At 46.6% G+C, this 224,079-nt stretch overlaps 6 protein-coding genes across 17 annotated transcripts in view; 4 read left to right on the top strand and 2 right to left on the bottom strand.

Moving 5' to 3' along the window:
- The window catches only part of LOC108939358 (protein kinase C and casein kinase substrate in neurons protein 1), a 63,235-nt gene extending 44,639 nt beyond the window's left edge, over positions 1-18,596 (top strand). For 4 of the 7 annotated variants that reach the window (XM_018760631.2, XM_018760635.2, XM_018760633.2 and 1 more), the window contains exons 2-11: positions 5,391-5,517; positions 7,435-7,591; positions 7,910-8,145; positions 8,625-8,780; positions 9,624-9,799; positions 10,830-10,950; positions 12,504-12,515; positions 12,946-13,070; positions 14,251-14,444; positions 14,715-18,596. In XM_018760631.2, coding sequence (XP_018616147.1) covers positions 5,458-5,517; positions 7,435-7,591; positions 7,910-8,145; positions 8,625-8,780; positions 9,624-9,799; positions 10,830-10,950; positions 12,504-12,515; positions 12,946-13,070; positions 14,251-14,444; positions 14,715-14,824 — 1,347 coding nt within the window. In that variant the 5' untranslated portion in view covers positions 5,391-5,457 and the 3' untranslated portion in view covers positions 14,825-18,596. Of the gene's footprint in view, positions 1-4,757; positions 4,821-5,390; positions 5,518-7,434; positions 7,592-7,909; positions 8,146-8,624; positions 8,781-9,623; positions 9,800-10,829; positions 10,951-12,503; positions 12,516-12,945; positions 13,071-14,250; positions 14,445-14,714 lie in introns of those variants that run through there. The other 3 variants (XM_018760634.2, XM_018760636.2, XM_018760638.2) reach the window with 3 other exon arrangements.
- A 6,717-nt stretch (positions 18,597-25,313) lies between these two features.
- spdef (SAM pointed domain containing ets transcription factor) lies at positions 25,314-38,698 on the bottom strand. The gene is made up of 6 exons (XM_018760321.2): positions 38,241-38,698; positions 30,131-30,609; positions 28,611-28,808; positions 27,460-27,507; positions 27,123-27,257; positions 25,314-25,808 (listed from the first exon to the last, which is right to left on the bottom strand). Exons 2-6 carry the CDS (start codon positions 30,594-30,596, stop codon positions 25,630-25,632), a joined length of 1,026 nt encoding a protein of 341 aa, XP_018615837.1. The 5' UTR covers positions 30,597-30,609; positions 38,241-38,698; the 3' UTR covers positions 25,314-25,629.
- Positions 38,699-70,220: 31,522 nt separating this feature from the next.
- ilrun (inflammation and lipid regulator with UBA-like and NBR1-like domains) lies at positions 70,221-79,739 on the bottom strand. The gene is made up of 5 exons (XM_018760169.2): positions 79,074-79,739; positions 76,017-76,171; positions 75,321-75,518; positions 74,063-74,367; positions 70,221-72,426 (listed from the first exon to the last, which is right to left on the bottom strand). Exons 1-5 carry the CDS (start codon positions 79,229-79,231, stop codon positions 72,391-72,393), a joined length of 852 nt encoding a protein of 283 aa, XP_018615685.1. The 5' UTR covers positions 79,232-79,739; the 3' UTR covers positions 70,221-72,390.
- Positions 79,740-79,927: 188 nt separating this feature from the next.
- snrpc (small nuclear ribonucleoprotein polypeptide C) lies at positions 79,928-86,042 on the top strand. Of its 2 annotated transcripts, XM_018760297.1 has the most exons (7): positions 79,929-80,023; positions 80,319-80,361; positions 81,283-81,391; positions 82,045-82,134; positions 82,511-82,615; positions 85,319-85,423; positions 85,565-86,042. In XM_018760297.1, the coding sequence occupies exons 1-7, from the start codon at positions 80,016-80,018 to the stop codon at positions 85,573-85,575; spliced, it is 471 nt and encodes a 156-aa protein (XP_018615813.1). In that variant the 5' UTR covers positions 79,929-80,015; the 3' UTR covers positions 85,576-86,042. The 2 variants fall into 2 exon arrangements, with proteins under 2 accessions (XP_018615812.1, XP_018615813.1); XM_018760296.1 differs by lacking the exon at positions 85,565-86,042 and having other exon boundaries at positions 79,928-80,023; positions 85,319-85,461.
- Positions 86,043-89,059: 3,017 nt separating this feature from the next.
- Positions 89,060-123,343, top strand: bltp3a (bridge-like lipid transfer protein family member 3A). Its single transcript, XM_029246399.1, has 21 exons — positions 89,060-89,316; positions 96,526-96,688; positions 96,814-96,852; positions 97,137-97,228; positions 97,812-98,001; positions 98,564-98,704; positions 99,642-99,812; positions 102,514-102,694; positions 105,837-105,923; positions 107,136-107,285; positions 107,792-107,949; positions 109,492-109,633; positions 111,309-111,502; positions 111,978-113,215; positions 114,087-114,271; positions 115,026-115,180; positions 115,795-115,930; positions 116,137-116,408; positions 116,536-116,644; positions 117,065-117,189; positions 118,219-123,343. The coding sequence occupies exons 1-21, from the start codon at positions 89,273-89,275 to the stop codon at positions 118,339-118,341; spliced, it is 4,095 nt and encodes a 1,364-aa protein (XP_029102232.1). The 5' UTR covers positions 89,060-89,272; the 3' UTR covers positions 118,342-123,343.
- Positions 123,344-126,459: 3,116 nt separating this feature from the next.
- anks1aa (ankyrin repeat and sterile alpha motif domain containing 1Aa) lies at positions 126,460-217,329 on the top strand. 5 transcript variants are annotated; one of them, XM_029246400.1, is made up of 29 exons: positions 126,460-126,902; positions 143,427-143,507; positions 144,416-144,572; positions 146,958-147,020; positions 152,758-153,054; positions 153,811-153,886; positions 154,938-155,039; positions 156,688-156,780; positions 157,143-157,315; positions 158,662-158,724; positions 159,947-160,070; positions 162,716-162,759; positions 164,147-164,261; positions 168,037-168,512; positions 179,616-179,669; positions 182,300-182,369; positions 189,029-189,147; positions 200,747-200,845; positions 200,957-201,103; positions 201,362-201,469; positions 202,044-202,211; positions 202,326-202,463; positions 202,596-202,667; positions 203,736-203,822; positions 204,214-204,351; positions 208,305-208,487; positions 209,995-210,093; positions 212,422-212,516; positions 215,336-217,329. In XM_029246400.1, the coding sequence occupies exons 1-29, from the start codon at positions 126,709-126,711 to the stop codon at positions 215,337-215,339; spliced, it is 3,639 nt and encodes a 1,212-aa protein (XP_029102233.1). In that variant the 5' UTR covers positions 126,460-126,708; the 3' UTR covers positions 215,340-217,329. The 5 variants fall into 5 exon arrangements, with proteins under 5 accessions (XP_029102233.1, XP_029102236.1, XP_029102235.1 ...); XM_029246403.1 differs by lacking the exon at positions 209,995-210,093; XM_029246402.1 differs by lacking the exons at positions 209,995-210,093; positions 215,336-217,329 and having other exon boundaries at positions 189,032-189,147; positions 212,422-212,954.
- Positions 217,330-224,079: the final 6,750 nt, after the last annotated feature.

Here is a 224,079-nt window from a genome sequence, read left to right as displayed (position 1 = left end):
GTGGGGGGGGTACAAGTAAAGAGGGGTAATTTACTTACAGTAAAAATAAAATGTAAGAGTTTACTCCTGGCTTCAGAGACCCCATTCTGTTACTCCAAGACATAAGAAGAGCCATGAGAGATATGTTTCTGCTTGGGTGAGGACAGGGGAATTTGGGGACTTGATATCACCACATTTTCTGGTTTTACACTGATATGGTTCCCTTAGGGTGACTTTTACCTGAAGTGGAGATCTTTAGGTGATTTTTTTTTCCTCATTTGCAGAAACCTCAAGGAAAACTGCAGTGGGAAGTAAACATAATTTACCACGGTGCATAGTCAGTCATGATGTACAGTATATTTAATATTGTATTTCATGGGATTCCTCTGCCAGAATATTGGGTTTGAAAATGTAGAATTTAGAAAATTTCTTGAAAGTCTGAGAAATCATACTCTTATGTCAACATGGTAATACTATCAAAAAATCTAATGAGTAAGGTAAAATACTGTGATTAAGGTCAAAATTAGACATCTAATGACTTAAAAATGCAATATGAAGCTCATGAGTAACCTGTAAATGTTAAATGTAAGTCACGGATTAAATGTTTTGAGTCATTATTAGTGGGGGATGGGGGTTTTGGGGTGGGGGATGGTGCAGTGGGCTTGGCCAGGTCCCACTCTCTGGTGGGTCTGGGGTTCGAGTCCTGCTTGGCGTGCCCTGCGACGGACTGGCATCCCGTCCAGGGTGTATCCCCTCCCCCTCCAGCCCTGCACCCTGTGCTGCCGGGTTAGGCTCCCGCTCACCATGACCCCGCTCGGGACAAGCAGTTTCTGACAGTGTGTGTGTGTGAGTCATTAACAGGGTTGAAAAATGTGAGCTTTCAAAATAATGAACTTCTTCGACTTCAGGCCACCCTTGAAAAACTGCCTTTTACCCTACAGCTGCATTCTTGCTATAACCTGAGCAGGGACAGTCTACACTGATAGATGAGAGAATTTCTGCTCAAAATTGTGACCTCTCATCATAGAGAAGGACATATCCCGAGAAATCGAATGCCGTAATGAAAAAGATTTAACTCTGCCAGTCGCTCTGTGTGCTGCTCCAGTGGGTGTTTTTCCTACACTGTGGGACCAACACTGTGCAGTTCAGTAGAGATTACAGTAAACCTCTGCTTAGAAAGTGGGTTTGGGGCTTAGTTAGAGTTTCAAGGACAGACCAGCTGTGTCCTTTGAGAAATCCAAAGATCTTGGGGAAATGGATGTTTTACAAAGCTGCCCAGAAGAACAATAAGCAGAACTATTTTGTCTGATGATCGGCTAAATGCGTTTAGTCACAATGAACAATTGTCCCACTGTTTGAACCCCAGCTTACTCACCATGTGTACCCTAAGCCAGAGTGTTACCTCCCTTCTGCCCTAAAGTACTATAACGTGACACATTGTCGTATGGCTCTCCACATAGAGCTCCTGTCTCCATGTGCCTTAACATGACACCTACATACATACATACATGAAGTGAACACATGTTGTGAGTTCAACAGTCTAACACGTTTGACACCTTCTTCAGTTTACACCATCGTTCCACTCTTGAAACCTCTTTTGTCCCTCGGAAACACATGATCTTGATCTTTGGAAAGCTCCATTGAACACTTTTGTTTCAAATACTTGGAAATCCTGAATTCTTAGCAGCTTTGTTCAATGACACACTGAAAGACGCAATCATTTCAAAAGGTGGTCATCAAAAACTGCACTCATACCATGGTATACACAGCTAGTACACAGATATTCACTTATAAGGAATTTCAGGAATTTGAGTTATTTTTCTAACTGTAGGGACTCCTTCCCTGGGTATTCAGACTTCCCCTTGACTCTGCAAGTACAGCAAGGCCTGGGTGAAACATCTCTGGCCATCCAGAGCTATTAAGAACCTGCTAAGATCTTTAACTAGCCCCAGCGGACAAACACGCACAGCTGTGCACAGAGTCTGGGGATTCTGGGAACGGATGGCTTCTCAGTGTGTGTTTGCATGAAACACTGCTTTATTATCCTGGGAACAAAGATTATGTTAACAGCTATTGGTGCTGAATTTGTGTTTTTATTTTGTACAAAAATCTCATAAAGTATTGGAAAATACCGTAGAACCAAAAGAGAGACACCTATTCTTAATTTAAGTGTAAATGTGGAATAGTTGAAGCATATTTAGTATTGTGGCGCGCAGCACCGTGGGTTTGGATGCGGCGAAGGACATGGAGGCGGCGTTCATTACGAACGATTTAGTTGAACATCGGCACCAAGGAAATAATGCTCTTGGTCCGAGGACCCCCTTTCCTTCAGTACCTGCACCTACAGCTAGTCTTCCCAGCCTGCTTAGCACCCCCCAGGCTCTCTCACCACACAGTGGTAGACACAGTCACCCCATCATTCCCCCCCCCCCCCCCCCCAAGTGCCCCCAGTGGTTGCACACCCACATTTAACATTATTCCCCACAATGCAACTATTTACATTACAAAGGTTTCCCTCCTAAAACAGTAATGCGGGTCATTACAGTATAATAAGAGAAGCAAAGTTGTGTCATAACTATAGGCTATTGCACAAAGTGCTGTTAAACCTTTTTTCCTACTTTTTCCCACTATTTTACCTCAAACCACATATCTTTACTCTAGCCATGGCTTGATTTGTTGCCTTTTCATATGTGACACACCCAGGTGCGACTCTCATCTCCTGTTGTAGGACCCTTCATTTAGGTACTTACCCTGAATAGCTTCTCATTCCACCTCCTGCTGTTTTACCCTTGAGCAAAGAACTTGCTCTGCATTAATGCAGTAAAAATTTCCCAGATGCATTAATGGGTAAACATTAACTCATTCGCCAAAGCAGCTCATATGTTAATGAACTTAACATTATGAGCAGCTTTGAAGAAAAGCAGCAGTTAAATGAACACGTGTACTCTAGACGTTAATGTTACTTGACGTAGGCCATCCTGCCCTGTAAAGGGGTTCTTGTTGTACTGGGAAAATTCCAAGTTCCTATCATGTGACTTTTAAACCTGCTGTTTTTCCCTATTTTTCCTGCACAGCAGCTGTTGCTGCTGATGAACGTTTCAACTTGACAAGAACAACCTGAGTGATGAGAAACAGATGAATCACTTTTCAGTTAGGGCTCATTTAAAGGGCAGAATCATTGATTTATTTCTTGGGATTGTCAATTTAAATAATCGACTCAAGGCCAGAAATTGGAAACACCTTTGAAAACGTCTTGTAGGAGTAATTGATATACAGTATATATATATATAATTTTTTTTTTTAAATAATGGCTTGCTTCAAAGGTTCTGAGGTAAGTAATGGTTGTTGTAACATCTCAGGAAGCATCGTGGTTATAGCCAAGCCCTGAGCCTTGACCCAGTGTTCACATCGAGGGATGCATTAGCTTAGCATTTTTTGTTGAGTCTTATATACTCTGATGACACATGGGAACCATTTATTATTCATGTCTCATAGTCTCCGTTGTGTTCTCCTTGCTCCTAAACACTGTTGCTGGTGTAAGTTTCTGGAAAGACCAGACAAATCTGTCTTCTACGATCACTCATTGGAATGTCCCACAAGCAATTTTTCCCTTTTGTAAATTTGTCCCTTTTATGTTCACACTTTTTTCCCACAACATAGGTGCTTATTGCTGTTTATGTGAAATCCATGGAACTGTTGGGAGTTTCTTTGACTGCACTGGATAAGAGATAAGAACCCGAAAGGTGAAGCTCCTGTGTGGTTTTTTTAGTGTCTTCATCCGTGAATAATGACAGATGTATTGAGAAGAACATTTCTTCTACAAGTGTGTGGCTTTGGCAAGGTTACCTAGAGGATGTGGGAGCTGGTGCAAGGTGTTCCCCCTCTCTTTTTATGAAGTAGCAGCACCTCCCAGGTGTGTGACACATGCAGTGAAGTCAGGCTCATGAATTCTTCTCATGGAGCAGAATGTGTCATCAGAACAAAGCTGGGTGAAGTGAGACCTGCTACTGCAAGCTTCAGCCAGGTTAATGTTCAGTTATGTACTGTAAGTGTTATGAATGCACTGTTTGTTAAACCACACCTGCTTTTTATTCAGTGCAGTTACCTGCTTTTGAGTTCTTCTGTATACTAGCACAGCATGATGCATACACAGTGTTTACAGCATCTTTGAGTTTGGAGGTTTCAGGTGTGAATCCCACCTCCTACTGTACTACTCTTGAGTGGCACACTTTTCCTGAATTGGAACTGTAAAAATAACCCAACTCTTTAGATGGGCAGATAATCATGTGTGGCTTAACATCATAAGTAGCTTTGGAGAAAATTGTAAGATCAATGTAGTCTGACTAGTGTGACTCTAAACAGGTATAAAAACTGGCTTAAATTTTACCTTGCAAACAGCTTTGAACATTGCTTTGTCATGGCATTTTCCTCTTTCTTATGCTGCCCTTAAATTCATGTTGTGCAGATTTTCATACAGTAGAGGAAAGCCAGTTTTGTGTCTTGATCTAAGTTGAGCTCCTCCGGAGTTATTTCCAAGAGGTGTAGCTTTGAGGATTTTGACAACTTTTGGGCAGACTTCTTAGGATCAAATGCACTTTTGTTTACTGTGAGTCCAAAAACCACTTTGGGGGAAAGGCTTCTGCTACACGAATAAATGCAAATGTAGGTATGTCTGCAAGGCTTGAACAGACCGACTAGGCTGTGGCCACCAGCAGGGATGTGAGCAAAGCAAAAAGCAATTGAACCTGTCATTATATAATTTTAGAAAGAGACAAGAAAGAAGCACTCATCGACTCAAATGTCACACTATCACCTTGAAGGCAATACAGAAGCAGATTAAGGTAATCTCCATTTGAGCAATTTGTCAGACTGATGTGACAACCAGAGTGTGTCTTTTTTAAATGTGCTACATCTACACGTGTTCATTTAGCGGATGCCTTTCTCCAAAGTGACGTACTACTAGGAGTATACCTCGTAGTGCAATAAATCAGCGTATGTGGGTGAGATGAAGCTGTCATGCTGCGAATATGTCTGAGTCAGTGTAGATGTTGTAGATCTTTATGAAGACTGTGTGATAGTTCATAGGTCTCCTGACTTTCTCACTGCTGGACAAGGAAGCTCAGGTAACCAGATGAAACATGACTGATGGACTTGGTTGCCTTCCCGCTGTCCTCACATGAGTTTTATGTTGCTCTGATGTCCAGTGAACAACCATCAGAGACGTGAACCACACAAGATCCAGCAAGGCTGTGCAGCGCTTTATGTAGTTTGTTGTGTCGTCAGTAGCAAAGGGATTTTAGTATTCCTGATAGGACATGTGGACTTGAAATGGATTTGTCCCTCTGTCTGCCTCTATCGCTCTGTCACTGTATCTCTTATTCTAAACTTCTCACCCTTTCCGTCTTCCTCAGTGCATGAATATCCCAGCTCTGCTGCAAACGCCTCCAGCTTCCAGCCCGCTTCCGCACGTCCAGGAAAATGTCCGGCTCCTACGACGAAACTGCTGGCCTTGACGCGGCCACAGACAGCTTCTGGGAGGTAAAAAAAGCGGTGAAACGCAGAAACCTCTCCCTATACACTCAACAAAACCAAATTCCTTTCCCAGAACTAGTCAGCTGAAACATCACTAATGGTAATGGAATGACAGCTATAACTCTGTAAAATGTAATGCATAAGTTGTACTTTTGCTGAGTTGTACGTCGCTTTGGACAAAAGCGTCTGCTAAATGAATAAATGTATAATGTGTTACATATGTATGTTATGTATGATTATTATACTGTATTATTAAAGTGTAGATTTAAAAATGTTTAATGTCCAAACCCTGTGAGATAGGAGATGAAATTTCAGAAATGAGCAAAAAAAAAAAAAAAAAAGAAGGAACGCGTACCAGCTCTCTGCCACGACAAAGGGACAGTGAGCGCACTGATGGACGCTGTCCGTAGAGATGTTTGCAGTCTGGCCAGACCTGATGTCAGGATGGAGCTCCCAGTGGGCTCTTGTGTTAGCTGTGTGTGATTCAGGATGCCCAGGTGTGTGTTAGACCTGTTAGCCCTACAGCCCAAGGTTAGACCATAGAGACAAGTGCTTTTACAGCTGTAGAATCCACCGCGCTCTTGAACTAGCAACTTGGCATCCTTCTCCCATCGTTTGTTCGAAGCAGAGAGCAGGACTGCAGCAGAGACATGATCCACAGCTCCATCCACCACCACCACCACCTCTGAGCCATTACTGTTACATAACGTCACATGCACAGACACGAGCCCATCCCTCCCATCCCCTTCACTGCATTAACTCCACACCCCCCTCCAAGGCACGGGGGAGGAGCTATGGGCTTCGGATTGCCCCTGTTAAGGTTGGGGAATGACTGACTGGAGGAAAAAGACGTCATTCAGAACATGCGGCTTCACCACAGCATCTCCTGTTCACATACAAAACATCGTGTACGAGATAATGCGAATATAGCGCCAAGACGACACACAAAAAAACTGAGTAGAGGACTACAGGACATGTACCAGAATTATAGACGCAGTAAATTCTGGTAAAAAACACAAATTTTAGCTATTTGTTACTATTCACTTGATTGCTCTTAATGTCCAGGTTTGTTTTTCAAATGCCTGCCTTAAATGCAGTAGAGAAACACAATTTTAGTTTTGCATAATGTGATGACTGATGAATTTTTTAAGGTGTACACCAGACAGCAGAACGCATTTATTCAGCACTTCAGTTTTGTGTTGTGATTTGGGAGCCAGCTGCCGACATTATGCTTGTAGATATTTTCGAGCTGTCCGTTTTCTCAGACTGCTTGTCCAGACAGGACGACACTGGTCAGTAGTGCAGGATGCAGAGAGGGGTACACCCTGGATGATACTCCCTTCCATCACACGGTGCTCTGTCCCCTTTCTGTCCCACACACATACCATGGGCAAAGTATAATGTGAGGATACATCGTATGTCTTTGCATTATGAAGGGAAACTGGAGCATCCAGAGGAAACACACACAAGGAGAACATGTAAACTCTGCAAAGACAGAGCCAGGGCTACAGGTGAACCTCAGGTGCCAGCGCTGTCTGTTATGCCACCCCTTTGTACAGTATTGGTTTTTTTTTAGAGAATTCAGCTGCAGATTATTGGAAAGTGCTGTATCGTCGTTTAGTAACATGTCTTGATGTTGCAAAAAATTCTGCATTAATTCTCTTATATTAAGAATGTGCTTTAGGCCAGCTTGTATGTGAACAGTGTCACCTTGGTTGTAAATGGCGTTGGCTCTGCTGGTTAACACCAACAGTCAGTTCGTGAGAAAACACTGTTGAGGTTGAACAGAGAGGATTATAGGATGGCAGTGGTGACAGTCCAGTTGACAAGCCTAAACCCATAAAGCAAACAAATTTGTGTGTGTGTGTGTGTGTGTGTGTGTGTGTGTCTGCGTCTGTGGAAAATGGATGTTATCCCTTCCAGGTAGGCAACTACAAGCGCGCCGTTAAAAGGATTGATGACGGCCACCGGCTGTGCAATGACCTCATGAACTGCCTGCAAGAGCGAGCCAAGATCGAGAAAAGCTACAGCCAGCAGCTGACCGATTGGTCCAAGAGATGGAGACAGCTGATTGAGAAAGGTGAGAGGTGAAACCGTTTAGTGGTTCACTGGGTATGCGTGCATGCGTTACATAATTCACGTCATGTAAGAAATCTGTGCAGGCTGCCTGTATGTATTGTATGTGTCAAGCATCCGGTGAATAAGTTCTCCCATGTCTCACATTTTAATTTATACACATTCCATATTCACTGGGTGCCATTTTCCTTCAGTTTGACAGCTGAACAGGCTGCTTCACCACACTGGGCACTTCCATGGGATCTGTAGAACACTCTTAGTCTATAAATCATCTGAGCATTACAGCCATATTCACTGTTGCTCTATTCCATCACCATCTCAGGACCTCAGTATGGCACAGTGGAGCGTGCCTGGCTTGCAGTGATGACCGAGGCAGATAAGGTCAGTGAACTGCACCAGGAGGTGAAGAACGGCCTGCTCAACGAGGACATAGAGAAGGTCAGGAACTGGCAGAAGGACAGCTACCACAAGCAAATGATGGGTGGTTTCAAGGAGACCAAAGAAGCAGAGGAGGGCTTCAAGAAGGCCCAGAAGCCTTGGGCGAAGAAGCTCAAAGAGGTGGGTAGAGGAAAGAAAGAGCAGAAAATAACTAATTTCCAGAGATTCAAGTCCTTGCTCATTTATAGTCACTTGGTGGGCTGCTGGTGTAAATATGGCTAGTAGGTGTTCCAGAGTATGACTTCTTGTTCAGTGAAACCACACTCAGGGTCAAACATAGAAAAACTATCATAGGAGCTCTGGTGCTCAAGAGACAGAGGAGGGGTGGCAATGTTTGGGTTTGAGGAAATGATTGACTGTGTTTGCAGATTGCTACCAACCAGCTTCTTAAAAAGTGTATAGTTTGGTACTCAGGTGGCTACTGAAGACATGTTGATGGGCCTTAAGGGCAATGAATGTGCAGGATAAACTCTGCTGGCCCATGAGAAGGGCCTGTAGGTCATCTAAGGTCAAGGGCTTCACACAGGTATGGATAGCCACCTTCATCAACAGAGTAAAGTCAGTTGAACTAAGGTTCAGTGACATGCTTCACTTCACAGGTGGAGGCAGCCAAGAAGACATACCACATGGCGTGCAAGGAGGAGAAGCTGGCTGCCGCAAGGGAGGCAAACAGCAAGACTGAGGCCTCTGTCACCCCTGACCAGCAGAAGAAGCTCCACGAGAAAGTGGACAAGTGCAAGCAGGATGTACAGAAGGTGCGAGAAGGTAGAAAGGAAAAGAGAACACTGGCAGAAAGGGACAACAGAAATACAGGAAGATCCTTTTTATTAATAACTTATAGCATTAACACACACATTGGCTGAAGCCGCTTGTCCCAAGCGGGGTCGCGGCAAGCCAGAGCCTAACCCGGCAACACAGGGCGTAAGGCCAGAGGGGGAGGGGACACACCCAGGACGGGACGCCAGTCCTTCAGAGGGCACCCCAAGCGGGACTCGGGACTCACACTCCAGACCCACCAGAGAGCAGGACCCGGCCAAACCTGCTGGCCGCTGCACCACTGCAACCCCCCTTATAGCATTAATATTCGTACAATTTATTTTTATGTATGCTTTATTCGGGCAAAACTAAGAAACTGCTCACTGGTCAGTGGCCAGTCTTATTTTGTTTTGCTGTTATTAATTACGAAGGTCACTCACTACGAAGAGAACTTGACATTTGCTTTATGGCTTTCCTGGCTTTTATGGCTTTCCTGTTGAAATGCCGCTGTCAGTAGAACAAATCTGAGAACAGGGGAGCTGCAAAGAGAGCGATAGAGAAAGAGATGGACAGAGAGAGACGGGAAGAAAAATAGCAAAGATGATGCGGTATCTGATTATTTTTACAACTGGCCCAGACAAGTCAGTCAGCGGCCTTCTTTGTATATACTGTATATGTATAGTATGTTATATTACAGCTGAATTGTTTCTCATGTTTTTCTCAAGGTATTATCCTGAAGTGGGTGTCTGCACCATGTGGACTGGGGCACAGTGTAGGGGGGAGGTGGTTGGAGAACTCGGCACTGTAACAGCACCCATGTTGGCCTACTTGCCGTCCCTCAGGCCCGAGAGAAATACGACAAGTGTCTGGAGGAGCTGGGCAAGTGCACACCCCAGTACATGGAGAACATGGAGCAGGTGTTCGACCAGTGCCAGCAGATGGAGGTCAAGAGGCTCACTTTCCTCAAGGAGGTGTTGCTGGACATCAAACGGCACCTGAACCTCACCGAGAACCAAAGGTCAGTCAGTGAGTCACCCACTCCTTCCCTTATGGGCGCCTGCACCTGAGTAACAGTGGTGGCAGATTGAAAGCTATCCATTGATTGGTTCCTAAGCAGACTTTTACAGTTCTTGTGGTGCGGTTGTAGGATTTTAATTTCAGATCAGCCTTGCCAAACTGAAAATTTCATTGGAACAGAATGTCCTGTAGCTGTTAGACATCTGTGACCAAGACCCATGGCAGACTGGTGGCTACAACAGTGGCATGTTGGCTGAAGCAGTCAGGCCCTTATGTGCATGTTTGCAGGCCTCTGTAGCAAAAATCATGTTCATCAGATGGTCTTTGCTCGCTGTTTATGTCGTGCTATTAAAAAATAAATTGGGGATGATGGTAAAGATATTAGTACAGACCCAGACGCACACTCAAATGTCCTTTGCGGTATTAAAAAATGCTGTGTGTTTGACTCGTCTGTTATCGATCTGGCCCAGAGACACTGAACGGATCAGAGCAGCAGTCTAATCCCTTCGACATTTGCGGCAGTTTACGAGCGTCCGAGCCCGTGCGTCACCGCTCATTTCCATCCTCCTCGGTACGAGGCCCTGGGCATCACGCGAACGCATGCAATCTCGGTCTCTTGAGAACAACCTAGAGTATGGTTACAACGTTTAAAAATACATCCAGCTGTTAGCGCTGCCACTTTTTCAGGGAACGAATATGAGTCCTGGAACACAGACATGCATATAGACACAAATGCTGCAGCAAAACCTGTGGTATGATGTATGTTTTTTTCATCTTACAGGGAAGGCCTCTTTTTTTGAGAGGATGTCATAGCTAAATTGCTATCATTGGGTTTCTGCATCTTGGTTCAAGCTCAGGTGACTGTTTGAAGGTAAAAGAGTGAGACAAGCCATCTGCCCCTTGCAGGAGGCCACCCAACCCAGTTGAGAACAGAGCAGCCTCGGTGGCAGCAGGTGCACCGCCAGCCCCCCCCCCTCCCGTCCTCTGGCCCTTCTGTCTCTCAAACGTTTAACCCCTTTCCTGTCTCACAGCTACGCCACTGTGTACTGGGAGCTGGAGCGAAGCATCCTCGCTGCGAACACGCAGGAGGACCTCAAGTGGTTCAGTAACAACCATGGCCCTGGAATGCCCATGAACTGGCCCCAGTTTGAGGTATGGAGACATCACCCCAGCACTGTGGAGTTCATTGGACTCGCCATTGTCCTCATCCTTCATCCACTGTAATAATCCAGGCTGATTAGATGGTTAAGGAGCAATATGGCAGACAGCTGAAGCCACCAGTGTCTGAACTGTTAGCCCTTACAAGACAGTATCTACAAGACTGAAATGTAAAGATGCTGTGGTTTTGAAGAACAGGGAGAAGAGTGAAGAATAGGGTTGGCCGCAGTGTGTGAGAAGAGTTTATGGGCCACGGCCCTGCAGACTCAAGGACTGCTGCACCTTAGGTGTCACCTTGGATCTGCTCATAAACAGGAAAGCAGCACCTATTTTAGTCCTACTGCACAACTTAGGCTCCCGTGTGACAAGAAGACACAAAGGCTGTTCTACCAATCATCTAGACTACCAATGTTAAAAGGACGTGTTTTCTACTTATAAAGACCCAGCTGACTGCACAATATACAGGGGAGACCAATGTTTTTGTGAGCATTATCTGCACTCTTGTGTTGACACATGCAGTGGACAGCTTTAGCATGGCAGGAATCACAGTGGGCTTCAGCAATCAGGGGCCATGAAGAAGGAAAATCCATAGCCTACAGTGGCTGTCAAGCCCAAATACAATGAGGAAAGGGGGGGGGGGGGGGGGGGATTCCAGTCTGACGTGGCCTGAACTGAGTCACCAAAGCATGTCTTTTGTGCTTTTTCCTGGACCCTTTGTGGTTCTAAGAGCAAACTTAGTATACATGGTGCTGGCTGTGGTTTTATATTGGAGTGAGAATCAAAATTTTGCCCCACTTTATACCCAATATACTAAGGCGTGGGCACCAACAAATGCATTTTATTTTAAAATGTTTCAGCGGTTTCGTCATTTTTGATACAGTGGTGAATATGTGGGAAATCTTATTGAATAACGGGCACTGTGTGCTTCGGACAGTTATTAGGGTCCAAAAAGAATACTTCCACTGGGCTCCGGGCATCGTCACAGAGTGAGGACCTATGGGAGCCAGATGTTTTGTGATGTTTGGTTCATTGCCTTTTTGTGGTATGACCCAACCCCACACTGAGAGTCTGACCTGGCACTGAGTTAGTTTTCACTTAAGTGCTATTATACTATCACCCAAGTCTTAAGATGACAATCTGCTTGTGTCTGTATTGCAACCTAATTTTAAGTAGGAGCTTGGTAATTTAGGGAGGGTCGCTTGAGCAAAGTATCCCTAAGCAGTGGAAATGAATAAGAAATATGTGAAAGGCCATAACGGTTATAATGAAACCATGTGTAATGACATTCAAGGCAGACATCTATCATATTGCATATGTTTAAACAGAGAATTAACTTTGAAATGGCATTGTGCATTAAGAAATGTCTCCTTTACAAACGAAAGAACACTGGCAGAACGACTGTGCCTTTCGTGGTGTAGCTTAGAACTGAAGACATATGGTATTATGGTATTACTGCTGGTATTTACAATTTTTCATTTAGCTGACACTTTTCTATAAAGCAACTTACAATTCTTTACCTATTCACATTGCTGCATATTTTTTTACTGGAGCAATTTGGGGTAAGTACCTTGCTCGGGGTACTACACCTGGGATTGGAACATGCGGCCTTTAGTGTCCCAAGGGAGCAGCTCTAACCGCTATGTTACCAGCTGCCCCCCCCCCCATAGCATGTAGATGAGTTCAAAGATTGCATGTGACATATAGAATCCCTACCTCTTGTCATTAGTGTTTAACAGGTTCGGTGTTTTTTTACCATATTTCACACTTTCCTTTACTCCTGTAGTGCGAAATGCATTGCTGCTTCTTGTTAATATGCATTTTCAGTTTTGTTGTGCAGTTTTCTGCAAGTTTCCCAAGGAGATTGTTTGTTTGTAAAAGTGCTATGAAACACACATCCGGCCATTCTGAAGCATGTTAAATGAACAACGGCAATAACAGGCTGAGGCCAATATTGAGCAGAAGCTGTTCTTACTGGTTGCTCCTTCTCAGGAGTACAATCCAGACCTCACCCACACAATCACCAAGAAGGAGAAGGTCAAGAAACCCAATGAGGGGGTCACCCTGACCAACGTCTCCACTGGGAGCGATCACTTGCAGGCTGGCGACCGAGGCAGGTAGGAGGAACCCCTCCGGACAAACATGCGCGCGCACACACTCACGCATAACAAAAGTACAGCTTCGTGTTAGCAGTCTGGTGAAAAAGTCGTGGGATCAAAAAATAAACAGCTGAGGGCACTTAGCACTGTGAATCAAGGAATACAGGCAAAGAAATTTCTCAACAGCGTGTTGTAAAACACATTCCTGATGGTGTCAGTTAGTCCATTTCTTCAGACTTATCCTGGAAAGGGCTGAGATTGCTTGCGTTATCCAGCAAGCGCACACACACAAACACACACACAAACAAGGTTCTATACATGCTATGCTGTATATAGAATTCTAAACCTCATTTGTCTTCACTAATAGAGATCAGGCTGCTCAGTCCCTTACACAAATACCCCAGCATTAATTTTTTGCTTCAATACTATGGACCCTGGGGGGGCGCGGTGGCGCAGTGGCGCAGTGGGTTGGACCGGGTCCTGCTCTCCCGTGGGTCTGGGGTTCGAGTCCCGCTTGGGGTGCCTTGCTATGGACTGGCGTCCCGTCCTGGGTGTGTCCCCTCCCCTTCTGGCCATATGCCCTGTGTTACCGGGTAGGCTCCGGTTCCCCGCGACCCCATATGGGACAAGCGGTTCTGAAAATGTGTGTGTGTACTATGGACCCGTAGGGGGGCGCGGTGGCACAGTGGGTTGGACCGGGTCCTGATCTCTGGTGGGTCTGGGGTTCGAGTCCCACTTTGGGTGCCTTGCGGCGGACTGGCATCCCGTCCTGTGTGTGTCCCCTCCCCTTAAGCCCTGTGTTGCTGAGTTCGGCTCCGGTTCCCCGCGACCCTGTATGGGACAAGTGGTTCAGAAAGTGTGGTACAGAACTGATATACTCTCTGTGAAAGTTGGTATGAATTAGGGATTTTAAACTCACTCCACCCTGACATTTTGTTCAGCGTTTGGGTTATATGTTCATCAACCAGCTTAGCTGCTTTAATTCATCCAGATTTGTGCATTAATTAACATTTCTTTATGGCCGCTTTGGTATTTCCAGCAAAAATATCCCCCAAAACGTATTGTCGTGTAGCACAGCTGTGAAATACAGCTGCAGACACCTAGCTGCTGTGGACCCGGTCCACAAACCCTTGTATGAGTCTGGTCCAAATGTCTGAAAGTGAGTCTTCTAGCACCAACTGAACCATACCTCCCGCAGCGTGAGCAGCTACGACAAGAACCAGGCCTACTCCGCGGAGTGGTCCGACGACGAACAGCCAGCCTACTCCGGTAATGAAACCAACGGCGGTGGAAACTCGTTTGAGGACGACTCGGGCGCCGGGAAGGGCGTGCGCGTGCGGGCGCTGTACGACTACGACGGCCAAGAGCAGGATGAGCTGAGCTTTAAAGCCGGTGAGCCCGCGTGCAATCGCCAAGTCCGCAGCCTACCCGGATGCATTGCATCTGAACGCGTGGTGGTCTCCTGCCTATGAGCATTCACGTGTTGTGTTCTCCTACTCGTGCATGGCATTGTATTGTAGCTCTGATAAGTGGCGCATTACAGCTTGATAAAGTATCTTGTTGTCCATTATGTTGTACTAGACAACACTGAGCTGCAGGAAGGAGAGATGTTGTCAATGTCCGGTGTCTGAGCAGGACTGTCTCTCCATGTCCTGTACACAGGGGACGAGCTGACAAAGCTGGAAGACGAGGACGACCAGGGCTGGTGTAAGGGTCGCCTGGATAACGGGCAGACGGGCTTGTACCCCGCCAATTACGTGGAGGTCATCTAACGTACCCTTGAGAAGGTGGAGACCCCAATGGAGGCAGCTGAGACTGTTTCATTCAGTGGTACTGAACATAGCCAGAGACTCGAAAGCAACACTTCCCTTGTCCGGCAGACGCGCCAAGCAGTCCAAACCAACCAATCACAGTCTTAGTAACTAAAAAAAAGACAATATATCCACTGTATGTTTATCCAGTGTTGGCAGTGGGTCAACAGGGGTGGGGGGGTGTAAATCAAATCCACAGCGGTGCAGTATTTATTGTGGAACACATATGAATATCAACGCAAATGCAGGGAAACGTTTTGCATTTTTTGTGTAGCCGTGTTCAATATGAATTTTGTGCAGAAGATATGACATTTGTGTAGCCGTACATTCTCCTATAGCGATGAGTATTACATAGCCAATGATAACCGTGTGGCTCGGACGAGCCGCACATCGTGCATCGTAGTATATCTGACGACATTTTTGTGTAGCAGTCTTGATGCTATGCGTGTACTCTCGCATCGGTAATTCAGTGAAGCGTGCAAGAAAAAAACTAACGCTACACATCGTATTTTCGTGTGACTCGGTTGTTCCTGTCAACGGGTGCATTCTATACGTGTCGTTTTTTTTTTTTCCCTCCGTATGCGATACCACTTGTGTAGCAGCATGTGCTATGCAATGTACATTCTGTGCTTTTTCGACGATGTCACACCGGATGCTGTGTACTGTGGGGCGCGTAGCTCAGCCATGTGAGCTGGACACAGAGCTGGGGGACGCGTTCCGTTTTCATGGAGGCGTTATGAATTTTGACTCTCTTTCCAAGTTCCAGGAAATTTGTCTAAAGAAGGAGAAAATAACAGTTCCTAGCCACTGCTAACCTCGAGCCCTTGGTCCTGCAAAGCTTTTGGAAGGTTTTGAAGTGCCGTGAGCCTTTACTCATAGAAAGATGTCCCTTTTTGCTTCCTATTTCCCACATCTTACCGCTTCCAAGGGGTTACTGATGATGAGTGGGGGGCCGGAGAGCTGGCAAACCCATGCGAGGGTAATCAGTCCTTAACTGCCTGTCTGTGTTGGAAAATCCAACGTATAACCTCACGTCTACTTGATATTTGATATAACAATACCGTGCTCTAGCAAGATGGTACATTTTATCATTATTTCGTTGTTTTGCCTGCATTCTCATCCAAAGTGACGTGAAATGGCATTTTTCAGGTGAGCACCAGTAATCCAAAGGGTAGGAGCGCTGTTCCTTAAACTGGCCGCCCAAAGCAAATGTGTCCATTTGGTGCTTTATTCGGTTCCATTCTGGCATGTTTTCAAAGCGGCTTGTGACTCGAAAAAACAACTAGGATTAACTATGCTAGCGTTTCTCACGTTTGCTGTTGGACACACACACACCCTCCTCTCCCACCCGTTTGCTCTGAGCAGCAAGCACTCGGTTTCAGGGGATGCCGGGGGACTAAGTGTCTCGTCGAGAGCCGCTAACCAACGGCCCTCGCTGAGAACGTCACGTGGGCCGAACTCAAAAGCCAAGCAGAATTCTGTCTTTACGAATTACGTGCTTTGCATTTTCTCCTCCTTGCGACTGGACGTTCCTGCGAATGAATCAGCAGTTCATGAGTTCCATTCCACCAAACGGCCCATAGGGGCATAAACTGTAGACCATATACAATATAAGCGGTGGCTGTTGAAGAACACTTAAATCATACCTAGGTGTTTTAACCCTCCCTCCCTCCACTTACCTGAGATGTACATTTAGACATCTAATTAGATATATTAAAAACAGAAATGAGAAGAACAACGCTATATACTCAGTTTTATTCATGGATTAGCTTAAGATTCAGTGTTTTCCAGCAAATGTGTCGGGAGCTGGGAAGTGCAGATTTTGGCTGAGAGTCGCTGTGGTAAGTTCAGACCGCTCCGACGGAACCGTCCACTGACACCGTCCTCAAACCCCTCGAACCAAGGCGAGGGACCAGGGCAGGTGGTGTTACGCTCGGGCGTTGAGATTGGATGCTATAGTGTTAAAAGAAAGTGAGTCTCATCCTACTGGCAGCAGTGCTGCAGTTCCACCATTAGGATACACATCAATAGAATAAATATCATAAATAACTTATTTATGTGTGCTAAAGAACATGATTCTCAATATTTCACTTAGGCGACTGAAATAAAGGTTCTACTCAATAACATCTCCATTAAAACAGATTTTTCTTCATAAAAGTGGCGTTTCCCAAGAAATGCACCTGTGCCGCCACCTTCTTAGGTCAGCGTAGCCCGGTTTGTTTTCAGAGCCGGGAGCAGTGGGACGAGTTCTTCCCACGGAGCCGTGACGTGCGGAAAGCAGCCGGGGTTTGAGCGCGTAGGCCCTGCGTGAGCCGCGAAACACTCCGAGCGGAATAGTGATTCACGCCAACACCCTCGTTTCCCTTGGCGCCCAAGTACACAAACACGCACAGCTTGGGTTCTGAGCTTTGGGAAGAATGGTACTTCGTCACATTCGGTGTGTGTTAATTCCGTGTGCTCAGAAAAAACTGATTACTTAAAAAACAACGCGAGCAGTCGAACAAAGAGGCAAAGTGTGCCGTCTTGGGTGTATGTGATTAAAAAAGAAGACCAGGGGAAATTTTAAAAAATTATGACCTGATTTCATTCTATATGTATGTTTTTTTTCATTAAAATGGAATTGTTGACTTGTCAGAGTGCAGCAGACTCGCACTTTATGATTTGTATATGACAATGTAATTTAAAAAATATATTATATTGTAACTGTAAAACTGTGTGAATCTATCAATGAAACATGAATATAAGTAAAGCAGTAAAGAGAGGTATATATGTAAAAGATATATTTATTTTTATGTTTTTTTTTTTCAGTTTAATACATGTGGGATGCAGCTACTACAGTGTCCTGTGAAAACTCTATATTAGCAATATAAAAGAAACATGTATGTTTAAAGTCATAGCTCTTAATCCTTGAAGTGGTGCAGCACCGGCCCATTTTAAGATGAAGGAAAAAGAAATGATTAAAAGGAACGGTTAAGCTATTTATTAAAGAAAATAAAAAATGACAAGTCTCCGGAAGGTGGATCAGCGGAGTTAGGAACAGTGACAGATCAATTTTGGTGAATGACCACTAAAAGCTTTGCTGTGGAAATCTAACCTAGTGGGTCATTGCTTATTGATTGCCTGACAAATGTGAGATTTTATAATAATTTTACATAAACTACATTTAGTGCATTCTGTAACTCACTTTAGTCTCACTTAAGTGGTACAAATTATAACCTTCTTTGGTCGCAGTTTCCCAAACCGCTGCACCACCCGATGGGCAAAATATCTCCGTTCTCGTTGGTCACAGAAGCGCAGATACTCTGCACCTGTTGTGAAGTCAGTGGTGTGACAACTCGTTCGGTATTGTGGACCAGTAAAAAGTACCAGTAGTACTCACTTGGGTTAAAAACAAATATTAATGGGTCACTTTAGGCTCACTTGAGCACTGGGGGCACATACCCCCCCTCCCTTGTCCCCCAACCCTTTGTAACACCTATGTGTGAAATACTCAAAAATACGAACATCGTAACAAAGAAGGCACACAGATTGTGCTCAAAGGTGTGCCAGGTGTACCTACTACAGACATGGCAAAATTTGAAGAAGTTGAATTAAACTCTGTATTGCTTGCTTATTGTTTCCTGCCCCCGACTGGGTGCTACTGGAAAAAAAGTGACGGGAACAGGAGTCTGACCTTTCAGTCTCTGTTGGAGGCGGTCAAAATAAAGTGAGGCTGAAGTGATGCCGAAAAGGTCAGAAGTTTTATTTGCTGTGTGAATTATTTATTGGAGCTTTACGAGAACCAGAGAAATGGTTAAAAAGTCATACACTACTGTGAATTAATATACCTCACAGGTTTTAAATCCTAACCCCCAATGTAAGCTTAAGTAAAGTAGTATATATTGTAGCTACCCTTACGCTTACATACAGCCTTTATTCAGCCTACACCTTCACAAATGTTAAGTCCTGTAAACTGAGGATGAGAGTGTCACGTCATCCTCGGCGCAACGAGGATCACCTACGGCGGATCAGGGAACGACCGCATAAAAAGGCGCTCCGGAGCACACTCAAGCGCGGAACCGTGTTCAGCGTTTGATCATCGCTCTTGTGCGCTCCTTGACTCCTTACCCTTCCTGTTCCATCCGTCCTCAACCCTGTTCTCCCGCTTCCTTTCCCTTCTCTCTCTGGATCTCTCGGTTTCCTCGACCTCCTGCTCGTCTCACGGATTACGGCTTTCGGATTGTCCCTCTGGTAACGTTTGTGCATCGGCTACCCTCGGATTGTCTTGTGACCACGGCTTTTGGATTCCCCTTCTGAACCCCATCGACCTCGCACTTGGGTCCGACGGCTTCCTTCCGTTGTGACACCATGACAGAGAGTTCAGTCAATACCTTTTACTGAAACACCTTTCTGATCCCTCTGAAATCAAATCAAAATCAAAGTCGGGGATAATAACAAAAGAATGCATTTGTATCAGTGTCTTTTGAATTCCATGTGAACTGTGTTTCTCTAATTGCAAATATTATAATATGACATACTAATAATATAAAATTATATTATAATTAAGGCAAGTGAATCTTGGACAGCTGGTAGTGCAGCAGTTAGTGCTCCTGCCTTTGGCCCCAAAAGTCACAGGTTGGACTCTCACCTCTAGCTGTTGTACCCTTGAGCAAGGTACTTACCCTGAATTCCTCCAGTAATATTACTCTGTTGTACAAATAACTATAGGAAGGTTAACATTGTAAGTTGCTTTAGAGAAAAGTGTCAGCTAAGTGTAGTAATTAAGAATATAATTATTCTTAATTTCCCTCATTAACTTTTGTATTAATCAATGTATCTGCTAGCCTAGTGGGTAAAGCTGCTGTTTTTGGATCTGAAGGTCACAGGTTTGAATCCCATGTACTTCTGTACTGCTCTTGCACAAGGTATTTACCTTAAACTTACTTCTGTAAGATTGACTACCCGTGTAAATAACTGTAGGTATCATAACAGTGTAAGATGCTTTGGAAAAACCATCATCGTGAAATCTGAGCAAAAGTACATGGGTTCTAAAGTATCAAGAGGTGTTAAAAAATTCTAAAACAAACTCAAATAAATTCTACGATTCTTGGAGCTTTTTGCTTGGGCTCGAAACTGAAACCAAAGAAGAGTCAAAGTCTTTCCTTAGTCAGGGCTACTGTGCAGGAAGTCCACTTTGGGATTGGAGGAGATCGAATTCCAGTGGTCAGAGAGACACCAGTGAAGAGCTTGGGCCACTGGTATGGTATCCCTTTGAGTGACCGCTATCGAAGAACAGAGGTTGAGGCGCTGACACGGGAAGGGCTAAAGCTCGTTGACCAGATTCCCTCCCTGGGAAACTGAAAGCCTGGTGCTTTCAATTTGGTCTTCTGCTTCAAGTGCTGTGGCCTCCATAGACATATGAAGTCTCTCTGTCAAGAGTTGAAATCATTCAAAGGCACGTTTGCAAGTGCCTTATGAAGTGGCTTGGGATTCCACCCTGCTTTTCTACAGCAGGACTTTACATGAAATCTGGACGGCTGAATCTACCTGTCTCGTTACCAGTGGAGGAGTTCAAAGTTGGCAAAGCCCGCCTGCACCTCATGATGAGGGATTCCCCTGATCAAGCTATGCGGGATGTTCGGCCTGACATTTGCACAGCTAGAAAGTGGTCTGCTGCATCTGCAATGAAAGTTGCTGAAGTCAGCCTATGAACAAAAGAGGTGATTGGCGCAGTGTAAACAGGAAGAGCTGGTCTCGGCAGCACACACCACAAGTGGTTTTCAAAGGAAGGTCCAGCAGGTCGTTGTGATCTGCTAGTCACAGAACTACGTTTACGTGATGAGGAATCCCGTCTCAGTCTCAGCTGGTCATGTCAAGCAGGGTGCATGGACGAAATAGGGGGAAGTGGAGTCACGAAGGGTCACATGGACAGATCTTTGGACAATGGATCAGCCTTCTATCTCATTCCTGCTGCGCTCATTGTATGATCTCTTGCCATCCCCAGTAAACCTCAAGTTGTGGGGCTATGTGGAATGTGACCGGCGTACCTGCTGTGGCTCTGAGCACAGGTCATTCTGCCATGTGTTATCTGCTTGCAAGCAACTTCTAAGAATGTACACTTGGCACCACAGCCAAGTGTCTACCATTGTGTGGGAACAGTGCGATGCCATCACCAAGAAACCTGCTCAGAAGACTCCCCAGAAAGTGGTTTTCTGTAGGTAGAGTGAACATCTGCCTCAGAGGGAGCAATCTGGTCGGTCGGGACTTCTTTCTGGTGCTTCAGACTGGCAAAGTTGCTGTTGATCTGGGTGAAGCCCTGACATTTCCTGTTTACATTGCCACTACAGGTGAATGACCAGATTTGGTTGTCTGGGCAGACACCATCAGACATGTGCTTCTGGTTAAACTCACAGTACTCTGAGGGGCGAACATGGAAGTGGCATTTGATCTCAAGAAGGCAAGGTATGAGCAACTCCACATGACATTTGAGGGTGTCGGCTGGTCTGCTTCCGTGTGGCCAGTGGAGGTTGGATATCGCAGCTTCATTAGCTGATCCATGACTTCTTTCCTCCCCTGATTGGGTCTCGGTGGTCACACCATGGGAGCTGCCTCTAAGCGTCTTCAAACTCCTGCTGAGAAAGCATTGAGCTGGATATGGTCAAAGTCAAGAAAGCCGCTGAAGGAAATGACCTGATGCCCGCGATGTGGCCATCAAAATCAGACACCCTACGGTGGTGTTATGCTGCTGCTGGCACCAGGGATGACAGTACTGCCAATAACCACCGAAACTGTGTTATCATCCCTGTTTGGCGGCTGATGAGGGGGGTGTTGAGCAGCAACTGGCTGTATGTATCTTTCTTGTCTTGTGCAGAGACACAGTGGCCTGGAGTCTATCCTAGAAGAATAGACCGTGAGGCAGGGTACACAGTGGACAGGATGCCAGTCAATCGCGGAGCACTAACACGCACACACACACACACACACACACACACACACACACACACCATTTAGGCTCACAAAATTCACCCAAAATGTCTATCTTTGGACTCTAGGAGGAAACCAGAGCATGTAGAAGAAACCCATTTGAACATGCAAACTCCACAGAGACTGGACCGGATGCAAACCCAAATTTCAGAACTTCAAGGGAAGCCTGTACTGTACATTCACCATGTGTTCCGAGCCTGGAATTGCAGGTTGTCACCACTAGACGTCAGCACTTGAACACAACCTGTGATCAAAAGCTACTTCCTGTTTGGGCTAAATAGCTAATGCCTAATACTGTATCTGTATATTTATTTAGGTATTAATAATAGTCTTTACTCCTTATGGGGGGGGTTAAAAAGCACAAATTTTCCAAGAGGGGCTGAAAAAACTAAACAAATTAACCCCTTATTCCATCAGAATTAAGCATTCTGGTGTGGTAAACACTGCATGCTGTCCATTTATAAATGTCTGTTGTTTCCCATTTCAGAAGGAAATTGTGCTAATGCATTTTATCTACACAACAACTGGTGCTCAATTTTTTTTGTAAAATTGGTCAGAGCAGCTTTGTTATCAAGAAATTTAGCTAGACTGGGTTTGGTGTTTTAAATGAAGTCACTAAATAAGTTCATACGTAGGAGCGCAAAACAGTAGGGATTGTGACTCATGCAAACACAACGATATTAGAAGAGATCCTAGGAAATTATTAACCACGACTAATGCATTGCCTTGACGTATGCAGTACAGGCCGCGCCAAGACTTGAAGACTCGAGTGTTTGAGACCTCTCGGTATTCCTGTGTTCGTTCTAAATTTCTTCATGAAAGCTAGTGAGGAATTAAAAGAGAGTTAAATGAAGCACCACAATGCATATATTTTTTATGTAGCAGCGTACAATGTTAAGGTCCTTTCAATTATTCACCCACTTACATAGCTGGGTAACTATACCAGAGCAATTTAGGGTAAGGAAGTTACTCAAAGATATTATAGCTGGAGATGAGACTTGAAACTGCAACCATTGGGTGTAAAGACAATAACTCTAATTGCTATGCTTCCAGTTGTTCCTTTCCGGAACCTTAGCCTGATCTCCTAGAGGTGTGAGGGATCCTGGTAAACCTGCCTGACTCTGCTCTCCAACACCATGAGCTGAAAAGCCCCGAAAAAAGGCCAAAAGCAAAATTAGATACACAAGAAAAGATTTTTTCAAATCTAAAACTCAAAAAAGGTATCTGCCAAATAATATAAAATAAGACATTTTGATTTCCGAAACATTATTCACTTATATGGTTAATTGTGTGAAGAATACATACTGTATGTGTTCTGTCCAGCTGGAGCTCTTGAGGTCAGGAGTTATAGAGTGCTTGTGCTTATTAATTATGTTCCATTGTGTTTGTGCGATGGGGGCGCGGTGGCACAGAGGGCTTGGCCGGGTCCTGCTCTGTGGTGGGTCTGAGGTTTGAGTCCCGCTTGGGGTGCCCTGTGATGGACTGGCGTCCCGTCCTGGGTGTGCCCCCTCCCACTCCGGGCCTTTGCCCTGTTGCTGGGTTAGGCTCCGGCTCACCGCAACCCCGCGTGGAACAGGCAGCTTCAGCCAGTTTGCGCACCAACTTTTGGCCACAAAAACATTTAGTGCTGGCGTTTATTTTCAGACTACATATGTAGGCACTAATAAATAAAATGCTTGTGTGTGTGAAGTTGAAAAAGGTTACCCTATTTAACATATTTCAAAAAATTAATTGCCCCAAAACAGTGAAATAAAGCAAGCTGTGTGTGAAGGGCGGTGTTTAGGTGCAGCCTTTGCAATAGAAGTGCACTTTTCCACGCGCTGGACATGTAACGCGGCAGGTCCTTTAAATTCTAAAGCCTAAAGACAAATGCAGAAACGATTTGTGAATAAAAAGAGCAACATGTTTACAAAAGAGTCTTTATTCTTTACACTGAAACAATTTAAAAGAAACAGCAGTCGGAGACAATAAGGTTAAACAAGTTTAAACCAAATAAAAAGGAGTGGACAAACTGATTAAAAATTGCTTTCACTGTATCACTGTGTGTTGTGTGTTTGTTTGAGCACATATTTTTAAACCCTGAAGAGACATTTTTTAATATTCCCTCAAGAGTAGCAAACCCTGGAAAACATACCTTATTGGGATATTACATACAATAAAAAAAGAGAAAACCTTTTTTACAAAATAAAACCGGAAGTGCAAAAACTTCAATTCAATATATATTTGAAATTTATATTGAACTTGGGCGAAGAATCATTTATTACACTAAAGTTAGAGCTGATGTAAAATCCCCACAATGATATGTCGACAGATGTAGTGCAGCGAGTGTCTTTGCACCATTTACGCGTACATTAAACTGTGAGCATGCATACCTTCCTCTCTGAATTAAATACTCATTCATTCTCAGAATAAACCTCACACCTCAGCTGTTGCTTGTGATGCACGACTGTTTCTCTGCAAGTTCTCATTAACGGCTAAACTTCATTATAAACACGAATCTCTATTGCACACATTTAACAGTCGTGTTATTTTTAAAAAAAAAAAAAAACAAAAAAATGCTGACATGAGAAAATAAATCGTAAGTCCTTCAAACCTGGTTCTGATGTTGGGCTCGACCTTCCAAATTCGTAGCACTTTGAATTGAGCGTCTTTCAGGTTGACAGTGTTGTGGTCAAACCAAAGGGAACGAACCGCACGGTTCCTTCTCCGATCACATGCGACAATGCCAAACAAACAAGGCACAAAGCAGGTGAGGGAGGTGTGGAAATAGCAGGCCACCGGGGCACCCATGAGCAGAGTGAACAGCAGGCGTATTTAAGAGGAACCCGGGGCAACCTGGCGTATGTTCTTGGGTGTTCTTTTTGATGAATGGAGCACTTGGACGAAACGCCTGTTTGGTCGTCTGGAGGGCAGCCAAAACCAAGCCCACGGTATTATGGAGAGATAACAGTCGCATTCCGACAAAACCAGCGAAAGGGAGGAGTGATGGGGGATGGGGAGCGGAGGGGATCGGTGGGGGGGGTTGATGGCCGCGTGCCGACGCATGGCATGAATGAAGAGTCTAGAAGTCGTTGGAAAAGGAAATGGTGACATGGAACAGCTCGAATGCCCTCATTAAAGACATCCGTTTTGAAATATTGTCCCGGGAGTGCTCTTTCAAACTTTGTGGGATTACCAAGTGGACGTTTTCACAGTGCTTTGTACTTGGGCGGAAGGGACTGGCTGTCTTACCAGTGGACAGAAGGGCAGGTAGCCAGAAAGGTTTCGTTGCGAAACTTCCAAGTCACCGGTGCTCATTAGCGAAACAAAGGCAGACGCAAAGCTCGGACAAGTCGGTCAAATTAAGTCTCGTGAAGCGCGGTCCCAGTAAAAGTCACTTCTGAGAAACAAAAAGACAGCTTTGAAAGACGTAAATAACCAAAGCCCTATATGCTGTACGCCTAATTACCTAACATGAAAAAATGTAAACACAAGGAATTAGAACAGGCAGATAATGCGGACATGTGGAAAAGGCAGTTTAGAGTCCTTCCTGAAGGATTCGCTTTGTGGGGCTCCCCCCCCAAAGTCTTTATTTTCAACGATCCCTCCGTGCATGAACGTCCTGCTCTTGTGGAGACGGGGTTTATTCAAAGGGGGACGCGTTGTCCTTTCAGATCCCCTGGCTATGACAGACCATCATAGGGCAGTGAGTCTGAGCTCCTCCCCAGCAGAGGGATTCAACAAGACAGAAGAGAGGGCAGGGATGCTGGCGAGATGCTGGCGAGATGCAGCCCAGCTGATGTCTGCAGCGCCAACCGCAGCCTTTATATAGGGTGGACAAACTGGTAGACGAGTCTCTGTGACACGTCGGGCTTACGGATGATGCCCTTCTTATAGTACTGGCGGATGGAGCGGCTCAGCTTGTCGTAGTTCATGGCTGGGCGGTTCTTCCTGATGCCCCACAGACGCGCCACATGAGCAGAGTCTTCGATTTTGAAGATGCCTGTAAATGGAGAGGATCCAATATGGTCAGCATAACGATGTTCATAATACAAGTATTTTTGGCAGTCTGAGAAGGTCCCATTGCAGAAAGAAAAAGCCAGGTCTCCTGGGGTGAAACTCTGTCAGTCTCTTCTCATTACTTATGGACCTTTTGCTTTTAATGTTTCAGCTTTACTTTGCTGACTCATTCATTTATTAATAATACATTTTATTTTATATAGCACGAAGCAGCACGATGGCGATGGGCAGCAGGTAACTGCCACCTCACGGCACCTGGCATAGGGTCGACTCAAGCTCAGTCTGTATGGAGTCTGCATGTTCTCCCTGCGTTCCTGTGGGCTTCCTCTGGGTGCTCTGGTTTCTCCCCACTTCAGTTTTATGTAGGACTCTGAATTGCCTGTTTTATGTGGATGTATGGGCTGCCCTACAATGGACTTGTATCCCGTCCAAGGTGTACCCCTGCTTTGCCTTAGACCCAGTAATTCTGGGATAGGTTCTGAACCACTGTCATCCTGACTGGGACAAGAGAGTGAGCGTAAAAGCAGCTTCTCTGAACACACTGCAGAAGAAAGAAAGATATACAGTATAACGTGCTTTTATAGAGTAGCAGAACTAAATTTATAATAAAGTGTAATAGAAAATATAACAGTAAGACAAGCAAAAGAGACATAAAATGTAAAAAAAAATTGTATCACAGAGAAGAGAAAGGAAAAAAGGAGCACAAAGATGTGTTTAAGGGGAATTTGAAACATGTAGGTCTTGAATCTGGATTAAAAGGTGCTCAGAGAAGGAGGATCTCTGACATTTTTGGGAAGAGAAACACAGTGTGAGGTCATAGCAGGAGAAAGTGCCCTCTCCCCAAGATTGAAAACTCAGGACAAGTAAGAGTCCAGAGTCAGCTAAATGTAAATTGTGAGGTGTGGAATAGACTGATAGGAAGAAAGGTGCCAAGTCATGCAGAGCTTCATACGTAAGCATGAGGATTTTGAAGTAAACTCGAACCCTTACGGGAAACCAGTGCTGGGATTGTGAAACAGGTGTGACGTGGTTACTTGGTTAGGATTCTAGCTGCTGAACGCTGAACATACTGGAAATTTTGTAAGGAAGATTTTGAGGCCCCAGCGAAGAGCCAGTGGTAAAATTGTATAAAAAGTCACTCTGGATAACAGTTTCTATATTCAAGCTTAGTTCTTACAGACACTGCAAACGTAGCTGTTTCAGAGCTCCTCTGTACTCCCCCCACCCCACCCTGGCTCATCGCTCCCTCCTTCGGCTTCTGGCTCCACCCCGTCCTCCATGACCCCGCCCACCCTACCTTTCTCCTTGTTGAGCCAGCGGATGCAGCGGCCGTAGCTGTGCGGCTTGAGAAGCAGTTCCCGAAGAAACTGCCAGAGGTGGATGGGTTGCCCCGAGGAAGACGAGTCCGCCTCGGACCACAGTTCCTCTCCCCCTAGAGTAGCAAAATGACGAGCCAGTAAAGAACCACACATCCTGACTCATTGATGGCTGGCAGTTGCTCCATGAAGGCTGGCACACATACGCATACGTTCACAAGCAATGAGTCAGCTTCACAGTGGCATGAAACGACACGCCATACCCAACGCTCAGAGCTCAACCCTTTGGGAGGACGTAACTGTGTTTTGTAGACTCACCTATGAGCCTGTTGTCTCCTGAAGAACATCTCTCCTTCATCCAAGCAGCTACACAGCAAGAGAGAGAGCAAAACTAAGTCAGACTCAATGGGGTTGCTCACTTTTGACTGGGAGGGATCACATTGCTTAAAATACAATACTTGACTTGTTTAAAGTCTCTGTAAATGTTACGATTAAAGCTGCTGACGCAGAGCACCAGCATGGAAAAGAAAAAGAAAGAAGACAGCTGGGAAGGGGCAACACAATGCAATACAACCTTGGCTTGGGAAGAATTATATACAGTGCTGCTTGAAAGAGTGGGAACACTACAGGGATGGTCATTATTCTTAAATATTAAAAATGGTCATTATTTTAAAATATTAAAATAAAGTTAAAAAATCAAAATCTTAAACATATAAAATGAATAAATGATCATGATTTATACACATTTCTACTTGTTTTATCCACTGCAGTTTGTGCAGCTGCACTACTTCCATTTTTCTACTACAGACATGATTTCATCCAAAGTAACATATGGAAATATTGGTGATTACACACATATTGTGTCATATGAGAAACACTGCTGTTCATTCAATAACCATTTCAGGTTAAAACTGAGGGACGCAAGGGGTTCACATACTTTCAAGCAGCACTGTATGTTAGGTAATCCTCTTAAAACCCTTTACAAATAACATTCTCAAAAATCATTACATTTATTGTGTTTTAACGTGTCTTATAGGTATGTGGCATTTAATACAAAAAGGAGGCAAACAGTTTCCTAACTCTATGTTTCAAAAATCCAAGTCCGTGAAGGTGGCGTATAACAACGCCTTTCTATTGTAACACTGGGAAACGTGCCTAACCACAACTTCTCCAACATAAATGTCCAGCAGGTTAAATTAATTAATTTTTTAGATTGCACTGAATAAAAGTGGTAAATCTAGAGTTTAGTAACTATGAAGTCTCATCTCTCCTTTAGCTCCTGTCTTTTTGGTGAAAAGGCAGCGCTGAAGCTGGCATGTTTGTCTTCTGAAAGAACTTATTTTGTCGAAAAAAAGTAGCTACAGTAATAAAACATAAGAATAATCAAATAATAATAATAATAATACCCCCCCCCCCCCCCCCCCCCCCCCCCGATCTTAGCAGAACTAGCTGACTTCTGCTCAGCATACCTGACTTCCAGATGTCCAGATGAGCGTAGAGGATGTCACCACACTGCAGGCACCTCTGCCGGAAGTCGTCTTCGCTCATGGCACACAGGTCCTTGCCGCTGAGTTCCTGGAAAGCCTTGCCCACGTGGGGCAGGCGGTAGAGGTGTTCTGTCCATAGGACCCACTTCTGGACATTGCTCATGTTCCACTCCATGGGGTCTGAGGGAGGGACAGAGTACGGCTGTTGTTGTTGGGATCATGCTGATCAGCTCACGCTCATTCCAAAGTCCTATTACTATGTTCCCAAATCCTTATGTTCCCATCATAGCTGAAAGAGGGCAAACAGGAAAGGCTAAAGTCATATTTGAAAAAAGTTCTTTTGTTTCATGGGCCGAAAGTTATCTTTTTTACCGAAGCGTGAGTATGCTGCTTCAGTCTCTAAACGAGACCCGTGACTGTAAGCGAAGGAGGGCGAAAAGTCAACAGAGCCATTTGCGCAGGGCGTAGTGTTTCGCTTTGCTCTGTTGCTGAAACCGCTGCGCCGCTGTCCCGGCCCGGCTTCGCAAGGGGGTTAGCGGAAATGTCAAAGGCTCCGCTCGGGGAAGAGAAGACCTGCGGCGGGATCGCGGATGGCCCCCACCCTCTTGTTTGCCCCATGATGTCAAAAGCGTGAAAAGAGACGTGTGGAAGTGCTATCGCAATGAGGACACACCTTCAGCTTCAAAACGGATCCTAATCCACCAGTCATCGGTCACATGGCAGGGACAACTGGGAACTGAGGGAACTCTAAACACTGCTGCCTAATGTTATTTATTTATTATTATTATTATTATTATTATTATTATTATTATTACGGGGGGTGCGGTGGCGCAGTGGGTTGGACCGGGTCCTGCTCTCCGGTGGGTCTGGGGTTTGAGTCCCGCTTGGGGTGCCTTGCGACGGACTGGCGTCCCGTCCTGGGTGTGTCCCCTCCCCCTCTGGCCTTACGCCTTGTGTTGCCGGGTAGGCTCCGGTTCCCCGTGACCCCGTATGGGACAAGCGGTTCTGAAAATGTGTGTGTGTCTGTGTGTGTGTGTGTTATTATTATTATTATTATTATTATTATTATTATTATTATTATTTCTGTTGTTGTTGTTGATGATGATAACAACAATAATAATCATAATCAAAATGAAAAACATTACAACCCATCACTTCAAGTCACCTTGCAGAAAAGGATGTAAATAGAAGTGCACTGTTAATATGAAGCAGCTCTCATTAAATAACTACAGTTAGTTATTTGAGAGTTAAATTTGCAAGAGCTCCACAGGTAATTGCACAAACTATGAACTGCGTCCTTTTACTTTGGTGACGTGAGAAATTACTGTACTCGTACAATGATCTCGCAAAAGCTCCGATGTGAATCTCGTGCGTCCCAGAGGCTGTACATATCTGCCTTTATGAGCAATAGTAATTACTCTTGTTCAGCCTGTGGCCTTTTTCGATGTCTGCGGGGTGCTGCGATCGCTGCGACCGCCGGGCAGTCGGCTGAGTGGTCGCACCTGGGTGGATGTTGAGGAGCTTGCAGGCTGTGTCGATGTCCTTCAGTACCTCCCCCACGACGAGGCTCTGCACCTGCTCCAGCGAGCGCTCCTCCACCTGGGACTCCAACGCAGGCGAGAGGGCCAGGCCCTGGCTGTCGATGACGGGGCACTGCTCGGGGTCCTTACGTGGCTCGCTCCGGGCCCCGCCTCCCGCCCCACCCCCACAGCTCGGGGGCGGAGCCGGGTCCGTCACTTTGACCAGCCAGGCAGCGTCCTCTGTCAGGAGCATGTCGAAGCAGGACAGGTACAGTCCAGGTGGGCGCTCGGAGCCGGAGCTCAGCTCACGGGGTGGCTTGGAGTCCTCCAGGTCCCAGATCTGCGAGAGGCCGTTGACAGCATCTGGGAGCACCAGAGAGGTCTCAGAAAGACCCGGGCGGGACGAGTGCAGCGTGATCGCCCCCAGGCCTCCGTCTCGGCTCACCATGGCCACTTCTGAGCTGTGGGGCAGCAGGACACGCACGTCAGTGAGACACCTGGCTCCTGGGGACGGGGAGAAACCACCACATCTAGAGATCCCTGCCAGTAAACAAAGAGGGTGTCCAGCTACAGTCCATAAAGGAATCAGTGTGAAAGTAAAGACTGCTTTATACTTCACAGATGTTAACACACCACGACAGTGCAGCTGGTTACACGTACGAAATAGCTGAGACAGTTTACACTTCTGCATGTGGGCAGAGCGCAACCTGCTGCACGGTCTTACCTGGTCTGTTGTTGGTTGTTTAGCACCGGATCAATTTTATTGTCGTTTCATGTGGATCCTCCCTACAAGGTTGACTCCATTAACAACACTAAAGCGATCTTAAGAACCGTAAAAACTACATAAAATATACGCAGATATAGGTTTACTGCACGGTGAGACAAAGACCGAAAGCCTGTGGATTCATTGCATTGAACTCAACTTCTCCATATGGGGTAAAAAAGATAAGATAAACCAGGCTAAGTGCCGATTGACTTCAGCTTCTTATCTGGTTTAAATCCGTTAATTTATATTAATTGACAAAATTGCTACTAATGAATTTGCTAACTGTAGCCCGTACAAATTGGTCCCTTTTTGTATTCATTTTGACCTCCTTTATTTATATAATAAAGCATGGCATATTTATTAATTCTGCTGTTAAGTTGCCGGTTCGACTGTTCTCAAAGTTGCTGTAAAAGCTCCGATGTGGGAAGACATAACCTCCAGGCATCAGTAAAATCCCTTTACAGCCAGTCAGTGTCAAAATCACCTTATGTACACCAGTCTTCAAAATGTTTCAAATTTTGCTTTGCACATGACATTGCAACAGCACTCCATTCTCGCCCAAAACGATGAAATTTCACCTGCGAAACCCAACGACTACTGACAGCCAAGGCCCGGGAAGCACAAGCCAGCCCTCGTCATCTGAAGTGTCCGTTGTCAGTCAAGTCCTCCAAAAACGTATCATTCTGGCCTTGGCGTTCGATCACTGTTACCCCCATTTAACATAGTAAAGGACTTCTAAATCTAGAAGGTTCCGGAAGTGCATTGCTATACATACAACTCAGAAGCTGCGACTAAGCAACATATTCTTTAATCCCATAAGAAAAAAACATTGTGGATAATACAGGAGCAGATCGTGTTTATGAGATGATAAAGTCTGACTTCAGTTTAAATATACAATAAAGATTAATACTGTATCTTCACTCAAAGTGCTCTCTGTAATAAAATGTGCACATCCTTTCATACCTGACAACGAAAGGCAAACAAGCATCCTGAACAGGTTTTGTGAGTAATGACTCTCAAGCCAATATTGACTTACACATTGCGCTCGGTTGTCTAATTCACCTTTTGAAATCTATTGATACAGTTCCGAATGCACCGCGCACAAGGCATCAAAACCTTGCCTAAACGTTTAAACAGCAGTAATGCTAAAACAAACGTGATATTTTATCAAGCATAGTAACTACGAATGTTTTGACGCAGAATGTTGCCAAGCTTGTGCTAAACGATCAACACTCTCATTGGCTGCTTTTCCGAGAGTGAATTAAGCGTGAACCCAGATGGGCACCTAAATGGTTTAATTTACCTCTCGAACATAACACAGAAATTTTAATTTTGTTTTTTTTTACAGTACCTCTTTGAGAGAAAAAATCCCATGTACCCTCTACATCGCACTGAGACTTCTTGATGGCATTCGGAGAGATGCAGCTGGAGCGAAGAACTGCATTAAGGAAGCGCACTTTTACCGCACTCATGAACAACAAGCTTGCCTAATAACCTGTGAATTAGCGGGGACGTTTTTTAAAGGCACCAGGTCAAACATTTTCAAAGGTACCAAGGAAACATGCGGGACAGCGGGGCCAAAATGAGAATTTACTCTTGCCGGGGGAAGGGTGGGGGGGGTTGCGGTCACCGGGTGGGTTTGGTTAGGATGGCACTAAATGGATTTTACTGAGTCCCTTACTTGCGGGTCAGCACTTGCTAATGGTCACCGGGGCGAGGTGAGTGGCTCAGAGTGAGCCCTCCATTGATGCTGTTTTACGCTGCTATATCTCACAGAGACGGTCCTACAGATTCCCGGCTCCGCCGTCAGCTGGAGTCGGGCTTTTTTAATCAAACAAAACACTGACACAGGCAATAGAGGGGCATGGAGTCGCTTGTTATTGAAGGACTCTCTGCATGGTGACCGACCGTTTGAACTTGTGTGAGACTGAGTAGAAACTACATTTACAAAGGTGGGGGAAACACATACAACCACATTTGCCACATTTACCAAAATCAGGATATACTAAAACCCAGGAAAAGTAAATTATTGGTACAAACTGCACCAGTAAAACTCTAATCTACTGTAATACGTGTGTCTATATCACAGGGATGCATGTGGTAAATAATGATGGCTACTGTGAAATACACACACACACACACACACACACACACATTTTCAGAGCCGCTTGTCCCATACGGGGTCACGGGGGAACCGGAGCCTACCCGGCAACACAGGGCGTAAGGCCGGAGGGGGAGGGGACACACCCAGGACGGGACGCCAGTCCGTCGCAAGGTACCCCAAGCGGGACTCGAACCCCAGACCCACCGGACAGCAGGACTGTGGTCCAACCCACTGTGCCACCGCACCCCCTACTGTGAAATAAATCTATTAAATCTCGCTCGCAACGGGCTGAACCATCCAGCACAAGAAATTCATCGTTGTACTTTCTTAAGGGGGAAAAGAAACCGAGGAAACCTGCTGGACCGAAGCATCCCAGGGCAGGAACTGAATACCTTACAGACAACTACGAGAAACTTAAATGACAGACAGCTACAGCGCCAACCCCGACCGTCACTGTTCAAATGGTGGTCTCGTGCCAGCAGACGTTGCCCCACGGTTCTGATCTCTAGCTGAGTTTTTTCAACTGCTCTGTGCCTCGAAGTGCAATGATGGAGCGCCACGTTCAGAGTGACATGTGCTGCGTGAGGGCAAGTGCGAAGTGAGGAGATCAGGAGTGGTTGGGGTTTAGTGGCCGACTGGAAGTTGTCCTCCAAGCGTGGAGATCCATACCGGGAGCTCAGGATCTGCCTTCGGTAAGAATAATAGAAGGGCCCGAAAGTGTCCCCCAGGCATCATGGTGATGGAGGTCATGGAAAAGGCCTGGCCAGAGCCTTTGAAGGTGGCCTTGAAGCTAGACCTGTAAGAAATGGTTATCCTACTCCAAAGAAAGTGCCCCCTCATCTCTTGGCATTATAACAGAGCCCAGTCTCCCAGCCCACAACTATGAGAGTCACCAAAAAATTCTTCCTTTTATCCCCATTCTCTGAGAAGGTCCTGGCCAACGCGTTGTCCACACTGGTTTAACAAGAATGAGATTAAAGCCGCAGTGGCTGGGCCTGCCCGCTGCGTGTCCACTCCGGCCTGCGACAGCTTGTGCTAAACCCATTAGTCCAGCAAATTTAGTCACTTCTCATTTTTGCAGCAGAGAAGCCGGGGTAGGTGGGGAGGACAGGTCAGGGGTAGAGACGCAAACAGGCTCCCCAGGCGAAGGATTAAGCCCTTGACTGATCTCTAAATGAGTTTGGTTAAGGCTGCCATATTCATTTCAAGGGAATTAGTCCTGTGCCGTTCTTTTCCTCACTAGTCTCAGATCAAGGGTGTGGGGGTGGAGGCTGCTAAACAGCTGCCTGGCAACTACCACAGTGCAGGTTGCAGTGTGCAGCCGGTGGCATTCATCTGGGGTCCACCAGGTCACTTTGGGGGTGTCACGGGCGACGACCCACTCCTCTCCGGCCACCTAATGATATTGAATGTGGTTCTAGGGTAATGGTCAGCAGTGGAAGGCCCATGGATCCAGCAGCTTCTGCTCCCTGGTCTCATCCAGGTGGAATTTCTTTGCTGATTCAAAAACGTTAAATAGAGCAAACTCGTCATACATGAGAGGATTGGTACTTTGTAGTAAAGACTGGTCAACAGATCTTTTCCAACAAACAAAGTAACCCTGCTGGTGTTTAGAGTAGTGCTTCCCGTGTAACGTGACCAGAGAACAGCGCCGAACAGCAATGACCTTAATCAGCGTTCCGCCGCAAGGGCAATTGATAATCTTGTACCTAGTCAAAGAGAAATGGTATTTCTTTTGAGGTTAGCGGCACTACAGTGCGTGTTTGCGTCGATGATCTTGTGCACGATGGTAGCTCTCCCCACACGATTGTGCAAATCTAAACTCCTTGCTGTAGCACCCAGGAGCGGCCAGCCAAAATGTGCGGCAGGGATTTTCTGTGTGTGTGTGTGTGTGTGTGTGTGTGTGTGTGTGTTAGACTTAGTACACCTAGACATGCACCTAACATGTGAGCTGCAGTGGGCTGTACACTGGCGCCTGTATCTCACATTTTGCCAGTAATGGATAACCTACCAGGGGTGTGACTCCAGCAGCTCTGACTAGGTACAGGTGTATGATTCAGCCTAGAAGTAGCCCCTGTCTCCACCCTCCTGTTTGCTGATGCAGAGTGGTATCAGGTGAACCTTAACCATTCCAGGGGCCAAAAACATGGCTGAAAGCCCCAGCTGGGGAGGGAGGATGGCTTTTGAGAGACCCCTGAGTTTTTACCCATCCATAGCATGCCCAGTAAAAGAATTTGCCCCTTTGCTGCAGTCTAATGAGTGAGCGATTACAGGGAAGTTCTCATCAGAGATGGGAGAAGGAAACTGAAATGCATCTACACAAGAGGGATACCTACATGGAAAATTTTTGCAAGAATGAAAATACCAGAAATGGTGGAGCACTGGATGCTGAGGGCGATTTCTGTCCTCAACCTGGTGTGTTGCAGTTGTGTTGACTCATCTCCCCAACCCCAGGCTGCCATCCACCTGCCTGATCTTATATGGCCCAGATAAAGATCCCCTAGAAATGTACAGCTCGCTGAATTTGTCATAGGCAAAGCACCTGCTTCTTCCCCTGAGCGATGGGGAGCACAGGTGCTCGACAGATATTTGTCACTCTGCATTGGGAGGCGTTGGAACCCATACGCTTGCCAGAGGCACCTGCTCCAGCTGTGTGAGGAATGTTATCTCGCACTATACCGTTTCATCTGAGAATCCCTGGCCAGTCTACTTGTGAGTGTTTTCTCTATCATACAGACCAATTCACATAATCAAAGTACTTATGCAGAGAGATTTCTGAAGGCTGGGGGACGGAGGAGACAGACAATGTGAAAAGGAAGGAGAAAATTTGCTGGATCTGGTCAAAGACTGGAAGAGTGCATGCGGAATGGAAAAAGTTGTAGTGTGGTGGTTTCCAGCTGAAATTCCAGTAGGGTCCCTGCAGTGTATGGTTGAAAAAGACACTCAATTTGACTTATCCCAGGAAAATTGTCTAAGTGTCTTTAAGAATGGCTTTTGGATTAAAGCATCTAAGCGACAGGATAATGTACAATTTCCAGCAAGTGCTATGTCTCAGTGGCAGCTTTTTTGGGCTGTATGTATTAGGGGTAGACAGTAGTGGTTAGTGCTTCTGCCTTTGTCCCTACCGGTTGCAGGTTTGAGTCCCACCTCCAGCTGTAGTACCCTTGAGCAAGGTACTTGCTCTAAATTTCTAAACGGGTGTAGAACTGTAAGGTGCTTTGAAGGAAAGTGTCAGCTAAATGAATAAATGTAATGTTCGTACTTAAAAAAAAAAAAATCTTAAGGGCCAAAAAGTGGGGTGTGGGGGTGGATAAATGAGTAAATTCAAATGATATGCAAAGCAATCTATAGAGCAGTGCTGGGTCGGGAATCAGGGCCTCAAAACATGTGTATAACTGTCACCACCCAGCTTCTCATATTCTTTTAATTGCCTGTGATATCAGACCAACATCAGGTATAGAAAATCCTAGAGTGACAGTTTGGGGTTTTCTAAATATTTCTGTCATTCTTCTGTGTAGCTGGGCGGTTTATGTTGCTGGATGTCTTCCAGGTCTTTTTTTTTTTTACCGAACAGATAACTGGTTACCAATGCATATCTTGTCTGCCATCTAAATCTTAGGAAAGAGTAGGTCTTGTAATTGTTCTTCTTTATGTCTGTCACCTTAAACATTTAATCGCATCAAGCCTTACTGAGGAGACTGGCTTATTTACCGGTCTTGAGTTTTGCATATACTTTGGGTGCATTGTCCTTTGTGTCTGGAAAGTACATTTGCCTGCGTTCAACACCCAAAATTTTCATTAATTTAAGTACCAGTGGTTCGCTTATTGTTCCTTCCTCCAACCCCCCCCATAGGATAAGAAGATTCTAGTCAAATGCTCCCCCCAGAGTGACTGACAAAGTTTCATAGATCTTTTTGTTCAGCTTATGCAGCAGAATATTTAGCTGAAACAATTTTAAGCACATTATTGAAATCACTTGCCATTTGAACCTGGGACAGTATGGTAAAAAGTCCTGTTCCTTAGCTCTGGGGGTAACTGTTTACACAGGCCGGCTTTATCCCCCATTAGTCATTTTTCTCTCATTCTTTTATTGCCCAAAGCATTTTTTTCTCATAGCATATCAGTGTCATTATAACCCATTTGTTCCTCGACATGCTAGGGGTTAGTGGCAAATAGTCTTTGAAGCGTGGAGGAGTATCACGGACAAGTGTAATTTTGCATGTCACCCTCTTAAGAGCGGTGGTCCACAAAGTGCCTCTTGACCTGCTGTGGTGTGCCATAAGCAAGCCTCCCTCAGTTTCAGCTTGATAAGACCTTTCTGTAAATTTCTTGAACTGCTCCCATCTTTGCTGCACCTAGATCAGTAGGTCATGGGGCGGTGCCATGGCTTATTAATAAAACTATTAATAACAGTTAATAACACACTGAAACAGATTTCGTTGCGCGCCCTTAAAATCTACCTACCTACTCATTCAGCACCCTCAGCTGGATGCAAAGAAACATTATGACATCACTGCATAACTCCTGCGACTCCTTCTTAAATTTACCCTGGCTCATACTACAGCTGGGAGCACCCAAGATTTGATGACTGCAGTAAAGAGATTCTATTGAGTATGAGCATCATCTACAGGGGGGTCTTCCCAGACAGACACACAGCTCATCCTGTTAACAACCGCTTACAGATGGCACACTGTGACATATGTATGGCACACTCATGTCCCATTAGAGAGTTTGGGTTTTAAGTAGACAGGTCCTACCAATTACATCACCTTCACATTTAACACTTTTCTCCAAAGTAACTTATACAGTGTTCAGCTGCTTACAATTATTCATCCATTTATACAGCTCGGTAAATTTACCAGAGCAATTTGAAGGTAACTACTTTATTTAAGTGTATTACAGATTGAAGTCAGACTCAAACCCACAACCTTTGGGTTCAAAGACACCAGCACTAACCATGATGCTACACACTGCCCCATATTCACCCCTTTACACAGCTGGGTAACTTTTAGGGGAACAGTTTTAGGGCCGGTACCTTACTCAGGGGTATTACAGTAGAAGGTGGGATTTGACCCTGTGACCTACAGGGCCACAACCCTAACCACTATAACACCTGCCGTCCCTACTCTGTGTATGTCGCTCAGAGTGATTTACCTCCAGCACAACAAGCTCTCTTTCCACTTTGCACAACACATCTGAGCACTTGAAGAGGGTGCGCTTACCTTGGCTCCTAGCAAAGGAGACGGGCTCTCCGTGGCACAGCAGTCCACTTGAGTTGATGCTGAGCAACCGCAGCGCGTTAACAGCCTGCGGACGTCGGATGTCTCCTGTCACTCTAGAAACCCGACACAGGTGTGTGTGAGAAGAGAGCCGGGTTCCAGGTCTGTGGCTGTGGCCCCGATGTCCTGGGTGCTCACAGGCTGGAGTGTGTGACAGGCAGGGTGGCAGCACAGGCTGGAAATACACTGCCTCAGGTGCGGGGTAGGCGTTTAAGAGCTTGGCCAACCCAACACGCATGCAGGGCTGAGCACGTTGCGGAGACGTAAGTGGTTTCTCATAGCCAAGTTTATCAGTAACAGATTCCTGCAGTGACTGTGTGTGTGTGTGTGTGTGTGTGTGTGTGTGTGTGTGTGTGTGTGTGTGTGAGACAGAGTATATGTGCCTGTGGAGGGTGTGTTTGCATGTGGTGAGTCCCTGTAAAGGAATGCCTGCCCCATTGACTCCATATTTATAAGGAGCCCCTATTTACCTGTGTAAACAGCGCGTGTCACTACCTCTGCTGGAGGTGTTTGATTATCTCAGTGACTTCCCCCCGTATCCCCATCCCTACCCCCCCAAACGCAATAACAGTGAAGTGTGAACAAGTGGTGGTGTTTAACCCTCGCTTTGCCACCCTGCTACAGCTGTCAGTTTTAGGGATTAAAGGAGGGTCCAGAGGGTGCGATTTGTGAAGAGGTCTCTACTCGTACCCTCCCCTCCCTCTGCCCCATCTCCGTACGTGAACTACAGCGACCTGTCAACTCCAGCTCCCCGTTTTTGTGAATGAACCGAAGGGATGGGTTTTTTTAGAGGCCAGTGTCAACAAGGTGGGAGTCGTGCGGTATGGAGGCTGTGGGGCACAGTTTGTTTAGGGCCCATTTAATTTTTTGTGTCTTCTCAAAAGAATTTGCATATGTGGACCACACTGGCGGTTTACTAGCTGTGAGGTAACCCCACATTTGCCTATAGGATTTATTGCTGGGATTTATCAGATTTATGGGAGCACTGAGTGAGCCAGTGATTTTCAGAAATCGTAGTGTGGTGGTAAAATGATCTGTTCGGTAATCAGCAAATTAATTTTTCAGTAATTATTTATATTTCTTATAATGAAGCAATAATTCAGTGTTATAAATAATGATAAGTGATGCTAGTAATAATTGTGCTTTCTGAGAGAGCTTTAAAATTGTGCTTTTGTGCTTAAATTCCATCCATCCATCTTCCTCCGGTATCCGGGGCCGGGTCGCGGGGGCTGCAGTCCGAGCAGAGTCCTCCAGACTTCCCTCTCCCCGCACACCTCCTCCAGTTCCCCTGGGGAAACCCCAAGGCGTTCCCAGGCCAGCCGGGAGACATAGTCTCTCCAACGTGTCCTGGGTCTGCCCCGAGGCCTCCTCCCAGTGGGACATGCCCAGAACACCTCACCAGGGAGGCGTCCAGGAGGCATCCGGAACAGATGCCCGAGCCACCTCAACTGGCTCCTCTCGATGCTGAGGAGCAGCGGCTCTACTCCGAGCTCCTCCCGGGTGACTGAGCTCCTCACCCTATCCCTAAGGGTGCGCCCAGCCACTCTGCAGAGGAAACTCATTTCTGCCGCTTGTATCCGCGATCTCATTCTTTCGGTCATGATCCAGAGCTCATGACCATAGGTGAGGGTAGGAACATAGATTGACCGGTAAATTGAGAGCTTCGCCTTACGGCTCAGCTCCCTCTTCACCACAACAGACCGGTACAATGTTCGCATTACTGCAGACGCCGCACCGATCCGTCCGTCAACCTGCCGCTCCATTTTTCCCTGACTCGTGAACAAGACCCTGAGATACTTAAACTCCTCCACTTGAGGGAGCGGCTTCCCCCTAATCTGGAGGGGGCAATCCACCTTTTTCCGACTGAGAACCATGGCCTCGGATTTGGAGGTGCTGATTCTCATCCCTGCCGCTTCGCACTCGGCTGCAAACCTGCCCAATGCACGGTGCAAGTCTTGATTTGATGAAGCCAACAGGACCACATCTTCCGCAAAAAACAGAGACGAGATCCTGCGGCCACCAAAACAGACACCCTCCGTTCCCTGGCTGCGCCTAGAAATTCTGTCCATGAAGATAAGGAGCAGAATCGGTGACAAAGGGCAGCCCTGGCGGAGTCCAACATGCACCGGGAACAGGTCTGACTTACTGCCGGCAATGCAAACCAAGCTCCTGCTCCGGTCATACAAGGAACGAACAGTCCGTAGCAGCAAGCCCCGAACCCCATAATCCCGAAGTACCTCCCACAGGATGCCACGAGGGACACGGTCGAATGCCTTCTCCAGGTCCACAAAACACATATGGACTGGTTGGGCAAACTCCCACAAACCCTCCAACACCCTAGTGAGGGTATAGAGCTGGTCCAGTGTTCCACAGCCAGGGCGAAAACCGCATTGCTCCTCCTGAATCCGAGGTTTGACTATCGGTCGGATTCTCCTTTCCAGTACCCTGGCATAGACTTTCCCAGGGAGGCTAAGGAGTGTGATCCCCCTATAGTTGGAACACAATCTCCGGTCCCCCTTCTTAAAAAGAGGGACCACCACCCCAGTCTGCCAGTCCAGAGGCACCATTCCCGAGCTCCACGCAATGTTGCAGAGGCGTGTCAGCCAAGACAGCCCCACAACATCCAGAGACTTGAGAAACTCGGGGCGGATCTCATCCACCCCCGGAGCCTTGCCACCGAGGAGTTTTTGACTACCTCAGCAACTTCAGCCAGGGTAATGGACGAGTCCCCCTCCAAGTCCCCAGCCTCAGCTTCCTCTATGGAAGATGTGTCGGAGGGATTAAGGAGATCCTCAAAGTACTCCTTCCACCGCCTGAGGACATCCTCAGCTGAGGTCAGCAACGCACCACTTCCACTGTAAACAGTGTTTGTGGAACACCGCTTCCCCCCTCTGAATCGCCGGACGGTTTGCCAGAATCTCTTTGAAGCCAACCGGAAGTCTTCTTCCATGGCCTTACCAAACTCCTCCCAAGCCCGAGTTTTTGCCGCGGCAACTGCCAGAGCCGCGTTCCGTTTGGCCCGTCGGTACCTGTCAGCTGCTTCAGGGGTCCCATGAGCCAGCCAGGCCCGATAGAACTCCTTCTTCAGCTTGACGGCATCCCTTACCTCCGGTGTCCACCACCGTGTTCGGGGATTGCCTCCGCGACAGGCGCCGGAGACCTTATGGCTGCAGCTCCGAACCGCCGCCCCGACAACGGAGGCGTGGAACATAGTCCATTCAGACTCAATGTCCCCCACCTCCCTCGGGACCTGGTTGAAGCTCTGTCGGAGGTGGGAGTTGAAGACCTCTCTGACAGTGGCCTCCGCCAAGCATTCCCAACAGACCCTCACTATGTGTTTGGGCCTGCCAGGTCTGTCCAGCTTTTTCCCCCGCCATCGAATCCAACTCATCACCAGGTGGTGATCAGTTGACAGCCCAGCCCCTCTCTTCACCCGAGTGTCCAAGACATATGGCCGAAGATCAGAAGAAACGACTACAAAGTCAATCATCGACCTCCGACCTAGGGTGTCCTGGTGCCAAGTGCACTGATGGACACCCTTATGCATGAACACGGTGTTTTTTATGGATAAACCGTGACTAGCACAGAAATCTAATAACAACTCACCACTCGGGTTCAGATCGGGGAGGCCGTTCCTCCCAATCACGCCCCTCCAGGTGTCACTGTCACTGCCCACGTGGGCGTTAAAGTCCCCCAGTAGAACGACAGAGTCCCCAGTGGGAGCACTTTCCAGCACGCCCTCCAGGGACTCCAAAAAGGCTGGGTACTCTACACTGCCGCTAGGCGCATAAGCACAAACGACAGTGAGAGACCGTTCCCTGACCAGAAGGCACAGGGAGATGACCCTCTCATTCACCGGGGTAGACTCCAACACATGGCAGCTAAACTGGGGGGCTATTAATAAGCCCACACCTGCCCGCCGCCTCTCGCCCTGGGCAATGCCAGAATAGTGGAGAGTCCACCCTTGGTCAAGAAGAGTGGTTCCAGAACCCAAGCTGTGAGTGGAAGTGAGCCCGACTATATCTAGACGGTATCTCTCAACCTCCCGCACCAGCTCAGGCTCCTTCCCCGCCAGTGAGGTGACATTCCAAGTCCCAAAAACCAGAGTTGGCGCCCGAGGTTTGGGTCGGCCAGGCACTCGGCCCCGACCACCGCCCAAATCACAACGCACCAGCCCCTTACAGTCTCTCTGGCAGGTGGTGAGCCCACCGAAGAGCGGCTCCACGTCATGGCTTCGGGCTGAGCCCAGCCAGGCCCCGTGGGCATAGACCTGGCCACCAAGCTCTCGCATGCGAGCCCCCCCTCCAGGCCTGGATCCAGGGTGGGGCCCCGGTGACCCCATACCAGGCGGGGTAAACGAAAGCCTTGGTTTTAGTTTCTTCATAAGGGGCTTTTGAAACGCACTTTGTCTTGTCTATCATCCAGGACCTGTTTGCCATGGGAGACCCTACCAGGGGCATATAGCCCCAGGCAACATAGCTCCTGGAGTCATTCAGGCACTCAAACCCCTCCACCACGGTAAGGTGGCGGTTCACGGAGGGGTGTGCTTAAATTGTGCTTTAAAATATAAGCTTAAAAGGTGAAAAGGGAACTGGCTGTTGAGCAGCAGGTAAAATTGTGGTTATTGGCATCACTTTATGATCTGAAGGTTCCCAGTGTGATCCTGACTCCTGGTGTAGTACTCTTGATCAAAGTATTTACCCTGAGTTGATACAGTAAAACAACAATGCTGTATAAATTGGTAAAAGAGTAAAAAACTTGCAAACAGCTCAGTTAAGTATTAATAATAATTATAATAATAATAATAATAATAAATGTTAATTTGCAATTTGAATATTTTAACTTTTGTGGGTTAAGTGGGGCAAAGAGCACATCTGAGATACACTGAGCAGTGTGAAAGTACTATATGTGGTCACATGAGTCATTCTTCAGTTTCTTGTCAATTAACAGAACAGTACATATGTGGTGTACTCCCAAAGAAGTCTACAGGCCCAATTTTTTGTTTCTCAAAAAGAAGGGTGTGGATAGTCAAGATTTTGTTTGTTTGGGGAGACTCTGCTGACTGGCATGAGCCATAGCCATGCCAGTCAGCAGAGCACCTATGGGAAATTATGGAACAACGCCCAGACATTCTGTCCACCAGCATCAAGAAAATACCAGATGGTGAAATTGTCATTCGTAGAAGAATGGTGTGACATCCCTGCAGCGCATTTTCAGACACTTACAAAATGTATACAAAGGTGCACTGTGAAGCTCTTCTGGCTGCTCATGGTGAAACAAGAACCTATTAAGGCACATTATTTCAGCGCTTCCTTTATTCTCTTAATTCTCATTAATACTGATATAACGACTTGTGTATTTCTAATAATGAATAAACTGTCGTTGTGTTGGTATCAATTGTACATTATAAAAAACATTTTTTTTTTGTTTTAACTTTAAATATATCGATGTAATCTGTACATTTAATTATTTGCATAAACAAAATATAAAAGTAAATGAAAACCTAGAAGCAGACTTCAGTCCTTTATGAAGCTGGAAGTAATAGCTATGGGACATGGTGATACAGTGGGTACAGCTGGTGCTTCACCACTCCTAAGATCCTTGTTTGTATGTTTCTCCCTGCGTTTGTACCCCTCCCAGACACGCATGGAAGAAGGCACTGGCGAACCAAAACCACTTCTGTTCTTCTATTGCTTTGGAAACCATGTGTGCAGTTGCTATGAGTTGGACTCATCTTGATGACACTCCCATCCAAGTAATACCTAAGTTATACCTAGCTGAATGCAAAGTAAGGCAACTGGAAAGTTTATTAATGAAAAGATGTGAGCTAGTGAGTGGAGATTTCATGACAGGTGGCAGGAAGGACTTTGATGGACAGCTTCACACTACCTGCCTCTGCCCAGTCAAATTAATTCTGACCAACATGGTGAGGACCCGTGAACCCAGTGATCTAAGCAGCTGGTCTGGGACTTGAGAAGAGGAAACAGGGAGCAGGACTCATCTGTAGTGGACTACTGGGTCATGGCTGGGCTAGGGTCTTTAAATTTGTGGCATATTTCTGTTATAGTTTGCTCTGCTCTCTAACGATATATTGTCTTAAAGGGGCCGTGTCACTATTTTGTTGGGTATGAGTTTGTAAACAATTCCTTTTGTTTGGGAACACCTGCTGTCCAGTTGTCTCTGTCCTGCACATATGGCAATTACGGCCAAGATGTTCCCTTCCGGCAAGCACAGTCCTAACTGATGTTCCCTACAAAGCACAACTTTAACTCTGCTCCTCATCACACATGCGGCATCACTGAGGTTGGTGTGTCAGCCCAAGCTCCTGCTCCCAGTACCATGTTTTCTAAAGGATCTTCTGGTGAGTATTTGTCTCTGGTTGCCTTTAAAAAAGAAACAGGACTGAAACTCACCCTTACATAAAGTGAAAATCTTTACAGTTACCTAGCCTATGCAGCAATGAGGGGTTCGGGGCCATAGTTCTCCCACTGTGGGTCTGTTTGTTCTGGAGATGGTAGAACAATGGGCAGAAAGCATTACTCCACTGGCAATAAAAGCAGTGATTGATTGACTTTCACCAACTGTCCACAAGCAGGATCGACAATAGACGTGTAGTTGGAAAGGTGTGTGTGCGTGCATGCGTGCGTGCGTGTATATGTCATTGACGGTGCTTTTTATGAACTTGCATGCAACCCATTAAAAATATGCGTTAAAAGGAATGCCTCTTCAGGCACAATCATGCAGCTGTCAGCCAGAAAACACACCACAGGGTACATATGCATGCGTGTTAAAGTTTGTCCGATCAGCACGTCTCCAACCACGTGCATTAGCGTGAGCGAGCGAGTGTGTGCAGATGCGTGTGAAAAAGCACGAGTGTGTATTTGTTTCTGCCTGTGAGTGTGTAGCTGCGCTGGGCAGGCCGTGCACTGTTTGCACAGGTAAAGAGAGCCGAGAGCTGGATCAACACAGACACACCAGTGTAAACCAGTGGACCTGCTGAGGCTCTCCTCGCATAGACACAGAGGTGCTTTGCAGTATCTGTGACCTGCTCCACACTGGATCTTGTTCTTCCTTTGTGTGCTCATTCTGATAACCAGATAACTCTTGGATAATAAGAGACACCAAAGCAACGCCATCAGAGGTAAACATGGATTCTGTGGAAGGGCTGTTGTCATTTTGTCAACCTGTTCTGTTTTTCAGACCTAATACAAGTAGTCAGCAAAAAAACCTAAAGACTTTCCAAACAGTCTCAGCTAACACTGCAAATCGTGAGCTTCGCAAGGCTGGAACTTATGGCAGTTCTGCCATTTGGAAACTGCTTGTATCCAAAGCCAACACAGCAAGACACATCTTTGACCGTGTTTCCTACATCCAGACAGGTTTCCGTTTGGATAAAGCCAAAGGCCTTCAGCCTACAATATCTGTTACCAACTGTGAAACATGGTGGGGGACCAGTAATGGTGCACGCAGTCATCTCATGGGAGTCATCACGTCCGCTGATTGCTCTGCATGCCTACGAACTAAGGAGTATGAAGCTTTTTTACAGGACCAGGTGCACCCTATGATGCAAACGTTATTCCTTTCTGATGTTCCCCTATTCCAGCATGACAATCCCCCCCATAAAGGCAGCTGAACAAATTCAACACCTTCCATGGCCTCCCCAGTCACCACATCTGAGCATCACTGAAGCTCTGCAACACAGGATGTGAAGTAAATTTCCAGCTCCTTCATCCCTCAAGCAACTGGAGACGTTTCTTCTTGAGGACCGGTGCCGTATCCTACTACACAAAGTTCAAGACTTGCACGACAAAGTTCCAAGAAAGACTGAAGGTGTTCTGAAGATAAATAGTGGTCCACTCCTTATGAGGAGTTATTTGGTGCAAAGTGTACCTTGTTATACCTTCTCCATATATTGTGCACCTCTGTTCTGCTGCCTGAATGTGCTTGTCTTGGTTTAACAGGAATGTGACCTGGCACATTGGAAAGACAAGTTGTCATTTTCCGTTGGTGACTGTCATGCAGCGACTTGGCAGATGGCTGCAAAGCTTGACAACACTGAGAAGAACTGAGGGGGATTCCTGCTCTTTCGCAGTTAGACGAAATGCAAAGCGAGGGCAAATCATAGCCTGAAAGAGTGTTAAGTAGAGTTCAGTGATTATCACATCTTTGTCAGTGACCCGAAATATGATTATGCTAGAGCTAGCAGGGAAGAAGAGAGCTTTGACTTCACAATTTGAGCAATGATATGTTATAATGAAATAATGAGAAGACACTGGAAACCCCTTTCATCTGGACACGCGCATGTTGCGTTCAACCACCGCGAATTTGTTTCTGTTATGCTCCTTTCCTTTCTTGTGAATAATCGTAGAATCTTCACCTTTGGCAAAGTTATGGCTCTATCCAGTTTGCATATCATTTGCAAAAAAGCGTTGATTAAAAGAAGTGGAAGAGGGGAGAGTTTTGTTTAACGGTTAGTGTCGCAGACTGGGTAGTAGGAATTTGTATAGGAATGTTATTCAGTTATTTGTCTTGGCAGATGGGTAGCCTCAAGTTGTTTTACAATGCTACTATTTTCAACTATTTGTAGAGCTAGATTGTTATAGGCCTTTATTTCAGCTGAAAGCTTTGTGTTAGCAATATTCATTACATTTCAGCGTGGTTAATTTAGGTGAGGGGGGTGCGGTGGCGCAGTGGGTTGGACCGGGTCATGCTCTCCGATGGGTCTGGGGTTCAAGTCCTGCTTGGGGTGCCTTACAATGGACTGGCGTCCCGCCCTGGGTGTGTCCCCTTACGCCCTGTGTTGCCAGGTTAGTCTCTGGTTCCCCGCGACCCCGTATGGGACAAGCGGGTCAGAAAGTGTGTGTGTGTGTGTGTGTGTGTGTGTGTAGTTTAGGTCAAATCCTTGACTGGTGGAAATGTACATTTTAAGCATCAGAAATCAGTGTCTATCACACAGCTGTGTATCAGCGTCAATAAGAAGACACAACATTTTTCTGTGTCTTAACTGTGCTGTACACCTTTGACTCCTCAGATTCTGTGCGGCTGAGGACACGGATGTGCGTCCTAAAGAGCGTCTGCTCAGATTCGGAAGAAGGACCCACAGTAGTGTTCGGGAGCACGCTGATGGACTCGAGAGGAGAACGTCAGAGAAGAAAAGTTATTAAAATGTACTATTAAAAAAGTTAAAAAGAGAGGGAGTGAAACATTTAAGACTGTACACACATTTCTACGTGCTTTGTGACTGTGTCATGCCAGAACCTGCACTTATGGACTCAATGTGCTTATTGCAGCATCCAATCTAAGACGCTGTTAATTCTCTGTTTTCAGCGAATACTCATATTTGGCAGAAATTGTTTTGACCTCAGAATTGTGAGTCGAGTGCAAATCGGTCAGAAATGTGACTGTCCCACAGGGCCTGCTGCTGGCAGTTGTCGCTCCATGTTGAGAGATGCGGGGAAAAAAAAAAACTTTCCTGTTAGAGCACATTATTACCTAACTGGGACCTGTCTGCCAGATGGACAGGTCAAGTGCTGAAGTTTCCACCACATACTGTTTACTCAGGAACGCTGAAGTACACCACACAAGTTCTTCTCCTCTTCCATACACGCACGAAGTGCGTAATGCTTTTATGACTGCCGGTTTCCTAAAGAATAGAGGTACAGAGTCAACAACCGGACCATGACTGTCGTCTGTTTTTCTTATCAAAGAAAAGAAAAAAGTCTGATTTACACTGATGTCCAACAGCTGCTGCATCCCACGTGACCTTTTCCTCATTCTGTTCAGTAAAATGCAAATTTTATATCACTTTTTTAAAAATCTCTTAATAGGGGATTTCCCATTTTGCAATCCGATTGCCCGGTTAGTTTCCCTAAAGGGTGACTATTTTTATGCACTTTAAAAATGTGCAGATTTCCACGTTGTTTGAGCTTCAAATTATCGAAAAAATGACTTATTCACTTGTTAACATTTATTCTTTGCTTACTTCACATTTTTCTACTTATTTATACGTTTGGTTATTTTATCATTGTATGTATGTAAATATACGTTAGATGTGTGTATGTATGTACATGTATTTGTATGCATGTTGCACATTGCATGCTGCTGCAGACTAAATTAATTTCCCTCTGGGATTAATAAAGTTTATCATTTTAAATAAAGTTCATTCATTCATACAACCCTGTGAAATACATACAAAGAATTTATCAGGAAAGCACGTACCCTGTATTAAATAAGCAGAAGTACTAATTCAAACTCATCTCTCAAGAGCAGGGCCTCTCCACAGGAACTCTACTACCCGCTGCTGTCACAGACTGCTGATAAAACAAAAGATCAGTGAAAACAGTCGCAAATAATATCCATATAATATTTATTTTAATTAGTATATCCGGAAAATGTGCATTCAAAAAAATTTGTATGAAAATGTATATGATGATTAGACTGCAGGCATGTTAACAAGGACTAAACAAATAGTTGAATAGATCAGAAAGTAAAAAATAACTGAAAACTGTCATAGCAGATTGGTTCATTCAGGTCATGACTTTTGTACTCAGAGGACTCACGTTCTCTCCAGTATGCTGTAAATGTTCATGCACCGTAACTTTATGATCATCCCCAGATAAGCTTTACACAGCTGCTACTCCAGCATTGTATATAAATGGTTGTGTGCCTTTCAAAAAAAAAAAAAAAACTATAGGAAGGTTATCAGGATTTGTCTATCCTGCATTTTATGCACCTACTCGTGCAATGAACATCGGTGCATCAAGTGGAAAGAAGCAAGCTAGGTTTACTTAAGAATCATATGTCTGCAACTATGTCTTTTTCTCCTGATGTAGTGCACAAATTGTATTTTCACTGAGCTGTACGTCGCTCTGGAGAAAAGCGTCTGCTAAACGAGTAAATGTAGATGTAAATGTCTTCCCCATCCACTCAGCCCTCACCTGTCGTGATGAGCCAAGTCTGAATTTTAAAGTCTGGAATAAAAATTCATAATAATTTACAGTAGAAAAGGTCATATAGTCTATACAATAATTATTTGAAGAAAAAGCACAATGATATCTTATATTATGTCATGATGGAATTTTATAATCGTAAAATTTCCAGCTTTCGCCGGGATTGATAAATGTAAATTTGATAAGCTGCACCCCGGTTTATCGTGTAGAAGTGCCAACAGAGGGGGAGACTCTAACTGTCCCTGATTTATTGCATTCCACCAATGAGCAGAAGCCATTTCCAAACTGCACCTGTGATGGGCTTTTAAAGGGAGCTGAAGACCATTTTATTAGGCCTGCTCCTGTGTAAACAGTCACAAAATAACCTTTAAACTTTAGATTAGCCTGCCATCAGCTCCTCGGTGTCCCATCATTTCATACTACAGCTGTCGGTTTCAGAAACACGGCTTGCTCAATATTGACAGGTTTCGTTTTACAGCCCATAATTCCCGTGCGGTGCCAGAGCCCCTGATGCGAGCGAGAAGAGCTCCATAAAGGATTTCCTTCTTCACTCCTTCCTTTTTTTTTTGCGGATCAACACGCCGAGGTTCTCGGGTGTGAGGAATACGTGTTTTTCTAATGAATGTGTTTATTGGTAGAGTTCTAAAAAAGCCTTTTCCCCTGATCATGTTTTAAATGTATTACTTACAGTGGACCGCCAGACTGTCTGAACATTCATTTTGATAGACATAAACGTGACTGGTTGTAAGGCTACGTTATTATTTTGTTTATTTAGGCTATGGGGCTATTTTCAGAGTGCATCTGTAGTGCATGAACCTGAAAACAGTTACGGTGCTGCTTGAAAGCATTTGAACACTATAGGGATGGGCATTGGCCTTATTTAAAGCATTAAAATAAATTAATAAAAACTAAATGTTAAATCACTGATTGTATTTTTCTTTGAGACGTACGTCACTTTGGAGAAAAAGTGTCTGCGAAATAAACAAATGGAAACGGAAATCTTAAACTTATAAAGTACTACGATTTACACACTCAATTCTACTTACCTACTTGGTTCATCCAACGACACTTGGGGTTCACTTATTTTTGCACCGGAACTATTTCCGTGTTTCTACTACACAGATGATTTCCTCTAGAGCTACGTATGGATATATCGGTCATTACGCACCTGTTGTGTCACATGAGAAACGTTGATTCTCATTAAATAAGCATTTTGTGATAAAACTAAAGGACACAAGGAGTTACGTACTTTGAAGCAGCACTGTATGTTAGATAACCCTCTACATTCATATCTAGCATTTTCAAAAAAGCATTACATTTACTGTGTTTTAACACAAAAGAGCTTCTTTTGAGTTTGGGTATTTAATTATTCTTGACATATCTGAACGTACTTGATATGTATCGACAAACAGTATACTGATATATATTTTGATTTGACAAGAAAAAGTTAAATTCCTTGAAAACTGAAGAATGTCCATGATGCTTCATATGGAAACGTTGACCTCTTTCTGCATTGCAACTAAGAGCTGTGTGTGGATGTCTGAACATTCTGTACCAGGCAACAAAACGTTGGGCAGATTATTTTTTATTTGTTTTGAGTCCTTTGTGTGGCGACCTCATCCTCGCCTTGCAAGGTGCCCACATTTGCCAAGGTATAGTATAGCACATAACTGTGATCTGCTTTAACGGAGTTTACTGTTCATGAATGAAATGCTTGTGGTGTTATGCTTGGATGTGCCTGCAGCTTTCTGGATGCAAGCCAGAGGCAAATAAGACGTTATTTTCACCTCTGACCCAGCTCTTGGGTGGGGTCTAGTCACATGGGCCCTCAGTACTGAACTAATATCTTTTATGGAGTTACAGGTTGTATTTTACACAGGTTTTGGCACAGTAAATGGACATGAAAGTTTTTCCACCAAACTAAAGTTTTGCTTTGCTGATATAAAATGTGCTAATCCAGTAGAATAGAGAAATGTTTGGACTCACTGACAATAAAGCAGTGCATGTATAGTGGTGTATGTATAAAGAATATCTAAGTGGTATGAGCACATCAAACACCGTTTGAGTGTGCACACATATGTACACACATACATTGTCAATAGACACACACTTTAGAGAATTCAAAATCTCCCCTGTGTATGTCTAAAGTTTAAGCTATTTCCTTTATTACTCGTTTTATGCAAATTTCTTCCCTTTGATGGTGCCTTGGTAATTTTTGAAAAGGAAGAAAAAGTGGACCACAGCTTGAACAAGACATTTCCGTGTGCCAACTTGCCCTAAGTTCACCTGTTCAAATTTCCTGTACCACAGCTCTGGAGAAAACACGCGGCGCATCTTCCATTGATTTCGGCTAGAACGAGTCGTATTTATCATGACGTACTTCATGTACGTGTGGTTTGAAAAAACAAGATTTGTGAAGGTTAAGTGATATGAAACACTGCTGTTTGCCTGCATAATGTGACGTCATTATTTATTGTTATTCACATCAAACAAGTTTTGTGCTAAAAAAAAAGTAAAAAAGTAACAACAGCAAAGCATATCGGAAAATGTGACTTGTTCACTTTAATAATGCAGCAGTTAGGGCAATTGGCTGACATCCATCCATCTATTTAATTTCAAGAGCTGCTTGTCCAGAACAGGACCGCGGTCTTCCGGAGTCTATCTGGAGCCACACTTGGGCACAAGGTTAAGGGGAAGGTACACCCTGGATGGAACGCCAGTCTATTGCAGGGTAGCCACACACAGTCACTCCCCCATTCACACACACACACACACACAAGGGCAGTTTGGTGTCTCCAGTTCACCTGAAATGCATGACTGTTGACTGTGGCAGGAAGCAGGAGCACTTGGAGTAAGCACATAGACACGGGGAGAACAAGTAGGCTGACATGTTAAATGGAATTATTAAAGGGTTCCATAAACAATCAACATAGCAGTTGACCTCTCCTGTGGCACTAAGCCCGAGGACTGTCCTATGAGGCTATCAGGTGTGTCCTTCTTTTGGCTTCATCCACTGTCTCCGTCCACCATATGGCCCAGGAGTGTCTGCTGCTCTCTGGCGTGGTGTGCCGGCACCCGCAAATGGAGACGCAATGAAACGCTGCACCTGGGTTTTCTAACGCTGCTGCTGGGACACGACAAAGAAGGTGGACGCTTTCTCGGTGTCGCCGGAGGGTGGAAATTGACAGCATATGAGGAAAAAAAACACTGCAAAAGGTTACATATAGTACGTTATGTATCATTTGACATATTATTTTATGATATACAGTATATTACATTATTTTATGTATTATTCTATTATATATATAAAATAATTATATGACGTAAGATATATATATATATATAATTCACTTCCACTGGCAAAAATGGCAGGACTAATGTAAAACCTTAAAATGCACAGTGAAATCACTCTCAATCAGTTCAATTGTCTTTTGATTCTTTATTTGCATAACCAGAAACCACAGAGTACAGTTTTTTTGCCTTGTATTTTCCTGTCCGTGTGGATTTATCAACTGAGAGATTGTTCATTGTGTTCCCTTGAAACCTCTTTGCAAACAGGAGGCTGACGTACAAGTGTATCTCACGAGGTCCGGAATCCTGTCGGTTTCTCTGGACGCATCATATTAGCTTTCATTTGTCTCAGTCTCTAAAACACTTCATTGTTCTAATGGTTGCAAAGAGACTAATTCAAACACATAAATCTGAGTACGCAGTCAGACAATTTGCTGTACTCTGATGGCTGCAAAGAGTCCAAGCACCATCTCCAGAAAATAATGCCCAAGTTGTTGAGCTGAAACACTCTGTTTTTTTTTTTTCTCCATTATTTAAGTCTGGCCCAGAAAAAAGTGAAAATAAACCTAGAGTATATAATGATATATAAATAGTTTTTTCATGGGAGGTGCAGTGGTGCAGCCGGTTTGGCCTGTGCCTGCTCTCTGGTGGGTCTGGGGTTTGAGTCCTGCTTGTGGTGCCTTGCGGTGGACTGGCGTCCCATCCTAGGTGCGGTTAGAGAAAGGGTGTTTTCTTACTATCTTTTTGTTTTCCATTATTCTTTTTTCTTTTTCCTAATATCCTTGTATGTTGCTGTTCTGCAATACGTCATTATCCTGAAGAATAGAGCTGCTACAATGCAAAACAATTTTCAGAGAAATCGCACAATAAAACTCAACGGTATGGTATGGTATTGAAAGCACATTCAGACCTGTAGGATTGTATAAGAAAGAGAAAATGAAAGAAACAAATACCTTTTAAACTACTTTTATAAATACCTTTTAAAAACAGTTAACGTAAACATACGGTACCCTTAGCAGGACAATTAGGCACAAAGCAGTTATTAGATGTAAATATTATATCGTAGAAATACGTTCTGTAGGCTAGTAGGTTTCATACATAATTCATCTGCTGTGTGTTCAATAGACACATACTGTGTTATCTGCTTCATTTTAAAAACAAAAAAAAGCTGTAAGCGGTTACTCATGAACTGTAAACCGGTTTAGATGGTGGTATGACACAAATGGACTGTACTCAGGGGTCTGGATCCAAATCTTACCTTCTGTTCATATAATGCACTTCTCATCTTGTTCTCAGAGATGTACAACACTTTGGGGAAAATAAATGAATGAATGAATTAATGTCAATTTAAATAGAGATGCCCAATATTTATACCATGTATACTAACGGTTGACATTTTCAGACAACCAAGCAAATATGAAAGATGTATCACTATACTATCAATAGTATGGTAGAATGTACTCCTTGTTAAGCAGTATTTTTGAGCACATGATACATGTTGGTGGATAAAACAGTGGAGGGAACTGATGTTCTACAGTCATTGGGTACCCAGGAAGGAGTTTGATCAGCTAACGCAGGGCCATTTCGTCATGGATGGGCTTTCTGCCACTAAACCATTGTTCATTTCACAAGACATCGTGAACAGAGACGCGAAATGAATACAGGCCCAGTCTGTAGGATTTGTCTCAGTTTGAGGAAGTGGCAGATACAGCTGTGTGGGTGTGCCAGGCTTTCCTAAAGGTTATGTTTCAGTGGAAATGTACTTACTCAACCTCCTGACTTGGTCTATCTAGATTAACCTCTAGGAAACGGCAAGGTAATTTACCTTTAACAATGTTGGTTTAACCTAAAGTAAATATTGCTTGTTTTACATGCTACGGCATTTTTTTTTTTCATGCTATGTTATATCACACACACATACACATTTTCGGAACCGCTTGTCCCATACAGGGTCGCAGGGAACCGGAGCCTACCCGGCAACACAGGGCATAAGGCTGGAGGGGGAGGGGACACACCCAGGACAGGACACCAGTCTGTCACAAGGCACCCCAAGCAGGACTCAAACCCCAGACCCACCCGAGAGCAGGACCTGGTCCAACCCACTGCGCCACCCCTCTCAAATGGAATATTTAGATCAAATCAGTCCTCCTAATATCTCTCCCTGGACACGTGTGTCTGCCAAGTACCTGTTACTTTGCCCTCAGCTTGACCCTTGTCTTTGGGTTTGTGCTTCGAAGGGGGAAATCTTTTCAATGACACCCCACCAGTCATTCACATTCATCGTTCCTCTTGCATAGCCCCTTTCCTTCAAAGGAAATACTGCAGACTTAGTGGGTATCTTAGAAAAACTCTCTCTCTATGTTTAAGAAAGGTCTCATAACTCAACTCTTTCAGACTCATTTTTCCCCTAATCTCTTAAGTGAATGATAAAAGTCTAAATGTTCATGGTTAGGGGGTTGTGGTGGCGCAGCGGGTTGGACTGGGGCCTGGTCTCTGGTAGGTTTGGGGTTTGAATCCTGCTTGGGGTGCCTTGTGACAGACTGGTGTCCCGTCCTGGGTGTGTCCCCTCCAGCCTTACACCCTGTGTTGCTGGGTTAGGCTCCGGCTCCCCGCGACCCCATTTGGGACAAGCAGCTTCAGACATTGGGTGTTTATGATTACAGATTGTCGAATAATGAATGGATAAACCTTTATGGTGCTATGTGACAAATGGACTTTACTCTCGAATCACATGTCTGCATCCCAATCTCTCCTTCTGTTGATGTAATGCACTTTTTGTATTGTTCTCTGAGATGTATGTCGCTTTGGAGAAAAGCTGATAAATGAATAAATGTAAATGTAAAAACCCCAGTTGATTGTCTTATATTGTTTCCAGCAACTGATGGCAATCTGTGGATAAAATAATCATTCAAAAACTGCTGAAATGTTGCGAAGTGTAATGTGTTTGGAGGGGATGCCAGGACCCGTATGTGTCTTTGAGCCTCCCCCCTCAAAGGCCCTTCGATGCTTGTAATGAACTCAACGATTGGGGCGTCCCGGGTATTGGGCTGGACCACAGTTTAGTGGGGCAGCACCAGAGACTTTTGTGCCCCACCCCTCCTTCATCTCCCTCCCCCCAAACCCCAAGAAGAACCAAACATCCAGACTTTAGCAGGTCTTTGTGCAGCTGGTTTTTCACTAAATCTCCACACAAAGCCTACCCGAAGGGTAATTTCAATTCTCTAACTGGTCGCCCTGGAGATACTTTCTTCCTAGGTATCAAACTGAACTTAACTGATGACTGAGGATCCAATGAAAGGGAACTTTCCTGAAAATTAGTCTGCGGGAACTGAAGAGCACATCCTTATTCACCTGTTCAGATGGCTAAAATAAGCCATGATGTCTATGAGATAAGGAATCATCAGTTGCTATTAGTTCAGTTAAGCATTTGCACAGAAACCAGTTTGACGAGCGAGAAAGGAGCTGTAGGCAAGAAAAGGTCTTTGACTTTGTAAAGCGTGAATGTTATTCAGTGGGTATTGTGCTTCTACTCTGGTCTGCGTCCGTCTCCATCCAGAATACACTAAATGCTTCAAAAATGGTTATTAGTGGTCAGAAACAAATTGAGAAAAACTGTAGCAAATACATAAGATGATCCAAAAGTCAAAAACATATGGTATTGGACCACTCTTTTCTGTCTATTTTTCTTTTATAAAGTGGTAATTTTCAATAACAGCTGCTTTGCACTTTTTATAGATGTTATTCAACTCAAAGTATTAAGATGCAAGTATTAATACAGCTTTAATTCCATTAACAAATCAGGAAATAGAGCTAAAAAATAAATAATAATAGTAATTATCACTATTACTATATAATATTATGACTAATACATATCTGCTACATAGTAATTATCTTTATTACTATATCCCAGGTATATATTCATATATTTAAATAGATTATTGTTTCCTAAGAATATGTCTTGTTTGTGGAGATGAACAGCGCTGGTCCTTTTTGGCCACCAGGAAATAGAAAAATGAACAATATTTTCTGAATGGCCTCCAAAAATGACAGATAATTTCAATGAAACTCTTTGCTCAGCTGTGTAAACCCTGACTATTTGTGTTTTTAATGTAGCGCAGAAAGAGCGAGAACCGTCACTGCCTTAAGCTTTTAGCAACAGACACAACAGTGATCGCAATTATTACCTCTAGGGCTCATTTTGAACTGGAAAATTACAACAGTCACGTCCAACTGATTAGCATCTCCATCAAAACGAGCCCAGGAGAGGTATTTCGGTTGGTTTTTGTGATTGTCTTCATGCCTCGCAAGATGTACGAAGAGGAAAACTGTTAAACTCCTACAAGTCAATTCAAACAAGGGTTTAAGTGGGATAAGCGATGTGATGCATTGTTTTATTGTCGAATTTAAAAGCCCACGGGAACATCAACAAAGGATTCAAAGCATCAGGCTGTGGGAACTAGATTTCTATCAAAAAATTAAAAATGACAAAACTGCACCTCCTTTTCCTGACAGCTCAACTTTCACAACGTGAAACACAACACCGCTGCAAATATTTGTCTTAGGAGTCCCTTGCTCATTGTGTTTGCTCAGCTCGGCGTAAATCATCCCTTCCAAAAAAAATGACTCTCCAGTTCCTGACAGTCAGGGAGCTAAAGTGCAGCCCACCTTCTTCCTCAAGGTGAAGTCTGCTGCTGCCTGGGCCAGGTAGGAGCACCTGGCAGTTGGAAATCTGTCTCCTGCATCAAATTTCCTACCCACATTTGAGGAACCCCACCCCCGCATCCTCCCAGACCTGATGTTCCCAAGTCACCTCATGCAGAAGGGATGGATCTGGGTGGACCTGCATTCAGCACATGATCAGCACTGTGCTACAAGGCAAGGGGGTATCACGCATGCCACATGCCTGTGCTTCCTGACATCACACTGTGCCAGGGCTGACACATAAAGTCGGTCAGCAGCAGCATTTGTCTCTTATTATTATTATCACACACACATACATTGTCTGAAGCCACTTGTTCCAAGGGGGGTCACGGGGAGCCAGAGCCTAACCCGGCAACACAGGGCGTAAGGCTGGAGGGGGAGGGGACACACCCGGGACGGGACGCCAGTCTGTCGCAGGGCACCTCCAAGCGGGACTCGAACCCCGGACCCACCTGAGAGCAGGCACAAACCAAGCCCACTGCACCACTGTGCCCCCTTCTATTATTCATATTATTTTTTTTATTTATAATTTTTTTTTTTTTTTTTAAGCAACATTGGGTCACAATGACATACAGAAACGTGCAAAGTCAACAAGCGAGAGTAATATTGTACACAACTGCAAGTATAAAGATGGGGCGCGGTGGCGCAGTGGGTTGGACCGCAGTCCTGCTCTCCGGTGGGTCTGGGGTTCGAGTCCCGCTTGGGGTGCCTTGCGACGGACTGGCGTCCTGTCCTGGGTGTGTCCCCTCCCCCTCCGGCCTTACGCCCTGTGTTGCCGGGTAGGCTCCGGTTCCCCGTGACCCCGTAAGGGACTAGCGGTTCTGAGAATGTGTGTGTGTGTGTGTGTGCAAGTATAAACCACGGTAACAAATTAAAATGTTTCTTAGATGTGATCAGCTGCCATTGTCCAAGTCCATTCTCCAAAAGTGTATGTAACTATCACCTGTCATATTAAATTATAATTTTATCCGACACAAGAAAATTCACCACTAGGATCCTCCGTATACATAGAGAAATACAAGTATAGATCACAACTACAAAATATTATTAAATTATTAAGAATGAAAAAATAAATAATTTTACAAAAGGAAAAAGCTGACCGAGGACTTTGAAAGATTCCATTGGGATTATGAACCAACTACTCTGCTCATTTCTGGTTGGGTCGAGGCATCTATGTTGCACACACAAGTGTTATTAAATGGCAAAGCATCATCAATTTACACATTTTTTTCTTCTTCAGATCACCAGTACTTTAGATCTGCATAAAAAAACTGACTATTTATATATTCTAAAAGGTTATTCTTGCTTTAATTACAGTACATGGGTAAAATATCATGGATTTTGCAGTTAGTCATTCACAAATAATTTCTTTTTGGGTTGTCTCTCTCTTCCAAGGCAATGTTTCCTAGACATTTACAGTGTGAGGAGCTCCACTGTGAAGTCTGACACAGTGAACATAGCCCACTTCAAGTCAAGTTTGTATCTATAGCATATTTTCAAACACAGTGGTCATTCAAAGCTCTTTACAGAAAATAAAGTGCATAATAATAAAAGTACGCATAAGTAAAATAATAAATTAGGAAGAAATATGAAAATTTTTAAAAAAGTGGAAAATACTAAGACATTTAAGAATAGACATTAAAAATACCAGTTACATAATAAAAGTAAAAGAAATCAATTATGTAAAAGCAGGAGAAAATAAAACAGTTTTCAGAAAAGACTTAAAAGTCTTGGGTGACACGGTGGCACAGTGAGAAGCACTGCTGTCTCAGAGTGCCTGGGTGGTGTGAGAGGACTTGGGTTCAGTCTGTCATCCCCGTTCAGTCTGTGTGGAGTTTGTATGTTCTCCCCGTGTCTGCGTGGGTTTCCTCCGGGTGCTCTGGTTTCCTCCCACAGCCCAAAGACGTGCTGTTCAGGTTCAGCCATAGTGTGTGTGTTCCACTGATGTATGGATGAGTGACCCTGTGTAAGTAGTGTATCTAATAGTGTAAGTCACCTTGGTGAATAATGTGTGGGCTGATAACACTACATGGAGTTCATTGGAAGTCACTTTGGAGAAAAGTGTCTGCTAAATAAATAAATGTAAAAGCAGTAACATTTGGGGAATTTTTAATATTCACTGGAAGGAGGTTCCAGTGTCAGGGGAGCATTACAACAGTCCGATCTACTGGAGATAAATGCATGCATGAGTTTGTCTAGGTCCTGTTCAGGAACACACCCTCCGATTTTGGCTGTTTTTAAGATGATAAAAAGACACTTTAGTTATGACTTTGATATGGTCTGAGAAAACTAAGGTCCTCATCCATTGTTACTCCAAGATTTTTGACTTGTCCCGTAGTCTTTAGGGCCCTAGAGTCCAGGAAAGCTTTTAGTTTGAGTCTATCTGTTTTGTTCCCAGAAAGGATTATTTCAGTCTTATCTGTGTTTAATTGGAAGAAATTCTGTTGCATCCAATCATTTATTTTGTTGAGGCACAGACACAATGAATCTATTGGACTGTAGTCATTTGGCACAGAGCTAAATAGATCTGGGTATCATCTGTATGGCTACCTTGCTGTCTTTAAGAATTTGGCCTGGGGCAGCATATACAGAGTAAATATGAGGGGCCCCAGAGCTGATCCTTGAGGGACCCCATATGTCATGGCAGTACATCTGAATTCATAATTGACTATAGTGACAAAATAATCCCTGCCTCCTAGGTACAACTTGAACTATTTAAGGACTGTTCCTGACAGGCCAACCCCGTTTTCTCACCTATCTAACAGCATTTTATGGTCAACCGTGTCAAAAGCCATGCTGAGGTCCAGTAGCACCAGGACAGTTAATTTACCTTAATCCACACTGAGACGAATGTCATTTTTTCCCTTTATTAGAGCAGTCTCAGTGCTGTGGTGTGGATAGAAGCCAGACTGAAAACAGTCAGGACAGTTATTCACTATGAGGAAGTTACTAATTTACCATGAGTTCATGTTATACGTGGTGTTTTCACTGAGTCCCTCCCATCTAGGATACGAAGACAGAAAGGCCTCCATTTTAGCTGTATTCCATACATTTTGACATCTTGCCATAATAATCAAATATTCAATATGTAACATTGCAAAGAATAGAATGGAATACAATAGACCTGAATAGAATAAAACAGATTTTTTAAATTTATGTGTTTTACTAAGACAAAGGTACAGATTACAGTAACAAATAATGAAACAGTAAAATATGACACTGTCCTTCCTGTTAATCTGTTATGATAACCGATTTCCGAGCAACGGTGCCCCATCCTAGTCATCCAGGCTCATAGGTTGGGCTACTTTTCACTCAACCTCAGTACTTAACTGCCTTCTTTATGTAATTATTTGCATAACAAGTCACCTCACCTGACATTTCAGGTATGAATCAAATACTTTTAATAAAACTTAAAGGCTGTAGGAGCCATGGGATTCTTTTTAATAGCCTTTTCAGCCATACCTGCCTGGTCACTTTGTTTTTAATACTAGATTCTCCAGATAACAACTATTAATTTTGGGCTTATGAATGTCAAATAGCAGTGCCCCGCAAAGCCTCAGCAGAAGGACATTTGAATCATGCATTTTGAGCAAATTGTCATATAATGGATAAAGACATGGACCCATCCAACTGAAGGTTGCAGGAGGTGCCCTTGGACAAGGTGGTTTAATTTAGTTGCTTTGGGATCATTAGGTAAGAAATGTTTTGACTCTGTTGTGGAAAGTATTATACAAATCATTTCTGGTTGCTTTTTCATTTACCAACACACATCAAGTGCATTTATCTGTTGTACTGTATCATACATTCCGTGCAGGTAAGTACCGTTGTGCACAACTGTTAAATATCGTTGCATGCATTATAATATGCATTAGTACTTTTTGTTTCAACCCTGAAACTTGGTGAAGTCTTGTAAATAAGGGCCTGCATGTGTACGCATCTTGGAATGCGGATCAGCAATCACCTGGAAGAAGATCTGATAAAATGATCCGATTGGTACAACCGTTTGCATATGGAATTATGAAACATTTCTATTTTTTTTTTTTTTACATACCTTGGAAATGTCATTGCCATGGATTTGTTATCATATCAGGGCTATTTCACCAGCACAAGCTACAAAAACAAATGAAAGGTTCAGTCATGTTGTCTTTGCTAAGTACAGACCTGCCTTTGCGGTGAGATCCATGCCCATAACCCACAACTCGTCTTCAGGTGACATATGTTAAACTTACAGTGTATCTGGTTCCTAAGAGCAAGAGGTCTATTTTACATCATGCATAGTCCTCACGCACAATGATTCACAGCCCCTGCACACCACCGTAGCAAAACAAAGCATTTTCAGCAACAGGTTGGTCCAGCTGTGGTGCTCCAAGGAGCTTCCAGAACTCATTTCTACCAGCAGGTATCAGACGGTTTTACGGTGAGTTCTCACACTGCTGGGGCTGTGAATGACCCCATAATGACTGAGTGACACTGAGCTGCTCTGTGTCCCACCACACCCTGCATCACCTCAACTTCACTCATCGTCTCACTTTAATCCATTCCTCCTCTCCTACATTTAACATGTTGTAATTTTTATATTTCAATACTTTTGTCTGATTGTTCATTTATTTCACTTGCTAACTTAAATGAACCTTTCACGATAATAAACTCTTGAATTTTGAATCTTGACTCTATTTATTGTTCTGTTAATTTATGTACTTGGTTAATTATGTGTATATGAGCATATATTTTGGATATTTACTTTTCATAGCAGCTTTTGGCTTTACCCAGCCCCATTATGTAAGGGATAAAACTAAAGGGTTTCTAAAGAATTTTTTAAATCTTTTTTTTTTTTATAAAAAACAGAATTCTGAACATAATTTGGGGTTGATCTGCATGTTGCACTCCTTGATTTAGGTCATTTATTAGATAATTTTAATGGTTAGAACCTTGCTCAAGGGCTCTACAGCAGAAGAGGGAATTGAAACCTGCAACCTTCTGAGCCAAAACCAGCAGGTGTAAGCACTATATACTAGACACTATACTAGATTAACAAGCCAAGGAACATGCAAATTTCAGCCTAAGAAAATGCACTGACTGCTCCCATCAGTAAATAATGCAAACTTACACTCTGGAGGCTAGAGGGCAAAAAAAAAAACAGTTGCAAGATGTGGCCTTTCTTTTTTGTATGAGCTGCAGTGTTCCTGGACAGGTTGGTCCTTGTAGACATCTACAGCATGCTTCCTCTCTCTCTCGCTCTCACACACACACACACACACACACGCACGCACGCACACACACACTCTGCCTTAGCGACACCAAGTGACTGCATGCCCTCAGGCTGCATGGGGCAGACAAACAGTGGCCCAGACTCCTCTGCCTCTGCCTCCCTCCTTGGCCGGTGCCCCGGAGCTGTGGAACTTGGCCGCTCTCCCTGCGAGCCCATAGCCTCGCCCTGCGCCTCTGTTTAAACAAAAAAGCCTTTGGACAAACAGCCAAGCCCGTCGTCATAGCAAACGCAACCCATTAGTGGCCATGCAGATCCAAGGGCCCTGTGGGGGTGAGAGGGGCGGGGCTGGGAGGCAGAGGTGTTATTTACCCTGTGGACTGGTTGCTCCCTGCGTCGGTTGCAGCGTTCCAGTGAACCCGTGAGAAGCACCTGGGGGGACAGGTGTGATATTGTGCAGCTCCTCTGACCCGGCAGAGAGAAAGCGATGCTTTTGTTTCACCTGGCGATTGCTCTCATAAAAGAGATTAGAGCCTGTACTGTACTGGTTATCTCCCGACTGTCTCTGTGCTCTTCTCAGGAGTTTTAGTCCCATGCACCTTACAGGCTACAGTTTTACTCGCTGAAAAGGAGCTAGACGAGAGTAACCCTTACAAACTGAAGTCAAATCTTTATTTTTCGCATTTCATTGTGCTGGTTTCACTGCACAAAACTCAAAATAGCACCGTTTCACTGCTTATTGTGAGCAACTGGGCATAACAATATTAATTTACTGTTCATGAATGTCAATGACCAGAATAAAAATGAACATATTTGTTACAATTTGAAACAATTGTAGACTCAGGAAAATGTTAAATACTAACATTTCAAATACTAAATACTAACAGAAACAACTAAAATGAAACTGGAATCCTGCAGAAGCTAAAGAATCCTGTCTAATTGTATTGAATTTTAAAGTTTAAATAACATCTATTCTAAAAATATCTAAAAAGAAGTGTCACCATATTAACACAAGTATTAAAGTTATGAAAGCAAAAAAAAAAACCTCATATAATTACATAATGAATGTAAATATTACAAGTTTGTATTATTTTATATGTATTTTTATTATTTATAATTGATTGTCCAATTATACAGTACATATACATATATCATCATGAGCCTGAATTGCACAAGCAGTTATTCATAGTCAACAGATAAATGTTTTTAACTGAGGATGTGTGAAATAGTATGGCACATTTATATTCAAGTGGTATCATACAAGACATATATTCTCAGTTAAAAAATATTTATCTGCTGATTATGAACAATGAGCTTGTCCAATTTAAGGTTACGATGGTCCACAGCCCACTCCATTCTGTTATTGCTTTTTCCATAAAATTACCGCCAGTTCTGCTTCATGTAAAGTTGTATGGTTTGACAAAAGTTGAGAACGCAGATTTTTCCTTTTCATTTTTTAAAAAATTTTTTCATTGGCTTATTTGACTGGACTACTTGGAAGCTCTATGATGGACCGGCATCCTGTCCAGGTGTACCCTACTTGCTCTTGCACCCCATGCTTCCACAGTGGTCACCAGACCACAGCAATGTGACTTGGACAAGTGATTAAGGAAAGCAAGGCAGTGAACTTGCAGGGTCATTGTCATCAACATTTCTAATGCAGTGATCCAGAGTCTATCTCAGAGGCTGTGAGGCACCGGTGCTACCTGCTGTGCCACCCAAAAAAGTTTTAAATACTAAACCAAGTTACAATACAATGCTCCCCAGTCGATGATAAATTCAGTAACTTAATAAGGTAAATTGTTCGGTTTGTGGGGGGCGCGGTGGCGCAGTGGGTTGGACCACGGTCCTGCTCTCTAGTGGGTCTGGGGTTCGAATCCTGCTTGGGGTGCCTTGCGACGGACTGGCGTCCCGTCCTGGGTGTGTCCCCTCCCCCTCTGGCCTTACGCCCTGTGTTACTGGGTAAGCTCCGGTTCCCTGTGACCCCATATGGGATAAGCGGTTCTGGAAATGTGTGTGTGTGTGTTCGGTTTGTTGTTTCACTCATACAGAATGCTTGTCTGATGTACAACTCTACTACAGGACGTTGGTACATATAGTGCTGCTTGAAAGTACATGAACTCTATAGGGATATCATCATTGTTGTATGAAATAATAAATCTTTATCTTAAACTTACAAAATGAATAAATGATTATGATTTATACACCTAATTCCACTTACTTACTTGGTTTATCCAATACCACTTGGGGTTCACTTATTTTTACACCTGCACTACTTGCATATTTCTACTACATACATGATTTCCTCTAAAGCAGCATGTGGATATTACACAGCCACCGTCACATGCGAAAGACTGCTTCTCACTGAATAACCATTTCGTGGTAAAGCTAAGGGACACAAGGGGTTCCCATACTTTCAAGCAGCACCGTACTTTAGTATAAGTAAAAAAAAAAAAGAAAACGTGTTTTTTCTTGTCTTCTCCTAGTATCTTCTGTCACCACTGTGCTGCTGTAGCATCCAGCAGTTTTCCCTTAGGATCAATAAAGTTTGTATTTATCTACCTTAAAACTTTCTCCAGTTCTTGATGGACTGCTGCTCAGTGTTTCAAGACACACTGACACACTCAGACACACAATCATACACTAATTCAAAATCACCTGCATATCTGTCCGATGTAGGAGGAAACAGGAGCGCCTGGAGGAAACCTAAACGCAGGGCGAACATATGAGCGGTGCACAGACAGCGCCGGGGACACACGTGAACCTGCCAATCGGGAGCTCTGAAGGTAAAACACTGTCCACCCAGGGCCCTAGCAATTAGTTCTGGAAAGATCAACAAGGCAGATTTGTCTTCAATAAATAAATGCACAGTAAATATTAGGTACAGTCTAATCGTAGGAAGGGAGTACTGTATATTCAAAACACTTTTCCAAAGAAGAATGCGGCAAACAACGTGTCCGTAAAAAGCTTGGAGGAGGGCATTAGGTTTCCCTGAATATCAGGGGACATCCTACCATCTCTCCTTGTTGACACCTTTGCATCTTAGAGTAAAAATATGCTGACTGTGTCGTTGCTTAGAAACCATAACAACAACAGTTTTCACCGCTGTAAATCCTGGCCAGATAGTGTCATAACATATTGATGATTAAAGTATGTCATACGAAAAAGTAGCTTACCATAAAAGTATCATACAGTTCTTTGGAAAGGCGTGTGTGAGTTATTGATTCATTTAATCTAATTCAGACGTATTAATAAAATTCAGTTTTATACCTTTATTGATCTAAATAGCACAGTAAAATTTAAAGATCACTTTTTAAAAATGAGTGCCAGCATGTTTGTAGGCAAATAACTTATCTCTGTACAGTTCCGATAAAGCTAAAAGTGTACAAGTTAATACCAGAGCTAGATAAAAATACTACATTTGCTGCATGTCATGGAGTACATTATTATATGATTGATTGCTGATACATTGTAGGCTATATCAATGCCAATGTACAGTTGTACATACAGGTTTGGGAACTCCTGGTAACATGTTTCACCGAATCTCTTTGCACGTGTCGCATTCAGTTGCGTTTATTTCAGTATATTTTGTTATATTCAGCAAAGTTTACCTGGGCAGTAAGACGGAATAAACTATTTCATATTTAACTTTGTAGACTGGATAGGTTATGTTCATTTTTTTTTCTACTTAGAGGTTTCAGTGAAACAGCTGCAACTCTATGATCTCAAACCTGTGTGGCCATGAGAACAATACTGCCATAAGTATTTCAGCACTTGTTCATTGACATATTCAGGCTACTCAACAACCAGCTGAGAGAAAAGAAAAAATTATATCTGAGACAGATATAAATTAATATGGGAGAATTAAATGACAAGAAAGCATTGAGGTCTTTATAAGGATATAGTATGTCAACACCAGTAAGACCCGCTGTGGAGAAACAATAATACACTGATATAATATTCTTTTCACACACGCCATTGAGATTTCACCACTGTTTATTCAAATGAGTCACCAAGAAAGAGCTCGAACCCGTGTGCGTAGGTATAATTTATCACCATCAATGGCCATCAAACAGGACCAAAACAGAGCCACGGCCTGCTTCTCGCATCTTATTTGCATGGTATTAGTGCTCTGTGCCTTTGGGGGATAACCGCAAGGTGCTCAATGAGGACTTTTCCTTCCTCGGACAAGAAAAATAATGAATAATGAATAGAACGAAACAGAATAAAAAAACAAGAAAGTAACTTTCCAAATAAAGATTCTGGAATGAAAGCAATGGAGTTAATGGAAAAGTTACTAATATATCTCTTTAATTTTTGAAAGTATAAATCTAGTTAACTATGACTAAAAGTATTATTATTTGATTAGGGTTGATCTGCTTATAATTATAATACTTAAGAACCACATGTCCACAACTATGTTTCTCTCCTAATGTAATGTACAAATTTTCTATGAGATTTATATTGCTTTGGAGAAAAGAATCTGCTAAATGAATCAATGTATATGCAATAAATTTCTTCTTCTTATTATTATTATTATTATTATTATTATTATTATTATTATTATTGTACAATTAACACTGCTATACAGTAGTTAACAGTGACATTACTGACTGTGGTCTTATAATAAACAGTATTATAACTGACACGGTTATAGATAAAACAGCACTGATATAAAAGGCAGAGCAATAACTGGCAGTGATGTTATAAACGGCAATAATTAACACTGCTATTTTTAGCACTGGTATAATTAGCACTGCTGTTCTTATCAGTGGTAATAATTAAATGTTTAACTTGTGGTGGACGGTCGGAATAGGCCATAGCCATAGCATAGCAGGCTCCGGTCCACCGCCACCCTGCTATGGTTATTTTATATCTTTAACAATTAATTATCTTAAAGTGGTAATAGTGAACACGGAGTACACTGATTGAAGCGCGGAGCCGTAGCATCTGCAAAAAGCCGCACGCGACGTGTGTGTGTGTGTTATTAGCCACACACGTCGTAGGGTCCAGTTATCAGTTCCCGGGTTACACCTGTCACTTCATGTACTTCATGATTCGGCTGCTGCGAGGAGCTCTTTTCATGTCACCGCAAAACAGTTTTTAAATTAGTTCTATGTCACTAAAACGCTTTACGCAACCCGGCGCGGGAACACAAGCAGCGCGAAGCCAGCACACCGCTCTCTGTCTCCTAACGTAACGCACAAACTGCATTTCCTCCGAGACGTACGTCGCTTTGGAGAAAAGCGTCCGCCGAACGACCGAACGTAAACGCGAGTGCGGCGGCGCACACCGATCGCTCGCGCTCAGCGCGTGACAGCCCGCGGCCTCGGCTTTGCGCCGACAGCCAATCACAATGAGGCACTACGTCGCCCACACGCACGCCGCTCGCGCCTTTGCTGTCCCGCAGACGGGCCGTGCGCGCTTACTTTTTTTTAGCGTTTGCGCGTTCGCGACGCGCGCCTCGGCGAATCGTGTCCGTCTCGTCCCTTCCCCGCTTTCGTAGGACGAACCCCCTGTTGGAACCTTTAAAACGGCGCGAGCGCTCTCCCTCTTTCGGAGAGTTCAACCGCATGAACTGCTCGAACCCGCCGCCGCTGCTGTCTTTATCGTATCAGCGCGCGCAGAGAAACAGGCATATCACCAATTTATCTTAGCCAAATTATATCATATACACAGGTCCACACTTGCTAATAAAAACCGTTCTGTTCTAAAAATCTTTTTTTAAAGATTTAAAAGACTTTGTTACGTTAAACCTTATTATACATTTACAAGGCCATTAACGACTGTAAATTGACTGTAGGACTAAATTACTGTGATGTTTTTAAGGTTTTGATGTAATATTCTTGGTTATCGGAGTGTCTTGTCGTTTATTTTTGTCTATTTTTATTTATGTTTGTTTGCTTCCCCCAGCTAGTAGGTTTGATGGCTTTGTATTGATGTTATTTCATTGTGAGCTCTTGAATTGTTTAATTAAAAAAAGTTCAGGTGCTGCTATGCTCACTCACCTGAAAGGTCCCTGAGCTGCTCTTACATCTTGGCTTGAGTAATTTTTACCGTATCAATTCCGGACAATTACCTTGATCAGTGGGTACTATAGCAGGAGCTGAGCTTGTTAAAACTTCTGAATGCCAAAAGCCCTTTTACTAAACATTTTATCTCTGCAGAGTACATATAATTAACCTTTATATACAAATACTTTTATTCATTTAGCAGATGCTTTTCTCCAAAGAAGAAAAAAATACTGTCACATTAAGTTTTGGTGTAAGAAACATTTACAATAATAGGTAATCACCTTTATAATTACATACAGTTATTAATTTTCCTGACACTTCTCTCCAAGGTGACTTAACACTGTTAACATTACAATTATTTACCCATTTACACAGCTGGGTAATTTTTTTTTTTTAACTGGAGCAATTTAAGGTAAGTATCTTGTTCAAGAATACAACAACCAGAGATGGGAATCAAACTTGCGACTTTCGGGTCCAAAAGCAGCACCTCTAACCACTACGCTACCAGCTATACTAATTTATTACCTAACCCATTTATATAGCAGGGAATTCTTACTGGAGTCATTCAGGAACAGGATCTCGATCAAGAGCCCTACAGGAGGATGGGGATTTGAGCTCAATCTTCAGATTGCAAACCTCTTGACTGCAACCACTGTGCCCCCTGCTGTCCCTAAAATAGAGAGTCTAACTTTCTACCTTTCATTAAACTGAATTGTGAACCGAACGCCACACATTCACATGCTTGGAGGGACATGAAGTCTTCAAATTGCTTCAGTAAATATTCTGCAGCATAAATCAATAAACAGTGGTGAACACAATCTGAAATGCAGAGCATGTTAAGCTATGTACCGGAGTAAGTGGCAGCCTTACTGCCCACTGCTGTGGAAAGAAGGATCTGGACTAAAAGTGTGGGAAAAGCTACAGGACAGAACACCACCAGACTGACCTCATGTTCATGGCCAGAAAACCATAGGCCATGAGGGTGCACACAAGGATCTCGGGTTCAGTTGTATCTCATGCTGCAGTACCGAGAAATATACTTCCCTGCATTGTTGCAGTAACATGTTTTGCAGCTGTTCAATTAGGCAAGTAGTAGCTTAGTGTACACGTATACCATTGTTAAGTTGTAAAGCATCAGCAAAATTAAAACACAACAGGTATGTGTTGATTCAGCATTTATGCAAATTTCCCTTAAAGGGTATTTCCTGTAAAACAGTTTTGTCACAAGCATCCCACAAGTTTCAGTAACCAACTGAAAACATGGCAGATCATATGATAGATCACCCCAAGGACACTAATGTGCCGTTGCTCCACAGCAGCTGAACGCTTAAGGACCCTGTAATGCCAACTAAAAATCAGTGGTTATTAAACCATCACTGAGAAGAAGTTACTAATAAATTTGTACATAATGTTGCTCAGTTCCCTGTCACCCAGGTAATGTGGCTTTTGTGGACTGCTGCTCTGCACAGTCTGTACCCTATAAACATGCTCCTGCAGCCCCACCTTTTAGCCCTTGGCTTTTGAAAAGTCCCCACTGCTTCCACTTATACACCCCACCTCCAGGGCTGTACCGAACTGCCTAGCAGGGGAGAGAGTGCAAACAAGTAAAAACACACGTGACAAACTGAAACATGATGGTGTATCAAATATTCTCCGCAAAAAATGTTAGGAAACTTCTTGTAAAGCAGGTACACATCATGTATATTGTGACAATGAGGAAAGGAAAAAAGTACAAGTATGTATTTTTTCTTTTTCAGTGTTAATTTAATCATACAAATGTTCATTTGTACATACAGGTAAAAGGCGTCAAATTACTTTAGTTTTTCCCCTCCTCTTCAAAATGTGCTATCATTGGACTTCGCACAGACATCTGACTCATCCATTCCCCATACTACCCCACACAAAACTCTACACTCACCCAAATCACAGAAAAAGGAAATACCATCCATATCCAGGAATCAAAAAAAGATCACTTTTGCACAAAAATGTTTGCAGAAATCCAGAAAGTGAACAGAATAAAAAGAGAAAAAGGAAACAAGAAAGAGAAAGGCAGGACAGTGTATACTTTTTGGGTGGAGAAGATTTGTGGTTTAAGCCAAAAAGGACAAAAAAAAAAAAAGAAAAAAAAAACCGATCAACGAGCACCACCAATTACAGCCACACTAACCCTAAAGCAAACAGCTGTTACAGATGTAGCTGGTCACGAATGCCCGTGGGGTCCAGATGAGGTCGTGCATTGGGCAGAAGGCAAGAGGACGCGCTCTGCTGTGCTCAATGTTTCGTGTTGAGCCCTCAGAGGCCAGGCAGAGATCTCTCCGCCTCTAGCGTCAGTGGATTAACTGTCCACATCAGCCTCGCTCCTCTGCACGAATATGATAAATCAATGTCAAATAGTAATGTCAAATGCTGCTGACAGATGCAAAAAAACAAAAAAAACTGGAGTCAAAAAGTGGTTTCATAGTGTCTTCTATCGTTAATGAAGAAAATTACTAAACGTAACCATGCATCTTCTGCATGTTGCGAAACGTGATCAAACGATCTCACGACCTACAAACTGAGAGACGCACGCGCACATACACACGCACACTTTAAAGCAACATTTTCCAAAGGTGAACTGCCTCTCTTCAGTGAAGCTCATGTTTGGGACAGCTCACAAGTGCAACAAAACAACACTTCAATGTGTCACATGTGAAAACAGTGTATAACACACAAAAACAACCGGGACAGGACACTCCTCGACGTGCTCTGCTGAACTGAGAACGGGAGACCAGCCTCGTCTCCTTTAAGGCACGTCGCACTCCACTGGTGCCCTGGCTTGCTGTACAGTACGTTCACACTGCGGACAGCATGTAAGTGAGGGGTTCCTCACGCACCGATGGCTCCGTGGCAAACTCCAAAAACTGAACGAAAGACTTGCCGTGTGATGGAGCAAAGAATTTCTACAACTGACTCTAGCAGGATGTGAAAAAAGAGAGCCTCTATCAAGGCTAACCCAGCAGTTTGAGGTTAGCTATGGGTAGCTTTGATTGGTATCGCCCTCCGTCAGAGTAGGATGGTACTGCAGCCCAACTCACCATTCTTCAGTGTATGGGCACCAATATGTATTGTATATTTTATAATGTCTGAACAGGGAAACATCCCTGCAGACATTTAGAGCCGGAACATTAAATTCATTCGGCAGTGATGTGAACAGTTCTGCCTCTGACTACGTCAGGAGAAGAAGCTAAAGCAGGCACCGGCATCAAGCTTAGTCCTCCCTTCCTCCATTCCTGGGAAATCTGAATCCTTTGTCTCCTCTGGAATAGTTTCTTCACATAAACTGGGTACGTTAATCACCCAAAAAGTATACACCATAACATTGTTACAAAACTGCAAAAAAGACAAAAAAAAAAAAAGGGAAAAACAGGTAAACAAGGATATTCAAAAAGTTTATAAATGTCTATTCAAACAACTACAGTCGTTCAACAAAAACCTAATGTTTCAATGGCTTTTTTCCCCCCTTTCTTCACTCGAATGCTGCACTCGGACACACGCTCGCTCACCCTTGCTCTCTCTGCAGTCTCTACTTGGTTTTGTGTGTCAACAACTAAAAAAAGACAGAAGAAAAAATAATGCATATTCCACTTCTTTTAAAAGATTCATAGCACTCTTTTCTTAATTTAGCATTCACACATGCATACGCTGGGTGTTTGATGTTGGATGAATTACATATCAGGAACAAAAAACAAAAAAAAGTCTTATCTTCAGTTTTCATTCGTGTTGATGTCAGGGGGGAAGGTGGGGTGGGGGGGGGGGGGTCATGTCAAGTGTCAATATGAAAGTTGCAGTTGCTCCTGCCCTGCCCATACTCCACCCTGCCACCCCCCTTGCATGGGATAAGGCCAGAGGTGCTGGTTCACAGCACCACGTGGGCCACAGGGAGGGGCTGTGTCTTAAGACTGTCCGAAAGGGTAGGGTCCGTGGATGCCCTGGGAAAAGACGGGGATACAGAGAAGGCAGAAAACATGGTTAAACAGACACAGTGATGTACATTACACTTACATTTATTAATTTAGCAGACACTTTTCTCCAAAGCAATTTCCAATTTACACCATATAATAGTACCAGCCCACACCTTATTCACCTAAAGTGACCTACACTGCTACATACACTACTTACAATGAGTCACTCATCCATACATCAGTGGAACACACTCTCTCAGTCACTCACACACTATGGGTTAACCTGTACAGCATGTCTTTGGAGAGCGGAAGGAAACCCAAGCACCCGGAGAAAACCAACATTATCTACTACATTATCTGTTTTAATAACTTTTTAAAAAACTACATGCAAGCACCTGCATAATGTACACTGCAGTCAGATCTCTTCACCGGTTCATGCAGATACACTTACGTATCGTTTTCCGAGACGTACACCGCTTTGGAGAAAAGTGTCTGCTATATGAGTTCAGAACCACGCTACTCCAGAATAAGCAGTACGTAGTATAAGCAGTATAAGCATATCTGTTTAAAAAAATCTGCACAGTTATGGCCAAACTGGACCCGTTGTTATGGTCTCCCTGTGCCATAACACAAATGCTGGGAAGGTTAACCCAACTGCCTGTAAAAGGAGTGGAAACATTATTTTGTGGAAACATTGCACAGGACTCATCCGTCATACAGACAAGACTGAGATTGATCATAAAAATGTCAAACAAAGACCCTGTCAGAAAACACCTTTTTTGCACATTCCCTTTTCCTCTATTCCAACACAGCACCGTGGCACTACTGTGTTTTGCCAGAGTTGTTCTAAAAGAAAACGCAGAAGGATGGGAACAAAGTTCCAGTCTGTTACTCAGGCCTGAGGATATGATCTCGTTTTGACCTTTTCCCGGCTAACCGAACGCATGTAAAGCAGGAAGTCAGAGAGATGGCAGTCATGTTATCAGACTACTGCCAGAAACAAGCAGAGAACCATAACCATTAAAAGCCAAGCCCTACAATTAATGTGAAATAAATTCAATCAGGAATTTTTAAGTGAATGTTTGCTTTAGTTACTCATCCAACCACAGTGTTACTCATGTTTGAAAAAAGAAAAACAATCTACACCTGCAAGAAGGAAGTGCATGTGGGGACAACCAGATGTGAGCAATCTGATTCCCCAGGCAAAGCAGGGATCCAGTTTGTCATGGTGAGGGTTCAACTGATACTCAAACACTATTCTTTATGAATGGAGTTGTCCTTTACATGGAAAATGTAAATAATTTAGACAAACACAATCCCCAGCTTTGCCATTTACACCTTTGCAGTTGACAGTCCTTGGGCAGCAAAAAGGACTGGAAAATTTCCTCTGAGCTAAATCCCACACCCCCCCCAAGACCAAACATGTACACAGAAAGAATCCTGTTACTGGCTGAAAATTGTAACCTCTGTTTTAAAGCAACCACAGGGTCTGTACTGTACAAACACATCTTTCTGGAAACAAACACAGCAATTTAGTATTATATTTCTGTGCCTTTTCAGCGTCCCTCCTTTTGAAGTGATGCAACACAAAATGCAGGATCTGGAACAGAGTCTGAGCTCCAGCATTCAGGCCTCTCTCTCCCGTCTGCCACAGAAAGCTTACCTGGCCATACGTCACTACTGACAGGTTGTTTTGGAGACTGTTTGGTGTTATATTTACAGAGCTGTGTGACAGTCCATTTTGATCTTGCTGGGTCCGCTCAGAGTGGCCTTCCCATGGGGCCCCAGGGCCCTTGAGCCGCTCATCTCCAGCTGCGTGTTTGCTCTTCTGAGGGGAGGCAAAGGGGTTGAAGTCACCTTCCACACTGCGATGGGGCTGAGTGTTGAACTCTGTCTCGAAGGAGGAGAGCTGCTGTGTGACGCCCAGGAGGCCACCAACCTCTACACTCAGGATCACCCAGATTACATCTGCAGAGAACATATAAATGAGGGGCAGGGGGGTCATTTTTACTCAACCTACTTCCTCAGAAGATGAGCTGCTGACTATACTTGTAAGGATATTGAAAACAGGACAATAGCAAAGGACAGTGACTTCAGAACTTTAAGCTGCAGATTCAGATCCTGACAGCAGACCTGGCACCCTTGAGGTCACTAAACAGAAGATGATACCATCAAAAAACATTAATCTGTACAAATGAGTGACACCGCCAAACACAATTAACAGAAGGTGAGAGCTGCAGTAACCACTGTTCACAGAGCAAACTTAATGCTTGTTGTGCCACCTAGTGGTCAAAAAAATGAATATCTGGAGCGATCCAAATTAAGTTTGTAAAACTTACACATTGTCACTCATATGAGAACTTTGATACTGAGTGGACTTTACACTGATCCAAACAAGAAGTCTAACAGATGCAGGTGTTAATAAAAACAACTAGCTATTTGGCTCTTTGTCATCTAACTAGTAAAATCAGCAATAGCAATTCAGACAGACAAAATGACATGGAAATTTGGAAGTCAAGCAGTCAGTTCCCCTACTCTTGGCAATCTATAAAGATGACTTTTTAGTGTGAGATATTTGATAATAATAAAAGGTAATATACGACATTGTTAAATTAAATTCGATTATACCTTTAATAACAGGACTGAAATTTATACAATGCTGAGATAAAGGGGTAATAGAGAAATCACAATGAATTAAAATTTCATTGAGATTAAGTTATTTTCAGTGCCTAAATACCTGAAGCTAAATTCCCAAGCAAACAATCTTATTCAGCAAGCTAAAAAATAGCTAGTTGAAAGAAAACCAGCATGATTACCCACCTCACTTTGCCTGAGCAGGGACAAAGATCAACCTTTCAAGGGAAACAAGACTGTACACCCCTGACAGTGAGCCCAGCCACATGTGACGCCAAACATCTCACCTCCATAGAAGAGGCCAGTGGCCGTACACATCCTCCACTGGCCCTGATACATGCCAGGGGTGGCCGGGCTACGCATCTGCACACTGACGTCTGACACCTCCTGGGGCTCCAGCGAGCGCACCATCACCATGTTCACGTGCCCAAACTGGTCACCACCCACGTACTTCAGACATACCCCAGGGGGCCAAGACTCTGTCCCTGTTAAAAACAAAAAAACAAATATGGTCATCATCATGATGAACATCATCAGTAGATCTTTTTAAGGAGGCGGTGAGACGTTCTCTAATACGGGCTCCTGTGTTACTGTGTTTTCCTTTTTTTTTTTAAACAGCAACAACTGCAGAGTTAAATGAGACTAGAAGATGCAGTTCTAATAACTACCAACAAAAATAACAGAATCTTACTCAACTTTGTGTGTCAAGATTTAGAAGCGGTATTAGTAAAACTGCTTTTAAACAGTTTGGGTTTAGGTTTCCTAAATTCATGTTCATCCTCAACAGAAGCCTTACTGATAAGAAAGCTGGATGACACATAACGTACCTGAGCTTAACAAATTTGAAAGTTACAAAACAACATAGCATTCACTGTGAGGACATGCCCTTTAAAACCACACACTACTACACCAGAACATTAGCCAGTTAAGCCACTTTAACAAAGGTAAGTGATAAATCAGTTAACTCAGGGGTTTGCACTGACCTGTGTTCTGTATCCTCCAGGTCTTTGTGAAAGGTGTGTCAGGGGGCACAGATTCTCCCTCCCCAATCGTTACATCCTCCACAAATGACATAGAAGGTGCATTGATGTTGGGGCTCTCAAAGTCATAGTAAGCCCCAATGGCTGCCTGAAGGTTCCTTCAAGGGGAAAAAGAATCAGTAAAGGAAAATCAGTCAATCAAAAAAAAAAAAAAATTACAGTTTTTAAACACAAACCATTTGCATCAAAATAACAGCAATGAGGAAAGTTGACTTTTAAAAAAAAAAAAAAACCAAGTTTTTTTTTTTTTTTCCTTAATTATATTATAATGCTGTTGCTTTTAATTTGTCAAACATTTCACACAAACAGACTGGGGATTCAGAATCCCTCACCAGTACACTAATTATAATCTTCACTTTGGCAAACAGTCTGACACACATCCCGTACGAGTTAAACTAATTAATCGATTGTCTTGCAATAGATGATGAAAACACAAATAATCATGAAAGTAATCATAAAAGCAGACTGCAATTATTTTGGGTCTTAAAATGTCCATGAGGTTTACTAATTGATTGCATCTAAAGCTCTTCATCTGTTGAGTGCACTTTTGTTTCTCTGAGATGTACACAAGATGATCACTTGCAGAAAAGCGCCTGTTAAGTGAATGAATGTACATGGCTGTCAGCAGCATTCCCTAGTTTGTATGAAAGACAGGGCTCATACCAGCAGCCTGTAACGGCAATGTTATCAAAGGAAAGAGTGGCTCATGTAAACAGCCACTCCCTCTCATTCCACAGACTCTTCATATTACTAATTATCCTCTTCGCCTGCAGTCTGAACTGTGATGCGCACTCGAGTGTTCTCGCTCTAAAAGGCAGCTCTACTCAGGGCAGCAAGGACAACGTACACCAAGGCACCTGGAAAGCCTGGCTATAGGCTGCGACACCTCTTGTGCCTTTCATCCTGGAGAATTTCACAACAGCTCTCTAACAGTTTTGCGCGAAGGCGAAGATGAAGATGAGCGCAGGGCCGACAGACTTCTGTCAAAGGTAGCAGACTGCAACTGCCGATAAGCCGTTAAACTGTAACTGCACCAGAAGAACTAGGATGAGTTGTAAAAAGGGGAACCTTATTCACCTTCACTTTTTCTCATGCCTCCCGGAGCTAAGCAACCACAAAAAAAAAAACACATACAACAACACAAAACAAAAAGATTGCCCCAGAATACACAAAAAGAAAACTGATACCCTAGTCCTCTTTGCCTGGCAAATGAGCAGAGCACTTCAGCAGTTCACCTCTAAGCATGCGGGATGCTCCGCTCTCCTCCTTACAGCAATATCGACCTGTCTGAGTGGAGGGGTTAGCACATGCGGAAACTCGCGCCAGGCTGCCCTGTGTTGCAGGTTTAAAGACGTTCCCATGCTGTTTTTGCCATACTGATTCAAGAGTTTAAACTACAATTGTTTAGTTTGCTTAATTATTTCATGTGTTTTTTTTTTTTTTTTTTTTTTTACTTTTATTTACCATTAATACAGCAGGGTATTCCTACTAGAATAATTCAAGGTAAGTACCTTGATCAAGAGCATGGTAGAATGTGAGGTTCAAACCAACAACCTTCAGGTGCCACAGGCACAGCTCTAACCACTACACCACCTCCTGTAATTGTCTAATGAGGCTCCTGTTATGTCCAGGTTTGCTTATTTTGATGCTCGATGTTTAATGGTGTGTGGAACCTGAGCTGGAGGCCACCAGCCGCACTTTGCCCCACACAGACACCCCCCGCGATGCAGAATGGAAACAGAGAGAGAAAGGCGCGGGAGGAGTTGAGACAGGTGTCCCCCTTTTGTTCATCATTTTGACGCAGTTTGCCCTCAACCGGTTCTGAAAAGAGCGAGTAACCCTTTGAAGTGAACCCTTGGTATGAACCATTCAAAAACGTAATAATAGATGCAAAGCGAGCTTGGTCACGCGCCATGACGGCATCGGTATCGGTGCACGTGCAGAGGCGTGTCGCACTTCTAATTTTAGTTGCAATTTTCGCTACGTTTCGAACTGATCGGAGAGCGGCCCCACGCGGAGCACGTGACTCCACACAAGCGCAGTTATTTAGAGCGAAAGACGGCGCTGCGCCGTGGACGCGGCAGGCTGCTCGCGCTGGCACGCGCGGCGGAGTTCGGCGCACGACACCTGTACGGTGCAGCAGAGCAGAACCGAACATCTCTTTAACTGTTCGCTTCTGGTACCCTGGCTTGTTATCAGCGTGATTTTAGCTATTCCAACGGACCACGACTTCATAATATTTGAGCGCAGAGAAGTATCCAAAAAAACTTGTGACGAGATTAAGCTGTAACTTTTTTGGGAAAAAAGTGGCCGCTCCTCTTTTAGACACAACGAATCATTTAGCGTATCATCAAATGACTTTTTATGCCATTAAACGCCGTATATTCACTCAGGCGCAAATCTATTATCTAACTAAGCACAGCCACAGGCGTGCGTACACCCACCGCGTGCGATAAACTCATGAGAGTTCGTTATTAGGTAGGTGCCGAAGTCCGCTCTGGACACTGTCTGGACAAGGGGAGGATGAGGAAACAGTCAAATTGAAAGTAAATCATTATAAAAGCGAAGATGTCGCCTTCCTGCGATGAGCTATGCCCCTAGACTAGATCTCCTCTCCACTCCACTCAAACTCCTGTGCCGCCGCCGTCACAGAGTTTATGTTGTCTGGGTTCTTGTACAAGTTTACATTCCCTCATGTTGTTACACAACTTGTTTTGCTACTGCCAGTTCCAAATATGGCAAATGTTCCAGTTCACAGAGCAGCAGGTCGGACTCGGAACGCCGTTCCAACTGTACACCTAGCCTAGTACAGAGGGTACTGACACAGTGAGTGGCCCCAATTACTACAAAGACAAATGAACAACTTTCTGCTGAAACATACATTTTCGTTGCATTTTCATAAGACGTACCGTCACATGGAAACATGACCGACTACTCCATCCGTGCAGTTAACAAATTCAGTTGGTTAAAGGACTAGGCCGCGTGTATCCTCGGACTCACCAGTTGGTCATATCCAGGAAAAAGGCGCAGCCGGCCGGGTTCAGCTGGAAGCCGAGCAGCCTCTGGAACTCGGAGATGAGCACGTCTTTGTCGGTAGTACCCATACAGCTGAATTTCTGCATGAAGTCCGGGTCTAGGTCCATGTCCATGCCCTCCATGGCGGGGTGTCCCGGGGCGGAGACGGGGGGTTTCTCTACTAATTTAGTCCGAGGCCTCAGCCACTCATAACAACCAAGCCAATAACAAGCCCAATGCGCATGGCTGAGAAGGGCCCTGGCTAGCGGAAAACGTCATCACGTCCCATAACGCCTGAAAGTTGAGCGCACGTCGTAGTGTGACGTCAACCGTTGCTATGCGAAAGCCGCTTTTCATTGGCGCATTCCCTTGGAAACGGCTTGTACCCCTCACTGAAAGGACCGAGCTCCTCACTGACCGACTTGCGCTATATTGCATCAATGTGTATATACAGTATATGTAATATATACATGTATACATGATGATAATATGTCAGTTAATTTAACACTATAAAGTACAAGAACAGCATAGATAATATGAATAATACTGCATTCTGGAAATAAGGCAGATGATGGCTATTTAAGTTAGTATTCAGCCAGTAGCAGACAAAATGTGCATTTCAGTTACAAAGAGTATTTGGTATTGATACTCTTTCCCTTAATATCCATAAGAACATCTGACACTTGAAAACGATAACGAAAGGAATTCGTGACACTGCTTACGAACCACAGACTTCGCTATTGGTAGTTCAGTACTGTATTCCGCTGCTGGAGGACTGGGCAAATGCAGCCGGTGGGGGCGCTGGGACTAACAGATTCTTTTTTTCCTGTATTGTTGATCCCGCCTCCTTCCCTCAATTCGTCACTTCCGTTCGCAGTACCACGGAAGCCAATGTCCTGGATGTGAGCACGAGCCAGGGTTTGAAAAATGCCGAAGTAAGTGTTTTGTTTATCAAACGTACATTTTGGCGAAGTTGTTCAGTTTACGCGGTTATTTAGTTTATTTATCATTGTGAGGTTTGTGTTTCGGATTTCACCTCTCCATAAGAAAGTGGCCAATGAATGATTGTGCAAGTTGTGTTGTTGTGCCTTCGCTTCGTCTGCAGTTGTTCTACCGGCGACTGCTTGACTTAAGTAAAAAGGTGAAATTTGAAATGTTAATAAATGCAAACCGCGTGACTGTTAAGGTGAAGTGCTTTTTTTGTAATCTTCATTATGATGACTGTTTTAGGTTTTACTGTGATTACTGCGACACGTACCTGACCCACGACTCGGTAAGTTTTGCGTCAGTGACCGTGTCGTGTGTCGCGCGCGCGGTGTGGAAACGAGACTTCATCAAATGTGAGGTTTTTTTGTGTTCGGACAGAGCACGTTCAAAGCAACCTTGTACTTCTCTTTGTGTGCTGATGCTTTTTATATATCATCATGCAACACAGAGAGAGAAAGTACTTTTGCACTCAGTTCAGGTAAGTACCAGTTTGCCAGGAGTTCTACAGGAGGTGTGTGGGACTTGAAAAAAATTTAGGGAACAGTCCATGTCCTACATGCTGCCACACTTAGCTCAGCCTTGCCTGAGGTTTGCTGTGTAACATTCAACATGTGGGACAAGATGTTACACCCCATGTGCACATTTCAGTGGCTGTACACAAGGACACCAGACTTTTTTCTGAGGCCACAGAGGAAAAACACCCAGCATTGCCATCATGCATCTCCATGGCTCAAGATCAAGCATCTTAATTTCCTCCCCCATCCACTACATCAACCACAGGGTGCCAACACGGGTATTTCATTGAGGTTGTCAAAGGGGCAGCTCCTTTTGTCAGTGTTTTGCTAAATTAGTGTGTGGCTAGTAACACTACACAGTATTCGTTGTAAGTCGCTTTGGAGAAAAGCATCTGCTAAGTGAATAGATGTAAGTGTAAATGAATTAGGCCTACGACACCTCAGGAAATCTCAACAGTTCAGTCTGGCATCCCAGACCCACCCCCGTCCACACACGTTACATGCCCTTCATCCTTAACAAATGCAGCAACTCCATAAACTCAAACCATGCCAGATAATACCATACCTCCATACATGCCAACAAAAGCTGCACCTGCACCACTCTACACACGTAAACCAAACTTAAGATTCATTTCATTCATTCATTTCGGAGAAGAATGAATATGTTTGATAATGAACAGTACCTTTGACAGCCGTCCGTGAGGAAGACGCACTGCAGCGGGCGCAAGCACAAGGAAAACGTTAAAGACTATTACCAGAAGTGGATGGAGGAGCAGGCCCAGAGCCTTATTGACAAAACGAGTAAGGCACATGGGAAGGCAACTGTAAATTGCCCCCTTTTCTCTTTGCTGCTGTTTTACACTCTCTTCTGATTAACAACCACCCTTGATTTTTAGAAAAAATAATGTTAGACAAGTCATAAATATATTTCTCTTACCTCATAGTTTCCAGTTAATATTGTACATTTCTGTAAGCAGACACACACACACACACACATTCTCAGAACCGCTTGTCCGACACGGGGTCGCGGGGAACCGGAGCCTACCCAGTAACACAGGGCGTAAGGCCGGAGGGGGAGGGGACACACCCAGGACAGGACTCCAGTCCGTCGCAAGGCACCCCAAGCGGGACTCGAACCCCAGACCCACCGGAAAGCAGGACCGTGGTCCAACCCACTGTGCCACCGCACCCCCTCTTTAAGCAGACATCTACCTAAAATCTGTTATTTAGACCCCAGCATGTCCTCATTTTTAGCTTTGTTTACCTTCGTTTGCAATTTGGAATTATGGTCAGTTGAAGATATAATATGCTGTGTAATGTTGTGTGTGGCATGTAAGACACAGCTGTAAGAAATTCCTGCTACACAGACACAAAAGTCATTGCACTATTTTCATTGTCTCTTTGCTGTTGGCTTTGTTGAGCATAAAGCTAAAGCATATTCTGTGTTTTCTTAGCTGCTGCATTCCAGCAAGGGAAGATCCCAGCCACACCCTTTCCTGGGGCTCCACCCCCTGGTGGAGCAATGCTTCCACCTCCAAACATCAGTAAGTGTATCAGAAAATGTTTTGCTGGTTTCCTTTTGTGTGTGTGTGTGTGTGTGTGTGTATTTTTTTAATTGAATTTCCAGGTTTGTTTGAGGAGTGTGTGGCATTTTAATGTTTTATACTTGCCTGTGTTAATGTCAGTCTTTCTTCCCAGATATCTTCAGTGGTGTCAGGAGCGGTTGAAACAAGTTTGTGCATTATTGTGTGACAGCCTGAAATCATAACACAGGAGCACAACCAAGATCCTAATAATTAACAAAAGAGATCAGTGAAAACAGTAAACTGGTGTATTTAGTCGACATATCTTATATTCTGTGTTACTTGGTTATCTTAGGACCTAAATTTTGATGAAAAGTAAGTAAGAACCTCTCCACAGGTGGACCACCACGTCCTGGAATGCTTCCTGCACCCCCTATGGGTGGTCCTCCCATGATGCCAATGATGGGCCCCCCTCCACCTGGTATGATGCCTGGTGGACCAGGTGAGTTTACCAATCGTGCCCAAAGAATACGACAGCATGTGGAATATGAACCATTTCTCTTGCTCTGGTTTAGTGGACCATTGAATGCTGTGTGAATCGTTTTTATTTACCAGTTAAATTGTCATTATTTGTGACGTGGATACTGTAACAGCATCATAAATTTGTTTGTATAAATGAAGATGATAGTGGCATCAGTGAAAATTATACCTGTATTTTTTGAGGTTTTTTTTTTTTTTTTTTTTTGAGTTAGCTTGCCATTAATTCAGGGGCTGAGGCCTGGAGTCAGTAATTTTTAATGAACATGGATGTGGTTCTGCAAGAGCTGGGAAGGAGCTTGTGACTGACAGAAGTCAGAAATTCTTCACAGGGACCTTGAATTCTGTACATATTTCTCTTAGATCTTCATGTTTTACGGTACCAGAATCCCACCCTTAAATAAAGTCAACGTATTTGGAATAGTCTTAACATTGTGTCCTTGTTTAAAGGGAGAAATATTAATCATTTGCAGCCTAGGGTTCCAAAAGAGATGTGCTGCTATTATTGGTGATCAAGCGTGGAAGAGACAGTATGTTGCCCCACAAAGGCTCTTTTGTTGTTACCAAGAACTGTTCATCCAAATTTGACCAAACTATGCCATCTTCCTGTCATTTTGCATGGAGTCATGCAGGTGCCACTCCTGTGGCCCATGTGTTGTTCCCTGACCTCTCTGCCCTCCGCCATGATTTATTTTTTTCACCTCTCTGGTTTGTTGTTCAGTTTGACTAATTATATGCAGCAAGGTAACTATATAATTTTGTTGATTTATTGATGGGTAACGTAAGAAAAGATGATATACAGTATTCCCTTACTATTGGGTATTTAAGGTTTTGAACAAGATGCTCTGTGGCTTATCACTTCTATACAGTTCAGGAGTATTACCTCAAAACAGCTTTTCTACCCTTTCTTGCTCCACTAATTTTTCAGAAAATAAGTTTAAACTTGAGGTTCACTGGATGGCTTGGACTGTTATAGGTCCTTAGTTGAAACTCTTGCTGATGCTCACAGTTGGGAAAGGTTGGTTGTGCCTTCATTCCTTCTGTTGCAAACAATCTAATTATTGTGTAGTTATTCAGTTTTTTATTGCAGAGCTGTAGTTCTGAAAAAGGCTTCTAAAAAAGATAACGAAAACGTTAGCTAAGGTAGAGAAGAGGGCAAAACATCTGCTAGAAGCTTATAGTTTTGGGGAAGAAAGATTGTGGTAAAACATGTTGAGTGTGGTGAAAGAACAGTGCAAACTGTTCTATGGGGGATGAAGTAAAAAGCAAAAGCTGAAAATGTAAATCTGCATCTTCATCTCCTCCACTAACTGCCTCACACTCCTTCACTATCACAATGTTTATGAAATATTTATATTTTAACTTATTGTAAATACAGTCTTAATTCTATGTTAGTGTGTTTGGCTTTTCCTTATATGGACCATCATTTTGGGGGGTGAAGTTGAGCTGAGGTTAGAAGGAATTGTAATTAAAAATTGAATATTATTATTATTATTATTATTATTATTATTGTATGTTTAGTTGGTTTTCAGGGATGAATTAGGGCTGGTTAATGGGGTTTTTTTTCTTTTCTTTTTTTTTTTTTTTTTTGCCCCATAGCCAGTCTTTGCTAAAAATTTCTCCATGTTGTGCCCATCTTTTCCTCCACCAGCTATTATTTATCTACTTTTTACTTTTATCTACTACTTTCATTTATCAGCAGTTAGTCTCACACACAATCAGAACAGAGGTCTGGGACCAATTTCATTACACTGACTTCCATAGGGTTTACAGTTACTATCTGAGATTCCTGACTTGTCACTGTTCAATAACAAGACAGTGAATGTTTCACATGTTTATGATCAGTCAGTCAACTGTCAGCACTGATTATTTGTGCAGATATTTTATTCATTATAATGTATAATTGGGTAAATAAGTCATAAGTCTTGCTTGAGCTGAAATATTAGCCCTATAAGAACATTATGGCTGCCTTTTGCAGATGTTTTTATTGCAGAAATATTGCTTTTAACATAGCCAGTGCACCAGCATTTGATCTTCTATTAGTTTGTTTCTCTGATGGAAGAATTTCCCAGTCAATATTTCTGTTCTCTACAGTGCTGTTTTAATCACACTCCTCTGGTGTCAGCATGCTTGTCCCAAGATGGGTTTTTGTTGGTGTTTCAGTCTTTGTGTGTGCGCTTGATCTATCTTGTCTGAATATCTGATTTTGGGCAGCATTGGCTGAGCCTCTCCAGCTCTCACAAGAGTGTTTAGGCTGATTTGTTGTGGATGGTGCTTTAATGATGGCATTTTGTTGTCCAGCTGTAAACTTGAGTTAATTCCTTTGTATGTATTTTCAGACCAGGGTATTCCAGTAGTTACTTTGAGCATGCAGTTCAAATGTGACACTTGCTATTCATAATTATGTGATGCATCTAGCTTTAAACTACAAAGCACAGCAACTGTGGATACCATATTCTTACACAATAAACAATTCTTATTCAGCATGTAACACCATGTCAGTGCTATAGTACTGTGTGGTCATATTTGCATGGGAAAGTGATGTTTGAAAGAAATGGAATGTGACAGATAAAATGCTCTGTTAACCGGCTCTGGATTGCAGCTGTTGACTCGTGTGTTCAGTCTCCTGTGTGGACAAATGTTCACCTGCACATCTTCTGCCCCACAGCTCCAGGTATGCGTCCCCCCATGGGCGGCCCTATGCAGATGATGCCACCTGGACCACCCATGATGAGGCCCCCTGCCCGGCCCATGATGGTGCCCCTCCGACCTGGTACGGCACGGCCTGACCGGTAGTGACGGTCTCCTCCCCCTACCCCACCTTCTGCAGAGCTCTCACCCAGCTCCTCGGAGACTGCTGGTGTGCGGCCAGGCCACCCTGTGGGAGAACTGAAGTCTTGCGTTTTGTTTTCAGGACTTTTGTGAGCGTAAACAGCGAAGCAGACAGCAGTTAACCATTCAGACTCCCAAGAAGCCAACCCACCCACCAAGAACCTTTCTGTCCTGCACTGGTCTCCCTTTGAAGCCGAAGCACAGTTCAACAGAAGTGTGGGCCTCGTTGTGCTGCTTTCTATTTGACAAACATCCATCACTTGTTTTTTGATTTATTTGAAATGTTTAGTGTCATTATATTTAATGCTGTGTGATTTCAGCTGATGTCATCAAAATGTTGTAAATGCAATAAGCAGTTATTTTGGATGACAGTTATACAATTTTAAAGTATGGTTATTTTTTTCAGTTTCACTATACTTGAATAGGATAGCCTTATTTTTCTGCCTGCTATTAACATCACACGTAATTAGCGACTTATGTGAGCATGGTCATTATGGCTGAAAAGGATACGTCTCATTAGATACTTAATTTTTTGTAGTATGATGTTTATGGTTTGTATACCCCAGTTTTTGAGAAATAAAATAATGAAAAAACACTTGTTTATCTGACATTTTTCCTGTGGTCTTCTGGTGTTGCACTTCTCGCTAATTTTCAGTTATTCGTATGGATATCTACAAGAAAATAGTGTTTACCTGTAAAAGTAATATTCAATTAAGAAAAATGCTTTTTAAAAATCCACCACGTATTCCCCTTACTCTTAAGTTTTAAAACTTATAGTGATTTTTGTTGTCAACCTGTCACAAAATGGTAGGTGTATTTGGTGTATTGACAATGCAAATCCTTAACTTCGTTGTCTATGCTGGCTGCTCATCTTATGTGACATTTCTCTTTAATTTGTTTTGCATCGTAGTAGCCTATCCTTTAAGACAATTGCCTTAAAGAACAGGGCAACACACAAGGATATTACTGAAAGGAGAAGAATAATAACCAGACCGTTACATTCCTCCACCATTGCCCGCTTGGTGGTCCCATGCACGAAAGGTCCAAAAGCAAAATTACAAAGGTTTTCAGTTCTGCCTTCAATGTGGTGGAATGACCTCCCCCTCTCACTCAGAGCTGCTGAATCTTTCTCTACATTTAAGAAAGGTCTTGAAACTCACCTCTTCAGGACTCACTTCTCCCATGATCTAAGTGCATGTACGGTATAAATGTTCATGCTCTAGAACTTTGAAATCATAACTGTTGAATAATGGATAAACTTTCATGCAGCTACTTGTGTAATATAAATGTTTAATAAAAAAAGAATATTAGGAATTGTCAGTTATTTGGATAAACCTTTATGCAGCTACTTGTATGATGTACATTGGATCATATGGTGGAAAGTAACTACGTTAGAATCACACATCTGCATCTAAGTCTGTTGATGTGAAGCACTCATTGTATTTTCTGTAAGATGTAGGTCTGTCACTTTGGAGAAAAGCATCTGCTAAATGACTAAATGTAAATTTAAGAAGAAATGAGAAAAAAATGAAAAGAGGTAAAGTACTGTGCAAAAGTCTTAGGCACTTAGATGTTTCACAAAAAAATTTGTTTTAAACGGTTACTTAATATCTTCTGCAGTAGTGTCAATGGGAAAGAGCATGTTTCAGACTTCCAAGCATTCCTTTTGCAAAAAGTTACAGTATTACAATAAGGGTTTTGTATGTTGTTAAAGAAAGTACACGCTTTGTCTGAAACCACTTGTCCCAAGTGGGGTCGCGGTGAACCGGAGCCTAACTCGGCAACACAGGGCGCAAGGCTAGAGGGAGAGGGGACACACTCCGGACAGGACGCCAGTCCATTGCAAGGCACCCCAAGCAGGACTTGAACCCCAGACCCACCGTGATCCCGCTCGGGACAAGCGGTTGTTGATGGCGAATGGTTACAAAGCTTTGTAGGAAGTTTATTAATTAATAGCATTAATTTTGGAATCATTCTCATTTGCACAGTACTCTAGATTAGTAAACAGATAAATTATGAATTTCCAAATAATTATGATTTTCCAAATGACACATGATCTAAACATGATGCATCAAGGCAACACACCACTTGCATTACAACGTCCAGCATGTTGCACACACGGATGTTCTACCAAGAGAGTTGCACAACTCTTTCACTGTTCGTTCAGCTGTTGTTGCGGACTAGACTGCACTTGCCTGAGTAATGCTGTCTCGGTTGAGCAGCCTAATTGATTCAGGAATGAGAGAATTCTTAAACCTGTTGAGTCTACACCTCGGGGCTCTGTACCGTCAGGGCACAAGGGCACGACCAGGTATTCGCCGATCAGCACATGTGAGAAGTCCGAAGAGATGCTGCGTGCAAGCCTTTTCATGTTCTTCCGGAAAGCTGCCCGAAAGCACTGCTCACAGTGCCTGGGCATTGCGAGTGTGGGTTCGAATCCGACTCAAGGTGTGCAGAGTTGGCGTGTCTCGGTTTGTGAGGAAGAAGGCAACGGCGAACCACGTCAAAGGACCTATTTACCATGCAGACCATGCCAGCGGTCAACACGAGTCGAATTAGACTCCAGGACGGTTACCCTACTGTACCGCGTTGACCCAAAAGCAACGGGCCTTTCCGCTCCCAGCCTGTAGCTATCTGTAAAATGCACTCCGACAGAAGTGTGGGACCGTTGTGTTGGTCTCACAAAGACGTATAAGAGCTGTACCTGAGACTTAGAGTTGTAGCCCTAAATAAACCAATTATAATGCTTTTATTGATAGTGTAGATAATGAAAAAAAGCTGAAAGTGTCTCGAAGTTGACAAACACTGGTTGTGCACTACCCGCTGCACCATCGTGCCGCATTTCCGGTTCCAGTTGTGTTCAGAAGGCCAGCAAACACGTCTTAATTTTGTTTTTGACATCAGTAGTTCAGAGTGTCAGACAGTACCGTGGTATAACTGGTATGGCTGTCTTTCTGTTAAACCTGAGACCAGGTTATCATAAGTCCTCCAAATTCCTTCCAAGATTGCGCGCCATCCTGTGAGGCACTGAAGAAGATATATAGGGAAATTTTTTATAAAATATCTAAGTGAAGAAAGCTTCATTCAAAATAATTTAACAGGAATAGGTGTAGCTTCAAAAATTTTTAAGTGGAACATCCTTTAAACGAGGAGTCAGTTTGCAAAAGTTACATTTGTAAAAAGTGAAAATGAATGAAATAAATGTGATATTTTGTCGGTGGTCAACATGTTTTTATGCTCAAGAGGTGGCGCTGCAAATGTTACGATCTCATTAGCGAGTCCCAAACGTAAACTGCGCCATTTTGGCTCAAACGGCAACGTCGTGCTGTAGAAAACCGTTAACTTTTTTATTTACCATCCCCAAAGTCACCATTTTACCAGGGAGACGTCAAGCGAAGCCATTTTGGCTCAAACGAGAATCGAAGTGTTGGAGAATGTAGGCGCTTTCTCGTTAAAGAGTCGGAAAGTGAAGCCATTTTGGATCATTCAGGGAATTTGGTGCTGTGGCGTATGGTCGCTTTCTCATTAGGCATTCGGAAAGCAGAGCCATTTTGGCTCAAAAGAGGACGTAAGCGTATCATGTACAGCCCACGGTCGCAGCCGCAGTCTTAGTCGCTGTGTTTTGTGGGACAGTGGAGGACTGTGTGTGTCAGCCGCCGGGTCGCTAATACTCTGCGCTCGGGCTTTTTGAAGATGCTGGTCGTCGAGGGAGATGTGGGGGATGTGGTGAGAGCAAGAGGACGCCCTTAGGAAAGCCCTTCCTTCGGCTCCCGGACCCGAGCACTCGGCCATGGCGGGGCTCATCAAGAAACAGATCCTGAAGCATTTGTCCAGGTGGGTGCCCCTCTCTGTGACTGACTGTGTGTCTGTCTCGAGTGTCTGTCCTTCTCGTGAGCGCGTGCGTTCACTTCGCGATCCTGACAGCTCAACTGACGTCAGGCGCGGGTCCGCCGCTCGTCCGGTCTCTCACGCGCCGCGTCCGTATTTTCGCGATCGATGGAACGAATCCCGGGCGGGCGCCGGACGAGAGCAGCGTGTTCCGTGGCACCGGACTGCGTACATGGAGACAGATCACACAGCGAAGCGACTGCGTTGGCGTCATCGCCCATCACCTCGTGCTCGTGTCATCTGCCAGCAGCAGCGCGAGCTCTAATGCGCGCATATTCGTGGCAGATGGACCATCTGTGGTGTCTGATGTTGAGACTGGCTGTCTATATCCCATCCAGCCAGGGAACCCGCTTCTCACCAGTTTGTTGGGTGTTTAAATTATTATTATTATTATTATTATTATTATTATTATTATTGCACTAAATGACAGTGGCTGCGTGTGGTCCTGCTGACCCTCCTTCTCCTTCTCCATACAGAGTTATTCATTCAGCTTATACCTGATTTTTACTGTGACTTACCCATTCTCCTGCTTCAGTGCAGTTTGTTTAATGCTGTTCCAAAGACAAATCAGTGTAACCAGTTTCATAAAACACACTCATCATACCTTTTATTATCATCATCATCATCATCATCATCATAATCATCCATTTAACGGACACCTTTATCCAAGGTGACTTACAGTGTTTGACTGCCAGCTGTACATTGATTCGCTCGTTTACACCGCGGGGTATTCTTTCTGTATCAGTTCAGGGTAAGTGTCGTGGACAGGGGTACTACAGGTGGAGCGGGATTCAAACCAAGAACCTTCAGATTGCAAGGTGACAGGCCTCCCTGCTGTGCTGTGCGGCGGAACAGCGTGACAGCCCTGTGCCAGAATCTCCTTCACGCTGCTACTCCTTTACCGCACGTCGGGCGCCCCGTTGAATCGGGGGACTGACAGCTGTGTTCTGTTGTTCGCTCTGTGTGTGTGTGAGATTGTTGTCAGGTCTCCCCTGACAAATAAATGTATCAGTGCTTCATTGGGGGAGACCTGATAAGACACACACACACACACACACACACACACACACACAAAGTGCAATTCAGAGTCACCGATTCCCTTGAAACAGATTTGAACCCATGTCAAATTGCACCACCCAGGGAACGTGAGGCATCGCTCTTACTTGCTGTGTCACAGTCCCGCCCAGCTGGAATGATGGGCTTCGCTGCCTTCAGCATTGTCTTGCGTGCAGGGTGGGGGTGTCCTGGATTCACAGGGCCTCGCATGGAGGTGGGGAAAAAGGAAGGGCTCTGCTCGGCAGCGCCTGGGTTTCCCGAAAGTAGCCATCGTGTCGCTGAGGAGGGGGGTCGCACGTCCAGCTGCCGGAGGGAACGAGAACGTTGCTGGGCGGCACCTCGCAAACACGATCGCGGCTTCGCTCCGTTAGAGAAACGAGGCACGGCGGGGCGGCGCGCGATGCCGCCGCCGCCCTGTCTTCGGACCCATTCGCGTCCACCTCCCTCCTCATCCACGCTTGAGCACATCGTCGGTTGGCGATGGGCCTCGCCCTCAACTGGCTGCTGAGCTCTGAGCCCCGTCGTTTGAAGGCTTTTATTGAAGAGCTGACAACATGTCTCTCAATGTGCATCGCCGTGTTCCTTCTCACTAGCGTGGGGCCAGAAACGGCCGTAGCGGCAGCAGCCCTCTGTTTACTCTTGCCTTGGCGCCGGTCACCTCGCTTTGGCACCTTTTCCCGTCCTCTAAATAGAAGGGCTTGGCGGCCGGGATCCTTCTCCTGTTAACATACGCTTAGTTCTGCGTTCGGTGGTAGAGGAGTGCGAAGCCCTGGAAGTAGTGTGTGTGTGTGTGTGTGTGTGTTCTGCAAGGAAGCTGTGAGATGTTAGTGAATGCGGTCCCCGGTTACACAGCAATCCCCCGCCCCGTCCCACAGTGGAGTGCGTGTGCTTCGCTGGCCGGATCTCGACAGTCAGCGGGCAGAATGCCGCTCCGCTCGTTTTCACGCTGCCGGCGAAGCGTGCGACGCTTGCGGGACGTGCGAATGTGTGAAGCGACACTCGCCACACGCTGGACCTGCTCGCTAGGACGGCCTCCTCCCCCACCGAGCTGCCTTTCCCAAGCCTGTAGGCCAAGTGTCGGGGTGGACGGGGTGCGGGAGGTGCTCAGCTGTGTGGAGTAAAGGGCTCCGGCCGATTGGTGACACACTGCCGGTGACCGGTGTTCTCTGCGTGCGTGCGTGTGTGCGTGTGTACTCTGTTTTCCCTGTCCCTCAGGTGCTTCATGTAAAACATCTGTTCTCCTGCTGTGTATGAAATATGTCCCTTTTGTACTATTGTCTTTACCGCATTTACAGTAGGTCCCCGGTTTTCGCTTACGCTGGACGAGGAGTTGAGTTGTAACTCAAGAAGCTCCCAAGTGCGGTGCGATCTGGAGTGGGTTAAGGGCCCTCCATCGGTTCTGTACTTTTATTCTCTGCTAATGAGAAACTTAAGGCAGTAATTTCTTTTAAGAAATTGAAAAAGCAGTTTAAGTTGTTCGTTTTTTTACGTCGAAGCACGGACGACAGCTGCGAATCCGCTTCTGCTTGGAGGAGATACGTAGAGGTGGAGGATGACGGAGAGGCGGCAGTTAAAAAGTGGTCGATGTAGGAGGCGTAGCATCATCTGCAGCATGTTCGCCTTCTCCACTCTTTCAGGTTGCATTGGTGTAAGTTCTCTACTTAAGTTGTAAGTGGGAGACTGTATTGTGTTAGTTTAGCCCACATCCTTATTACGTTATTGCATTTCTTTCCCAAAGAGCTGGATCGTATCTTGGAAGTTCACTGTCTACATGTGTATTGCTCGTGTTCGCTGGACCTTCTTCCCTACTGCCTGCACACAATTGCCGTGGGCGACTTGAGATGGGAGGTCGAAGCCTAGTTGGGTTTGACACCGTGGGTTGCTATGCAGAGCGGCGTAACGCACACAAACACACTCATGAAGGGCAATTTAGAATCCCCGGTTCACTTGAAACTAAGGCCTTTGGAATGTGGGAGGAAACCAGAGCACCTGCAGGAAATCCACATGATCATAGGGAGAACATGCAAACACAACACAGACTGAGCGGGTATCGAACTCACATCTAAAGAGCCCGGGTGCTGTGAGTCAGTAGTGCTACCTGCTGCGCCACCGTGCCGCACGAAAACCGCTATTTGAATGGGAAAGGAGTGGAAAGGCCCTCTTGTCCTGTATGATGGCGCCAGCTACTTTGCAATACTTTTATTGTTCTGGGGAAGGGGTGTGAGTCATCGGGGTAAGAGGGCTCCGCTGATGCATGTCCACTTCAGTGCCGCTCCGGACTGCTCTGCTGTCTTTGGCTTTCACACGCTGTGAGCACACGGGGGGGGGGGGCACCAGAAAAAAAACCAAACAAAAAACAGATCTCGCTCTTGTCTCGACAGCAGGACTGTTGGTTGGCTGGTTGCCACTCGAGGGTCACCAGGTGGTAAGTGTTTCCATACTCATTTAAAAACAAGTGGACCATTAATGCCCTGCCCAGACTGGAAAAAACTGAGTCTATTAGAGTAAATGTGGGTTTCAGTTTAATAGACCATTGAATCATTTATATTCACGGTCATCCATTTATCAGATTCTTTTCTCCGAACTGATGTATATATGCTTCACCTGTAAACAAAGAGATGTAGAGGCAGACACGTGGTGCTCAAAGTACGGTCTGTGTCTACCGCGGTTTTACCACGGATGCATTACGCGATGGACCGGGTCCTGCTCTCCAGTGGGTCTGGGGTTCAGGTCCTGCTTGGGGTGCCTTGCGACGGACTGGCGTCCCGTCCTGGGTGTGTCCCCTCCCCCTCCGGCCTTACGCCCTGTGTTGCCGGGTAGGCTCCGGTTCCCTGTGACCCCATATGGGATAAGCGGTTCAGAAAGTGTGTGTGTGTGTGTGTGTGTGTGTGTGTGTGTGTGTGTGTGTGTGTGTGCATTACGCGATTAGCTTCACGTACATTTGATAGGTAAAACTCAAGTGTTCATGGCAGAAGGTGGGATGCAAATTCTTTGAGCTGTTAGATGAGGAGAGAAGTAGGTCTGGAAGAGGTGTGTTTTGAGATCCTTATTGAATGCTGAAAGGGATTCAGCAGCTCTGAGGGACAAGGGGAGCTCATCGCAACACATCAGAATGATCAGAATCTGATTTCTGGCCTCACACCTCTGGAGTGTCTCACTTTTTGCTTGTTTATTTTTTAATTTTTCCAAATGGACTATTAGTGCTGCCGAGGGCCCATGAGGGAGTCTTGGCGTATCGGCGTCCTTGAAGGTAAACTCGGTGTTCAGCCCGAGTCATCAGAGCGCTGTCTCCTATCTATCTCTCCGCTGCTGTGCTCCCAAGGAGTCCTGCGCCGAGTGCCACTCCGCTTCCTGCCCACATCCGTTGAGCAGCCGGTTGGCACAGAGACAGCGGGAGGGCTGCGAGTTGGTGGGGGGGGGCCTGCATCTGTGTCTCTGTTGCGCTGGAACACACAGGTAATAAAAGTGACGCGGCGCTCCAGGCGCTACGTGTGTCACTGTTGGTGATGTCGCTGGTTATGGCTCACGGCATGGAGAAAGACCCCCCACAAGCATTTGTTCAACTGGAGCTTCGTAACTTTTCAACGCAGTCGGGGTCTCTCTGTTGGTACCTCCAGGATGGGGTCTCTCCCCGCTGGAGCGCCACCGCTCTGCCGAGGACCGCGCAGCGCGTAAAACTCAACTTGTCCCTCTGTGCTCCATGTTAAATAATTTATTCCCTCTTGTTCCTGTCTTGGCGCAGCAGGTGGCGTAGTGCTTGGAGCTGCTGCCTTTCACTTGAAGGACCCAGGTTTGAATCCCACCTCATGCTGTAACGTCCATGATCGAGGTACTTACCATAAAATTGCTCCAGTAAACTCACCCTGCTGTATACATGGGTAAATCTCCCTTTGAAGGCCCTCGCCCCTGGCGCGCGCTGAGCTGCTTTTCCGGCTCCTTCCTCTTATAAGGCCTAAGCGGGAGCGGTTGAAACAGGCGTTCTTCTGAGCCGGTGCGGAATTCTCCGCTCTGTGCGTGTTTTCTCACGCGTGTTTGAGGGACCGTGGCCGACGAGCGCGGCGCCGAGCATCCTGGCCACGGGAGAAGAAAAACCCGTGAAAGTTAATTCCCGCTGACAAACAGCTTGTCTTACGTGCTGCTTCGACAAGAGTTTAGCAGCTTTATATGGCAGCGGTTGCTCACGTGTGTGTGTGTGCGTGCTTGGGAGAAAGAGTGATCGTTGCTACAGTACTCAGTTTACCAAGGAGGTGTGACCAGGGCGCTGATCGCATTGAGGAACTTGTCATCCCAACTTAAACGGCATCTGCTGCCATGCTCTTTCCCAGGATCCTCTTACTGTAATGCGGTAAATGTTTAGGCCTGGTGGGGTTTCGGACTGCCTGTGCTTGTTTTACGAGATCTTGCCGCGTTTATGCGTTTAATGCAGAATAAACTGGTCTCTCATCAAAGACGTACCTCGTTCAGATTCGTGCCCTATCCTTCTGGGATGGGCTCTAGACCACCGCGACCCTTCCTTAGAGTTACATTTATTCATTAACGGGAGGCTTTTCTCCAAAGCAGCTTAGAGGGTGAAGTTACCAGGGCGAGTCGCAAGTGTAGTGATTAGTGTTGCTGCCCTTGGACACGGAGGTTCCAGGTTCAAATCTCACCTCCGGCTGTAGTACCCTTGAGCGTGGTACCGACCTTAAAATTGCTTGAGTGAAAATCACCCGGCTGCATAAATAGGTACCTTAACAGTGTAAGTCACTTTGGAGAAAAGCGTCAGCTAAATGAATACTTGTGAGTTGCCTATAATTATTTATGCAGCAGGTTAATTTTTACTGTATCAATTAAGGGTGAGAGGGGGGGTGCGGTGGCGCGGTGGGTTGGACCGGGTCCTGCTCTCCGGTGGGTCTGGGGTTCGAGTCCCGCTTGGGGTGCCTTGCGACGGACTGGCGTCCCGTCCTGGGTGTGTCCCCTCCAGCCTTGCGCCATGTGTTGCTGGGTAGGCTCCGGTTCCCCATGACCCTGTATGGGACAAGCAATTCAGATAGTGGTGTGTGTGTGTGTCAGCCTTGCGCCCTGTGTTGCTGGGTAGGCTCCGGTTCCCCATGACCCTGTATGGGACAAGCAATTCAGATAGTGTGTGAGTGTGTGAGATAATTCAGGGTGAGTACCTTGATCAAAGGTGCTACAGCAGGATATGGGATTTAGTCTGTTGAGAGGAACGCTGCAGCTCTTCAAGTAATCCACCTGTTATCCTTGTTCCCAGTTTATTCTGCTGCTTTACAGTAAGTGGTTATGGAGAGTGGGACTATGTGTGGATTTTCAGTTTTCTTCCTTATAAGGGGTTTTTTTTTTTTTTTTGGCGTGGTTTGGGGGGTGGTAAAATCTTGTTTGGTTCATAGACACCCTCTGAAAACACAGTTGTGCCATATCTCAAGGCAACAAGGTGCACTTTGACAGGTGAAGGAGGGAGGATTGTGAGAGCCACCCCAGCCACGTGCAGACTCACGATCAGGGGACGCAGGGTAAGATTTACCTGACAAACCGCTGCTCATCCTTGGGCGATCATAGGTGGAAGTGTCGTTTACCTCCGGGATGGCGTTGTGACCTAAGGGCTCAACAGGTGTCTTTTCAGCTCCGAGCTCAACCACGTGACCCGAGCGAGTCGAGACCAACAATAACTCCGACAGCAATTAATCCAGCCCTAGAGGACGTGTTTCGGGAGAAAAACAGTCGCGGTGTTGCAGTGAATTCCGGGTGCAGCACTGGACCGTGCGTGTCTTTATTATTTGGACTGTGCATATCCGTATCCCAGGAATGTGTGATTGCTGCGCCAGTTACACTGCTTACTCTGTTCCCTTTTTCTGTTTCACCCTTTCTGCGTAATGCCAGATAAGGGAGCTGTTAGTTCTCCCAAGCGAGGGATTTAAATCAAGCTGGATGGAGAACGTCCGCTTTGGTCTCCGGCCAGCCCGGCATCTCCGCTGATCCCCGGTGCCTTAACTACAGCCTTACACACAAAAGTTTGAAGCCATGTTAGTGTGGTAAGTCCCTAGCAGCAGGCTGCAAAGCTACTTTGCACCTCACCTGTTGCTGTACTTGTGGCCCCCGCAGGTTCACCAAGAACCTGTCCCCGGACAAGATCAATCTGAGCACGCTCAAGGGCGAGGGGCAGCTGTCGAACCTGGAGCTGGATGAGGAGGTGCTGCAGAACATGCTGGATTTGCCCACCTGGCTGGCCGTCACACGTGTCTACTGCAACAAGGCTGCCATCCGGGTGAGGGAGAGGGAGAGGGAGAGGGAGAGGGAGAGGGAGGGGGGAGGTATGGGAGGACCACTGTAAAGAACCACAGCTGGGAGCAAGAGGCTGTCATTCAGTTTGTCTTCTGGTGTCTCCTCCAGATACAATGGACGAAGCTGAAGACTAACCCCATCTGCCTGGTAAGGAGGCACAATGCTCATAGGAATGCGTTTTTTTTATTTTTTAATTTTTAATTTTTTTTTTTTCTTCCCCTGCCCTCTTGGCACATTAATATTTCTTTTGTCACAGTGACTCTTTGCACACTTTCCGCCTGCTGTGGACCCGTTGCTCTAAGACCGTGACGCTCCGCTGCCTTTCTCTCGCTTCCCGCCTGTTTTCTTTCGCCATGTGGGTCTTAGTTTGCCCTTGAGGTTTTGCTTTTCGTAAGACTGACCCAGATGCCACCCGCGCCCCTTTTCTGCAGTTCCTGGATAAGGTGGAGGTAGAGATGAGAACCTGCGAGGAGCCACGTCCCCCCAATGGCCCTTCTCCCATTGCCATCACTGCTGGTCAAAGGTCAGAGCATGTGGATGTTGTAAAATTCAAACATACATTTATTTATTTCTCGGATGCATTTCTTCAAAGCAGCTTATAATGTTAAACGATGTACACTGATTTATAATTTGTTTATACAGCTGGGTAGTTTTTATTAAATTCAGGGTAACACTGAATGCTACTCCTGCAGGAGGTGGGATTCGAACCTTGATTTCCCCCCCCCCCCGCAAATACTATGTTGCCAAACATACACACACACACACATTTTCTGAACCGCTTGTCCCATACGGGGTCGCGGGGAACCGGAGCCTACCCGGCAACTCAGGACGTAAGGCCGGAGGGGGAGGGGACACACCCAGGACGGGACGCCAGTCCATCTCAAGGCACCCCAAGCGGGACTCGAACCCCAGAACCACCGGAGAGCAGGACCTGGTCCAACCCACTGCGCCACCGCGCCCCCTATTTTGTTACCAAACAAAGAACAATAATATATGTAGTTACAGGTAGAAGAACGAGTTGTTTCCGACATTGAGCTGTTAATTTGCTGTGACGGGTTTATCACACATGTTCGCCCTGTCTCTGTTTGCTGTGTGTCCACGTGCAGTGAGTATGGCTTCGCGGAGAAGGTGGTGGAAGGCATGTCCGTGGTCATCAACTCCATCGCCATCAGGGTGCAGGCGCGTGCCTTCCGTGCCTCCTTCGAGCTCTGGCAGCTGCAGGGCACCAGCCTCAACCCCAAGTGGCAGCGCAGCGACCTCCGCTACACCCGCATCACGGACCCGAAGAGGGGGGAGGTACGCCTCATGTCCCATCCCTTTAGCCGTTATGCAGAGCAGATGGGGTGTCAGACGGGGGGCATCCAGTCTTGTATGGAGCTGCCTGCTGAAGCCGCCCTCCTCCGTTTCCCTGGGCCATTCATAAATTCATTCATAGATTTTCCACAGTTTTCCATTAATTGCCATTAATTCCTACACCACCAGGGGCAGCAGGTGGCACAGTGGTTACAACTGCATCCTTTGGACCCAGGTTTGAATCATACCTGCTGTTATAGTGCACTTGATCAGGGTTCTCACCATGAACTGATAAAGCAAAAATTATCTGTTAATCAGCTGTGTAAAATCAGCTTAAATGATTGAATGGGTAAATAATTAAAAGAATCTCACTTTGGAGGAGAACATCAGATAAATTAATTCATGTTAATGTGTATCTGGCTGATCTGTACATGCTGAGAGTACTCTGTGGAGTCAGCAGGGGTGGGAGTTTAAGACGGTATAACCAGTTTAGTCTGTGTGTGTGTGTGTGTGTGTGTGTGTGTGTGTGTGTGTGTGTGTGTGTGTGTCTGTGTACCCACTCCAGGTCCTGACTTTCAAGGAGATCAACTGGCAGAGCCTGCGTATTGAGGCGGACGCCATGGAGGGCGAGGAGCAGGACCTGGGAAGCACGCCGCTGCGCCTCATCACCAACCAGGGCCGCATCCGCATCGCACTCAAGCGCAGGGTGAGTCCCCTGGGGCGGCTCGCGGGGGGGTAAGTGGTCGGAACAGGGCCAGGATGAGGGACTCGACATACGTGAGCAGACGGACTGGCTGCCGTCCACCGGGAGGAGATCAGTTAAGAGCTCGAAGGTTGTCTGGTGGAGAAGGGCTTGGACGCATGTCTCTACTGTCCTTCTTCAAGTGCTCCGCCTCCGTTTTTTTTTTTTTTTTTTTTTTTTCTTTTACACCATACAGCGCATGAAAGAGAACATTTCACAATCCACGCACAGCTATTTTTGTGCACAGCGTGTCCTTGGGGGGGGTGGGGTTGGGGAGAAATGAGTTCTCAGATCACACACTCAGATTGAGGAAGTGTTCTGCACAGCACAGTGGAGAAATGCAGTCTGCTTTGACCCATTAAGAAGCGCGATTTCTCTGACACACACACACACACACACACACACACACACACAGAATCATATTACAGGCCGCGTTAATTACACGCTGCATCCGGACATACAGTGTGGATATTAGATATTAGAAGACAAAGTCGGGTGCAGAGGTGTAATATCAGTCTGTTCTCTTATTCCCAGCTGCATGAATGAAAGTTTGAATTTTTTTATATTTGCATGACATTCATGCTGTAGCAACAAAGATAAATATGAAACTGAACGCATCTGGATGGATGGATGGATGAATGCATCTGTAATTTATACTGGCAGTGAAAACATGAATATTAATTGAAATAGTCTATTTGCAATGCACTGGGTAAAATAATGAGTACAAAGGAGTCTTCAGCAGGAAGTGAGTGACCATCATCGACTTGGAAGTGAAGCGGTCTAAAGGAGTGTATATGAGCACCGTACTTCCGGAAGGACACGGCGGCAATTCTGGAAAGAGCCACGTGTGAGTGACTGAACAGTGACCGCAGTATTTCTGACCGTGCCCCCCTCTGCCCAGGTGAAGGACTGCAACGTGCTGGCCTCGAAGCTCCTCTTCATCCTGGACGACCTGCTCTGGGTGCTGACCGACTCGCAGCTCAAGGCTGTCATTCACTACGCCAAGTCCCTGAGCGAGGCCATGGAGCGCTCGGCCCAGCAGAGAAAGAGCATGGCCGGCGAGTCCCTGCAGGTGGGGTCTTACGGCCGCCTCTCAAATCTGGGGCGCGTGCAGGCGCTTCGCCCGTATCGACTCCGGCAGCAGCATTTGAGGTGCTAGTAAAGAGGTTATCACTTAAATGGCAGGGTGGTGCAGCGGGTAAAGCTGGTGCATCAACGCTAGTGAACTGCTTATCCGGACGTAGGTGTGATTTCGACCCAGCGCCACTCACCCTTACTTTACACCGTTATATTTACATTTATTTTGACACCTGACACTGTGCTACCTAGACTTTTATTCCCTTCATACGGTACTGCTGCTAGAGTATTGATACTCTATCGGTTAAGGCTAAGTACCGGAGTACTTCGATTGCAGCACGACGCTCTGTTCGTTACGCCACCCGCTGTATTTCCATTTCGATGTGTAACCGTGACGTGCCAGGATGTGTCAGATTCAAGGACTGACCAGGTGTGCGATTCTGTGCCTACAGAATGAAATTATTTGCTCATATTAACTAATGAGCTAGAAATGGCTTTTCAGCATTTCGACACGAACCAAACGCAACTAGCAGAAATTTAGCCGAAATGTGCACCTTGCCAAATTATCTCTAGTGTGTCCGCTAAACGTAAACCCAGCACTCCAACGATCCTTCCTTCATGCCGTCATTGGCTGATTCGCCGCCGCACCTGGTGCTCGTCGCCGCCGAAACGAGCCGCCCGTCCCAGCCTCCGACGGTACCATGATTACACTCAACAGGAGGGTAACGGCGATGACTGGAGAACAGAGACATCCACACGGAGCAGCGTGATATACGATTCCCTTCCCTTTGTCCCCCTGAAGCCGGATGCTGCACAGTTACTGGTTACTGATACTGCTGTTTGCCCTCTGAAATGCACTGCTTCTACCCCCGCTTTCTTTCAGTTTTAGGGAGTGAGATCATCATATGATCTACCCCCCCCCCCCACTCCCCCCGCAACCGCAACTCCACCACACTGCCAGCTGTTGGATGAGAGTGCGTCTTCTGTCATTGTTGCATGACTGATGCAGCCTTTATCCATGACGCATTCATTTCTGTTCCTATTGAATCAACGTAATAATAATTACATTTATTTATTTATTTATTTAGCAGATGCTTTTCTCTAAAGCGACTTCCAGTGAACTCTATGTAGTGTTATGAGCCCACACACCTTATTAACCGTGGTGATTTACACTGCTAGATACACTGCTTACACTGGGTCACTCATCCATACATCAGTGGAACACACTGTCTCTGTGTGAACCTGAACAACATGTCTTTGGAGTGTGGGAGGAAACCAGAGCACCCGAAGACTTAGACTGCTAGATACACTACTTACACTGGGTCACTCATCCCTACATCAGCGGAACACACACACTCTCTCCGTCACTCGCACACTATGGGTGAACCTGAACAGCACGTCTTTGGTATTTGCTATGTCTAATATCCTGATAATAGCAATGCAGTTATATGGCTCGCTCTCATTTCTGCATATGACTGTGTTGTGGTGTATTTGCAAATTAACCTTTTGTTTTTTTAAGGCAGCTTTATTTGTCATGTTTTTTTTCTTTCTGGTTTTAAAATTAAGAGGCTTACTGATAATACATATAAATACAGGAAAAGCTGTTGTTCCAGTTCAGGACTTTTGCTTTTCATGCTACGGTTCACGTACAGTTTAAACAGGTCAACAACAAAAATCCTGCCCCCCCCCCCAGCTTTACCTTACATTTATATATGCAGTATTTATTTAGCTGGTGCTTTATTCCAAGGTGGGGGGGCTGTGGCGCAGTGGGTTCGGCCGGGTCCTGCAGTGTGGCGGGTCTGGGGTCAGGTCCCACTTGGGGTGCCTTGCAATGGACTGGCGCCCCGTCCTGGGTGTGTCCCCTCCTCCTCCTCCTCCTCCTCCAGCCTTGCGCCCTGTGTTGCCGGGTTAGGCTCCGGCTCGCCGCGACCCCCGCGTGGGACAAGCGGCTTCAGCCTGTGTGTGCTTGTGTGTTTCTTCCAAGGTGACTTACGATGTTAATCTACTTACAACGATTTACTAGTTTATACATCTGGGTAATTTTTACTGCCTCAGTTCAGTGTAAATACCTCACTCAAGAGCATCACAGTTGGAGGTGGGATGAAACGACTACGTCGCCTACTCTCCCCACGTCTGTTTGTCTCGCCGTCAAGCCGCCGGGCACCGGAGAACAGATGAAATCAGGCTAATCTCCCACCACGGGGGTCCTTACTATAATCTGCTCAGAGCCCTCAAGCCTTTCGGCGGAACAATCCTACTTTGGCCAGAAAAGTCAACTTTCGCACATTTCCAGTTAATACTTCGCACTTTCTTCACACGCAGACTGACGCGCAGTGTGACCGCTGCCAGTCCCGCTGGAGCGCGTCCACAGCTTCCGTCCGTTTCTGCTGCTCGCGCATAATGCTGTGTTGGAGGTGTCGGAGAAACAGCTAAACCCTTCTTTAGAGTAAACCGATGTAATCATCTGTTATTTACTCCTTGTCCCTGACTTTTTTAACTGGGGAGTTTTTCCTCATGCCATTCAAATGTGGAGTGAGACGAGGTGGGAGGGGAATTGGAAATTGGGGGTCGTGATGGCTGTTGAGGGAGGCGGGGGGTGGGGGTTAGGAGGGTTGACTTAATGGGCAGGAGAAACCGCTCTGTGTGACGCAAATGATTTCTTTGCGAGTTAAAGGGGAGGTGTGTGTTTTATGCAGACCGCACCCCCCTCCCCTGGTGCGCACACCCTGTGGAGTGAGCCGGCACCCTCTCCCAGCGGAGTTCCCAGCAATCTCAGCCAGTACTTTGAGCTCCATGATGTGAAGGAGTCCTCTTACCACACCTTCATCTCCCGCCTGGACCTGCACATCTGCAACGACAGCTCCTCGCAGGACCCAGGTGACACCCCACCCCCCAAATATCCATCCCACGTGCAGGTTATCCTCCTTTCGTCGGCTTCATTGTAAGTCGAAAATCGATCCCCTTATACGGTATTATGTGAACCATAAGGATAAACGGTATAAAAAATGAACATGCATAAATGCTATATTGTATAATTATACTTTGTTTACTATTTAGTCGTTGTTTTCACACATTATTAATGTTAAAATAATGAGAGCTGTTGCCTTAGGACCCAAAGGTCATAGGTTCGAATCCCACCTCCAGGTGTAGTACCCTTGAGCAAAGTACTTGCCCTAATAAAATTACCCAGCTGTATTACCCAGGGTAAGTAACTGTAAGTTGCTTTGGAGGAAAGCTAAAGGATAAATGAATAAATTTATTGTAAATATTTCCACTCTGCACTATTATTTTCACTTTTATTTCAAAATCTGTTACCTTCCACTTCCAGCACCAGCTGAACGCTCATTTTCTTGCTTGCTAACCATTGAAAATAAAAGGTAACTTGAAGGGAATCGCAAGCAACAAGTTTTGTAAACGAAATGCAGCCGCCGATAGAAATCAAAACGCTCACAGTGACAAGAACAGCTAGGACACACGGAGCGGTCAGCGTTACGAATTAGGGCCAAATGTCACGACTCGGAAATAATATAATGAGGTGGATGGGTGGGAAGGCCATCCTGTGTCTGGATGGTCCTAAGTGACGTGTCATTAGTGAAGGACCGCTTATTGTCTATCCCTGCGTGCTTGTTATGTTCGCTTGAACTGGAAGGAAAAAAGAAGTGAGGGTTCCTAATAAAGACATTATCATTTCTAAAATATAACGTTGCAGTAACGGATGTGATTATCTAGTGCCGTCCTATAGTGCACGAAGGTGGAGCTCCTGACTTCTTGTTTTTATTATTATTTACTCATTTTTCTAGCACAATTGTCCAGAACACCTTACAGTGAGGTCAGTTCAGGGTAAGTACCTTGCTCAGGGGTACTGCGGTGGGAGGAGGGCTGGAACCCCAAACTGGCGCAGGTTAAATAGGGTTTACTGCATCTGCCGGATGGGTATTCTGCGGTCGGCAGGGATGCGGGAGTCGCGGACTTAGTGGGGTCACTTTATGTGCGCTGTCTCACTCGCATTGAGTGAAGGCTCAAAGAGCGCTAGATGGAGACACGTGCTGTCGCTTTGTGTAACGCTGCTCGTTCCACAAGTCGCTGCCTGCAGAACTGAGTCCGATAGGAAATAGAGGCGATCGTGTCGGATGGCGTGGCGCAAATTTACAGAGGTGTCGTGAAAGGGCTGATATGTTAAAGGTTGTGAATCCTTTAGCATTAGAAGTCATGTGAGAACAGGGCAGAGTGTCATTCAGGCATTAATAGGTCCACTGAGGTCGCATAGACAGTACATGGATAGATAATTTAAAAAAAAAATTGATCCTCTAGGAAATTGCAGGGGGTTAGAGCAGCAAACATAGAACACAGTGGTGACAGAAGACACTGCAGCAACACTTGAATTAATAGTGAAAAATATAGACAGCAGATGAAAAAAGCAAGGGGGGGCACAGTGGGTTGGACCGGGTCCTGCTCTCCGGTGGGTCTGGGGTTCGAGTCCCGCTTGGGGTGGCTTGCGACGGACTGGCGTCCCATCCTGGGTGTGTCCCCTCCCTCCCCAGCCTTACGCCCTGTGTTGCCGGGTTTGGCTCCGGTTCCCCGCGACCCCGTCTGGGACAAGCGGTTCAGAAAGTGTGTGTGTGAAAAAAACAAGTTAGCGCATATTTTTTCATTTAGCAGACACTTTTCTCCAAAGCGATACACATCTCAGAGAACAATACAAAGAGTGCATTACATCAACCGATCGAGAGATTCGGATTCAGACACGTAATTTTTCAGTGCTGTACAGGTGGTTCCCGACTTGCATTGGGGTTACGTTCCATGAAACCCGTCGCAAGTCGAAAATATCGTAAGTCGAAAATGCGTTTAATACACCTAACCTACCGAACATCATAGCCCAGCATACGTGCGATGGCCATTACAGGTTTGCTGCCTTCATGCCGGGCAATTATCTTGAGTTTCTCCTCAAGACTAATTTCCCTCCTCTTCTTCTTCCCACCGGTAGCAGGAGACACAGATGGGCATTTCTGTGATATTATGGATGCGCCAAACACAACGTAGATACAAGGGCGTATCTGTATAGCGACCGCATGGCAGACCGGGAGATGCGGATCGCTGTCGCTGACCAGCATCATGAGAAAGTATTGCAGTCCAAATCGCTTGCCTGGGAAAAAAAATCAAAAATCTAAATTCTAAGTACGGTTTTTACTGAATATCTATCGGCAGCTCACCATAGTAAAGACAAAAAAAATCGGAAGTCGAACCATCGTAAATCGCGGACCACCTGTACAGTCAGTTTGTCACAGTCCACCATATGAACCGGTGTACAGTACATGAGTAGCTGCATAAAGGTCTACCCATTATTCAGCAATTTCTAATAAAAAATGATTTAATCATAAACATTTACACGTTTATCATGCACTTGAGAGATCAGGTGAGAAGTGAGTCTGAAAGAGGTGAGTTTTAAGCTGCTTCTTAAACGTAGAGAGGTTCAGCAGTTCTGAGTGAAAGGGGGAGGTCATTCCGCCGCATCGGAGACGGAACCGAAAACCTCCGTGCTTTTGAGTTTGGACCTGTTGCGTGTGGGACCACCAAGCAGGCAGAGGTGGCGGGGCGTAGCGAGTGATCTTGGCCGGTAAGAGGTCAGCACAGCGGAGCGAGCATCTCATTCGTATATGCAATAAAGAGCATCGTTTGTCATTTGTGCCTGAAATGGAAAATAGAAAACGGGCAGCAGAAAACAGCAGAAGCAGATGGTTGTACACGTTACATTGTAAGGAAAAAAACTTATATTCAGCTGCTCGTCTGAAGTACTGGTTTACTGTGGTATGTGACAAATGGACTGAACGCTAGAATCGGCGTCTGCATCCGACTCTATCGGTATCTGTTCTCCGAGACGTGTGTCGCTTTGGAGAAAAGCGTCCGCTGAACGAATTAATGTAAATGTAAGAAGGGTGACGTCTCGGAGCCCGAGCGGGGCGAAAAGCGGTCCTTCGGGGCCCCGCGGGTTTCTGACCGGATGTCGTCCTCCCCCGGACAGATGAGCCTCAGCCCCGGGGGGCCCAGGGGGCCATGCAGCTGACCTTCCGCAAGCTGGGCTTCGACTACTACCCGTTCCACCGGCCTGGTGAGTGCGTGCGCTGGAGGAGGAGCCGCGCCGAAGTCTTTTCCGCCGTTACCTCGACCGTGTGACCATTGCGGTCAGGCTGCTTCACGCAGCACTTCTGTTTGGGAGATAATTTGTAACAGTTTGCACTCACGTTCCTTCCTTTACTCACTAGTTACCGCGCTTACTGTAGCCACGCGCACAGCGATGGAGTGAAGAAAATTGCCTTCACGTGACATTCTGCCCACGGCCTCTATTGTAATATTGCTATATATTTGTGCGTGTGGAGAAAATGCCCGTATTCCTCTGAACTCTTCGCAGAATGATTCCATGAAATGCCCAGAATAAGTTACGCATATAAACCGATCAATGACAAATACGTTGATTTTTATACGAGGGCAAGTGAAAAAGCATCTGCAATAATATTTTTAAAAAATGTGAGACCGTTATTTATTAATGAAACGGTACACTGGGTTCCCCCCCCCCCCCCCCTTACTCCAGTGATTCTGGAATAGGCTCCAGACCACCGCGACCTTGACCACGACAAGTGGGTAGCGAAAATAAATGAATGAATGAATGAATGAGTATATTATCTTCGGGGGGTGTGGTGGCGCAGCGGGTTTGGCCGGGTCCCGCTCTCCGGCAGGTCTGGGGTTCGAGTCCCGCTTGCGTTGCCTTGTGACGGACTGGCGTCCCATCCTGGATGTGACCTCTCCCCCTCCAGCCTTGCGCCCTGCGTTGCTGGGTTAGGCTTTGGTTCGCTGCGACCCTGCTCTCTCTGTGTGTGTGTTAGCTTCTGAGCTTACGAACAACAAATTGTTTCGTCAGTCTGTCTCTTTGTAAATCCAACCCTTACTACACCACTCAATAAAAGCTGAGTAATACTGACGCCTCTCAGTTCATCCGCTGGTCAGACTCTGCATAAAAACCTCAGATAAGGCTATATTCAGGTTTCATCGACCACTCGTGAACCCCCCTACTCTGGGTGCATTTTATTGCCAACTAATTCTTAAAAATAGACAAGATAAAAAAAACATACAGTTCAGAGAAGACAAAATGGAAAAATGTTTGTCCTCTCCAAAACTGCTAACTCAAACGTTTGTACACCGACAGCCAAGGTTATCAGATGTTCGCCAGCGTTTCTTCCAGCAGAAGCTATCTGAGTCCCACATGCCCGAGCTCATTCTTTCCCAAGTGTGACACCGCACCCCCCTCCCCCGTTCCCCCCCCCAGGTGACGGCTGTCGACACTGGGAGCGCTACTGCAGCGCTATGGAGTCTCATGCCCAGTGGGCCGAGAAGCTTCTGCAGGACTTCCGGCGGCAGGAGGAGGGGTCCGGTTTACCGGGGCCACACGCAGAGACGCCCTCCAGAAGGACTCAAGGTACGGCCCCCAACAGGGTCTGCTCGCTCCAACTCCTGGTGCTGAACCTCGGGCACAGGCTCCAAAATACTGCCAAAGCCCGAACGTACAGTACGATGCCTGGAACCAAGCGTCAGATCCATCGCTTAATTCCATCGATTTGGGCAGCGATCTCTTCGCCGTGGAAGGAGATAGTGGCTGTTATCTCCAAATGTTCAAATGTCAAAGGGTTGCAGGAGCTGTGCTTGTCCAGCACTTGATATGGGTGCTAGGCTCCTTCCACTCTTGGTGGAACCTCTATTCTGGGTTTGGAGATCTTCTTTTAAACCCTTCTGATGACTTGGAATAGAATTGCTGTCCATGAACCGCCGGAGTGGTTCTCACTGAGGGATATCTGCTCGGGGACGAAAGAGCGAAGCTTGTCCATCATGAGATGGGGAAGTTGGGCGGCTCCTCCGCCGGGCTCTGCTGAAGAGCACTGGAGAGTATTTGCATAGCTGCATCTCGCTTTTGTCTTCTCTCCGAAGGAGACGGAGACGCCAGCCCTAAGTCGAGCCCCCCCGAGCGAGGACAGGGCTCCCGCCGTAGCTCGGCGGCCCCGGGGCCCGGAGCGGGGCGGTCCCCCTGCAAGAGGCTGCGCTCCAGCTGCGTGGTGGTGCGGGTGGACGACCTGGACATCCATCAGGTTCGTACCACATCCTAACCCTAAAGGTCAGAGTTCAGAGCGCTTCTTTTCCCAAGACGGTAGTTGCCGAACCCATGGCTGCGAACCGAAGGGGCAGCAAGGGCATTTGTGAGGTAATAAAGAAACAATGCAGTTGATGAGGTCATTACTTCACTGACACAATATGGATAAGAATTAATGAGGGTTTTTTGAAATAAGGATTTAATTAAATTGAACGATGCAATTCGACTGATTACTTGAAATAAAGATTATTGAAGTTGTAATTGGAGTCGCTGCGGGTATTTTAGCGCCTGTACACACTTAGAATAATAACGCTTGAGTCCTGTTCACGTCTAATACCTGTTTGCGCTCTTATCCCAATGCAGTGTTATAGGTGACGCTGTAATTTTTTGCGTTTTCAGCTCCCTTATCGATTGCAGTTTCTTCGCAGGATATTTTTGTTTAGAATAAAAAATGTCATTTTTACATTTAGCTGATGCTTTTTTACAAAGTGAATTACAATGTAAAGTTATTACAAGCTTACAGTTATTTATTTACCCATTTATACAGCTGGGTAATTCTACTGGAGCAGTTTAGGGTAAGTACTTTACTCAGGAGTACTACAGCCGGAGGTGGGAATCAAACCTGCAACCTTTGGATCCGAAGGCACTATCGTCAAGCGCTACGCTACCAGCCGTCCCCTAGATTCATAACTATTCCATACCCTGCGATGTACTGGCGTACCATACCAATGCTTCCGGGATAGGCTCCGGTCCACCGTGACCCTGCTCGGGGCAAGCTGTTATCGGAATTGTACGGATGGATGGATAACTGCTGCAGGGTAAATTAAGGAATCGCGTGGGCCCTCAGCCCGGCTGTCCGGTGTAAAAAGAAACGTAGAGGAGCTCCCCGCAGAATGAAGCAGTGTCAGGGTAGCCTTGGTGAAAGCGTTTGCTTCTGTAACGTAGCGTCGTTGTCACGTACATTTGCGTTTCATTTCGCCCAGTTACAAACTTTTCGAAAATCATAATGTGTTGGTGATTAATTTATCAAAACTGCACGAATAATCATAGGGTGTCGGAATGACTGAGCAACTCTTCCCAGGGTGATGGGTTTCAGTTTTGCGGGTGGAATCCGTAGTTTGACCATAAGGGATGTACCAGCCGTGAGAGCTTTGAACCTTCTTTCCCGTTTACGCTCTGTCGGCGCCGTGTGCGCGCAGCTGCTCGGCTTCTCAGTCATCGTGGCACTTTCACATGTGGGGCATTTTGTCCCAGACAGAAACGAGCATCGCTTTTCACTGCGGTCAACCCACGCCGCGGTGCAGCAGAGCGCATCGCGTCGCGTTGCTTAGCTCGCAGAAAGTCCACGGAATTCACATTTTAACTGAAAATCACGTACCGGCTTCGATTCGGTTCCCTATTTCTACAGCTCAGTAACCCCACGTCGCGGAAGCGCTCAGTTAGCAGCGCCCGGACTCGAGGTTTACCGCGCTCTCCACCTGCACCCTGGATGTCCTTTGGAAATCCCCTCTGATCCATTTAATTCTGCGCTCTAACACAGGTGTCCACTGGGGGGCGCCACAGCAAGAAGACGCAGTCCCTGCTGTCGTGCAACCGCAAAGCCCTCCACGCGGGGGACGGGGTCCCCGCCATCCACGGGCAGTTCACCGAGTACTACTTCCCCGACAACCCCGGACTGCCCGGTGTGTAAAAAAACATCTCCGAGTCTCTTTCCCTTCCGCTCACCAGTGTGACTGTTGTTCTCAGTAACTGGTGATACAGTAAATGTGTGTGTGTGTGTGTGTGTGTGTGTGTGTGTGTGTGTGTGTGTGCGCGCGCGTGTACATGTAGGGTTTTGCAGCTGTTTTGTCTCTGAAGCAAAGTGCAGTTTGGTAAAGAAAAGCACATTGGACAATAGACAAAGAGCTTTAGAAACAAACACGTGATTAGAAAAGCATAACACTTTGTAACAGAAATCTTATTATATCAATTTTTTTTTTTTTTGTTTTTACATTTTCCATCTAGTTTTGTTAGATTAATCATACTTTTTGTGTTAGTGCATACTACTATGTGTCAGTTTTTAGAAAAAATATTCCACATTCTTGAAATTGGCGAATTCTGGCACTTGGTTCCAAGCACTGAATACACGCCAGTACCTTTTAGGATCTGGTGCTTTGTAGAATGTTTTGGTACTTTCTGGAGTGTTCCGGTGCCTTCTATAATCTTCCGGTGGCTGCTATGTTTCAGAGTTGTTTCTAGAATGTTCCAGTGCTATCTAGAATGTTCTGACACATGCATGTCTATGTGATTTTTGGTTAATAAATGGCATTTAAAGTTGCTCAATAAATTTCAGTGAAAATTCTGAAATTCTTGAAAAAAATCATAAAAATAGTGAAAGCAAGATTCTGTGACAAAATCTGACACTAGAAGTAGTGGTGTTTTTGTAATGAGTAAACTTTAATCATAATCAATGCAAAAATCAGCATAACTAAAAACTTTGAAAAATTTTGCTGCGTTGTGAAATAAGCAGTAGTAGTAGTATGTAAAGACAATAAAAAATTATTATTATTCGTATTATTATTATTTTTAATTGAGTGTTTGTTATTGTCCAGGTTGACTCATAATGCTAGATACACAACACAAAGCTGCTCACAGTTACCTGTTCATCCACGAAACAGAGTAATGTAACACACATTCACACACTACGAGCGTATTTATACTGTGGGAGGAAATCACAGCGTCTGGAGGAAACCCATGCAGACACAGGGAGAACATGCAAACACCACACACACCGAACAGAGATGCACCTACATCTGGAGAGGCCAGGAGCTGTGACGCACTAGCGCTACCTGCTGAGCCACCATGTAACCGTGTCAATATACACTGTGATGCAATCAGTAGAACGTTGATTACCCGTTTAGAATATTGTCTCTTAGCCTATAGCAAATAATCCGTATCGGTTGCGGTGTTTGTGAAACTAGACCTGGTTCTTTCATGACTTCCCTGAAAGTGCTCTGGTTTCCTCCCGCAGTACAAAATTGTCTCACTTTTATGGTTCATGATGACTTTGCAGGTGCTTACCGTTCCCTGGAATGGTTTGTTTGTCTTTTGCTAAGCATTTGCTGCAGTCATTACAAAGAAGTTGTGCTCCATTAATGAAATGAGGAACAAGTGCTGCGGGAAATGAGTCAGTCGTTTATCTCCTTTGGTGAAAAGACCAAATCGAAAGACCTTTAGTTAATGACGCGACGTGAATTCGGGACGCAGTGTGCAGAAACACTCTAGAACTTTCTAGCTCTGGAATTTGTGTGATCCGTCACCTGTCGCTTTGATAGCGAGGACCTCTGAGGAAGGCGGTGTGTCTCCCCCACCCCGTAGTGCCGTGCTCCAACCTGTACGCCCAGCTGAGCGGTCTGCAGCTATATCTGGACCCGGCCAGCGTGCTGTGGGTGAGCCTGTTCTGCCGGGGTCTGCTGCGCACGCTGGACCAGGTCAAGGCCTTCTACCACCTGCAGGACCGTGGTAAGGGCGAGGAGCACGTGGACACCCGGCTGGACGCCACGCAACTAAGGGTGAGACGGGGCTGTGTGTTGGGTGGGCTCACGCAGGCTTTGGACGGCAGGGTACCCAGCTGAGGAGGGGTGACGCTGCTCTGCACGATCTGTCATGTTTTACGCCAGGATGCCGGGGTCAGTGACCCATGTGACAAAACATGACACCCATTCTAAAGTGTGTGGTACACTTGTAGGTACTGTGCTCATTTACACCGTAATAAAAGAGCAAGTTCCTTGAATTCTGTTGTTTTTAGTGAGCGGTAACAGTATATAATTCATTTAAAACGGTCAATCTGTGATTCTTCGGACAAGATCCATCCACCTGTACCTGTAGGTTGGTGGTGGTGGTGGTGGTGGTCCAGAGCCTATCCTGGAAACATGGGGCAGGGTAAACTCTGGATGAGTCCTTGGACTAGTGTGTGATAAAATGTAAAAACAGAAGAGAAGAGAAAAGGTGATCACCACCCTATGTTTCTTGCCCACTTTCCTCCAGCTGGTCATCCCCTTGGAGTCTTCCATCCTGGACCACCCCGACCGCCCGCAGTCCCTCAGCATTACCGTTCCCCAGGCAGTCCTTAGCAACACGCGCCACTGCCCCCACAGCTCCCGGGCCAACCTCCATGCCACCTGCAGCACCTTCTCTGCCTGCCCCTTCTTGCAGCCCCCGCCACCGTGGGCCTTCCCTCGCGACCAGAGCACCTTTCACCCTCTGCCTCGCGCTTTCCTTCACCACGCTTCCGAACTGGATCCTCCGCCCCCAGACAGGCGGTCACCGCGCTCCCGGGACGTCTGGGCAGTTAGCCTGTCCCGCCTAGCTCTCAGCTTTGAGGGGGCCCGTCGGGGCCCCAAGGGGAAGCCCCAGCCTTTCGTGGAGCCCTTTGCCTTGTCCGTCTGGATGTGTCACCCTGCCGCTTTTGAGCTCAAGCCCTTGGCAACTTGGGGCGACCGCATGGACTCCTCCTCAGAGACCCTGGGGAACTGCCTCAGATGTAGCCCTGGCCACCAGGTGGATGAGTCGCGCGGCAGGGAGGCGGCTCCTCTGGCCTCCGTCCACATCCTGGCCCAGTCCATGTCTCCCGTCAAGATGTGGCTCAACCACTACCAGTACTTGGCGATGCTGCGTATGAAGGACATGCTCGCCGGCTTGGCGGCGGAGATGTCTCGAGGCGCCCAGCAAGCCGGAGAAGAGGAGGCGGACCTGCCCACCGCATGCGCGGTGCTTCTGATGGACAGCGTGGAAGCAGGGCTGCTCCTCCCTCCGGTTGTAGGTGAGCCGGAAGCGGGGGTTCGCTCCCCGGAGGAGACGGACAGCCCGAGCCTAACGGACTCGGACCTCTCACCCGCTAGAGTAGCCCAGCCGGGCTTGCTGGAGGACAGCGGCATCGGGAGCGGCTCCGGAGCACCGGAGAGGGAACCTGAGGGTGTGGTGGAGGAGGCTTGTGAGGCTGTAGAGGAGGCTGATGAGGTAAATGAAGTAGTTCAGGAGGAACAGGCTCGAGGCGTCTCCCCTCCCCTCTCCCCCGGTCACCAGCAACCACTGTCCAGGGAGGCGTCCTCCTTCAGCCTCGAGGGCGAGCTGTCCAGCGCGCTGAGCGCCACCAAGGATGCCACCAAGGATGCCCTGAGCGCCTCTCTGGACCTCACCAAGGGAGCTTTCTCCATCACCAAGGATGCCCTCAGCCTTTTGAGCCGTGGATCAGCCATGAGCAAGCTTTTCACACCTCAGGCCAGGTTAGCCCACACGCTGAACTCTCCACCAGTTACGGTGCGTCCTCCGTCTGGCCACCAATCACAGCGAATCCTAAGTATAGGCACCAGTCAGCATGGCTCCTAATTTGACCCTCCAATCAGTGTTCCACCAGTCCAGCCACTGACCAGCATCCCTCATTCTGTCTACCATTCACAGTCCTCACTCAGTACAGCCACCAATCAAAGAGCTCCTTCCCAGTCTTCCCACCAATCGGTGTTCTGCAGCTAGCCTTTAATAGCAGCGCTCTCGGTCGAGCTGCCATTCGCACTGTCGCACTCGGTGACACGCTGCGGTAACTCCAGACGGGTATTCCCTCGTGCTGATCTTGGATCGGCTAATCGAATCAAGTCCGTCACGGTGCGGGGTGACCCGGCGCTGTTAATGAGAGTCCCGAAGTACCATACAATTTCACGGTACCAGACTGTGCTGTAAATGGGCTGTTGGGCGAACATGACGTTGTAACTGCTGTTTGCAGTTCAGCAGTCTTTCTTGGATGATGGAACACTGGAGGCTGAGAGCCTATAACACGGTGGCACAGCATCTCGTAGCACCGCTTCTGTTCCTCCCTTGCTTAGAAAACCACGAGTGGTTGTCGAGAGTCCGGCTCCGCTTGCCGGCACTTCCACACGGTAAAGGTCAAACGTAGTAAACGGAAGTGCGACTTTTATAATGCAGAAGTTGCTGTAAGTGAAAGTGCGGATCATACGAATGCGGCTTTCCCCACGATCAAACGGGCCAATCGGAGCCCTCGGACCCAGCCTTCGGAGTAAATACTGGATGCCCTTGTGAGGAAGGCCGCGCGCAATGACATTGTTCCCCCTTCTCCGCATCACTTTCCCCATTGCCCCCCAGGGACCAGGCGCAGTGGCACGAGGAGGCAGCAGCCCCCGCACCGGGGGGCCTGCGACCAACGCCTGTCAGGCAGTCGCCATCCCAGCACTCCTTTGACAGCGCCATCCTGGACGGCAGTCTGCCCGATGACGGGCTCTCGTTGGACAGCGACACCAGCGAGAACTTTGCCATCCTCGCAGATTCCGGTATGCCAGCTGCGAGGAAGCCACTTACAGTAATCGGAGAAAATGAAAGTAGACACTTTTACATGGCAGGGTATGAATAACATCACATACCATCAAATAACGATCTGATGCTCCATAACGTCTATAATTAGAGAAATCTAGCCTCAGATAAGAGAACAAGTGACAGATTTCATTGTGTCATTATTTATTCAACAAAAATGAACTACATGCTGACTTCTGGGGGGGGCAGCGGGTGGCGTGGTGCTTGGAGCTGCTGTCTTTGGAGCCAAAGGTCTCAGGTTTGAACCCCACCTCCAGCTGTAGTACCCTTGAGCAAGGTACTGCCCTTACATTGCTCCAGTAAAATTACCCTGCTGTATAAGTGCGTGAATAATTCTAAGTAGCTTAACGCTGTAAGGCGCTTTGGAGAAAAGCGTCAGCTAAATTAATACAGCGTGATGTAAAATGAGTGGGCATCCCAGCACGTTCACCACAAGGTCGGACCATATAATGCTCAGACAAATCGCAGAGAACCCAAGAGCTACATCTAGCCTTCTTCATTAGTGGGTTGCCTCTGCTGGGAGACTTTATTGTGCACCCATGGGTTTTAACAAGACGAGCTTGACACGCAGGCCCATCAAACGGGGAACTTCGTGCCGAACGTGGCAGAGGGATGCGGTGGTCTTGGAGCCACGGTGACGCCCCACCTCTGCGTGCGGTGGAGATGAGCAGGTGTTTTTTGTACCGTAGTACCGGGTGTCGTCTTCTCATTCAGAGTCCGGGCTGGAGTCCATGCGACCCGATGGCATCCCCTGCGTGCCCGCCGACGTCACGAGCCGAGGCAGCCCCGCTCCCGGGACCGAGGGGGGGTCGTCAGCTGACCTGAGCAGTTCCCTTTCCCAGAGCACGGACGACATCGCCCAGGATATGGTTCGTTTGCTTATTCGACTTTCTATGTCCTTTATGCTTTTACGACTACAAAGACATGAATAAAATACCGTCAAGAAAAATCCACCCTGAGAAAAAAAGAAAAGAAGTTCCCTCTCGGGAATTACAGAAGCAGCTGTTGTATTTTCCTTCAATGATCTAACGTCATTCTCGCCGAAATATTACCACATACTTGGGTTTGACGGGCCTCTGTACTTGACATGACTTGGAATGGCTTTGTGTTCCTCTGGAAAGGAGTATCTCCTCAGTGAAGGAGTGTCTGCTGAATGAACGAGTATATAATGAATGAATGAATGAATGAACATGAGAAGTTGTATAGATACATAATACATTGGCTGCTCAACTGGCAAACGCAACTGGGACTGGAAGTCCATTCATAACTCCATTTGTTTGCACATCCCAAGTCCTTTTCCCTGCTAAATCACAATCAATAAAGACATTAATAAGGATATACCTTGTTTAATTTTTACTTTACTCTCCTGCTGCATTCGATCGTGTTTTGCTCTGAATGACTTTGCACGCATATCTGTGCCGAGCTTGCTGTCTTCGCCGGATTGCGTGCGCTTGCCGTGTGACGTGTATTGCTTTCCCCGCAGGCCTCCGTGTTGCTGCTGCAGCTCAGTTCCCTGGGCTCTGTGCTCGACATGAAGGGGGAGGACCAGGTGCTCGCTCTCGAAGCCCAAAGCCTGACCACCAAGCAGTTGGGCAACCAGAGGGTTTCCGAGCTGCTGGGTGAGCCCGTGTGGCCCAGCGTCATCATTCCGAGCCCTGTCACGCCCCAGCGTTAATGAAGACATTTCCCTCTCAACATACTCTCTTGTAGCCTTTCTGTGGAAAACCGGGCATAAAGGCTTATTTCGAAAAAAAAAAAAATGCCAGTCTGACATTACAAAGCACTAGCACTTTCACTGAACTTAACACCATTTCTTCTCTTTCAGGCGCTAATGCCCTCCAGTGGGCACCAGCCCCCTCCCCGCGGCGCTGTGGTGGGCCTCCCATGGTGCGCATGCGACTGGAGATGGGTCCCTGTGCGGGTCGTCACTCGCCGCTGGCGGAATCGGCCGGCTTCTTGGAGATGAGCGTGGCGGGCTGCCGGGCCGAACTCCTGGCCTCCACCTTGACCACCATCGGCCCTTTCCTGGAAGACGAGCTGAGTGCCGACGTGCAGCCGCTACGACTCCACTTGGATGCCACGACCATCACGCTCAAGGCTGGTGTCCGTCCTTCTCCGCTCACTTGCTTGTGAGCTCCTAACTGGCCTGTTGAGTGTGTTCCTGGTGGACGAGGCAGGACTTGTGGCCGATGGCCACCCTGACTGTCCCGATTTTCTCCAACAGGACGATGGGCCGCCAGTATATCCCACCGCCCCGAAACCAGTGCCAACTGTGTTCAGCTTGGATCGGTTGGTCTTGGAGCGCACCGATGATGGCATCTTCCGGCTCAGAGGTGGTTGATGTCGATGTTTCTCTCAGTCATTGGAATTGTGTTTGTCACTTATATGAACGGCATCATTGTAATCGAGAGCAACCCTCAATACACCGCGTAACCAACTGCAGCACCAGTGAGAAGTGTGAGTACACCAGGGCGGTACTTGTACGGGTTCCGCAGGACAGAAGAGTAAAAGTAAAGAACCCCGCAAGTGTCCCACATCTCTGGGAACTGGCTGGGAGGACATGGCTCCTCATCTCCTGCTGAAACTTGTTAACCGAATATGTCAAGAATAAAGTAAAAGTCAGCACCTGTACTCAAACTTTTGACTTGTAGTGTGTGTGTCTAAGCTATAGTACTATAGTAATGCGCAGTGAATGACAGCCTGGATTTCCCTCTCCGTGACTGTTTGCAAATAAGATTCTCTGTTTCTCTTAGCCAAGGAGAGTGACGCGGCAAAGGCCGCTACCGTAACGGCGGGCCGCGATGCCGTGGGCAGGACAGAAGCATGCTGGGAGCACTCTGACTGCTCTCCATCTGTCCCCCAGCAAGAGGACAACGGGGTAGGGCTGCCAAAACTCCTGGTACACAGCAGGCCTTTCACACAGATATAAAGAGGTGTTTATGAAACCCATCTGCCCCGTTGAGGAGCGTCACGCAAGAGAAACTAACACATCTATTCACCAGAACAGGAGGAATCGTTGTTGAAAACAACATGTGCCTACGGCCATCAATTACGGATTCACTTGTTTCCACCACAGGGCAGCTGATAGCTGGGATTTCTGCCAGATTCAAAACGCGGCCAGTGGGGGAACCACTCGGTCCTGAAGCATTTCTCTTCAGCATTTGGGGCCTCCATCAGCGTCTAGTGAACTAACACAGCGTTCGTGCTGCTGTTTACACATCAGTCACATCCTAAAGGTCGAGCACAGCAGTTAATACAAGGGCTTGGTGGAGGGGGACGAAACAAGTTCGCGGCGTTTCAAACAGACGAGCTCAGGAAATGCGGTTTGAGGGTCGCAGTAGAACGTAGGGGAAGGCGTGTGCGAAGAGGTGGATCTTCAAGAGGTGCCTTAGTGTCACTTGCCTGGGAGCAGCTGTGATGTTGAGGGGTACTTCATTCCACCACTTAGGAGCTGTGAGTGAAAATGAGTGATTGTTTTCAGCCCATCACAGCAAGGACATTGTGAAAGTAAGCAACTTGTGGCACTGTGAAGGTTTATGGAATGAGTTTTGGAGAGGCAGCACTTCAGGTAATGAGATGGATAGATGGACGCAGGATGGATGAAGAGATGGAGGAATGATAGATGGCCAGATAGATGACTGGATAATGAATAGATGGATCATTGGATGATTAGAGAGATGGATGGATGGCTGGATGATGGATGGATAGCTTCATGGATGGTTACATAAATGGATGGATGAATGGCTTGATAAGTTAATGATGGATGGATGAATGGGCTGATAATTTCTAACACAATCAATGTGCAGTAAAGCTTTTGTGAGCCCAATCATGACCGATGACTACGGTATGTGTAGGATGGAAAACTCTGGAATTCTACCCAGGTGTGAAAAGTGTTGTTCTCCCTCAGGTGCGAAGCCCATCTCTGGAATCCCAGCTGAACGAGGTCCAGGAGGCCCTCGCCCACGCCATCTCCGACCGAGAGCGCCTCCTGCAGGAGCTCCACAAGTACGACCCACTGTTCAACCTCTGACCTTCTGCATCTCCAGCCCAGCGGAAGGTGCTGCTCCTCATCATTGCTGCGGATACTGAAGGCCGGGGGAGGGAGGGGGTCGGGCAGGGGACGACGTGTCGGACGCAGCTCCGCCTGCATGGGAGAAGGAGGGTGGAGCTGGAGGAGTCGCTCTGAAGGAGACGAAGACTTTTGGGGAAATCGGCCGGCTCTCCTGACTCAAGAGCCCATGGAGGACTTTGTGAATCTCTGCTGTTTTGCTCATGAGCACAAGGGCCTGCGGCCACCCGGTGCTGCAGTCTGCATTACCTTTTATAACCCGAAGCACTGGAGAGCGAATAGCTGTCTCCCTCAAGGACACACGGATCGGTTTCGCTTGCCGTCTCCTCATGCTCCTTTCTTCATGCTCCAATAATTTATTTACCTTGTTTTTGGTTGCATGCCCTCAAGTAGCCGTATTTTCGCGAGTTTTGGTGTCTGTGTTAACTGTACAAATGGCGTTATTCCTTTGTGGTGACTCCTCACCTCTCTAACACACACACACACACACGCAAAAAGCTCTCCTTTCCACTGCCAGGACATTGTCCCGTTTTTTCCGACTCCGTTATTTAAGTCCGTCTCCGACTCCTGCACCGTCCCCCATGAGCAGCTTCCCTTCCCCGAGAAGCGGATGAGGAGTGTAGGAGTGCGAGTTGACGCTAGCCGACACGTATAGTCAGAAGAAGCTCTTGCGGCAGTTCCTGTTTATAGACGTACAGAAGTGTTTTGTGTATAAAGGTTTTCTGTGTGGCTGCTGATCACAGTACGGTGCAATGCACGGTACGAGCGTTTATGGGGTTTTTAAATTATTATTATTATTTTATTTTATTTTTTTGAGAAGGGGAAGATGAGCACTTTGAAGTGATGCGATGACCCGTTCCTTTACTGGCTGTTCACCTGTATGAAATATTCATGAAGTCTCCTTTACTTGAAATGGATTTGCTCCTTTTGGGCCGTGCATGGAAATGTTCACAGTTCGGAGTTAAGGGATGTATTTCCCAGGATGCGTTTGGCCTGTCCTTCAGGGAGGCCTGTCAAGGAGTGCGGTTCTGTGGAGTAAAGGTTGAAGGTGCGACGTCTGGGGTCCGGCGGAGCGGATCTGTCTTGGGTGTGACATTTCCTGTAGTTGTCATAGGGATGAGGCCGATGTCCTGTCTGCGGTGCCGGTTGTGACACCCTGACCGCGTCCTGCTTTAGGTACCCTGGACCGACCTGGCCTCGCTAAGGGGGGTGGGGGGGAGGGATTCCATGCCCCCTGTTCGACCTTGGATGGAGTCATCTGGTTCGGACAGACGGCGACGGGGAGGAGTGGGTCTGCCTTCATTGCCAAAACCTTCAGTGTTTTTAAGGAGCAACAGACCGTTGGTCAACTACAGATCTCTGGATTGCTTCCCCCTCCCACCACCCCAGATTAAATGTTTGTTCCGCCTTGTGACTTTGTCGTCGTCGTCGAAAGGCCTGATCCTCCTCTCCGGATCCTCTACATGCCAAAGCACACAGACGCACGTACACAAGCTCATATATTGTGGTGCAAACCGATTCTAGCACTTTGGGTAATGCTGCATTTCAGGGTTTAATTAGAATTTGTTCTTTCAAATTAATGGCTGTCAAATTGGAGATGAGTTTAGTTAATGCCAATTGGTTTCTGTTATGTTTTATTGTATTTTTTTGTTGTTTTTAAGGCAAGCTGGAGCTGGTGTCTTGGTCCTGATAAAGAGGTGTAATTACGGCGTTTTCTGGGTGTAGTTTTAGGTGGCACATTAAGTTATTGCTGGCTGGTTGTACCGTGAGCAGTTTTTCAGTTTTTGTCTACTTTATCTACTTGTCATATTTAATATACATGGAGGAAAATGCATGGGAGGTTTCTCCTTTGGATGAAGATTTCTCTGTGGATGGAACTTGAGGGGCTCTGAGGCAAAGGGACGTTGGCGGCCTCTGGTGGCCAGACGGGGTCAGTGCGGCACGTCAGCCATGGGGGGGGCAGCTTAATCTTCCTTGGACTGTGTGGTGGTTCACGAGAACTTTATTGTTCAGAACCGGAATCGGATCAGAATCAGAGTGAGTTTTATTGGCCAAGTGTGCTGATGCACACAAGGAATTTGCTGTGGTTCTAGGTGCCTCCAGTATTTACAAACAGGTGACACAGAATTGCGGAATAATTACGTATTTACAGAATGTACAAACACGAGAGTATAAATAGTAGTATAAATATTGAAATAAATAAGAATTAAATTACAAAAAGTGGTTGGATATCATTGCACTGACAGGAGTCCTATAGGGAAGTGTTAACTGTTCATGAGAGTGATGGCCTGAGGGGAAAAACTGTTCTTGTATCCGGTCGTTCTGGTGGACAGAGCTCTGTAGCGCCTGCCACGGGGGAGAAGTGTAAGGAGTTTGTGCCCGGGGTGTGTGGGATCAGTGATGATTTTGCTCGCCCGCTTCCACATTTTGGATTTGTACAGGACCTGAAGGGTAGGCAGGGGTGCACTAATGACCCCGTCAGCCGTCTTGACTGTCATTGTAGCCCGTTTCCCTGATTGTTCCCGTGTGTGTGTGTGTGTGTGTGTGTGTGTGTGTGTTGGCACATCTGGAGCTGTGTGTCTAATGTTACAGACAGGAAAAAAAACACTAAACCAAGGACATGTGGTATGAGTTGAATGTAGTCAGTGCTGCACATGCTTGAGACTGGACAGTGAATGTGGACATAAGTCAGGGCTTCCCCTAGTGGACACCCTTGGTCACAAGCTGTTTTTTTTCTTTTCCCCCATTTCAAAAGTGGACTGAGGCATGGGAAGTTTCTCTGGTCCCATGATGTACGCAGCTGGGAAAGCTGGAGATGTGTCCATACATACATGAACTTAATAATGACGCTCACTTCATTGGACGTGTTACTTCACGTGTGACAATGATTCGTGTTGGACCTGAATCGAGGGGCCTCCTCCTGTCGTTTGCTCCGTTTTGGGATGTGAGTTGGCGCCATTTTAGGGTTTAACGGCTTCTTTTGGATAGCGGCCCTCCGCTTTGTTAGAATTTTTCAGCCTCAGTTGAGGCCCCTAAGAGCTGGGGGGTCTTCCTCGCCCTGACACTCTGATTGGGACGCCCCTCGCCTGCAGGGTTTCCATGACGACGTGCCCTGCAGGGATGCTCTCTTCGCTCCACCCCCAGTTTTTAACTGCTTTTGACCAACGTTTGTTGTTGCATTTTTGTCAGTGTTGTGCAACACAGGGGACTGGCACAGCCAGCCTGTTCAGAGGAAGAACAGGTTGGGCAACATAGTAACTGAGGTGTGGGATCGTTGTACTAATTATAGTCAGTTTTCAACATTTTTAGATGGGAAAGAAAATAACCTCCATGGACCTGTGTCTTAAGAAAGCAGATTGAGAGTTTAGAAATGTGTGTCACGGTGATGAAGAGAACACAATGTAGGAATTCCTGGAAAATGAACGAATGTGTGACGTCTAATAGACTTTCCTCTTTTGGAGGGTCAGGTTTGACCTCTGGACGCAGGCCTGACGAGAGCCAGAGTTTTTGTCCTTTTACTCGTTTCCTTTTGTTGAAAAGAAGAATTTCAATCAGAACTGATTGAGACATGTGAGAATTATGGTGTGACTCTGTTTCTCTTGTGTATCCTTACTTTGAAAATATGGTACTAATGTTTTTGTGCTCTCTTTTGGTCCTGGAGATGTTAGTCGCTGTCATTTTTTAGTTCTTTATTTTGTTGCCACAAGCTCATCTACAGAGACTGTAGACTTCAAAATCAATGTTGGCCTAAGTTACTGAGACTTGAGCAGTATTCTTGATGTATTTCTCAATATACTTGAAGAAGTGAGTTTATTATCTGGTCAGGAAAAACCTTGTAACAGTGTTATATTTGAACTAAGTAAAAGATACAGAGTTAACTTCCAGTTATTAAAATGGTTTCTTAAAGGTTTACTTAATATGGTCATTTGTTAACACGGTCATTCAGGAGCTAAGCAGCAGGAAGCAATAATAAGATTACAGCAAATTCACTGAAGAATGAAAATACATTCCGAATTCTATTACTGTGTATCTATATTGCCATATCAATTTACAGTTAAAAATGGGTGCATTTAAACAATTTACCTGGCTGTGCTGGACCTCAGAGTCATCGTTCAGATTGGGGTTCTGCCCTCTAAGTATCTTAGATGCATCTATTTGGGGTTCTGATGACATAGGAGGGTCTGTGCAAATATCTGGAATTGTGACTTGAACTGGAACACGTGTCCTTGAATGATTTCTGCAGGGTCACTGTCTGCCTTTCACAAACACACCCCTAATAAATATCTTCCTGTCCATTTCATCTCTGACAACCGAGACCTTCCACCGGTCCACCATGTTCGACCAGACTGGACACCCCGGTTGTCAGGCCCTCTGTCCGTTCGCTGTTTTTCAGAGGTTTACATCATGCAGGACTTTGCTGCTAAGACAAGTTGCGGAATCAATCCAGTGTTTCTGGTGCATTTAAGGAAAAACAAGGCCATACGTATCAACAATGGCTCACAGATGAAATACAGAGTCTTCCTTAGTTGTGAATGTTTTAGTTCTCCGTTATGTCGCTGTATTTATTTAAAACTGCACTTACTTGTGACAAAACATTACAGCAGTGTCCCTAATGTACTCCTGGTGGGGGCATTTCACTAAGGACACCTCCCTACGGTGGCTGACATAATCTGGATTGTTCAAAGAGAAACTGAACTCAAACATGTTTACAAAGTCAAGGCAAAACATTTTGCTAAAGGTACATAAGTTACTTGGTCATTTGAAGGAATCCCTAATGTTTTCTAAGGTATCTTTGGGCTGATGGAACTGTAGCGGAGCCTTTTTGACAGTATTCAAACTCGCTTGGAGCTTAATGAGTGTTTTCGTTTGCAATGTCATCATGCCATTGAGTACAAACAACAACACTGGTTCTGTGAACCGAGTCTGTGTGAAAAACATTTCCAGGTCAAACTAATAAAACTGTACATAATGAATGTGTGTGTCCAGGTGTAACTGCTTCTCACTTCCTAACTGTGGTTCTATCATGTTCTTGTAACTCACCTTAAAAGGGTAATTTTCCAGTCATCTTCAACAGACTTGTAAGAATTTATTTACTGAACTTTCTGATGAACTGTTTGAAAAATGTCTTTAGGCACACATTTTAAGCTGTCTTATTAAATATCTCTAAATGCTTTCATAAATAAGAGCACATTCCATAATATATTTTATTCAGCTTTGTATATGACAGGTCCTGGCAAGAGGAAATCTTATGTATTCTCCATAAGTAACTACTAACTTACTAAACAAAGTACACATAACAAAAAACACATTTTTCTTCTAACCACTGTAATGCTCTCCTTGCTCGGTTTGTCTTCAAATAACACAGTTATGTACTTCCCCCCCCCATTATTCTGATCATTATTATAAATTAATCTTTTGTTTTACTGTAACCCACATCTTTTCAAAGGTGCTATAAAATTTTACTAAGAACACCATTTTCTCATATTCAAATAATTTTTACAGCCAATAAACAATTCTATTTAAAATCCAATTTTAAATAGAATACATCACACATGTTTGAAATAGTTTCTTGACAGCCAGCTCACTTCAAACACAACATCACGACAAACGGCATGAGTAAAAACAGTTATAATAAAACAGAGCAAATAATGTAATTACAAAAATATGTGTAAAAACTCAAAGAGCTTATTCTTTCATGGATTTGCTATACTTACATTTCTTTATTTGCCTGAGGCGAGGTGTGGTGGCACAGCAGGACTGGCCAGATCCCGCTCTCTGGTGGATCTGGGGTTCGAGTCCTGCTGGGGTGCCTTGTGAAAAGACTGGCATCCCAGCCTGGGTGTGTCCCCTGTGTTGCTGGGTTAGGCTCCGGCTCGCCACGACCCCACTCAGGACAAGCGGCTTCAGACGGCGTAAATGTGTTTGCCTGACAGTTCCCTTCAAAGCGATTTACAAAATTAAGATAGTTACAGTGACTTATCTACACAACTGGAGCAAATTTTGGGCCCTTACAATGCAAAGCAGAACGCACTACATATGATGATAAAAGCTTCATCACTGTGCTATTTCACTTCCATGATTGTCTGCATCAGGTGCTCTCTAACCCAGAATGCTCAGCACTCCAGCAGCCTTGTCCGAAAGCATTGCTGCGTATGCAGTCCTTATGCTAAAAGCACAGGGTCTCAGTACTGCTGGTTTATCTGTAAGACTCCGTTGAGCTGACAATATCTAACACAGACTGTAAAAACATCTGGTCTACGTATATAGCATTGCTGTCCTTCTTGCAGTTGCGCTCCACATGCCTTGTTCCTCCTCTGGACACACTTGAGTCATGTGGTCACTGTATTAAAGAGTATGAATCTCTATATTTAGAACACAGGTTTAAAGACCAAGTGATCAAGGGCTCTGGTGGGAGGCAGGTTTTTTTCTGAACTGAAGGTATATGAATTCTAAAGGTCCCCTCTTACCCTCTTCTTCAGCCATCCTCTAAAAAGCATGAAAATGAATCTAGAAGGTTAGCTATGTACAGTATGTACACATATATGAGGCTACTTTTTAAAGACATTAGACTTAAGGCCGAACTTTTGAAGAAGTCTAAACCAGATGTTCAACGAAATTCTCTACTCTAGCAGCTTTTTTAAATCTGATTATAACTATTAAACACATTTGAAACCGGGAGACCAGTACAGTTGGTTTCATCACACGTCATGACACAACCGAATGTAACAGTTCTAAAGAAAAGTGTGTCAAAAGCCACTTCAGACTTACAGAAATTAGTTAACAGGTCAATGAATAGCCGACAGCTAGTAAATTCTATCACAAAAATTATATTCCCAAAGAGGAAGGCAATTTATCTGCAAATAAGACGAATCCACAAAGTGAGGCTGAGTTTTTTCTAGACTATACGTATGGGTTATGGCAGAAATAAACTGTAACAAATAATAATGGGGGGTGGAAGGTTTCTATAAGCAATTCAAAACAGAACTTCTCACTAGACTTACGACGTCGGAGTATTTCCGCACTTCCGGTTTGAATAAACTTTATTTGCTTCAGACAGACACAGACACGGACACACCCGGCGATTGGCGAGTAGTGATTGTACTGTACTGTAACGGTACAAGCGTTGTATACTAATGACAAACGGTTTAGGACCAATTTCCATTTTCCCGGTCTGTCTACAATTATAAATTTGTGTTCAGGGAGCTAGGTTTTGATACGGCGCAGTGTATACTAGGTTTAGGAGAACGACTGAATTTTAAGACGAAAAGGAAAGCTCTTCACTCACTGTCTTTCTACATCTAGGATTCTGGGAGCTTAAAATAGGCATGAAATTAAAAATACAATTTATAAGAAGGAATACAATTAGGCTAACTTTGTATGTCCCGTTATTTTTGAACCTTGAAGGCTGACATATTCTACATCTGTCCTACCTTAGCATATCTAGCAACTTACCTGATATACCCGTTTTTTATTTTTTATTGTAACATTTTTCATCTCTAAATCCGTTGCTCTGTGAATATTTCTGACATAAACTAAATGTTATTTTGTACATTTATTGTCTCCAAATTTTATTTGGAGCGCAACAAATGCAATTTATTTATTTAGGGTCATTAACAACAATACTACTACTACTAATAATAATAATAATAATAATAATAATAATACCCGTCTATTCAATTTCAATAACCGCTCGTCGTGAGCAGGGTCGCGGTGAACCAGAGCCTAGCCCGGAAGTATTGGGCGCAAGGCTGACGGGTGGGATGGAATGCCAGTCCATGCCGGGATTATTATTATTATTATTCCTTTGTCCAAGAAGACTTGATATGACAAGCAACGAAGTTTCCTGCCAGATAAAAGACAGCGCAGCAGCGGGATTCGAACCAACAACCTCCCGGCTCACCCTACAGCGCTGAATAGCGCCCCCCAACCACCCCACATTTTGCATACACGAGAAGTCAAGAGCGCGCCGCTTCTCCTCTCGCTCCACTTTACTTTCTCTGAATCCGGCGAAATGACGTCAAAGAGAGACTCGGTGACCTCACGCCAGGGGAGGCCGTCTCGAGGAAGTGACGTGTCCGCGGCTTTCGGAGGAAGTTTGCCCCGTGGTGCTGAAAGAAACTTTCCCCGGAGCGGCTGCGGGCGGCGGGGCTATGGGCGCTTAGCAGCCCTACACGGTACTGCTGTCGTCCGGCCATCGAGAGCGCGGATCGCGGCTTCGAGGAGGGCTGTAGGAATTCCGCCCGAGCCGCTGTGTCTCTTCCTTCGCCCCCTCGAACTCCGCACCTCCACCACCTCCACCTCCACCATCTCCCTCCGCGCCCTGCTGACATGGGGAAGGAACAGGAGCTCCTGGAGGCGGCCCGCACCGGGAACCTCGCCGCCGTCGAGAAGCTCCTGTCCGGGAAGCGGCCGTCAGCGGGGATCGGCGCCGGCTCCTCAGGGGGCGGAGGGGCGAGCGGCGGCAGCGGCGGCGGCGGCGGAGGGCACGGCTCGTCCTCCCACCCGCTCTCCAGCCTGCTCAGGTGGGGAAGGGAAAGGAAGGGAAAGGAAGGGAAGGGGGTCCGAGCGTCCGGGCACCGATCTCTAGCCAGTGGTCAGTGTTTGCCGCCAAGCCGAAGCGGCGCCGCACCGCTACCGCGCCCCTACCGCGCGTGAGCGCCGCGAAACGCGAAGACCGCGCGCTCGGTGATGAAACAATGGGCGGCTGCCCGGTGTGTCCCGCGAGCGCCCCGCTCCTCCTCCGGAACGCATTCCTTCAATACCCGCGGCGCGGCGCCCTACAGCGGACCCCCCGCAGGCGCCTCCTGCTCTCCGCGTGTTTCGACTCGAGGTTCGGGAAAGCGGGAAGGCGGGAAGGGCGGGCGAAGTGGAGCCCCGGTCGGTCGGTCGCTCGCTCGCTCGGTCGGTTGGCCGGTCGGCGGGAGCGGCTCTTTGTTAGCGAAGCGAGGGGCCGCCCGGGCCGGGTGAGCGATGGGTGACGAGACGGACGCTGAACGGGGTGGCGGAGCCGGAGGAGCCCGTAGAGACCCTCCCCCTCCCCCCGGCGCTGCGCTGCGCTGCGACGGGGGGTCCTTCGCGTGTGTGTCTCACGTGTATTTTGTGTGTCGCTTCTCACCTTAGTTTATTCCTTCTCTGTGCGGCTTGCGGTGTTTCTTTGTATCGTTCCGATCGATGTGATGCCTTGTGTGTGTGTGTGTGTGTGTGTGTGTGTGTGTGTCAGTAAGGTGTAACTGGTGTTGGTGTGTAACATTGTAACGTTAACCTTTGAGCTTTATTCATAGTATGGAGACCTAATGCCAAATACTGGGTACCAACCAGTGAGGAATGGTAAAACTATGGTAAGACTACAGTAAAGTGACTGAAAGCAGTCACCTGGAGCAGGAGCGCTGCCATGAAACACACTTAAAAACACACTTTGACCTTTGGAGCAGCGTTGTGTGTGTGTGTTTCCTTGGAGTATCACGCTACTTTGAGTTGTTACTTCAGCAGTGCTGATGTATTAATGTATTTCGAACTGATGGTTTCTGTCTGTAGGGTCATATTGAAGCCTTTCCACGAAGCCTTTCCACAAAGCCTTAATAAATGAATGAAATATGGAAATGGGAACCGCTTTTCAGATCTCCACAAGTGCCATCTTTGCAGCTTCCCAGCACACTTCATGCTAAATGACACGCGCGATTCACTGTCCTCGCATTCTGCAATATAATCGGTCCCAAAAAAGAATACTTAACCCAGCCTAAAGGGAACGGTTCGAGGGCGGCGCGTGTAAAACTAAGTGACATACTGAATCTTAAATGTGTACATTGAAAAATTGACTAATTGAGGTGTGCTGTGTTCAAGTCTGAGTTCAACTAACTTAGATGTAATTCAGCAACATCCAGCATTTATTGTAGGTAGAACATATATAGAGATAATTTTGCAAAAGGTCTTGTGGGCCACATGTTGGACCTGACGTGACCAGTGGACACTAATATTGTTACATATTATATCTCAAAAGTCCCATGGTTGTGGGGCGGGTAGCTGCGGCATCTCATGGCATCTGATCTCGGAGGTGAGGTGTGGGTTCGAATCCTGCTCGGTCTGTGCGGACCTACGTGTTCCTCTGTGTTCGTGTACGGTTCCTCCTGCGGTCCAGGGACACGCAGTTCAGGTCAATCGACTCTTAAGTTGCCTGTATTTTGTGTCTGATTGCTCTGAATTGGACTGGGTTGTATCCTGTCTCATGCCCTGTGCTTCCAGGATAGGCTCTGGACTACCATGACCCTGCACTGGGCAAGCAGGTATGGATGGATGGAAGGGCAGGTGTCTCAGGTCACATCCACACCAAAGGCCTCTAGCCCACACCCGAGTGTGTCGGAGTGCCTGGCCGGCTGGCTCGGCTCACCGGGAAATCCCACGATACCTCTCTCTCCGTGTTCCCAAATATATCGTCCGTCCTTAACGCCGAATCCCAAAAAAAGGTCAGCTGCTCGTGGTATTTTCGTAGATTCTTCTTCTGTTCCACCGCTGCTCTTAAACTTGGGCACCCAACTTCGAGAACAGAGGCGGGCTTTTCGGTCGTCGGGCTCCCATGGAAGATGTCAGGTGGCTTTGCCAATGCGCGTTGCTACTCCTGTGGTGCTCGCAGAAGTACGTTACGCGCATACAGCCGCGTGGCCGTTGGTCCCAGGAGACCGTCCTGCAAAAGTAACGCTCGTTGCGGGACGAGTGAGATCCGGGACGGTGCGTCGCAGAGTTACTCGTGCCAGACTGCGCGCTACTTGAACTAATTACATTAAACCCCTCTAATCGGAAATCCAATTCTGGGATGTCATGCATTTAAGGCATCCCCCACGCCCTCCCCCGCCGCGTTGCCGCGGCGCGATCGATGCCTGGCGGGCCTCCACGGCGATAATGATGAGGCCGGTGCATGGGCGAGTGAATGAACGGCAAAGTCCGCACTCGGTGCCAGCGTCCAGCTTCTCTTGTGGTGTGTGTTTGTGTGTGTGTCTATCTCTCTACACCCCCCTCTCCAAGTAATGCTATCCAATATAGTTAACACAGCCTTACAAATGTCTTCTTCCCCTCCGTTTTTGGCATCTTCGTTCCGTGGGTCATCAATATCCAGTAAAAGCCAAAGCCCACAAACGATTTTCCGCGTGATTTAATCAATTTTTCTTGGCAGGCGTAATCAAATCCGTCAAAAAGCGTGTTTGCATCGTTTAAAGTGTGGTACCCCCTGGAATCGATCCGCTTGTTCGACCTGTCGGGGGAGGAGGGCGGCACGCTCGGAGCTTGGGTGCGTCTTAGGGAAACAAAGACACGTGGGCGCCTGTCGGATGGCGTCGGTAGCGCCACCGTGAGGAAACGGGAGGCCTTGCGGCTGCGGCGTTTCCGGGGTGGTGGAGGGCTCCCGCCCGGCTCTTTGTGTTCCGGCGGGATGGCTGTTTTCGCTCCGGGCTTCTCTTCTGCGCAAGGCTGCCCGAATCGCCTGTGTGGGCGGGGCTAGCGGAGCAGGGGTGTCGTGCTCGTTTCTGCGCCGAACGTGCCGATGAAAGCTTGCGCTACCCCGCGTGCTCGGACTCGCCGGGCTCCTGCGCCGCCTCTCTCCAGAATGTTGCCGGATTCTTTGCTTGGGATGGCACAAGTGGGTGGGGACTCCTTTGCTGGTGAGCAGGACCCCCCCACATGTGGTACCAGTTGTTGACCGTTTGTCTCTTTTAATCAGCGACCAGGCAACACCCCCCCCCCAGGCCCTTCGTGGTTCTGTGGCTGAAGGTCACCCCGTGTCTCACAATCCTCAGCGTCGGTCCCCCTAGACGACCGTCTGACCACCTTGTGCTCCACTGCAGGGGGACCATGGAGGGCGTGGCAGTGGTCACCTGGGCTGACCGCGGTCATGCAGATCTTAACACAGATTCGCGTGTTGCCATCCGTGGCTCTGCCTTCGATCTTTTCTTAATAATGCGCTCGCGGAAGTGTGTGGGCGAGTCTCCTCTGACGTCCTGCCTAACGTGCAGGGCAACGCAGCCCCTGCGACACGGTCCATGGTGGGAAACGAATGTGGTTTGCCCTGTTTTTTCGTCCCCTTCCCCCTTGCGCTGCCCTGGTGATGCGCTGCTGAGTGTGTTGCTGAGTGTAGCAGTCACATGCTTCCTGCTTATCGCGAGCAAGTGTGTTTGCGCACTCGGGTTCCTCTATGACGGTTCAGGGCTGGCCATGAATGTTCCTGCTCTGATACTCTGGGCCCAAGCAAGGCATCGTTGACAATTATGTGGGATACTTGGAGAAGATGATGCTGGGTTTGAGTACATAGGGCCAAAACTGTGGGTATTCCTTCACCTGAGCTATTATTATTATTGATTTTTGATTATTAACATTATTTAGCTTCCTTTTTCCAAGGTATTTTACCATGTTAGGTCTATTCACTGAGCTACTTACAATGATTTCCCTATTCTCTCACACACATACATACACACACACACACACACACAATGTCTGCAACCGCTTGTCCCGAGTGGGGTTGTGATGAACTGGAGCCTAACCCAGCAACACAGGGCATAAGGCTGGAGGGGGAGGGGACACACCCAGGACAGGTCACCAGTCCATCGCAAGGCACCCAAGCAGGACTCGAACCCCAGACCCGCCACACGGCAGGCCCCGGCCAAACCCGCTGCGCCACCGCACCCCCCTCGCCATTTACAGCTTGGTAGTTTTTACTGGAACATTTCAGGATAAATACCATCATTAAGGGTATTACAGCAGTAGGAGGGATTTGAACCTGCAACCTTCAGATGCAAAGGCAGCAGTATTAACTGCTGTCCTACCTGCTGCCCCAGCAGGGTATTGTTAGTGTATCAGTTCAGGGTGAGCAGCTGGATGAACGGTGCCGTGGCAGGAGGCGGGATATGAACCCGGGTCCTTTGAATAGAAGGAGAGTTCTAACCACTATGCCTCCTGCTGCCCCCACATCTCTAAATACTCGTTGTGGATTCGAGTGCCTGTCCACACGCTCGCCTCTGAGGGGTTGCCTTGCGGCACCGGCACCGGGGCCGGTAATTGCGTACCCGGCAGGACCCCTTCCAGGCCTGGGGTTTGGGTTGCTGTCGGTTTAGGAACTCAAATTGCGGCGCAAAAGCTGCGGCTCCAAACTCCAGATGGGGAATAGGTGCGGCGCCCAGTTCCCACACTCTTGACCCGAATCCCTCCAAGGGCCCAGCTGGGAGCGATGCGTCTCTGCGGGGCGTAAGCCGCCCGCTATTGTAGCGCCCACTGAGCAAATGCGTTACGCAAAGACCCTGCGCGGACGGTACGGAGCCCCTGTAGCGCTGCTCTTTCCCTCCCTTTCACGTACAGCTCGGTGGCGCGATGGGACCCAGGACAGCCCGTGACACGTCTCCGTGTTAAAGTGGCCAGATGCTTCCCGCATGTTTTCGGCAGCGCTACGAGCGCCGCCGACCTCCTCGCGCCAGCGTCGTTCGACCCCGGGCGTAATCCGCCGGCGGACAGATGGCCGCTCGGAGAGTCCGATGAATGGAGGGAAAGGGTCAGGGTGCGGCTGTCGTCAGCGGAGAGGTGCGGCAGGCGTCGTAGCGGTTAAAGCTTCCGCCTCCGGAGCCAAAGACTGCGGGTTCGAATGCTGTCTCCTTAAGTGAGATGCTTAACTCTGTGGTACGAATGGGTAAATCACTGTAAGTAGCTTAACGTTATAAGTCACTTTGGAGAAAAGTGTCAAAAAAAAAATGAATAAATGCCCAGGTTACAGGTGGCCCTCGATTTAGGACCTGTGACTTACGGCAACCTGGATTTACATCGACCGCCCCGTTAACCTTACCGCGTTATTTTTGAGTCCCGGCGTCTAGTCGTAACGTGACGACCGCTCCGTCTGCTGTACGGTACCACGGGCTGACCGTGCTGCTGCGAGTCACCCCTATTTCTTACTTAATTTCTTATATTTCCTCACGTCTGGTTTGTGATTCCGTACAACTTGCTTTTTATTGCAACGGTCGGGCGGTGGAAAAGTAGGTGTTCTGGTAGTGCAGGAAAAAAATGCAAAATCGGACAGAATAGCAAATAATAGTGGAGCATAAAAATATAATGCTCTACTGCATTATTATTCTATATTAGTATGATTTGGACGAGAATAAGTGTGGAACTATTGATTGAAAAATGTGACAAAGCCCTGTTGTACAAAGTAGCGATCATGCATGGTAATCACTTATTACATAAACCATAACGGTATATATGGCGTAAGGGGATTTGTGACTTACGGATGGGTCATGGGAGAGGAGCCCCTCTAAGTGGACGACCACCTGTAATGTAACTGTAAATGGGAGGGGGCCGCTCTCTGGGGGTGCTCTGTATCCCTCCCCTCACCTCCCCTCCTCTCCTCTCCTCTCCCTTCCCAGCCTCCCTCCTCGGTGCCCAGACAGAAGCAGAACCATAATGGCAGCTGGGAATACAAATGGCAGGATTCCCACAATGCTTCTGTTCTGGATAAGCGGTTGCAGGCCGGGCGGGGCGCTGGGGGATTGGGGAGCTGAAGTGCCGTTGCCAAGATATTTTTGAGGCCGCCCTGTTTATTGTCGGGTTTTGTCTAGCAGCGTGGTACAGCTGCTATTTCCCCCCTTTTTTTTTTTTTAAATTTTTTTTAAAACCCAATTACTTAAGGCTGCTATTTTAAGTGTTGTTGCATATAATTTCCTTATTAAACTAACAGCCACATATTTATGCTGTGGTCCCAGCTGACATTTTTACTGCTAAACACACTTTGCTATGCGTGCGATGATTGATTTTGATTTTTCTCCCAGAATGGGAGCTTTGTGCAGCGTAGTTATTATGGGATACGCTAATGGGCCGTCCTGCCGGTGTTACACAGGCTCATTATGATGGAAAAATGCTGTCAATCATTTACAGGCATTTAGGAGGCCTTTAGCCTGATGATGCGCTCCGTTAGTCCATTTCTTGAGCCTCTTGCTGGAGTTTGCCTGGTCATGTGACTTGGAGGGGGGGGGTGTGTAACAAAAATTTACATTCACATCTCTTAATTCAACCGAGGCGATTGCCCGAAGCGACATGGTGAACTCCGATCAAACAAAAGTGCATTTCACCGCAGAGAGTTGCAGATGCAGACATGATTCTCGAAGGAAAATCAGTTTTCCCCGCTGCTATATTTGCCGGCGCACATTGTGCAAGTCTCTACATGCAGAACCGAGAGGAAATGCGAAGATGAATGGCAACAGATGCCGTGATGCACATTTAAAGAGCACTTGGGAGATCTAGAGAGAAGTGGGTCTCAAAGGGACATTTTGAAAACTTTCTTGAATGTTGAAAGGGATTCAGCAGTTCTGAGGGACAGGGGGAACTCATTTCACCACTTCGGAGCCAAAATGGACAAGTGGCGGACTTTGGGTGTCGGATCTCACGTTAGCACGTACGTGACCTACGGCAGAAAGGCTACGCTCTCATCCCTCCTGCCCCGGGCTGCTGTATCGCCGCAGAGGCCGTAAGGAGGAGCCTCTCGCCCTCTTTGTTTAGATCCCGACGTGCTGTCATCTTGCTCGCCTGTTCGCGCCTCATAGCAACGATGGCGCTCCGCAAGCCGCTGCTGTCACAGCGCGGACTCGGCTGTGTCTGATACGGGATTACGAGCGACGCAGGAATGCTAACGGGCCCCACAGCCGGTAAGCCCTGACTTGACAGCGCAGCTCGAACCTCGGCGCGCAGCCTGTCGGAGAGTGCTTAAAACGTGGCTCCGCCCTATTGGCTGGGAAGCCCTTCCTGTGAGCTATGGGCCGCTTTGTCAGTGTGAAGGCGTCCGGCTTCGCTCACAGGAAGCCCGCGGGGGTCGAGGTGACGCCCTCTACTTTCACCTTCCACTCTGGTCTCCTACAAATGGGTTGGAAGACCCGCCTCTTCCTCTTGCTTCCCGGGTGCGAGTGGAGGAGGGGTCTCGGTCAACGCGGCTCCGCTCGTCCCTGACGCCGACACTGGAACGGTGGTTGAAATGCGGTGCCCCCCCCAGTGAAGGACGTGGTGCTTTCCTGGGCCGGGGAATCTGGCAGCTCCACGTTGATGTTCCATGAGCCACTGACTCCCATCCTCGTCCGAGAACCTCAGCGAGAACCTTCTGCTCAGCGGTCGGTTGTCTCCTTGTAGTCGAAAGGACCCGGGATCAAATCCCACCTCCTGCAGTAGGACCCTCGGTCAAGGTACTTACCCTGAATTGACAGTAAAAGTACCGCTGCTGCAGCAATGTGTAGATCAGTGTAAGCAGGTTAACATTTTAAGTTGCTTTGGCGAAAAGTGTCAGCTAAATTAATTAATGATGGTAATAGTGGTGATGATGATGATGACGATGGTAGGACATTCGTTGTGGTCCCACAGTAGTGTGCTCTTGAGCCGCTTCATATCTCCTCTCTCTCGTTCACAGTGATGCCTCGTGGTTCAACTCGACCTATGACCCGGGGCGGGGTTTGGGGTCCTCCTTCACGCGGAGGCGGTACCTTCGGCGGTCCTGGGAACGTAGCCGTCGGTTTATTTCTGCCTCCACGTTTGTTTTGCCACGTTGAGGAAAGCAAGCGGGCCTCTCCATGTCACACCTACGCCTCTAGTAGTTGTGTCTCTGCCAGTTGCCACATACATCTCGCCAAACTTTGGCCCCCCCCCCAAACATTGTCCAAGTGGCGGTTTAGATTATTCATGGGTTCAGGAGGTTTTTTCGTTGCCGCAGTGAAGGACCCCAGACTGCACGTGTACCATGACTTAAGGAAACGCGAAGGCCTGACTTCCCGACTGCTTTGAGTCAGAGCCACTCGCCGACCTCTGCTATTTTCAGCCCTCTGCAGCAGTCACTTTCTTTCAGACCAAACGGGAAGCTTTTCTGTCGAACCCGTGACATTGAGACTGGAAACGCTAACGCCCTGTGAGATCTTGTGCTGCCCTGGGTTGTTGGTTTGACCCTCAGCTGACTTTTTCCTACGTGTTTTTTGGCAGTTTTTCAAAAATATAGTTTTGTCACTAATGGTGCACTTTTGGGGGATGAGCTCCCTTTCTCCCTCAGAGCTGCTGAATCCCTCTCAGCATTCAAAACATATATTTCAAACCCCCTTATCTCGCAATCTGTGTACTCCATGAACGTTTACTATATTATCTATTCAAAATAAACTTGCTCCCTGTGAATTGTGTGCGCAGCTGGTGTAATGCGTGCAGGCGAAAACGGTGCTGTTAGAGCAACTGAGAGTCGCTCGTCTGCGTCTGTATGTCTTTGTTGGTGAATTGATTTAAAACACAAAAAAAACCCTGATTTGTATGTTGCCTTGAAGAAAAACATCTGTTTAACGAATGAATGAACTGCGAATGACGCGGCTGCTGAATGCCGTTTTGTAGCCCGTGCCTCAAGGTCCTCGATCTTCCTCTCGCTTCTCCTTTCTCCCCAAGATTCCACGTTCCTGTCCGTTTCTCGTTCTTTTCTAAGCGTCCCTCCGGTTGGTGGCGGCTGGACTAACAGTTGTGGTCCAGATGGGGCCTGGCGCTGTACCCGGGCCTTCCCTCTTCCCACTGTGCTGCCGTCAGCAGTGTGCGGCCCACCTGCCGGCTCTGGGACCACCCCCCCCGACCGGCCCACTTCAAACGTGTTATATTTGGACTCAAAAGACATTGGCTTTGTGTGTGTGCGTGCGCGGGTGTATGCATATGAGAGTTGGCTTCCCTGCCTTTCCAACGCCATATTCCTGCCTAGTTTGTGCACGTTAAGGGCTATTCACTCTTTCCTAGAAGTGTGGCACCCCCCCCACCCCCCCAGACTTCCACTGAAGCCCTTTGTGCACTTTATTCTCAGCCTGTGTGTTCCACTTACACTCCTCATCAGCGCTATCTGTATGCTTGTGACTTCCTGGGTTTATTGCTGACTCATCTTTTTAATTTTTTTTCCCTTCCGGTTTATTTTAAAAACGCTCGAGACGTTTCTTGCCGGCCGAGATAACGCAGCACCTCCGTCGCTTCTTCTCCGTTGTGCGACGGCCTCGTCCGAGCCCCCGCCCCTCACCTCGCAGCTGAGAGATGGGCTTCCGGCCGCGGCCGGGTTGCGTTCGACGCGGGTGTTTGATGTGGCGGATGTGGTCGACGCCACACGGCGCGGTTCAATGGAGGCGGCGCAGTTTCGGCCCCGCACCTTCCTTCTCGCGGGGAGGCGCTCAAGCGCTCACGCGACACGCTCGCGTCCCTCGAGGTCCACGCGCAGCCCTCTCGCTCGAGGTCCTCCGTCGCTAATGACACCCCCCTCGGCTGTCTTGAGTGCACCACTTTGCCTCGATGGTTGCTCCGTCAGCCGGCTGTACCGGGATCATTATTATGGCTCGTTCTCTTTTTGTATACGTGAGTCACTGGTTGTGGTTGTCTGAAAAAGCAGATCTGGGCCTCAGCGACGCAGGACTGGCCGATTTCCAGCGTAGGTGGGTTTCCACAACAGGTTTCCAGTGCAAACGTCCCCGTTTTGCTTCCAGAATAGGTGATCACTCCATAGAGTATATTAATTATTGTTAATTATTAAATTTTACGTAGTGGATGCCTTTCTCCAAGGTGACTGTCAATGTTGTGCGCTATAATACAGTTCATCTGCAGGACTTTCTGCTCATGCAACTTGAATGATCATTCTAATGTATCCTATATGATTTTTTTTAATAATTTTGAAATGATAGTAATGTTGTAACTGACAACTTATTTAAATACAAAGGTTACCACCTAAGCTTGATGCTTGTGAGGGGAAGTGTAGCAGAGTAGTACCACACAAAGCCGGGGTTTTCTTTTAATAATTTAAGAAGTTTGTTTCCGTAAATTTTCATTCGCCCGGTATCCTATGAGAAAAATGACAGATATTGATAAGTGGGAAGAAGCCGGTGCAAAGAACTGGATTCCTGCCAGTTCTGCACTTTCAAGAAAATATTTTATGTATTGAGAGTTGTGTGGCGATGATGAATCGACCCCTTTTTTAAATTCTGCAAAGACGCAGTGGGGGAAAAAAAATTATATTGTGAGGGCCTGGACCGGTCCAGTCACTCCAGTGTGGTCACCTGAGGTCTGGTCATGCACAGATGGACTGCCTAACATTTTAGCGTCGCAGGAAACTGTGATGAATTTGACTACGAAGAAAGTGTCCAGGCAGTAGGGTGCACTGTCTGGGCTTTCTTGTCTCGTCCTCTCAATGCTGCAGCCTGAACAATAGAGAAGGTGTCCTTACAACACGTGCGCATGGGCCCGCTGCCCAAAAATCACCACCCGCCTTCCACCTTAACTGGAGCAGACGGTGTTCTTCGGCTATTTCCGGGTGGGAGAACTGGGTCGCGTGCGTGCCGGGAATCGGTCTGCGACGAGGGGCTCGGATCGCCGTGCGAGACGTTAATAAAGGAAGTTTGGGTTTCTGGACTCTGTGCTGCAGGTGATGATGGAACGCTTTGAGCTGGAGGCCTGGTCCCCCCGGACGCCGACCCGCGTGGGCTTGGCACCGGGTTATCCACCGGCGCAAATATTGAGCGGCGGGGAGTGACACGCAAACAAAATATGCTTCTCGAGTTCCTCGTTAAGGGCAGGAAGTGCTGACGGAAGCGTTTGATGTGTAAAAACTTAAGAGCCTCGTCTGCTGTTGCTTGTTTGCGGGGAAAATGTACTAACCGTATTTTGACTTCAGTTTCCTTCTTTGTACATTGGTTTATTTTTAATGCCTCCGTTCCCCTCGAGGAGTTGTTCTTAAATTTGGTATGGTGTCTGGAGTTTAATTTTGGCTCTTGACAGCCGGTTTTTGACGTGGCTGACCAAGGGATTTATCATTCCTTCCTTAAATGTGAATGAGGTAATAGAGAGGCGTTTTGTATTCCCCCTCCCCAAAAATCCTTGCCAGTACAGCACAGTGTAGAATCTTCTAGGCTCTAGACTGCATATGTTGAATTTAATACCACGGTATGTTACAAACAGTGCTCAAGCTGTGTTGATCCATACTGTCTGGCTTTGAACAGCTCCATACTTTCTCCGTAGAAGCGGGGGGTTGGATCGGGTGTTTGATCCATTTTATCAAAGCTAAGTTTTACACAGAATAGTAACTCCAACCATTTCTGTATCTAACGGTCAGTGTTGGCTTGTTTGTCAATAAACAGATCCCCTGAGACAGTGCAGTTGTATCACTGTAGTCAGTTACATTTGTCAATAAGCACATCCCCTGAGATGGTGTAACTGTACTACTGCGGCCGGTCGTGTTTGCTGTGGTCTGGATTTTGACCCCGTGATTAAATTTGTGTTATCATCAGGCCCGTGCTATAATAACGATGATCCTTCGACGTCTTTCACCATTTTTCCTTATTATGGCCTTGTCGGACTGCAGATGGGAAACTGTGACGGACCATTTGGGATGTCGACCGTCTGCCTGTACCTGCTGTCGCTGTGTCGCTTAAAAATTCAGCCTCGTTTCATGCCGCAATTGACAGATGGCTGTTTTGGAGGCTGTCGCTCCCGGTACAGCTGCCACTAGTGACCTGTCAAGAGTATGGATCTAGCAGACATGGCGTTGCCGTTTCGGCGTACTGGTTGTTAAAGTTTCGAGAACATCGTGGGGCTCTGTAACTGGCAGGCGTGTGACAGTGACACTACAGAAAGATTACGCTGCGCGTTTCAGCAGTTGGGTATGCGCTCGGCAGAACGCCGGAGGCCCTCGTGCTCAATTAGGGATCTGGGTCTGCGGCCACAGCTCTGTGCGCCTGGCACCGCCGGCTACCTCGCTCCAGGGCGATCCTAATCCCTCTGCTTGCTGCCACAGCGCTAATTGGCCCGCTAGCTAATCCGTTTTATTGCACACTGCGCCGTGACTCACCTGCCTCCCTCTCCCAGTTCCCGTTCTCTTTTTGGTTGGTTGACGCTACCCTGATTGGTGTCTCGGTAATCCGAACAATACGTGAGCAGAAAGAGCCCTTTCTCTGCCCGATGTTGCCAAGAACGACTTTGGCAGCATCGCAGTCGGTTGTGGTGCGTTTGACCATTAGTACCGGACACGGTGCGGGCAGCAGTGTGGCTGCGCACGTGTGCGTCAAGCTCTCAGACAATGGGCTGCCTGTAATCTGAGAGCTGCGGGTTTATCAATCGTTTGTGAAGCCGTTCGGCTTGGAAGCAGCGCCACCGTCGCCGTTGCTGGAATCTTCCGTGAAGCTGTCCGCAACTGGTCGTGTTGGCATGTCGCTTATGGAGCCGGACTGCGCCGGCCTGTGGGCCGGACCCAAAAAGAGACAGGGATGGAGCAGAAGTAGGACAGAGATTGTGAAAGATTACTTTTTTTATCCCACCGTATACTTACTGATTTGCATAGCTCAAAGTTCTGGGCTGTATTCCTCTCTGTCTCTCGTTATTAATCTTTTCTTTTCCACTGGATTGAATCGAAATTGAATCGAGAAAAACGGGGCAACTGGTAGAACAGTGGTTACGGTTGGAGAAAGGAGTTGGGTAAATGAGTAAATGTAAATATTGCAGTTCTGTTACCCTTCTCCACGCTTGACCACCCATGGACCGAATGGTGTAAAACAGGTGAACTGGTAGAATGTTTGGAAGATGCCAAGTGAGAGGAAGGTGAGCAAAGCTGTATTTGAGGAAGTAGATGGTCTGTGGGAGGGAAAAGTGCTTCGTCTCTGGGTTCTCGGCAAGGAGTTTTGACTAATTGCCTCCTGGCCAATGCGGCAGAAAAGCCGATATTACATCGCTGTAGATCCACCCAACCCTTGTCAGCATCGCTGAAAATTACAAGTTTCCAATCTCTTTCGCAGCTGGCACCTCATCAAACCGATATCCCCGGAGGGAAATTAGGGATTAGACGCGAGGTCGGTCCGGAGCTTGCCTCCTGTCCTTCGGGATGTCCCTCCGCGCTCTAGATGGCTACTGCTGTGTATGTAAGAGGATGAAGCCGATTGCTGGGCAGCCTGTGACTCACGCTTGTGAGCCTCGGGCGTGTCGACTGCGTGCTCAAGATTTGATCAAAGTCCGCTGTGCCCTTCTCTCGTAACTCCTCCCTCCAAACAGTTTGTTTATCTCCACTCTGAGTGAGAAACCTGGTTGTTTCTCAGCTTTGTTTTGGCTCTTACCTGAAAGTGAGAGCATTATGTGCGAGTTTAACTGCCAAACAGACTCGGGGTTGTATCGAAGCGCCGCTTGGGACATTACCCTCCGAATCTATCTCGGGTTGTTGTGGAGGTGTCGGTTTCTGGGTCACAGTGTTATTGTACACTGTATAGATCTTCCAGACTGCAAACCCCTGGTCCCCTGGTGCCTTACCCGTTCACCTACCTCCTCCCTTTATTTCTTAGCCTACATGGGCGTGGACCACCGTTCGGAGCAGGAGACGGATATGCTCAACTGATGTGACTGCTCCCGCTGCGTCCTTTCAGGTTGTTTGTATTCATACAGCTCTAATGGGGGGGGGGGGCTATTTTTAGTGGCAGAACAGACAATCTGCAAGCGGAAGACGGCAAATTGCAGAGCCGACGGCGCAGCGGCAAACGGAGGACACCCAGTGGCTGTCCACCAGGATGGGGCACCGCTCTGTTCCCACTGCACCGTGTCTGAGATCACGTGGGCCACAGCGTCACCGCAGCAGGCTGGCTAAGCAGCCGGGAGACATTTGTGAAATTTCATGGGATGTTATCTCTGGTGATTTTACCGTAATTGCATTGGAGGGGCACCGAGCAGGGAAATGTGCTCATCTGCACTTAGTTCAGCCTTGGTCAGCTGTCACATCAGTGTGTGAGAAATCTCCATGGCTTCTGTTTATTTTTACATCTTATCGTAGTATCATTTGATACCTCGGTGCTGCTGCAGGTAGTGCTGGTGCCTGACGGCTCCTGGGCTGTGGGTTCGAATACGACTAGTTTTGCATGTTTGCTCCGTGATCATGTGAGTTTTCTCCAGGTGCTCCAGTTTCACAGTCCAAGAAGATTTCAGGTATGTGTGTGAGATGACCCTGTCATGGATTGGTATGCTGTCCAGTGTACGCTGTCTCATTCCCTGTGCTTCCAGGATAGGCTCTGGACTACCCTGACCCTGCCTTTGAGAAGCAGTTACTGACTGGCTGGATGGATGGGATGCTTCAATCTTAGAAACCTCTTGTCCTTTGTCCAGTGTATGGTGTTGTATTTTTTTTTTTTTTTTTTTTTTTTACCGTGATGAAAATGAGCGGTTTTCTGCTTTCTCCTCAAACCCATGTTCTGGTTTGTTCCATTTATCGCTGATTTAAATGGCCAAGATCAATGACTTTGTTCTGTGTTACTGTTGCTTACCTTATATAGTGGAAACAGACCCCACAGATGTTGACATATTTGAAAGTGCTGAGCTAAACGAATTTAGTAAAAGTCTTCCATCTCAGCTTAATGTAAGGACTCATATTATGGTCCATATTTCAGAATGAGAAAATCACCAAGTGGGGTGGGGAAAGACCACGCATGGTCTTAACAGTCCAAAGTTCAGCATTCAATCAGTGTCAGCTACCCTATTTCCTCCCTCATAATGCTATGGGAGTTTTGAAACGTGATCCTCGCTCTTGACGGTCTGGCAGTTGCTGCCACCCCAACACCCCCCCCCAGTTGGCCTTGTCTTTGTTTTTGCACCGCATTATCCGAGGTGCACGCCCTTCACCGCGCTGTTTGCCTCAACCTGTACCTGACCCCTCCTGCACGCCTGCCACTTCCTCATTCCAGTCCCCTTGGCTCACACCTGCAAGAAGGATTCTAGATGTGTTGCCCCCTGCGGGACACATCCTGTCACTGTGCTGCCGCTGAGAGACTCCTGCTGAAAATGTATCATAGCAGGAAGTAATATGTTTCAGTGGGGGTGGGGCAGAATTCTTAAATTTACAATTATTAATTTTTCCGATGCTTTTCTCCAAAGTCACCTACAACTCGGAGTAAACAGAAGTGCACAGAGTGTTTAGCTGCATACGTAGAATCCATGAAATACAGTTTGTTCTATACAGCCGCTGTCTTTGTGCACATATTCCAGAAGCTGCCTGTAGAATTAATGTATGAATAGGAAAACTGATACATGAAACGCTTTAGGAGGTGGACTAACCTGTGAAGCTTTCTGGAGCTTAGGAGAGAAATGGAGTCTGAAAAAAATGTGTTCTGGAACCTTTCTTGAATGCTGAGATGGATTCAGCAGATCTGAGGGGCAGAGGGAGGTCCTTCCACCACATTGGAGCCAAGATTGAAAACAAAAGGATTTTAAACTTCAGAGTCCTTGTGAGGGGCATGGATAGGTGGCCACAGGTGGGGAGTACGGTGGTTTTGCTGGGTGTAGGGATGGATTAGGTCCTCTAGGTATTGGGGTGCAGGTCCTTTGACTGTATTGTAGGCTGTAAGCAGTGCTGGACTTGATGCGTTTCTCTAATATAATGATAGATCCATTATGTACCTGTTTAGTTGAGTTTCAGAGAAACCCAGTGGGGCAATGGCTGAACAACACAGCTCTTGGTGTGCTGCAGCCCAAACGTGATCTTACTGGAGGACCCAAGGCCTGCGTAGGGACCGCAGGCTCAAATGAGCTCTTGTGATGGAGGGGAGAGGCGCCGTTTGAGGGTGATGCGAGTCTGTGGGAAACACAAGCTCTGGTGTGCTGCAGACAGAGTGGCGGACGATTGCTTTGACCGATTGCCAGAACGCCTACGCTGCGGGGCCCCCAGGGACCCGGGTGTGAATGAGCTCCGTCCTGGTTCCTCTTCCTGCTTCCAGGAACGGGGCCAGTTTCTCCTCTGAATCTCAGCCGAGTTTGAGACGTGATGGAGCCACGGGGATTGCACTTCTGCCTCTTGTAATTGGTTGTGTGCGCGCTGATTTACTATGCATGAATCTGTTTTGGTTTCTCTGCTTTTCTTTGTATGAATATGCAGTACATCTGTGCTCTTAAGATGTATATGTGTCTGCATGTGTGTGTATAGTAGGTCCAGCACTGATTCTGCTCCATGTCTCTCTCTCTCTCTCTCTCTCTCTCTCTCTCTCTCTCTCTCTCTCTCTCTCTCTCTCTCTCTCTCTCTCTCTCTCTCTCTGCAGCATCTGGAGAGGTCCTAATGTGAACTGTGTGGACAGCACTGGATACACCCCCCTCCATCATGCTGCCCTCAATGGACACAGGTGGGTCTTCTCACCCCTCGACCAGCAGCCTTGTATCTCTGAGGGACAGAGGTCAGCCATAGCCAAAGGAATGTGTGTGTTCAGGTGGCGCAGTCAGGGTGTCGCTCTCTCTGACTCTGTGTGTGTGTGTGTGTGTGTGTGTGTCTGTCTCTTGTCAGGTCCTCCACAAATCACTGTGTCTGTGCTTTTTTCCCCCCTCATTTTTGCATCCTCTGTACTTACTGATTTATCTGCTGCTTTCCCAAAACTGACTGACAATGATTTACATATTTTACTGTATCAGTTTAAGGTAACTACCTCAATCTTGGGTACTACACCAGAAGGTGGGATTTGAATTTGCATCCTTCAACAACAAGGCAACAGCCCTAATCACTGCACCAACTGCTGTTCTACTTTGTTTTTAAATCCATAAAGGGCAAATAATCTGATAGTGGCAGTTAATGCTTGACATCTACTTTTAGAATGTTTGTATTTTTAAACGTCTTCGGCGTTTTACTCTTTCTCCAGCTCCGTCGACTTCAGTACGTGAAGTAGAAGGCTAGAATAGCTCTGTCAGTTAATTGGGCAGCGCAGTGGCTCAGCACGTAGTGCTAGTGTCTCACTGAGCCAGATCTTTGTTTTTGGGTTCGAGTCTGGCTTGTGTTGTCTCCCCATGTTTGCATGGGTTTCTTCCCACAGTCCAAAGATGTGTTTCAGATCAGTCGGCGACTTGCCCATTTTGTGTGTGTGTGAGGTTTACATTACTCTGCTGTATGAATTGCTGAATGATTATAGAGAGTTCGAAGACTGTAAGTAACCTGGGATAAAGGTGTCAGATAAATACTAATCATTTTATGTCGTTTTGGACAAAAGCATCTGATGCACATGATGCTGAGGTGTGGTGCTTATCTTCCTCCTTTTCTGCATAGTGAGGTGGTGGAGCTGCTGCTGCGGAACGAGGCGGTGACCAACATTGCTGACAACAAGGGCTGTTACCCCCTGCACCTGGCTGCCTGGAAGGGGGACGAGTACATCGTCCGGCTGCTCATCCACCAGGGCCCCTCCCACCCCAAGCTCAACGAACAGGTCTGAGCGCAAAGCCCCGCCACTCTCCCTCCGGTGTCTCCACATCCAGGTGCCTGGGGAGTGCACGGCCACTCTCGGGGTTGGTTTACTGACAGCACGGTTCCAAAAGCGTCACCGAGAGGACTCTGACCACTTGCATTCTATCTGGTGTGTCTGTTTTCCCAGCCGTTCCCGAGGACCGTAATAAGCTCTAGAAGAGCTTGGGCGTGCTTCTCCTGTAAAGCAGTTTAGCTCATTTCATTAAGACACTCGATTTATTTTCAGTGCTACACAACATCTTATTGTATTACTTAGACTCTCATTTTGTTTATTGAAAGATTAATGACCTCAAATGTGGTCATTAAGTTTATTTGACATTCACATTTATTGGATTGCCATTAGTGGGGACTTGAGAGGTCTTGCCTAGCTGGAAATACCCTCTCTTTGCTTTTTAGAAGAAATTTTATTTGAAATACATGGCTGTAGAGCTGAAGGACTAAACGCCTACGGTTTCCATTATAATAAATTTTTTAGAAATGTATAGGGTTCCCATTGACCCTAACAATAGCCTGCTTTACCAGATTCATACAGAATCACCTATCAGTCCTTTTCCTGTGCACTGGGTCCTCACATTATGAATATTTTAGTTACAAATATTAAATAGATAAACAAGAAATAGTTTTCAAAGCTGCATACCTTTTTTCCCTTTATTTTTAATTGCATTATCTTAACTGATCTGCTTCCAAAAATTTGTTGTCGAATGACCATCGTCTGCGTTTCTTCATCGTTAAAAAAAAAAAAAAAAGCAAGCAGAGAGAGTAGAAGTATCGGACTAGATAATTCAACTCGCTTTTCAGTGTTTTACAGCTCGTGCCTGGTGTTAGTGAGTGATAGTGATCAATACCAAGGTGGTGGACACTGCACATGTTTGTTGCATAATTCAGTCAAGTCGTCATACATGAGTTTGTGGAGATGAGATTATTTTCAATAATTTTAAATTAGTTATACATAATTTAGCTCAGCGTTGAAAAAAAGTTAAAACTGCTTTATCTGGGTGTTTTTACAGGATCAACCCAGTGATTAAATTGCAGGAAATCCGCAATACGTTTTTCTACATCGTGATGTAGTGTTTGGATTCAGGAACAAATCAAATTAGAGAAACGTCTGGAGCCAGTTGTGTTTATAAGTTGAGGACCCAGCGTACTCTTCATTAATTCGCATAGCAGTTCGTTGTGCGAGGAGTACAGACAACCAGTAGGACTTGCAGTGACCCTGGGAGGGAAGGGCGGTCAAGATTTGAAACGGCTTCATACGTTGCATTGGCTCGTACAGGTTCATGCATTGCATCTCCCAAGCCAAGCGATGTAAATGAAGAGCTGCCCCTTAACACATTTTGAAATGTCAGTGTTGCCCGTAATACTTTTCGACCTAAGTGGAATAAAAGTCAACTTTTGGGGTCGACAGTGTGGGGAAGAAGCCCTCCACCCCACCGCTTCCCAAAGTCAAACTGGCCAGATCAAGTGCGGTCGTCCGAAGGCCGTTTCCTCAGCGTGCGGCTCGATGTCCGTCCGAGTGTTTTGCCGCCACCGGTCCTTCCCAGGGATTGCAGCAGGGGAGCCCAGCTGCTGGTACCATGTACTCCACGGGACCGGATTTGAAATCGGTAACACGAATCAGTAGCCCTGTCTTGTGCCTCCTGGTGGAACTGTTACCAACTTGGGCCTGGGCTGGAAACAGCGTGTGTGTGTGTGTGTGTGTGTGTGTGTGTGTGTGTGTGTGTGTGTGAGTGTGTGTGTGTGAGTGAAAGCTGAGGAGGGGAGGCAAATCATGGTGGGTGGAGCGGCTTTTATCTCGCCGACATTGGGCTTTTATCCACGGCGTTAACGCCGTCGGCCTGTCGTGATCCTGCCTCCCTCCATTCGAGTGTGCCGCACGGCTGCTCGGCAAAGAAAAGCTCGACAGGAGCGATGTGGAATGAAACGACCAGCCGCTTCATCACGCTCCCGTGATATAATGTGCCGGCAAGGTTAACTTGGACTTGGAGATGGCGCTTACATTAATTAAGCAACAGCAAGTATGAGATTTTAAGAAACTGAATTTTTCTTTCTATTCCCCCCCCAAAAAAAAATTTCATAAGATTTTTGAGAACTAAATGGCTGAGCATTTTTTTTTTTTTTAAATTTATTTACTTTTTAACCACCTGGGGTTTCTGCATTATTTTTTTTTTTAAGTTTGCACTGCAGTGCCGCCGGCGCTCGTTCCATTTCACGTCATCCCTCCAGACGCCAGCGCTTAGTTCGCCTCGTCCCCTTGTTGTGTTCATCAGCGCCAGTTTCATGCGTGTTTGTGTGTAACTCGTTTGCCTGTGTGGAAACAAACCATTGCCTCATCTTCTCTCCTTCCTAGAGCTCAGTAGACCACAAAGAGTTCAAACGCTGTGGGCCCTTTGACCCGTATATTAATTCCAAGGTGTGTACCCGGCGCTGCCAGACCTGCTGCGCTACGCTAAGCTAAGCGACATCGCACTAAGCTTTGCCAAGTACGCTAAAATATGCTAAGCTACGCTAGCTTGCTGTCAGCTGCTCTGCTCTGCTCTGCTCTGCTCTGCGCTGCGCTGCGCTGAGTGCGAAACTGGGCGAAACGGCAGTCGCTCGCACACACTTGGTGCATGGCTCGTGTGTGGCTGGACCACACCGCCGGCGCCGAGCATCCCGCCATTTTCCCAGCAGGCGACGTGGCGGGGCGCGGGTTCGCGACGGGAGTGCTCAGAATCATGGGTGACGGGTTTTGTTTAAAATAAATAAATAAAATAAATTAAAAAAATAAATAAATGCGCGTCACTGGCCTTTTTGGTCAGCTTGCCCAGGAAGCTCGATGGCACATGAGGTGGCTGTTTGGCACAAGACAGCTGCTGTTGGGTGGGTGTGTGTGTGTGTGTGTGTGTGTGTGTGTGTGTGTGTGTGTGTGTGTGGGGATTATGTATGCGTTCTTCTCTGTGTTCCCAGCCTTTCGAGGGACTACTTGAGCGAGATGTCCACTAGCATACTGCTTCTTGTGTGTAGGTTATGTCACGGTGGAGGACACACACACACACACACTGTTCTCTCTTTGCTCCTTCTCCAAGAGCAGGTGGGTTAACGGAGAGTCCTCCGGGCGGCTTGTCAGGCCAGGCGATGAGCTTCCGCGCTGACGTGTAGACGGAGCTTTCGGTGCCTTTCCTTTAACCTGCGCTTGGGTTTATTCCCCGGCAACGTCGCACCCGACCGTTTCTGCTCAATTCTCATGGGCGTGAGTGCTCTAATCCGCACCTTGTTGGGATTTTTTTACAGTAAAAAGCGCGGATGTTTCGCCGAGGTATCGAATGGAATCCTCTTACAGTGAGCTGGGGAAGGTGGAGGACTGCATCCCGGGAGCCGTGGAAGGCTTAGGAGGCCGCCTTCTAGAACGCGTGCGGTTTCTTCTGGAAAGTTTTCCGTGGCAACCGAAACTCGAGCCGACCCCCCCCCCAAGCTCGGCAGGAACCCACACACCACCTTATCGGGCCGCAGGGGTGCGAGCCGCCCTTAAACCATTCCTAGTACGCTGCCCAAAGTCGCGCGCACAGAAGTTGCGAGCAGATGGGCTTTTAGTTTAATGTAACGGTTTCCTCGAGCATGAAGGAACTCGTGAATATAACCGCAGCGTGTCTGCGATTCGAGGCGACAGCGGCTTCGCTCTGTTCGTTCCACTGTGCGAGTTGAACGGCCGCCCAGCAGAGCGATGAAGAGGACCCTGCTGAGCTTGTGTGTGGCGTGCCGTTGCTACGGCAACGGGGGTCATTGGGCAGGCATTGTGTGGCTGACCCGGTAGTGGTTTCGAAGAGGGGGGAGTGCATCGTCGGCGGGTTTGAAAGAGGCCGTTGCAATCCCCTGGCCCCGCTTTCCAAGCTGCTTAGGTCTCCGTGTGCTGCTGCGTCAGACCCAAGGGTGTCCTTTCCGCGCTTGAGAACGGTCCTCCCCCCTCAGTTCCTTCCTCCATTCACGTGCAGTTGCGGGGTCCCTGTAGCAACACCTCGTCCCCATGTGCTGGGTCCCACCCTCACTCCCTGTGCGACGCGCTTTGGTAGTCGATACAATGATGCAGCACTGCGTCCAACTCATTTCCTGCTCGTGCGCCGCATTGTGAGCTGTGACAAAGTACAGTGAATTTTTGCCATCAGCCCTGTCGCTCAAACAGCCTGCTGTAAAAACACAGCTTTGTGGGACTCACACGAGTGTGTGTGTGTGTGTGTGTGTGTGTGTTCATTTAGGAGACCCTTTTCTCCCAAGTGACGCACAATGATCATTAACTTGGCTTTAGCTCACAATCTACTGAGGTCACTACTTCTATACCATAGAGCAGTGTAACACACACACTTGCACACAGTGGGGAATTTAAAGTAACAACTCACTTTTATAGTGTGGGTGGAAACCAGAGCATTCAGGGGAAACTCACACATGCCTGTGGAGATCTCATATGGAATCTGTCCGAGAAAAATTTACAACCTACAGTAGAACGAACAAACAGTTTTGCTGAGAGGTTTTACTAGACAGTTAAAAATTGTGGTCAGTAGTTCACTTTTTTGTACTTCTAAATATTCATTTACATTATTTACATCTCTTGCATGAAAGTCAAATTCTGTTAGTAGTTTACATTTATTCATTTGTCTCATGCTTTTCTCAAAAGTGACAAGTTTTAGGCATTTATTTAGCAGGGTGAATATTTACCGTATCAGTTTAGGATAAGTACCTTGGTCAAATGCGCCCTAGCAGGAGGTGGGATTCTAGCTTAAGGCCTCTGAATGCAAGGATGTCAGTTCTAACCACGGCGCCACCTACTACCCTGAGGTGCATGTATATGCCGCTATAGTGCTGAAATGCCCTTGGTGGACCCCCCCCACACACACACACACACACGCGCGCGCACACAGGAAACGGTGTGATCCGCACAGTGTCTGCGGTTCCTTCGTCTGCTACAGTTTGCAGTCTCCCGTGTGTCAGGTGTAATGTGTTCGGAGAGGTGGTGGTGATGAGGTGCGTTCGGGCATCTCAGACCTGTGGGTTGTGCTCAGCAACATCTGTCTTTCATACCTGTGGCACACACGCAGCTTCTCCACATGGGGGCAGAGCTCCCCACAGTTCAGTCCAAAAAGGCCCTTGCTGGGATCAAACTGTCAGCGGGACTCCATTTCTCATCTTCCTCGATGATGATGTTGCCCTCAGGTGGGCTCCTCAAGACCACCTCAGTAGGCACAGCGCTGGGCACCTGGGGAGGCTGTCGGAATCTGTGTGTGTGTGTGTGTGTGTGTGTGCGTGCGTGTGTGTTTGTGTGTGTCTGTCAGCGAGCTTGTGCCAAAAGGGAACATGAGCCCCTGATTCATGTGTGGCTCTGACCAAAGCAGCTGTCAGTCTGACCCCCCGCTTCCTGACCGCTGGTGCTGATGTCACAGCCCAGGGGGCACTCATCGGAGCTCAGTACCATCAGCCTCTGGCTCCCTCGCCACGCAGCTGCGCTGCTTAGTCCCGTTCAGGGGGCGCTATGGAAACGGCTCGGAGGCAAGACTGGTCCTGCACTTCGGACAGGGGCATCGAGATGCCTTCCGCTATAGGGAGAGGTGCCTTGAGTGGTAGCTTCTGTTGCTAGGCAACATATCAACATGTGGAAGACATAGCCTAGACTGAGGACCTGTCCACCAGCTGTATCATATGTCAACGGGATTGTTCCTGTGGCTGTGGATCATCTGCTTACAAAATGCAACACACAGGTTAATGTGAAAATTAGTGTGTTCTGTGTTCCCCCCCCCCCCCCCCCCCTTCCTTTTTTCTTTACACGTTTTCCCTTCTCAAGGGAGTGTGTAGTGAGTGACACTGGTCTACAAATGCAAACTGCTGGAATGACCCAGTTTTTATGAACACACCACTGTACACTCGCTCCTTGTGTAACAATCGAGTTATTCATTTTACAGTTTAAATATTTTACCTTCACCGCTCTGTGTTTTCCAAAAATTTTCTCTGTTTCAGAGCGGAAAAGAGCTGCATTTCTGCATCCACTTGTCAGCTGGCAGTAGAATGGGCCCCAGACATTGTATATGACATTGTGCATGACCGCATTAATTCAGTTCACGTCCACAGTGTTTACACGCTCTCTGGGGGACAGCCGCTGGCGTAGTGGTTGACGTTTATGCTTTTGGACCCAAAGGTCACAGGTTCGATTCCCAACTCGAGCTATAGTACCGTTGAGCAAGGTACTTACCCTAAAATTGCCCATCTGTATAAATGGATAAATAACTGTAATCTAACAGTGTAAGTTGCTTTGGTCGAAAAAAATCAGTGACATGAGTAAATGTAAATCACATGTTCGTGAGTGTTCGTAAATAGCGAGATGATGGATGTTGCTCATTTATGGGATGAATTTTTGCGTTCAGTAATTTTTGATTTTTTTAATTTAATGTAGCTTGAAGTGAGGTGCTTCTCACAACAGCTGCCAAGACGCGGTGCCAGGGTCCGGTTATAAGACGTGCTGCGTTTCTTCATCTTTCAAAGGTACCGCGGCAGAACCTCGGTAGGTCCCTTTGAGAGCAAAGGAGGATGAAACTGATTTAGTTTAGGGGAACGCCGATGGGCTGCGTCACGTTCATTTTCAGTAATTTTATGAGCGACCTCGTTCTGTTTAACGGCAGGCTTTGCGTTTGAGCTCGTGCTAAAGCACGGCGCCGAGCTGGGTCGCACCCCTTTCCCTGAGCAGGAGCCCATCTGCAGGCCGCAGTATCGGTGCCTTGCGGCCAATCCCAGAATAATGCCCGACAACCATATGCCATCTTTAGACTGTGGATCGATAGCAGATGAATAGTTGCACGATGGACGCGTTGCTATATGAGTAGACAGATGGGTTGATGGATAGATTGATAGTGGATACATGGATAGATGGATGTATAAATAGACAGTGACAATAGATTGATGGATAGATGAGTGATTTATACATGGGCATAGATATGAATGAATGGATAGATGAATAAATAGAGGGATGGATGATAGACTTTATTGATTACAGAACAAATTGTACAAAGGTACAGTGGTGTATCGCTTTGTGACAGGTGACATTGGAAGAAATAATTAGTGTAAAAACTGACAGTGCCGATAAATAAAAATGAGGTCTGACAACTGAAAGTCACTCGGGGGTGGGGGTGGCGGTCGTGTGTGTTCTGTTCCGACCCAACTTCGCTTTTACGGCTGGGATTGCGCTGCCCTGATGCTCAGACTCACTCTCCTCTCTGCCTGCTTCACCTTGCAAAGCACTTGCTCTGCTGGGCTCCTCCTGCACGTGTCGTCTCTGAGGTGGGGGGGGGGACCTCTTCCTTTGCGCTCAGTCAAGTTCTAACACCTCATCGTACCCCATGCTACCTTTTTTTTTTTTTTTTTCTTTCCGCATCTGTTCGATGCTGTCGGATATGCTTTGAATCATGTGCTTGGTTGCGGAAGCCAGGTGTGTTTGTGCTAGGGCCAGGTGAAGGCGTGCGCACATGTGCGTGGTGAGAAAGGGCCTGTTGGAGAGCCCGTCTGCCCAGCTCTCCGACACCTTTCTCCATGTCGCTCTTGCTCTGCCCTCACAAATGGGCTCTCTCTCTCTCTCTCACTCACACTCTCTCTCACACACACACACACACACACACACACACACACACACACACACACACACACACACACACACAGAGGAAACGGGGTGATCTGCACGGTGTCTGCGGTTCCTTGGTCTGCTACACCTTGCAGTCTCCCGTGTGTCGGGTGTGATGTGTTCGGAGAGGTGGTGGTAATGAGGTGCCTTCGGGCATCTCAGTCATGCAGGTTACATCCATCCTCTCTCACACACGCAGAATGTCGGCTTGTCACCAATTCACACCCCGAGCGCACACCTGATTTCCTCCCCAGTTCTTCCGAATGGGCACGCGGCAGGTTGTTACCAGGGTTTCGGCACATATTGGCTCGTTGCCAGGCACATAAGTCCGTAGCAACCACTTAGTCTTCAGGGTGTGTTACTGACACCCCTCTGGTATGAACCACTTGGGGGCCCAGGATAGTGTGTCTCTCGTCAGAGAACCTCAGTAGAGGCTCCTTGGGTTCCTGCTGACTTCGCTCACGTCTCCTCTCCTCCCGCACCACCCGCTTGTGGACGGATGCCCCCCCCTCCGCAGAACAATGACAACGAGACGCCGCTGCACTGCGCCGCCCAGTACGGCCACACCGAGGTGGTGCGCCTCCTGCTGGAGGAGCTCACGGACCCGACGATGCGTAACAGCAAGCTGGAGACGCCGTTGGACCTGGCAGCGCTGTACGGGCGCCTCGAAGTGGTCAAACTTCTGCTCGCCGCCCACCCCAACTTGCTCAGCTGCAACACTAAGAGGCACACGCCCCTGCACCTGGCCGCTCGCAACGGGCACCTGGCCGTGGTTGAGGTGCTGCTCGATGCCGGCATGGACATCAACTACGAGGTGAGTAGCCGGCGCCACCTAGTGAACGTGCTGTGGCACTGCACCTCCACTGAGAGTCATCATGTGCATTGCAGTGGAGATCAGAGAGACCCCATTGGCTTAGGAAGAACCAGCTTGTTTTTTGTGGCGCAGTAGTTCAGGTGGAGTATCTCTTGCGGAGTGAACGATGTACTTATTCCACACGTTCGATGTGTTCTGTGCTCTTTGTAAGCTAGAGCCGTCCGATCCCCCCTGCAGGGCTCCAGGTGGCCAGTCTTGATGCCATCTGCCAGAGCCCCCCATTCCCACTCCCACTGGCAGGAAGTGTGAAAAGCCCTCCCAGGTCCTCCAGCTCTCTCTCCAGCCTCCTTTCAATTAGCATGTGGCTGAGACGTGGAAAATTGGCTCCGCATCTGACTTCGCCGCCGAATAATTGACTCTGGCGAAGCGTAGGCTTCGTGGTGCGATTGACTCCCCAGAGCATGGCTCGCTGCCCCCCCTGCCCACCGCGTCTGGGTGTCTGTGCGTGTATCTCCGACTCACAGGCTCTGCTGTGCCCCTGAAGGAGGAACCCTGCATCACTGGAACTGTTACAGAAAGCAAATGAAATCAGTGCTCCTTCTCTCTCTGGTGTGTGTGTTTGGGGGAGGGGGTGCAAGGGCAGACAGGGCATTACCTAGTGTGTGTGTGTGCGCGTGTGTGTGCACGTGCGTGCCTGTCCGTCCGCATGCAGCGAGAGTGCAGCACGTGAAAGGTCCTCTCTTCTGTGCCTTCCAGACGGAGAACGGCAGCGCCCTGCACGAGGCAGCCCTTTTCGGCAAGACGGAAGTGGTGCAGAAGCTGCTGAGCTCAGGTGGGAGCCTTACACCACTTCCCCCATGTCACTTCCTCCCTCTCCATGCTCTTCCCGCTCGGTTCCCATCTCCATGCGCTGCTTCTCGTCCAGGTTTCCCTAAACAGCTGGTGCTTCATCGTGATCCTTGGACGTTTATATGTATTCATTCAGCAGGCGCTCTTCTCCAAAGCCATCTAAAACTTGCCCATTGACAGCAGGTGGCATAGTGGTTAGAACTGCCGCCTTGCACTCAAAGGACCCGACTCCCGCTGTAGTGCCTCTCATCAAGGCATTTAAGCTGAATTGCTCCAGTAAAAATTACCCAGCTATGTAAATGATAGTAAATGGCTTAATACTGTATCTTGTGTTAAAGAAAAGCATAAGTACAGTTATAACAGTAATGATAATTATGATGATGAATCTGTTATTTACAGTAAAGATGTACATTAGTTTTCTGCACATAGTTAATATTGTAATATAAATAAAATTAATAATTAGTGCGTTTTATTTTCTTAAATGTTCCCGTGAATCTTTGTTTCATGTTTACTTTGTTGTTGTTGTGCTGAATGACGGCTCTGAACCCATAATCAGGGATGGGAGTTGAGTTCCCGGTAATCACCCGCTTTAGTCTGAACGTATGCATGAGCAGTTGTTCTGTCAGAGTAGGTTTGAATTCACTCAAGGGTGTGAGGAGTTTGTGTGTTCTCTTCACGTTCGGAACCCAAAAACATGCGCGGAGGGCGGCATCGGCGCACCGCTTCGGTGCCGGTCAAATTCTGATCGACAGCATTTACCTTTACTTTAAAGGTTAATAACCTTTTATATGTTTCGAGTGGACAAGGTGATCGTGACAGATTGTGACGTAAACTTGTGTATATTAGAAGATATTTGTGTATTTACGTATCTGGCGGGGTGGGTCTGAATCAGATATGTTTTGAGACCCTCCTTGAATACTGAGAGCGGCTCAGCGCTCCAGTGTGTATCCGTGGCCCTTGTGCAGCGGCATCAAAGTGATGCACCGCTGTGGCTCCAGCGGGTTTACACAGCTTCTCCTCCTGCCGTTTCCCAGGGATCAACGTCAACATGGTGGACAAGAAAGGCCTGACGGCGCTGGACGTTGTCAAGGACATGCCATCTCAGAAGAGCCGTCAGATCGCCGCGCTCATCCAGGGTAGGTTTCCGTTCCTCCCCGAACACCACGCTCTTTTCCGCCGGCCCGCTATTCGGAAAGTCTGCTGAGCGATGTCAGAGTTCTGTAAAATGTGGAAATCGTGAGGTTGCGTTGCACTTCTTGGAAGGTCCGTCCAGTGTTTGGTCCAGCCTGTGATCTTTGACTTGGTGTAACCAGGTCAGGTTTTGTCTGCTCCTCCACCCGTCAGTTTGATTTCTAGACATTCCCTGCTCCTCCTTGTCGCTCCGAACCCAAGGCTCTGGTCCACCTCGGTCCTCCCTCTTGGAGTTCCCTTATTATCCAAAATGAATATGCTGCAAATGCACTTATTACTAAATAAATGAATGCACTGCAAAAAAGCTGTTTTTGAAGGTGCTATTTGAAATTAATATTTAGCTGTAATTTTTATGATTAGAAATAGGTTGCAAATGCAATCTTTAAATGTCAATATATATGGTTTGCCCCTAAAGACTACCACCAACGTTTTTATTTTTGTTGAATTTTTATCCCATGCAGCCTGAACAGTGTGTTATGCCATAAGTTATCTCTCAAAATAAAGATATAAGGTACACCATATGATTTGAACCTGTAGCCACTCGGTCAGAAATAAGGGTTTTCCGAGCTGTGATTTTATACTCATTTCCCTTTAGAGTATAATATGTCCACCCGTTTTTAGAAAAAAAGCACAGAAGTGTACACTGGGTCAAAGTCTGTTCGTAACTTTATTTGCTTATAAATCCAAACAATCTGTCACAGTCAATGAAAGCTTAATACAGACTTTCCTTGATTTATTCATGGGTTAAGAGTATAAAAATCTTAGAAAAAAGCTATAATTATTTCAAAGTTAATCACTTACACTTCTTATTTACTCCGTCTTCATCATCTACTTATCTTATGCAGCGTTGCAGTGCTCCAGAGCCTATAACTCGAAACATAAGGCATGAGGCAAAGAACACTACAGATGAGCTCAGCATTGGTCAACATCTCTTTATCATATGTACAGTCAATAAAAGCATCTGTTAGGCATTTTTAGTGACTTCCTACTGCAGTTAATGTAAAAGGTATTTAACATGACTGAGAATAAAATGCTTTCCCCAAAAACTCAGATTCAGTGCCTATTGATGACTGATTTGCGCATTCCGATAAACGCATGCAGTGTCCGTTACCCTGTTTCCGCCGACAGCATTTGCAGGCCACATAGGGGCAGGGGCAGTGAGTCTTGTGGACCCCAGGTGAGTGAATCTAGTTCCACTCTCCTGTTGCCTTTGGGTGCTCTTTACTGCCAACGAATAGCTTGCAGGTTGAATTTACCCCACAGCAAAAAAAAAATTAAAAAAAAAAAAAATTGAAAATGAATTTTGGACATCCTTAAATTTGTAGCTTAAACATTTGAACCATGAGACCTTGAATTTTGGTGAAGATTTGGTAATGATTTCAAATTTGAACGCTTTTCAGCTTTTAATTGTGCACTTGGGGCAGCAAGGGACCTCATGGTTTAAAAATTGAATTTGAAACTTTCGCAATCGAAATATGGCAAGAGAGAACATTCACTGCGCGACTGTCCGCTGATTCGATGTCAGGAAGTTTTTCTGTATATTTGGGGAGGGGGTTGGGAACTGGACTTGACCGCTGTGCTCTTCTCCCATAGGTCACATGACAGGAAAAATCCATGACATGACACTCCCCCCTCCTCCTCCCCCTCCCCCACAGTGTCAGGACAATCTGAGCCCCATGAGGAGAGGTGAGTGCGTGTGAACCCCCGCCCCAGTTCGATGCCCCCGGTAGATTCCCCCTCCTCTGCAACCTAAACTCTGAGCTCTTTGTGGCGATGTAGTTCTGATAGCCTTCACCTTCTCAAAGAAATGGGTCTGAATCCCCCGTCCTGCGGCAGTACCCTTGATGATGGGCCTAACCCTAAATCGATGCAGTAAAATCTGATCTGCCGCCTTTGAGAAAACCATGAAGTACATAATATTTATAAGCAATAATGCAAGAGTTTCTTGGTGCTGCCCCAGGGTACCCCACATAGGACTGAGACCCACTGGGCCCCAGCTGACTCTTTCATGGATCAGCACACATCCATCACCCCTGTGTGTTTTCCAGGTGATGCGGACCCACGAGCCATTGAGCGGGCACCAGGGCTGCCTTTGGCCCCCGAAGAAGAGAGTCCATATGAGGCGCTGTTCGAGGCCACGTCCTGCCACTCCCTGGACAGCTTGGCCAGCGGGAAGTCCTCAGACCGAGACTCAGGCCGGCCTGACAGCGAGGCAGGCAAGGTGGGTAAAGCAACACACAAAACATATATCTCATGTACAGCTGCCTGCACCGAGTATGTATTTGTGTGTGTGTGTGTGTCTTTCCACAGTCCCTAAGGGTACTGTAGTGTCATGACTGCCTTGTGTATCAGCCCTCTGCTTCTCCACCAGAGGGAGGTGTAGGGATTTAAGACACTTCTGTCTCTGATCCACCTGCGATCATTCGGCTGCTTTCCGATACGACTCGCACCTTATTTCATCCCTGTACAAGTTAGGATTTACTTTAAATTTTCCCATGTGAGTCTGCGATTAGTGCTCGCAGTAAGCGTTGTGCTAATGGACCCTCTACTTTAAAGGCATAAAAAGATTTAAAAGCTCCTTTAAGGGTGAAAACAGGTGCTGATTTTGCTCCAGTCTCCAGACGTTTAGAGAGAATATAAATTTATTGGCCATCAGCTGACCTGTAATTATGCTGTAAGTATTATTGGTGAATGGCCCACATTGCGTATGGGTCCTTTTCTTATGCTCCTTTTTGGAGGGGGGGTGTTGGACAATTCTTTGAAACGTAAGTATGACGCCTAGAGTGAGGAGGTGATGGGGCAAATTGCCAAGCTCAATTACATTTACTCATTTAGCAGATCCTTCTCTCCAAAGTGGCTTAATACTGTTAAGCTACTTAGAATGATTTACCCATGTGTGCAGGTGGGTCATTTTTTACTGTCTCAATTTAGGGTTAAATCCCTTGATCAACGGTACTACAACAGGTGCAGTTCAAATCCATGTCCTCCTAGTACAAAGGCAACAGCTCTAACCACTACGCCCCCTGCTGCCTTTACATTTAACATGTTCATACAGTTTACAGTTGAATATTATATCAAAGTAATTTTAGGGCAGTTTGCGGTGCTGCTGGGTGCTGTTGCGTGGTCCTTCCTCCTGGTGGCGATATGTGGTGGAATGAAGGTTTCAGGACCTTTCCCTGGGGAGCCTGTATTTGTTCCACTCCACCACTAGCGCAGCTGATCTGTCTAATGAAATAATCATCAAGGCCTCAATAAGAGCAAAGGGTTTCACTTATGGTTGAACAGAAAGTTCTGGGAAGTGCTGCTCTAGGGAGCAGTCAGAAGTATTGCCGGGAACTGTACTGTGTTGACGTTTTACCTTGTTTACCATTCCTGTTAGCCTGGCCCTGCCTTAAATACAGTGATGGGCCTGCAGCATCATGGGCTTGTGTGATGGGTGATGTTGTTGCCGTGGCGCTCCCTTGAACCTGTCGTTTGCATCGTGTCACAAAAGGCTGTTTAGCCAGTCGACCGCAGCGCGGGTGCGGTACCGCAGGGTTACCGCGTTGACGAGCCTTTCTGTTACAGAAGGAGCGCCCGATGCAGGCCTCGCGCCCCCTGCCCGAACGCGAGGAGGACGTCAGCTCCGAGGTACAGCCGTGGGCTTCCCGGGTACCGATGGCGTGTAAATATGCATGTGACCTGGTTGTAGATATTCGTACGCGGCACTGCAGTGTACCCATCACCTAAGAAGGCTTTGTGAGCGTAGACCCCAGTCACGATGGAAACGGGCCGCGATTCACAGCGCGCTGACCCACTTTGCCCGGATGCCTCCTGGGCCTCGTAAATGGGCCGTATTGGTCACGGTGGCCACGGGGACCGACCTAGTAGGCGACGTGGACAGAGCAGCTCGGGGACCCTTGAGTGAGATGTCGGCCCTCTCGACTTTGACCCCGGATCGCATTCCAGCCCATCCACGTGCCACGATGTTTCCGTGTGATCGATTCGCTCGTGCAAATGGAGTGTGTGTTCTTACAGTTGGGTTTAGCCAGGCTCTGCGTGCGTGCCCGCGTGCATGCCTGCGTGCGCACTTGTGTGTCCGGAAGCCGTCTTTCCCCACTTTCTTCCCTCAAGCAATCAGAATGCTGAACCATAAATGATCACTCAACCACTCAGCGAAAGCAATGAACAGTATTGTTTTTTCATAAACATTATTATTTTGATCACATCCTCCACTACATTTATACTCAAATCACATGGCATCAATACTTAGTGATTTATACATGTGGTAAAAGTATCTGCAGCCTTTTCTGAGAGCCTCAGGCTATATATTTGTGTATAGCCATATTTGGATATATAATTTTATAGTTAGTGCTACACTAAGTGCTGTGAAAAAGGATCTTTGTCACTTATAACAGTGTATGAAGGAAGCCTGAGGGAGAAAACATGACACCGCGACAGTGTTGTTTTTATGTCATTTCCTAGGTCTGGAAGGCGATGGAATGTGTGATCAGTAGTGTGTGTTTGTGTGTGTGAACCGTGGTTGTTGGGCGGTCGAGCCGACGTACGACATGCCTGGAGCCGTTTGAGCTACGTTGATTCTGCTGCATGTCTTGACTATAGTGAAATGAGAGCAAGTGCTTGGGAATCAGGTTGTGTGTATGCGTGTGTGTGCGTGCACGCTTGCAACTTGGTATGAACTTTCCACATGCGGAGTGCAAGTACTTGGGGCTTCGCAATGTTGCTCTCTAGTTGGACTGAGCGGCAGCGCTGAGTTGGTGTTGCCGAGGCCCGGGAGTGACGGTTGCACCTCCGCCCAGCCTGGGGCAGTGGGACGCAATGCCATTTATCTCCCCCCACCCCCCTCCCGCAGGCCCTGTACACGAACAGCAGCGTGGAGGAGCGGGCTGAGGTGCCGGAGGAAGAGGAAGACCACACCTATGAGCTGCTGGTGACTGCGCAGACGAAGCAGTGCGGCCCGGCGCGGCCAGCTGTGGGTACGCGGCGCCACCCCTGGAGCAAAGCTAAACGTATATACAGCTCGTCTGCTCGGGACCCGCTCTCGGAATTATCAGACAGTCCGGAGCTTCACGGAACTTTTTTTTTTTTTTTTTTTTTTTTTGTTGTTTTAAATACATTTGTCATAATTTTAAAAAAAAAAGAAAAAAGGGTTTTAAAAATGAAGAAAAAAAAAATCACCAGCCAAAGCCCAGTGTAGAGGTGTAACGTTGCAGTACCTAATAACCAATTACTATACAAATGTGTACTCATGTCTTATATTAAGATTGCCATGTAATTGTTTTTATAAAAGTCACAGAAAGGGATGCATCATAGGGATATGTGTGTGTATGTACAGAATATATGTAATGTACACTGCTGTTTGAAAGTGTGTGAACCCCTTGTGTCCTTCGGTTTTACCACAAAATGGTTATTTAATGACAACTAGTGTTTCTCATGTGACACAATAGGTGTGTAAAAACCAATTCCATATGTAGCTTTAGAGGAAATCATGTTTAGTAGAAATATGCATGTAGGGCAGGTGTAAAAAATGAGAACCTCGGGTGTTATTGGATAAACCGAGTAGGTAAGTAGAAGCAGGTGTGTGAATCTCTCTCTCACACTCACACACACACTCTGTCTGAAACTGCTTGTCCCAAGCGGGGGTCGCGGCGAGCCAGAGCCTAGCCCGGCAACACAAGGAACAAGACTGGAGGGGGAGGGGACGCACCCAGGACGGGACGCCAGTCCATCACAAGGCACCCCAAGCGGGACTCGAACCCCAGACCCACCGGAGAGCAGGACCCGGTCAAACCTGCTGCGCCGCTGCTCTCCCCAGTGTGTGAATCGTAATACTTTATTCATTTGATATGTTAATTTTAATATTTTAAACAAGACACTCCTGAAGGGTTCACATACTTTCAAGCAACCCTGTGTGTGTGTGTAATATAGAAGTATGAATGAATGAATGAATGAATATGCTGAGTAATTGCATTGGTGTGAAACTGGGGAGTGTGTTCCAGGCAGGCGTGCTCTGGGTCAGGTTGAGCCGCGGGTCCTTCAGTAGCCTAATCCGTTTAGCCATGCAGCTGATCAATAGCTACTTCCAGCCCCCCTTTAGTGAAGGTGGGGGGTAGTTCAGCGTTTCCAGAGTGCGGCAAACGAGGCCCTTTGTAGCCGTCGGGGAGCCTTGCGCTTGGCACTCTGACCCCTCATTCTTAACTGGATTACAAGCGTGTCAGCGGGAGGTGGCTGGGGTTGGGGGTGGGGCGTGAGAGGCAGCTGGGGGTGGCGGGGCGGCCCCCTTTCTCCAGCCGCTCTCAAAAATTTGTTTGGCATTTGTGGTTGCGGTGAGCTTCTTTTTGTCTCCCGCAGACAGCTACGTGGGCGCTTAAGGGTCGGACCCATTCTGAACCCGGACAGGGAGTATTGTGAGCAGCGTTTAATTAGCCGGGGTTGTTTCTCATTAGGGCGTACGGCCTCGGTCCGGCGGTTTCGCGCAGCCCCCTTGAATGGCACACCGTTTAATTGGATTAAAGGGGATTTAATTGGCTGCCTGTTGCCGTCTTCTGTTAATACAGACGTTTCAGACAGAAATTCCCAGGGCTCTTTTACCCCCTGCGCTGCTTTCTACCGCCAATGGCCCTGCTGGGCCCCGAATGAATGAGAGAGCAGCTCCGCACATCCCTGCGTTTGGTTTCTCTGCTTGAACAGGCTCCTTTGCTCCAAGTTGGAGAGTTAGAGGGCTGTTATTCTAGGGAAACCGGGTCCTGAGTCCTTTGTCCGTACTGATCCAGGCCACTCTCAGAGGGGGGGAATCATTGATGTTGCTGCAGGGTGAAAACATTTCTTTTCTTCATGTAGCTGACACAATTCTCCAGAGCACCTTACAATGTTAAGCTACTTACTTGTTTACCCATTTATACAGCTGGGTAATTTTACTGGAGCAATTTAGGGTAAGTACCTTGCTCAAGGGTACTACAGCCAGAGGTGGGGATCAAACCTGCAACCTTTGGGTCTAAAGGCAGCAGTACTAACCACTGCACTACCAGCTGTGCAACTCAAATCTAGCTCAGCCTGTGTAGTATTTGCATGTTCTATCCTTGCTTGTGTGCTCTGGTTTCTTCCCACAGTCCAGTGTGCTAAACATTTGATGACGATGATTATGATGATGCCAATAATAATACAACCACCTGTTGAGCTGAGAGCAGTCGCTCGCAGTCTGTTGCTGGGTTGCATTCCCACAGTCCCTCCCGCTCACATTAAACACGTGATTTACACATTAAACCTCGATCGCGTCCACATTCCACGTTCCCACGCCTGACCTTCCCTCCTCATCCCAGAATTCATGCATCCGTAGGCTGGGTGAGCACAGTCTGCTCCTGAATTCCAAGTTTTTTAGGTCATTTAACTTTTAGATTTCAATAAGTAGGTGCGGTCGATTGCTCAGCATCTGCCTTAACGCATCATTGACCGCAAGGTTGCTCACCTGAACACCAGTGCTTCCGCAGTTATTTATTGGCAGATGCAGTTTTACGCACGCACACACATCAGATGTTTTGCACCAGTTTTGCAGCTCTGGGTCGGAGTGTGATGTGGACACTCTTGCTCATACTCACACCGGGATCTTTGTTGTTCTTTGCAGATAATGATGGTGTCACCTTGTCTTCCAACAGCCTACTACCTCAGGTAATACCGGAGTATACCGTGTCCGTTCCGATGAGTCGGTTCAGGAATGAATGTCATTAGAATTCCCCCCCCCCCCGTTTGAAATATTTTCCTTAGTCTCCCCTGCACAGCTTTCACATGCAAATATTTTTGTTTCTTCTTAGCTTCCCCTGTGAAGGTTTCAATATTTTTATTAAGATTATTATTATTATTTATTAACGGTGTTATAAGTTGTCATAACATTTATATATACTTTTTAACTCAAATTTTTGTTTATTTTTAATATTTTTATACATTCTTGGCTCTATGCTGCACAGGGTGCTATGGCTCTTACCATGGTTGTTCTCAGATGTACTTTGCCCGGTATGGGAAGGAGCCCAAGAGCAGCCTTACACAACTGAGGTCATTCTGCCCCCTGCGGGGTGGTAACATTGTTCAATAAAAGCAGCAGGTGGTGCAGTGGTTAAAACTGCTGCCTTTGGACGCGAAGGACCCAGTTTCATATCCCGCCTCTAGCTGTAGTACCCTCGAGCAAGGTACTTATCATAAATTGCTCCAGTAAAAATGGTGCAGCTGTAAAAAATGGGTAAATTGGTGTAAGTAGCTTGGCAATGTAAGTCACTGGCGAAGTGGAGTTAAAAGCAGCTGATACCATGATGATGTTTATTTCTTCTGTAAGATCTCAGACATACACTCACTCACTCACTCATAGATGTGTGTTTTAGACATCAGACCCCGGGCTTTATACCACCCACGCTGCCTGTCACAGTCAGCCTATGTCCCCGTTGACACGACTCCTTCCCACTGACTTCTCGTCCATGTTTCCCTGTCATTATGGCCCTCGTGCTGTTCGGTCCCCTTTCCCAGCGCTCTTCCCTGCGATGCTCTGTCCTCACCTCCGCGCCCTTCGAATGGCTTTCGGCACATTCTCCCCACTGTCCTGAACGAGTGGTCTTAATATTCTGCTTTTATCCAGAACTTTCTCCCACCCATTACCCCTACCCGACCCTAACCTCCCGTCCCGTCATCTCCACACACGCACAGTGCCATTTCACTTCTGCTGCTCTTCATTTCATTACTCCTCCTGTGGTCGTCATTTTCATAGTAGCAGCTGCAAGTGCATCACATGTCGGTCAGTTATAAAGTGATGGTGCTCCCGATGTCCCGGGCGTCCCGGGCAGTGACTGTGTCCACGGTGATGCGAGGCAACGCCCACCCGGACTAATGGAAATCATCAGTCAAAGGCGTTGTTCATCAGAGACTGGAGTGTCAGAACCAATTAATGGTGTTTAACTGTGTGCAGCTGTGAGCCCTGGACTGGTCTTGTGACGTTCTCTGTGGGATTAATGCGTGCAGGTTATTGATCCTCTGATCTTTATTTTGTCCTCTCTAATTCCTGGCACAACAGCAGCGGAAGCCAACTCCGTCCAGTGACCCCCGACCCCCAGGGCAGCCTAGCAACACCCTGCAGCCCCCAGATCCGGCATTTGGGCCCGCTCGGGCTGGATTCCGTGCTGCAGGGGGTGAGTGTTTGGTACAGTGCTCTAGCGTATTGTCTCTCTCTCTCTCTGTGTGTGTGTGTGTGTGTGTGTGTGTGTGTGTGTAAGTAATTGACATATTTGCTGCTTCTCCTTCGGTGACAGTGAGGTATCTAGGACCGCTGGAGCTCTTTGCAAGTACAGGTTTTAATCCACACAGACCTCTCAGTACTGTGAGCTTTACTTTGGGAATGAAGCAGTATAGTACATTATGCACTTAGTTGATGCTTTTTTCCCCCCCAAAGTGACTTAGCGTTAAGCTAAATACGATGATTTACCTATTTGTATAGCTGGCTAGTTCTTACCCGGTATCAATTCAGGGTTATTACCATGCTCAGTTATGCTACGAGAGGAGTGTGGGATTCGGACCTGGGTCCTCTGAGTGCAAGGTGATGGCTCGTATACAGTCAGAGAGTCAACCACACACACAGTGGTGGCAGCTGCACGCAGCCCCCCTCTTCAGTGTTTATTTAAGCAGAAGAGTATCTCACTTCATTCCGTTTCCATTTAAAAGCAGCTTGCTGACAGCCCCATGCTGAGGCCAGTTGGCGTCTGCCCACTCCTTCCCCCTGTGACCTGAGAGCGGGGTAACTGCTGTGTGGTTGCCTTGTGGGTATGTGTGGCACGAGGGCTGAGCTGGGACCAATCCACTGCGCCCCACACGCACAGACACCCACCCACTCGGGCCATGCAACTCGCACACCAAGATTAGGTGCCAGTGCTGTCATATCCCAGCAGCCTGACCTTGGCATGATTTATGCCAGAAGATCAAATGTCAGCTTTCCTCCAAACTCTCCTTATGCGCTCTTCCCTCTATTTACAGAAAAAATGTACTAATTTCTGACATAAGTTCAGTCAGACCCAGGTTCGAATCCCACTTCTTTCCTGTAGCACCCTTGATCAAGGTACTTGTAAATGGTTAAATTTGCAATAAGGAACTCAACTGTAGAAGTCACACAGTATCAGCTAAATAAACTAATAATGTTGGTATTATAATAATAACATTAATAATAATGAAGTAATGTTGAATCCACCATTTCAGAAAGAGCTGAGCTGTGGCCACCCAGGCATCTGGCAGTAGGGGTGTGGGCGATCGGAGGCGCTCATGGAGGATGGACAGCGTGAGCACATTAGCGTTGAGTTAGCGTATGAGCTGTGTGTGTGAACTGGGGCAGTTAAGCCCTTTTGCACTGGGTTGGGGTGGAGTGTACTTGGCTGGGTGGGCGAGATGGGGGCGGCCGTTCTTCCCGTCTGTGGAACGGAAGGGTGTGCTGCATCCTTGATGAGGCGAGCCTTTAAAATGCTGGATGGACTCTTTTATTACAGTTTAATGAAATTGCTCTCAGGCTATCTGACCTTGATGTTGGTCGCCGGGGACGGATTTTATGTTTGAGACGGTGCGTTCCAGGAAAAACACCGTATAAACACTTAATTAATTAAATGTGTGCAAGGGACCCAGACACCGGTACAGTTGCTCAGTGCATTGGGACCTGAAGGCATCGCACTCAGACTGGCTGCCTTGCACTGAGAATGAGGACTGTTACACTGGGGTGGGTGCAAGCCTGGGTACCGTTTTGCACGCCTTCAACAGCACCAGTACCCTGATGACAAGAATTGGCTTCAGGCTGCCAAAGTCGAGCCCCGATCATTGTCAGCAGGCTTGTGGATTGCGATTATTAACTTGTATTTTGTAGCTCACACCTTTACCCAAAGTGACTTATAATTCTGGATGGCACTATTTTTTTAAATTTTTTTTTTTAAAACACATCTTATACCCATCCTCGCACCATGAACAAGGTAACACAGTGCAGACGCTGGGGAAGAAGTACAGTCTTCACACAGAGCCCACGTCTGAAGCCAAAGCTCAGGAGCCGTGTGGGACCGGTGCTACGCATCTGTCATGTCGCCGTGCCACCGTGCTGCCCCATGACCAAGCAGACTCACTGGCACTGACCCTGCTTAGATTGTCCCTCTTGGGCAGAGTGCGCGGATACTATTTATTGTGCGGCCCATTTTAGTGGTCACATAAAGTTTGAGGCACTTCACACTCGGCTGAAGAAGCTTTAACCCAGTGATCAGCCGCTCCTGCGCCTTCTCACGTGACCACCTCCTACCTCGCTGTAAGCAACCATGTTCGCAGACAGTGTGCAGTGTGCACTTCAACAGGAGAAATCATTAAACAGGAAAGATGGTTGGTCTGGCAATGGATACATGGTGTGAATGTGATGATGGACAGGTAGGTGGACGAATGGGTGAATGGATAGGTAGGTGGATGTATGGGTAGACAGGTGGACGGATGGGTAGGGGGACGAATGGGTGGATTGATGGGTAGGTAGATGATTGGGTTGGCAGATGGATAGGTAGATACATGGACATGTACAGTATGTTTAGATGGATGGCAATGAGTTGTTAGGTGGACAGCAGGTAGATGAATCAGTAGATGGTTGGGTAGGTGGATGAATCAGTGGATAAACTGCTGGAAGGACGGGTAGATGGACACGGCGGATGGATAAGCAGATAAATAGGTTCACATATGGGTGGACAGATGGATGGTAGGTGGATGGTTGAATTGTTCACTCAGAACTTTATCAATCCCAAAGGACATTACAGAGGTCAGCATAATGGTTAGGGGAGTGCCATGTGCCATCTTTGCAGGTTTCGCAGCACCATCCCAAGGAGGTCCTGGGGCGGTGTTGCCGTGGAGCCCCCTGCTCCAGCTCCATCAACACCTCCTCTTTCCGTCCTCGCTGAAGGACGAGCGAAAGCAAACACGGTGACGAGGGGTCACGCACCTCTCGTCACGCGGCTGTCCCAGTTTCCCTGTCACAAAACACCACGATGCCCTCTTGGGCGCTGTGCGAGGTCTGTCTCCACACACACACACACACACACACACACACACACACACGCTCAGATAAGAGGCTAAATGTGTTTGCAGCATAATCGCCAGCCCTGTCATATAATATAAGACTAGCACTCAGATGCAGAGGAGCCTGTGTTGGAGTGTGGAGGAGAGGGACTTGGGCTTCCACCGTCCCTCTGCGGATGCATGGCAGTAGATCAGCTGAGAAGGAGCTCCCGGGACAGCGGTAAAAGGATTGGATGGAGCAGGGAGGGAATCCGGGATGCTATTAGGTCTAATGGCGAGGCGGTTCTCTGGTCCTGGTGAAAATCCTCCCTGGCAGCCACTTTAGTGCAGTTTGTGGTGAGTCGTTGCTGGTTGAGACTCTTTGCTGGGAGAGGGGTGAACAAACCACTTTGGGGAAAGGGAAGGGCTGGTGTTTTTATTCTCAGTCTGGAGAACGCGGGACCTGAGAAAGTGTGTGCCGTGTGTGTCCGAGCTGCACGTGCTTCTGGGGGTTTTCTTGACCCCCTCCCCAAGTTTGGTGTCCATTTCAACCCGCTCGACTTTCCTGTAGGGAATCCTTACTGCTGCATAACTTCCTTGGAACCTGACCTTATAAAGACGGCTGTTAGTCGATTGGGAGGGACGGGGAGAGAGAGAGAGAGAGAGAGAGAAAGGGAGGGAGGGAGGAGAATCGGCACACAGCAGCCCAGAGACTCTGTAAACGCTATTGGGAAGCTCCTCTTCTTCTACAGCACATCACAATTTTGTTTCCTGCTGTTCAGGATCTTTTTCTGTCCGCCATCTGTGAGTGATTAGTCTATTTCCCTTTGCCCTTCCCTGCCTCCCCTATATGCGATGCGGCCATCACAATCCCATTCTCTTTTCTTTTCTTTTCTCGCCCCCCCCCCCCAGATTGCGGCCTGGGTGCTGGGGTCCCGGAGCAATTCACGGGGCTCCTGCACGGATCTTCGCCAGTCTTCGAGTCCAGAGAAGAGGCCTTCAAGGTGTCGGGCGCAGCCAAGGGGAGCCCAGGTCAGGAGAAGCGAGCCATGGATGCGCCTCTCCAGCCACCCCCTGCCCAGCCAGCGCCAGCCATAGCGACCCACCTTCCAGACCCCAAGGCCATTTATGCCACCGTGGTGCACGTGCGGCCCGAAGCTCGCCAGCCACCCGGCGCTGCGGCCGCAGCTCCCCCTGCTGGTAGGATGCGTCCGCCAGGGGATCTCAAACTTGCCCGCAGTCTTTCCAAGTCGGACTCGGACCTCCTTGTGTCGCCGCCCGGTGAGGAGGAAGGTGGACTAAGCGGCCGCAGTGAGTCCGTCTCCAACTGCAGCGCTAGCAAGAAGCGGCTGGAGAAGTCGCCGTCGTTCGCCTCCGAATGGGATGAGGTAAGAACCTCGCGTGACTTTCGCTGATGGCAGACGTGGCATTCGGCAACAGGGCAGAGCGTAGATTATGCCTCTGAGAAAGGTGGGCTGGTCTCCACTCTACAGGCTTGCAGGTAGCCTCCTCGGAAAGAGGAAGGGAAGGGGCGGGAAGTGGAGGCTGGTGACAGTTTAAACCACCGCTGCGGACTCGTGCTTCATCAAAGACAACACGCATGCGTGTGCAGGGAGAGATCAGCCTGAGGCATTACCATGACAGCAGCCGCAAACGCTTCACTGCACCGGTCACATTCACTGACATCTTGTGTGCCCCCCCGTCACATCAGAGTAGTGGTGGAGGATGGTTGTCTTAACCGGACCGGTGCTTTTCGTGCTTTTTACCCAATCCTGCCCCCAGCTAGTTTGGCGCAGTCAGTAGTGTACCCACCTGGCTTGGGATTGGTCCTGGTCTGTCTGTCACTCCACTTTAGCCTCTTAGCCCCTTGTCCTCTGCCTTCAGCCAATTTGGTTCCCGAGATTTTACTTAATCGCTGACTTTGTTGAGGAAGCAGGTTTCCCTTCACATTAAAAGCTCCCTGCCCTAGAAAGAGAGCTCTGATCATGGTGCTGCTCCCTAGTTTTCCTGCTCCAGTGGCACTTCATGCCCACAATGTCTGTGTTGGGTATTTATAAAGCCACCTGAACACAGCTGGATGGGTGGATGGACAGACGATGGATGGATGGATGGCTTCGCTGAGGGAAACTGCACAGGGCTGCAGCAACACATATACTATGTTTGTTTTGCCAACAACTGTAACAGGAGGACACTGGTGAGACATATGAATAAATAATGATGCAGAGGTAATCAGTAGTGTAAAAAATGGACAGATAAGTAAAGAAAGGTTAAAACAGATGGAACCACTCAGCCAATAAGAGGTCGGTGCCACTGCGATAGGACACGTTATAGAACCTGTAGGCTGTTGGCAGAAATGACCACAGGTGGTGCTCCTTGGACCAGCACAGTTGAACCAGTCTCTTGCCCGAGGTGCTCCTCTGTTTGGCTAGGGTGGTGTGTTCAGGTTGAATCACGATTGGGTGATGGTTAGGAGCTTCCTCAGTTTTACGGACTCGTTTTAGAACCCACCTCAGGCTGAACAGAGCAAAAAGCCCGTGCAGGTACGTCCCATCACCGTGAGTCGGGTAGCTAAGAGTCCAGATGTTACTTGTATTGCTCTGTGGAAACAAGGAAATGATCAATATAATGTTGTGTGTACTAATGTGCAGGAGAAAGTGTTTGCTTGCATAATTCTGCCACTGCGGTGAAAGTGTCCAGTTTTTAAATTTACGCAAGTGTTGCGGTGCCGCCATGCTCCCGTTCAAGCTTTTCTCAGGATGATCGTTCTCGAAACGATCTGCTTACACCCAACCTGGAGATATCTGGAAAAGAGGCCACATGCACCTGCAGGAAACATCCGGGAAGGTGTTTGGTTGGAGATCTAGGGCAGGGACAGTGCAGCGGTAACAGATAAGCTCTCCTTGTGGCCTAACCAGACTCCCTCCCTGGCTTTAATGCCTTCCTTACGGGATGCCAGAGGAAGCTGCAGAGCATCCTCCGTGTCATGGGACAGTGTCTTCATGTGGGGGGGCTGTGGGAATGCTCATGAAGGTAAAGGGTCTGGAAGAGGGGGTCACCTCCATTATGCTGAAGATGAAGCATCGTGTATCTAGCAGTGTAAGTCACCTTGGTGAATAAGGTGTGTGGGCTAGTAACACTACATAGTATCCTCTGTAAGTCGCTTTGGACAAAAGCATCTGCAAAGTGAATAAATGTAAGTGTAAATGTAGACCTTAACCACTGTGCTTTGGATTAGCCAACCGCAAGCCCCCCTGTGGATTCATTCAGTTTCAGTTAGTGTATTGCAGTGCTGCAGTTTCACAAATCATTCCAAGAGGTGTTGCACATGCCAGTCGGTCTCTGTTTATTTTTACTTGCTTTTTTAGTATTGAAATAGGACATTAAAATGGGCAGCTCAAACCAGGCCTTGTTCCCTGGGTGGTGGTTGTGCATCAGGCCATTTGGCCTTGAGCTAAAGGCCTCTGCAGTGCTACGATGGGAAGGCTGAGTACAGGGCAGAGATTGTTTCCTTTGGGAGCTGATGAGAGGCCAGTAGAGTTCACATCGTGTCACCAAATGACAGTCCGCTGTGATCACCCCTGTTTCCATGGTCTTCAACAAGCCACCATTACCCCACGCTGTAGGTTTGGATCTCCCTGCTGTGGTCCAAGGGTCTTCCCTGACCGGCATGCTGGGTATTGTCTGCAGGTTCACTGTTCAATGTGACTGGAGACATTTCCTTGATACACCATACAATAATGCACACACTGGCTCAGTTGGGACCTGAAATCTATAATGTGATAATTTTCTATAAATCCAACGTCACTTTAACGACTAAGTCACAGTGAGTACAAGCTTAATAATATAGATATCCCTCAATTAAAATACTTTAAGACTTTCATTTTTATTAATGTTTACATTTATTCACTTAGCATATGCTTTTCTCCAAAGCGACTTCCAATGAACTCTATGTAGTATTACCAGCCCACACACCTTATTCACCACGGTGACTTACACTGCTAGATACACTACTTACACTGGGCCACTCATCCATACATCAGTGGAACACACTCTCTCTGTCACTCACACACTATGGGGGAACCTGAACAGCATGTCTTTGGAGTGTGGGAGGAAACCAGAGCACCGAGGGGAAACCCATACAGACATGGGGTGAACATGCAAACTCCACACAGACTGAGCGGGGATCGAACCCACGTTCTTGCACACCACCCAGGCGCTGTGAGACAGCAGCGCTACTCACTGTGCCACCGTGCTGCTTAACGTTGAGGTTCAAATTAGAAAACTTTTAAGATGCTTGAAAACACCTTGACTCTCATTGACTGCTGGTTGTTGACAGATTCATCCCCTAAACTTGTGCAGCTTTTGTCATTTTGTTATTGATCACCAACACTTATGAACACCAGACACGAGCTGTAAACAGTTGAATTGAATGAAGGTGTTCTCGCACCCTGTACCGTTTGGGTTCACGTTTATTCATACTGGTCAACTGGGCGTCTAAATGCAGGTCATGTTCGCTCTCAGTTTTACTGAGAAATATTAGAGAATTGATTAGCGAAGAAAAGTCAATTAAAAATTGACTAAACCATATCACGAGGAACCAGAGTGCTTTTATAAGTTAAGCTTTATGGTAATAAGCTGCATTTCAAAATTAAATCACGTTCAAAGTGGTTCTATACAATACGATTCCGTTTTTAAATATGTAGATTTTTAGCTGTGGCTGTCCTCTCAAATTAGGAGTAACCGAAAGCTCTTATTTTACAGTACTGTATTTGGAGATGCGTGACTGTATCCCTTCATCTGCCCCAAATATCGCACCCTGATACCCGCTTTAAGGATGGACACTGGTAAATTCTTGGTTTTGCTCTGATTTGTGGGTATGAGTGGGGAGAGAGAGAATGAGTGTACAGTATGCTGCTGTGTCGTCATTCCCTGAACGCAGGCCAGGTAACCCTCCCTCCTGAATAATTTATTCTACAGGCTCAGGTATCGCTGTGAATGGAACCCGACTCACAGTGGCTTCGGAGAGATTGTGTCTGAAGCCTAAAATTAGCCCGGTTTCCGGAAAGGTCTCCTTAGAGTGTGGGTCACCTAAAGTGTTCCTGCTCCATACAGTTTCTCTTACACACACAGAGACTAAAGGCAATTTAGAGTCACCAGTTTACCTGAGATACATCTTTGGATTGTGGGAGGAATCCCACACAGGGGGAACATGTAAACTGGTCGCACGCTGAGTGGGGATCGAACCCATGTCGAATGGCATAGTCCAAGGGCTGTGATGCATCAGTGCTACCTGCTGCGATGCTGTGCCGGCCCAGCTAGAAGAAGCGACAGGCGCGTCGATCCCCACAGACCACCCAATTGCCGCTTTTCCTCACCTGAGGAGCTGACATGTGGTGACGGAGCGAACCGAAGTCCCCCCGGCGCTGCTTCAGCCTTCCCGTGTGAGGGAGCAACTGAAAGGAATGGTTTCAGGGCTCGAAACAAGTCACGAGCTGCGAGGCAGGCAGCTGCCGAGATGACGAGACCGGCCCCAGCAGGCTTCGGGAGAGGAGAGCCGCAGCCCCCTACGCTGAGAGCGCGTGATCGCTTGGGTCAGTGTCCGCCTGCCAGGGCGACCCCATCGCTCCACCTTTAGAAAGGGTACGAGGGTGACGGAGACCTCAGATCTTAAGTCCGAATCCCCCGGCTCTTAGATTTGCACGTTGCCTTTCCTAACTGTCTTTTTTTTTTTTTTTTTATTTCTGTTATTGTTATTATTTATTCCTCAGCTTTACATTATTGATGTGTGTCTGCAGGGCAGCTGCTGCACTTGTTTACTGCATGGCGTTGCAATATTCATGCGTCTAACCGCGGTGCCGCCGTTAGCGCTTGCTCCTTCGTTACCTGGCATTTGTAACACGCTGTCAGAGCGAGGCATGCTGGGTATGAGGGACCGGATTTCCACACTTGAGGAGGGAGCAGGTGAGAGTGTGATTGGGGCGATCCCAAGATGCTGCTGTGTGTGCCGCTCGCTCGTGTTCTGCCTTAAGCAGCCTTTCCGTACTCATGTATTGCTTTTTACAAATCACCGCACTTCCAGACTCTTGGGGGGTTTCCAAGAGCCTTGTGATGAAAATATAAAAACACAAAATACCCCCATTTTCTTTAATATTAACAGTTCCAAATGTAAGGTGGTTGCATTTGATTTATGGTGTGATCAATTAATGTTGAACTATTATACCCTCAAAAAATGGAGCTTATCATTCTGGACAAGGAAGAAGCTGACCAATTAAAGGTTAGTCCCATGAAGTAAAGAAATTTTTTTTCCTCATTTGAGCAAGAGTATATCTGTCAAAATGAAAACAGTTATACCCGTCACATTTTTCATAGAGAGCGCAAACTGCTGTCGGTAGATGTTACGATCCATACGTCACGACGGTAGGTGTTATGATCCATATGTCATCTATCCTGCGTTCTATGAGCGATGAACATCGGTGCATCAAGTGGAAGGCAACAGACTAGGTTTACTTAAGTCACATGTCTGCAGCCATGTCTCTCAATGTAATGCACAGATTGTATTTTTGCTGAGATGTACGTCGCTTTGAACAAAAGTGTCTGCTAAATGAATTAAAAAAAAGAAGAAAGAAAAAAAGAAAAGGTTAAGAAGTACATTAGAAGGTTGCTCATGACGAAAGCTGACCAAACCTGGATGTCTGCTCTAAGGCGTGAGATGAAGAACAGCTCTGTTTACTTGTCCATATCAGTTGCCACCCAGGTCTTATGAAGTGACTTTGTTGACTTACTGTGCATGAACATGTGCAGCGTTTGCCATATGGTTACTGATCCCTAGCACTCTCAAACCAGCTGAGACAGCTGGTAGGGTAGTGGTTACAGCTGCTGCCTATGGACCCACCGGTTGCAGGTTTGAATCTCACTTCCAGCTGTAGTACCCTTGAGTAATGGAGTTGGTCTAAATTGCTCCAGTAAAATTACCCAGCTGTATAAATGGGTAAATAATTGTAAGTAATTTTCAGAACCGCTTGTCCCTTACGGGGTCACGGGGAACCGGGTTGTAAGTAATTGAACACTGTAAATTGCTTTGGAAGAAAGCATCAGCTAAATGGGAAAAAATGTACATGTTGTTTGGGTGTGTTTTACTGCCAACTATTGGTGGGCCGTGGAAATGCAGGTGACATTTGTTCTGCGACAAATTTTTTAAAGTAAATAAGTGACGAAAATACAATTAAAAATAAACGCCTGTCTTCAGAAATTCATAACTCGAGCATTCAGAACAAGTGAACACAGTGTATATACTGATCAAAATCTGCAATGAGTCTGGTCAGACATTTTTTTGTTGCCACGGAATGCGCCCACCCCCTCGACAAATCGGGGAAGGGTAAAACGCACTTTCCTTTATAACAAAAGGCTTTTGCAAAATCAGCACTGTGATGGAGTTTAGGTCTTTGCCACTAGACTTTCAGTTTGTGACATTTCGGAATACTTCCCTGCCTCTCGGGTTCAAGTACAGCTGAACCTGGTGTCCTATTAAAGCAGTGTTTGGCAGGGAGCTGGAGGCAAGTGATTAATTATGAGCTGCAAAGTTATTGGGAAATGTCCTGTCTGGAAGATTCGCTGAATTGTATTACTCTTTGCAAATTTGCTGCAGGTGTAGCTATTCATTATATTCTGGTCACTGTGTATGTGTGTGAGAGATGCTGTCCCTTCCTGCGTGTTCTTTGCACAAGGCCCATCATGGTACAATAGTGATGCTCTTCTTGATATAAGTTTGTCAAATATGAAGGCATGTGATGCTTGCAGGCTGTGGCGTAGCTCTTCACAGTGGTGGCCTTGCAAACCCTCCCGATCCTGGAGCCGCTGCCCTGATTTAATAACCTAGCAGCTGCCTAGACGTATCCTCCCATGGATTATCCTTGCTCTCGCATTGAGACCCCGCATTTCGAAATCCTCGGCACGTGCATTTGAAAAGCGGCACCGGAGTGCCGAAAAGTAGTTTGTCACGCCGGCTCTACATCGTTTTATGATTATTTATTTCTTTTTTCTGCCTTTTTAAAAGTTTCTCCGTGAAGCCTTCGTCATGGCCGTCTTGCCTTGGCTGGTTGGCCCCGAGGATGCTATGCACAGTGTGTGACAGTGTGTGGGTGAGGGATCTCAGGACACCACAGGGCCTTTGATTGTCCCCTGTTGACTCTTTCTGTCCACCCCCATTTTAAAGCGCGCGCACACAGACAGACACACACACACACACACACACACACACACACACACACTCCCCTCTGCTGTCTCAGGCTGTGGAGATTTGAATTGCATGAGGCCCAAAGTGGATAAAAAGCCGGCTCATGACTTGCTAATGCGGACCCCCGTTGCGATGCCGGGCCCCGGCCGGACTGACGACCCTGCGCTGGGGGGTGGGTGTACGGGGGTGCGCCTCCGTGGGCCGGCCAGCGCTGAATGGCACGGAGGAACATGGGGACGAAAAGCCCCACAAGGCTCTGTGCTCCACAGCGCAAAGAGCTCAGCTCTGGCCTCTTCGCCCCCGAACACGGTGCTGGCGCGATGGCTGCCCCGAGACCCGCCTTCGTGAGTATCCACTACAGCATATGCGGGCAACACACAGACGACTGAGACTTTGCACAGTACACCGGTGTACATTGTGCGCTTGTAATTTGAATCAAATGAAATTTCATAACATATTAAAAAAGGAATATGCATATTGATGACTGAACTTCCACACGCAGGTGAACTTGCGGAGCGGATTCTCGGACGGCGAGTCACGGCTCCGCACTTGTCACTCGGTGATATATCGCTGGGCATCTCTCTCGCTCGCGCTCTCCGTCCCTCTTGTCTCCTCTGTTTTCGTCCTCTGGGTTGCGTCTCATTTTTCCTCCCTTTCTGAGCCCCGTGTGTCCGCTGCTGGCTACAGTGCAGTTTCATCCAGGGAACACGGAGACAGAGAGGTTCAGAGAAAACAGATTGTTCATCCTCTGTGGGCTGCGGGGGCTTCTGATCGCATAGAGTCTCGGCATATTTTCGGATACTGCGTTTCTGATTTTCTTTGAGAAAGTTAAATGAGGGTTTCAGAATTCCTGATAAGTGCGCTGTATTTAAATGAAATGAACTGACACTCCTGATCCTAGTTCTGTTTCATTAAAATAGCGGTAATAGTGTGTGTGTGTGTGTGTGTGTGTGTGTGTGTGTGTGCGTGCGCGCATACACCATCCCCCTCCACTGGAATGCCTCCTGTCCATGTGATGCTGGCCATTGGCACCCCTCTCTTTTGTCTGCTCCGGGGGTTTTGGCACCCATTGCCGGAGGCTGCCTGCTCGCCATTGTGCCGCCCGCTTTTCAGGCACGCATCTTTGGCTTGGTGACCCCGGGTGCGCCAGCAGACCGCGACCCGGCCATTGTCCTCCTCGAAGCGCCGTAATGGAGGAATCCCTCGGTACGGATCGGGATTAAATCTATTCAGCTGCCAGACACGCTCGCTGTCAATGGACTTCGAGATGAACCTTCTTTGCTGGTTCGGTTCAGTCTGAGATTTGCTAAGACTCATGTTTTGTTGATCTGTGTGGGGGGGGTGTTTGTGCTCATCGCTCACAATTTGGGGCAGGATGCTGATGTTACGCTGGAGCGTGGCCACGTTACTAGGTGTGCATGTGTGGCTAGTGTGAAAGCTTATTATTTTAAGTGCTTTCGCACTCTCACTAGGGGTATGAGACGGGATTAATTCAACTGGCTTCCACCATGCTAACAGCTCCTATCTGGTGTTTTCTGGTGGTGTTGATCAATAAGAAGAAAATGAACATTTTAAGTTTGTCGGGTAAGTAGGCCAATAACTGACATTAAATAGGAGTTTGCAGAGACGAGGTGTTTTTGTCTTTTTAAATCGCTTTTACGGTGTATGTTTTTAAATTCATTGTTGCTGTATCCGTGACTTTTACAGAACCTACTAAGCAAACTGAACTAGTCTTTATTATGCTTTTCTTAAGTGTGTGGATAATAAAGCAAACTGAAAGTGGCTAGCTGCTGACTAATGTTGCACGTGTTGTTTCAAGTTAATAAAAGATAATAAATTGAAAATCCTACAACAGACTGGCATCCCATCCATGGCGCTCCCTACCTCACACCCTGTCTTTCTAGGATTGGCTCTAGAATACAGCAGCCACCCACAGGATGAGCAGCGGATGCGAGTCGAATGCAAGTTTTTAGTTCATTATCGTTTTATCTAAAGTTTTTACAGAAACTGGCCCTTGAATAAATCAGTTGCGGTCTGTATTACTAAGCTTTCATTGATTGTCACGCAGTGGCTGCATTTAAGAACAAATCAAATTACAACCAGATTTCTTATTGCAATTGTGTTCATAAGTTGAGGACCAAGCGTACACAACTGGAAATTCATTAGCTGCTATGGACCTTCGGAGGGTTAAAATAAGATTAGCTCCGTTTTTTTTTTTTTTGTATAAAGGGAAAGTGATAAAGCTGTGTGAACCCTGCCTGAAAGATATTCCAGTCACTCTCGCTTCCTGCAGCTTTTCCTTCTCCTAAAAAATTTGTTTTGCGATGGATAACATTTAGCCTTAGTTACGGTCCCTTTAGTGTTTCTAATTTTCTAAGCTTTAATGTTTATTCTTGCTTGAGTCTACCCCAGGGAATGAACAGCGACAGATCTGTCTTTCCAAAGCCCTAGCAACACATTCATGTTTCGGGGGAAGCCACGTTGCGGAGCAGGTCACAGACGACCCTGTTGCTGGCCGTGGAAATCCGCACGGTCCCCGGCACACGATTGCCAGGGCTGCAGCACTTGTGCCTTTCGTAACGAAGCTTAGCAAGGCGCCAAGTTGCCGTGGCACCGAGCCTGACCGTTTACTCTTTTGCATATGCTCACGTTTCCTGTATTTATTAGTTCAGTGCGGATGTGACGGTGCCGTGTAGTCAGAGAACACGGATTAGTTTGCAGAATTTAAATCTCCTCGAGTGTGAATTATTACTGTTATTTTTATTACTATTATAATACACTCAGTGCACATTGCTGCTGTGGAGGGAGCTCACTTGAAGATTCATCAGTGCTTTAATGCTGACCGTGCCACTTCACTTCAGACCATTTTGGAACCACTGCGTACTTCAGTGAGCTGAGGTCAGTTGCGTTTCCTTAAGGTGTAGTTACAGGTTCCCTCCTGGGTTTTGTACCAGCAGTGAATCTTTAGGTGAGGAACTCAGATGAGTGGGTATTTATTCTATTTTCTTCATTTATCTGGTGCTTTTCTCAGAAGTGACTTAATTTTTACTGCTTATAGTTATTGGGTCATTTTCACTGGAGCAATTTCGGGTAACTGCCTTCATCAAGGGTACTAAAGCAAGAGGTGGGATTTAAACCCATGTCCTCAGTGACTGTACTGGATTGGCTGATCAGGTCCAATGCTCAGCCTAATTAATTGTGCTGCTATTTGACGCAACAGCACCACAGTGAGCCCCCCTCCACCCAATCCAGTGGCACTTTAGACTGTTTGACAGTTTTGTACAGTATCGTACCAGTGACGCATAGTCCAGCTTGTTGATTGGAGACAAAGGATGGGTTGTAGGTTGTGAGTCAGCTACGCTGGAGCCATCGAGCTTGGTCTCCTCAGTAGTCTTGACCGGTCCTCCATCCACTTGATTTAGTCTCTGCAGTAAACGAGTTCCTGCTTTTGGGATGCCTCCCACCCCCTACTATTTACACTGAGGTTGCAGCCTTTGGGGCTGGCTGGGGTTCCCGGGTGAGGGAGAAGCATAATGACAATAAAATGAGAGGAAAACCTGAGGTCCATGCCCCACCCCCACCCCCAAGGTCTCCTCTCCACCTCACTGCTTTCCTGGTCCTCCACATTTTGCCTTATTCTTCCACGGTTGACACTACCCCATCATAACCCTCTAACATTGAGTCCGTCTTCAGAAATTCCTGCCTGCAATGCACAGTTCTCTTCTGTGGTGTGTTGTGAGGTGCTACTTGATACTTTAAAAAAAATTTGACAGGTTAATAAATGTGTGGCCTTTAATCACTGTCAATAATGCACTCAAACTGTATATGTAGTATACTGTATGTCTAGACAAAAAGTGGGTAAAAATTGATGTACTTGGTTGGATCTAATAGATTTACAGTGATATCACGTTGCTGCAGAAAATTTGGTTTTGGTGTTTTCACACTGTCACCCTTTCATATTTTTGAAGCCTCCTGTGTCAAAAACTGCCAGGGCCGTTCCTCTGAGACTTCTCTGTATATTCAGTATATTTGATGCATCTGTGGCCCGAGAACCCACAACTTCACTGCTGCACTTCCATGAGATTTCTTTTCGTGGTGCTTTCTAGATCATTCTGTCTAACTCCCTGTTCTCCTGAGACTGGTTACCTGGTGTGTAATCCCCTGGACGTGGTTCATCAAGGACCAGTAGATGGTTGTTGTGGTTGTGGAATGTTTTTTGGTGCAAAAAAAAAAAAAAAAAAACCCAATTCTTTTACAGCAAACACAGAGGTATCAGTCCACCCAGCGACGGAGACCTAAGTCGGTCCAGAGCGTAAGATGACCTTTTCACGTGTTGTTTCCACTGTCTTGTCTGTCTGTCTATTTATTTATTTATATTTTTTAACTGATTTTTGGTGAATGAAGTGAAGCTTTGGAGATATGGGACGTAGTGGGTGGTGGGTTGGAAACGTTGGTCCTGTAAAGAGTTCTGGGTGGAGGGTGTCCTTTGCTGCTGCTGCTTGAATTTCTCTATTTGTGATGGGCCTCTTTTACCTTCTTTACCCTACTTGCCTCTGTCTGCATTTGAGGTTTGCACACCCCTTCCATTTGAGCTGGCTGCTGGTGCAGGGCATCTGGGACAAAGGTTCGATAAACAGTAGGACAAGTCTTTTCAGCTGCTGCTTTTGTGTCGGGTAGACATATACAGGTACAGTACCAGCTACAAGTGTGAGCACACCTGGGCAACACCTGTATGGGATGAACTTCACAGAAGAGTGAAAGCAAAGCACCACACGGGTACTAAAAATGTAAAAAAAAAAAGGAATAAAAAGCTGGTATAACAGGTAGCCCGTTATAGCTGAATGCAACAGTTTTTACTGGCCTTGACTTCTCCAAGAGATGCCTATGGCAGACTGCTCCATAAAAGTTGCTCAAAGTTACAACAAGGCATATTCTTGGAAAGTCACGATTTTACCTTAGGGGTATAAATGGGGCGATTTTTCTCTTGCTTTATTAAATCTGAAAGCAGAAAAAAAGGAAGATCTCTCTTCCCCAAAGTCCGTTATGGGCATCTCATTTGGTGGGTGCAGTGAGAAATGCCATGCTGACCTTAAGCAACAAAATAAAATTAACATAATGCTTATGCTGAGTGTTTTAATGTGGTCTCGCAGAAAAGTCTTCTGATCTTCTAGTCCTCAGTCCTCGTTTTAGTTGTTTCTCAATACTGGAAAATGAAGCCATGACCAGTCCTCCTTTTACCTTAGTTTTTGTTGTAACACCTAAAATTTTGTATTCGTTTTTTTTTTTTTTTTTTTTTTTTAAGAAAAAAAAGGCCATGCTTCAAAGAAGCAGTAAGAAGGAATAATGTTGGGGTTTGCGCCCTTGGTGTGGCCACTAAGCAGACGCACCACACTTCGGAAGTGTTTTACGCTTTAGGTTGTTACCTGCGGCATGCAACGCTTGGAGGCGGTCGATGCTCTGGGGCATGTCAACTTGTTGAGAACCAGCATGAGTCCCTCATGATGGAGGACACATCTCCCGAGGAGGTGCAAACCAAACCTGAGTAGCAATTTCACCTGACAGCTATGCTGGGGGTCCGCCCTTTCATATGCATCACCCTGTTTGAAGGGGGCACGTTCTCTATGACGTGGAGCAGCAGGGGAGCCGTGCTTATAGAACCGCTCTTTCCGCATCGCTCTGTGTCTGAGTCCAGTGTGTGTGCAGAGGTGTGCATTGGTTCAAGCTTGATGTGTGTGTATGTGAAGACAAGCTCAACATGATGCATGCGTCTCTTGTCCCGGATGGTCTACAGTGCTTGTAGGGTTGGCCTTTTCGGTTCATCCTAAGTCTTGCTGCATCACCTGTGCCAAGCTGAAAGAAAAGCCATGACCACACACAGATGTATTTAATCTGTTCAATTACATAACGTGTCCAAAATCATTTTAAGATTGATCGGAATTTAAAGGAAAAAAGGTTGATACTGTCCAGTTTTTCACTGGTTCCTTAACTTACAAACTCGAGCGGGACCAAAAGTCAGTTCATATCTCGATTTGTTCATAAATCCAATGTCACTTTTACCACTAACTGAGTCAATAAGTGACATAATACAGATGTACCTCCATTTATTAGGGTCAGTAGAAAAAGCTTTAATTCAAACAATATTCTGTAAGACTCATTTCACTTATTTGAAACAAAGCTAAAATTATTTTGCAATTATTGAAGAGGGAAGAAATCCATCATTACCACTACTTCATGGTTAAGTAGACGTATTCAGCCCATAATCATGCGCAGTGTATTTCAGCTTTTGGCCACTCAGCCTTATTATCTACACAATCAAAAGGTTAATAATACAGGCACTTTTTGGTCTATTTGTGGCGTAGGTTCTGTGGAAGTCTTCTGTGAATCAATAATATATTTAAAAAAGAAGGAAAGAAGTTAACATGGAAAACTAAAATTAAACTAAAAGAAATCCCTGTAGTTTAATTTCTTGAATGCGCAAGTCAACCAAGCTGTAAACACTTTGGTTGTGTTTTGAACAAAGATGGTCCCACACTCCTGTTTGGATGAGTTAGGGTTTTACTTCCAGCTGACGACTGGACATGGAAATGTGGGTTGCCTTCACTCTCAGAAAACAGTTTTCAGAAAAGAGATGAGTGAAGAAAATACAATGAAAAATAAATTCAGTCTGGAAAAAATTTTAAGCTCAATCTTCAAAAAAAAATTACTTGAACATTTGTAATGCAAGGAGCCGGTGTAATGGCATGTTTTTTCTTCATGGTGAAAAATAGCACATTTCAAATGGGATCCTATCAAAATCATGAATTTAGAAATGGTAGGCGAACTCAAAAAAAAATTAAAATGTACACTTTTAACTGTTTAGCAGGGTTTAATTCATGGCCCTTAATTATAGCATCCCCACCACATTTGAAACTAATTTTTTTTTTTTGTACCCTCCACCCTCAGATCGAGAAGATCATGACGCTGATAGGAGCTGGGATCGACTTCTCCAAAGAACAGCCGCCCACTTCCTCAGGTGAGACGGTGTTATTAAACACAAACAGAAGGTGGTATTGGAGAGGCTGACTTGAATGACACAGTAACTCACATGATACGGTTGGAATATATGTTTAGCAACCTATCACAAAGGCTCAGAAGAAACTAAAATCATTAGGGGAGTTGGTGTTTGGGAACATTTCACCGAAGCTTAATTGGTAATCTAGTAAAGTCACCGAAGAACGGTAATGATGTATAAGCATTGTGAATGAAAAGTTGGTTTCTCATTCTTTGGGCACACTGACCATGTTGTACTTTTCCCAATTTTGCAGGAGTACCATGTATCAAAATGCAAGTAGTGACTCTAATTTAAGCACGGCGGAGCTTCTTCTGTACCAGTGGCCTGGTTTTCCTGCGTGGTAGACAGTGAATGTGCACAGACTGTAGATTAGATAAATGGAAGACTTTTTTTTTTTTTTCCTGCTCACTTTAAAAATATATTTATTTATTTATACTTTAGATGTAAACTTTTTTAAAAAAAAAAAAAAAATTCTGCCTATTCCTGTATAAATTATAACCCTCCTTGCAGCTTGTGGTCCTACCTTGTGTTTGTGCCATTCAGTGTGTGCTGTGAGATTGAGTGTATGGTAGGTTCCTTTCTTATGCCCACTGCCCTTTGATTTTAACTAAATGTGTGAATCAGTGGTGCTGCACTTACACCTATAAGAGCTCCGCATAGGAGTTGAATGGGTTCGGTTAGGACATTATGCTGGATCAGGTGGTTCCTTGCTGTGTTCCACAACTGAACTTTTGGGACTCAACCCACCACGACTATAAAGCCCTGCTGTAACTGAATGAGCATAGTAGTTGGCGCCACTGCCTCTGGACTCAAAGGTCCTCTATTTGATTCTCACCTCCTGCTGTAGTACCCTTGAGCAAGGTACTTACCCTAAGTTGCTCCAGTAAAAATGACCCAACTATATAAATTGGTAAGTCATTGTAAGTAGCTTGACATTGTATGTTACACTGGCAGAATAAATAAATGTAATAATGTAATGGAAGGATAAGGAAAATACATGTCAAATGGTGAATGGCCTCTTTCTCCATTGTAAGACTGCTTTTCAGTTTTGCACAAATGCTTTTTTTCTGCTCTTTACATCAGAATCCAGGTCTTTGTTGGTGGATCAGCTTTTGATTTGAATGCCATTGGTGAGATCTGCCCTCACATGCTGTGTACAAAGGTGCACCTTGCAAGATGGTATGTGGCCTTTGGCCTGTTGTCTAGAGGACACAGCAAAAGAGGTGATTCATTCTCTGCTTTGTCACACGGTGAGTTTAAGTGACTTGGATATTACCAATTAGCTGTACTCCCATTTGGCTTTGAGGAGGCCCCAATCATGTTGTTCCATTTAGTGTGAATGGTCCTTTAGGCTGGTGAGAGAAGGATCACACTGAATTGCACACATGATGGGTACTGATGAGATTCATAAAGACGTCCCTTCTTGGTGTTAGGAGCCTTGGCAGACAGTTTGGTGGTGGGACTTAGGAGAGCGTCTTGGGACATGTGGAGTTGAAATCAATCATCCCGATGGGTGGGAGACGTCAGCCTCTGACCTTCAGCTCTCCTCAGCTCTCGGGCGAAATTCGAGCATGTAGCATTCTGTAATGTTCCACTAGGGCAGCAGGTAACATAGCGGCTAGAGCCGTTGCCTTACGATCGAAAGACCCAGGTTGCAGTCCCACCCCCTTCCATTGTGCCCTTGAGAAAGGTACTTGCCTTTAATTGCACCACAAAAAAATTACCCAGCTGTATAAATATGTAAATCATTGTAAGTCACTTTGGAGAAAAGTGTCAAATAATGAGTAAATAACTAAATAGAATCACATACGTCTCAGAGAATACAAAAATTCCTTACATCAACAATTAGAGGTCGAATTGTGAATTATAGCAGACCGATCGAAACATTACGCCCTCTGCTGCCCAAAGAAGGATGCCTGTCTTGTATTTGCTCCAGCTTTCCGGGCAGAAAGGGAACGGGGCTTATTTCAGGCCTGCTGCACACAGCCTGGTGCCACTGCTGCTGGTGTACGCAGGCAGGGCCCAGTGCAACTACAGTGCGACATCTTGGCATATTCCCCATTCTGCTCGACGGCGTTGTCTCGGCGTTGTCTCGGCATTGTGTGCAAGGTGACCCCTGCAAGCCGAACACACACCAGCCTGTTTCTGCTCCTCTTACCGCCCAGTCCGAAAATGCTCATCCTCCCAGCAGGCTCCAACCCCTAAACGTTTCCTTTTCATTACCGTTTCAGATGTGCAAATTCATGTAATGAGAGCACGGTGCACCTCGCGAACCAGTAAAGCGTTATCACGATCCTGCGTGGTTACGGCAGCGTCTCAAGTGCGTAAAGTGGAAACTGGGTAATCCGCTTACGGGAAACTGCAGAAAAAGTGGTGTGCGGGTAGCTTCTTCTAGTATCTTTAATACCTAAGATGCTTTAGGCATTTCATGTAGCACTTTAAAAATGGGGTCTGCAATTTGTGCGTTTAACGCAGCATTTCACTTTTTATTGTCTGCGGATTCCGAGTGCGCTGCTTCACTCGGGGTCTTCTTCCGTATGTGTTGCCCCAGTAATCGTATCTCTCCAGCTCTGCTCGGGCTCTGTTCTCCTCCCAGACTTGGTGCAAAGCAGGGTCTGCTGCCACCGCCGTCTCCAGCTGGGCTCCTTGACCCAGTTTGTTTCCGTTGCCGACAAAGTGGATGGGCTTCGCCTGCTCTGTTTGTTCACGTTGCCGGCTTCCCTGTTGGGCGGCTGTAATTGTAGAGAGCTGGGTGTTTGAAGAAGAAATTTGTCTGTCACCTTCTCCCATGTCTTCATAATTTTGTGCTCATGTCTTTCTCCTTTGTTCTCTCTCTCTCTGGCACCACTGTGAATTCAGAACCCCCACCGCCCCCCCGTGCGTGTACACACACACACACACACACACACACACACACACACACACACACACACGCACTCACCCTGGCCCCCGCTGATTCAGCCTGTTTAATTGCTTGTTAACAGCGAAGATCAATAGGGAACCACGCTGGGGCTTGGGTAGCAGACATTGGATCTTCTGCTGACGCTTGCGCCGGTCTTCCAGCACCATATGCAACTGGTGGTTGTTCTGTATCGCACGCCGTCGATGAGAGCATGGTATCCTCCTTTGTCTGCATGAAAATGTGAAGTTCAGTGTTCAAATAGCACCAGCTGCAGTCTTATGCATAAGATAAAATAACAGATAAAAGAATATACAAAGAGATAAACAAAATAAAGAGAAATGCTCATTAAAAATATGTGGTAATGCTCAACACATTCGTACGTTTATTAATTTAGCGGACGCTTTTCTCCAAAGTGACTTCCAACAGATATTATGTAGTGTTATCAGCCCACACACCTTATTCACCAAGTTGACTTACACTGCTAGATACACTACTTACACTGGGTCACACATCTGTCAAACAGTGAACTTTACAACTTTGAATAACTATACATGTATGTATGCGTGTGTGTGTGTGTGTGTGTGTGTGTGTGTGTGTGTATATATACATATATCAACTTAGTACATAATCATATTTATGTACATTGCATACCTTGCATTTATATAAAGTACATTATGGAATGGTATTAACTGTTTCATTTAGCACTTGTATCATTAAACTTTGTAATTGTAAACTTTTAGCACCATTACTGGTGTCTAACTTATTTCCAGCACATTTAAATTGTATTTATTAATTTATCTGATACTTTTTTCCCAAGCAACTTGCAATATTAAGGTACCTACAATGATTTATCCATTTATACAGCTTGGAAATACTACTGGAGCAATTAAGGATAAGTACCTTACTCAAGGGTACTACGATAGTAGTTGACGTTCGAACCGGCAACATTCAGATTCAAAGTCAGCAACCCCAATCCTCTCAGTAGAGAGTAAATATAATTTCTGCTGGAGTAGAGTACGCAAGAGAGATAGTAAGTATAAACTGCAGTCGTGTTATCTGTGAGAATGTGTAATATGTACACAAACACTAAGAACCTTGTCCTGTTGCAATGGATAATACTGGAAATAATATCAAGATAATTTGATATCAAACTGATGAATTACATTTCTGGATAAAGTGAAGACAAATGAAATATGACTTCCAGTTCTGTCACCCATGTGCCCCATAAAGGTTACAGGAATGATAGTAAGTTGTGTGGTTCTGGAGGGCTCATTGGGAAGGGACCTTGGCCTCGGGTTGAGAGAGCGAGCGGTGCCAAGAACTTTCCCGGTGCACTAGGTGTTGGTGCATTGTCAGCCCATCACGTCCATCAGCGTCCAGGTTCGAGTCCCACCTCCTGCTTGTGCAACCATTGATCGTACTACTTATTTCGAACTATACGTCAAAATTACCCAGCTGTATCAATGGGTAAAACACTGTAATTAGCTTAATATTGTATGTCTGACCGTGACTTGTAATTGCAAGCAAAGGGTTTGACCCGAGAACCATATTGGCCACGCGTTGGGAGTCGCACGTAGCATGAGCCTCTCCTCCAGGCCTGTTTGTTAGGAACTGGGAGCTGCTCTGTCTGCACTACCTGTTGACACTGGCTAGTTTGTCCACATTCCCTTCATCTCATATGATGATTTGTGAACTGCTGTGAATTCACTTTAGAAGTAGAAATATGGCATCTCTGTTCCTGACTGTGTCCAGCCTTCATCCCCTGTTTAATTGCCCTTCCTTCATCGCCCAGTCATGGAGTAGGAGCTGGGAGGGTTGTAGTAAACAGTGGGACAGATCACCCTCGCAGACAATGAACAGCACCCCCACGGAGGCAGGGGCGAGGGTGAATGAGCGAGTGAGTGAGTGAGTGAGCGAGAGAGAGAGAGAGAGAAGGAGAGGGAGCACAAAGGAAGGAGGGGAAACTGGTCTCAGACAGCATAATTTTCACCATTCACGGCTCTGGAAAGACACGGATTCTTCCGTTTGTGGAAACGTCGTTTGTGAGTCACAGACAGGGAATCCCAGCCGGCGGTGCGCTGCTCTCCACCGTGGGGGTTCGCTGTGAGAAGGGGAGGGTCTTGCGGCTGAATTGGAGCACTGATGTGTGAGGGGCTGTGGAGGTGTACTGGGGTAGCTGCCGGGGGCTGTCGGAGCTGGCCGGCGGAGCGCTCGACCTCTCCGTGTTCTCGGAGCCAGACAAGTTGCTGACGGCGGGTGCGAGCGAATGGGATCTGCTGCAGTCTTTCTTTGAACGGACTTCCTGTGGGGCAGGACGGGACAGACAACCGTGGCTGGTGGTGAAGGAGGTTGGATCCACTTCGGAGGCGGGATTCATCACGGAACCGGTGGACCCGTTAACTCTGTGCCGATCATTTTTACTCTGACGAAAGCCGTTCGTCTGCGAGTATCAAGGAAGATGTGGCTGTATTGAAAGCCTGGATTGACACCGCGTCGCTGTCACAGACAGTGCTGCAAGTGGTGTCGACCGCAAAAGTTGCTCATCTTCATCGTAACGGAACTGGGTTTGCTTTTCATTGCTGATGGCTTTCAAGAATTTGGAGCTGACTGTCTGATCGGGGTGGCAGATGGTTTGGCCGGGGGGGAAGTAATACCGATTGTTGATCTTTACTGGATAAATTCTTCTTTTCAGTGTTTTTCTTTGAATTTAACTTTGAATGAATGATGAGAGTGCAAGAGTGAGTTTGTAAGAAGATGGAAAATTTTTTAAATGAATGGTTTTGTTTTTTGTCAGCGTGTCCTGTAAGGCTCTTTTAAAAGTTACACCGAAATGATATACTTAAGGCTGCTGATTCCTGACTGACTTTTTTTTTTTTTTTTCTTTCTTCCTGTCGGGTTCACTCTGTGCATAGTCACTGGTATGCTAAGGTACCAGGGGTAGTGTCACCATCAACCAGGACCCCAGGTGCCACGTGTGCCGTCACCCCTGCTCCTTCCCTGCGTGTCGGGTTTGTCCCGGCAACTTGTGACCCGACGCCTCTGTGCTCTGTCAGCGTTATTGCCGACTGATGGGGCAGAAAGAAGGTGTGGGCCAAGCAAGGGTCACCATCTAAATCACGTGACTTGTTCCTCATTGTGTCCCATCGACACTCCCAACAAGCACCCCCATCTCTTTCAGAGCATCGGACAGAGGACCATGGATGTTCACCTCTTTTACCTGTGCGCTGTGCTCTGATTCATGGAGTAATTAATGTGCTGCTTCAAATTTCTCACAGGACAGCTGAGATTTTATTTGCATTTTGTCAATTTGCAAGATTACCCTGCTTATCTGGGGGATGAGTGAATGATTCCTCAAGGTTTTTGGCAAGTTGCAACCCACCCAGATACTGCCCCTTAATCTGCCCCAGATCCACTCCCTTCCTGCCTTTTTGCCTTTACCGTGGTCATCCTGACAGTGCGGAACAGCCCTGACCATACCTCCTTCCCCTTAACCCCTCCCTTTGTGGATTAATCTTTTTGCTGGTCTAAGAGTTTGGGCCCCTACGGACCCCCGTGGGAGCCCCCGTGCCAACCTGGACACTGTCTCCCCTGCCCTCCTGGTGCTTCTGTGCCCGGCTCCGCTGGCCGAGGATGATGTGGCAGTGTCATGTCTCGTCCTCCGGGTGCCGGTGCTACCGACTGAATGGCTTCTCTCTGCTAAAGCGCCTCCCTCTCTCAGCAGGTGGTGCTGGCGCACGCTCCTTGGACCAGCCTGTGGGCGACTGGCTGGAGCATGTGGGCCTGCCCCAGTATGAGAGCAAGCTGCTGCTCAATGGCTTCGATGACCTGCGCTTCATGGTGAGTCTCGTTCCTTCTGCCCGACTGCTTTGTGTTCTCTCTGACCTTCATACCATCCTATAATATCATGCACTTTTGTCTTCAAGTCCCCAGATGGACTGGTACTGATATGTTTAATAAAGTGTGTTCTGGCAGCTTCCTAAAAGGATCATGTCAAAATGGTAATGTTCTGTGTGTATCTTCATTGTTATACCATATCCTTCTGGCTTCCCTTTCTTGATCTCCTTTGTTCTGCTGTGAAATGCAAAGATGTGCTGCAAAAATGTGAATGGAGAAGATGTGTATGGAAAAGCATTTCTTGTCTTAGTAACATCATGAACATCTTGAAATGGGTTTGTAAGATGGGGAATCAGCCACAGGTGAAATGTCTTCCCTCAAATCAGAGCATCCTCTGAAGTATCTCATGCATCATAAAGTAATAGTCAAGCAGCATCTCCTACATGTGGACAGATGACTGCTAGATTGACAGATGTTAAAGAAAATGCGCGTTTTACGCTTCTGTTCTGCTTTGCTTTTTAAATGCATCCTGAATGCATCAGATTGAGAACAACTGCTGTAATTTATTCAGATTGGCCTCTTCTAGAGGAGTTGAAAGAGCAAATTTGATACGGCCATTGTGGTATGAATTAGCCTCTGGTTTCACCCCAGCCACGCTTATTGACTTCCATACCAAATGGATGCCTTTAAAAACAGCTTAAATTGTTAAATGGAAAGACGAGAAGGAAATGCCTCCCCTCCCAAAGATCAGTCTTCCTGAGTAAACCACTTTTAAATATTTAAAGACCCAAAAAAGCAAAAAGGCCTGGTAGCCAAGAAAGTGTCACAGCATTGTAAACAAGGTAGTTGGAAGCTGAAGGATATGTACTGGTGTCTTTAGGCTTGCGTTGTCGTTGATTTTTACAGGTTGGAGAGCTTGCTTCACAGGCTTACAGATGTTTGTAAAATTACTGTTCTAAGAGACCCAGGCAGACACTCCTCCCTTGTGAAGAAACCCATAATTATGAAAAGAACTTGAAAGTCTCCCCTATGAATGCCTCATTGCCTCTAGACCAGTACAGACCAAGCAGAGGAGTACTTTTCAATCGATTGACTGTCCAAGAGCTTAGCTGTTCTTGCAATATAATGAAATTCCACTCCAGCACACCACTGGATATGGTCTGCTGGACCAGCAAGGTTGTCAAACCCCACGTGTATCATGCTTTGTTGTCAGTGTCATGAGTTGGAGTTTTTTGTCGTCATGGCAGCTAATGAGGATGGATGTTGAAGATAGAGGAGAGGTCCAAGCTGGACTATAAAAGTAGCCCCCTGGTTCCTTATGAAGGGAAAAAAGCAAGGAGCAGCTGTTGAGGAAGGGAAAGGTACAAAGATGGATGGGTGGGTGGCGGAGGGATGGTTTCTCATTGTGTTGCCGTGTCCTCCCTCAGGAGTCATTTTTTACAAAAAGCTGCTGGTTCAGACACAGATTCAGAAAGAGGGTGATTCAGAGAGCTGTCACATTGCAAACTGCAGTTTATTCAGAGCCAAATGAGGGTGTCAGAGACCGGAACAGCAAGGTATGGAGAGGCACACTTTGAAGGTGAACCCCCAAAGTGACAACCACAGCACATGTACAGTACATTTATTGTCTCTGAGAAAGCCAGTTTGAAAGAGAGACTGCGCATCAGGTGGAGATGTTAGTTCTACAGAAGAGCTACTTGCCTTTAGCTGTTTCTGAAGAGCCTACCGTGGCCATGTGGTGAGCCAAGAAACACCTCATGGACCATCTTCTCACCCAAGTCACTGAAAGGGACCCTCACCCTTAGGTAGAGCAGAGGGCTCCATCAAGTACACGGGCATCAGGTTATGGGCCCTCAAGAAACCAGGTTGCTTTATTCTCGGATGCTGCCTACACTACTGACCCTCTCAGAAGTGATTTAGTAACCAGGAGTCCCCTGCATCATGGCAAGTCAATTGTTCTGACCATCAAGGAGAAAAGATTGTTTTTGCTTAAGACACCATCCAGTTCTTATTGTCAAAGATGGAGCACTGGGTCCTTCTCTGATGTATTAGTAGGTCTACAATTTCAGTTGTAGAGGTCGCTGAGCCCCTGTCAGGTCACAGGATATGCTTTCTCTCCATTTCCTGGCCCCATGGCGATGTTGAGGTGGTGTTCATGCATATGCTGCTATGAAGTAAGAGGTCGCAACAGTCTGTCGTTATGTGGATCATACATCTAGCAGGATTACAAATAAGAGCTTGTGAAGTGTGCAATAATATATAAGTTCTCCCTCATCAGATGAGGATGTTTCGCTGCTGAATTCTTATTCAGGGCTTTCATGTTGGAGGCATGGAAATTTCAAAGAACTGGCGGAAGAAAGAAGCCCAGTGTCCCCTGTCAATCCAAGTCTGCCTCTATTTTTGGAACTGGAGAATGGCAAGACTGGGGGGAATTGTAGGGGAGCGCTGGAGTTTGAGAGGTGATGGAACTTTGCTGGGTTTTGGCATTCTGCTCCTCTCTGCTTTTGACATCGATGCCCGATTTCGAACATCCAAAATTCTGTTAAAGCCACTGTACGGGCAGCACTCGCCGTTAGGTATCGGCTGCCAAACTCCGTGGTTCATATTAAACCCCATCTCATCCCACAGGGCTCAGCGCCTGAGTGTGGCCTTTGCCCGACCGTGTTCCTCTAGCCTTCAGCTTGTTCTGAAACAAAGAGGTGGCGTTACATGGGACAGCGAGGGGCTTGTTTATTTTTAGCGCTGTTTGCGATTGTGATTTTCCTCACGGCGTAATTAAAAATGCATTTGCAGCCAGATGAACTCATTGAAATAGAGCCTCTTGTACATCCACGCAAAAAAAAGCACACCCCGCTCTCCACAGTTTATTCTAGAGCGTTTCATAGAGTGTTTTACACACGCACAGTCGGAAACCACTTATCCCAAGCGGGGTCATGGCAAACCGGAGCCTATCCTGGTAGCGCAGGGCATAAGGCTGTAGGGGGCCAGTCTGCCGCAAGGCACCCCAAGCCAAACCCACCGTGCCACCGCACCCCCCCACTACCATAGAACGTTCTTATGGCCTATTCCCTTGATCCAAACTAGTCCAGTCCATTCTTTCCATCATTGAAAAACCACACGATTCATATCATTCGCTGAACTACCTTGAAAAATCCTCTTAGATGCCTAGTTCAGCTGATGGTTGTAGCTGACTCACCATGCTGGTGGAAGAAGGGTGCCTGTCCTTTTTGGCTTGGAAAATCCAGCCGCACTGCAGGGTAAGACTGTTGAAGCTGAAGGCATCCTTCTCTATAACAACGAAAGGCGCTGAGCCATCATGCTTACATAAGTATTGATATTGCAATGTTTTAAAATTAGCACTCTGTGTCTACCTTTGTCTACCTTTGACCCTGCTGGCATTCCTTTGTTCAGAACTCCAAATAGACCCACTGGGTATTGTTTCCACTCAGTGACCAGAGACAGGAAAATCAGTTGCTGCTGAATGGTGGAATCAGTGTGAGTAACTACTTTAGAGCCAGGGCTGCAGTGTTGGCCTTTTCCCAGGAAGCTCCAGCTCATGGGCCACAAGGTGATGGAGAAAGTGTAGTGCGTTATAGGTTGATGCACAGAGATGCTGAGAGAGTCGGCACCCTCTGCGGCCCCTAATCTGGTCATTTTGCTGGCTGATGGCAAAGCTCGGCACTGCGTGCGACTCAGCGAGTGGTGTGAGGATCATCGTTGTACTACATCGTGTGGTTGGTGAGCGGGGACAGCTCATTAAATGAACCTCGTTTATTTTAAAGTGACTGGGACAAAGTGGGGGGAGGGGTTAACCTGGATGGTTGTCTGTTTTTCCACCCGTGGAAGGCCTGAGATGCAGTGAACGGCGATGTTTCGCTTTTGCAGTGCTGCTAATGGCTGCAATGCTCAATACGCAAGGAATTTTCTGAGACGAGGGACTCGCCAGTGGGACGGAACGAGATGAACGCTTAACCTGGGTCACCTCCGTCTTGATGAGACACAGCAGCTTCCGAGTCTGCGTGGAGCAAAGCGAGCGTGTTGACTGAGGTGGTGGGGGAGCAGATGCCAAGGGAGGCTAAGATCAGACAAGGTCACGAGTGCCCATGTGATCTAGTCTGAATTGCAGGGAAACATTGGTCTGAGGCATTAGGCACATAGTCTGACTGTGTGTTTCTGTGGCTGCATGGAAATACTGCTTGTTGCCTGGAAATCCTCCCCATGCCACGTGTTCCGGGTGGCGTCGGCAGAAGTGACTGTCGTCCTCGTGTATCTTTGCACAGGATATGCGGACACGCCCGGACGGTAGGGCGGCACCGTTGCCGCCTCTTGCGGTTTCCTTGTGTCGAGAGGAAACTTGATCATTGTCCATCTGGGGCAGCGTGCCCTGGGTGTCGATGGTAGAGGAGAATTTGCCGCTTGACTACGACAGCACCACGTACCACATCAGAAAGGCAAACGAGTGAGACCTGGACACCCCAAAGGCTGCTACTAATACGCAGGAACTCATGGCGTGTCAGAAGAGAATTACTTCTGTCGTCCAATATTGTTGCTTGTCATGTTTCTCCATGGCACTGACAGATGCACAGCAGTGGAGCAGCTATTGTGCGTTGAGCTGCCTAGTCTTCCCATCCTGCGAATTCCCACTGCAGGAAACCAGTGATGAGCAGATGGGCTGTCTTTTCGGAGCCTTTTTTTTCCCTCTTTTCCTGCCTTTTCACATCATGTGGATTAAGTGTTTTAAACAACACCACTTTGCTGATCAGTATTGTGGCGCGCGGCACTCTGCGTTTGGACGACACGAAGGAGGACGCACAGGCAGCGTTCATTTCGAATGTTTTATGAGAACACCGGCACACGGGGAAACGATGCTCTCAGTCGAAGGACCCCGTTTCCTCAAGGACCTGCCCTTCAAGCCAGTTTTTCCAGCTTGCTTTCTTTTTTCTCCCCACCTGCAAACATGGTCACCCCATAATTTTCCCCAGATGTTCTCCCAGTGGTTGAACGCTTTATTTACAATTACCCATAATCCATCTCTTCACATTAAACACATTTCCCGCTCAAACTCGCGGCAACATGTGTCATTACAATAACATTCTTAATTTTTTAATCCACTTATGGCTGGATATGCTTAAGTGATCTGATTATGGCTCTCAAGGCTCCAACAGCATAGTCCCCTCTTGGTTCTTCATCCAACGATCTGGTCACGGGTCTGTTTCAGTATGGGCTGTGCTAGTGCTGCCAGCTTTACAAGTGCGAACCTTAGCGGGTAACAGCCTGTGGTGAGTAGTAAATGCTTGTACTGCGTAAAGGCTGTGAACTCGGATGGCCTCGAGGAGCGCTCAAGAACAGAAGTGCTTGTCATTGAGCGCAAAGTCCAGCTGAGCACTTTCCCCAAATGTAACCCCCCATCGCCTCCCGTGTCTTATTGTTCGTTTCCTAATTTCCCGTGTCGGAGGACGATGAGAAGCCGATTGCTGGAGGAGGGAGTCGTATCCATGAGCAACAGGCTGTTTTATACCGTGTCTTTTCTGGGCGTCATGCTGATGCTCTTGGAAGACGGGTGGCAAACAGAGACCCTGCCAGGGTTGTTCATCTGCATAGCGCTGGGCATCACCCGTCATCGTGCATTTAACTCAGTGGTGGAGACTGCCCGTATGGCAGTCTAGAACAATCTGTGATACTTCTCTGTGCTTCGTGGAATTTTGTTCCAGGTGAAGTGACCCATGCAGATTGTAAACACCCCCCGAGGAGCAACCCAAACTGCAGCAAGCTGTTTTTTTGCAAAGCAACGTCTATGTCTTGCTAAGTTCTATTGTACCTTAAATTGTAATAATAATGAAAAATTTAACCGTGTAGCTGTCAGATTGTGATGTTCTTTGGAAACATCCATCAGACTGAATTTTTTTTTAATTTTTTTTGTTCTTTTTAAATTAAATAAACAATATAATTGTCCCCTGCATTAACCTGACCTACTGTCATTAAGACATTGAGTGTTAGATCTTTAGGATATTGAAGTGACTGTTTAACATTGCACCTCCTTTCGCAGTTTGCGTTAAGTCTCTCATTCGCTTAGGCATTCGAGAACCTCATCTAATGGATTAAAGTGTTTGTAAGGCAGATCAGGATACAATCAGGTGGCCACACTGGGCACTATTGGGGGAAATATTCCTCCAGTTGTCAGGATTACAAAACAAAGCCTTTAGAAATGAATTTGCATCATGGGAATAAATATTGAATATGCAGTATCTGCAGCTGCTTCCCCATATTTAGTATTTGTACTGGAACACAGCTAATTACCCTGTTATTGTATGCCATTATCTGTCCGTGGGTAATAACTGCCCTGTTATTTTTGGAATTGTATCTGTTTGTCTCCACATTTATTTAAAAAATAAATATACAGCATATACGAATAAACAGCAGAGAAACGTCAAAGCAAGTTAACATTGAATTGTGACTGCGGGCAGCATCTTTTACTGGCACACTGTGCGCTTGGGAAAATGTTAACATGCCATAAAAATTGCTCTAAGTGTTAATATTGCTAATTATTTCCTCCTTGAGTCATGCATAAATAAGTCGTCTGGCGATTAAAGGACCGTTAGAGAAATGGCTCTGAACTCGGAAGCTCTTTGTCCCACTTAAGATGCGCAGAGCTGAAGAAGACAAGGTACCTGTTCCTAAAGCAATTGCGGAGGACCTTTCAGGCGGCGCGTTCACCTCATTAAGTTTATCCCGCACCTCGGCGCGCAAGTACGGATGTGCCTCAGCATCTATTTTTCCTTTTTCTTTAAATGAGAAGTTTCTGACAACTTGTTCCACGCCTGTGGCGCACGGTATTCCCCCGAACGACCTAGCGTTTGGGTTAAAATATCTGACATTTTAAGATAATGCACTGAGTCAGTTAATTTCTTTCGCCTGAACGTCAGCTTTGGCTCGAGATGGTCTCCCTCAGTTAACCCTCTCAGAAAGAGGATGAGCATTTCAGTATAGAAGCCTTGGTGCAGAGTTGGCGCCAATTGGTCGTGGAGCATTAGATTTTCCGTGAGCTCCCGAACGCAGAACTCGGCCGACCAACGGCATCGGTTTTTGACGTATACCTGTGAAGTTATTCGCTGGCTGATACCTTCTGTTCTCGTACCTCATTGACTTGTTCCTGTCGTTCTGATGAATCATTGACTAGCTCATATGGTTCTGATGCATTATTGACCCCTTCTTGTGGTTCTTCTGCCTCATTGGCCTTCTTTCACGGTCCTGGTACTTCATTGGCTGTCTGAGACGAGAGCAATTTTTATTCTTGGTAGTTCTAGTATGGCTGAGTTTTTGTTTTTGTCTTGATTGACTTTTATGTTCATTCACTCAGCTGACATTCGTGACTTGCAATTAACACTGTGTAGTGTTATGAGCCCACACACCTTATTCACTGCAGGGACTTACACTGCTAGATACACTACTTACTATGGGTCACTCATCCATACATCAGTGGAACACACTCTCTCTGTGACACTCACATACTATGGGTGATTTTAGAGTCCTCAATCTACTTGAACAGCATGTCTTTGGACTGTGAGAGGAAACCAGAGCACCCAGAGGAAACCCACACAGACACTGGGAGAACATGCAAACTCCACATAGGCTGAGTGGAGATCAAACCCACATCCATTCGCGCCACCCAGGTGCTATGAGACAGCAGTGCTACTTGCTGTGCCGCTGTGCCACTGTGCCGCCCAGACTTAATTATCAGTACTAATCTTTATTTATACAGTACTGTGCAAAAGTCTTAAGCACTTAGATGTTTGACAAAAATATTTGTTTTAGACGGTTATTTAATGTCTTCTGCATTAGAGTAAATGGGAAAGAGCATATTTTAGATTTCCAAGCATTCCTTTTGCAAAAAGCTACAGTAAGTGTTTTGTATGTTGTTAAAGTACACACACACACACACACACACACACACACACACACACACAGTCTGAAACCACTTGTCCCAAGTGGGGTCGCGGTGAACCGGAGCCTAACCTGACAACACGGGGCGTAAGGCTGGAGAGGGAGGGAACACACCCAGGACAGGACACCAGTCCATCACAAGGCACCCCAAGCGGGACTCGAGCCCTAGACCCGCCAGAGAGTGGGACCCAGACAAGCCCGCCGTGCCAAGTGGTTGTTGACGATGGGTGGTTACTAAGCTTTGTAGGAAGTTAATTAAGAGCATTATTTTTGGAAGCACTCTCACGTTACAGCTTTTTTTCCCCAAAAGCCTAAAACTTTTGCACAGTACCGTAGAAAATCTTTGCTCAAAATTACGTACCCATTTACACAGCAGGGTACTCTTACTGTATCGGTTGAGGGGTAAGTACCTTGTCAAGGGTACTGCAGCAGGAGTGGGATTTGAACCAGAAACAGCTGTAATCACTACCCTCCCTGCTGACATTAAGAAAGAGCGCGGGGCAATCGTGGCGATGTAGCGCAGCTTCACGACATCAGCTCGTTTTTCACGAGAGCTGTTGTCATCTGCGATGTTAGGCACCGTAAAGCCCTTGTGGTTGCGTGTGCCGAAGGCGACCGACCGTAAGCGCTGCACGAGCCAACTTTGCAGCAGACGCTAAATTTGCCGTCTTGCCACGGGTTAGGGTGTCTGTCTTGATGAATGAAATTGGGACAAATGGGAAAAAGTGTCTAGACGTTGACCTACAACAAGCCTTGGGTGTGCAACACGAGGTCCACCCTTTCAAATGTGGGACGTCCTGACCGTTTTCTTTACTGAAAATTCCATTTGTTTGATACCCATGAAGCGGTTTCACTTCTTAAGGAATTTAACACTGAAACGCATTACGTGCATCTGTGTTTGAGAAATTTCAAAGCCAGTCGCGTGAACGCAAGGCATCGGAACCGAAAAGTGAACTTTGCGGACGGCGACGGCTTCTTGAGACCGTTTTCTCCCGGTCGGAATCGCCTGTAACGCTGACCTGGGCCGTAGCCGAAATTATCGCGATGAAATCGAACCGTTATTTTAACGCAGAATTTGTAAAGAATGTTTATAGCGAGTTGCTGATACAATACGTCCTGAGGGGAAGAAAAAAAAAACCCAGTCACCTTAAATAAGCTTATTGTGACAGGTCGTGGTTTGGCATATTGACCAGACAGCTACTAGTGTTGAGAAGATCAAAAAAAATGAAAGGTATTATTATTATTATAATTATGTTTATTACTACTACTATTGTACTACTATTATTGGGCTATGTTGATTGGTGCAACTTGAAGGATTGGACAATTTTTACGATTTCTGTTTGGATTTCTACAAGAATTACTGTGTCTTTCAAGAAAAGTATCCTATATTCATCTGTTTATTAGAGATGCAACTTAGTAACAATTATGGCTTTTTAAAGGTAATCAATACTGTTGCATGATGCAATAAAACAATTTATTCATTTTAGACATTTAGGATTCAGTCGTTGGCGCACCAGACCCTGAAAATTCATTTTCCTTCTCTGAGGAGACACAAAGGAGGGAAGACAAAGGCAGCGGTGCTGCTGATGGTGGGGGTGGGGTGCGGATCCCTCACCCCCCCCAGCCTCACCCCCTTTGTTGGCCTTTTGCCTCGGACAGCAGCCCAGGGCACAGATGGGTTTTGGTTTCCTGAGCCTTGTGCTCATGCCATTTTGCTCAAGTTACCGTGGCACCTGCTCATTGGCACATGGAGCCACCTGTTGGCAGGGCTGGGGTCCAGACATGTCAATCATCTGACCCCACCCATTAAACCCCTACTACTCCCTGTGTTAAGCCTCTATTATTTACCCCTCGACAGACACACGGAGGGTCTCAATCGTGCTGATGCTACTGCCGCAACATCGACAAAAGCTGACCGCTCTTCTCTGTCCTATTAGCAAGAGCTAATAAATTCCATCCTCAGAAGCCTGTCTTCATTTTTGAATTGTAACAACCTGGAAAATCGGTGGATGTGTCAACTCTCGAAGCTCTTGTAGATCCGTTTACTCCCCAGTCGTCGCTGTAGGGAGTCGTGAAAAAAGTCGAGTGCTTTCGTTCGTGTGGTTTGCCGAAGAAGGCTGGCTGGACTGGGAGGGGCTGTGTTTTGGTGTTCAGGTCCTTCATTTTTTCCTCTTGCCGTCTACAGCAGGAGGGTCTCCTAACAGCTGACTGCTCAGCCAGGGTCCCACAGTGATGCATTAGAGAATTAAGGTGTCTTGACCCTTCTGGAATTTATCCCAGGCTTGCCCACCCCCTTATCCAGTACTGTGCTGGAAGGCTGGACTCTGGAGCTTTTCTGTGGAGCCGCGCCTGGACTCTGATGTTGAGCCCGGCCGAGTCGGCACTGGCGCAGTCGAGGTACCACGTCTCTCCTCCTCAGTCCCGCGGCGGCCGCACGCTCAAGTCGGAGGCCCGTTGTCCACCGATCGGAGCAATTGGACTCTTCCAGCATTGGGACTGAGGAGGGCGTCCCATGTGTCTTGGCAAATTGTGTGTCCTGCGCGGTGCTGTGGGCGGGACCCACCCATCAATCACCATTCCCACACCATAAAGATGATCGCCGTCGGCCGCCTGTCTGAAAGGTGCATTGCGCTGTCCCCACAAACGCCCAAGTCACTGCATGCACAGCAGCGGTAATAATTATCATCCGCTGCACGGCTGCTGACTTTGTCCAAAGTGACGTAATTTAGATTTGTACGTATTTATGGAAAATCGAGGGCAATGCGTACATTGTGATGTACATCACACATAAGGTAAGCACTCTAGTCAAACAGTGAAATACTCAGGGACACACATCCTCATGTGCCATAAAGCCATCCTAATAAGGGACAGTGATTGATTTGTCCCATGAAACTTTGAGCTGAATATACACCATTCCTGTTTGAAGCTGAAATCACAACGATTTACAGTGTTCTGTAGTTATGCTCAAAGGTTTTAAACAGTATTTTCTGTGAATATAAATTCTGACTCTCAGCCTCACTAATTGTGTTAAGGATGACTGCGGGTGGTGTTCAGGCCACTTTCTTTCTGCAGGCTGAAGGTTCGAATGTTGACAGCTGCTATTGGTGTACCACCGCGCACTTCTTGTTCCTAAAGATACCGACCAGAGATGGTCCTGCAGACATTACCTTCCCTCCATAATCGTTCCTCTGGTTTATTGCCATGTCTGGTTCTGCATTTCGACTGTAGCTGGAGAGCCTGATCAATGGCAACCCCCCACCCCCAACATTGCACTCTGTGGCCACTGGATATCAATAACCAGCCTTTCAACCAGTCAGCTGTTTCTCCGTCCCCTCCGGAAATGGGGTCGAACCTTCGATCATCTGTCCGTTCTCGCTCTCGAAGACATTGGTTGTGGGGGCGAGGAGGGGGTGCTCGATAACACCAGAGGAAGACTGCTTTTGTCACAATGAGTGGAAACCACTTTCCCCAGGGGTTCCTGAGCAGGGAAGGGTCGCTGTGTGTAGTGTGTGTAAGCGCATGGATGGGGAGATGTTATAGAAATACAAGCCATGGGAAATACCATGACTGTGCTTGGACAGTTTGGGATGACCTTATGAAAAAGAAGCACAGGACTTGGGCTCTAGGTGGCTAACATCCCATGTGCTTCTTTGACCCACAGGGCAGCAATGTGATGGAGGAGCAGGATCTCCGCGAGATTGGAATCGCTGACCCGGCACACCGGAGGAAGATCCTGCAGGCCTCACGCTCCCTACCCAAGGCATGTAGCGCTTTCTAGAAGCAAAGCGAGGCGTGTGAATTGACCTCACCGCTAGTGTACCGAGACGTGGCTGGGGCTGCTCGTTGCGTGACTCCGCCTCTCCCGATGCAGGTGAAGGCGCTGGGATGCGATGGTAGCAGCTCGCTCTCCTCGTGGCTGGACTCACTGGGTCTGCAGGAGTACCTGCACAACTTCCTGTCCAGCGGCTACCGCTCCCTCGACTGCGTCAAGAACCTGTGGGAGCTGGAGATCGTCAACGTAAGAGCCGCGCTGGGCCAGCGGCGCACGAAACGCATCCTATAGGCGGCTTCCCCTTCCAGCGTGGTCCCTCGCTCACTTTTTAAAAAATTCAAACATTTTAAAAATGTAAAAAGGTTTAAAAGAAGCAGCTTTTCATCCATGCATTAGTAGGCGTACAGAACCAAAGTGGATTCCGGCAGCGAGGCCCAGGCGACGGCACCGCGGTGTTCCTGAGCTGCTATATGAACGAAACCACATGTCCTGCCCTTACCACAGGTGCTGAAGATCACCCTCCTGGGACACAGGAAGAGGATTATTGCATCCCTGGCGGAGCGACCGTACGAGGAACCCCCCGTCAAGCCCCCTCGCCTCTCGCAGATCCGGGTCCGTGTCCACGCACCTGAGCGCTATAGCGTAATGCAGCGTAATGCGTAATGTAATCCCTGCAGACCGGACAGGAATGGCTCACTGACTAGGCTGCAACACACCTTCTGTGTCAGGCCTCTTTGCCAGTGCAGGTGGTTAAAGTATTTATATATTAGTCTTGAAACAGTCCCAGCTGAAAGGAGGTGCGGTGGCGCAGTTGGTTGGACCGGGTCCTGCCCTCCAGTGGGTCTGCGGTTCGAATCCCACTTGGGGTGCCTTGCGACGGAATGGCGTCCCGTCCTGGGTGTGTCCCCTCCCCCTCCAGCCTTACGCCCTGTGTTGCCGGGTTGGGCTCCGGCTCCCCGCGACCCCATATGGGACAAGCAGTTCAGTCCCAGCTGTTGCTGTACTAAAATTATGTGACTAAAATTGCAGCCCAAAATGATTTGTAATATTTGGGGTCTAGTAGTAGTAATTTGTGCGAAGACATTATGGCTGGTAGTAAAACTCTGAACCACATAATAGCAGGTGTTACACTGTGTACTGTTCTCACATGACGGTGGGTGTTAATGGGCCCCGATTGCGCCCCCAGTGTCAGGAACTGGTTTCCCAGACATCCTCCCCTCTCAGCCAAATGGACTCGTACACGGGCCGCTCCCTCGACCCGCTGCTGCCGCTGGGAGATTCCGCGAGGAGGAGGGCCGCAGAGCCCGAGTATGATGTGTGCCATCGATCCCGGAGCGAGCGGCAACGCCCCCATGTGAGTCGCCGTCACCGCACAACATGTTCCCGCAGTCTTTAGGAGCCCCTCCCTCGTCCCGGCTGCAAACGTCCCCTCCCAGCTAAGCTGCCGCCTTTGCGCTTCTCCTCGCAGGACAAACAGGAGGAGCGACACCAGGAGCCCCGCCTGACGCTGCGGCCGCCCAGCCTGGCCGCACCTTACGCCCCTGTGCAGAACTGGCACCACCAGCCAGAGAAACTCATCTTCGAGTCCTGTGGCTACGAGGCCAATGTGAGCGCTGCCCTCAACCGGCCTGGCATGCGGCACATGCCTCCGTCATGGTTTAAGCCACGTGAGCATATCGTGTTTCTCTCACCCTGATGGCGTGTGTATCTCTTTGTGTCTGTTATGTTTTTCTTCCAGTACCTGGGTTCGATGCTCATCAAGGACCTCAGAGGCACAGAGTCTACCCAGGATGCCTGTGCAAAAATGAGGGTAAGCTAACGGTTGTTTTTCCTTTTTTCTCCAGTCTCCACACTCTGTATTTCACCACTTTTAACCTGCAAAATATCAGCCAGTGATTGTAGAATAGAGTGTACCACACTGGCACTACGCTGTTTTGTTTGCTTCTTTTGATAAATGTGTCAGCTAAGGTATATAACAACAGTAATAGTTATAAGAAAAATACACACACACACACACACGTTGTCTGAAGCCGCTCGTCCCGAGCGGGGTCGTGGCAAGCTGGAGCCTAACCCGGCAACACAGGGCGCAAGGCCGGAGGGGGAGGGGACACACACTGGACAGGACGCCAGTCCATCACAAGGCACCCCAAGCGGGACTCGAGCCCCAGACCCACCGGAGAGCAGGTCCGGGCCAAACCCGTTGTGCCGCTGTGCTCCCCTAATAAAATACACTTTGTGTAAATGGTGGTATTTGGTAAACTACTGAATGAAATAGGGAGGGAGTTTTGGTTTCTTTACCCATTTTACTGTCTCATAGTTAAGGTGTTTACCTCTAATTTACTGTTTGTCTATTTGCTGACGTAAATAATCAGTGTAAGTCGTCTTCCCTTTTATTATTTTTATCCTTATTATTCCGGCTATTATTTAGCTAATGCCTTTGTGTAAGGAGGTGTACTGTTGGATTTTACATTTATTCATTTAGCTGATGCTTTTCTCCAAAGCAGCTTACAATGTTCAGATGCTTAGTTATTTACCCATTTACAGAGCTGGGTAAATTTTACTGGAGCAATTTAAGGTAAGTACCTTTCTCAAAGGTATCACAGCTGGAGGTGGGAATTGAACCGGCAACCTTTGGTTCCAAATACAGCAGTTCTGACCACTACAGTACCAGCTGTCCCTGTACAATTGTACATGTAAATGTGACAGACAGGTTAAAAAAAAAAAAAAGGCAGCATAAGATACCTGTAGACCCTCAAATTGCTATAAGATTTGAAATGATTGATTTTCAGAAAGCAGCACTGAACCCCAGCTTGTCCAGCTGGTCGCTTTGTTTGGGCAACAGCTTCAGCCTGATGTCCCCCACTTTCTTGTCCCTCAGAAGTCCACCGAGCAAATGAGGAAGGTCCCTACCATCATCCTTTCCATCACCTACAAAGGGGTCAAGTTCATTGATGCAGCCAACAAGGTGGGTATAGGCCACGTCTGTGATGGGTGATATTTTCTGGATTGCGCTTTTCTTTTTCCCTCCCCATGTCCTTGCACAATTTTTGTTTTCTCAAGTTCGTGTGAGAGGGTGGGGCCGCTCTTGTTCGTCCCAAGCTTTCTACAGCAAGATTGTGTTTTTTGCACGTAACGCTCAGTGGATCCAGACGGCTAAGGGTCACCGCGGTTACCACCGTGTACCCGACCAGTCCGAGTAACAGAATGTTAAATTCCCCTGAGGCTCAATGAGTCCACCCTTCAAACCGGCTCGCTATGCCTGCATCGTCAGTCCGGCAAGTTGTACAACGATACGCCGACTGGATAATTACTGTGGTGAAAAACGGTCCTTCCTTCTGACACGCCTGTCTATCCAGAACATCATCGCGGAGCACGAGATCCGGAACATCTCCTGCGCTGCCCAGGACCCGGACGACCTGTGCACCTTTGCCTACATCACCAAGGACCTCCAGACCAGTCACCATTACTGCCATGTCTTCAGCACCGTGGACGTGGTGAGGGTTTACACAGAACGTACACACACAAATACACACCCCATGTACACCTGCTGCGCAAGGAATTTGATCTCATTTTTCCCTGAAGTCCAACACCACTACTCTGCCCCCTGCTCAGTTCCAGTAACCGATCCACTGATTCGGTAACGGTTCCAGTAAGTGATCAATCTGGGTTGAGCGGTGGGGGGGGGATCTATTACACTTTGACCTAGCCAGTTTGGTTACAATGCATCTAAATTTGGCCCCATGTAGAGCACATGGGCACTAAGCATAATTAAGGTTCTGCGCACAAGTTAATTTTTTTTCACAAATTTTTTAAAATGTTCTCTTTAGTTTTTATTTCATGCTTGCTTTGTTGTTGTCGTGTTCACTCACTGCTCTGAACCAGTATCCTGGGGCAGGATTGCACATGTGGGGTTTACTGTCTGTTCCATCTGCGTTATGATCACCCAAAGCACGTCGATGGACATTGAATGACACCAAAACAGGCGAAAATGGTGTTATTCAGAATGTGTAAGCCCACTGTGAGGTAGAAGGGTATGTATTCTCACAAGCCGTTATAGCAACTTCTCATTTTACTGCATGTCATTAAGTGAGGGATGTGTATATATGCAAGATACGCAGAGCAGTTTCATTATGGAACAAGTGTACCCCCTCCCCTCCATGTGCTTCGAAGAGTGAAACGCATAGTAGGTGGTAAATGAAGTAATTCTTGTGGAATCATGATGCAGCTCAAATGTCAACTTCTGTGGAGGGAACTTCTGGTGTGGACCGAAGTAAGAGTATAAATTCCCTTACATTTATGCGTTAGCTGAGATTTTTTTTCCAAAGCAACAATGTTAAGTAACTTACATTCATTTATACATTTTACACAACCAGCAATTTTTACTGTATTGTCTCAGGGTAGGTACCTCGATCAAGGGTACTACGGCAAGAGGCAGGATTCTAACCTGGGTCCTTGGAGTGAAAGGTGGCGGCTCTGACCACTATGCCACCAACTGACTTTTCATAAGAATAATCAACAGACATTCTGTATCTTTATCAAAAGCATGTTTTTAAATTTTATTTTAACCGGGATATGGATAATGTGTCATTTTTCATCCTGTTATTAATTTCCCAACTGAGTCATTTCAGCCATTCTTCACCTGCCAGAATAAGTCCTTTTATTAATTTTCCAGAGATGTGCAAGTCTTTATATTTTTCGGTAATGTCGTGGTCAGGATTTGCAGACAAAAAGTCTTTGCCGTGTGTGTTCTTGCATGTCTGTGTATTTATTTAAAGTACTAAAATACCATTCTGACCTCTCGGATTTATGACGTGGCCTGTGACAGATTCATGCGAAGCGATGTTTTTTTGTTATTTATATTTGCACTGCTGTCAAAGAGAGCAGAGGGTCATGCAGTGCACCGCGGTCGCAACAGCAAACAAAATCTGAGATGTCAGATGCGCAAAGCCGCACCGCTGACTGACGGGCAGCGTCTGTCTGTGGTGTTTAACTCGCTTGGGGGTCCCATTTCAGCCCCGCGTGACATCGTTTCTATTTCGAGTCCGCCTCGTCTGTCCCGACATCCCGAGGCCCGCGTGAAGACAGTTTTGTGCTGCTGTGCAGCTAAATATCCCCAGACTTCTTCCATTGCATCAAGTTTGTGGGGTGATCCTGTTGGAGGGTGCCAGTGTCATGGTGCGGGGCATCAGGACCACACCGTAAGGACTCAGACTGCGTGTAATTAGACACATTAGGTTACTACCTTAAAGCGGATTGATAGCCACACAAGGCTCACTTTTCAGAGCTGCGTTCCACTGCGTCAGCAAGGTGCTGGGTTCGGGCAGGGGCTACGGCCTGTCGGTGACCACTTCGGAGCCTGTGACACATTTCCTGTTCCTTATTTTGCTTTTTTGAGGTCAGACTGGTGAGGGAATGACCTCAGTGGTTTTTCTTTGGAGTTTGCTTTGTTTCTTCTGGCCCCTTCTTCTCTTCCCAAGGTCTGGGGCCTTCACTGCAGTTGCAGGTCTTTCTCACGATGGACTGTCAGCCGCGGGGGGTGCGGTTCCTGACGTCAGCTCTTCCGCACTGCTGGGATCTCCACTTGGGGTGAAGGTGCAGGAGGCACACTGGCAAGACCTGTGATGTGGGACCACGTCTTACTCAACTGACAGCACTAATGGCTAATTGGTGTTCCTGTTGCAGGAGGTCCCTTTTTCCCCCCCCTTTTTTTAACATCAATATTATGTGCTTTGAAGCCAGCATATTCATCAAGATGTACGGCTGTTTTGGCTCTTTAGGGATTTCTCTGCATTTCTGTTGGGTTTTGCCCGATTGTTCTCTTTAAGCTCCTGCGCTCAGTGTGGGCCGTCTTAGTAATACCTCACTTGTAGACATGAGACGCATCTTATTCTGATTTAACAAGTTGTCAGTGTATAAACAAGGATCAGTACTTTATACCATGTTGGTCAAAAATTGGAGTGGATATGTTGGCAACCAGTTTGTTTTTATGAGTAATGCTGCTGTCTCACAGCGGCTGGGTGGTAGGACAGGATGTGGGTTCGATCCCCGCTCACTCTGTGTGGAGTTTGCATGTTCTCCCTGCGTCTGCGTGAGTTTCCTCCGGGTGCTCTGGTTTCCTCCCACAGTCCAAAGACATGCTGTCCAGGTTCACCCATAGTGTGTGAGTGACAGAGAGAGAGTGTGTTCCACTGATGTATGGATGACTGTCCCAGTGTGTATCTAGCAGTGTAAGTCACCTTGCTGAAAAAGGTGTATTGGCTGATAACACTACATAATGTTAATTCGGAGTCGCTTTGGGGAAAAGGGTCTGCTGAATGAATAAACGTAAACGTGGCATTTGGTTGACAAGTTTGATCAGGGAATGAAGCATCACGTCCTCCCGGCTCTTCTGCTGCAGTTCCCAGAGACGCTGGACACTTGGGGGTTGCTTTGCTTTTCTCTCTTGTCCGGTTCATCCTGCATACGTATTGCCTGGGTGTACTCAGGATTTTTATCCATGTTGTATGCAACATCCAGGTCTGTCTTGTTTGTTTATTTTTACCGCACAGTACAAGCGCATATTAATAGAACGGTTTGTGTTCAGTCTGTGTACAGTTCCTATCTGAAATTAGTTGAGGTCACCCTTGAACGGTTTTGCCCCCCCGGAGCAAAGTCCTGTCTGTGCAATTGCGCACACTCATTTCCTTTTCATTGGTTGCTAAATTTGTGCTCATGCTTCTTTGGTTTTGGTTTCTATAAGAAGCACTGTAAACTGTTTTGCTCTGGCCAGAATAAACTGGTAGTGAATAAGCAGGGGGAGAAATAATCCCTACGATAAATGACTTTTAAGCCGATAATGTTCACAGTAAATCCAGAAAAGGAGGGAAGACCAAATGTATTGTGACGGGCAATAAAGATTATATGCAGCTGTTTATTGCACAAATAAAGATGTGTGTGTACATTTCGCAGGGGGCACGGCGGTGCAGCGGGTTTAGCCTGTGCCTGCTCTCTGGTGGGTGGTGGGGTTCGAGTCTGGGGTGCCTTGCGACGGACTGGCGTCCCGTCCTGGGTGTGTCCCCTCTCCCTCCAGCCTCACGCCCTGCGTTGCTGGGTTAGGCTCCGGCTCACCGCGGCCCCGGTCGGGACAAGCGGTTTCGCACCGTGTGTGTACATTGCAGTTTGAATTCATGACCGAAACATTTGCAGCAGCTTACAAGAGTCATTACTGCTGTAATTTACTGCACTCTTTTTACATTACCTAAAGGGTCCAGGTTTGAATCTCGCCTCTGGGTGTAGTACCCTTCAGCAAGGTACTTACCTTAAATTGCTCCAGTAAAAATTTCCAGCTCTACAACTGGGTAAAGTACCTTAACATCTTAAGTTGCTTTGGAGAAAAGCGTCAGCTAAATGAATAAATGTAAATGTAAGTTAAGAGTCAGCCTTTTCCACCTCCCCTCCTCTCCTGCAGAATCTAACCTATGAGATCATCCTGACCCTGGGACAGGCGTTTGAGGTCGCCTACCAGCTGGCACTCCAGGCCCAAAGGAACAAGCACCACCATGGTCTCCCGGCAGGAGCTGGGTCAGAGGTCGTCGAGACCAAGTCTAGCCGACCAGTGCCCAAACCCCGGGGCAGCGTGCGCAAGTCCGCAGTGAGTAGACATTGCTGCCTTTACAGCACTGTGTGTCCGGACGTGCGCATCATAACTAGACCGCTCTAGAGCAGCCACGTAGTGAAATAATACCTATAACGGTGACGGGGTCAAGTAGCGTCACTTTCCACAGGGATTCAGGCGGGACTTTGACTTTATTAACATCTCCCTCTCTTCCGCATGACACAAGCGCATTGTGAAAATGCCCCCCCGAAGGAGGGCAACACAATTGATTGAGACTATAATTTGCTCTGGAACATGGCATCCTGCAGCAAATTCCCACATATGTTCCCCCATGTCCAGATTTTTCCCTGGGGGGGGGGGGGGTCACGTAGTCAGCCTGAATGCTTGTTCACTTCTTTTATTGGAGCTTCACATTTGCAGCAGGACTGCATTTCCTGAGTGCGTAAGGATTCTTCTTCCATTTGGACTGGTGGGAAGTAGATACGGGGGTGGTGGGGGGGCTGTGTCATACAGATGGTCCGCCGTTCCACCGTTACGCTGCCTGTGCTTCCTACTGCACCCCCTACAGTACCTCTGTGCCGTACCCCGCTCTCGCTGGGTTTCTGTGTCTGCAGCGGTGTGCAGAGCCCCACAGAGGCCAGTACAGACCCCAACCCCACCCAGTTAGAATCCACGTCCTGTGTCTCAGCAGCCTGCAGCTGCAGGGCTCCTCTGTTTGGCTATCTTAAGCCCTCTCGGTGCAAGAAAGGGATGAACATCAGACTGACGCAGGGATACACTTTGCTTAGACCAAAGTTGAAGGAATATGGTTAAGCGTTTAAAATTCCGTTTTTTTTTCCCGTGCACGACCACATATTGGAATGACCAGGCACTCCAGTGTGTCACATATTATTTTTCAATATATATTTTCCAGAATTAAAAAAGGTGAGGTGTAACCCATTGTTAATCACTTTATTCCAATATTTGATATGATTTACTTGCATGAAATTTTTACGTAGACATACATTTTTTTTACATTAACAGAAAAAATTTAGTAATAAATGGAGGCTTGGGAAGGAAGTGCTGTAAATGCTGCTCCTTCTGACGTCGCATCGTGATCAGTTTTTTTGTGATTGGTTCCAAACATTTTTATTTACACGGTGTATCAAATTACTTACACCTCAATTATTTGAAAAAAAAGAAAAAATCAAATATGACACTTTGGGATGACGGGCCATTTGCATGGCTGAACCCCCCTCCCCATCTGTCCAGCCACACAAGGATATACTGTGCTCAGAAACCTTGAGAACGGTATAATTTCATGAGGTTTTAAAAGGTCTAATGGCTGCAGTGGATTGTGTGAGACTGAAGGTAAAGGTGACAAAACCCTGGCTGATCCGCCCGTCACATGTACAGGTGGCAGGTGATGCTCCCTTGGGGGCAGTGGGCAGCATAAAACTGCAGCCAGCGCACATTTGTGGGTTGATCTCCTCCCTGCTTGCATCCCTGCCGCTTGACATTAACACCTTTCTGTGCTTGTGTTCCTGCTCCCGCTGTCTCCCAGGATCCTCCTCAGCCTGAAAGCCGCTGCTGTCACTGTCACACCTGTACAACCCACCGTCCTTCCTACCTTCCGCTGCACTCTCTCAGTCCTGCAGTCCAGGTCCTGCTCTCTGCTGTCCCTCCTTCACTCACCCTCCTCCACAGCCCCTTCGCTCCTGTCTCCTTTTCATAGCACTTTAGCTGATCTAATTCATACTTGTGTGTGAAATGAAACTTCAGGAGGAAATTAAACATGCAATACCCTCGGTGGCCCGCCTGTAAATACCCTGCTTTGGCTGTCTTTCCTTAATTTGGAACTCCAAAGCCAATTTCACCACTGTGTTAGAGTCAGTAAAAGCTACTTAATGCACTTGCCACTTATTCATTTAGATTGTTTAAAAACCCAAGATAAAGGTATAATAAATACATTAATTAATGTTCCTTCCATCCATTCATAACCAGTAATGTCTTTCCCAGGTCTGAATAACAGTGGTCCAGAGCTTAACCCAGAAACAGGGGCGTAGCTAGGAATTTTAGATGCCCTGAAAGAATTAAATTAAATAAAATAACGTAATCGCTAACTGGAATTTTTGTAAGCACTCTGCGGGTGTGGATTTCTACAATAATCACCACCTAGCGACAGCCCTACCCGGAAGCACTGGGTATAGCTAGAGGCAATGACTTAAAATATCTTGTGTCCACAAGCTGCTGTTCCCTGTCAGTTGTGGACACGTTCATCCCGTAATTGTGTAGCACTTCTCATCTTGTTATAGACGACCAACACTCAGGAACGCTGGACTTGAGCTGTAAACACTGTGGAAGTTTGCCGAATTTCACTCCCTCCTACTCTGTTTGGGTGCATTTTAGCACCTGCTAGTGGCTGGACACGGAAATGCAGGCGGCCTTCTTTTCACAGCAGACGGATTTGAGGTAGAACAGTGAAGAAAATACAGTTAAAAATAGATGAATTGGATAATGTTTGTATCTTGAGGAACCCGAACATTTCAAGGGACCACTGTGTCCTTATGGAGGTATTTGCCAGTTGTGTGGTTTTCCAAGATGAGCCTCTAACATTCATTTGGGTTAGAGGTGAGTTTAAAGGTCAACTCTGGGCAGTTTTCACATAGTATTATTTCCTTGCTTAGACCACTCTTTTCCAAATCAAGCTTAATCTAGTTGTAAAGCTCAATATTTTAATCATAGTTTCACTTTGCTTAAGAGTATTAATTCAATTAATTTTTATAGAGCGCTCTTCTCACGCAGTGACATAGAGCACTTTAATATAGGCATAAGGCAAAAAAAAAAAAAAAAAACACAAATAGATCATATAAGAAACAAAAAACACAGCTGACTGACTACCATAATCCAGCACTTTTATAGAGATATAAGTATGCCTACTGGCCTCGGAGGAAAGGAACAAAAACTCCCAATTGAAGGTTGAGGGAGAAAAAAAACCTCTGGGGGTCCAAGAGCCAGTGGTTGCCCACCCCTCCTGGGCATTCTGGATTTAGTAACAATTCTAAGCCAGTTAACAAGTAACAACGATATTATTGCTATTAGATATCTTGAATCCCCAGCTCAGCATGGAACGTCTTGTCCATCGTGGTAGTTGGTCATCATCTATTACAGCTGGATCCCTCAAATCCAAAACATTAATGCACAGAACGGCTGTCGTATGCTGCCCCAAACTTGGGGAAATGGAGTTCATTTCCATCTAGATATTCATATATTGTGTCATAATGAAAATAGTCTCTTCTCCATTTATTCCTTTTGACCATCCTTTTGCTTGCTATTTATTTTTACATTTTGCCCTAGGCCCACCTCTTACTTGTCAGCTTGGTTTCACCCAAGAGCCCTGTTTTTTTTTTTTTTTTTACATCTAATCATTTAGCTGATGCTTTTCTCCAAAGCGACTTACAATGTTGAGGTTACCCCTTTATACAGCTGGGTAATTTTTACCAGAACAATTGAGGGTAAGTACCTTGCTCGAGGGTACTACAGCCAAAGGTGAGGCTCAAACCTGCAACCTTTGGGTCCAAAGGCAGTAGCGCTAACCACTACACTACAGTTGACCCTGGTATTTAAAGCTGAAGAAAGGGTTTGACACTGCATGAAGTTTATAAAGACTTTTACAAAATTGACTATTGTCTCTAAATCTGAAATTCCTCAAAATAGCCACCCTTTACCTTGATAGCCTCATAAAGCTGAGGCGTTTTGGTTAAAAAGCCTCTGCAGGTGTTTGACCGCTGATTGCCTTCTTTGGTAGAATGAGTGCCGCGCTTAGAAGAAGAGCAGGGAGCTGCTGGGTGGGAGGAAGCTCCTCCTGGAGCGAACTCCGTTATGGTCTCCCTCTTCCCCACCTCTCCCGCTGACAGCGCACATGAAGGGGAACCAGCTGATCTGTGTGCGCACGCGACCCCTGATCCTCAACGCGTTCTTGTTCCTGTAGATGGAGACCATGGAGCTGGAGGCGGACGCCCAGTCCCAAGGAAGCGCCACGTGGCTGGTGGACTCCAAGGACTCCAAGCGCGGCATCAGCACCAAGTACGAGACCACCATATTCTGAGCTGGCCACTCCCACCCTTCGCCGACCCCCTTTTTCTGCTCCGTGCCTTCTCACTATGACTCTGCCTCCCGTTGGGCTGGCTCCTCCCCCATCCGTATGCCCCGCCCACCTCACCCCACCACCTTTCCTCTCACAGTGCTACTGCGCCTACCTGACCGGCCCCACAGAGTGACGGGTCCTCGCTCCTCCTCCTCCGTGCACCACTCCTTTCTCCTCTTGCTGCCACTCCTGCTGCTGCCAGCTCTCCCAGTGGACTAACCTGTCACCCCCGCCTCCCGCCTTAACCGGCTCTTTTCCCATTCAAGCCCCTCCTACCGTCAACCCTGATCATACATTGGCATGGTTATGAAGAGATATGTGTGCAATGACCACCCCCAACATCTGAAACCCCCCATTTGCAAACAGGGCTATAGTTCCAAATTTCACATTTTTCTCCTTTTTTATAATTCTACAACGATAGTCTCTATTTTTTAGAAGGTTGCCTGAAACCTTTTTCTAGGATGTACACATTTTTAAAGGAGCGTTACTGTATTTTACTGGTTGTCCACCAAGAGTTACGCTTGCAACACACAGGCACGAGTAGCACACGGTGGCGTCCTCGTTCAGCCGCGACACCCACACGGCAAAGCCTTGCGCACGTCCACGTGTCTCGTACCCTGTCCGGGGAGCATCTCGCCGTCTCCCGCCTTCCCCCTCGTCGTTGCCTCCCTGTCCTTTCTCTGTCACTCCTTTCCAGTGATCCGGTCTCTGTTTTCCTTTCGGTGCTCTTCCTGTCCCGCCAGGCGTAGAGCACGCTGAGGTCGTCCGGAGAACCCCTCGAGCCCTTTGCTTGTTCCCGGGTCGGGAGCTCGAGACGCATCTCTTTCTTTCGCACGCAGACACACGCAAACACACGCAGACGTGTCTCGACGCAGCAAAGCTGAGGAAGCTCCCCAGCTGGACGTTTTGCAGAAGTCATTTCAGCCTCTTTTTTTTTTTTCTTTTTCTTTTTAAATTTGATAAACCATACTGGTTTTTCCTCCCCGTACTGGAGTCGTTTTCACCGAAGTACCGGACAGCGTTTGCAGGTGTCCCACGTCCCGCCCTGTTGTTCTATGCACTCCACAGCAGAGGACACTGCCAGATCTTGCCCTAGGAGTTGAGTGGGGTTTCCCTACTGCATGGTGCATCCACTTTAAGGCCACGAGGGAGACCTTTGCCATTTCTTCGACTATGTATTTTTTTTTTTTTCCCTTGTTCCTGCTGTGAAGCCCTTCATGTGAGCGAGGCCATTATGTACCACTGTGATCAGAGTTTGGTTTCTCCCGTGAAGTACTAATGTAGCATCGTTGGGGCTCGAGCACTACGGACATAATGCCATGGAGCAGAAAGTCGTAATTTGCACGGTCACCGAATCTGAGTCGTCCTCTGAACAACTGACGCTGTGGGACTGTGGTTAACAGGAAAACACCCCCCCCCCCCACCCCTCTACGCTTTGACCCCCCCAAACCGTCCAAAGCACACCGCGTTGGGAAGCTCTCGGAAAAAGGCTGCTGGCCTTGCTTCGGAGTGTGAGTGTGAGCAAACGGAGACTCTCAACCCGGGAAGGACAACCCTGCACCTCAAACCCGTGCGTTTCTCCTGATAGCGACCGCTCCGGTGTCGAGCGATAACGACGCACGTCGAAACGGCGCGTTAACAACCGAGCGGTCTGCTCCGAGCGGTCAGAAGGCATCGGTCACATTCGCCCAGGCCGGAAGCTTTAATTAGACAACGCGAGGGCGACCGTAACGGCAAACGCGGTCCTCTGCGTGGCGACTCGCAGACCGACTCGCCTTCCCTGTGCCTCTTCGCTCGGGGTTTGACTGAACCTGTCAGTCATTGCGCTGCATCGGTCGTAGGACCCGCGGTCCTTTTCGTGCTCATACTCCCTTCCCAAGTGGTCCTATCCAGTGTTATGTCACGTGCTGCGAAGAAGACCGTTCGTGACCGTTCCCCGTGTTCTTGTAGCGAGCCGTTTGCGACAGATCAGAATCTCACCCTGGTACTTGTTCATTCTTACTGTGTTGATCCCGCGCGCCGTCAGCGACAGTTAAGGGCGAGACCTCTTATTCCCGAGTGGCCGTAACGAACTTCTTCCGCTCTCGTGCTTTTACGAGCGTCTCGGCAGGGCAGCCGAGGGCAGCTCTCAGAGCAAGGACCAGATACCTGCTGCGGATTGACCGTCCGTTGTGGAACAGGACATCGTTTGGACTCTTTTGTACTCGGCCGTGTTGGTTTTTTTTTTTTTAATGTTTTTAAATTCTTTTCTATTCCCTTCCATCACATCCACCTCCTTTATTGCCTCTTCTGCCCTCCACCTTCCGTCACCCTGCCGTACGGCTTCTGCTTCCGCCGAACAGCCGGCGGCTCGTTCGCTTCTGCGTTGCTTGCGTCCAAAAGCGAGGGACGTTTGAGAGACTGTTATAACTGTTTGTTTTAAAAAAAAAAAAAAAAAAAAAAATTTATTCTTGTGCAGATTCTGTCAGCGTTTGTATTTTCCACTGTACCTGCTCTGCGTGTGTGTCTGTGTGTGTGGGTTCCGTTCGCTTAAGCCACGTTTGATTCTACGGTAATTTTTTTTTTTTATTTTATTTTTTAAACCGCACCGAGGTTGATCATCAGTTGGTTGAGCAATATGTCAGACTGTTGTTCAGTTCGACCAGGTGAAGTATCGAGCTGCACCCGATGAGTCGTCGTTCCGTCTGGCGACACTGAAGCGCGTCTGTGCCGTTCGCTCTTTAATGTTCTCGGGGCATCTGTGTTTTCCTCTGCGTAGCTGAATCCTGCGTTCAAGCGGACACCAAGCCGTGAGGGGTGTTTTCCAAACTGAGTTTTGGGGAAGGGGGGTGGGGCTCGCACCTCTACACCCCTCCGGCCCCTCCCGCCCGAAATCACTCCTCACCCGCCGCCTCCGCCGCCGCCACCCGGGCCCCTGATCTCACGCGTCACCAAGAGAACGTCCGAGGAGGATCCCTCGCACGCACCTCCCCACTGAGAAAGACGCAGAGACCCCCCGGGGGGGCGTTCATTCCTCATTCCTCACTGAGACAGTAGTGGGCCCCACTGGACCCATTGTGTGCTTTTTGATACTGCTGTTAGAACTGGACTCTCAGGCTGGGCAAAGGGCCGCCCCTGTCGGTTCGCAAACGCCCCCGACCCCTGGTTTGCCCCTCTGGTACTTCATCTCTAAGCGTTTCACAGGGTATTGCTATGTCTTTATGTCCTGTAAAACGCTGGGTACAGAGAGGGGCGCTCGATCGCGGTGGTGCCGGGGGAGGTCAAGGGTCACAGGGCATCTCGTGTCAGCCGGACCGCTTAGGGGCGTTTCTGTCAATGTGAAATCGTTGTTTCTTAGTTCTTTTTCTCTCTATCACCAATTACACTGTTATATTTGCCACACAAACATACACTATTGTAAACTGGACTGTCCAGCAGCTGAAGCTGTTGCTTTTCCTGTCTTTTCTTGTGTGTCTTTTGTTTACTGACCTGCTTTATTTGACCATTCCATAAGATTTTTATTTTTATTTTTTTGTAATTTCTTTGGGACAAATTGTTGTACCAAATCGCTGCCTCCTGGGAATGATGTTTTCCGGACGGTCATCAGGAGCACTTCGGAGCAAATGTTTACGTGCGGATGCACTGAATATAGGGCTCTTCGTACCCATGACATTTTCCCCAGTTGAGCGTCACACAAGACTGCTGGTTCTTGGAAGGGAAAAGCATCTTTAGTGCAGCAGGAAATATAATAATAATAATAATAATAATAATAATAATAATAAGTAATGATCATAAAATAAACAAAGTTGCATTTGAGCCTAAGTAGTTGTAATGATAGTGCAGCTTTGTACTGTAGGGTACTGTTCACCGCAAGTCTACAGCAATCAGTGGAAAGTACGGTACGTTTACATGTAACCTCTGACTTTGCTTTGAGTCCCTTGGTCTTGGGTACTTCTTCACTATAGTGTACGTCTGATCAAGAACTACTTATTTTGAGGGTCCCCCCCCGTATATGTATATTTTTTTTCGTAAATCTCAGCAAGCTATTTTGACACTACAGGGGAGGAGGATTTCGTTTTTGTTTTCGGGGGGAGGGGGAGCGACAGAGCGCAGCATTTAATGAAATGTGCCGTTCTGGGTTTTGTACATTTTGGCTGTAATGATGCCGGCGCCAGGCCAGGCTGCTCGGGGGCGGCCGACACGGAAGCGATACGCAGGAAGTGCCATCGACTGCCTCCCGTCCGCGGTTTGAATCCCACCCCGTTTCATCCACGTGCCAAACTCGAGCCGTCGGCGCGAGCCGTGGACGGGCTTTCCCGACGGCCGCGTCACACCAACCCCTCTACCCCTCTCGTCCGTCGGCACCTGTCCTTTGGGTCCGTCGGGTTGGCACTGGTGCTCAGAGAGGCTGGCCTGGCCTGGCCTGGTCTGGTCCCAGCATTTGCACATTCTAATGCTAATTGTGACGGGGTAGTACAGCAGGAACTAATCGGTAACATTGTCAATGAATATAGTGACAGCATTGATAATAATGGACTGTAAAGTAATAATCCCTAGTGGTCTGTATTTTGATACTTGAATGATTCTGCTTTTATAAATATAAATATGTATATGTATGTAATGTTTATTTTATTTTTTTGTTTTGCTGGAACAAGAGAGGGTAAAGTGCTGTGCAGGCTCTGCATATCATGGTACCGGTTTCTGCTGTGTCTTTGCGGGAGGCCCTTAAAATCAGACCGAGGGAACGAACTCCGATGGACCTCGCTACGAAAACAGGAAACGATTGTAAATAATCCTGGGCTTCCAGTCTTTGTTTTTTATTATTATTATTTTTCATAATTGTACGACTAATAAATGAAGAAAACGAGCAAAGCTATCCCTCTCTTGTCATTTGTAATATGCTTCTCCCTTTACTTTATGTTCTCGTGCTCCGCCACCAGGTCAGCCGAACCGCCGGAGAGCTTTTACGCCGTGGAGAAATGAGATGGGGAAACGCCTGATGCACAAAGACTGTGTACACATCCCGTAACCATGGCAACGGGCTCCATGTCGCCTCTTTTGGCAGCTCTTGGCTTACCCTGTTCTTTTCCCCGAGCATCACAAGTATCAGACAGGCGTTTTGCTTTTTAGGAGCGTGACCCCGGAATGGTGTAAGGTGACGTTATTGTCAGCACTTGGTTTGTTGGTCCTGAACCAGTTTTGGTGAGGTTTTAACAATGTGGGACTTTAAAGCAGAGCATCTTTCGTAGCTTGAGCATAATAGTTAGCCTTATTGAAGAATATTCTGTAGTTTCAGGGAAAAAATTATTAATGTATCAGTTATATATCATACATGAGACATTTAATAATATATACTAGGTCCCTTGAAGTGATTCCTTCAGGCTAACAGAATTCATTAGAAAAAGACATTCAGCTCTCTGTGCTTCTCTTGTTACTTTCATCATTTGTGCGAAGACCTTCAATAAATTTTCTTGTCAGTGGAGGGAAATTAAGCAGCTTGTTGAAATTAATTTCATTTGTTGATGTGACTTTTCTCTGGGTGGCAAACATCTTAAACTTCCCCTTTTCTTCTTTGTTTGTTTAGGGTAAGGGCTGCTTTTTTGCCTGTTTCCTATCAATAGGTTGAAAGACGTGTAATGCCTGTACGTTGGCTCCAAGTCAGAAGAAAACCTTATGTTGTAAAACAAAAAGAAAGAAGGATGTCAAAAAGTAGGATTTCTAGCTTTGGAGTCATTAGAGTTTGTTTTTTGTAATGTGATGTGCTGTGATTGGTTCACTGCCACTCATTGTGGTAATGCCGTTTTCCTGGCCAGATTTCGCGAGGTGAATCCTATCGATGTCATCCGTTTTACACTCACCATAAAGGAAGGGTCTCTAGTATGACTGCTGGACCTGGGAAGTTGGTTTAAGAGCTGGTAGTGTAGTGGTTATAGCCCCACTGCCTTTGGGGTCAAAGGTCACAGGTTCGAATCCCATCTCCCGTTGCAGTACCCTTGAACAAGGTACTTACCCTGAATTGTTCCAGTAAAAATTACCCAGCTCTATAAATGGATAAATAATTGGAAGTATCTTAAGTGTAGGCTGCTTTGGAGAAAAGCTTCAGCTAAATGAATAAATGTAAATGTGAGCAGAATGACGAATTGAGTATATTCCTGCAGTAAAGTTTTGAAAACATTGTAATTTACTATACCTGTAGGCTGCCTCAATTTCTCTGCGCTGTAAATTGAAATGTAAAGTTGCACCGCGAAAAGGGAGCCTTTGTGTGTTTCACATTTTTCATTATGGAATTTTTTTTTTTTTTTGCTGACACACAAGGTCAGGCTGGGGGGGGGTTAGGGGTTACTATTGATCGTTATCTGACAGTGATGAACTATCCACTCTGCTCTGTGGCTCCTGTGTTTTCTCCGCACCCTGGTACCATTTCAGGGCAATTACCCAGAGCTCTGCTGGGCGCCCAAGTCCCCATGCTGTCGCTGTACAGGACCTTAAACAGGGAGCCTGTGACTGACCAGCAGTGATGGTTTTGTACACACCGGCGCTTCTTATGAAACACACCATATTGGCTTTATCACTGTCCTTTGTTCCCTCATCTGCAGCGTGGTGCACTTTCAGCGTCTTGGGTAAGTCCTTGTATCTCCACCATCCACATGTCGGCAGCACTGGAATCACTCCATGCTGAGCCCCCCCCAAATCTCCAGAATCTTAGAACAAAGCAGTCAAGGGCAGCACAGGGGCACAGTGGGATGTGGGTTTATATCCAGCTTTGTGTGGGGGCTCTTCCTCTATGGGGGTTCCAGCTTCCTCCTGCGGTTCGAAGTCTGGTGTTCCAGATGAATCGGTGACTCTGACTCTGAATTTCCTGTAGTACCAATGTGTGTGTGTGTTACACTGCTCTGCCATATAGATGAATGAATGACTGTAGGGAGTTTAGTGCAGTGTACCTAATACTAAGTCACCTTGGACAAAGGTGTGAGATTAATACTAGCTAATGATAATTGCCTGTTATGGAGAAATGTGTCTGCCAACCGAATTAATGTGAAAGACAGCAATTTGTAACCTGAAGACTGTTGGATCAAGTCCCACTCCCACCACTGCTGTAGCGCTATGTAGTGCTTCCTTCCAAAATGATTCAAAGGTTTTGATGAGCCCCGTAAGTGGAGGTTATGTATCTTATGTGTAACGTCCTTCAACTGATCCATAAAGTGCAGCAGTGCCCCCTACAGGAAAATAGATGAGGTGTCGCCGAGAAACCAGACAAGGACATTTATTCAACCATTCCTGGGGGGGGGGGGGGAAACAAAATCTGAAAGGCTCCAGTTAGTTTCAAGCCTGTCCCAAAATCACCCTAAGTGATGCTCAGTATTGTAAGGAAAAAAAAAAAGTGACACATCAGATGAAATTCATCATGTAAAATGGATGTTAAAAAATAATAAACTCACCATGATGTGTGCGTGGACTGTCCCTGAGGCAGACAAAGGCCGTGTGTCACATTTAAAGAACTGAATAATTAAAAAGTGAAAACACAAACATGAGTATGTAGGTGACTGAAGAGTACCGGAACGCAGCTGAGAGCGTTGGTACACAGTTCCCACAATGCAGTGGTGCCACATTCTCTCACACAGCTGCTTGATGCAGTTTTCAAATGCAATCTCAGTTTATCGTGCAGATCAAATGTTGCACGCTGGGTAAATTAAAAATGCTGACTAATTAACAATAAATGGTCTTAACTGTGGGCCAGAAAAGTGAGAAGCAGAAAGTCTAGAAACTGAATATAAATTTAGGTACGAGTATATCCGCAGTAAATATGCATATGTAGAACACTTCTAAATTGTTAATTTTCATATAATCTCAGCTGTCAGTGTAAAATAAGCAGTTTAGCCAGAAGCTGAACAGTAAACAAGTAAGCATGTTTCCATTCTCAAATGTGTTTTAATGCTAAAGAACAAGGCAGCTGGCAAATGGCAGCGTTGCTCATGCTTTTCCTCACATTCTTACCTTGCTGGCACCGTGCCACATCTCCTCCAGCAGAACCTCCATGTGCTCAATCACCTCTCTCAGCTGTGCTCCACAAGCACATGGAACCACCTCGGAGAACCTGGACGGTCCCTCTCCCAGGGTCTGACAAGGCAGGGGGTACGTACAGTGCGAGTCCGTCCTGGATCTGACGGCAGTCTTTGAACATTTGTGTTTGGGGACTGCAGTGATTGAAGTGAGTGATGTAAAGTAAAAAGTATATAAAAAAAAAAAAAAAAAAAACCTACAGGATGGGAACGACGGACGGAGGTGCTTCGTTCGAAGACGGTTTCTCACTTGTCACGAGCCAGCTTGTTCCCTCCTTTCCTGGAGCGCTGAAACGGGGATCTGCAGAGTGTTGCCCTCTTCCGTCCAGCAGTGGTACTTTGCTATATGGCATGTGGGACAGCTGGTAGTGCATTGGTTAGAGCAGCTGCCTTTGGACCCAAAAGTCACAGGTTTGAATCTCACCTCTGGCTGTAGTACCCTTGAGCAAGGTACTTATCCTAAATTGCTCCAGTAAAATTACCCAGCTGTGTAAATAATTGCAAATTAGCTCAGCAGTGTAAGTTGCTTTGGAGAAAAGCATCCCCTAAACAAATAAATGTACCAGTCACCTGTTGTGTGGTGCTGCCATTTGACAAGTGATGATGAATCTCTCCAGTGTTGCTGTGGAGCGGTTAAAGGACCCAAGTTTGGATGCCCCTGCTGCTGCTGCTGCTGCTGTTGCCGCAACCTTAAACGAGGTATTTACCCTGATTTGAGATGAGCAGGTTTAAAGGTAAACCGGTGCATGTGTAAGGATGTTATTGTTGATGTCTAGGGTGCGGTCTCTGCCAGTCGTGCAGCCGTGTAAACGCTGACGTTGTCTCCAACTCTGACGTGGTGTTGGGAATACTGCGATGGCAACGTGGGGCAGATGACATGTCACAAACAGGAACCTAGAGGACAGCGAAAACTTTCGCAGGAGAGCTTTTTGGTTCTTACCTGCAGACAAACAACGGTATGAAAACTGGTCCCTCTGAAATGTCTTGTAGGCCAAGACCTCTGTGGCTTTATAAGGCCATGGTGCACCCTGTGTCTTTGTGCTACCTTGTGTGTCTTTATTATAGGAGCTGTGTTACCGGGAGGCGACGCACTGAGCAATGATGGGCCAAGTCGAGCAATGAAACAGGAAGGTTAGGATGCAGTGGTTCCCAAACTCATCATTGTTACCTAAATGAGGGTGCTGGGATGTCTCAGAAAAAGAGGGATTACTTGAGTGGCACAATGTGATGGATAATTGAAAGAGTAATTAAAGTCGAATGATGACGGCAAGGGAGGAAGGGGAAGGGGTTTGAATTAAAGCGCAATAGTTGTGGAAAACACAGCACCCGTTTAATGAATTTGTGTCTGTCCGCATCCAGCATTCATGTGTCAAGAACAGGAAGCCTCTTGATAAAGAGTGTTCTTACCTCGGTGTGATGGTATTAATTATAGATGGGGCTCTAATCAACTTAAAGGAGCTCACCCATAAAATGAAGGAGTATCATGGAAGTCGTGGGGGGGCAGAATTATCATGGGGGCAGCTGGTAGTTTAGTGATTACAGCTGCTGCCTATCGACCCAAAGGTTACGGGTTTCAATCCCACCTCCATGCGTAGTACGCACCCTAAATTCCACTGTGTTACCGTAGTAAATTACTCCGGTAAAATTACCCAGCTGTATAATTGAGTAAATAATTGTAGGTAGCTTAACATTTTGAGTCACTTTGGAGAAAAGTGTCAGCCTAATGAATAAATATTTCAACAAGAAAAAGTGTAATAAAGTCTAATTTTCACATAAATGTCTCTTTCTTTTTGCCCAGTTAAACGATCTGAGACCATTATGTGTTGGTAATTCGTTCCATAAAACTATACGAATAAGCACGACGTATCAACGTGATTCATCGTTAAAAGTGCACGTAGCCACGTATAGGGTCGCTAAGCTGGTACAAGATCATTTCTCAGATCTGTGCATGAAGGGGTAGGAAACTGGGATCCTGGAAACGCTACGTAGCCGGAGCCAGTAGAAGTCAGGTCTGGTGTGGCTCCGTCTCTTCCGAACATTTTACATCCACACCTTCGCTGCAATAATTGGGCGGTACAGGGGCCATTTATTCATTTATTACTGATATTAAATTATATCTATCAGAATAAATCCTATCCTTTTGCTAAACCATAATAACTTAACATGATGATCAGGGAACCACCTCATTTAAAAAAGAGCCATTCCTGTAGCGCTTTCAAGCATCGTATTAGTCTACTTTGTGAATTATTGTGTTCTTATGTGCTGGACTTTGAAGTCTGTTAGAAATAATGTGTAGTATAGAAATTAAAATAAAGAGTGCAGTCAAAATCAGCAATATGAAAAGTCTTTTTTTTACACATTTTTCTGTACAGCTTAATGTTCAAGAGTCGAAGGGTCCTGCCGCTGCACATTTCATAGCTGTAAGTGTTTTACTGAAAACCAGCTGCTTCGCAAATAATAGCTGTGCCAAGAGTAAAGCCAGTGTTGATATTACACTGACATTTCAATATTATCTAATTATATAATCATTATCATAATTATTCAATATTATTGCAGTGTTAGTTGGAATCAGAGATATATTTCATTTTTGGCATTGCACAAAAAATTGTTCACGAGTTAATATAATCCACGGAAGATTGTGTGAGTTGTTTTACCTTACTCCAAAAAACAGATGAGCATCCTCGAAAATGCAAAACACAGAATAAAACACAGATCTTTGAATTTAAGGTTTGTCTTCATTCGACATTGTTCCCCTTTAACCCAAAAGCTGCGTGAAGCTTTATAAGTATGCCTGCAAAATGCTTTACTTCAGTTTTCATTTTAGTATAGGCCTATGGTAATATTGAAATAAATTATAGATTTTTTTTTTCAATAAAACCTATTCAACGAAAACCATTTTATGTAAAATCATATGAAAATAAACCGCATAGTTAAGATGATTTCAGAGTACAAATACAATACATTTATTTAAAACTTGCTGAAATGTGCTACTAGTTTTGATATTTCAGACCCCAGATATTGCAAGACAAGAACTGTCAGTGGTTTGTCACCTTTCCACAGGTATTCTCTAATGAAGACACAGGAGCTGTTAAAAATTTAAGAACACCAATTCCATTCATTAAAAAAGACAATACAAAATCCAGACATTTTTTTACATGAGCAATAACAATTTTCAAGTGCAAATACCATTATCGACTCTATGATACATCGTAGCAAACTCTTATTTAAAAAAGAAGCAGTTAGAAAACTGTTCCCTACTTGCTGGGAGAAGGGCATACTTTGAGTTTGGTTCTAAAGGGTGATACGCTGTACAGAGACACAACGCAGGACGAAGCAGATTATAAATACTCGAGGAAACAGAGAAAACATGGGATGCAGCCTGGATTTTTCTTTTTTTCTTTTTTTTCTTTTTTTTTTTTGAACATTCAAGAGAGCACAGCTATGGCATTCTGGGTAACGTGTC

This window comes from Scleropages formosus, chromosome 19 (genome assembly GCF_900964775.1).
Source record: "Scleropages formosus chromosome 19, fSclFor1.1, whole genome shotgun sequence".
Lineage (NCBI taxonomy): Eukaryota > Metazoa > Chordata > Actinopteri > Osteoglossiformes > Osteoglossidae > Scleropages > Scleropages formosus.
The sequence above is the reverse complement of the archived record's forward strand: the minus strand, read 5'-3'. Positions and strand labels throughout refer to the sequence as shown.

Excerpts from the sequence above, each read along its gene's own strand:
- bltp3a (XM_029246399.1), top strand. The coding sequence starts at position 89,273 with ATGGCGGGGCTCATCAAGAAACAGATCCTGAAGCATTTGTCCAG. Across the intron at positions 109,634-111,308 it reads CGACAACCCCGGACTGCCCG|TGCCGTGCTCCAACCTGTAC; the intron begins GTGTGTAAAAAA and ends CCCACCCCGTAG. Across the intron at positions 115,931-116,136 it reads GAGGGTTTCCGAGCTGCTGG|GCGCTAATGCCCTCCAGTGG; the intron begins GTGAGCCCGTGT and ends CTTCTCTTTCAG.
- snrpc (XM_018760296.1), top strand. Across the intron at positions 80,362-81,282 it reads CGTACCTGACCCACGACTCG|CCGTCCGTGAGGAAGACGCA; the intron begins GTAAGTTTTGCG and ends TACCTTTGACAG. Across the intron at positions 81,392-82,044 it reads GAGCCTTATTGACAAAACGA|CTGCTGCATTCCAGCAAGGG; the intron begins GTAAGGCACATG and ends GTGTTTTCTTAG.
- anks1aa (XM_029246400.1), top strand. The coding sequence starts at position 126,709 with ATGGGGAAGGAACAGGAGCTCCTGGAGGCGGCCCGCACCGGGAACCTC. Across the intron at positions 153,887-154,937 it reads GCAGAAGCTGCTGAGCTCAG|GGATCAACGTCAACATGGTG; the intron begins GTGGGAGCCTTA and ends GCCGTTTCCCAG. Across the intron at positions 155,040-156,687 it reads GATCGCCGCGCTCATCCAGG|GTCACATGACAGGAAAAATC; the intron begins GTAGGTTTCCGT and ends CTTCTCCCATAG.
- ilrun (XM_018760169.2), bottom strand. The coding sequence starts at position 79,231 with ATGGAGGGCATGGACATGGACCTAGACCCGGACTTCATGCAGAAATTC. Across the intron at positions 76,172-79,073 it reads TTCCTGGATATGACCAACTG|GAACCTTCAGGCAGCCATTG; the intron begins GTGAGTCCGAGG and ends TTCCCCTTGAAG. Across the intron at positions 72,427-74,062 it reads CAGTAGTGACGTATGGCCAG|GGCATCCACGGACCCTACCC; the intron begins GTAAGCTTTCTG and ends GTCTTTTCCCAG.
- spdef (XM_018760321.2), bottom strand. The coding sequence starts at position 30,596 with ATGGTGAGCCGAGACGGAGGCCTGGGGGCGATCACGCTGCACTCGTCC. Across the intron at positions 27,508-28,610 it reads TCTGGACATCTGGAAGTCAG|CTGCTTGGATGAAGGAGAGA; the intron begins GTATGCTGAGCA and ends CTTGCTGTGTAG. Across the intron at positions 25,809-27,122 it reads CTGGCTCAACAAGGAGAAAG|GCATCTTCAAAATCGAAGAC; the intron begins GTAGGGTGGGCG and ends CTCCATTTACAG.